The sequence below is a fragment of the Melanotaenia boesemani genome, chromosome 2, assembly GCF_017639745.1.
Source record: "Melanotaenia boesemani isolate fMelBoe1 chromosome 2, fMelBoe1.pri, whole genome shotgun sequence".
Lineage (NCBI taxonomy): Eukaryota > Metazoa > Chordata > Actinopteri > Atheriniformes > Melanotaeniidae > Melanotaenia > Melanotaenia boesemani.
This window is the reverse complement of record NC_055683.1, coordinates 24,577,980-24,866,337: the sequence shown is the minus strand read 5'-3', so window position 1 is coordinate 24,866,337 and position 288,358 is coordinate 24,577,980. Positions and strand designations below refer to the sequence as shown.

The window sequence follows — 288,358 nt, the reverse complement described above, 5'->3', positions numbered from 1 at the left end:
TACTTCTGTTTGAACTTCCTGAACAGAGGGTGGCAGTTGTGTGCAAGAGAAGAAGAGCAGACGTTGCTTCTCTTTGTGGTGAAACATTTGTCCCTAACAAAAAGCAGCCATTTTGAGATTAAACATCACCTGTGGACAATCTGCTACCAGGATGTCTGCCTGCACTTCCCTACATTTCTTTTCACTAAAATTAAACATTATTAGTAAAATCCTGGAGAGCCAGCAGTACCAGAACCAGACTGCCCAGTAGGTTTATGGTGGGGATCTGACAAAACCAGAAACAACAGAAATATTGAAATGGCTCAAATGTACATAAATTTGATATCTAAATTTGATAATTTGTTGTGTGTGTGTGTGTGTGTGTTCTCTTTTCAGTGTTATTTATCTACTGAATTGTTTGGTACTTTTTAATTTCTTTACTTCTTTTTTTTGCTTGTTTATTTCTGTATTTTATTTTAATGTAGCATTTTGTTTATTTATTGACAGATTTTATTTCATAGTCATATTTCCTTCGCAATTATTTACAATCTAGCATTTTCTTTATTTAGCATGTTTATTTGTTTTCTTTTTACATTTCTGTCTCATTATGTGAATGAAGGACTAGGTCTTTCAAGGTCCCAGACAACAAATGGATCAGGGCCGAATCTGCGCCGGATGTAGTCCAACATCCGGTCGTAATCCTGAAAACGGATCCGCTCCAGATAATTTTTGCACCCTGGCCCATATCTGGCACGGATCCACTTTACAGTTGTGGAACAGATCTTGTCCAGATCTAAACCGGATCTTGTCCAGATCCAGGGAAGATGTGGTCCAAATCTGAACTACAGCTCTTTAGATTTAAAAAAGTGTTGACAAATTAATTACTAGATATCATCAGACTTAAATGGCTACTAACATTTAGTCTATGAATGAAAACAATCACAATGTGTTCCTTTCAACAAGCAGGCAGCCGCCCTTTATTAAACCTGTTTTCAGTTTTCACAACAGCATGCACATTTAAAGACACAGTTAACGGCACTTTTTAACGCCATAGTTCAGGGAGACTAGGGATAATGGCAATAAGCCAAATTGCCAAAATGTTGAACCATCCTTTTAACACTGTTGCAGCAATAACGAAGGTCAAGATTACAAATTGTATTTTTTTTAAAGAAATGATTTCTCTTTTGAACCTTTGCATTTTATGCATTTCCACAACAGTATGCACATTGTAAACCATTTTTAAAAAAAACATCTCTTTTGAACTGTTTAATGCATTTCCACAACGCACATTGCAAACTATTTTTAAAAAAACATTTCTCTGTTCAACTGTTTTATGAATTTCCACAACTGTATGCACATTTAAAGTAAAAAAAAAACATCACAGTCGTCGTCATTAGCTATCCTCAGTCATCCTCGCCTCTAGTTCGGAGCCTATGATTTGGAAAAGCAAAATCTTGTCACTATTCTATACTTGTTTCAAAAACACTGCTTTCCAATTTTCATGGTTTATGCTGAAATCATTTTATACCCTTAATCCTTACCTGTGCTCGACTCTGGCGACTTCCCCTGCGGGTGTTGTCTGAGCCCAAATGGAACCACTTCATGATATGTTTGTCAATGTCGACATCTGTTGCTTGCTTTGCCACATGGTTTTTGCGTACAGCACCTGTATATAAACACACAAAGCAACAGTACTTACTAGGGGTGTCACGATTCTCCCAATCTTCGATTCGATTTGATTTTCGATTTTAGGGTCACGATTTGATTCGATTCTCGATTTTGTTCTCTTCTTCTTACAGCACAGAGGCCTATGCCATTTGTAGTCTAGTCTACGATCATGGTTTTAGTAATGAAATTTCAGTACAAGCTCACACAAAAAAATAAAAAAGACAGATGAGGTACTGGGCTCCGGCCTCTATATGCAGGGGTTCAAGCAAAGAGATATGAATTTATGTACAAATTAGTGATCCCTGCACTATATACTAGGATGTGGCTAATTTATTGGTTTTTACTGACTAACAGCCTAAGGGGCACTCTAGAAGGAAGTGTAAACGTGAGACGTGGGGTACAATTATGCACCTAAGACGACAATACTTTTGATGCAGTGTTTCATTTTTTGAGCATGTTACTGTTGTGATGGTGCTGTTGGTCAAGAACATGTCACTGCTTGTGTCTGTTAGGTCTACCAACTAGGTTAATGAATGTATTAATAATTTGAATCTTTACTTGTTGGTTGATTAATGGAGGTCACTATTTATAATTGAGGACAATTATGAATGAAAATTTAGATTTTTGATAAACATCTGAGAAAATCACACTGTACTTTTGATTGTATAATGAATTGAGGTAATTGAAGTGCCTTTCATACTTACAGCGGATCATTGTTGCTGTTGCTTCCATCTGCTTAAATGAGAGCTTGCCTGTTGTTCCCTTCCAGCAAATCTGGAGGGCCAAATGTTTAGCGTAGATGTGTGAAAGAATGTTCCAGGTTAGCCACTTTGTGTCTTTTCCCCCAATGCAGGCTAAAAATGTGATCTGAAAAACACAAACAAGACATCATTTAAAAATAACAAAAAAAACACAAAAAGTGTTTTAGAGGAAGTGAATTAAACATTACAAATTGGAATTCAAAACTGACTCTGGAATACTTGAAGGTTACTAAATTCATAAACCACTCCATCATTGCTGGTTATATTCCACCTGGTTATATTCCACACACGGCAGAGCCGGCACTGCAGCAGACTACTTGGCATGGTTGCATGACGAAGAAGAAACAGCTTTACTGGAGTGATAACAATCACGAAAGCTACAGAGTGAAAGCAGAAGTGAGGAAACAGAGGTAGCCCAAACCACCCAACATGATGAAGAGGGGGATATATAAGATTTTACTTATCACCCAACCCTACTGCAATTTTAAAATTGATTTGAAAAGAAAAAAAAACCTGAAAGCAAATGTACAGATAAAAGAAGTAGGAAAAGCCATGTCCGAGGTTTGACCCATCATGCTATCCCTGCCTAAACACAAAATACAAGTTCATACAAATTCACACCAGGTTCTTCCTCTGTGAGCGATTGTGAGGAGCCTTCAGCCAATCTTCAAAGTTTTGCACGTCATCAATTGAGGCAAAGGGAAACTGAATATCTTCGGGCAGTTCAGCAGGACATTCATTGGTCGTTCTCCCAGGCAGAGAGCTGACCATAGCCATTAGTTTGTTTAGCTGCTGTTTCTGATATTTAAGCAGCTGTAGCATATACCGTTCAGCAACTGAAAAGAACAAAAACAGAAAATACACCCACACATGGTTATGCATGCTGTGTCAGGAGTCTTTCCATAGTAACCAGTCATCCATCACAACAAAATGCAAATGTCTTAGTGTAGTAAAAAAAAATCGTGACATTCCTATATGCAACTAATAAGTACATGACAACTCACCAGAGCAAGGTATGTGCTCCATCTCAGACTGTCCCACTCTGAAAGATGGCTTGAATAGTTCTGTAGCATTTTTAGAGCTTAGGTGGGACCTTTGTGCAGAGAGTGAGAACTGATTAGATGGCACCGGGCGGGATGACGGTGTTGACTGATGAGATGAGTGTGATGGTAACCAATCAGATTCCATTGCATGTGATGAAGACAAGCGGGGAGATGACTGGGAGCTCGGAGATGACCAATAATGAGCTGTGTGTGATGAAGACCCACAAGGAGATGGCTCACGGGCTGCATTGAATGAAGACAGACTAGAAGATGGCTGTGGGTTTGCTGATGACCGATGCAGAGGCAGCTTACGGGATGGCATTGAATAGCGAGATGCTGCTGAGCTTGATGCAGACCGATGAGGTACTGGGCTCTGGCCTCTATATGCAGGGGTTCAAGCAAAGAGATATGAATTTATGTACAAATTAGTGTGTTTCTGGTAAATTTCCCTTAGGGATAAAGGCAGACGGGTTGACACTTACAGTGCTAAAGGTGGAGGTGATGAAGATGACCGGTAAGGAGGTAAAACTGGTGGCGGTGATGACTGATGAGGAGGTGAAACTGGTGGCGGAGATGACCGGCGAGGAGGTGGAACTGGTGGTGCAGATGAACGATGAGGAGGTGGAACTGGTGGTGCAGATGACCGGCGAGGAGGTGGAACTGGTGGTGCAGATGAACGATGAGGAGGAGGAACTGGTGGTGCAGTCTGTGGTGATAATTTATCTGGCTTAGATTTTAAAGATGGCTGAGCCTCTTCATCCTCACTGTCTGACTCAAAGCGGTTGCTGTTTGTAAAAGACAAATCTGTGTTATCTCCTACATGCAATAAAACCAAACCCACACTGTTGTAAAAACTCTTATTCTTTTAGTCTATGTTCAAGGCAATATCTTAATGACAATCCTCTATTATAAAATGTTCAAATTAATTTTAACTACATCATTTCATTCCAATTAATTCTCACAATGCATTTGATTGTCATTCTGACTTACATCAGCTTGCGTTTTCTCTTGGGGCGCACCAAGTCTATTTCCTGATCAGAATCCAGTTCTGATGTTCGACAGTTTAAAGCCTTTCTCTTTGCCTGCCTGGCTGTCAAATAATCACCTAAAAAATGTCAAACTGTCAGTTTTAACTGAAGGACTAACACCATATTTGCTGTGTGCTTCATCAAATCACTCACCACATCTGGTCAACACCCTGGCATCATATCTGGTCCAGTGTTCGCCTGGCTTTTCTGCTGATCTTGCAGCTTTGTTGATTTTGTCATCATTCTTGTAGTCTGGCCAGTAAGCTACTCCATCCTTGTACCATGACTGTGGCAGCACAGCAACAGACTTTTTCTCACCAAGAAATTCCACAACAAGAAACATCCTTTGACTGAAGAGATAAAAAAAAGGGCATGGACAGAAGAGGGCATTCTGTTGGTACATATCGAGATCCTTTGAAGTCAGTACATTGCGCCACATCAATGTCAATTGTTCTGCCATTTCAAATCTAAGATGCATCATATTACCGATCAGAGTAAATGAAATAAAAAATAAAACAGTGAAATTAGTTTGCAATTAATGTGTTGATTAATTTGTTGGTAATTGTTGCAGCTCTACTTAGATGAATGAAGTAAAGGCATGACCACAAAATCTCTCCTATATGGAAGAGAGTTCTAGAATGCGCCGCTAGGTGGCAGCAGCAATTGTAGTAGCTCTGTTTTTAACTTGTGATTTTTTTGCAATATAGCCGTCTTTTTTAAGACATCAGCTGTCAATCTGTGTCTGTTCGGGTAGATTTTTTCGCGCTGGTCAGAGGCTGTGCTATACGGGAGATTTTTCTGAATATTTTTTCTTTTTGCAAGACTTGTTATTGTGAGTCTCCATGGCAACGAGACTTGTTTACCATCGGGATCAACTGATAAAACTCTCCAAACTCAAGATTATCAGTGAAACAACACTTCAAATCCCAACGGAGTTGAAAAGAAAGAGAAGAGGATGCAGGGCAGGAGCGAGGCAGAGAGAAAAACGATGGCGATTCAAACCGTTTCTTCCAACGGTTGTTATGGGAAACGTGAGATCGCTAGCTAACAAAATTGATGAACTTCAGGTGCTAACCAGGTCTCTTAAAGAATACAGAGAGTGCAGTATTATGTGCTTCACTGAGACATGGCTGCATGAACACATCCCAGACTGTAATGCGTCTGTACACGGCTTCAGGACGGTCCGTGCAGACCGCAATAAACAACTCAGCGGGAAGCTGAAGGGAGGTGGAATTGCGGTGCTGGTAAACCAGCGCTGGTGTCATCCTGAACATGTCACTGTTAAAGAGAAAATCTGCAATAGAGACATTGAACTGCTAGCTGTGAGTCTCCGCCCGTATTATTTACCCAGAGAGTTCACATGCGTTATTCTGGTAGCGGTATATATATTACCTGGTACCGCTCCAGACGCAGCCTGTGATGTCATTAACTCTGTAGTGGCCAGGCTTCAAACACAACATCCAAACGCATTTGTGGCGATCTCTGGAGATTTTAACAACATCTCCCTCTCTGCAACTCTACCAACTTTCCAACAGTTTGTCAGCTGCTCCACCAGAGAAAACAAAACGTTGGACTTATTTTATGCAAATATTAAAAATGCATACAGCTCCTTTGCCCTGCCACCTTTAGGAAGATCAGACCATAACCTAGTTCTTCTCTCCTCCTCCTACAAGCCCATCGTTCAGCAACAACCAGTCATTAGAGAGGCTATTAGAACCTGGTCTAATGAAGCTGAAGATGCTCTGAGAGGATGCTTCGAGGCTACAGACTGGAACGTCCTATGTGAACCTCATGGAGATGACATCAATGCCTTGACTGAGTGTGTGACAGATTATATTAACTTCTGTGTGGACAGCACCGTTCCAACAAGAACAGTGAGGTGCTTCCCCAATAACAAACCCTGGATCACCAGTGACCTGAAAAAGCTGCTGAACATCAAAAAGAAAGCTTTTAGGGATGGAGACAGGGAGTTATTGAAGTCCACACAAAAACAACTTAAAACACAAATGAAGAAGTGCAAGGAGGACTACAGGAAGAAGTTGGAAAGTAAGCTTCAGAAAAACAATGTGAGGGATGTGTGGTCAGGAATGAAGAAGATCACTGGCTTCGGGATAAAGGAGGATCAGACTGATGGAGGTCTGGACAGAGCGAATGAACTGAACATGTTCTTCAATAGGTTTAGCTCACCTCCTGCTTCAACCCCAACTAGCCACACACCCTCCATGAGCCCACAGCTTTCCTGTCACACCTCCACTCTGTCACCCTGCAGCTCAGTCAAGGACCTGGACACAACCTCATCTCCCTCCACATCAGGACTTCCTGAAACCTCCTCTGCCTCCACCTCCACTCTGTCTGTCTCCTGTAACCAAGTCATGCAACAACTGGTGAAACTGAACCAGAACAAGGCTGCAGGTCCAGATGGTGTCAGTCCCAGAGTTCTCAAGACCTGCTCAAAACAGCTATGTCCGATTCTCCAGCACCTGTTCAACACCAGCCTGAGCCAGAAAAGAATCCCGGTGCTGTGGAAAACATCCTGCCTTGTTCCAGTGCCTAAAAAACCACAACCAGCTGAACCAAAAGACTACAGACCAGTCGCCCTGACATCTCACGTCATGAAAGTCCTGGAGAGACTCTTACTGGCTCACCTCAGCAAGCAGGTGAACACCTTTCAGGACCCATTACAGTTTGCATACCGTAATGGGCTTGGGGTTGAAGATGCCATCATATACCTGCTTCAGAGAGCCCACTCTCATCTGGACCAGTCAGGCAGCACTTTGAGGGTCATGTTCTTTGATTTCTCAAGTGCTTTTAATACGATTCAGCCTGCTCTGCTGTGTGAGAAGCTGCAGAAATTCCAGGTGGATCCCTCCACAACCACCTGGATTTACGACTACCTCACAAACAGACCACAGTTTGTGAGACTGAAAGGTTGTGTGTCTGAGATGGTGGTCAGCTGCACTGGAACACCACAAGGGACTGTACTTTCACCATTTCTATTCACGCTGTACACCTCAGACTTCCAGTACAACTCTGAGTTCTGTCATCTGCAGAAATACTCTGATGACTCAGCAGTTGTTGGGTGTATCAGTGATGGACAAGAAGCAGAGTACAGAGAACTGGTTGGTCAGTTTGTGAAATGGTGCGGTGACAATCATCTCATCTTGAATACCAAGAAAACAAAGGAGATGATTGTTGACTTCCGGAGGAACAAGAACACACATAGAAGTGTTTCCATCATGGGAGAGGAGGTGGAGGTGGTGGAGGAATACAAGTACCTTGGAGTTCAGCTGGACAACAGACTTGAGTGGAAAAGCAACACTGAGTACATTTACAAGAAAGGTCAGAGCAGACTCTACTTCTTAAGGAAGCTGAGATCTTTTAACGTCTGCACCAAAATGTTGCAAATGTTCTACAGGTCTGTTGTTGAAAGTGCAATCAGCTTTGCAGCAATCTGCTGGGGCAGCGGCATCAGAACCAGAGACTTGAAAAGAATTAACAAACTGATCAAGAAAGCTGGTTCTGTGCTTGGAGTAACTCTGGAACCGCTGGAGTTGATCATCACAAAAAGAATTCTGTACAAGCTGACGAAGATAATGGAAGATCCTTCACACCCTCTACACAACGCCGTGACGAAACAACAGAGTGTGTTCAGTGGGAGGCTTGTTCAAGTCCGATGCAAGACAGAGAGATACAGAAGATCCTTCCTTCCAGCAGCTATCAGGCTGAAGAACAAAGCCCTTAATTAATTAATGTGATTGTTTTACTAAAAAATTACTACTACTACAATATTGAATTTCCCTTTGGGATTAATAAAGTATTTTTCATTCATTCATTCATTCAAGAGCAATGCATTTTCTTCTGACAGCTGACAGTTCTGCATATTTGATTGTACCTAATGCTTGACTCACAGAGTATATATTCAGCAAGTCAGAACTGAATGGGTATGTAAAGTGTCTAACTGACCGTACTGTCCTTGAACATCAAGCCCATCAGGAACTGGTCCATCAAAGTGTTGTTTTTTTAAAGAACCCAATGCTAAACCAGAATCTTGATCAGGTGGCGTACAGGTCCCAGCAAAACGTTTTTCCGACAATCTTCGTATGATCTGAGCAATAGGACGCTCTGGTTTGCGGACAAGCTTCTTCATCTTCCGGAGGTGATTTTCAAAAGGAAATGCTGAAATGCGATCTAGACTACCAAACTGTTGTACATCCAGGGGTAGGTGAATTAAACCATGCACATTATAAACAATATTTTCGTTGCCATATATCTCACCAAAATGTTTCACAAATGTTTCAAGTAATGTCTGCGCATACTGACAGTAGGATAATGCAAGGTCTGGATTGATCAAAATTGAAATGGCAGAAAAGAGCAACATAAAGTTGTTATACATTGTAGTACTCTCCAAATACAAAGACAATATGACAGGGCCAGTATACAATAGAAATTGCCTAAATTCAGTGGCCTTCCACCTGTCTATTTCTCGAAATGATCTTGGTTTACGAGCAAATTCTATGGGAATGTCAGGCCGCAGTTTTTTCATGTGTTCAGACATTCGATTAACAACATTAGCAGATAGACGAACAGTAAGAGGACCTCTGAGCCACATAAGCAACAACTTCCGGACAACACCCAAACAAACCAAGTGCATATAATCAAGGGGAAATTGTGTCACCATACCAATATTTGAACCATGAAAAGGACTTGGCCCATTTTGATGGTCTTCATATGCCTCACATGCAAAGGACTCATCAGTCCTAAGCATGCTATTGTTAGATGGAAATGTCATGCGTCTGTTTACATACTGTCCTCGCTGGACACATTTATCACAGCCATAATATCCATTGTGTGGCTTTATGCACTTTACAAATGCTCTGGCAGGCGCATCACATATTACAGAGTCGACCTTCAGAAAAAGCCGTTTCCCATTAAAATCAAAGCCTTTCTCCAGTTGCTGAAGTTCAACAACAAAATCTTTTAAGAATTCATTAGCTGAATTTGGTTTGTTCATCCCACAAAATAAAGCAATTACAACAGGCTCTTTCATTGGAACGCTGACCAACAGTCCCAATATAGGCCAAATTTGAACACCTGAGCTCTTGAACAAAGGTAACCCATCTATATTTATCTGTAACTTCAATGTAAAACAATCAGTAACAGAGTCAATGATCTGAGACAGTGTCCTCTTGATGGAAGAAAATATGCCAAAATAATGATACTGCCCACCAACCTTGTTCTGAACAGTGTAGCGAGTGTCAGTCTTAAGGATAGTTCTAGCATCTTTTGGCAGATCAGGGTGGTAAAATTGCAATATACTTAAAAGTGCTGAAAGTGCAACAAGGGAAATACCAAAGGTGAGGGCCCAATTACAGATCTTTTCTCTAAGGCTACTTGGCTCAAAAACATCATTTGACAAGTCTGAGTCTGAGTCTGAGTCTGGGTCAGGGTCTGAGTCTGGCCTATTACACTGAGGAAAGTCCATTTGTTCATCACTACCTCGATCCATATCTTCATTGACAGATGTGTCCATGTTCACAGTGTATGCAGTGTCCTCCCCCTCTTCATCCATATTACAATTTTCCCCTAGAACAGTGTTGTAGTCATTGGTAATTTGTTGTAAAATCCTGTCCAGGCCTCTGCGTGCACGCCTTCGAAGAGTAGAGCTACAGACCACCCTGGTCTCCATCTTTCACTCACGTTTCACAGCAACAGTTGCTTCTCACAGGAACAGCCCTATCGGGAGAGAAAGCATTTCGATTATGCAGTTTTTTTCTAAAATACATTGTATTGTTAGCAGTGAATTTAACCCAGAGAGGAAACTTAAAGTCATGCACCCTCTTCTAGGGCTGGCATTGTGATAATCATGTGACTAATAATCATAACCTCTCATGGTGATCATAACAGGCAAATATCAGCTGCACAGTTGTGATTAAAAAAGGGTATTCATTTTCTGCATCTCTCCTTTTTGTGGTCAAATAAGGTTAATGAAGTCTTGCCCCTGTTAAAATAAAAAAATAACAAAACCAATGTTTTAACTTCTCTGCCATACTGTTCCACAGTCTGACCAAAGAATGAAACACAAAATCTTTTCTCGTTCGTACGAATGCTTTTAACTTAAAACCTATTTCTCCCTCCTAATAAATAACCTATTTCTCTGTAAACAAGTACTGTATATTAAGTGGTAACATCCTACTGGCGGTTTTATACATAAATTGAGTAGTTTGAAATGTGACTATATCTTCAAACTTTAACAGTTTTGACTTAAAAACAATAAGTCAGTATGAGCCAAGTGCCCAGCATGATGGATAATCATCATTGCCTTAATAACATCCATAACAACACTCGGCCTGTTTTGGGGTGATACTGTAATGTTCCCGATAAGATCTGTAATCAACTTGTTAGCGACAGCCTTAAAAAAAGTCACAAAGGGGTATTTACCGATGTGTTTTATGTCGTGGAACAAAACGTGAAGCACAACTGCATAAGCATTTGTTAACCACACACCATTCAAAAAACGCAATGACTTTGCCGGGAACCGGAAGTGCTAATGCTAACGGCCTTCGGTTTACTGACTGACAACTCATATAAAAACAACAAACAAACAAAACAAGACGGAGAGCATGTGATTTAATGTTGAACACAGACTAACAAAGATTAATATCCGCGTACAGGGGTTTTCAGGGACGGCGAAGTCTGATGCTAGCGTTATGCTGCCGCTATGCTAACGAGAAGCTAACGTACCGTTTGTTCAAATACAAACAAATATGGTTTAGAATAACTCAGAATGTCGGCGGCATGTTATGCTTTGCTAAAGCCGCTATTTCTGGCGGTTTTAGATGCTAAACGTTATGTTAACCTATATAGGGAGGGCACGCACACTTAGCCTAGCAAACATCTATCGCCAACACTGTTAAACGATGCCACAGTTTCTTCAAACACAAAAGTTAACTTACCCCAACTCATCTCATGTTCAAAAGAATCTTAATTATTTCAAATCAACAGTACAATACAATTGTGATGATAAGGACTTACCGAGAGACGATCTCCTCCTTCCACAGTAGCGGTGCAACTGAAGCGCGCGTCCGTTAGACAGACAGACCCCGAATCTGCTGCAGCGCAAAGTGGCGACCAATAGAGGACCGATGCGTTGCGTGTGCGTTCAGCTGGTCTGACTGGTAAACGACGGTAGGGCGGAAGTGGCCGTAATCAATGCGGACCTTTTTGCTTTCTGGGGTGTGTCTTGGGGTCAGTCAACATTAGAATGCAGGTCATAGGCCTGTAAGTGCAGGGATGACTATAGGCCCATTTACATAAATAGCAACGTCCATTTCAAACGTTGTCATAAGTCGTTCTCCTCATGCTTCCATGCGTGCTTTGCATTGCCATGGCTGCTAAGTTAATTCCTCCACTGGCGGGCAGTGCTAAGTTCAGAGTTCACTCCTGCGAGCCAACATCAATTTCAGACACCATTTGGCAGCCGTAATTCATCATTTTCAACTGTTCTTTTCAACTGCCCAACATATTCACATATAGTCTTTTTTCAAAAGCTTGTGCAATTTCTACAGTTATGTTTGCCTACATTCTTCTGCATTTTGTTCCCTTCCTGATTCTTTACTTCTCTGCTTTGTTTCTTTTCCCACTAGCATATGAGCTATTCTGCTCGCCACTGCCCCGGCAATTTCCGGTAGCAATGCTCCGTCTTCCACATCAAGTGACGGATAACTAAGCTCTCTGAAAACGGACCAAATTACACATGTGACCGACGCAGAAGACGGACGAAACTGTCAGTCTGTGTATCCATCTTCTGTGTCGAGCATAAATGGGCCTTAAGCCTATGGAAAGCCGTTTTATTCAAAATTAAATAAATAGAAAAATAACAAAATTATTGAATATATATATATATATATATATATATATATATATATATATATATAAATAAGTATATATATATATATATATATATATATATATATATATATATATATATATATATACATATATATATGCATTAATTTATTTAATTGGGATCATGAGGACACTTTTATTTTGGAGTAATTTTTGGGAGCAACATATAGTGCAGCACCACATTGTGCTGCGCCTATTTCGTGCTTCTGTTTTATTTCGGATCCTTATATTCAAATTAAGGGGCGGGGCTTCTAGACGTGGGCTGAATCTAGTAGGGGCAGAGAGTGGCGCCACCGGAAGCTCAAAACGCTTGCCGATCACGTGGTCCATGTAGCCTCCAAAAGTTCGAGTAAGTGCTTGGCGGCCAATACAAAATAATAAGAAAACTACGATAATCGGTAAATAATGATCAATGAAGGCTTTGCTTTGCAATATTTTTATAGTTGTGTTCATTGATATGAATCATGTTAACTAAACCTGTATGACATCAACAGCATGTAAATCGTAATATTTTCTGTTTTTTTAACTTTATCTTTCAGACTGAGGCATACCAACAGGTGATGACAATGATTTACCAAGTGACTACACAATAAATCTAGGCTCACAGCATAATGATAACTGTTCTTACAGGAAATTTATATCCAATAAATAAAATTTAGATCCCAATTCATTTCAAATAAATGGGTTATCTATTCTTACTTATTACTATCTACTTGTGTGAATTGCTTTTAAGTCTTAAGACTTATTTTGACTGAGGCAGACTGATAACTACACAAGTCTGGACTCACAATATAATGTGTTATTACAGAAAATCCATGGCAAATAAATAAAATTTTGATTTCAATTCATGGAAAATACATGGCTTTCTATCACTATTTGTTAACTATCCCAAGACTTACTCCCTACATATACATAATAAATCAGACAAACACCCTTTGTTTTCCAAATGCATTTAATACCTAAAAGAATTCCTTTACAATAGCATAAAACTCGACTAGATCAGCATGTCTAGCCATTTCTTTTCTCTGCTATCCTTGAATACAGTCTTCACCATGGTATGCTGTGCTGCATGGGGATGCTCCAATCGCTCAGAGAAAGGCGTATGTATGTATGGCTTCCCCAAAGACAGGGACAGAAGGAAAATATGGATGGCCAAAGTCAGCAGGATACATTTGACCACCATCAGGGACTGTGAAAACAAAAAAATATGTGCGGTAATCATATTAAAACAATGCATTTACACATTTTCAAAGACCATATCATTGGGAAGTTTAATATTTTTAAATTAAACACAGAGAACACATCACAGGGAGATTTATATGGTTGAGGTTGCAGAATGTAGAAAAAAAAAGACAGGAAACAACACTTAAAAGTGGCCAAACCAGGAAGGTGAAGAAGAACAGTATCCCAGTTAACGTCAGGCAACCCCAGAACTGCTGAAAGTTCTTCAGGACAATGCTGCACGAGGGAAGAGTGATATACTTCCCTTAAGCATCTCTCTGCTTCTCTGCTCTCATCCTGCACACTGAGAGCTGAGTGCTTTCTAGTGCAGCAAATGCACTCAAGTACAATCAGCCACTTATTTTGTATTTGTACATTTTGTTAAGTTCTTAAGGTTAACATGTTTGTTACATTTAACAGGTTAGGTTTTATAGTTGCGAAGATTGTAAACTGAAGTTTTAAAATACTCTTTGTTGGCTTTAAAAGATTTGTTCACCACCTGTAAATCAGAAGGAAGAGTGTTCAAAAATCCACATTTTTGAAAGAAGGCAAAAATACCAGAGTTTGAGTAGAATTGACAATTCTTTGTTAAGCCAGTAATAAGAAAACAATACATATCTTCTCGAGAAGGAGGCCTGTTAGCTTAGCTTCTGATCACTAATACACAAAGTGTCGGGACCCTTCGGTTCAGCCAAAAGACCCGCCTAACTAAATTATCCTCCTCATTTATAGTGATACAAAGCATTGTGGCTATGTGCGTGCATGTGGTGAGCATTCATGTGAATGTGTATTTTGCAAGGTGGTCCATCCTTCTTCCGGGAATTTGATTCCTCCAGGTCCTTCGTCTGAGGTGCGTCAGAGCTGGAAGGAAAAAGATACTATGCTCTGCTTCACTATCTTTTTCTGCCTTTCTACTGACTCCCTTGTACTTTTTCTCACAATATTCACACAAAGGCTATTCTTTTAATGATTTCTGAGTTACTGGGAAATTCCGTTCTGCTAGGAGTGAATAGATAAGCAAAGAGATACAAAAATATTTACGATTCACTCCCTGGTGGCCATCTAGAACATTGTCAAGGCCGCTAATGGTCAGCTGTTTTCTCAGTATTGAACTCAGTAACCTTATATGAGTTTATGTGAATACACTATCTGTAACCTGCAAAGCAATGATGACAATTAAGCTGTAGTTCTATTAAAAGCAAAGCCTAATGCACGTTACTAAAATCTAAGGATAAAATGTAAATGAATAAATGAATAAGAATGCTTAAATGAGTAAATGAATAATAAATGAGTAAATGAATCAAAATGCTTATAAAATATTTGCAACAAAACGTATAAGAGTATTGTGCTATCTAATACTGTGTATTCATTTTCATATCTTTGTCCATAATTCCACAGCCTTATAAATACATTAAAATTTAATAAAAATGTAATTACAATCGCTCTCCCTACACATTAACCTCGCTATCAACGGCGTTGGATCAATTTATATTGACGAACAGAATTTACATTCATCAGCCTGTGGCATCTGTTGCTATCAGTGTGCTAGCATAAACTTTTATCGGTTTATAATCTCTAAATATATTAATCTAGACGGTGACAATCCGTCAACATATTTAATTACTCCTGTCAAGTTGATTTCGATGCACAACTGATATGGAAATATGACTATTAAAACATCTTACCTTGAAGAAGTGTAGCTCCGACAATCTGCTCCATTAAAATACATTGACCGTCGCTTAGCTTTTGCTAACTACCGGGAACTTTTGAGGGGCTTCATACGCCGCCATTGCTGTGAAAAAACTGAACCATTGCAGTGAACGGAGATGGCGCCACTCTCTCTCTAGAGGCACTCTGCTCTGCCCCTACTAGATTCAGCCCACGTCTAGAAGCCCCGCCCCTTAATTTAAATATAAGGATCCGAAAACAGAAGCACGAAATAGGCGCAGCACAATGTGGTGCTGCACTATATGTTGCTCCCAAAAATTACTCCAAAATAAAAGTGTCCTCATGATCCCAATTAAATAAATTAATGCATATATATATATGTATATATATATATATATATATAATTGAATTTCCCTTTGGGATTAATAAAGTATTTTTCATTCATTCATTTCATTCATTCATATATTTATTTATATATATATATATTTACTTATTTATATATATTTACTTATATATATATATATATACTTATATATATATATATATATATATATATATATATATATATATATATATATATATTCAATAATTTAGTTATTTTTCTATTTATTTAATTTTGAATAAAACGGCTTTCCATATAAGCCTGCCTGGCTTTGCCGTTTGTGACCTCGGGAGGAAGATGGAGGTGTTTTGCGTGGAAAGGAGCAGGTAGAATCTTAGGCACATCGCTTAGCTGAAAATCACAAAGTCATTGATGACTCTTTGCTGTTATGTGAGGCAGTAACTAAGGGTGTATTCCAACTGGCTGCACAACTAACCAAGGAAGTGGCTGAGGGTTTTTGCAAAGTTGGCAGTGAAACTTTCTAGTTGCCTTGATGAGGTAAAAACTTTTTTAAACATTCTGTGAACGTCCACTGAAAGTTGCAGAGCTGTTTATATACTGTAATGCTTTAGAAAACATATAAGTCATTTTCAATCACTTAATTGAACTAGATAAAAGAAGTGTATGTAATAGGTGGATGGGTATTGCTACTTAATGATGTGCTGAAGAAGACCGTAGAACACTGAGGAAATGACGCTCTAAACTGGCCAAGAAAGAGCTGAAAGATGCTGGCGGTGATATGTGTCAATGCATTCCTTGTTGTGACCACCACTGAGAGATGTATTAATTAGTCAAAAGAATAAATAGAAGTAGTTAAAGCATTTATTTTCCTGTGTATTTGTCCTTAAAAGTGAAGAAAACTTACCTATATGACAGAAAGATGCAACAAGACTTGGCTATGCTAAACTATCCAAAATAAGTATGTTTATTTCCCGGCAGCAAAGGCTGTGTTGGACCGGGAGAAGAGAAGGAAATGAAGGTTTGGGGTAGGTTCCCTGACGTTCAGCAGCAATCCAGCAAATGCTTGAGGAACATTAAGAAAAGTTTCCATCTCAACATCCAAGCAACGTTATCTGAGCATCACAGCTAACTTTGCCAGAACCTTCAGACATTGTGTGCTCACTGGCACAAAGGCAAACAACTAAAAAAAAGTTTGATTAAAACAGTAGAAAATGACGATTAAAATATCAGTTTATTTCACATTTTATACTTTTCTTTAACATAAACATGATTTAATATTTTTGTACAATTTATTGCCATATCATTTAATTTGAGTCATTCTTACAGTAGTAGCGGTTTAAAAGTTCCCCTGTTTCCATGATGGGTCCTTGACTGGTTCTTGACTGGTCCTTGACTGGTCCTTGACTGATCCTTGGCAGATCCTTCGCAGGTCTGTGGGGGTAATGTAATCCCCCGCAATGACGTCGTCAGCGAGGCTCTGCCCCTAAGCAGCCCAAGTAAAAAAAACAGCTGCAATCCCTCTTTTGTCCACGGGGAGGAGCAGTGATTTGATCTTGCTGCTCTCTAAACAGTTTATAATGAGCTGTGTCGCTCATTTGTTGCATTTTTGCCAACATTTAAAAAATGATTTGATTTGAAAATGGCGTCAAATAAATGTATCAAAAAAGCCGACATGTGTAGCTAATGGTGTTATGAGGCAAAGCACAACCTCCTCAAGTCGGGTAAGTGGTGAATGTCACTAGCAGCGAGCTTTCTAAACATCCCGAGGAGCGCCGCCAGCGGTCATTTGACTGCAACGTAAGTTATTCACAGTGGGGGTTGATACAGCTGCTGCATAACTGAATATTGACAAAATCATAACGTAATATCGGCAGGTAAAAATAACATAATACTGATAATGTGTAAAGCAGGGATCACAAAAGTCCGGACCCAGCCCAACCTATATTCTGAATTAGGCCTCAAAGTGCTATTATCCTAAGTAGATAAGTAAATAAATGGTTTATACTGTGAAATGAAGTGTCCCTGGATTTTATTCATAGCGATCTAGTGATAAAACGTGATAAAACGTCATACAACTGTGTCTCAGCGGTGGGACAGCTGCCTGCCCGCTGTCTGAAGCAGGCACATGCGCAAAGGCTGGTAGGAATGACAGGAACCAGCAGCCTATCAGCACACAGGGTTTGTGATCTTACAGCCAATCAGAAGCAGAGTAGGGCGGCCATTTATTACAACTCCATAGCCGTGATATACGACAGTTTGGCTGAGAAAGAGTCTCCCTGAGCGGCTCTGTGGAAGTTTAGACGTGCTAAACTGCTCGTAAATATTGATGTGTTTACTTTTCCAAACAAGTAAGCAGGTAAAACTATAGACAACAACTATATAATAAAAGTCCTAAAATACCAGGTTCAGCCGTTTAGTTTTTAATACACTATAAGCATGGTAGCGTGACTGGCGGTCATCAAAAGACCGCTGGCGACGCTTCCAGTGTTTAACACTAGAAAACCCAGAGATTTCTTATCCCTCTACCATGCCCAGAGTACAACCAAAAGGCTGCCCGGTTTGAAATTAACAATTCAATGGCCAACAATTAGCACCTTTACATTTGTAAACACAGCCATTACCTGCCGTTAGCTGTTCAAGCATACTCCTTGGGGGGAGGAGTGTGCTTGAAAAGAGCTAGGGACTGTGCTGTATAGTTTCACTCACCACAAACGGTATTTGTGCTTTTGACCATTTCTCACATTTTCATGTACCCTTTATTGAGCATTGGTCATGTGAGTTTTCATCGTCATCACACTATTGTACGCCCAGCTTGCTTTCAAGTGAGAGATTATCACGTTTCTGTTTCCACAAAGGCAAGAAGGAAAGCATAATTAAGTATTTCAAATGAGAGATAATTACATTCCTTTTGACCTGGGAACAGAAAAGCAAAATCAATTTAATGTTCCTCACTTCCTAATATGGTGCAACAAGGTTCACAGTCCTCAATGTTTTTAGTAAAAAAAAAAAAAAATTAAAAAACACCTTACTAACAGGGTGGAATGGAACATAACAGAGTGGAACAGAATATAACAGGGTGGAAAATATTTGTTCCCAATTCCAAATAAAAACGCTTCCATGGCCAGATGATCAGCAATGAATAAAGATATTTCTACAGTGATCCAGATTTTTTGTTTGTTGTTTTTTTTGTTTTACATTTTAGATTTTGTAAGAGATGGGTGTGTTTTAACAACAGCAGTTTTATCCGTGACTTTAATCGATAATTATTATCATTATCCAGTGTATAAAAATGTTGGTGTAAAAACGCCAAAGATAGATGAGCATGATGCTGAACTTCGTGGTCTTAGCTCCTGGTTTGGTGTGTCTTGTTCTGTTTATTATCATTCTGAAAGGTATACCAAGTTGTGGGCTGCATATATGCAGCCCACAACTTGAACAAAGGCTAAATTCCTCAACATTCGCACTTGCTCCATAAAATTACCATCTCCAAGGCTCCTCCACCACCACTTTGACTATGGATTGATAAGTAAATGAGCCGCAGTTTTGTAATTGTTGCATTGTCAAAACAGTTCTGTTAGTGTTGTCACACAAAATTCAGTAGACTAGTTGGTTCCTATGCAGTGAATTTACATGTTATTACAAAAATACACAATAATAAAATAGGCAAGTGGCAAGATTAGAATAATGTTATAAGTTCTGCGCAAAGACTCCTTTTTCATTTTCCAAAACAAAACTGACATAAACAATCTTGAAAAAAATGTGCACGTAGGCTATGAGGAAAGAATGAATGCAATGAAGTAGGGACTGGTTGAATAAACACGGTTTAACTGGACGCCTAAGCGAGCGCGTTGCAGGATGGCTCCAGATTTTATTGTCAAATGGTTCCAGGTCAACCAAGTCCGAACTGCTTAGAGCAGAGTCCTGCACGGTTCTGTTTTGCTACGCATACCTGCCCTAACCCGTTAGAATGACTCCCGAACCCGACTCGTCACCAATGTATTTATTCCATTTAAATCCGAACCAGACTGATGTTTAACCCGCGACCCGAGCCATTAACGCATCATTGCCATGCTGCACCGCTTCTTTTCCATTATTATAGCCTATTGTTGTTTTATCATTGTGTTAATCTAAAACACATAGATAGCCTATGAATGTTTATTTTAAGCTTGCTCAACATTTTTAAAACAGCTTTATATTCCTCTGACTGAACCATTTCAGAGTGAAGACTAAACCAGACCAGTGTGTTTTATTTTGCCACTGAGAGGGTATTTATAATAGGCTACTCGGAGATTGCTGTGCTTTAACAAAATGTAATCCACCTTTCCTGGCAGCAGCTGTGTTCTCCGTTCCTGGACTACAAATCCGGCGGCAGAAAACTCTGCTGCGCAAATACCAGCGTAAAATAAACTTTCATATATTTTCTCTGTGTTGTTGTAGTATATTCAGATGATAAAACAACAATATAATAAAAAAGAAGACTTGGAAGGAGGAACAGCGGTGCAGTAGGCTATGGCACACGTTAACGTTAAAAAGCACACTGCTTGTTGTAAATACTTGGTTTATGCTTTAAGAGGTAAATATTTTGGTTAACATGTTGAAGAAATATCGTTGTTTCTTTTTTCATCTCTTGCTATGCTATTGAATTTGGCAACATTAACATGGAAATTCACTGCATTAGGACCGACTAGCCTACTGAATTTCTGGTAGCATGACAACACAAACTGGACTCGTTTGACCACTCTTACCCAATGTGCAACAATCACAAAACTGGGTCACTTGTTCAGCTGCCTCATTGCGGCTCATTTACATATCAATCCACAGTCAAAGTGGTGGTGGAGGAGCCTAAGAGATGGTAATTTTCTGGAGCAAGTGCGAATGTTGAAGAAGGCGCATGTTCAAGTTGGGGGCTGCATACAGTACCTTTTGGAATGGTAATCAGAGCGTGTCGGGGAATAGCCCACCTGGAGGGGTGACGTAATCGGGATTCCCGGCGAGCAGGAAGTCGCAGCACAGCGAGTGTTGGATGTCCCCCCGCGATTAGACACATTGAAGTGGAAGAAATTATCTCAGATCCTGCGTGGGGCTTTTATCTGTCGCCCTGTCTTCTTATGGAGGTGAAATAAATAATATGAGAATAAAATAACCCTTCCTAGCTACCTCAAACAGATTCTGTGTTGCTTGATCCAAATCTGATTTGTCTATGTTAATAATGCTAATATTAAAAGATTAATCAGTATGATAAATACATCCTATTGAGAATAGAGCTAGGGGCTGTGATCCAGTATTTGAAAGGTTTTATTAACCTACTAGCATTCATTTCTGAATAAAACAATTGGCAGCGCACAAGCATGTTACAATTTCACATTCCACGTCAAACGATGATTATGCATTAAGTTTTATGCATTTTTATGAATTGTGACTGGCCATCAGAGGTGCTTTGAGTGGCGCCTCTGCCGGTCAGTGTAAATTCAGATAAAATCTGACAGACTACGGGCGATGAGAAGTCTGTGAGAGAAGCGCCATCTTCTGGGTCTACCCTATATTACAAGGAATGGGTGGAGTTTGATTAAAACATCGACACTCCCAGGAGAAGGAGGGGGCCTCTCTGGCGGCTGGAAGTTGGAAGGCAGCTGGCTGGAACTGGAATGGAACTGGGCTGGAAGCCGGCAGGTATTCGGCTGGCTTTCAGCTTGGATGGGAACTTTTAAACCGCTACTACTGTACATTTCTGTATTTGTTTTCAATTTTGGCAGTTTGGTTCATCCATATATTAGATTTTGATGAATATTAATAATGTGTCAACTGGTGGAAGGCTCCAATGCCCCTAGCTCAGACAGACAAGCAAAAATTGTACCTGCTGTTTTGATTTTTGTTTTTTATTTTTATATAAATTTCATAATGCACAGTCGGTTGGCCTTTGAAGTTTGTTTTTTTTTCCAACAAATCCAGTTTGCTCTGTGTTTTTCGTTTTCAACCTTGACACCAACTAGGGGTAAATATATCTTTAAATTGCATTTCTGATTAATTTCTCAACTTTGTTCTGTTGGATCAGCACAATTAATTGTAATGTTTTTTTAAAATAATGTTGTAACTACCTATTAAATGAAATGTTCAGAGAACATTTACCAAAGTTTGGAGACCATTAGTAGTTAGTTATTATACATTTTGATTCACTTACCTATGGTTGACCAGATCAGACTTTGTGCAGATAAAGCAAATATGTCGACATTCCCCACCGTTTCCAATTAGGCTGCAGACTTCTTCCAGCATCTCCCAGGTTTCTTTTTCTGATGCAGCACGGACAATTTCAGTCACAATCCACACCGTTGAACAGTTTCCAACAATCTGAAAGGGTATTACAGATCTTTAGTTATGAAGAAATAACCATAAATTCTTTTTAAATAAACAACAACACAACTATAAGAAATTACAAGAAAGACAAGCAACAATAAATCACAGCTTGTTAATAAATTACCTTTCTCCACATTTCATCTCTGCTCTTGTTACGGTCTCCATTTCCAGGAAGGTCCACGAGTGTGACATGTTGGAGGAAATGATTGTTTGGCACCCTGATGGTCACACATTTCACAAGAGGCCAGTAAGCCCTCTTTACATCTGGATCTTCCTCTTGAATCGAGTCATTTCTTGTGTATTTCACAAGCTGTTCAGATAGCCCTTCAGCCTACAAAAGAGAGATTAAATAACTATTCACATTCTGGTTTCAAACTCTAACATTTTAACATAAAATAATGTTTTTTCTGTTTCTTTATTTTTTGTTGGTTTGTTTTTTAGAAACTTACTGATCCAGATGTCAGAATCTTGTTCTCGGATTTGAGAAATTCAGGAATTTTTCTGAAGTGTCTTGAGTCCATTGGCTTCTCAACTAGTATTCCTCTCCAATTTTTTCCATACACTGCTGAGAACTTTTCAATGATGTCATCATCTTCATCTTTTGTGTCATCCTCTGCATTTTTTGTAATATGCTGCTGAAGGGCCCAAAACTCATTTTCCCTGTCCTGAAATGTAAACAAATAAATAAATAAATAGATAAATGAAGAATGATTAATTCAGATAATTACTCATATTATTCAAGTGCTGCAAAGTAAGTCTTTATAGAGCCCTTAACTTCAGTCAGGTTTCTATTTTCAGAAATGGATATTTATTTACACTGTAAAGTTGAATATGAAAAAATGAAGGCAATTCAAAATGTGCTTAATTTAAATTCCTAAAAAGTAGCCATTTTGGCAGCGATTTGGAACAAATGAACGGTTCCTGCTGTGATTAAGATATTGTGAATTCCTAGAAGAACTGATGCTTCAAGAAAAATAAAACATTCACGGTTTATTTTACCTCTTTTTTAATTAACTCAATCTCTGCCCTAAACTCGTCTTTGCCATCCGTGCTAGCCTCCACTTTGATCATGACTGTTGTACATGCTCTGAATTCTCCAGAGGGCAGAAGATCCTCTCCAATGACAGCGTTGATCAACGAACTCTTTCCAGCTCCAGTTCTCCCAAAGACCCCAACCAGCTCCCTCTTGTCTGTCTCCAAACCCTTGATTTTAGTCCTGTTTGGATGTGAAAATGTGTTTCATAATCAGCATAATTTACATTTAACTGTTTTACATTAACAGTCATAATGACTACAATAAAAATACAAAATTCCACACTGAATTATTATCTAACTTTTCAAATTTCCTCCAGGTTTAAAAGATAAAGTTACTTTTTTATGTGCTGTTTGGTATGGTATTTTTTATTCACATGATAAAAGACATTCTGCTTCGCTTATAAATTTAACACAGACTTGTTGCAAAGCTTATATGTAATAAAGAGCCCAAACAATACCAAATAAGTAAAACTTCATACTCACTGAAGGAAATCTTTTAACTTTATGCCCTTTTGAGCTGCTATCCTTGCATCAACACTCTCCATTTTACTTTTCACTTCGGACTTTATTGCTGTCTCTGCTGAAATAGAAAGTAAAGAACTATTAAGTAGAAACCATCAACTAACCAAAGAACTTTACCAAAGAAGTTTAATCTACATTAGCAGTGCAAGTATCTTGTAAACGATTTATCATTTTAAATTGCCTTGGTCACTAGCAAACCAATGGCAACTTTCAGTAGATTAAAAAAAAAAAAAATGAAATACAAGAAATAAATAGACTCCATAGTTCATCTTCTGCCAGTGTATCAACAGAGATGCAGATACCTGGTCCCAGAGATTCACGCTGGCGTTTGCTTGGTACGCGCCCTTTACTGCCCTCGCCTTGAAGATCCCACTTACGTTTTCGTTGTTTCACTGATGATAATTAAAACATATTTTTTACTGCCATGGTTCTTCTAAGTCATAACACTTAAATTGTAATCATAGCAAAATATTGTTGCCTTAAAAATACACTTGAAAGTTACAAATAATATCTACAATATGTATCTTACCTTTATCATTGGCGGGCTGACAAACCTGATGAGGAACAAATCAAAAAAGTCAAAAACAGTGGTTATTACCATAAATATTGGGATTTCTTTTCAAAGTTAAATAAACATTTTGTAAATCTAAAATTTATTGCACCAGACAAAACAAAGAATTAAAAAAATGTGGGACGGAGACATTATATTACATTAATCTTCCTTTAATTAAGAGCTTTTTGATTGTTTATGAACTAATGAGACTAACTTAAAAAACATTCTGACTTAAAAACCAGTGGCTAATGTGGCTAATCTTTGTCTTTTAAGCAGCGTCAAACATCTTTTCAGCTCATATAAAACAATAATGCATTAATGCTCTTATGTTTTAAAAGAAGAGGTAAGAAAGGTATTGATGGTCCAAGGACAAAAGCCTCTGCAAGAATACCTTGTAGGCATTTATATCTGCAGAGGTAAAAGGCAAATCTACAATTTCAGAATTTCACGGGTTATTTTATGTTGTTCAAAAAGCTCTTTACTTTTTTAAAAACATGTTCTTATGGGCTCTTTCTTATATGTTGTATTAATGGGCTTTTGTGGCCTGTGGACCAGCCCAAGAAGATCACCCCCCACAAAAATCTGGGAAATATGTGTTAAAGAAATTATTTAGAGGGAATAAAAGATTAAAATGACTGGAATTGGAAAACAGGCTATAGTTGTTAGAAAAATGTTGATCACTGGACTTCCAAGAGGCTTTTAGGTGATCTGGCTCTTAAATGGTAATTATTTTATACTGCTGGTGGTGCTGGTTGTGATCACTAATGTAGCATCAGGTAACAGCTTAGTGGGGTTGATACCTTTCTGTCTGATCCTAAACCATAAAAACACTAAAACATTTGCAACTGTAACTGTGGTTAAACTGAAGAGTGAATACTTGTGATCTTCATGTAGAAGTTGATTTATTGTAGTCAATTTGATAAACAGACGACTTTGATCTAAGCCAAAGAAAGCATCCAAAATATATATAGATTTCCAATTTTGTGAGAAGACGCTAATTTGTCCATCTTCATAAATCAGGGCTTTTTCAGCATAACTTTACCACGTGGTAATACCTTTAACTCCTTGAGATGATGCTTAAACACTGATCTCGGTCCCTGCTCTGGGATGAGTTCCTTAATTTCTTCATGTTCAAGACAATAGAGACTTTTTTCATCAATTTCTCCATCTGTTAAAAACAAACAAAAATGACATTTAACTTCAGTTATTTTCAAAGTGAAGACCATTTCAAATGGGACTTAAATATTTATATGCACTGATGTTAATTTTACATAATTAAGTACCACTGTCTCACAGAGCTAATGTTTGTTTTAGCTGTGCCTGTAAAATCTAACAAACAGCCCCAACATCTTATATACAAGCAAATAACCAAGTAAAGACAATGTATAAATATTGTATTTGACTATCAGAGATTTTGTATTATTGCAAGAAATATGCAGTGTAAGATATTAATACCTTACCTTGAAACTTTTCTATATAGTTACTTAGACCCCATTCAGTTAGTTTGTCACGAACAAAGTCGTCCATGGTCAAGAAGAGAACTGAAAGAAAAATGTTTATATATTTATCTAATCAGTTACAGGCGGGATTTGTTACCCTTTAAATGTATGGGTCCTTCTATTATAAAGGCAGGTTTGTATTTTTCAAATTGAGAGAAGTAAAACATCTTACAGTTCCTGGTGCTGAAGGTAATGAAGACAAAACGCTGGACAATCACCAGGAGATGTGGAACTGTGAGAGGAAACAATGACAGGAACAAGTTAGAGGAAAAGTTTCAGTTTTATTCATCAAAATAATGGGCTTTCAAAAAACTTCTAACATTATTGCATAATTCAGTCTCTGCTCCTTCATTCAACCGGATCGGCTTTCAGTAATATTAAGCTATTTAAATGGACATTTAGCAATGGAACAGCAAAAAAAAATTTCTCATCACAGGATTTCCAAGTGCCCGCAGCCTGCAGTGAGCCAGTCCGACACTGCTGGACACTCCTAACCTGATGCTGCAAGCGCGGAAAGTTACGACTCAAACTTCACCCACAAAGACACATGCGACAATAAACAAACAACAATTTGCTCACACCCTCTACACAGCATAGCGAGGAAACGATGATAAGAATAAAAAGAATAAGAAAGCCCTTATTAAGCCCTCAGTTGTATTGTGTACAAATAAGCAAGTAAAAAGAAAAAGAAAAAAAAAAACACGCTCACCTCCTGCAGGGTTACACCTGTGCCGTAGACACCACAAATTGTTCCTCAAACCTGTAAAAACTCAAAGAAAAGAGCAATTTATTGTATCTGCCAGGGCTAATAAATAAGGACATTTTTCCCTCTGCTACCCTTCTGCGGTTTCTCAGCTTATATAGCTGCTGGTGATAACTTTTTTTTCTCTCTCTCTCTCTTTTTGCTCACATGGTGTCCGACAACTATTTTGTGATTGGTTAAAAAGTTGGTGCAGTCATGGAGACCACGGACAGAGGGGGCAGGGTGGAAATTCATGATTTCTCAGAGCGAATAAGCTGGGAGGAAACTTAGGTAAGAGAATGGTTAAAGACACCTGCATTAAGTAAATAGAAGAAGAAAAGCTCTACAAAGTCTGGCATGGTCACATTCAGGTAAATCCGACATTTCTAGAAGAAAGGGTGTTTGAGCATATAGCATATAGAGAAGAGCAGCTTGATGTCAAGCTCAGTACAATACACAGAGCTGTCACTTCTTTTCTCTCTTGAATGATTCTTCTGTCATTCATACGTTTTTAGTTTGGGTAACTTTTACTGAGAGAAAAAATATATCATTAATCTTATATGTGCATATCCACAAATGTTGATACACTAGTCAAAACCCACTCTTTTATGCCTTTGAAAATGTGGTCATACAATATATTAGAACTATTAGACATTCCACTATTATGAAAGCTATTAAAACCTCTGATGTATGTGCTCTAATTATTTTGTGTAATATATTTTGAAATACTGTCACTGAATGAGACTGCAAAATCTCATTTTGTGTGAAATGTATCACATAACGTGATAAGATTTGTTGTAAATCGTTAAAACGTGATATATTTATGGTGAAACCGTATCTTTGAATGCGGAAACTGTTCATGCAGTAGATCAGAGAAACATCTAATTTACCAAATGGGATTAAGTTGTACTTCATTGGAGAAATTATACAATGATGACGGTTGGAGGACACTGTGATATTGTTGATGTTGCATCCTAAAAGTAGAAAAGACTACATCTTCGTCTCGGCAAATTAGTTCTCCAGGTCCCAGCGGTGCAAATAGTCTAGCGTGACCAAACGTCTTCTTTTACATGTCCTCATTTTTAAAAATAAGAAAATGAGCAACAGGAGAGGAAGGGGATCGAGGGAGCTGCATCGCAAAGACCAGAGTAACCAGAGTTACCTGTAATGATGTCACCTACTTTAGGCTGCGCCTACCCTCAAAAGTGAGAGGTTTCAACTCCCTCACTTTCAGTTTTAACAAACACATTATTAAGATAAGATGAAGACGAGGTTCAGGTTTTTGACTGGTGGTTTTTGACTGATGATTTTGACAACTTGGGGAAGAAACTGTTCAGGAGTTTTAGATCTGAGTACCTGGATTTTGGTTGAAAACCTGTGTGTATCAAGTTCCACTATGATCTTTTGAACGAATTCAGTAGTGTACATGAGGTCAGTTGAATTCAGGTCATAGATCCCAAACAGTGAATCCAAGAAGCACTTGCACACCTTCAAACCACAATGCCAACATCTTCTGGAACCTGATCCACATCCGCACCTGGATTTTTAATCACATAGAGGCTGATGACTGTCTGATCTATGCATGGTATCCACAGTAACTGGGGTACTCATTAGTATACAAGTAATTATACAACAACCTGGTCAATGACAGCCATAATGTTTCTTATTCTGCATCCTGCGCTTTCTTTCTTGCGTAGTACTCTAGACATCTTGCCAGAGTGGTGGTCCAGCTGCGACATAAACTTTGGGATAGCTATGTGGTTCAACAAGACAAAACACAAAGTACAAAAGAAGGTTAACAACAGTAAGATCAGGCTACGTCTGACTAACGTCTGGATGTAGCAGTTAGCCGGTATAGCACATGTAAAACACATGTAGTTTTGACTCCACTCCAGAGTTTATCTTGTTCACATGCACCTGCATGAAGTAGCTCTTTAGTGCTGAGACAGAAGCCAAAATCTTTGACCTCCTGCAACTGGATTTCACTGCGTGTAGCAGTACAAAAGTGACAGACAAAATCTCCAGAGAAACTCTACATGAATGATCCAAGAGCTCCAAGGTTGTCAGCCACTAAACACTGAACAGAACCTCTGATGAATGTTCCTATAAACCTCCTGTTGCTCTAATATGACAAGATCACACAGAAAAGGCTCAAATATATTTTTATACCAAAATATTTTCACATCTTCACTTTTACAATGCAATGCAAGAAGTATTGAGTTCAGTTATGACTGAAACTGGCAGCAAGGTCCTTAAAATCTAATAAATAATAAAAGTTTATGCTTTATCATGACGTATAAAAGATTACAAATGTTGAAATCATCTACTATGTAAAGGCACAATGACAGTCTTAATTCCTCACCTGCAAGAAACTCACAACCATCTTGATACCACCTGTACTCCCCGCTGCCTCGTGCATGGTCAGGATCGGGGATTGAAAAGAAGTCAAGGTTTATTGCAATCCATTGGTTTCCATAGCTAGGGTATTATTTTTATTAACTGGTTTGTTATGAACAATGATTGGATCACACTGAATTGGCTTGAATTGATTTTATCTATAAAGTGCCCTCCTATGACTTTGCTGGCGCGATACAACTAAAGCTGATTTCAATTAAATAGATCACCCTAAATCATAAAATGTATTACATGTTTCTACTTTCTATTGAACTGATTCATCATGAGAAAAGTATGCTGCTGAGAGACGGAGACAACAGATAGTGACGTGTAGTAGTCGAGGAAAACTCAAATGTGGGACTGTATGTAACCACTCCCATCTGTTTCACTATCATTTAGCCTGCTCTCTACAGCTTCAAGCCTTCCAGCTGACTTCGGTCCTCTCGAACCAAATTACTGTTTTTGTCAAGATCATCGTCTGAAACAGGTGAGCCCTTTCACATTTAGCATGGATTTCCAAATATCTATATATATAATATGATTTACATTGATTTAGGAATTAACTGATCACATCTGTAATGTTGCACTGTAGTAATATTCACATTTTATCTTTCAGTTCTTGATCTTAATCATGGATGATTTTGTTTGTGGCAAACTAAGTCAGTGGGGTCTAAGTGAGTGGATAGAAAGATTCAAAGGTAAAGTTTTATAACAGATACTTTAAACAAGTAGAATGCACAATATTTGTTCAGCATGGATGGTATTATATAAGCTGATTCTTAAACATAAATCTTCTAATGAAGACATTCAAATGTATTATTATTGTTCTGCTGCGAAACTCTAAACTTTGTTGCTGTAATTAGTTTCAAAATAAAAACTGTTGACCAATTCCTACTTTTCTTGTATGTTTGCATGTAATTTGTTTGTTAGGCGAGGGAAGTCAGTATGAGCCCAGAGGCTGGCCACACCTTTATCATATAATGAATATCAGGTGGATATGCAGAATTTTTGTCTGCATGTCAAAGATTTAATGAAGCTTTTTGTAATTACAGAAGAAGGCATTACCAAGGAAAGTTTTTATTGTCTTGAGGATCGACACATTGATTCTTTAATCCCAAAAGTGGGACCAAATGCAATATTTCAGAAGAAATTAAACCTATTAAAGGTAAATAACCAGTAATATGAAATCATCTCTTTACATTTTTAACATGACTCATAAATTTCACATATGTGAGATCTATGCAACTTGCGGAGAACTTTTGTATAAATTGTGACAGCATCACATATGAAAATATCTCCCTGCCAAGCATTGCTATGCAGAGAATTTAAGAATTTCTTTATACTTTTTTGTTTACGACTATGTTCTTTATAGCAGGAAGAACAAAACACAAATGAGGGCACTAAGGATTTTTCTGTTCCAGTAAGTTTTACATCTTTTTACAATAATGAAAAAATATGATATATGATTCATAATGTGGTTACATAATTACATAATCATACACACACTGTACTTCAAGTGTTTGCTTAAAAGTTTGGCCTAACAAAGTCTTTTATCTCCAGCATCCACAGCATCATGAAGAAGTAATTGATTTGACTGAGGTAAATATGACTATGAGATTCACAGATATTTAATGAGTGAAGAACATGCCAGTAGTTTTTATACTTACACATATTTGGCTGAGGAACGTCTCACTGGATGACTGTTGTTGTTTGAGAAACAAGGATAGTAAATATGGTCATTTTTAAGTTTCCTTTCCAGTCCTGTCTTGAGTAACTTAGAAAAATGTTATAAGAACATAAACTCAAATAACTGTATAGCTATTGTGTTGTGCATATTTTATAATAATACATCAAATGATAAAATATTCTTCAAGAGTCAGATATTTATGTTGATCTTTAGGCTGAGCCATCTACAAGTTATAATGGTGAGACACCAAATATATTATTTCTTGTATATTATTTTACTTTACTCAAAACTATAAATCAAAATTATGAGACTCTGGATACAAACTAAAAATGTATTATTTTTTTAATAAGGAAAAAGAAAGAGGGATTCTCAGGGAGAGACCAGCGAATGGCAATCACCAACTAAACGGCAGCGTGACGAATCAGGTAAAGCAAGATTTAGCTAAGGATGAACAATGCAGTTGCACTTTTCTTCTACAGATACTTTCAGTTTCTCCTTTTGCCAAAGAAAAAGTAGAAGATAAAGAAAGAAATATTCACATGACAATGTCTTATTCCAGTATCAGTCAATGCTTTGCATGTTTCTTACACCATGAATTTCAATTGAACCTCTTTGAAAAAAGTGTGAGATTGATACACAAAATGATTTTATCTTTCCATTTGTGTTTTCTTCTAAATTCTTTACTTTTATGCTGACAGAGGCAATGATGCTTACTGATGTGAAGACTGTAATGAGAAATGTTTATGTGAGACTACGCAACCAAGACAACACAAAGCTCAATACCTTCCTGAAGTAAGTATTGCATTTCCTGTTGTAATTAACTACATGTATGTAACACAATGTACTATTATACACTGCAGCCTAGGTAGGTTTTATATGGACATTACAATTACAAACCAGATGCAAACTGAAAAGGGGGAAAGAATGGGTAATAGCCGGAAAGAGTGGAAGAAAAATTTGAATAAGAAATTCTAAAGAGAGGAGCCCAACATTGAACTGTTTTTTAGTTAACATTAATAAAGCTCCTACTAACACATGAAACAGCCTGGATACTCTGGTTTGCTGTACTTACCATGCAGACTGCAGAAGTGAAGATATCCTGGCCCATCCAGAATCCCACTGTAGCAGCAAACTTTAACATGAAAGTACAAACATTAAAAACAAAAGGGAAAAGATATTATCTTATTGTTTCATGTCCCCATGGCAACATGCAAAGCCTGTTTACTCTTCCAGTAAGTGGCTTACTGTGGCTGATCACATTACATTGGGGCGTGTTGGGGTAAAGGCTCAAAATACACTGAATTACACTGTTACACATGTGGACAAAATTGTTGGTACCATTCGGTTAATGAAAGAAAAACACATAATGGTCACAAAAAACTTGAATCTGCCATAAGTAATAATAAATAAAAATTCTATTAAATTTAACAATTGAAAGTCAGACATTGCTTTTCAAACATGCATCAACAGAATTATTTAAAAAAATAAACTCATGAAACAGGCCTTGACAAAAATCACGAGATTAGAAAGAAAATTATAGACAAGCATGTCAAAGGTAAAGGCTAAAAGACCATATTCAAGCAGCTTGATGTTCCTGTGACTACAGTTGCACATATTATTCAGAAATTTAAGATCCATGGGACTGTAGCCAACCTCCCTGGATGTGGCCACAGGAAGAAAATTGATGACAATTCAAAGAGAAGGATAATACGAATGGTAACAAAAGAGCCCAGAAAAGGGTGAACTTCAAGCTCAAGGAAAATCAGTGTCAGATCGCACCATCCTTTGCTGTTTGAGCCAAAATGGTAATAATGGGAGACGACCAAGGACGACACCATTGTTGAAAACAAATCATAAAAAGCCAGATTTGAATTTGCCAAACTGCATGTTGACAAGCCACAAAGCTTCTGGGAGAATGTCCTATGGACAGATGAGTCAAAAATGGAACCTTTTGCCAAGGCACATCAGCTCTATGTTTACAGATGGAAAAATGAAGTATGTCAAGAAAAGAACACTGTGTCTACTGTGAAACATGGAGGAGGCTCTGTTATGTTCTGGGGTTGCTTTGCTGCATCTCGCACAGGGTGTCTTGAATCTGTGCCGGTACAATGAAATCTCAGGACTATCAAGGGATTCTAGAGTGAAATATGTTGGCCAGTGTCAGAAAGCTCCGTCTCAGGTCATGGGTCTTGCAACAGGACAATGACCCAAAACACAGCTAAAACACCCAAGAATGGCTAAGAGGAAAACATTGGACTATTCTAAAGTGGCCTTCTATGAGCCCTGACCTAAATCATATTGAGCATCTTTGGAAGGAGCTGAAACATGCCGTCTGGAAATGACACCCTTCAAACCTGAGACAACTGGAGCGGTTTGCTTATGAGGAGTGGGCCAAAATACCTGCTGAGAGGTGCAGAAGTCTCATTGACAGTTACAGGAATCGTTTGATTGCAGTGGTTGCCTCAAAAGGTTGTGCAACACAATACTAAGTTAAGGGTACCATCATTTTTGTCTGACATTCAATTGGTAAATTTCATAGAACTTTTATTCATTATTACTTTTGTCAGATTCAAGTTATTTCTGTCACCATTGGGAGTTTATCTTTCGTTAACCGGAGGGTACCGACAATTTTGTCCATGTCTGTATATACATATAAACATGCATATACATATATACACACATAAATAAAATAAAATCAAAAGATAAAATAAGTAAACTATAAAGATAAAAAATAAAAACAATAAAAACAAGTAAAGTATTAAAATAAATTAAGTGAAAAAGTAAAACTAAATAAAAAGACAGAGGACCACACAATTCATGTGATGATGGACCTGCTGCTGCTGCTGGGTCTGGAACTGAAGACCATGTGGTTCATGATGTTAATCATTGCCAACACTGAAAAGTTCCATATATACCATTGTTATGCAGTCATAGCCAGACATTTCCCAGTCAGACAGCTTCCAGTAAGACAGTTACCAGTCAGACCGTTCCCAGTTAAACAGTTCCCAGTCAGACAGCAGCTTCAATACAAAACAAAACAGTGACATTTATTGGAGAATAAATTTCAACATAATTTTTTAAAGGTATTTGTTGGAGCACATTTCCAACAATAACTTATAATAATGTCTTACTGTAAATATAAATAAATATGAGTAAAATCTGGCTATATGACTTTTATTATGCTGGCTTTTTAAATCGAACCCCCTAATTCATGTTAGAGATCATAAGAACTCTATAATCTGATTTTCACTTGGAAGTTTTTTCCTAACTTAAAAGCTAAGCTAAAATGGTAGGTCTTCAGCCTCTTTTAAAATAACATGAACAGTCTCTGGGGCCCTGAGGTCTCTGGCAGGCTGTTCCACAGACAAGGGCCATAAAAATAAAACAAGGCCTTGTCGTATGTTTTGGTCCTTACTCTTGAAACAACCGACCGTAAGACCGGAAGAGCTCCGAGGGTTCATAATCTAAAAGCAAGTCAGATTAATAAGAAGGCCCAAGACCTTTAAGACATTTGTAAACTACTAAAAGAAACTTAAAATCTATCCTGGAATGCATGGGGAGCCAGTGCAGCATTTTTAAAACTGAAGTAATGAGTTCCCACCCTCTGGTCCTTTTCGGAACGCTTGCCGCTGAGTACTGAAGTAGCTGTAGGTTTTAAATAAACTTTTTGGGAAGACCAGAGAGCAGGGCATTACAGGAATCTAATCTACTAGAAATAAAAGCATGCATCAGCAGCTCTGTGCTGGCAAGAGGGGAAAATGGGCGGACTCTGGCAATGTTTTTAAGCTGAAAAATTCTGTCTTTGTGACATTTAATTTCTGATGTGTGGAATCAAATCCAGCTCAGAGTCAAAGAGAACACCTATGTTTTTCACACATTTACAAGGATTGAAATGATGTAATTTGATGAAATGATTCCGCCCCCACTTCGGACATTCAGACCACATCTCTTTGTTCCTGTACCGGGCGTACAGGCAAAGACTCAAACAATCAAATCCAGTCACCAAAGAGGTTAAGCTCTGGACACCTGAGACTGAGGGCACACTGCAAAACTGTTTTGCTACTACTGACTGGGAGGTGTTTAGAGCTGCAGCCACTCTGAAGGACTCTTCTGTGAGTGTACAGGGCTATGCTGACTATGTGACTGGGTACATCAGCATTTGTGTGGATAACATCATGCCACCATACAAGTCAGGTAGTTCCCAACCAGATAAACAGTCAGATATGTCATATGCTGCGTGCTCACTCTACTTCATTTAAATCTGGCAATGAGACTGAGTACAAAGCTGCAAAGTAGGGACTGAGGAAGGTCATCAGAGCAGCCAAGAGGCAGTACAGAGAAAAGCTGGATGGCTTCTACTCCACTGCTGAGCCCGGGCACATGTAGCAGGGTCTACAACACATCACAGACTACAGGAGCAGCTCCAGTACCATTAGCACCACAGACAGTCTGCCTGATGACCTCAACACATTTTACACCCACTTTGAGACCTTCAACCCCCACATAGAGAGGAGGCTCTTAGACACCTGGACAGCAACACCACACTCACCAGTCATCTCATCAGTCCAGGAAATCAAAGCTCTGAGGAGGATCAACCACCACAAAGCGGCAGGGCCAGACAATATCCCGGGACAAGTCCTCAGAATATGTGCCAACGAACTGACAGACATTCTCACCTCCATATTCAACCTCTCAACCAAAGAACTGTTCCTTCCTGCTTTAAGACCACTACCATTGTTCCCCTCCCCAAAAAAAGCCCCCCTAACTACCTGAATGACTACAGGCTAGTAGCACTCACTCCAATCATTATGAAGTCCTTTGAGAGAGTGGTGCTGACCCACATTCAGAGCTGCCTACCAAACACACTGGACCTCCTGCGGTATGCCTACCAGTCCAACAGGTCCACCTCAGATGCTACTGCTGCAGCCCTGCACATCTCCCTCTCACACCTGGAGAATAAAGACTTCTACATCAGGATGCTCTTTATTGACAACAGCTCAGCATTCAATACGGTCATCCCCCATGAGCTCACCCACAAACTGTTTTCCCTGGGACTACGCCCCACCCTCTGTGACTGGCACCAGGACTGGTAGGCCTCAGTCTGTCATCACTAACACTGACACACCACAGGGGTGTGTCGTCAGTCCCATCCTCTACACCCTGTTCATCCATGACTTTGTGGCCTTTGTGATAGGATGCATCACTGGTGGGGACGAGGCAGCCTACAGGAGGGAGGTGGTCTCTTTGGTGATGATAAGGAGATGATAGTGGACATGAGAAAGGAGAGGAACCCTCATCAGCCACTGCTTATCCGCGGGCTGGAAGTGGAGAGGGGGAGCAGCTTTAAATATCTGGAGGTCCACATCAGCGAGGTCCTCACCTGAACACACAACACCACACAGCAGGTGAAGCTCAGCAGTGGCTGTACTTCCTGAGGAGGCTGAGGAAGTTCGACATGTCACCAAAGATCCTGAGAAACTTCTACAGCTGTGTTGTTGAGTCCATCCTGACCAGCTGCATCACCATGTGTGTGGTACGGCAGCTCTACTGTCACGGACCGCAAACATCTGCAGAGAGTGGTAAAGACTGCGTCCAAGACACTGTCTCACCTGTCTCTCCTGACCGCACGTCGCTGATTCTGAAGGATGTAGAAAAGCTCAGCCCCCACTTGCAGGCTTCCTCTGTGTAAGGTTTCCACAGTGTCATTCTGCACTTTGCACCAAAATCCTCACACTATCCTTTCCTGGGAATGCTATGCAGGTAAATAGCTGTATAGTGTAGTGTTCTAATCCCTAATCTAATCTCTAATCTAATTGTGTCTATTAGATGAGTTTTAAGTGTGCCACTTCAAACTAACAAATACAATTTTCTTCTACTTAATTTTTATCAGGCTTTATTTGGCAGCACTTCATTTCAATGAAAATGCTCAATGTCTGCAAGCTACTACTGCATCTGGAGAACCCATGTTCATAATGTCTTTCCCCATGTTCAAGAAGGTAGAAGGAACAGCTAAGCACCTACGTCACGAGGGTTTCTATGGAACCCCGAAAAGACCCTCCCTCGGAGTAGGAGCTAAAATAGTTATAGGAACTTAGGGCCGTTACCCCTAGTTCCTAGCTGTCCTAATACACGAAAAAATGGTCTGGTTCCTGAACCCTGTGTTTATTAAAAGATTTATTTTCTTAAAAAGAAGTTTGGGGTTATTCTTGTTTTCTGTAATAAAATTGGAAAAATTAAGTGTTCTGGCCTGTTTAACTGGTTTATTGTAGGTTTTGAATTGTACTTTAATTGTTCTTTAAATTCCTAAATGAATGATTAATTTTTTTTCCCTCCATTTCCTCTCTGCTCTCCTGCAATTTCATTTGAGCTCTTTGATTTGTCCATTTCTCCACAATGGTCTGGGTTTGGATTTTATTATTTTACTTTTAAGTGGAACTACAGCATCAGTAACTGACTTAAGTTTGCTGCTAAAATGATCCACAATAAAAATCACATAATACAGATAAAAGGAATTTGGTTTAAAATATCAATAAAATTTGTAACCATTTCAGAAGTAATATATATTGCTTGCTCACAGTTCTCACCTTGACCTACCATTGGCTAAACCTGGTGATGTTAGGCTGTGTGACATGTCTGAAATCTAGACAGTTTAAGAGATTTAAAAACTCCTCTGCAAGAGCAGAGTTGTTGTCAGTATGTCGGTTAAAATCACTAGTCATCAAAATTTTGCTGCATTTTAATGTATTACAGTTGAAAATTCAGAAAATTCTTGTAAAAGCAGGAGAGAGACTTGGGTGGTCTATAAACAGTAACATATAAAAAAGGTGGGTTTGCTAAAGACAAAAGCATACTATTTAAATGACAAATAATTATCTAAAAACATTTTTGCTAAGAATGATCCTTGATCAATTGATGCAGTGCTTGTAATGCATGTTTGTGACAAGTACTGATATATGATGGTGAGGAAGGGCGGGTTTGACTGGGGAAAAATGCACTGCCCTCTAGCACTACATGACAGAACCTGGGTCGAGCTGCACTCAAAAGCAATCTGACTACCACTTAAATATGATTTCCCATCCTGTTTGAATTCTTGTTTGTGTTCTTCTTACTCTCAAATGTAAGTCGCTTTCGATAAAAGCATGTGCTAAATGACTATAGAATAGAATAGAATAGAATAGAATAGTGCTCGTCTGTCTTTCAAATTAATCAATTTTGTCTGAACTCATCACAGGACTAAAATCAACGATTTGGAGACAGATAAGAGGGAGCTGGTTGGTGTCTTTGGCAGAACTGGAGCAGGAAAGAGTTCTTTGATAAATGCTGTCATTGGGGAGAAACTTTTGCCCACTGGAAGTATCAGTGCATGCACCTCAGTCATGATTAAAGTAGAGGCTAACAGGCACAACCTGAAGTATGAGGTGGACATTGAGTTCATTACAGAAGAGGTGAAATTAACTCTTTGTATGTTTATTCTGTTTGAAAAGTAATCTAATCTGGAAAAATACAGATTCAGCTTACTATATAGTTATAACAATGATAAGCTTTTTTTTCTTTTTTTTAATAGGAGTGGAAAGATGAATTGTGGTCAATAAATCAGCTCAGTGTGGACAATCCAGATTGGGAAAAGAAAAGTTATCATGATGATCTTTGTGACATTGCTGAAAAGCTGTCAGCCCTTTATGGAGGCGAGTGGAAAGAGAAAACACCTGAGAACCTCATGGACAACAAATACTTCAAAGAAATTCCAGAATTCCTCCAGTCCAGGAAGAAGACTTTGACATGCAACTCAGTAAGACATTAAAAGACAGATTTGTACTTTACGGAAAACTCTGGTCTAATTTAGATTGCATTTTTTATGCAGCATAAAATAAGGTTCAAGTTTACCTTGCCATGTTTCAGTACCTTCCTGTAGCCTTTATCAGCAGGGTCACGTGATGTTGCTGTGGAGTGTCTCAAAGTCCTTGTTTTTGCGTAAAACGCAAAACCTCTCCTTTATGTTTTTGAAAAAAAGAAAGAAAAAAAAAAGAAAAAAAGCATCTACACAACAGCAGAATAAAAACGATCTCCATGCAGGGGAAAAGACAAATAGGTGCAGAAATTATATAATGTTTATGCCAAGCCTCTAGTGGGCAGTGAAACAACTACACTACAGGGTTATGACGCTCCTTGTAAGCTTTTCCTGCCAGCACCTTACACCCTGCATTTATGTGCTGGATTGTCTGAGGAGCCTCTTTGCACCTGGGGTCTTGTCTTGTATGGTATATCTAGGCCTCTATTGCTCTGGTGCTCAAGGCCTGCTCCTGTGCAGCTATGATCAGTGCCTCTGTGCTGTCTTTCAGTTTAGCCCTTTCTAGCCATTGGTAGGGTTTCTCGATATCAGCCACTTCAGTTATCTGTCGGTGGTACATCCCATGGAGGGGCTTTTCCTCCCATGATGGTTCCCCCATCACCACATAACAATGATGTATTCAAGGATGTTGGATGTTTCATCCTGGATAGTGGTTCTGACACTCACTAGTCCTCTGCCTCCATCCTTGCGCTTAGTGTACAGTCTCAGGGTGCTGGATTTGGGGTGGATGAGAATCAGCATCCCCAAATCCGAGACCATGGTCCTCAGCCGAAAAAGGGTGGAGTGCTTTCTCTGGGTCGAGAATGAGGTCCTGCCCCAAGTGGAGGAGTTCACGTATCTTGGGGTCTTGTTCACGAGTGAGGGAAGTATGGAGTGGGAGATCGACAGGTGGATCGGTGTGGCATTTGCAGTGATGCGGACCCTGCATCGATCTGTTGCAGTGAAGGAGGAACTGAGCCAATAGGCAAGGATCTCGATTTACCGGTCGATCTACATTCCCATCCTCATGAGCTGTGGGTAGTGACCCACATCATGAATCATGAATACAAGCAGCCGAAATGGGTTTTCTCTGCAGGGTGACTCTCCGTTAGAGATAGGATGAGAAGCTCTGTGATCCGGAAGGGGCTCAGAGTAAATTTGCTGCTCCTCGACATCAAGAGGAGCCAGATTAGGTGGCTTAGGCCTTAGATGCCTCCTGGACGCCTCCCTGGTGAGGTGTTCCGGCCTTCCGCCTCAGGATCCTCCCAGATGAGCTGGTGAATGTGGCCGGGAAGAGGGAAGTCTGGGTTTCCCTGCTTAGGCAGCTGCCCCCACAACCCAACTCATTTATTGTGTTTACAAAAGTAAAAAGTTATGCAAGGATGCACACAGACACCCCCCTCCATGCGTGCATGTACACACACACACCCGAAAGTCCTGCAAAGATCTGGCTGCAGAGGTAAATGGCGCCTCCTCATCAGACTCCGGGAGAATCTCAAAGGCCTGTGTGGCTCTTCATTTTGGCCAGTGGGAGCTGCTCCAAAATATTTCAGAAGTGCCCCTGAATTTACAATTAAGATACAATATGTAAGTTAGATCCCACTTAACATGCATCAGTTACCCAATTAAAATGAACCATAGTAATGCACAAATTATTATTATTGTTTGTTAACATCCTAAGCATAAAACACTACAAATTATCACATAAAGCTTACAAAATGTCATGTCCAACCTTATAAGGATACATTATATATATTAGGATACATTAATCCTAAAATGGTTTTTGTACTAGGCTTTAAACATGTGTATTTCTGCTGTGAAGTGTTTTTAACATGGGAGTCTATGGGGATTTGCTCTGTTTTGGAGCCAGCCATGGCGGATGAGGGGTGAACTGTAATTTTTTTGCATTTTTTAAAGGCAGATGTTGCAGCTTGCTGAAAACACATCAACCAGCTGAAAATCAGACAGAAATGTGAGTTTTCTAGATTCTCTCAGGCAGGTAGAGATGGAAGCATCTTACTCCAGTGAGGAGCAGATGGAGAATTTCCGTTGCTCCGGTGTTACGATATTCAGCTTGATCAGCTGTACCACTTCCTTGCATCCCGTATGGAGATCAATGTGTCATTGACTAATCAGCCTGATGTGACCAATAGTCTGTTGACTGAAATAAAGAAGTATGCTGAAGATGTAAAACAGGGTGTGTTTAATGAGAAACCTCTGCAGTTCTGGAGATCAAGAGGGTCTGTCTATCCAAAACTTGCCCCTGCGGCATTGGACCTTGTTAGTGCCCCTGCCTCACAAGCCTTTGTGGAGCACATCTTCTCTGTGTGTAGACTGTTGTCATCTGGCCTTAGAAACAAAACCACCACATCTCTGGAGCAACAGTGTTCCTCAAAATCATCTATTTTCAACTAATTAAAACTAACTGAATTTGAAAACAAAAAGTCAAAACTAAATAAAAACTAAAAGTAATGAAATATCCAAAACTATTATAACCTTGATATCATACTGATATTATTTTTTGTTGAACATTATTTGTTTTGTGCAATAGCTTGAGCACTATCAATAAATTTGATATGAAGTAGCCTTTCATTAACATAATTTTACACATTTTATTTTTTGCAGGCTGAAGAGCTATCTGCAGAAATTGTCAAATACACAAGAAATGACACAAAACAAGAAGAAGCTAAAGAAGTAAAGAGGTGGTACTGGCCTCTGGTGAAGTGTGTGACTATTAGGGTACCAAAGAATAACTTGCTTCAGCACGTCACAATCGTAGACCTACCTGGAAATGGGGACCGTAACAAGAGCAGAGATGAAATGTGGAAAAGAGTAATTATATTCATGTACTACGGTTTACTGTTTAATTTGGAATTTGTAATGTTTTTATTATTTTATGCAAACAAATAATAATCAGCAATTACTGTAAATATACCATTTAGATTGTCGGAAACTGTTCTGCTGTGTGGATTGTGGCTGGTATTGATCGTGCTGCATCAGAAAGAGAATCTTGGGAGATCCTGCAAAATGTCAGCGGTCTCATTGGAAATGGTGGTGAGTGTCAGCAAATTCACTTCATCTGCACCAAGTCTGATGACATTGAAGATCTGGATGACCGGTAAGTGAATTAAAATATTGAAAGAGCATAGTTAAATAAAAGTTATACAAAGATTTATATGGAGGTCAAGATGTCAGCAGGCATAAACATGAAGAGATATTCATACAACATATATTCTACAATATATAATATAAATTTATTTAAGTAAATTCTATAAACAGGAGTCATTTTACAAGTTTCCACCAGGCCTCGTATTTTCAGATTATAAAAGACAGACATCCATAGCCAAGCACACATTTGGAATATTCATCTTATATTACCAGAGGCTTGTTGCAGAAGCACCAAAAGGGAACAACATAAACATGGCATGCCTGTAATACACTTTTAATTTTTCGGGGAGGGGGACTAGTCCCAATCCCAGCTGCCACAGAATGAGAAACATGTTACATCATGGGAAGGATGCCAGTCTATCGTAGGATTTTTTCTGTGATCATCAAAATATTTTCACAGTAAATGGATTTAGAAAAGTTAAGGAAATTCCTTTTCCTTTCTTTTATTTTAATTTAGTCAGAGAATCATGTTTATTGCTACCTTTGTTTTACTTGCTGTGTTTGACAGTTAATTCTATTTGTTTTGTGGTATATAATAAATTTTAAGGTTTTGTCGCCTTCTTAGCCAAGTAATCCTTGGAAAAGAAATTTCTCATCTCAATTAGATTTTTATCTGGGCAAATAAAGAAAAAATAAAAATGAAATATTATTCTATTGTAAAAGCTAATGAACCATTTAGAATAATCGATCTCTTCATAAACACGATCAAATTCATCATCAGGTTTTCATGTATTGCATAAAAGTAAAACAAATATTACTGCAGCATTTGTAGTGAAATGCTTTTTGTTGACTAAAAAACTTTTTGAAATAGCTAGAATAATGGAATGTTATTTCAGCTATGGGTCAAGTTTCTTAATCTTGAACAGAGTCTCTGTGTAAGGCTTAAAAAGGCCATATACAGGACATCAGACTGATGTCTTATACATCAGAAACTCTCAAGAATTAGTCTGTGACATCAGCCTCAACACAATTCATTTATCTAAAAATTGTTTAGAAAGGAAAATAAGTAATTCCCTGGAATGAGAAAGTTGAATTTCTGTCATTAATTAAAATACAATGATGCTGTGGGATGCAAAGTGTAGCATTGACAGAGTACATAGGCACCAGAGAAATAATTTTGCTAGGGCATTCAGGTAGTGGAAGAGTTCTGGTAAAGCTCATGCATTTTGTTTTACTTGTGTTTAATGTTAAAGGAAGATATAAAACATTCTGAATAATTCTAATACTAATAAAGTGAAAACTGAGCAGAGAGAGGAACTGCAAATGTAGATAATAGTGTCATTGGTATAGATGATATATATAAATAAAAATTAGCTACAGCACGGGTTATTTTCTTGATGTAAAATTGTAAATAATGTTTGACCAAGAAAACACCCTCATGAGGTAGCAGATATAAAAATAGATCCTTCTACCTCACTGACTGCATATTTACAGAACAATAGCCAAGCTACACAGTTTTCTAAGAAACCAATAAAGTATGTATTTTTCAAAAGAATGGAATAGTCTACAGAATTTAAATCCTTTGCCAGGCCAACAACAACAGCATCACAGTATTCTTTATTGTAAGTTGCACACAGAAAACCTTGAGTGTAGTGGACATGCAACTGTGCCCCAATATAAAGCCAGACCCCTAGAGGATGATCTTTAAGCTGTTTTGTTTGTTTATTTAAATCAAAATAAAGATAGACCAATAACAGTTCAAGTCAGTATCATCACCTCCTATTATTACAGATTTCTTTTTAGGATTTGTTTGCTAGAGGAATAGAGGAAGAATCCTCCTATCAAATTTTAGGGGTTGTGTAAATATCTATGTTTTAGGTCATATTTATGATAAACAAATAAATAAATAAATGAAACTGCAAAGGGTTTGCAAACTGTGAAGCATCTGTGTCTCTATTCTTAAAGCTCTGAACATGACATTCGCACTCGCATACTTAAAAGAAACAAAGAAGCCAAGGAGGAAGTGTTGAAGGAGTTCGGCAAGCTCCATGCAATTAAGGTAAGGTTTTAAATCACTTTGTTTAAAGGGAAAATATGACAAAAGGCTGCACAGCTTTTAAACTTAACCTACATTAGAAAGGTCAGTAAAAATGCAAGTAACTGATCTGTCCTCTGTTGTTGACATGACTCAATCAGACCCCTACTGTGTATTTTTTTATATTACCAGTTTGACTCAACAGGAGGTCCCAGTCAGAAGTGTGAAGAAATTATATCTGACTTCTGAGGTGGCTGCAAAGTTTATTGACATGCAATATGTGATTGTATTGTTTAGCATTTTAACAGCAGACTAGTCAATCTCCACTCAAAATAAAAATTATACGAGTTATACGAAAAGTATAAGAAAATAACTGAAAAGGATTTGCTGGAGACCAGAGAGGAAATGGAAAAAATATATATAATTTACCTTTACCTTAGGCTACAACTCAAAATCTACAATAATGCAGTAAAACAGCCAAGCCACTTGAACAAAGTGCTGAACATTAACTAAAACATTAAATAGTAAAAGACAAGACAATAAAATAAAAAAACAAGCAATAAAAGCAAACTCATACTGGATGAAACGCCAATGAAAAGAAGTGAGTCTCAAAAGGGGTTTAAAACTGGACAGTGATGAAGCCTGTCTGACCTGCAGTGGCAAAGAGTTCCACAGCTTTGGTCCCATCACAGAAATAAGCTGAATAATTGTGGTGGGAGCGCAATTGTAGGAGAACCGAGAGCTTCAGACCAACAATCTCACAAAGAAAAGACAAAGACACCGGTTCAAACTGGTCAAAAGCAGAAGAACAGGGTACAGAGACTAATGGGTCAAAGACAAAGGATGGTATCTGAGCCCTAACAGTGGTCACCTTATCTACAAAGAAATTTAAAAAGCTTTCACATGCCTCAATTAAGGGATCAATATCAATAGTCTGCGGAAAATTAAGAACATAATCTATTGTTTTAAATAAAACCAAAGGCTTATGGTGATTTGACATAAAAATATCAGACAGATATTTTCTTCTTACTTCTCTCACAGCTTTTTGATACTGATGGCAGTAGTCCTTTAAAATTTGGAACGACACTTGGACTTTATCTTTCTTCCATTTTCATTCAGCTTTTGCTCATAGTTGTTTCTCCAACCACAGCTCAGTTTTAGTTTAAGGAAGCCTGGATTTTAGAGTACACAAAACATCTAAAACTTTTTATTAATTTTAGATGTTAAATAGATAAACAGGCAAGGATCCCTTTTTTGCCTTTATATTGAGATAGAAACTGGTTGTGAGAGTTTCTTTTAGAGACCACCCTCCATGGGGGCTGGTGCACTAGTAGGTGTAGTGTGTGTATTTGTGGTTGAGCATAATCAAGTGGGTGTTTTATGATTACTTTTGTGTGTAAAGGCTTGTGTTTTTAATTAGTAAAATGGGCGTTTTGAATATGTTTTGTTGTGATGCATCTTGTGTTTCTTATGAAAAGTGCTTATTTTCTGAAAATAAAGTGTGGCTGGTTGCCTGACTTCTTTTTTGTTTGTTTTTATTTAGATTGTACTAATGTAAAGTCTTCTAGGATGTCACTAGAGTATATGAACATTTCCTTTTCCTAGGAACACTTCAGTGATTACAGTTTCAAAGTGTTCACAGTGAGCTCAAGGGAGTTTCTGAAGAGAAAACATCTAAACAAAAAAAGCACTGGTGGGTAAAATCTAACAACAATGTGTGAAAACTTTGTGTTTGCAGAAAATGTGTAGCAGGCAAGTCATCTCTTTAGCTTACTCAAATTCAGACAGCATTGAAAAACTTTTGAATTTTCATGCACTTGTGTTTTTGTGCTGTAATTTTACAGAAATACCCCAACTTCTTAACTTTCTGAAAAATCTCAATGACTGTCACTCGGAGACATTAAACTATGTGTCTGGAGCTCGTGGGATCCTCTCCTTGATTCAAGGGGCCAGATCTGGAGGAGCAGTAAGATAGTTCTCCCTAATTATTACCTTCACCAAGGAGATCTGTCTGTCTGTCTGTCTGTTGGCAACATAACTCAAAAGGTTATGGGTGGATTTGGTTGAAATCTTTAGGAAATCTTAGAAATGGAATTAGGAACAAGTGATCTTGGATCCAGGGATTTTTTAAAGGATTAATAACCATGAGGAGATAGGGATATTTTTTTCATTCACACTAATGCTGGGCTCACACCAAACGATTTTCACGGTCGCAGACTAAAAACGGAAGTCTTTAGGAAATCTTAGGAGTTTTGCTGGAGTCACAACGCGCTCTTGTCATCTGGGTCGTTAGGTATGAGCTGGTAATCTGCGCTGTTTAACGTCAGTCTTTCTTCAGTCTTGGATCTGCGACAATTTCTAACAGGTTAGATATTATCGCAAGTTGCAGTGACAAAACATGATCAACAACCAATAGATGAGCTCTGACAAAAGCAGAAACAGGAATCCCGACATTCAGACCACCGGCAAAAAAGGACGGGGAGAAAAAAAAAAAAAAAAAAAAAGAGAAACAAGAAGCGGTGATGAAACGTCATCGGTGGACCATCCAGAAACAGGAGCGGGTGGTTATTAGAAGTAAATGTCTGCTGTGGATCATTTATGTGTTACAGTATAATAATCTAACAAATAAGAGAATAAAAACTCATTCATCCCTCCAGATTCTGATGAGTCAGTGTAACACCTGGTGCAGATGCAAAGCCACACTTAATAATGATGATGTGTATTTCCCTCCTGGAGGGAAACTCTCCCCTTGCTTGCTTTACTGTGTGCAGATCAGCCCTGTTCCATATCAACTGTCCAACATGTCACAAAAAATGCTAAAAGACTCCAGTTGCAGTCTTGTAATTTGTGACCCTATAGATTCACATTCTTTGTCAAATCTCAGTCTGAGACTAGGCTGAGACTCAAGACTCTAAACATTGGTCTTTAGATGTGAGCTGGTAGTCTTTCAGAGTCTGCTGCAAATCCAGCCTAACTCAGAAATAATGCCCACAAGACCTACAAAAAAACACAATGGCTTGGCAGAAGTCTGCGTGCTCTGAGGGCTTCTAGTTTTTTGATAAATTGAGGATATTTACAAAATTTTAGCAACACTAATAGTAGATCTCTTGAACATTGGTTGCCTGACTTTTTTTTTTTTTTTTTTTTCAGAGTGGTCAAAAAACTGTTGTTTGTAAACAGCTTAAAAAAAACATACATGATCATCTTGGTCTGATCACAAAAGCAATGACTAAAGCTTACATAGCTTTAAAGAAATACCTCAGTGAAGGGGTAGAGAACTCAAAACGCTCATCTAAAAGGAGCTTGAAGTCCATTTTGTACCCAGCAGTAAGTATATATTTTGCTCATAAACACAGTGTCAGTATTTATTTTTTGCATGTTTTAAACCTATATTTTCTCTAGAGAAAAAGTGGCAGTGCATTTCATGGGACACTGAGGTGCATTGTCAACAATGGTGGCATTTATCAGCCCAAAAAAGGAAAACAATTGAACCTCAACCTGAAATTAGCATCATTCCTGACTGCCAGCATCAATGAGGAATTCAGGAAGACTTTCCCGTAAGAAAAATAATTCTTTATTGGCTTGTCTTTAAACTATAGGAATATATTAAATCAGTAAATAATACTACATACAAATTTTAATGAATATTCAGCATGCTGATGTGCTGATTCTTCAGTTTTTTGTTATTTAAACTACAGCACAATATCTTAATCACTGGTTAATCTAAATGTGCAACATTTTGGTCCATCTAATCTTCATCAGATATTTAAGAAGTATTGAACCGCTTCCTCTCTGTATAACATTAACTGAAGTGTGTTCAGCCCAGGGCTTCTGTTGCACTCATTCCACTTTCAGTATGGTGCTTTAATGTCTTCTAATAAGATAACTTTTAACCAAGTGTTGTCTCTTTCTGTTCAGTGTTTGTCCCTTTATAAAGCCATGATGATACAGAATTTTAAGAATGTTAATAAAGAATTAATATTAATACATAAAACCTATTATATTATGGGGAGCTGACGTTAGCATCCATAACACTGCCATCCTGCTTTGCAGGTCATCTACTGAGCTCCCCATGCATCACAATCAAAACATAGTTATTTTGCTTTTATGCAGTTAGTGTGTAAATGTACATTTGCATTTTGGTATGTTGGAGCCGTGGATACAGTGACGGTGTTCTATTCTACTATTCTATTCTACAGTCATTTAGCAAATACTTTTATCCAAAGCGACTTACATTTGAGAGTAAGAACAACACAAGCAACAATTCAAACAAACTAGATGGGAAATCATAATTAAGTGATAGTCAGACTGCTGTGAGTCCAGTTGGACCCAGGTGCTGTCATGTAGTGCTAGAGGCAGTGCTTTTTTTTTTTTTTTTTTTTTTTTGTATGTCATTTTGTTTAAATACAAGATCATGATTTCATAGAACAATATCAACTTGGGCATAAGTGCATCCAGCTTATTCAGTACTTAGTTTAACCAAAGAGCTGGACAAATCTTTTTAACTCATTCTGAGTAGAAGAGTTAAGCTAAGTGTGGAAATTCTCCTTAAACAACTGAGGTTTTAGCTTGCTTTTAAAAGTGGATAAGGACTCTGCGGATCGGACGGAGTTTGATAGATTGTTCCACCACCGGGGAACAACAGAGGAGAAGAGTCTAGCGACTGATTTTGCGCCACGTTGTGGTGGGAGCACTAGGCGTCTTTCGCTGGCAGAGCGTTACTGTCGAGAGGGAGTGTAGCTCTGGATTAAGGAGTGAAGGTAGACAAGAGCTGTTTGGGTTATTGTCTTGTAAGCCAGAAGCAGAGCTTTGAATTTGATGCGTGCTGCAACTGGAAGTCAGTGGAGAGCGATTAGCAGCGGACTGACATGAGCTCTTTTGGGCTCATTGAAGACCAGATGTATTGCTGCATTCTCAATCATCTGCAGAGGTTTAACTGAACATGCAGGCAGGCCAGCCAGTAAGGAGTTGCAGTAGTCAATGCGTGAAATGACCAGAGCCTGGACCAGGAGCTGTGCCTTGTGTTCAGTCAGGTAGGGTCTGATCCTCCTGATGTTGTAGAGAGCAAATTGACAAGACCGGGCAACCGAGGCAACATGGGCCTTAAAGATCAGCTGGTTGTCTATCATGACACCAAGATTCCTGGTGGAAGACATAGGTACAAGCTTTACAAGCTGGCTGGAAAGACAATAAGCTTGGTCTTGGACAGATTTAGCTGAAGGTGGCGATCCTTCATCCATGCGGAGATATCAGCAAGGCATGCTAATATTCGCATTTAGACGGTTGTGTCGTCAGGTGGGAAAGAAAGAAAAAGCTGATTGTCATCTGCATAGCAGTGGTAGGAGAAGCCATAAGAGCTAATGATTGCACTGAATGAGGAGGTGTATAGTGAAAAGAGAAGAGGGCCAAGCACCAAGCCCTGAGGCATCCCTGTTGTCAGCCCATGTGATCTGGACACTCCCCCTTGCCAAGATACTCTGAATGATCTTCCTGTGAGGTAGGACATAAACCATGAGAGGACAGATCCTGAGATGCCAAGCTGCGAGAGTATGGAGAACAGTATATGATGGCAGACCGCCCCAAAGGTAGCAGACAGGTCCAGCAGTATAAGGATTGACCAGTGGATCTGGCAAGCCGTAGGGAATCAGTAACTGACAGGAGAGCAGTTTCAGTAGAGCGGTCTTGCCTATTGCCAGACTGATATGGATCTTACATATTGTTGTCTTGGAGGAACTGTGAGACCTGACTGAAGACAGCACGCTCTAGTAGTTTAGACATGAATGGAAGCAGTGAAACCAGCTGGTAGTTTTCAACTAGGGCAGGGTTGAGTGTGGCTCAGTGGGGTAACCCGAGTTTGCTTAAAGGCAGAGGGAAAGACACCGGATTTAAGAGAGGGGTTGATAATAAGGGTTGCTGCAGTTACGATTGTAGGTAAAATGCTCTGCAGGATGTCAGAAGGAACAGGATCAAGAGGACAGGTTGTGGGTTTTGGGTTGACTAGAAGTTTAGAGACTTTGTCCTCATTTAGACAGCGGAAAGAGCAGAGTGAGGCACCAGTAGCTGGTTTGGTAAGGCTGAGTTGGTCAGGCTCAGTGAATTGGTTACTAATGGTAGCAACCTTTTCAGTGAAGTAGGAAGCAAACATTTCTACAGTCAACACACTGGGTGGTTAAGTAGGTGGTGTAGATAGGAGAGAGTTAAACACCATGAACAGTTGTCGTGTGTTGGGAGCATTGTGGATCTTGTTTTGATAAAAAAGGCTATCTTGGCCACCTTTAGGCTGGATGTGAAAGTTTCAAGTTTTTGCCGGTACTCAGACAAGTCAGTGTGCCCTTTTGATTTGTGCCACTTTCTTTCTGCAGTCCTGAGTCGGGCTCTGTGCTCCCTTAGAACATCTGTGAGCCATGAACTGGGAGGATTTTGTCTAGCTGGTTTTGACACCAGAGGACAAAGTTTCTCCAGAGAGGAGGTGAGAGAGGAGCAGAGTTTTTCTGTAGCCTCATTAACAGACAGTAAGGAGAAGTCGGAGTGGGAAGGGAAGATAGAGTAAACCTCATCAGACAGCTGTGTAGGTCTGAGGGATCTTAAGTTTCTGTGGTAGGACACCATTTTTGGAGCCGCTTGAATGACATGAGGAAGAAAGACAGAGAAATTAACCAGGAAGTGGTCTGAGAGGTGCAGTGAGCTGACTGGCAGGTCGGCTGAGGAGCAGTTTCTGGTTAGCACCAGTATTGCCAGCTTTGCGTGTTGGAGGAGTGTGCCAGTTTGAAATTGAAATAGTACATGAGAGCCAGAAAGTCAGTTGCCTGTGGTTTGCAAATGTGAATGTTCATGTCTCCCATGACAATTAGTGGTGTGCCATTATCAGGAATGTCACACAGAACCATGTCCATTTCAGAGACAAACTCATCTATATTGCCACCCGGAGGGCACTAAATGACCAGAATGTATGCAGTGATGGGTGTAGAGATCTTTACCACGTGATACTCAAGTGATGAGCAGTTAGCCATAGGACGGAGAGAGGTAAAGTTCAGCTTTTTAGAAATAAGAATGCCCGTTCCACCTCCTTGTCCTGCTGAGCGAGGTGTTTGGGTAAATTCTGCATTGACAGAAAGGGGAAGCTGGCGTAGCTGTGTTTTCTGGATGGATCCAGGTCTCAGTCAGGGCTAGGACCTGAATATCAGAGACGTTTATTAATTAACTAATAAATTCTGTTTTGTTCACAGCAGACAGTTCCAGAGACAGATTGTGGTGTTTATAGGTGGCACGTCTTGGTCTGTACCCATGTCTGACATGGATGGGTTTAAAGCACATTGTGCTTTGCTTTAGTAGTGAGGAGGTTTAAGCTTGTTCCCTTGCTCGGTGGACTCACGCAAGTAGACTCGCAGGTCTTTACCCAATGTCGTCTTAACCCACTGTGGGCTGACACAATAGCTGATGCTTCAGCATACCATGTGTGGTAAAGTATCTGGAGCTGAGACAGCGGATCACACTTTGCTTGATTGCAACCGCTGAAACTGCCTGTATCTTTTTTGCCCTGAGCAGTACACATTGGGTGTGATCCACGTCACAGCCTCAACTGGTTGTAGATAGAACGTGCTAACAACAGAGCCTGACACTAGAAATGTAAACAATAACCCGAAACCAAGACAGAAACTCAAACAGTAAACTCACCTGACTGTGCCAACCCTGATTGAAGTCAGTGCTTGTTAAGTACTAGTAAACAGAGAAATTTGTGCTGAGAACAGTGATGGTGCTCATTATGGTGCTGACCGATTGAATGGTTGAAGAGTGACATAGATTGACCAATGATCGTAGTTCTCTACAGGCAGAGAGGGTGCAAAAAGGTGGGACATAATAGAGAGACCATGTCCAAGTCTAAACATTATCTTTGCCTCCCATACTCTCTTCCACTCAATCTATAGGGCTATGAGGAGAGAATATATATATTAAGAAGTAAGTGTGGAGAGTAAAATGCAATTCAAGTCTGAAATAAACACATTTGAGGCTAAATCCTTGATCACTTTGAATTTCTGTTCTAATGCAGTTTTTTTTACCTCTAGAAATAGAACATGTCCAGGTAAGGGAGTTTGTTTGGTAGATTGAACAATCAAATTGTCCACTCATCCAAGCAGAGGACTACATACCAGATTTTAGATGTGTAAAAATTGTTTGCTGAATGTATATATTTATGTATAAGTATATATTTCCTATAAATTTAGTTGGAATCCATCAGTTTTCTGATTGGATGATTAAATGTGGGAAATTGTTCCATGAATATATATAATTCTCCCATTCTACTAATATTTACATTTTAATAATATTTCAGAAATGAAGGAAAACATGGGCCATTCTTTGGTGTCATCAATGCTTTTTCACTGGACACAGAGAGACTGATTCAGCAGTACAATGATGTCAAACTGCAGCTGATATTTCTGAAGACAGAGGTAATGGATGAGAAAAACATTAACCTGCCTATTGTGTTAAAGCTGTCATTTTATTTGACATATCTACTAATCTAAAGCTGATTTATAGTGTATGTATGTTTCATACATAGGAAGATGCTAGATCTACTGCTTTTAAGGAACAATAAGTTTAAGTGTTAAACCGTGTTTTTTTTATGATCTCTTTTTAGGAAGAAAAAATTAAGACAAAACTGAAAAGAGAAATCTGTGACCGCAAGAAAACGATCTACCACAGTCTGATGGAGACCATTGAAAAAAGCATGCAAGACTGCTACAAAAGTAAAGAAAATTTTAAAGGATAGGGCCTATTCATATAACAGTTGATGGTTACATGTTTTGTGACTCTGCATATAAATGTGTCATAACCTCTTTTTTTAGGAGCAGCAGAATTTAAAGGAACGGGCTCGTTGCTGAACATGAGACACACGATTGAGAGACATGTGTCCGAGTCAAACAACATCATGTTTGACCAGGCTAAGGAAGTTATGTTAAACCTGCTAAAAGATTTGATGGTATGTCACATTTGTAAATTTAACTTAAAATTTACATCATTTCAAGCTGCAAAACTCCTACACATTTGTTTGTATGTATGACTGAGAAGCTACTAAACATGTAACAGTGATTTTATGTGTGATAGAATATTTAGTTTAGTTGTGTTTTTGTTTGTTTGTTTTTACAAAATTTTTGTACTTTAAAAAAATTATGAATATTTTATACTAAATTAGAGGTACATCTTTAAAACTCTGGAGGAAACAATGAGGGAATCAACTGAGCTCTCTCTGAAGACTAACGACGACTTGATCCCAGGTAAAATAACAGTTTAGTCTAATGGTATATCATGAAACTGGCATGACAAAGAATTATTTAATTATACAGATAGTGAAAACTTTTCTTTCATTTTTTCACAAAGCCTATCACTAATAATAATAATAATAATGATAATAAAATTATTTCAAGTGGAGGCCTCTTTAATGTCTTTTTTTAAATAGTGTAAGAATCATCACCAATTTGGCAAAAAAGAAAAGACAACAGAGTGAAAACAGTCAGTGAGGTTTAATATATATATATGAAATTAAAGTAGATCAGATTATATTTTATTCTATTTTACAGTCATTTAGCAGACACTTTTCTCCAAAACGACACCATCTGAGAGTAAGGACAATACAACCAAGAAATCAAACAGGATGGGACATCATAATTAAGTAGTAGTTCCACTGCTGAGTCCAGCTGGACCCAGGTGCTGTTGTCTAGTGCAAGAGGCAGTGCTTTTTAAATTTTGTTTCCCCCTCTATAATAGTCCTTTGTTTAACTATGAGATCATGATTTCAGCACACAATATCTTGGGTTTAAGTGCATGCAGTTCATTTATTGTTGAGCTGTGCCAAAGAGCTGGACGAAATCTAACTATTCCGACAAGTAGAAGAGTTAAGATTAAGATGAACACAGATTAATATTCAAATGCACAACTCCATTGCCACATTATTAAGCCACATTACTAAGCCTCCAAATTTTAAACCTTTTGCTACATAAAACTGGTAAAGATCTATTTTGTGCAATTTATTTATTTTCATGGTAAATGGTCCGCATTTATATAATACTTTACTGTACCTGGATCGATACCCAAAGTGCTTTACATCATACATCACATTAACCCATTCACACACACATTCACGCACTGATGGCAGAAGCTGCCATGCAAGGCGCTCAACCACAACCCATCAGTAGCAATTAGGGGTTTGGTGTCTTGCCTAAGGACGCTTCAACATGAACTTGACTTTGCCCAGGATTGGGCCGGCAACCCTCGGGTTACAAGATGACCGCTCTACCTTGCTAAGCCGCGCTCAGTAGTAGTGTAGTAGTTTGTGTGCAATATGTATTTATATTCTTTTTTAAATAAACAGTTAATAGAAAAAGAACACTTTTATGACAGTTTCATGAAATACTGTGAGTTGAAAGTGAACATATCTAAGTAAAATAGTTTATGCAAGCCATTTGATTGACACAAAGAATTGTTTTATAGATGTTTCAACGGAGCTTACAACCGTGGAGAAACTCTTTGATAAACTGAAACACATCCTAGAGGAAGAAATGTCACAAAATGGGTGAAACGTTTTAACTGAGGAGGTCTTGATTTTGTTCAGATTTATGTGAACAATGTTTTTCATTACATAGATGTTCTATCAAATAACTTCGCTGAACACTGGGGTCTAAAATCATGACAATCCAGGACAACTTTAAGGACCTGGCATTGTTAATAATAATGCATGTTGTGACAGTGTAATGCCTTTTTTGTTAAATAATTCTGGTCTTGTTTTTTCTCTTTTTTTTCATTTTCTAGATATACATAGTAATATGCTTGAATTTAATGGGAGGATTTGGTATCGTTTTTATGTTCATGTAGCAGATGGTTGTCTTGATGATTGATGTAAAATGTAGAAAACAATAAATTTAATCTTTTTATTTATTCAAATTTTATTAATCCCAGCTGGGAAATTATTTGTCTGCATTTAACCTATCCTAGTTGCTCGGAGAAGTGGGCTGCCAGATTCTAGACAAGGGTCTTGTTCAGGTTTACCTTAGTTGACACCCCAGAGACTTGAACCCAGGCTCACCAGAACCAAGCCCACCTCTGTAACCACAAGGCTACTACTGACCCCTAAATCAAATGAGTGGTTCCTTGATGAATCCAAACTGAGAATGTAAAAGTTTTATCATATAGGTTAAATCCACAGGGCTAGCATAATGTCCATTGTAGTTCTGTTTAGTTTGAGTTTAACATAGTTTTGTTGGGAGGAATCACAGTCAGAATCAGGTTTATTGCCAAGTAGGTTTACACGTACAAGGAATTTGTTTTGGTTAGTTGGTGCCAACAAGAGCAGATACTATATATACAAAAAAAGAAAAAAAGAAAAAAAAGAAAGAAAGAATGAAGTAAAACCACTAAATATGACAATATGAAGGGAGGGGGGTAGGTTTAAGATTGTATTGAATTAATGGATGTAGAAATTTATTATTAGAAGAATAGTTCATTTCCTGTCTCTGGCTTCTAAGTAAAAACTGATTAAATACTGAGTTTGTTTTGTTTCAGTCTGTGATGTTTCTTTATGCTCGTAACTGAGTTTGGACTAATGTTCAATAAAAAAAAAAAACAGATAAAGAGCTCAGCTCTTGTGTTTGTCTTGCTTAACGACAGAGTGGATTTGATTTTTTAGGGTTATTCAGTCAGGTCAGCCAGCTAAGTTTACATTTATTCTCTGTATATATTTATTGATTTAGGATGTGTAGTGGAATTTATTTATCAAAGATCACACACTGAGTGAGAATCAAACAAGGTATTTTTAGGTTAGGTTCAAACATTAAGGTTCGACAGGGAACGTGTGTGGTGCTGGAGTATATATGGATGGGAAGAGGAGATTGGGTGCAGGTGTGGCTGATTAGCAATCCGGGGACTGACTGCTGTGGTGAATGACTGGAGTCTACGTGGCAAGGTGAGAAGATCGGGAACAGGTGTGGGTGATTAGTATGCTGGATAGACTTGCTGGAAAGGATGTGGATGTGGCAGACACTGGTGCGGGTGTGACAGCAGCCCCCCCTCCAAGGCCGGATTCCAGGCGGCGGCGATGGCAGGAAGTGGATCTCAGGCGAGAGCTGAACCTCAGGAGTGCACGCTGACAGGAGCCGAAGCTCTGTAAGGTTCGCTGTCAGGAACTGGAGCTCAGGTGTACGGCCTGGAGGCTGTGACGACAGCAGACTTGGCTCTGGAGGTAAGCCGGGAGGCCCCGACGGCTGGGCCTGGAACTCTGAAGGGCGTGCAGATTGGAGCTGGATTACTGGAAGGCACACAGACATGTGCTGGATTACTGGAAGGCGCACAGACATGTGCTGGATGTCTGGAAGATGCACAGACATGTGCTTGATTACTGTAGGTCGACCCAGAGGCCAAGGAGACAGGAGCAAGATCTCTGGAAGTTGGCAGGGAAGCCGCATGCCGCATGAATCTCTGGATCTCTGCACGATCTCTGGAGGGCAACCGGGAGGCTGCAGGGACAGAAGCTGAGTCTCTGGAGGGCAACCGGGAGGCTGCAGGGACAGGAGCTGAGTCTCTGGAGGGCGACCGGGAAACCGAGCAGACAGGGGCAGACTCTCTGGAAGGGGCGTAGATTTTAGCTGCATCACTGGAAGGCAAGCAAACATAAACATAATCTCTGGAGGGCGACCAGAAGGCTGGGCAGACAGGAGCAGAACTGCTGGAGAGTGACCGGAGGGCCATGCAGACAGGAGCAAAACCTCTGGAGAGCAGCCGGGAGGCTCTAAGGGGCTCTGTAGCATCCACATTATGGCGAGCCCAAGTGCCAGAGTACCGGTCTCCTCGGCGGCGTCAACCAATAGCATGTGAGGAGCGTCTCAACTTGAGACCCCCTCGGAACCAATAAACAGAAGCGGGTGAGGAACATCTCGTCCAAAGTCCCCCTCGGAGCCAGGGACCACTGGAGGCAGCGTGGACCTGGGAGCTGGCGTCAGATGCTGAAGAGCCGGGCAGGACCAGGGCACTGACATTGAAAGCTGCAAGCTGGAGCACACCTGGGGGCCGGCGAGGGCCTGGGAGCTGGAGGCAAAACTGGGGATGTGAGTCTGGGAGCTGGAGACTTCTCAAGGAGGAGCCAGGGACTGAATCTTGGTCAATGCGACGTGGTGCACCACCAAAGCCTTTTCCGTCAGCTCAGCCAAACCTGGAGAAGAGAGAAGATCTGGCCTGGCATCAAGCAATGTGACCAGGTCAACAGCCAGATGCAACCTGAAAAGTGACAAGTCTGATTTAACCAGTTTTAAAATTAAAACTCAAGATCAAAAAGAGAAAAACGCAAACTGGAAAAATGGCATAAACTAAACAGAGTTAAAAAAAAAAAAAAAAAAAAAAAACTAAATCTGTTAAGAGGGATTTCCTCTATCATGCATCTTGAATGGAGGCCCAAACTTAATCACGGCAACTCAATTCTTCAACCTCATCTCTCCATCTCTCTCTGGAAAGACTTCTGTAAGCGGCTCTGTGCCAGAAAAAAAATCACGTCTCCATAAGATCCGAAGTGCATCTTTCAGAAGAAACTACAAGTAAGAACCAAGTGACAAACTTTCAGCAAAAACTCATAGCAACAACTAATTTCCTTTGTTCTAAATTTCAAGAAAGTTATTGTGGTAATGCCTCACGAAAGAACGTCTGATCATTTCCACCAATGAGCATTTAGGACTTTGGTGGTCAGCTCAGGTAACAGACGTCTCTATGTCCCAGTTAATAAAGTCTTAAATGAAGCATTGCTAAACCATGACTGACACACTGTAAAGGAATAATGATCACACAATTGAAATCAAATAAATGTCATACCTCAAAGAGATAACCACATGTTAATAAAGTTTCAGATCAAATTAATCAAGATGTCGATTAAACCTTGTACAAAATGATAATTGCCTGCATGGTATACACTATAAAAAAAAAAACTGAAGTCGGGTCGCCGGGGCAGCTGCCTAAACCCAGACTGCCCTTTCCCTGGCCACATTCACCAGATCTTCGGGGGGGGGGGGCGATCCTGAGGCGTTCCCAGGCCAGCTGCAAGATGTAGTCCATCCAGCGTGTCCCGGGTCTTCCCCGGGGCCTCTTTACTGTGAGACGTGCTTGGAATACCTCACTAGGGAGGTGTCCAGGAGGCATCTTAACCAGTCCTTGGGGCAGGACCCTATTGCAGACCAGGAGAGAGCACTCCACCCTTTTCCGGCTGAGGACCATGGTCTCGGACTTGGAGGTGCTGATTCTCATCCCAGCTGCTTCACACTCGGCTGCGAATCGCTCCAGTGAGAGCTGAAGATCACGGCCTGACAAAGCCAACAGAACCACATCATCCACAAAGAGCAGAGACCCAATCCTGAGGCCAACAAACAGGATCCCTAGAAATTCTGTCCATAAAAGTTATGAACCGAATCTGTGATAAAGTGCAGCCTTGGCGGAGTCCAACCCTCACTGGAAACGATTCAGATTTACTGCCGGCAATGCGGACTAAGCTCTGACATCGTACAGTGACCGGACAGCTCCCCATACTCCCGGAGTACCCCCCACAAGAGTCCCTGGGGGACACGGTCGAATGCCTTCTCCAAGTGCACAAAGCACATGTAGATTGGTTGGGCAAACTCCCATGACCCTGAAGAGGGTGTAGAGCTGGTCCACTGTTCCACGACCGGGAGGAAAACCACAATACTCTTCGCCTATCAGAGGTTCGACTATACGACGGATCCTCCTCTCCAGCACCCCTGAATAGACCTTACCGGGGAGGCCGAGGAGTGTGATCCACCTGTAGTTGGAGCGCACCCTCTGTTCCCCCTTTTTGACCACCCCAGTCTGCCAGTCCAGGGGAACTGTCCCCGATGTCCACGCGATGCTGCAGAGGCGTGTCAGCCAAGACAGCCCTACAGCATCCAGAGCCAACAGAAACTCTGGGCGGACATCATCCGCCCCTGGGGCCTTGCCACCGAAGAGCTTTTAACCACTTCAGCGGTGGTTCCCAGAGATAGGAAAACCAGCACCAGCTACCCCTCGGACTTGGAGGTGCTGATTCTCATCCCAGCTGCTTCACACTGGGATGCAAATCGCTCCAGTGAGAGCTGAAGATCACGACCAGATGAAGCCAATAGAACCACATCATCCCACATCACCCACAAGGAGCAGTGCCAATCCCGAGGCCACCAAACCGGATCCCCTCAACACCTTGGGTGGGCCTAGAAATTCTGTCCATAAAAGTTATGAACAGAATCGGTGACAAAGGGCAGCCTTGATGGAGTCCAACCAGCACTGGAAACAATTCTGATTTACTGCCGGCAATGCGGACTAAGCTCTGACACCGATCGTACTGGGACCAGACAGCTTGTCCAAGCGGGTCCGGGACCTTACCGGGGAGGCCGAGGAGTGTGATCCCCCTGTAGTTGGAGCGCACCCTCTGGTCCCCCTTTTTGAAGAGGGGGACCACCGCCCCAGTCTGCCAGTTCAGGGGAACTGTCCCCGATGTCCACGCGATGCTGCAGAGGCGTGTCAGCCAAGACAGCCCTAAAGCATCCAGACACAATGTCATGAGCATTGAAGTCCCCCAATGAGGGAGTCCCTGGAAAGAGTGCTCTCCAACACCCCCTCCAAGGACTCCAAAAAGGGTGGGTACTCTGAACTGTTGTTTGGTGCAAAAGCACAAACAACAAGGCAAAGGCGGAGGGAGGCTACCCTTTCATCCACCAGGGTAAACCCCCAACGTACAGGCGCCAAGTTGAGGGGCAATGAGCATGCCCACACCTGCTTGGCGCCTCTCACTGGGAGCAACTCCAGAATGGAAGCGGGTACAGCCCCTCTTAAGGACAATGGTTACAGAGCCAAAGGCGTGCGTCATGGTGAGTCCAACTATATCTAGCCGGAACTGTTCAACCTCGCGCACCAGCTCAGGCCTCTTCTCCGCCAGAGAGGTGACATTCCACGTCCCTAGAGCTAGCTTTTGCAGCTGAAGATCAGACCGCCAGGGTCCCCGCCTCTGGCAGCCGCCCAGCTCACACTGCACCAGACCCCTATGGCCCCTCCTGCAGGTGGTGAGCCCACGGGAAAGGAGGCCCATGTCACCCTTTTCGGGCTGAGCCCGACCGGGCCCCATGGCGGCTCTATTGCCCATGGGGCCCGGCCACCAAGTGCTCGCCTCCATGCCCCACCTCCAGGCCTGGCTCCAGAGGGGGGCCCCAGTTGTCATGATTCTGTGTGTGTGTCTGAGTTTGCAGGTAGGGCTGAGCAGGTTACCATGGGGACCTGGGGCAGAGTCTGGAGCTACAATTGACACCACCTGCAGCTCATCATCAGACTCGTTATCCGGCTCTACTCCCTGCTATTTAGGGGCAAGCAGGAGCTCCAGTCTTCACCAGATTGTCAATCTTTGCCGCGTGGTAATCAGGCCTCATTCTGTGATTTACCTTGTACCTCGTTCTCAGAAAATCTAATCTTTTCACCTTTATTTCTCAGCCAACGACTTCGATTCTTTGGACATCCACAGCACCTAGGACAAGGACTATTCCCCATGCCAAACCGACTGCCTGCCTGCTCGCCTTGCCTGCCACCAAACTCAATTCACCACCACCAGAAACCTTCTACTGACTTACTCCTCCACCATCAGCCTCCCTCTGGGAAACAGTAAGCCACTGATCTAGTAGAAACAACCAAACATCTTGTCAGACCCATTTCTAATCCTTTGTCCTCTCTAGGAAGAGTTTCCTGAACCTGGACCAAGCAACCCACACTAATTGTAAATAAACTCTGTTTCATCTTCCTCCTTGCCTCCCTGAGTGTTCTGCATTTGGGTCCGTTTCCTGTGCTACGGTCTCCGACCGTGTCACCGGTGACCCATGTCCGGGCAAGGGAAACCCTGGTCCTTGCTTTGTCATCGTCATAGGGGTGATTTGAGCTGCACTTCGTCTGGTCCCTCCCCTGGACACCTGTTTGCCATGGGTGACCCTACCAGGGGCATTAGCCCGCGACAACATAGCTGCCTGGATCATCAGGATGCACAAACTCCTCCACCACGATAAGGTGGCGGTTCAGGGAGGAGATCTGTGAAAATCTTACTGCTTCTCCACATTGGCCCCTTGAATTAAGGAGAGGGTCCCATAACACATAATTTAATGTGTCCGAGTGACAGTCATTGAGATGTTTCAGAAAGTCATGAAGTTTGGGTATTTCTTTAAAATTCAAAAGTCAGACTCAAAATATTAATTGTCTGAAAAAACAGGCCATGCTTGTTCAGCGTTTTCTGCAAACACCAAAGATCACACCTACCAGTTTCCTCTTTATTTAGATGTTCACCATTCAGAAACTCTTTGGAGCTCACTGTGAACACTTTAAAACTGTCACCAAAGTGTTTCTAAGAAAAATACATTTTCAAACATGTGTTGTAGACAATGTCTGGATGACGACAATGTCTGGATGACAACTTGAAATAATAAATTACCTTTAAATTAATCCAATGTTAATCCAGCATATCTATTCATGTTGATTCACACAATGCTACAGTATCCCTACACCTTACCATACAGTTTATCAAAGACAAACATATAAATAATAATGTAGTGATATATTACTTTTCCCTTTTTAACAGAAGAGCTATGGTTGAAATACCAGTCATGGTTTACCTACAGCACTCTCAAGCTACACATGACTAAGATATATGCACTGCAAGTCAAAAGTGTGGTTGCAATTTTCCTTTAAATCCTATGGGAAAGTATTTTAAACTTATGGCAGTTTAAATGGCAGTTGGCTAAAATTTAGTTTGTAACAACCAGATAAAATTGAAGCAATTTATTAACATAAATATGATGTTATTTGTATTGAATGAGCAGATGTAAATATCAAACCTTACTTAGGGAAACCCATGTTTGCATTGTGACTGAGCTTCTCTAAGTAGGCTGATGCAGGCCTTTGATACACTCAAAACATGTACAGCTGGTTGTCTTACTTTTCCCTCTTTATTGCAGTAGTTTTTAATTTACCTTGATTGTGTGGAACTTGTTCAATTCCTTTAACGGTTCCTCTTTAGGTTCCATGTTTCTATCTATCTATCTATCTACACTCAAAAAAATAAAATGTTGGCTGAACAACATATTACCCGTTTACCATATGAATTTATCATGTTGAACTAAAATTTCCTATTCATATTATGTCAACCGAAACGGTGAATGTTCACTGAACATGTTTTTAATCAGTTGGATTAAAAAGCTCTGTTAGTGTTACCTAAACTATCTACTATTAAATTAACCGTACAACAGCTGACCATTTCCAAACAAAATAAATTAATCTTGCTGAATGAAAAAACTATTCAGTATGAGAGAACTACAAGCTATAGTCTTATTGAATGAACAAGAAATATTCTATGCATATTTAATACTGATATTTCAAATAATATTGGTTTAATTCGGGAAAAAACAAAGACTTTTAAATGCCATTTTATTGAAATGTTTGTTTTCAGCCTTAAACACAATTTGTCAAACACTTTTTTTTTTTACCTAAACATTAGAGGTGGAAGATATTGACAAAAATCACAATTGCTTAATTTTCTCACTAATTATATTCTAATGAAATCTTAGAAATTTTTCAGTCTTGATGTTCCACTTTCCATATATCGGTAAGGGATGCCATCAAGCTAAAGGTGTCCTATTGGGCCTTTTTGGCCTGTGGGACTCCAGAGGCAGCTGATGGGTATCGGCAGGCTGAGCGGAGCGCTGCTTTGGTGGTCGCTAAGGCAAAAACTCGGGCATGGGAGGAGTTTGGAGAAGCCATGGAGAATGACTTCCGGACAGCTTCGAGGAGATTCTGGTCCACCATCCGGCGGCTCAGTAGGGGAAAGCAGTGCTCCACCAAGACTGTGTACAGTGGGGATGGGGGGGTGCTGACCTCGACTCAGGACGTTGTGAGGCGGTGGAGGGAATAAGACCTTCTCAATCCCACCAACATGTCTTCCGATGAGGAAGCAGAGTCTGGGGTAGCTGGTGCTGCTGGCCCTGGGGGTGAATGATGTCCACCCAGAGTTCCTTAAGGCTCTGGATGCTGTAGGGCTGTCTTGGCTGACATGCTTCTGCAGCATCGCGTGGACATTGGGGACAGTTCCCCTGGACTGGCAGACTGGGGTGGTGTGCTCCAACTACAGGGGGATCACACTCGTCAGCCTTGTTTGTAAGAGCTGTCCGGTCCCTGTACGACCAGTGTCAGAACTTGGTCCACATTGCCAGCAGTAAATCAGAATGGTTTCCAGTGCGGGTTGGACTGTCACCGATTCTGTTCATAACTTTTATGGACAGAATTTCTAGGCGCATCCGAGGTGTTGAGGGGATCCGGTTCGGTGGCCTCAGGATTGGCTCTGCTCTTTGCGGATGATGTGGTTCTGTTGGCTTCGTCGGGCCTTGATCTTCAGCTCTCACTGGAACGATTCAGTGTGAAGCAGCTGGGATGAGAATCAGCACCTCTAAGTCCGAGACCATGGTCCTTGGCCGGAAAAGGGTGGAGTGCTCTCTCCTGGTCTGCAATAGGGTCCTGCCCCAAGTGGAGGAGTTCACATATCTCAGGGTCTTGTTTACAAGTGAGGGAAGAATGGAGCGGGAGATCGACAGGCGACAGCTGGGCCAAAAGGCAAAGCTCTCGATTTACCGGTCGATCTACGTTCCTACCTTCACCTATGGCCACGAGCTGTGGGTAGTGACCGAAAGAACACGATGGCGAATACAAGTGGCCGAAATGAGTTTTCTCCGCAGGGTGGCCGGGCTCTTCCTTAGAGATAGGAGGAGAAGCTCGTGATCCAGAAGGGGCTCAGTGTAGACCTGCTGATCCTCCACATCGAGAGGAGCCAGATGAGTTGGCTTGGGCATCTGGTTAGGCTGCCTCCTGGACGTTTCTCGTCTGGCCTGGGAATGCCTCGGGACCCCTCCGGATGAGCTTGTGAATGTGGCCGAGGAAAGAGAAGTCTGGGTTTCCCTGCTGAGGCAGCTGTCCCCGCGAGCCAACTCCGGATAAGCGGAGGAAGGAAGGAAGGAAGGAAGGAAGGAAGGATGAATGGATGGATGGATGGATGGATGGATGGATGGATGGATATAAAAATGTCCCAAAATATTCATGAAACAATGGATCCTCCATAATTAGCAGGACTAAGGCTGTCATTAAAATGATATGTTAGGAAACCACAGTGAATTTAGCTGGATGGCATTAAAAAAAAGTACATTACGCTATATTTTATTTTGGAATGGGAGCATCTTTTTAAAGAATGCTATTCCGTTACCTCACTTACTACCATTGTTGTCTTTTAGATTTTGTTTTATCTGATAAAGGTGTGGTAAACCTCTGGGCTCATTTACTGACTTTCCTTGCTTAAACAAATTATATGCAAACATAGAAGAAGAGCAGGAACTGATCAGCACCTCTCATAAAATAATTTAAGGAAATGAATGAACAGAGTTGCACAGCAGAATTATTGGTATTTTAATGTTTTTATTGTTAAGTTTCAGAGTAAGTGGTGGGTGTCATGCCTGCGCCCTCTCGGGTGCGCTCCACTTCTCCGGAGTACTGATCACTGGTCACTAACTACATCACCCACAATCCCTGAGCGTCAGACATCTTGGACACACCTGCATCAAATCCCAATCATCTGTTTCACCTGGTCATCATCCTATATAAGCCTCATTCCCTGACTGTTGCATTTGTGTGTTATTCTATTGCATCAGTGTATTTAACTACGATAGTACTCGCTCGCTAGACTATATTAAAGTCTACATTCCACATACCTGCGCTTGTGTCCAGCTTCTCCTTGGAACCTTGACAGTGGGTCAGTTCAGTTTAATAATAATATTAATAATATAAAAAGGGTGCATAGATAAAAACTATCCAAGAGAATAAAACAAATCTATATATTGTGGCAATTAGTTTTCCAGGCTATCGCTCATTTTCAAGTCAAGGGAATGGTTGCTGCCACATCAGCTTGCTGCTCTATTTTTTTTTTTTTTATACTCTATCTACAGTTTTTTAAATTAGCATTTTTATTACTATTCTCTGTATTTTTGCACCGTGGACTGGAGAGAAACCTCCTTTTCTATTCCTGTGTGTGAACTCACATACTGCAGAAATAGACACTAAAAAGCTTGAATTTTGAATCTTGAGAAAATAAGCTATATAAGTTTTGGTGCTATCACTTACCTTCGGAAGTCACATAATTAGTTGAGTAAGACTCTTGTGTTTGTAATCTAATTTTTACATGATCACAATAAATGTGTCCTGTTATGACAAAGTCAGCATCACCTCTAATCAAGAGGCAGCTCCAAGCAGAGCCAATTCTTGCATTTTTATTTGTAGTTTTATTGCACCTATGCAGTACTATATTGTAGGTTGTGATGGTGACCCAAAGGCAGTTTTCGACTTTGGTGAGCAATAGAGATACATTATTTTTATTCTCTTCATATAAACACAGATAGACAATAAAAGTCGGCCAGATTGAGGATTTTTCTTTTCTTGATTGCTTACAGCTGATTCATATGTCTGCCATCTACCAGTGGAAAGTGATAAAAGGTTTAAGCTCTCTTTCTCTTTTACAAATTTGGTGCATAGTGGGTGAATTCTTCTGCCCCTAAAAAAGAAACTGTAATGATGACTTTTTATGCAGAATCATGAAAAAATAAGAAGAAAAAAGAAATGCAACTTACTTAAATACAAATATACAATAATGCAGTGATGCTGTCACTGGTCGTGGAACAGAGGATCTGTAGTTTAAATAGAAGTCCATAAATACCAAAGAACATTGGCATGTTCTCAGTGATGCACCCCTAATGAAGACTAATTTAGTATCCATCTTGCATTCTTCCTGTACTCTGAGTGTTCCCCAGAGGACCAAAGTCTGTCTGACATTTACTTTTGTCCTGTCTCTTGCTCTGTCTCTCTCTCTGTTTCTTTTCCTCTCCTTCTCTGATAATGTCCTCTTGCAATTCTTTGCTGAATCAGCCATGTGCGTTTTAATAGCGACCCCACATCCCTTGTTATGTATAGGTCTGCATTGTTTTATCATTTTGTTTTGGTTTCTTTTTTTCTTTCCTGAGGAGTAACTGACTGTAAGCATGTATGAGGGGCCGTTTGAGACATTATTCAGAATTACCCTCTCACAGACACATGTGAAATTTAAGTCATTCACATTCAAAAGTATAGTGTAGCCTATAAGAAAATTTCAGTATAGTCTATGTAACAAAGGTGATATGTCTGTGATTTTATGTTTGAAATACCACCAAATCCTCATTGAACTAGAAAATCTTCCCTTTCCTTTTGTTCAGAATATGTTCAGTAGTTTGTTAGCAGAGAAGAATCCTTGGACCGAGGAATCTGCCAAAATCCAGCGTTAGTGTCAAGCTTGGAGAATACTTTGGCACCTGCTAACTGTCCTAATGTGTGTTCAACTGATGGTAATGGGTGTTTTTCTCTCATAACAGATTTGTTGAGTTTAGTAAGATCTGTGCATATTCTCACTCTGCCCGTGCGTTTGGGCACCACCACCATAGGGGCGCACCATTCTGTGGGTTCCTCCACTTTAGAGATAACAGCCTGTTGCTCCATGCGATCCAGCTCCTCTTTGGTAGGAGCGGGAGAGAGATGCACCGGGGTGTTGAGATAGAAAAAGGCTTTGCACCTGGTTTCAGCACAATACTAGATTCATCATCCATTTTCCCTAGTCCTGAAAAAAGCTTGGGAAACTCCTTTTAAACAGTCTCCTTCGAGTCAAGGCTGAGGTTATTCAGTCACTCGCTTTGTCGAGCTCTGGTAATGGCCTTCTCTAACGTTAACTTGGGATCCATTTGTAACTGTTCCGATAAACGTTTGTCTCTAAGGCCCACGACCAGTCTGTCCCTCACCATCTCGTCATGTAGGGCACCAAAATCAAGATGGCCGCCGGGGTGCAGCCACACGGCTCAGCAGGTGCTGTGTGTTTGCCTAAAAAGACAAAAAAAAACATCAAAAGACCTCGGACTCCGCTATCAACTTGTCTGTTCTCTGCATTTATATGCTTCTATCTTCTCCTAAGTTTGACATGTCCAAGGAAAACGAAAAATTTTACTTTATATCCAGCTAAGAGGAGCCAACTTCTTTTGTTTTCAAGACTTTTGGATCATGGCAACGCAAGATTTCCCCCAGGTAAAAATGAACAATTGAGCACATCATCTCTGGGCATGACTAACTTAGTTATATTACTCATTTTGGCTGGTGATATTGAAGTTAATCCTGGGCCTTGTTTGCCTCACACAAACCATCTGGTTGAGGCACAACAGCAGCAGCTTACCTGGCTAACACTACAGCAAAACCTGTCAGGCCTACTACCTCCATTGCTTGGACTGAACCCGCCAGGCTCTTCACCTCTGCTGCCTGGACAACACCAGCCAGGCCCACCACCTCTGCTGACTGGATTGCACCAGCCAGGCCCACCACCTCCTCTGCCTGGATTACACCTGCCAGGCCCACCATCTCCTCTGCCTGGATTATACCTGCCAGGTTTACCACCTCTGCTGACCGGATTGCACCAGCCAGGCCCACCACCTCCTCTGCCTGGACTACACTTGTCAAGGTTACCACCTCTGCTGACTGGATTGCACCAGCCAGGCCCACCACCTTCTTTGCCTGGACTACACCTGCCAGGTTTACCACCTCTGCGGACTGGATTGCACCAGCCAGGCCCACCACCTCCGCTGCCTGGACTACACCTGCCAGGCCCACCACCCCCTCTGCCCGGACTACACCTACCAGGCCCACCACCTCCTCTGCCTGGATTACACCTGCCAGGCCTACCACCTCCTTTGCCTGGATTACACCCACCAGGCACACCACCTCCTCTGCATGGACTACACCTGCCAGGCCCACCACCTCCTCTGCCTGGATTACACCTGCCAGGCCCATCACCTCTTCTGCTTGGATTACACCTGCCAGGCCCACCACCTCCTCTGCTTGGATTACACCTGCCAGGCCCACCACCTCCTCTGCTTGGATTACACCTGACAGGCCCGCCAGGCCCACCACCTCCTCTGCCTGGATTACACCTGCCAGGCCTACCACCTCCTTTGTCTGGATTACACCTGCCAGGCCCACCACCTCCGCTGCCTGGACTGTACCTACCACCACCTGACACAGCAGCGGTCCCTCATGCTCCTGTGCACCGGGGGCTAGCAACAGGTAAAACGGGACCCATTAATGGAATGGCAACTGCCAATACAACAGCGCACAGGGGACCAGTAACAACAAGCCCACCTGTGTTTAAAAGCTCTGCAAATAGGCCCACTGACATGGTCAAACAGAAGAGGCTAATACAAACAGCTTCACTGGTCAGTAAATCTACTGTGAAAAGCACATACTTAATGAAAAAGAAGGTGATCTTTAGAAAAAACAAGCACAAGTTTTTCCAGACCCTAAATCATGCCCGAATACTGTGGTGCCCTAAATCTAAACCTAAAGGGTTGCTAGGAGGTCACATAAACATCCGAAGCCTTATACCTAAATGCGACCAAATTCAACATTTCTTGAGTGAATCAAATATAGATTTTTTGTGCCTAACTGAATCTTGGTTACATTCAAATACTCCAACGGCAGGGTTGAATGTTCCAGGATATAACTTTTTCAGACGAGACAGGCCAGAGGGTAGAGGCGGTGGTGTGATGTTTTACATAAGGGAACACCTGAAATGTAACCAAATAAATTGGACGTCCCCTAATAATTTAGAATGTCTTGGGATTAATATAAGCCTCTCTGCACAAATGTCCCTCACATTGATTGGAATATATAGGCCCCCATCAAGTTTAAATATATTTTATGAGGAATTAGAGGCCATTCTTAAAGAGTGCAACTGGAAAAGGGAAATCATTTTACTTGGCGATTTTAACATAAATTGGCTTGATAAAGCAAATTGCAAAAAGCTCAAATCTATTGCAAATAGTCATGACTTAACACAACTTATACAAGGGCCAACTAGGATAAGTAAAACTACAGAAACATGTATCGATCTAGCTTTTTCTAATAAACAGGACAGAATTTATAAAACCTATAACATGATCACTGGGCTGTCAGACCATAATCTAATTCTTTTGGCAAGAAAATTATCAAAAAACAGACATGTTCGTCCTTTTATTAAACCAGCAGAACAGTTAAAAATTCCCAAAAGTGAAATGAACAATTTAGAAAAAGCAATGAATGAAATAAATTGGGATGAGCACTTATCACATGACCAATTAGACGAAAACTGTAAAGTATTTACTAAGGTAATTCAAGAGACAATGCATGCATTTCAGAGAAAAATTAATGTTAGACCCCAGAAAAAACATCTTCCTTGGTTAAACGAAAGAATTTGGGCACTAATGAAACAGCGCGATCGCGCACTTAAGACATTCATGAAAACCAAATTAACTATAGATAGACAAATTTTTGTTTCACTTAGAAATAAAGCTACTGCTGAAATCAGATATGCCAAGGCAAATTTCTTTATTAACGCTATAAAAAATGCCAAATGTAATATAAAAGAAGTATGGACACATATAAGGAAACTCACAGGTCATATTGCATCAAATAACGTCAGTGAAATAAAAGTAAACAATGAACTGTCCAGTGATCCATCTATAATGGCAAATGCTTTCAATACAGGTTTCCTGAATTCTGTTAAGAATGTGACACTGGAGAAAGCTCCTTGCTTAGATAGCCCTACTAAAATGCCTGACACAATCAACGAACCAGCATTTGAACTGAACCCCGTACCACAAGCACAGATCAAAAGGATAATCAGTGGCTTAAAAAATTCAAAAGCCAATGATGCATTTGGACTGAGCACAATGTTTATTAAAACTCATAAACATTCTCTCATATCACCTATTACCCGTATTATAAATGAATCAATAAATTCAAGTACTTTCCCAGATTTTTGGAAGATATCAGCAATTACACCGGTCTTCAAATCTGGAGACCCTACCGAAATAAGTAACTACAGACCCATAAGCATTCTGCCCACAGTATCTAAAATACTGGAAAAGTGTGTAACAGAACAACTTACAGGACATTTGAACTATAGCTCGCCTCATCTACATGAAATGCAATTTGGTTTCAGAAAACACTACTCTACAGAAACAGCCGTATGCTTTCTTTTGGAAAAATTAAAACTGAACATTGACAGAGGAGGTGTTATTGGAGCAGTGTTCCTTGACCTCAAGAAAGCGTTTGATACGGTAAATTGTCAAATTCTGCTGGATAAATTACCTTATTTTAACTTATCCCCAAGCACTGTGCAATGGATGAAATCATACCTAACACATAGAAGACAATTTGTTAGAGTGAATAACTCAGCATCTGCAACCTGTGAAAACCAGCTTGGCCTTCCTCAAGGCTCAGCTCTATCTCCATTATTATTTTGCCTCTACATTAATGACTTTCCACACAGTTGCCCATCTAATGTACAGTGTCAGTTATATGCAGATGATGCAATTATCTATGTCCATGCAAAAAATAAAACTCTTGCAGCTCAGGAACTAACATCTGCCATGAACAAGGTTTCAGAATGGTTACAGAGGCAACAGCTAGTATTGAATGTATCTAAAACGGTCTGTATGTTCTTTTCTAAGAAGGCAGTTTATGATAATAATCCCCCTGTACTGATAAACGAAACAATAATTGAAACGGTTAATGAATTTAAATATCTTGGAGTAATGATTGATTCAAAACTTAATTTCAAACAGCATGTTAAAAAAGTAGTGAACAAAATGAAATTTAATCTGTCAAATTTTAGACATATTAGAGCTAATTTAACACTGGATGCTTCTAAACTTTACTTTAATGCAATGATCGTCCTTCATATGATGTACTGTATGACAAGTTGGGCTTCAGCATGTAAGACCACTTTGAAACCTGTTGAAACGGTTTATAAACAGGCCCTCAAAATTTTAGACAAAAAACCAAAGTCATATCATCATTGTCTAATTCTAAAACAACATAACATATTAGGATATGACAATATGATCAAACTGGCAGACTGCACACTTGTGTATAAAATTCTGCACGGGTTGGCTCCTACAGTTCTGCAAGAGTTTGTAAAAAAACATGAAATTAGATCTACAAGAGCAGGTTCCAGAGGTGACTGTAAAATTCCTTCCAGAAAAAGCACTTTTGGACAGAATGTTTTCTCCTTTCGAGCTACTCAAACTTGGAATACTATCCCAGGAGCAATACGTGAGCTGCCCACTCTCAGCTCATTTTCAGCACAACTCAAATCATGGCTCTTAGACAATCAAATTTGTCCACACAATTACTAACCAGAATGGAGTTTAATGGCAATGTTGTTTTTCTGTTTTGTATATGTACTGTAAATGGAATTGTAAATGTAGTTTGCTAGATGTGGTGTATGAATGGACTGTGTTGTGAATGTATGTGCTATAAGTTTGTGAGAGACCTATGATCTGAGGGTGGTGGGGTATGGATGAGTTTTTAAGATATGACAAAGCGTTTGTATTTTATATTGTGTATTTTGCGTTCGTTGTTTTTATAAGCTGTGGTGTTGCTGGATTTTTTTCTCCAGCAATGGGACAAAGGATGGAAATTAGCACTGGCTATAATCCTGCATATTTACAGGTATGGGATTTGTCCCCCAGGCCTCTGTAATCAATATGCATTGTCCCTTTATTAAATAATAAACAAACAATAACCGCAGTACTCCGCCAAACAATGTAGTGCCGTGTGAAAACTGTCAGAAGCTCTTGCTGTCTCTGATTAAACTTAGCTCTCTCAAAAATTACATTTGGGCGGGCCACAAAGTGGTTATTCAGCTTCCTTTCAACGGTGTCGTACTCACTCGCTTCCTCGGGGCTCAGATGAAGGGAAACCAATATTCTACCTGCCCCAGACTCCGTTCATTTCTAACACCATGTTCAGTCGGCCAATATGGAGCTTATATGTGATTTAAAGCTCAGCTAAGTGATAAACGACACACTATGCAGTCAACTCCAGTGCTTTATTTTTAAGCCTCCCCCCCAGGAACATTAGCACTAACAAAGGTTCCTACCTCCAAATACTCACTACATCTACATTTCTGTTATTTTATCAATGCAAATCGAATGTCTAGGATTGTTAACTCTTTTGAAGCATTTGACATGCAGGTTTGTGGCGTTTAGTTATACAAGATTGTAGCAGTCCCACGTACTGTACAGCTACAGGGTCTTCTTATGTGTTCACTAGCAGGAGGCTGATGACCAACCTGTGTGAAGCAAGCTGTATGTCACAGCTCATTTCTGTTTTATTTGTACAGGTATGTCTGTTTTGTTTGTTATAAATTAAGCATTTATTTGTGGTTGTATCTGATACACATTCATATGCTGTCAGTTAGATAAGTGTTTATTTATTTTCTCTTTATTTTCAACTAAGAAAATGTAGATGTTGTAGTACAAAGAGCTGTATTAGGCATGTTTTGGTCAGTCCACACTTTGCTGTCTAAGACAAGGAGGCTGAGCCTGTGTGAGGCAAGCAGCATGTTACAGCTCATTTCTGTTTTATTTGTACAGACTGCCAACAGCTATTAAAGAGCAACCAGCAACGTGGTCTAGCGTATATATAAACACAGTGGACTGGTTAGGAACTGAACTGAGAGGACTGTGGACACACCCATTACATATATGAGAGGGAATTTCAGTATAGTATACTGTATAAGAGGAAGTTTCAGTATAGTGTATGAGAGGTTTTACTATAATGTATGAATGATTTCAGTATAATATACAGGAGGTTTTAGTATAATGTCTGAATGACTTAAATTTCACATGTGTCTGTGAGAGGGTAATTCTGAATAAAGTCTCAACTGGCCCCTCATAAGCATGAGTGTGTGCTTGTCTGGACCCATATGTTAAATAGTTTCAGTAGTTATAATATGTTTAGACAGTGCAAGGACATTTTATTTTATTTTTAATTACAGCTGACTGAGAGGGGATGTATTTTCTTAGAAGAATTCTGCTAATTCTGTCTGCATAAATTTAAGAATGGTAGGTGTTAAAGGATGAAGGTAATTTGACATATTGGGGTTATGGTCTTTGGTTTATTTGCATAAAATAGTTTGTGTTTCATTTTGAGGGTCAAATACTCTTTTTTTCATTGATTTTTCGTAAAATTATTATTTTTTTAAATACAAACTAAAATAGCAGTAGAAGTAATGTCTACATATAAATATCCTCCCTGAGCCAGATTCTACCAGAAGTTCCTCCTTCCTGTTAAGAGTTTTTTCCTCTTCACTGTTGCCCGCTGCCTCGTGCATGCTCAGGATCGGGGATTGAAAAGAGGTCAAAATTTAATGCAATCCATTGGTTTCCATAGCTAGGGTATTATTTTTATGAACTGGTTTGTATAAACACTGATTGGATCACACTGAATTGGCTTGAATTGATTTTATATGGAAAGTGCCCTCCTATGACTTTGCTGGCGCGATACAAATACAACTGAATTGAATTAAATAGATCCCCCCAACTCTCCCAAATCATAAAATGTATTACACGTTTCTACTTTCTATTGAACTGATTCATCATGAGAAAAGTATGCTGCTGAGAGACAGAGACACCAGATAATGATGAGTAGTAATTGAGGAAAACTCAAATGTGGGACTGTATGTAACCACTCCCATCTGTTTCACCATCATTTAGCCTGCTCTCTACAGCTCCAAGCCTTCCAGCTGACTTCGGTCCTCTCGAACCAAATTACTGTTTTTGTCAAGATCATCGTCTAAAACAGGTGAGCCTTTTCACATTTAGCATGGATTTCCAAAATATCTATATATATAATATGACTTACATTGATTTAGGAGTTGACTGATCACATCTGTAATGTTGCACTGTAGTAATTATTCACATTTTATCTTTCAGTTCTTGATCTTAATCATGGATGATTTTGTTTGTGGCAAACTAATTCAGTGGGGTCTAAGTGAGTAGATAGAAAGATTCAAAGGTAAAGTATTATAACAGATACTTTAAACAAGTAGAATGCACAATATTTGTTCAGCATGGATGGTATTATATAAGCTGATTCTGAAACATAAATCTTCTAATGAAGACATTCAAATGTATTATTATTGTTCTGCAGTGAAACTCTGAACTTTGTTGCTGTACTTAGTTTCAAAATAAAAACTGTTGACCAATTCCTGCTTTTCTTGTATGTTTGCATGTAATTTGTTTGTTAGGCGAGGGAAGTCAGTATGAGCCCAGAGGTTTACCACACCTTTATCATATAATGAATATCAGGTGGAATTTTTGTCTGCATGTCAAAGATTTAATGAAGCTTTTGTAATTACAGAAGAAGGCATTACCAAGGAAAGTTTTTATTGTCTTGAGGATCGACACATTGATTCTTTAATCCCAAAAGTGGGACCAAATGCAATATTTCAGAAGAAATTAAACCTATTAAAGGTAAATAACCAGTAATATGAAATCATCTCTTTACATTTTTAACATGACTTATAAATTTCACATATGTGAGATCTATGCAACTTGCGGAGAACTTTTGTATAAATTGTGACAGCATCACATATGAAAATATCTCCCTGCCAAGCATTGCTATGCAGAGAATTTAACAATTTCTTTATACTTTTTTGTTTACGACTACGTTCTTTATAGCAGGAAGAACAAAACACAAATGAGGGCACTAAGGATTTTTCTGTTCCGGTAAGTTTTACATCTTTTTACAATAATGAAAAAATACGATATGATTTATAATGTGGTTACATAATTACATAATCATACACACACTGTACTTCAAGTGTTTGCTTAAAAGTTTGGCTTAACAAAGTCTTTTATCTCCAGCATCCACAGCATCATGAAGAAGTAATTGATTTGACTGAGGTAAATATGACAATGAGATTCACAGACATTTAATGAGTGAAGAACATGCCAGTAGTTTTTATACTTGTACATATTTGGCTGAGGAACGTCTCACTGGATGACTGTTGTTGTTTGAGAAACAAGGATGGTAAATATGGTCATTTTTAAGTTTCCTTTCCAGTCCTGTCTTGAGTAACTTGGAAAAATGTTATAAGAACATAAACTCAAATAACTGTATAGCTATTGTGTTGTGCATATTTTATAATAATACATCAAATGATAAAATATTCTTAAAAAGTCAGATATTTATGTTGATCTTTAGGCTGAGCCATCTACAAGTGATAATGGTGAGACACCAAATATATTATTTCTAGTATATTATTTTACTTTACTCAAAACTATAAATCAAAATTATGAGACTCTGGATACAAACTACAAATGTATTATTTTTTTAATAAGGAAAAAGAAAGAGGGATTCTCAGGGAGAGACCAGCGAATGGCAATCACCAACTAAACGGCAGCGTGACGAATCAGGTAAAGCAAGATTTAGCTTAGGATGGACAATGCAGTTGCACTTTTCTTCTACAGAGACTTTCAGCTTCTCCTTTTGCCAAAGAAAAAGTAGAAGATAAAGGAAGAAATATTCACATGACAAAGTCTTATTCCAGTATCTGTCAATGCTTTGCATGTTTCTTACACCATGAATTTCAATTGAACCTCTTTAACAAAAGTATGATCTTGAAAGACAAAATGTCTTTATCTTTCCATTTGTATTTTCTTTTAAATTCTTTACTTTTATGCTGACAGAGGCAATGATGCTTACTGATGTGAAGACTGTAATGAGAAAGGTTTATGTGAGACTACGCAACCAAGACAACACAAAGCTCAATACCTTCCTGAAGTAAGTATTGCATTTCCTGTTGTTGAGGCAAAAAGTTACTCTGTCAAGGAATGAGGAGTCTGTTCTGAAGTGAAAAATGATTACAAGTTTATTGAACACAGGATTAAAATATAAAAGAATAGAATTGCAATCCGAGACACTGTTCAGAGGTCTGACAGCACAGAGATCTGAAGAGAATCTGATAAGAAACATACATGCAGCATCTTTTAAGCAGAATGATCAGTCACAACACATCATGAAATACCAACAAAGAGATTGTCTGTTCCTCACACAGGATCAGACACTTCAGCAAACCTAATGAGCTGTTTTTCAGTTTCTTGAGCACGTAAACAACCCCAATGACACTAAGACAGGATGCCCGGCTGGGTCATCCTGAGGCGCCTGGCTGGTATCAGATAAGTCACACAGGTCAGAGCGAACTGTTCTAAAGAATGCATGATAGCAACGGGCTACTCAGTATTAAACTTAATTACCAAGAACCTAAACAACATGTTTACCCTGAGAGGGATCAGTAGACACAATATAATAAAGGGAATAACATGAAATTTCCCCAACACTGTTCACACACACCTGTTCACCCAAGTTTAACTCAGTAGATAACTTCTTTATTATTATTATTATTATTATTATTATTATTATTCACAGTAGTTCTCCAAAATTAGCTAACACAACATGGCTGTTTAAAACTTCTTTGTATTTCACTAATGACCAGTGAGAGATTGAATTTATATTATTAGGAGTTTAGTCCCATAACTTCTGTAGTAATCAGTAAACAGCAGGCACGTGCTGTAAGATTGGATCGGCTGAAAGTCGGACACAAGCGCAGGCTGGTTGAGAGAGAAGGATTTTTAATGAAACCTCTAACAGACCAAAGGTGTGACAAGACAATACAAAGTTCTGTGGTGTGCTGAGGGGTTTAAGTAGGCCGGAGGACAGGTGTGACTTGTTAGGTTGATGAGGATAGAGGCAGGTGAAGTCCAATGAGCTGGAACAGATGAGTCCTGGGAGATGAAGTCCTAGAACCGGTGATCAGAATTCTGGTGAAGCAGAGCGTACTGGTGCAGGAGGAGCAGGCATGACACGTGCAGTGACCACTAAAGAGGCAGGTGCTTAAAGTAAAGAAAGGGCACATCAAATCTCATTTTAAGAGACTGTGTGTGAATCTGGTAATGACAGTGGCACAGTTGCAATGAACTACATGTATGTAACACAATGTACTATTATACACTGCAGCATAGCTAGATTTTACATGGACATTACAATTACAAACCAGATGCAAACTGAAAAGAGGGAAAGAATGGGTAATGGCCGGAAAGAGTGGAAGAAAAATTTGAATAAGAAATTCTAAAGAGAGGAGCCCAACATTAAACTGCTTTTAATTAACGTTAATAAAGCTCCTAACACATGAAGCAGCCTGGATACGCTGGTTTGCTGTACTTACCGTGCAGACAGCAGAAGTGAAGATATCCTGGCCCATCCAGAATCCCACTGTAGCAGCAAACTTTAACATAACACTACAAACATTAAAAACAACAGGGAAAAGATATTATCTTAGTGTTACATGTTCCTGAATCTATTAAACATTTTTAACTTTCTGCCTTACGCTGCTCTTTCTTTCTTTGCTGAATGCGACGCTCTCTGCAGGGCATCTCTGTACTAAAGAATAAATTATTATGACTACTGACAAAAAATTAATTAATGAAAATTTATAAACACCCGTGTTGGGTACATAACCTAAAAAAAGTAACAACAGAAAAATAATCTACACTAATCTCAGGCTGCTTGGATGTCGTGGCTCCATTTTTTCCTCATTAGAGGTTCATGTGATTCTAACTGCTTACACCCAAGATGAAATAACTGTTTCTGGTCATAATTAACATTTCTCAAAACATTCTTTATTATTTATCTCTGGGAGGGAAAAGTGATGTCTGTGATTCCAGTTTGAAAATCTTCCTAATTTTTATCTGGACTCACTGTTGCTTTGTGCTTCTCTTGGTTGTTTGTGTGTTCGTCTGGGCAAACTGACTTTAAGTCTGTCATGACATTTTACTCTCAGTCAGTCATCATTACTTAAACTATGTGGTCATGTCTCTCTGTAAAACCCCCGGTCAGATTACAGCTGAATTACAGTGACTAATGATAAGCAGGTTGATTCTGAAATATCGTAACCTCCAATATCAGCTATTTATTTTGATATTTATTTATATTTATTGTTTTTGAAATTAATCAGTTTTGTCTGAACTCATGACAGGACTAAAATCAGCGATTTGGAGACAGATAAGAGGGAGCTGGTTGGTGTCTTTGGCAGAACTGGAGCAGGAAAGAGTTCTTTGATAAATGCTGTCATTGGGGAGAAGAAACTTTTGCCCACTGGAAGTGTCAGTGCATGCACCTCAGTCATGATTAAAGTAGAGGCTAACAGGCACAACCTGAAGTATGAGGCGGACATTGAGTTCATTACAGAAGAGGTGAAATTAACTTTAGATTTATTTATTCTGTTTGAAAACTAATCTAATCTGAAAAAAAAACAGAATCTGCTCACTATGTAGTCATAACACCAATAAACTTTTTTTTTCTCTTTTTTTTTTAATAGGAGTGGAAAGATGAGGTGTGGTCAATAAATCAGCTCAATGTGGATAATCCAGACAGTGAAACAAAGAGTGATCATGATGATGATCATCGTGATATTGTTGAAAAGCTGTCAGCCCTTTATGGAGACGAGTGGTAAGAGAAAACACCTGAAAACCTCTTGGACAACAAATACTTCAACGAAATTCCAGAATTCCTCGAGTCCAGGAAGAAGACTTTGATATGCGACTCAGTAAGACATTAAAAACAGATTTGTACTTTATAGAAAGCTCCAGTCTAACTTAGATTACTTTCACCTTGCAGCACAACGCTGTATATTAATAATTAAGACAAATGAGGTCCATGTTTACCTTGACATGTTTTGGCAAATTTCTCTAGCCTTCCTCAGATGGGTCATGTGATGTTGCTGTGGAGTGTCTTATAGTCACAACAGTAGAATGAAAACGATCACCATGCAGGGGAAAAGGCAAATAGGTTTAGAGATGTAGTGTACACGCCAGGCCAAATAAATTAAATAGATGCAGCTGCATAAACATGACATTGTGCTTTTCAAGAGTTAATCAGAATCTGTGTGTGCAAGTGCGACATGACTTGAATAAATAATTGTTTCCAAAAGATTCCAGTTCTAGATCCTCACCTTGTGTTGAAAGAAAATTTCATTCTGGAGGGTGTTGTTAAATCTTTGTGGTTTTATCCACCCAAAACTCTTCCCGTTTAAATGAGAGGCCAGAATACAACCAAACTTTTGTGTTTTATTGTCTCAGCTGTCTGTCATCCCGTGGAGGACGGCATTCCAGGTATGTGACTAAGTTCAATACATCATACCTGTTGACGATCATTGCGGCCTACTTCCTTATCTCTATGGCCTCCCTGATCCAATGATGCTTTCTGAGTCCGACTCTGCCTTCTTCCCAGTCCATGATGTAGTCTTGTCTTTTGCAATAGTAATAAGGCAAATCTTAGATTTTTGTGTTCTGCTTTTGTTTTGCTGCCAGTGTTGGTGTTATCTTATGTCTAAAGTTCTTGGAAGCAGGCCCTAAAGATCTTCAAAGGGATGTTGGATTGCACACCTTGTTACACACCTGAGATGCAATCTTCTATATGATGACAGACAGCAGGAGGCTTAATTGTCCTCTGCTGTCAGGTAAATCTAAAAAATCTGCTGTGATGAACCAACCAACCCAGTGGGATGAAGCAGGGTGTGATCATCCCACAGAACGACTGGCTCAAACAAATACAAAGCAAGATAAGACAGCAGAACATCCAGGGGTGCTGGAGCAACACGGCCGACGCAAAGCCAACCTCAATTTTCAATCATGTGGATTTCTTATATCCTCCAAATTTATTATTTATTTACATTCTTAGTATTTCCATATGTTGTTGATTCCAGTTAGGGCTTTAAAAATTGTTTCTCCTTACACAGAAATCTACAATTCTCCTGCATTGGTACAGCAGACAAGTGGTTCCCAACCTATTTTCTTATTTTTTCTTTTTTTTTTTTAAAAAATTTGTCCTGTCCAGCTTTATAGCAAACAGAATGATGGGCTGGCTGCTCTGTTGTGCCGAACAAATTTGCTTTGCCAAGAGGAACTTTATGGGTATAAGGTTCCTCTTGATATATTTTTTTTTATTTCTTTATTTGTTTAAATGTATTCTTGTAACTTATTTATTTAGTATTATGGAATTTATCTAATCTTGCTGGACCTGATCGGAGGGGACAGAAAAAAAGAGTAATGAAGAGGAGTAAAAAGGAAAGTGGAAAAAGGGAAAAGGAGACAAGTAAAAGCAGATAGAGGCAACGGCCACAGAACATATCAAGAAAAAAATCAGTCTTTCACAAACAAAAATTCAAGAACAAAATATTCAAAATAATTTAGCACTATCAAAAAAGTTGATATGAAATAACCTGTCATTTTCTTTATTTTACATATCTAATCTTGTCTTTTTTGTAGGCTGAAGAGCTATCTGCACAATTTGTCAAATACACAAGAAATGACACAAAACAAGGATAAGGTAAAGAAGTAAAGAGGTGGTACTGGTCTCTGGTGAAGTGTGTGACTATTAGGGTACCAAAGAATAACCTTCTCCAGCACGTCACAATCGTAGACCTACCTGGAAATGCGGACCGTAACAAGAGCAGAGATGAAATGTGGAAAGGGGTAATTATAATAGTGCACTATGAGTTTTTGTTTAATTTGGAATTTGTAATGTTAATGTTTTTATGCAAACAAATAATAATCAGCAGTTACTGTAAATATACCATTTTAGATTGTCGGAAACTGTTCTGCTGTGTGGATTGTGGCTGGTATTGATCGTGCTGCATCAGAAAGAGAATCTTGGGAGATCCTGAAAAATGTCAGTAGTCTCATTGGAAATGGTGGCGAGTGTCAACACATTCACTTCATCTGCACCAAGTCTGATGACATTGAAGATCTGGATGACCGGTAAGTGAATAATATTGAAAGTGCATAGTAAATAAAATATATTTAACAATTTATTTGTAAATTTGTACAATTAATTTATATATTATTATATATAATAAGTTTTCACCAGATCTCCTATGTTTAGATTGTAAAAGACAGACATCAACAACCAAGCACACATTTGGAGATTCATGAGTAACCTCCCTCTTAAATTACTACAAAGCCTTCTTGCAGAAGCACCAAAAGAAGCACTTTTAAGTTTGGGGAGGGGACTAGTCCCAATCCCAGTTGCCACAGAATGAGAAACAGGTTACATCATGGAAAGGATGCCAGTCTATCGTAGGATTTTTTTCTGTGATCATCAAAATATTTTCACAGTAAATGGGTTTAGAAAAGTTAAGGAAATTCCCTTAATTTCATTTCATTTAGTCAGACAATCTTGTTTATTGCTACCTTTGTTTTACTTGTTGTGTTTGACAGTTAATTCTATTTGTTTTGTGGTATATTATAAATCTTAAGGTTTTGTCGCCTTCTTAGCCAAGTAACCCTTGGAAAAGAAATTTCTCATCTCAATTAGGTTTTTATCTGGGCAAATAAAAGAGAAACAAAATTTTAAGTTATTATTTTGTAAAAGTTCATGAACCATTTAAAATAATCTGTTTCTGCATGAACATGATCAAATTTATCAGGTTTTCATGTATTGCATAAAAGTAAAACAAATATTTCTTAGTGAAATAATAAGAATTTTTCTTCCTATTAATCTTACTATTTATTTATTATTTATATATTTTCTATATATTTATTTTCTATTTTTATTTATTTATCTATTTATATTAGTGAAAATTAGTAACAAGTTTTTATATTGACTAAAAGACTATAAACTAGCAAGAACAAATAAATGAAATGTTATATTTTTTTAGTTATAGGTCATGTTTCTTAATCCGTTTATCTAAAGATTGTTTAGAAAGGAAAAAAGTTATTATTCTTTTAAGCCAAATTTCTGTCATTAATGCTGTGGGATGCAAAGTATAGCATTGACAGAATACAGAGGCACCAGAGAAATAATTTTGCTAGGGCAATCAAGTAGTGGAAGAGTTCTGGTAAAGCTCATGCATTTTGTTTTACTTGTATTTAATGTTAAACGAAGATTACATAAAGCATTTTGAATAATTCTAAAGCTAATGAAGTGAAGATCGAGCAGAGAGAGGAACTGCAATTAGTTTTGTTATAAATGCTTTAATTTTGTTATTTTATTTGATATTTTTCCTGAACTCCTTTATATGTATTTTTATTCTTGTCACTCTTACCAGTTCTTATTGTTTTTAAGTTTATTTATTCTTGCTTTTACTGTTTAACTCCAGTGTTTCCTCCTAGAGATCCTTCACACCGGTAGCCCTGCCTGCTCTGTCTGTAGGGTTGTTGCCATGGTGAATGCCCTTGTCTGGGTGGCTGGGGGTCCTGCACTGCAGCCCTGTCGCTGTGGTGTGGACCCTGGACTGTCCTTACCTGGGTGGGTCCTGTGGTGGCGCCCAATGTGCTCATGGGTGGGCTGGCTTCCAGTGTGAATGGATCCCCAAGATATAATTTCCTCACAACAGTGTTGAGCCAGATGCAGGGCCGGTTTAGATATAGATATAGATTAGATAAGATTTAGATATATTAAGATTTAAATATAAGATTTAACATTTAGATATAACATAACTTTTAAATTTAGATTTAAACATTTAGATTTAGATTTAACATTTAGATATACAATTTAACTTTTAGATTTACAATTCAAGATTTAGATATATTATTTAAGATTTAAATATAAGATTTAACATTTAGATATAACATATAGCATTTAGATTTAAAATTTAGATTTAGATGTTCTATTTGACCATTATATATGTAGTTAACAGTTGTGTTAAATGTGAAATGAAATGAAAAATTTGCTAAATTTGAGAAAAGTGAGATAAATAATGGAAATGTGTCCGGATGATGGACATGCCAAGATATGTGGTGTCTATAAACGGACGGTGAACCAGGTTTCACAACCAGACACATACCCTTTGCCTCGGGTAGAGGATCTTTTTGCCATGTTAGCAGGGGGTGAGACGCTCTCAAAGTTTGACATGAGTCACGCATACCAGCAGTTGCAGCTGGATGAGGACTCAAAACAGTTTATCACCATTAATACCCACAAGGGTTTATTCATGTACAACAGGCTGGTGTTTGGCATGGCCTTGAGTCCGGCAAATTTCAGCGCACAATGGACAACCTGCTGCAAAACATTCCGCATGTAGCGTTCTACCTAGATAACATCCTAGTCATAAGTAGGAATGAGAGGGAGCATTTGCAAAATCTCAATCAGGTACTGCAGAGACTGGCAGAAAGCCGGCCTATGGCTGAAACGCAGTAAGTGTGTGTTTCAGGCCACGAGCGTCACTTACCTGGGCAACAGGATATCAGCTCTGGGGCTATTCCCCGTAGAGGAAAAGATGAGGGCTGCGTGTGGAAGTGGCAACAGGCTCAAGAGAATGCATTCAAGCAGGTTAAAGACCCACTGCGTTCTGACAGGCTGCTGGTGCATTTTGACCTGGACAAACCAGTTGTTCTGTCATGTGATGTCTCCCTATGGAGTGGGAGCTGTTCTGTCACATGTGATGGAGGACGGATCAAAAAAACCAGTAGGTTATGTGTCACACACTCTTTCAGCTGCGGAGAAGGGGTATTCTCAGCTGGAAAAAAAGGGCTGGCAGTGGTGTTTGCGGTTAAACGTTTTCACCAGTATCTTTATGGTCATCCGTTTACCATTTTTACTGACCATAAGCCTCTAACAGGGTTATTTTGCGAGTCAAATGGCATTTCGCCCATGGCTTCGGCGAGGGTGCAACGCTGGGCGTTGACACTCTCTGCGTACCACTATAAGATTGTGTACAGAGCAGGACGTGAGAATGCGAACACGGATGCTTTCAGTCGTCTTCCTCTGGATGACGTACCTACTAGCACCGGTTTACCACCAGACACGGTGTTCCTGCTGGACAGACTGTCTCAGACTCCGGTGACTGTGAGTCAGATCAGGAGGTGGACAGATAGAGACCCAGTGTTAGATCAGGTAAAGAGATGGGTAATGCTGGGCTGGCCAACAGTGGTGGAACAGGAAGCATTCAAACCTTTTGTTAGGTGGCAATTGGAACTTAGTGTCCAAGATGGGTGTCTTCTCTAGGGGTCAATGGTGATTGTTTCAACCCCAGGACAGGAACAGGTGTTGGAGGAACTTCATGTTGCTCACCCTGGTGTGTCACAGATGAAGGGGCTGGCAAGGTCTTTTGTATGGCGGCCGGGAATGGACTGCTATTGAAAGTAAAGTCATGTTCCCAGTATCAGGTCAACCAAAAGTTGCCCACACCGGCTCCACTTCATCCTTGGGGGTGGCCAGGCCGTCCCTGGTCGCGCCTACACTTAGATGTTGCAGGTTCATTTATGGGACATATGCTTTTGGTACTAGTAGATTGCCATTCCAAGTGGCTGGAGGCTCATGTCATGTCAAGCATAACAGCTCCAGTTACCACTGAGACTCTCAGGAGCATTTTTGCCACTCATGGTCTGCCAGACTCAGTTGTTACAGACAATGAGCCGACAGACAACGGGCCGACATTCACGAGTGAGGTCTTCAAAGAGTTTATGGAGAAAAACGGCATTCGCCACATTCGCACAGACACTCCGTACCATCCAGCTTCAAACAGCTTAGCGGAAAGGGCTGTGGAGATGGTAAAATAAGGCTTGAAGAAAATGTCGGGTCCAACTCTGGCAGCCAAGTTTTCCAGGTTTTTATCCAGTATCGGATTACTCTGCACACAACAACGGGAGTGTCTCTGACTGAACTGTTACTAGGGCGGAGACCAAAGTAGCATTTGGATCTGCTTCACCCAGATGTGGGGGCCAAGATGGTTAATTTGGTGGCCAACCACAAACTCAAGAGGGGTCAGCATGCCAGGGGGAGGTTCTTCAAACAGGACGACAAGGTGTTTGTAAAGAACTTTGGACTGGGCCATGGGTGGTTGTAGGGTGTAATCTCAAAGCGGACAGGACCTGTGTCCGTAATCGTAGAGCTGGAGGATGGTCGGCAGATTCCAAGACATCAAGATCATCTGCGTATCAGGTTGGGGGAGGGAAAGACAAACCTTCCAGATTCCAGTCTGAGGATTTGGTGGAGAGTGCAGTTTCTGCCTCAGGACAAGAAATTACATGATCCTAGATTTGTATGTGTGTGAGTTTGTGTGCGAGTGTGTGTGAATAATTGAAGTGTGCCTTTTTATTTTTATTTTTTTATTATTTTATATCATTTTTGATGTGTGAAGGATTTTAGATTTTGTATTCAATATGTATGATTTGTTTTTATTATGTACAGCATTTTGGGTTGCCTTGTGCATGAAAAGTGCTATATAAATAAAATTTGATTTGACTTGATGAAAAAAAGAAAATCCTCAGGACAGAAAAAAAAAACTTTTTAAATGTCCTGATGAAACTGTTTCATTCAGTGGAGTCGCTCTAAATATTAAAGTTCAGATCTCAGAAAACATATTGATGTTAATAAAACCTACATAGAATATTGGATCCATTTAAAGCCATAATATGACTCAAATTCATTTAATGACGGTAGATTCAGCTTGATGAGCAGTGTTGTTTTTGGCAGACATTTCAGTTTTAGTGTTAGTCTTCAGAATGAAAATGCCTATTAGTTTTAGTCACATTTTAGTCATTTCTAAGTTTGATAGTTTTAGTCCAGTTTTAGTCGGTGAAAACTCAAAGGTTTTAGTCTAGTTTTAGTCAAATAAAAGTATTAGTCAAACAAATTAATTTAGGTCAATAATATGTATTTAAAAAGTGGAATCAAGGTTGACAGGTTATAACAAGTATTGCAATTCATAAAACAAGTTAACCTTAATGCTTTTGCATAATAACCAGATCCTTTACGAGATTGATAGCTTTATCCAAGACTTTCCAATCAACAGGGATGCAAACAAACCCTTTCATTGACGCTGCCGCCATGATTCATCTATGAATGAATAAAGTACTCGTCTGTGTGTGAGCTGCACATCAGGCTTTGGGCGTGGTCAAGGTGCAACAGCATTGTTGACTGACAAGTTGCACTCACACAGAAATGTCATGCATTTTTAATGTCGGACAATCAGCCCTTGAACATTTTCGTCTCGTCAACTAAATCTCACAAACGTCTTGTCATGTTTAAGTCATCAGAGAGCCATGTTAGCTCGTCATTGTCTCGTTATCATGAAAAAAAGGTTTGTCAACAAAAAATTTTCATCGTCATAGTTGATCAAAACAACACTGTTAATCAACTGTGCACGTTCCCGTGACAACTGTGACGATATTGGGGTATCACCGGAGCAGGAGAAATATTCCATCTGCTCCTCACTGGAGCAAGATGCTTCCATCTTCACCTGCCTGAGAGATTTTAGAAAACTCTATTTCTGATTTTCAGCTGGTTGACATGTTTTCCGACTAGTGCACTCTGTCCTCTGACGGAAACGTGTGTATATGAGGATGTGTGTGTGTGCTGACTGCTATGGACACATGCAGTCATGTAAATCATATAAATAGCATCAGGCTGTTTACTATTTCATAAAAGGACAAAGTGTAAACTTGTTCTAGAGGAAATGTGACTTTAAATGACAGATTGGATTTATTTTAAACTACGTGGGTGGTGACATCACCTCCTGTTGTTGAACGTGAGGGCACCCGTTAGCATTAGCTGCTAATATGAGTGCCACTGTCTTAGCGTTAGTTGTTAATGTAAGCGGTAATCCTATCCAAAAGACTTTATAGATTAATGTTATACACACTGGTGAATGGAAACATCTGAAATTGACATTATCTCGGCAAGAGAAGCTGATTTTGGACGGAGGAAACAGATTAAACCAGTGTAAATATGCTAAGATCTCGCCGACTCTTAGTAAGTCACGCGAGAGTAAGGTTACATTACCAGAAATAAGGACATATAAAAAAACAATCTTCAAGTTTAATTAATAGATATTTGATTTATTTCATTTGAATCTATTAAAATCAATAAATCAGTTTCTTTTAAACCAGCCCTAGTCCAACTTTACTGATTTCATGCGTCCAAAACAATATCTACTAAACCAAGCTACACAGTTCTCTGGGAGACCAATGAAGTGTAACCTTTCCAAAAGAATGGAATAGTCTACAGAATCAAAATCCTTTGCAGGGCCAACAAAAACAGCATCACAGTATTCTTTATTGATATCTACACACACAAAACCTTAAATGTAGTGGACATGCAACTGTGCCCCAATCTAAAGTCAGACTGCCAGAGGTTTAGAATACTATCAGTCTACAGATGATCTATAAGCTGTTTGTTTTTTCATCAAAATAAAGATAGACCGCTAACAGTTTTAGTCAGTATCATCACCTTCTATTACAGATTGCCATGCTTGAGAAAACACTCAAGGAACACTCTTTGGAATGACAGACTGAACAAGTCACAGATGCAATGACATGAGCGCCAGCTTTTTTTTTTTCTTTTTTTTTTTTTGTTTTGTTTTGTTTTTTTCTTCTTCTTCTTCTTTTTCTTTTTTTTAAGTGTCTAACCCATCAAGACTGGCAGATTTATAGGTTTCCAGACTAAGGAGCTGATGTGTAGCCGAATGGAGAAGGCCCCTGAATGAGTTACAGAGAGAGTTATATGACCAACCAGCTTTTATTTTAGTTATTAAAAGTCTTAGTTCTTCATAAAAGCATATTAGTTCACCATCAGTGGTGTTTTTAGTGAATGATCTCAGGAAGGTCGTGACCGAACCAGAGACAGAGAGCATTCATTTTACTCTGACTTTGTTTAGTAGAGGCATGTTTGTTGTGAACAGCAGTAAAGGAGGTTTTGAAGTATGACAGGCTTCTTCAACATCAGTCATGAGGCTAATTCTTTGCCACTGTAAAAGATTTAGGCCATGCAGCTTTTTTAATGTTTCAGTATTTTTTTGCAAACAACCAGTGGTGGTTGTCTCAGACAATGCCTTTGCGAACATAGGGTGTGCTACAGTGGTCGATAAGGTTTCAACAAAACACTCCAGATATGAACCTGTCTGGTCTATTGGTACATATAATAACAATTAGTGTGCCAGATACCATTAAATGGGTGTTATATCCGGTAGGGGTCTGCACAATCTGAGAAAAATTTAAAGCAAGTCATTGCAGCTGTATGTAGGATTTGTTTACTAGAGAAATAGAGGAAGAATTCTAAAAGATTTTAGGGCTTGTGTAAATATCTATGTTTTAGGTCATATTTATGCATAAATAAAGGAAACTTACAAAGGGTTTGCAAACTTTGAAGCATCTGTATCTCTATTCTTAAAGCTCTGTAGATGATGTTCGTGCTTGCATATTTAAGAGAAACACAGAAGCCAAGGAGGCAGTGTTACAGGAGTTCGGCAAGCTCCACGCAATACAGGTGAGGTTTTAAACCACTTTATTAAGAGCGACAAAAGATGGGATAAACTTTGTGCCACTGGAGAGTGAATCTGAATTCTTTATATTTGAATATGAAGTGTTCAAGTTGAACCTGAACATGCCTTTTTGAATAATTGCTTTAAAAAACTGAATCCAAATGACCGTATTTGATATTGAATCTTTGTTTTGTGAATATGTATTATAGTAAAGTTGAAACTTTTGTATTTGAAAAATTTGTTCCCCTAATTCATTTTCATAGTTCAGTTTCAGCTCTCTCTATTCAAATTAAGATCTGAAATTCAAACTTTTGTGCCACACATCCGGGACCTGACATGCGGCAAAACTAGTCGATCGCAGATGGAGTAACGTCAATTTTGTGCAGTTGTTCTCAATGTCTACCAGCAGAGAGAGGGCAAGAGGAGGGTGGGTGCGGGGGAGAGAGAGACAGACATGAAGAGATGGCGAGATCCAAAAACGGCAAACAGCCAGCCACTACAACGTCAGTTACCGTTCCTGCAATGGCACTTGCTGTTTCTGGAGCGGTAGTTGCCATTTCCTCAACGGTCACAGCAGTTTGCCACTGTGGGATATCCCATAACAAAATGACAAAAGGCTGCACAGCTTTTATGAGTAAACTTAACCTAAATTAGAACGATCAATCAAAATGCAAGCTACTGATGTCTGTTGTTAATGTGGTTGAATCAGACCACTACTGTGTATTTTCTTTAATGTTATCAGTTTTACTCAACAGCAAGAGGGTTAGGGTTAGAAGTGTGAAGAAATTATATATTCTGAGACTTCTGAAGTGGCTGCAAAGTTTATTGACATGCATTATGTGATTGTATTGTTTAGCATTTTTACAGCAGACTGAAGTCGCCAGTGAGAACAGCCCTCAATGGCGATTCTCCACTCAAAATAAAAACTGTTTGAGTTAAACCCATATCACGGAAAAGTATAAAAAAAAATCTAAAGGATTTGCAGAAGAACAGAGAGGAAATGGAAAAAATATACATTGAAATTTTATACAAACAACTAAAAATCTACAAAAAAATTTAAACAGGCAAAAACCCTTCCTATTTTGACATTAACATTGAGACTGAAACTGGTTGTGAGTTTCTCTTCGTGAGGTGGACGGTAGATTTAAAAATTAAATTAAAATTTTATTAGATTTACTTGTTTCTTTATTTTTTTTTATTTTTTTATTTATTTTAGCTGAAAATGAAGTTCAGCTGGTTGCCTGACTTTTTAAAAATCTTTCAACTTTTTTTTTTTGGTTTTAGATTGTACTAACACAATGTTTTCCAGAGATAACTACAGCATCTATATGAACATTTCCTTTTTTCTAGAAACACTTCGGTGATGACAGTTTCAAAGTGTTCACAGTGAGCTCCAGGGAGTTTCTAAACGGAAGACGTCTAAATAAAAAAAGTACTGGTGGGTGAAATCTTACAATTCTGTGTAAAAACTGTGTTTACTGACGATGTTTAACATGCATTTCCTCTTTTTTGCTTGCTTAAATTTGGATATGACTGAATAATTTGAGAGTGATTTTTTTTAATTTTCATGCACTTTTGTATTTCTGCTGTATTTTTCCAGAAATACCCAAACTTCAGGATTTTCTGAAAAACCTCAATGATTGTCACTCAGAGACATTAAACTATGTGTCTGGAGCTCATGGGATTCTCTCCTTGATTCAAGGGGCCAGCTGTGGAGGAGCAGTAAGATAGTTCTCCCTAATAATTACCTACACTGAGTAGGTCTGTCTCTCGGTTTGTGTCTGTCTGCTAGCAACACAATTCAAAACGTTATGGATGGATTTGGATGAAATTTTTAGGAAATCTCAGAAATGTAATAAGGAATAAATAATCCCGGATCCAGGAATTTTTAAAGGATTCTTTACTATGAGGAGATCATTTTGCCAGTAGAGCCTCTAACCCCCCCCCCCCCCCCCCCCCCCCCCCCCCCCAAAAATGGCTTGGTGGTAGTCTGCGCTCTCTGATTGCATCTAGTTATCAGTTATTTAGATAGATGTTAGATAGATATTTACAATAATAGTACATTTCTTGAACATTAGTTACCTGACATATATTTCTTCTTTTTTTTTACTTTTTTTTTTTTAGACTGGTCAAAAAACTGTTGTTTGTGAACATATTACAAAAAAGATAAATGATCAGCTTTGTCCGACCTCAGAAGCAATGCTTAAAGCTTACAGAGCTTTTGAAAAATGCCTCAGTGAAGGGGTGGAGACCTCAAAACGCTCATGTGAAAGGAGCTTGAAGTTTTTCTTGTATCCAGTAAGTATGTATTTTGCTCATACATTGTGTCAACTTTGGTTCTCTGCATGTGTTAAACCTCTTTTTCCTGTAGCACTTTACATTAAAGCTCTGTAATTATATAGTAATAGTGTGGTAATATCTTGTAATACAGAAGAAATAACCTGGTAATACTCTGTAATTACCAGTAGTGATAAACAGATAATATCCTAGTAGTAACAAACATCATGGTAACAATAGACTACAACTGAAGTTAAAGGGTAATAAGTTGCCTGTAACCTACAGCAATAGGAGGGTAACAAATTTAATCAGAAAATGAAACTATTTGGTAGTACTATGTTAATATTGTGGTAATTACCTGGTAGCTGTCTGGAAATGTTACAAATATCTATACCAGGGGTGCCTAAAATTGCTCCTCGAGGGCCGCTGTCCTGGAGATTTTCTAATGTTTCCTGCTTCAACACACCTGACTCAAATTAAATAGATCCAACAGCCTATTAAGTTTTGCACAATGACTCATCAATTTGAGTCAGGTGGTTTTGGAGCAGGGACTCATCAAAAGCCTGTAGGATTGTGGCCCTTGACGACCGGAGATGGAAAACATGGAAACGATATCAGTTGTTTCTAAATAATAACCAAGAATCAGGGCTGCAAAGTGACCCATTACCTTTTTCTGTCCATGATATCAATTACATTACAGCACACATTGCCATATAAAACAATAACATGGAATCAACATCAGTAGTTTCTTTGTAATAACAGCCCTGATTTGTGGTTATTACATAGGAACTACTGATGTTGTTTCCATGTTATTGTTTCAAATGGCAATGTCTGCTGTAATGTAATATTACCATGGAATAACACAGAAACGGGTAATGGGTCACTTGCTCCCCTAATTGTTGGTTATTACATAGAAACTACCGATGATGTTTCCATGTTATTGTTTTATATGTCAGTGTCTGCTGTAATATAATATTACCATGGATTAATACAGAAACAGGTCATGGGTCACTTTGCAGCCCTGATTTGTGGTTATTACATAAAAACTACTTTTGTTGTTTCCATGTTATTGCATTTTATTGTGATGTTTGCTGTAATGTAATATTACTATGAAATAAAATGGAAACATTCAATGGATAACTTTACATCCACGAGTCATTGTTATTACATAGAAACTGTCCAATTATAATTAGGTAATAATGACATTATCTCACCATAGTTACTGCTTTCTTTAAATATGTATAGTTATTTGTAACATTTCCAGACAGCGAGCAGGTAATTACCACAATATTACGATAGTACTGCCAAATAGTTTCACTTTCTCATTAAATTTGTTACCCTCCTATTGCTGTAGGTTACAGGCAACTTATTACCCTTTAACTTTAAACCCTTTAAACAGTTTTAGTCTATTGTTAGCATGATGTTCCCAGTGTTACTATTAGGATATTATCTGTTTATCACTACTGGTAATTACAGAGTATTACCAGGTTATCAGGTTACCATGATATTACAACATTATTACTACACTATTACCATATATTTACCGAGCTGTAATGTAACATGCTACCTAATTTCCTTTAGAGAAGGTCTGGGAGTGCGTTTCACAGGATACTGAAGTGCGTAGTCAACAATGATGGCATTTATCAGCCCAAAAAAGGAAAACAACTGAACCTCAACCTGAAGTTAGCATCATACCTGACTGGCAGCATTGATGAGGAATTCAGAAAGACTTTCCCGTAAGGAAAAATATTTTTTTAGTGTCTTGTCTTTAAACTATAGGAATATATTAAATTTGTAAATAATACTACTTACAGTTTATCAAATCTTTATGGATATTCAGCATGCTGATGTGTTAATGCTTCTATTTTTGTTATTTACACTACAGCACAATATCTTAATCACTGGTTAGTCTAAATGTGCAACATTGTGATCCATCTTCTTCAGATAATTAAGAAGTATTTAATCGCTTCCTCTCTGTAAAATAACTGAAGTGCATTCAGCCCAGGGCTTCTGCTGCACTTAGTCCACTTGCAGTATGTGCTTTAATATCTTCTAATTAGATAACTTTTGGCCAAGTGTTGTCTCTTTCTGTTCCGTGTTTGTCCCTTTATAAAGCCATGATGATACAGAATTTTTAAAAAAGTGTTAATAAATAAATAATATTAATAAATAAAACCTATGTTTTTATGGAGAGCTGATGTTAGCATCCAGACTGCTGGCATCTTGCTTTGCAAGTCATGTACTGAGCTTCCCATGCATTACAATCAAAACATGGGTATTTTGTTTTCATGTAGTTAGGGTTGGATGGATGGATGGATGGATGGATGGATGGATGGATGGATGGATGGTTGGGTTGTCATTTTAGGGATGTCAAAAATAACGTGTTAACGGCGTTAATTCTTTTATGTAATTAACTGCGTTAAAGATTTTAACACAATTGACGCATGCGTGGCATGACAAGCCCCATACATCCATCATTTTTTTGTTATGATGGCGGGACGTGGAAAAGAATAATGGAAAATCATCCATAGAGCCGGCAGCATTAATGGAGCAACCAGTGTACGTCGCCTCCGTGGAGAATGGGGGTGTTTTAATATATATATATATGTATATATATATATTTATTTTTCAGAAATGAAGGGAAACATGGGCCATTCTTTGGTGTCATCAATGCGTTTACACTGGACACAGAGGGACTGATTCAGCAGTACAATGATGTCAAACTGCAGCTGATATTTCTGAAGACAGAGGTAATGGATGAGAGAACCAATAACCTGCCTATTGTTAATGCAAGGCTGTTTTATAGTATATGCATGTTTCATACATAGGAAAATGTTAGATGTACTGCTTTAAGCAAAGATCTGCAACAATATAAAGTTTAGGTGTTTAACCATGTTTTTTATGATCTCTTTTTAGGAAGAAAAACTTAAGACAAAACTGAAAAGAGAAATCCGTGACCGCAAGAAAACGATCTACCACAGTCTGATGGAGACCATTGACAAAAGCATGCAAGACTGCTACGAAAGTAAAGAAAATTTTAGAGGATAGAGCCTATTTGTTTAACAGTTGATGGATACTCTGCATATAAATGTGTCATAACCTCTTTTTTTTAGGAGCAGCAGAATTTAGTGGACCAGGCTCGTTGTTGAACATGAGACACACGATTGAGAGACATGTGTCCGAGTCAAAGAACATCATGTTTGACCAGGCTAAGAAAGTTATGTTAAACCAGCTCATAAACTTAATGGTATGTCACGTTTGTAAATTTAACTTAAAATTTACATCATTTTAAGCTGCAAAACTCCTACACATTTGTTTGTACGTATGATTGAGCAGCTACTAAGCTTACATGTAACAGTGATTTTATGTGTGATAAACTATTTAGTTTATTTTTATTTTTGTACCTTAATAAATGATAACTATTTCATGTTAAATTAGAGGTACATCATTATTACTCTGGAGGAAACAATGAGGGAATCAATTGAGCTCTCACTGAAGACTGACGACAACTCAATTCCAGGTAAAATAACCGTCTGGTCTAATGGTGCATCATGAAACTGACAAAGAAATACAGCAGTTTAAAACTGGTGAAGATGGTAATATAGTTTTAAGCACGTTTTAACAGGTATGCAAGTTAAAAGAATACAGAGAGCAATTTAAGAATTTTTTTTCAAACGGAGGTCTCTTTAATGTCTTTTTGAAAAAGATAAATGACAACAAAGTGAAAACAATCAGTGAGGTTTAATATATGCAAAATTAAAGTGGATCAGATAAACACAGGGTAACAGTCAAATGCGTAACTCCATTGTTACATCATTAAGCTTCCAAGTATTTTGCTCATTAAAACTAGTAAAGATCTATTTTGTGCCATTTATTTAGTTTCATCATTGTGTTCAATATGTATTTGTATTCTTTGTTATAAACAGTTCATAGAAAAAGATTGCTTTTATGACAGTTTCATGAAGTACTGTGAAACTGAGTTGAAAGTGAACATATCCAAGTAAAATAGTTTATGCAGGCCATTTAATATCATGTATTCATTTGACTGAAACAAATAATTGTTTTATAGATGTTTCAACGGAACTTACGATGGTGGCGAAACTCTTTGATGAACTGAAACGCATCCCAGAGGAAGAAATGTCATGAAATGGGCAAAACATTTTTACCAGAGGAGGTCTTCATTTTGTTCAGATTTATGTGAAAAATGTTTTTATTTACACAAATGAAGTTCTATTAAAAAGCTTCGCTGAACACAGGGATCATGACAATCCAGGACAACTTCAAAGACCTGGCATTTTTAAGACAATTATTAATGCATGTTGTGACAGTCTAATTCCACTTTTATTAAATGTTTTGTTGTTGTTTTCATTTTCTAGATATACATAGATATATGCTTGAATTTATTGGGAGGGTTTCGTATCTTCTTTATTTTCATGTAGCAGAGCCTTGACGATTGATGCAAAATGTAGAAAAAAATAAATCCAATTAAAGGTCCTTGTTAAATCCAAAGTAAGAATGTAAACATTTTATCATATAGGTTAAATCCAGAGGGCTAGAATAACGTCCATTGTAGTTCTTTTTATTTTAGTTTAATGTAGTTTTGCTGGGAAGGGAGCAGGTTTAGGATTGTATTGAATTTATGGATGTAGACATTTATTGTTGAGACAGGTTGCTTTTCCTGTCTCTGGCTTCTAAGTAAAAACTCTTTGTTTAATTACTGAGTTTGTTTTGTTTCAATCTGTGATGTTTCTTTATGCTCAGAAATGAGTTCATGATTGACTGATGTTCAATAAAAAACTCTGCTCAGCTTTTGTTTTTGTCTTGCTTTACAGGATTTCTTACTCCAACACATCTTTTGAAAACACATTGAAACTCCAACTTTGTCTAGAAATAAACTTTTCAGAGGAATGTATTTCTATTTTTATTAAACATGATCAACATTTGTGTGAACCATGTAAACTTGTCTTAATCAGCAGCTGCCAGCCAAATTAAACCATTCCACTGCTAATATATCTTCATTAACTGTAATGTACTGCTTTACCATGCAGCAGTGCACATTTTATAATGAGTTCAAAAGTAAACACATGTTTATAAAACAACACAAGCAGTTTTCAAAGTGGAAACTTTTTTTTGTTTTCACCCCTGAAAGACCTTCTAAAAGACCTCCTTGAGAACCATGGCACTGACTTGTTACCTAAAACCGAAAATAAACATGGCCATGACATTAAAGATGTTAAGGATGGGATGATGTGAAAGAGTAAAATTTCGAAAGAGACTCATAAATGTTAAGGTGTGTCTCTTTGGATGTGGCAGCGCTCTGTGGCGACACCAGTACAAATATGACCAACATTAAAGAGTAAAAGCAGTAATGAACAAAGCTTCTGTTTAAACAGCCACTTAGTGCAGAAAGCAGGATGAGCAAGTGTTAAGCAAGGCCATCCATGCACTGTCCGGTACCAGGAGTTAATGGGGCTAACATCTGGTTTTAAGGATGCAACATGTCTGTAATGTATTTATAAACATGTGCGGTATCTATAGAAAGTCCAGAATCTCAGCTAACAGCTCAGTAAAATCGTTTATATGACCACCAAATATAATTACGACAGCAAACAATAAAAAGACCAGATACACAAAGTGTATATGTGTATATGTAAACACAAATGATGTCTCCCTGCATTCACGGTATGAACATGGACAAACAACACCTCTGCTGAAAGCACAAATCTCATAGATTCCAAAACTACCGAATCAGAGGGAAAAGAAGACTCGATTTATGCTTCACATTTGTAAAACATAAAATATCTTACCTATGCTGTCTTGCCTCAAAACTTACATCCACCAGAATAAAAACCACATTTAGTTAAAAAACGGAAAGCAAAACAAAAAGAAAAAACTTTTTTGTTGTCTTTTGGGAGCAGTTTCACATTCAGAATCACAGTTTTTTGCCAATTTGTATGCATAAGGTTTGACAGACAAATAGAAAAGTCCGTTCTTTTTTTCTTCTCTTTTAACTTTTGTGTTTGTCCTGTTCAGCATTGTAGCAAGCAGAATGATGGTTCTAACCATCTGCATGTGGAAAAGCAATTAATTATATTGGCTGTTATATCAAATTTCCACATTTTTAACAGAATCCTATCTGGCAGTTAATATGGTGAAGGCCAAGCTGAGGTCTGAAAGACCAAAAATACATTCTGAGATAGCTACTTGTAGAGATGCTAAAAACTAAATAAATGAAACTTCACATTTCACAGTATCATCAGGAATGATGATAATCAGAATTTGGTTTGGTGATGCTCCGCAGCAACATCACTAACCATCATAGAAGTATTAGATAAACCATTTCTCCATATTTACCTGAAGCTTTAACAGCTGGTTCATTTTGAAAATAGCTGTAAAAATTATTCTTTAAATATTATAATATTGTGTTATTTATGCATTAATAAATTATATATTTTATCACTGCAGACACTGAAATTAAGAAATGTTGACATTCCCTAACATCTCATCAAACCATCTTGTTTCTTGGCACTTGGAGTCTACTTTAGGATCTGACTGAATAAACTGACAATGAGATGGTAAAAACATATAAAGATGCACCAGATAGCAAGCAGGTCTTTCAACCTTAGTCATTTATAATCACCCAGTCCAGTATAATGTATTGCAAAGTGTGAAGTCTTGATCAGATTTTTTTTCTTCTTTGACAACCAGAACAATATTTCTATAAATAAGCCACAATATTCTAAATAAAGGCAGCTGGCATTCAACAGCCTAATCATTACACTCAGACAGTTAGAAGGATTTTCTTTTTATTTACTTTTTTTTGTCCCTGTCTAATATAAAATGTTAGCTTAATCTCTTACATAAATGAGTAAATAAGTCATACAACACAAAAGTTCAGAAAAATCTCTTTAAACAAATATGATAAATTCTGGTGAGACTGGGCTGGAATGAACATCAACATCTGCTGTGAAGCTACATAACATTAATGTAGAGTTTTACATTTAACATTTCACAAGTTTTAACTAATATTATGATAAAAAAAATAGTTTGGATGAAATGACTTGCTTTCATCTTATAATCTCAACAAGGCAAATTAAATTTAGAAAAAAAAAATCAAATTAGGAGTTTTACTAAAGATTAACTGAAGCATAGCACAACAAATATTAATTCTACTAATTAAGTGAAATAAAAAATTAAAATGTAATCATACAAAAGATCGCTCGTATCAAAGCTTAAGGGGGCATTTACACCAAGATAGTCTCAATTTGATTAGGCGGATATTTGTGAAAATGTTTACTAAGTACATTTTTAATTGCATTCAAAATGTTTTCAACTCCAGTAGACCAAACCGCCTGGACAACATCACATAGTTGAAACAACTGCTCACTGGGGGGGCATGCTCCCCAAAACAGCCACTGATCAGTAATGGAAATCTTCTGCTGGCTCCTTCAACGCAAGAAAACAGTGGAGCCATACCATATGTCTTGGGGTTCCTAATTGTACTGTGGTAAGCAGAATATTTACGTTTTTATAAAACATGCTGTTGGCTTCCTACACAAACAATACTCTGCGTCACTTCCATTTTTATTTTTCTTCTTGACGTTTTATAGTGGATGGCATACATTACTTCCCTTTTGGTCCACTGGATAGTCTGTTTGTAAGTGAACTGAGACGCCCGGCTTTCCAGTGGACCAGAGTCCACTTCTTTGGTCCACATCTGTATGCAGTTGGTGTTCCTACTGGACCAAACTAATGTACTATCCATGGAAGTGAACCACGGTCCATTTAAAGCTGACTAAACAGCAGCAGTGTGATTGTCCCCTTAAATACATGTTAAAAACTAAACACAACATACGTGCTATAATCAAAATCCATTGTTACATTTCCACATGTATAATAAAACAAAGTAACTCAAGCACAATGAATAAACACCAAAATACTCAACATAAAATTAAATAAAGATAATCATCCTTATATAATTATTGGACTATGATTGAGGCGTTGTTGTTTATTCCTTCATGATAAAAAGGAAAACATCACTGACTGACTACAACCAGGAAACTTGCATCCTCCCCACCCACATTTTTTCTTTGAAAATAGACTATAATCAAAGTAGAGACTTTAAAAACATGTAAAAAATATAATAAAAGAAAACTGTGATATCACCCACACATTATTGAATCAACAGCTTTAAAACAGATACACATTTCAGAGCAGCTGCTGGAGAGAGGAACACAAATAATAAAAGCACGTTTAAACAATGTTGAGGACATAATCAGTTCACAGCCAACAGCCAAAAAGATCAATAACATCATATGAGTCATTTTCCTGAGCTTTACCCAGTGTTTGAGCAGAGCTGCCTTTCAGTTCATCGTAGAGTTTCTTCACAGCCTCTAATTCGTCTGAGACATCTTAAACAAGAAAAACATGTGATGCATATTTTTTTTTAAAATTAATTTAAATCAGTCTTTTTCTAACAGGTTTCTCAGTGTTTTACATGAATGTTATACTTCGAAACGTCTCCTTTACCTGGGAGTGAGTGGTCATCCGTCTTCAGTGACAGTTCGATTGATTCCATCATTGTTTTCTCCAGTTTCTCCAGGATTTTCATCTAATTCAACATCAAAATTAAAACTCAGCCTCAAGAATAAACTGAATCTAATATTCTATTCTATTCTATTCTATTCTACTGTCATTTAGTAGACACTTTTATCCTAAGCTACTTACATTTGAGAGTAAGAACGACATTAGCAAGAATTCAAACAAGATGGGACGTCATAATTAAGTGGTAGTCAGACTGCTGTGAGTCCACTTGGACCCAGGTGCTGTCATGTAGTGCTAGAGGCAGTGCATTTAATTATTATTATTATTTTTTTGTAAGTCATTTTGTTTAAAGATGGTAAATGGTAAATGTCTGTCCTTATATAGCGAAATACAAGATCACAATTTCATCACACAATATCATCTTGGGCATAAGTGCACACAGCTTATTCAGTACTTGGTTGAGCCAAAGAGCTGGACAAATCTTTCTAACTCATTCCGTTGAGTAGAAGAATTAAGCTAAGTGTGGAAATGCTCCTTAAACAACTGAGTCTTTAGCTTGCTTTTAAAAGTGGATAAGGACTCTGTGGATCGGATGGAGTTTGGTAGATTGTTCCACCACCGGGGGACAACAGAGGAGAAGAGTCTAGCTACCAATTTTGCGCCACGTTGTGGTGGGAGCACTAGGCATTTTTCGCTGGCAGAGCGTAACTGTCGAGAGGGAGTGTAGCTCTGGATTAAGGAGTGAAGGTAGACAGGAGCTGTTAGGGTTATTGTTTTGTAAGCCAGAAGCAGAGCTTTGAATTTGATGTGTGCTGCAACTGGAAGCCAGGGAAGAGTAATTAGCAGTGGAGTGACATGAGCTCTTTTGGGCTGGTAATATAAATTAACCAGTTAAATGTACATTTACAGCTAATGGCTATATAATATAAATTTCCATGTTTCTATAACATAACAATTTTACACAAGTTGTAACTATGTTTGAGACTTTTTGAGTTTAAGGTATCATCTTTTACCTCTATTTGAACTGAGGAAGCATAAAACATATTTTAAATAGTAAATTCAGACATATTGAGACAATACAAACCTTCAGGCCTGTCAGCTCTGTCAGCATAGCCTCTTTAGCTTGTTCAAACATGTACATGTGCTTTTTTACATGCGACTCGATGGTTTGTTGAATTTTTGCCACTGTGCCCAGTCCTTCAATTTCTGCCGCTCCTAAAATAAAACAGAAAATTGTTGTATAGCTTTATGCACATTAAAAAACAATTGAAAGGTAAATATTTATAGAGACAGGGTATAAGTCGTGATTGCTTTTCTTACTCTCATAGCAATTTTTCATGACTTCCTCGATTTTCTTTGTCAGACTGTTGTAGATTATCTTCTTGCCATCAAGGATGATTTTGTTAAGTTCTTTCTTAATCTTTTCCTCCTAAAAGATTAAAGAATAAACATTTTTGTACAAGGAATTTTACCTGAGAAGCAGTAAGTTGTTGCAGGTGAGCTTTGAAGCTTTTTCACTGAAAGCTTCTATTTTAACCAGAAAACAAATTGAAAATGAATTGAGCCAGTAAACAGGATGCTGCTGTCTTTTACATCTTTTACCTCGGTGTTCAGAAATATCAGGTGCAGCTCCACCTCCTTGTATCCCTGAATCAGTCCCTTTGTGTCAAGTGAAAATTTGTTGATGACCCCGTAGAATGGACCGTCTTTGCCTTCATTTCTGAAACATGTTAAATAAACATAGTTGAAAATAATACATATTCATGTCAATCACTAAATTCAAAAGCACAATGTTGTATTTATTGTGCATTTTATATTCAGTAGTTAGAAAATTAATTATTGATTTCATGTAACTACAGCCGTCTCACAGCAAACCATAAAATAGTCCCATAAACAAAATAAAACCCATAAAAAAACAAAGTCTCAACATTTCATCAAGTCGTCACACTTGAAGATCAGAGGAGACGGAGGACAGTGAAAAACATATGACTGTCAAGAAGAGCAAAGACCTTTTACCATGCTGACCACTATCTTTTCAGGATTTTACAATCTTCAGTTGCTTCTTCTATTCACTTTTCCTTGTTCTCCATCACTGTTTTATTTATCAAAAAAATGACTCATTTGTGAACAGATATTATAAATGACATAGTTAAGGTTTGCGTGTTTCACTAAAACATTTATTACATCAAAACATAATTTTCCAAGATCACTGTCTTCTACGTCACCTCCACTATACTAAACATGTTGAACCAGAAGTTCTTTTGAAATCCAACATTTTGAAATACTAAGCTACATGAAAAACACAAACTTCATGTTCATTAACACGAAAATAAAATTATCGTTTCGTTACTATTTTATGTTTTGCTGTGAGATTGGCTGGTCTTTAAGTTCTTACGGGAAGGTCTTTCTAAACTCATCATCGATGCTGTCAAGCAGGCATGAAGCTAACGTCATGTTGAGGTTTATTTGTATTCCTCTTCTAGTTTTATGGATGCCGCCTTTCTTAACAATACACCTCAATGTCTGGGGATTGATACCTTTTTGTTTCTAGGAAAAAGCAGAGCAACAAAAGTCATCTATAGCTTATTCACAGGGAAGGTGACATGATGTGTCTAAACAGAATAAATACAGGTTTAATGATGCTCTCCAAGCTTTCCCATGAACTTTGTGATTGTTCAACTCCATTACTGAGGCATCTCTCAAAGTTGTTGTAAGCCGTCTCCACAGTTGTTTTAACTGCAGTAAGTTGACGTCTCATGTTTTCCTCAAGCTTTTTACACACATCTGCTTTTACTGTAGCCTAGGACAAAAGAGTAGATAAAAACAAAGCAGCCATCGTCAGCAAAGGAAATAAAAGTTCATCATACTTTAGACATACTTTACTAAAATATGCTTATTTCCTCTGAAAACAGTATCATTCATTTCTGAAAATATTAACAGTGTTGTATGATGTTTTATTGTTGATCTTACTGTTTCTCTCAGCCTGGCCCCTTTAATCAAAGAGAGGATCCCGTGTGCTCCAGACACATAGTTTAAGGTCTCTGAGTGGCAGTCATTGAGCTTTTTCAAAACCTCCTGAAGCTTTGGTATTTCTGTAAAAACAAAGTAATAACTTGATGACATATAAACATTTAAACATCATTCTCAGATTAGTCACTGAATAAAAGTAAAACAAAAAGTCATCCATACAAAACATTTTGGGTTTTTCACAGAGAACATTGAGACTGTGCCCACCATTGTCCTGACTTCGCTTGCCTTTAAAGTACTTTTTGGAGCTCACTGTGAAGATGTCGAAACATTCCCCACTGAAGTGTTTCTGGAGGAGATTGATTTTTGTTTTTTATCTTTAATGAAATAATACTTGCAGATGTAGTTTAAAACTATCAGTTTAAAATCCACTAAAACTTACATGAATTTTGATGGACTTGTTGAATTCTTTCCTCACTTCCTCCTTGACTCTCAGAATCCTTCAAAGTAGCAAACAGGTGCACAACGAAAAACAAAACATAAAATCACTCCAAACTGTAGAGAAACATGAATAATCCAACAGTTTTTCAGCACACTTCACATTCTCTTATTATAAATAATACTGTTCTACAAAGACTACAGCTTTGACATTAAAACGTTGTGCTTTTGTAATGGGTTTAGTAAACTAAAATGGGTTTAGTTTGCAAATTACTTCTGTTTGAACTTCCTGAACAGAGGGTGGCAGTTGTGTGCAAGAGAGAAGAGCAGAAGTTGTCCCTCTTTGTGGTGAAACATTTGTCCCTAACAAAAAGCAGCCATTTTGAGATTAAACATCCTCTGTGGACAATCTGCTACCAAGATGTCTGCCTGCACTTCCCTACATTTCTTTTCACTAAAATTAAACATTTTGTTATGGAAGACCGAAACTGACAAAACCAGAAACAACAGAAATATTGTAATGGCTCAAATGTACATAAATTTGATATCTAAATTTGATAATTTGTTGTGTGTGTGTGTTTTCTCTTTTCAGTGTTATTTATCTACTGAATTGTTTGGTACTTTTTAATTTCTTTACTTCTTTTTTTTGCTTGTTTATTTCTGTATTTTATTTTAATGTAGCATTTTGTTTATTTATTGACAGATTTTATTTCATAGTCATATTTCCTTCGCAATTATTTACAATCTAGCATTTTCTTTATTTAGCATGTTTATTTGTTTTCTTTTTACATTTCTGTCTCATTATGTGAATGAAGGACTAGGTCTTTCAAGGTGTGTCTTGGGGTCAGTCAACATTAGAATGCAGGTCATAGGCCTGTAAGTGCAGGGATGACTTTAGGCCCATTTACATAAATAGCAACGTCCATTTCAAACGTTGTCATATGTCGTTCTCCTCATGCTTCCATGCGTGTTTTGCATTGCCATGGCTGCTAAGTTAATTCCTCCACTGGCAGGCAGTGCTAAGTTCAGAGTTCACTCCTGCGAGCCAACATCAATTTCAGACACCATTTGGCAGCCGTAATTCATCATTACTTTTCAACTGCCCAACATATTCACATATAGTCTTTTTTCAAAAGCTTGTGCAATTTCTACAGTTATGTTTGCCTACATTCTTCTGCATTTTGTTCCCTTCCTGATTCTTTACTTCTTCTCTGCTTTGTTTCTTTTCCCACTCGCATATGAGCTATTCTGCTCGCCACTGCCCCGGCAATTTCCGGTAGCAATGCTCCGTCTTCCACATCAAGTGACGGATAACTAAGCTCCCTGAAAACGGACCAAATTACACATGTGACTGACGCAGAAGACGGACGAAACTGTCAGTCTGCGTATTCAGAATAGAATAGAATAGAATAGAATGCCTTTTATTGTCATTATACACATGTACAACGAGATTAAGCCATCCCCAGTGTCAGTGCAGAGAGAGCAGTATAGAAATAAATAATAAATAAAAGATCTAAGGTATAAAATATTTACAGAAATAAAACAGATGTGCACACTCTAGTTATTTGCAGATATAAGTATGATGTCTATGTCTGAAAAAATAAAATATATTGCACGTTCAAAGTATTATTGCACGGATCATGATATGTTGTACATGTCATGTGACAGAATGTATTGCACATATGTTGTTAGTGTCCAGCGTATTTCAGATTTGAAGTCCTACAGGAGTTCAGGGCAGTTATTGCTTTTGGAAAGAAACTGTTTTTGAGTCTGTTTGTTTTAGTCCTGATGCACCTGTAGCGCCTCCCAGAGGGCAGCAGGGCAAACAGATCAGAGCCAGGGTGGGAGCTGTCATTTATGATGTTTCTGGCTCTGCTGAGGCAGCGGGAGGTGTAAATGTCCGTCAGGGAGGGGAGAGGGCAGCCAATGATCTTCTGTGCTGTCTTTACCACTCTCTGTAGCCTCTCCTTGTCTGCTACAGTGCAGCTGCCGTACCATACTGTGATGCAGTATGTCAGCAGGCTCTCAATGGATGAGCGGTAGAAGGTCAGCAGCAGGTTGGAGTTCAGTTGGTGCCTCCTGAGGACTCTCAGGAAGTGTAGCCGCTGCTGAGCCTTCTTGGTGATTGACGTGATGTTCTCTGACCAGGAGATGTCGGCCGAGATGATGACGCCAAGAAACCTGATGGTGTGGACCCTCTCCACACACTCGCCATTTATGTAGAGGGGGGCTGGGTCTGTGCTGAACCTCCTGAAGTCGATGATGATCTCCCTGGTTTTCTTGGTGTTGAGAGCGAGGTTGTTCTCAGAACACCAAGCAGCCAGCTTCAGGATCTCCTCCCTGTAGGCAGCCTCATCACCCCCGGAGATGAGTCCGACCACTGTAGTGTCGTCAGCGAACTTGACGATGAGGTTGTCATTGTGGGCCGGCCTGCAGTCATGGGTGTAGAGGCAGTACAGGAGGGGGCTCAGCACACAGCCCTGTGGGGAGCCGATGCTCAGCGTGCTGGTGGAGGAGAGGTGGGGACCTAGTCTCACAGTCTGGGGTCGGTCTGTTAGGAAGTCCTTTATCCAGGCACATGTGAGAGGGGGGAGGCCAACAGTGTCCAGTTTTGTGCATAATCTGTCCGGGATTATTGTGTTGAACGCAGAACTGTAATCCACAAAGAGCATCCGGACGTAGCTCTGCTGCTGCTCCAGGTGGTTCAGCGCAGAGTGAAGAGCTACAGCTATGGCGTCCTCAGTGGATCTGTTCGCGCGGTATGCGAACTGGTGGGAGTCGAAGTCTGGGGGGAGATGGTCCTTGATGTGCTGAAGAACAAGTCTCTCAAAGCACTTCATGATTACCGGAGTGAGGGCCACCGGTCGGTAATCGTTCAGGCTGGTGATGGGAGATTTCTTCGGCACCGGGACAATTGTGGAGGATTTGAGGCAGTGTGGGATGACTGCCTGAGCCAGGGAGAGGTTGAAGATCCTGGTAAGGGTGGGGGCGAGCTGGTGGGCGCACGCTCTGAGCACCTTGCCAGGTACTCCGTCTGGGCCAGTAGCCTTCTTGGTGTTCACCGCCAGGAGCACCCGTCTGACATCGTGCTCCTGGATGGTGAGTGGGGTGGTGCGGGAGCCAGATGGGGGTGTCGGTGTGGGTGGGGGTGGGGGCATGGTTGGAGCAGATGCATGCTGCTGAGAGTCGAACCGGGCAAAGAAGCAGTTTAGCTCCTCTGCCAGTGTTGCGCTCTGATCTGCTGTCGACACATCACAACCTCTGAAGTTAGTGATGTCCTGTATGCCCCGCCACACCTCCCGAGTGTTGTTGCTGGACAGGTGGGACTCTATGCGCATCCTGTGGTCCGCCTTGGCTCTTTTTATGCCTCTTTTCAGGTCAGCACGAGCAGCATTATACAGTGCTCTGTCCCCTGACCTGAAGGCAGCGTCCCGGGCTCTGAGGAGTGCGCGGACCTGGCTGGTCATCCAGGGTTTCTGGTTAGGGAAAGCCCTGATGGTTTTGTCCACAGTCACATTCCCGATACAGAACTGAATATAGTCCAGTACCGTTCCTGTGAGTGTCTCCAGCTCCTGTTGTTCAAAGATGTCCCAGTCTGTCTGTTGGAAACAGTCTTGGAGTTTGGCGAGGGCATCTTCAGGCCAGGTTGTTACAGTTTTTGTGGTGGGCCTGTTCCTACGTCTGAGGGGGGTGTAGGCTGGGGGAAGCAGGAGGGAAAGATGGTCTGACTGTCCGAGGTGGGGGAGGGGTACGGCCCTGTATGCATGCTTGATGTTAGTGTAGACATGATCCAGGGTGTTCTCCCCCCTTGTAGCACACTTAACATGCTGGTAGAACTTCGGTAGTACAGTTTTTAAGTTGGCCTTATTAAAGTCCCCTGCAATAATGTGAACACCGTTGGGATGAGCCCGCTGTTGTTCGTTTATGGCGTTCAGCAGGAGAGAGAGCGCCGTGTTTACACTGGCGTCGGGTGGCACATACGCCGCTGTGACGATAACAACAGACAGCTCTCTCGGCAGAAAAAAAGGCCGACATCTAACAGACATGTACTCTATGTCCGGACAACAGTGTTGGTCTATGATTGTCCCGTTGTTACACCAGTTATCGTGCACATAGATACAGAGCCCCCCTCCTCTGCTCTTACCGGAGTCCTCAGTCCTGTCCCAGCGTAGCAGAGTTCGGCCTGCGAGCTGCACGCTAGCATCGGGTATGTCCGGGTGAAGCCAGGTTTCAGTGATGATCAGGACACAACAGTCCCGGACGTAGCGGTTTCCAGCGAGTAGTAATTCCAGGTCGTCCGTTTTATGTACCAGGGATCTGGCGTTGGACAGGTACAGGCTCGGAAGAGGTGGCTTGTGAGGTTGTTTTCTTAGCCGTAGCATAACGCCGGACCTGCAGCCCCGCTTCTGCTTCCTCTCCCTCCTCCGTCTGCGCCGCCTTCCAGACCCGATAACAATCCACGGAGAGTCCGGTGGTCTCGCTATGTCGTCTGGGATGTTGTGCGTGTGGTGGAAGTCACTCGAAATAGATATCTGGTGTTGGTATCCGATATCCAAAAGCATCTGACGGGTGTACGGGATGTTCGCATGGCCAGTCGTGCACAAAAGACAGAAAAACGACAGAAAAATTCATCTTCTGCATCAAGCATAAATGGGCCTTAAGTCTGCCTGGCTTTGCCGTTTGTGACCTCGGGAGGAAGATGGAGGTGTTTTGCGTGGAAAGGAGCAGGTAGAATCTTAGGCACATCGCTTAGCTGAAAATCACAAAGTCATTGATGACTCTTGGCTGTTATGTGAGGCAGTAACTAAGGGTGTATTCCAACTGGCTGCACAACTAACCAAGGAAGTGGCTGAGGGTTTTTGCAAAGTTGGCATTGATACTCATTCACCTCATCATCAAGGCAACTTTCTAGTTGCCTTGATGATGAGGTGAAAACTTTTTTAAACATTCTGTGAACGTCCACTGAAAGTTGCAGAGCTGTTTATATACTGTAATGCTTTAGAAAACATATAAGTCATTTTCAATCACTTAATTGAACTAGATAAAAGAAGTGTATGTAATAGGTGGATGGGTATTGCTACTGAATGATGTGCTGAAGAAGACCGGAGAACACTGAGGAAATGACGCTCTAAACTGGCCAAGAAAGAGCTGAAAGATGCTGGCGGTGATATGTGTCACTGCATTCCTTGTTGTGACCACCACTAAGAGATGTATTAATTAGTCAGAAAAATAAATAGAAGTAGTTAAAGCATTTATTTTCCTGTTTATTTGTCCTTAAAAGTGAAGAAAACTTGCCTATATGACAGAAAGATGCAACAAGACTTGGCTATGCTAAACTATCCGAAATAAGTATGTTTATTTCCCGGCAGCAGAGGCTGTGGTGGACCGGGAGCAGAGGAAGGAAATGAAGGTTTGGGGTAGGTTCCCTGACGTTCAGCAGCAATCCAGCAAATGCTTGAGGAACATTAAGAAAAGTTTCCATCTCAACATCCAGGCAACGTTATCTGAGCATCACAGCCAACTTTGCCAGAACATTCAGACATTGTGTGCTCACTGGCACAAAGGCAAACAACTAAAAAAAAGTTTGATTAAAACAGTAGAAAATGACGATTAAAATATCAGTTTATTTCACATTTTATACTTTTCTTTAACATAAACATGATTTAATATTTTTGCACAATTTATTGCCATATCATTTAATTTGAGTCATTCTTACATTTCTGTATTTGTTTTAAATTTTGGCAGTTTGGGTCATCCATATATTAGATTTTGATGAATATTAATAATGTGTCAACTGGGGGAAGGCTCCAATGCCCCTAACTCAGACAGACAAGCAAAAATTGTACCTGCTGTTTTGATTTTTGTTTTTTATTTTTATATAAATTACATAATGTACAGTCGGTTGGCCTTTGAAGTTTGTTTTTTTTTCCAACAAATCCAGTTTGCTCTGTGTTTTTCGTTTTCAACCTTGACACCAACCAGGGGTAAATATATCTTTAAATTGCATTTCTGATTAATTTCTCAACTTTGTTCTGTTGGATCAGCACAATTAATTGTAATGTTTTTTTAAAATAATGTTGTAACTACCTATTAAATGAAATGTTCAGAGAACATTTACCAAAGTTTGGAGACCATTGGTGAGTTATTATACATTTTGATTCACTTACCTATGGTTGAACAGATCAGACTTTGTGCAGATAAAGCAAATATGTCGACATTCCCCACCGTTTCCAATTAGGCTGCAGACTTCTTCCAGCATCTCCCAGGTTTCTTTTTCTGATGCAGCACGGACAATTTCAGTCACAATCCACACCGTTGAACAGTTTCCAACAATCTGAAAGGGTATTACAGATCTTTAGTTATGAAGAAATAACCATAAATTCTTTTTAAATAAACAACAACACAACTATAAGAAATTACAAGAAAGACAAGCAACAATAAATCACAGCTTGTTAATAAATTACCTTTCTCCACATTTCATCTCTGCTTTTGTTACGGTCTCCATATCCAGGAAGGTCCACGAGTGTGACATGTTGGAGCAAATCATTGTTTGGCACCCTGATGGTCACACATTTCACCAGAGGCCAGTAAGCCCTCTTTACATCTGGATCTTCCTCTTGAATCGAGTCATTTCTTGTGTATTTCACAAGCTGTTCAGATAGCCCTTCAGCCTACAAAAGACAGATTAAATAACTATTCACATTCTGGTTTCAAACTCTTAACATTTTAACATAAAATAACTTTTTTTCTGTTTCTTTGTTTTTTGTTGGTTTGTTTTTTAGAAACTTACTGATCCAGATGTCAGAATCTTGTTCTCAGATTTGAGAAATTCAGGAATTTCTCTGAAGTGTCTTGAGTCCATTGGCTTCTCAACTAGTATCCCTCTCCAATTTTCTCCATACACTGCTGACAACTTTTCAATGATGTCATCATCTTCATCTTTTGTGTCATCCTCTGCATTTTTTGTAATACGCCGCTGAAGGGCCCAAAACTCATTTTCCCAGTCCTGAAATGTAAACAAATAAATAAATAGATAGATAAATAAAGAATGATTAATTCAGATAATTACTCATATTATTCAAGTGCTGCACAGTAAGTCTTCATAGAGCCCTTAACTTCAGTCAGGTTTCTATTTTCAGAAATGGATATTTATTTACACTGTAAAGTTGATTATGAAAAAATGGAGGCAATTCAAAATGTGCTTTATTTAAATTCCTAAAAAGTAGCCATTGTGGCAGCGATTTGGAACAAATGAACGGTTCCTGCTGTGATTAAGATATTGTGAATTCCTAGAAGGACTGATGCTTCAAGAAAGATAAAACATTCACGGTTTATTTTACCTCTTTTTTAATGAACTCAATCTCTGCCCTGAATTCGTCTTTGCCATCCGTGCTAGCCTCCACTTTGATCATGACTGTTGTACATGCTCTGAATTCTCCAGAGGGCAGAAGATTCTCTCCAATGACAGCGTTGATCAACGAACTCTTTCCAGCTCCAGTTCTCCCAAAGACCCCAACAAGCTCCCTCTTGTCTGTCTCCAAATCCTTGATTTTAGTCCTGTTTGGATGTGAAAATGTGTTTTATAATCAGCATAATTTACATTTAATTGTTTTACATTAACAGTCATAATAACTACAATAAAAATACAAAATTCCACACTGAATTATTATCTAACTTTTCAAATTTCCTCCAGGTTTAAAAGATAAAGTTACTTTTTTATGTGCTGTTTAGTATGGTATTTTTTATTCACATGATAAAAGACATTCTGCTTCGCTTATAAATTTAACACAGACTTGTTGCAAAGCTTATATGTAATAAAGAGCCCAAACAATACCAAATAAGTAAAACTTCATACTCACTGAAGGAAATCTTTTAACTTTATGCCCTTTTGAGCTGCTATCCTTGCATCAACACTCTCCATTGTCCTTTTCACTTTGGACTTTATTGCTGTCTCTGCTGAAATAGAAAGTAAAGAACTATTAAGTAGAAACCATCAACTAACCAAAGAACTTTACCAAAGAAGTTTAATCTACATTAACAGTGCAAGTATCTTGTAAACGGTTTATCATTTTAAATTGCCTTGGTCACTAGCAAACCAATGGCAACTTTCAGTAGATTAAAAAAAAAAAAAATGAAATACAAGAAATAAATAGACTCCATAGTTCATCTTCTGCCAGTGTATCAACAGAGATGCAGATACCTGGTCCCAGAGATTCACGCTGGCGTTTGCTTGGTACGCGTCCTTTACTGCTCTCGCCTTGAAGATCCGACTTACGTTTTCGTTGTTTCACTGATGATAATTAAAACATATTTTTTTACTGCCATGGTTCTTCTAAGTCATAACACTTAATTTGTTATCATAGCAAAATATTGTTGCCTTGAAAATACACTTGAAAGTTACAAATAATATCTACAATATGTATCTTACCTTTATCATAGGCGGGCCGACAAACCTGATGAGGAACAAATCAAAAAAGTCAAAAACAGTGGTTATTACCATAAATATTGGGATTTCTTTTCAAAGTTAAATAAACATTTTGTAAATCTAAAATTTATTGCACCAGACAAAACAAAAAATTAAAAAAAAAAAAAAAAAAAGTGGGACGGAGACATTATATTACATTAATCTTCCTTTAATTAAGAGCTTTTTGATTGTTTATGAACTAATGAGACTAACTTAAAAAACATTCTGACTTAAAAACCAGTGGCTAATGTGGCTAATCTTTGTCTTTTAAGAAGCGTCAAACATCTTTTCAGCTCATATAAAACAATAATGCATTAATGCTCTTATGTTTTAAAAGAAGAGGTAAGAAAGGTATTGATGGTCCAAGGACAAAAGCCTCTGCAAGAATACCTTGTAGGCATTTATATCTGCACAGGTAAAAGGCAAATCTACAATTTCAGAATTTCACATGTTATTTTATGTTGTTCAAAATGCTCGTTTACTTTTTTAAAAACATGTTCTTATGGGCTCTCTCTTATATGTTGTATTGATGGGCTTTTGTGGCCTGTGGACCAGCCCAAGAAGATCACTCCCCCCACAAAAATCTGGGAAATATGTGTTAAAGAAATTATTTAGAGGGAATAAAAGATTAAAATGACTGGAATTGGAAAACAGGCTATAGTTGTTAGAAAAATGTTGATCACTGGACTTCCAAGAGGCTTTTAGGTGATCTGGCTCTTAAATGGTAATTATTTTATACTGCTGGTGGTGCTGGTTGTGATCACTAATGTAGCATCAGGTAACAGCTTAGTGGGGTTGATACCTTTCTGTCTGATCCTAAACCATAAAAACACTAAAACACTTGCAACTGTAACTGTGGTTAAACTGCAGAGTGAATACTTATGATCTTCATGGGGAAGTTGATTTGTTGTATTGTACTTGATAAACAGACGACTTTGATCTAAGCCAAAGAAAGCATCCTAAATATATATAGATTTCCAATTTTGTGAGAAGACGCTAATTTGTCCATCTTCATAAATCAGGGCTTTTTCAGTATAACTTTACCACGTGGTAATACCTTTAACTTCTTGAGATGATGCTTAAACACTGATCTCGGCCCCTGCTCTGGGATGAGTTCCTTAATTTCTTCATTTTTAAGACAATAGAGACTTTTTTCATCAATTTTTCCATCTGTTAAAAACGAACAAACAAAAATAACATTTAACTTCAGTTATTTTCAAAGTGAAGACCATTTCAAAAGGGACTTAAATATTTATATGCACTGATGTTAATTTTACATAAGTACCACTGTCTCACAGAGCTAATGTTTGTTTTAGCTGAGCCTGTAAAATCTAACAAACAGCCCCAACATCTTATATACAAGCAAATAACCAGGTAAAGACAATGTATAAATATTGTATTTGATTATCAGAAATTTTGTATTATTGCAAGAAATATGCAGTGTAAGATATTAATAACTTACCCTGAAACTTTTCTATATAGTTACTTAGACCCCATTCAGTTAGTTTGTCACGAACAAAGTCGTCCATGGTCAAGAAGAGAACTGAAAGAAAAATGTTTATATATTTATCTAATCAGTTACAGGCGGGATTTGTTACCCTTTAAATGTATGGGTCCTTCTATTATAAAGGCAGGTTTGTATTTTTCAAATTGAGAGAAGTAAAACATCTTACAGTTCCTGGTACTGAAGGTAATGAAGACAAAAAGCTGGACAATCACCAGGAGATGTGGAACTGTGAAAGGAAACAATGACAGGAACAAGTTAGAGGAAAAGTTTCAGTTTTATTCATCAAAATAATGGGCCTTCAAAAAGCTTCCAACATTATTGCATAATTCAGTCTCTGCTCCTTCATTCAACCGGATCGGCTTTCAGTAATATTAAGCTATTTAAATGGACATTTAGCAATGGAACAGCAAAAAAAAACTTCTCATCACAGGATTTCCAAGTGCCCGCTGCCTGCAGTGAGCCAGTCCGACGCTGCTGGACACTCCTAACCTGCTGCTGCAAGCGCGGAAAGTTACGACCCAAACTTCACCCACAAAGACACATGCGACAATAAACAAACAACAATTTGCTTACACCCTCTACACAGCATAGCGAGGAAACGATGATAAGAATAAAAAGACAAAAAAAAAACCCTTATTAGGCCCTCATTTGTATTATGTACAAATAAGCAAGTAAAAAGAAAAGAAAAAAAATACCACGCTCACCTCCTGCAGGGTTACACCTGTGCCGTAGACAAATTGTTCCTCAAACCTGTAAAAACTCAAAGAAAAGAGCAATTTATTGTATCTGCCAGGGCTAAAAATAAAGACGCTTTTCCCTCTGCAATCCTTCCGCGGTTTCTCAGCTTATATATCTGCTGGCGATAACTTTTTTTTTTTTTTTTTTTTTTTTTTGCTCACATGGTGTCCGACAACTATTTTGTGATTGGTCAAAAAGTTGGCGTAGACATGGAGACCACGGATAGAGGGGGCAGGGTGGAAATTCATGATTTCTCAGAGCGAATAAGCTAGAGAGTGGTTAAAGACACCTGTATTAAGTAAATAGAAGAAGAAAAGCAGTGCAATGAAAGAAACTTATCTACAAAGTCTGGCATGGTCACATTTCTAGAAGAAAGGGTGTTCATTTCGGTGATGAGAGAGAAGAGCAGCTTGATGTCAAGCCCAGTACAACACACAGAGCTGTCACTTCTTTTCTCTCTTCAATGATTCTTCTGTCATTCATACTTTTTTAGTTTGGGTAACTTTTACTGAGAGAAAAAAATATATCATTAATCTTATATGTCCATATCCACAAATGCTGATACACTAGTCAAAACCCACTCTTTTATGCCTTTGAAAATGCGGTCATACAATATATTAGAACTATTAGACATTCCACTATTATGAAAGCCATTAAGACCTCTGATGTATGTGCTCTAATTAATGTATTTGTGTAATATATTTTGAAATACTGTCACTGAATGAGACTGCAAAATCTCATTTTGTGTGAAACATATCACATTATAACGTGATATATTTATGGCGAAACCGTGTCTTTGAATGCGGAAACTGTTCATGCAGTAGATCAGAGAAATGTCTAATTTACCAAATGGGATTAAGTTGTACTTCATAGGAGAAATTGTACAATGATGAAGGTTGGAGGACACTGTGATGTTACATCCTAAAAGTAGACAAGACTACATCTTCGTCTCGGCAAATTAGTTCTCCCAGTCCCAGCGGTGCAAATAGTCTAGTGTGACTAAACGTCTTCTTTTACCCGGACATGTCCTCATTTTTAAAAATAAGATAATGAGCAACAGGAGAGGAAGGGGATCGAGGGAGCTGCATCGCCAAGACCAGGGTAACCAGAGTTACCTGTAATGACGTCACCTACTTTAGGCTGCACCTACCCTCAAAAGTGAGAGGTTTCAACTCCCTCACTTTCAGTTTTAACAAACACATTATTAAGATAAGATGAAGACGAGGTTCAGGTTTTTGACTGATGGCTTTGACAACTTGGGGAAGAAACTGTTCAGGAGTTTTAGATCTGAGTATCTGGATTTTGGTTGAAAACCTGTGTGTATCAAGTTCCACTATGATCTTTTGAACGAATTCAGTAGTGTACATGAGGTCAGTTGAATTCAGGTCATAGATCCCAAACAGTAAGGCACAAGCAGTGGCAACATCTTTGAATCCAAGAAGCACTTGCACACCTTCAAACCACTATACCAACATCTTCTGGAAGCTGATCCACATCTGCACCTGGATATTTAATCACATAGATGCTGATGACCGTCTGACCTATGCATGGTATCCACAGTAACTGAGGTACTCATTAGTATACAAGTAATTATACAAAAACCTGGTCAATGACAGCCATAATGTTTCTTATTTTGCATCCTGCTGCGCTTTCTTTCTTGCGTAGTACTCTAGACATCTTGCCAGAGTGGTGGTCCAGCTGCGACATAAACTTTGAGTACAAAAGAAGGTTAACAACAGTAAGATCAGGCTACGTCTGACTAACGTCTGGATGTAGCAGTTAGCTGGTATAGCACATGTAAAACACATGTAGTTTTGACTCCACTCTAGAGTTTATCTTGTTCACATGCACCTGCATGAAGTAGCTCTTTAGTGCTGAGACAGAAGCCAAAATCTTTGACCTCCTGCAACTGGATTTCACTGCGTGTAGCAGTACAAAAGTGACAGACAAAATCCCCAGAGAAACTCTACATGAATGATCCAAGAGCTCCAAGGTTGTCAGCCACTAAACACTGAACAGAACCTCTGATGAATGTTCCTATAAACCTCCTGTTGCTCTAATATGACAAGATCACACAGAAAAGGCTCAAATATATTTTTATACCAAAATGTTTTCACATCTTCACTTTTACAATGCAATGCAAGAAGTATTGAGTTCAGTTATGACTTAAGCTGGCAGCAAGATCCTTAAAATCAAATAAATAATAAAAGTTTATGCTTTATCATGACGTATAAAAGATTACAAATGTTGAAATCATCTACTATGTAAAGGCACAATGACAGTCTTAATTCCTCACCTGCAAGAAACTCACAACCATCTTGATACCACCTGTACTCCCCGCTGCCTCGTGCATGGTCAGGATCGGGGATTGAAAAGAAGTCAAGATTTATTGCAATCCATTGGTTTCCATAGTTAGGGTATTATTTTTATTAACTGGTTTGTTATGAACAATGATTGGATCACACTGAATTGGCTTGAATTGATTTTATCTATAAAGTGCCCTCCTATGACTTTGCTGGCGCGATACAACTAAAGCTGATTTCAATTAAATAGATCCCCCCAAATCATAAAATGTATTACATGTTTCTACTTTCTATTGAACTGATTCATCATGAGAAAAGTATGCTGCTGAGAGGCGGAGACAACAGATAATGATGAGTAGTAGTTGAGGAAAACTCAAATGTGGGACTGTATGTAACCACTCCCATCTGTTTCACTATCATTTAGCCTGCTCTCTACAGCTTCAAGCCTTCCAGCTGACTTCGGTCCTCTCGAACCAAATTACTGTTTTTGTCAAGGTCATCGTCTAAAACAGGTGAGCCCTTTCACATTTAGCATGGATTTCCAAATATCTATCTATATAATTTGACTTACATTGATTTAGGAGTTAACTGATCACATCTGTAATGTTGCACTGTAGTAATTATTCACATTTTATCTTTCAGTTCTTGATCTTAATCATGGATTATTTTGTTTGTGGCAAACTAATTCAGTGGGGTCTAAGTGAGTGGATAGAAAAATTCAAAGGTAAAGTTTTATAACAGATACTTTAAACAAGTAGAATGCACAATATTTGTTCAGCATGGATGGTATTATATAAGCTGATTCTGAAACATAAATCTTCTAATGAAGACATTCAAATGTATTATTATTGTTCTGCTGTAAACCTGTGCTTTGTTGCTGTAATTAGTTTCAAAATAAAAACTGTTGACCAATTCCTGCTTTTCTTTTATGTTTGCATGTAATTTGTTTGTTAGGCGAGGGAAGTCAGTATAAGCCCAGAGGTTTACCACACCTTTATCATATAATGAATATCAGGTGGAATTTTTGTCTGCATGTCAAAGATTTAATGAAGCTTTTTGTAATTACAGAAGAAGGCATTACCAAGGAAAGTTTTTATTGTCTTGAGGATCGACACATTGATTCTTTAATCCCAAAAGTGGGACCAAATGCAATATTTCAGAAGAAATTAAACCTATTAAAGGTAAATAACCAGTAATATGAAATCATCTCTTTACATTTTTAACATGACTTATAAATTTCACATATGTGAGATCCATGCAACTTGCGGAGAACTTCTGTATAAATTGTGACAGCATCACATAAGAAAGTATCACCCTGCCAAGCATTGCTATGCAGAGAATTTAACAATTTCTTTACACTTTTTTGTTTACGACTACGTTCTTTATAGCAGGAAGAACAAAACACAAATGAGGGCACTAAGGATTTTTCTGTTCCAGTAAGTTTGACATCTTTTTACAATAATGAAAAAATATGATATGATTTATAATGTGGTTACATAATTACATAATCATACACACACTGTACTTCAAGTGTTTGCTTAAAAGTTTGGCTTAACAAAGTCTTTTATCTCCAGCATCCACAGCATCATGAAGAAGTAATTGATTTGACTGAGGTAAATATGACTATGAGATTCACAGACATTTAATGAGTGAAGAACATGCCAGTAGTTTTTATACTTGTACATATTTGGCTGAGGAACGTCTCACTGGATGACTGTTTTTGATTGAGAAACAAGGATGGTAAATATGGTCATTTTTAAGTTTCCTTTCCAGCCCTGTCTTGAGTAACTTAGAAAAATGTTATAAGAACATAAACTCAAATAACTGTATAGCTATTGTGTTGTGCATATTTTATAATAATACATCAAATGATAAAATATTCTTCAAGATTCAGATATTTATGTTGATCTTTAGGCTGAGCCATCTACAAGTTATAATGGTGAGACACCAAATATATTATTTCTTGTATATTATTTTACTTTACTCAAAACTATAAATCAAAATTATGAGACTCTGGATACAAACTACAAATGTATTATTTTTTTAATAAGGAAAAAGAAAGAGGGATTCTCAGGGAGAGACCAGCGAATGGCAATCACCAACTAAACGGCAGCGTGACGAATCGGGTAAAGCAAGATTTAGCTTAGGATGGACAATGCAGTTGCACTTTTCTTCTACAGAGACTTTCAGTTTCTCCTTTTGCCAAAGAAAAAGTAGAAGATAAAGGAAGAAATATTCACATGACAATGTCTTATTCCAGTATCAGTCAATGCTTTGCATGTTTCTTACAGCATGAATTTCAATTGAACCTCTTTAACAAAAGTATGATCTTGATACACAAAATGTCTTTATCTTTCCATTTGTGTTTTCTTCTAAATTCTTTACTTTTATGCTGACAGAGGCAATGATGCTTACTGATGTGAAGACTGTAATGAGAAATGTTTATGTGAGACTACGCAACCAAGACAACACAAAGCTCAATACCTTCCTGAAGTAAGTATTGCATTTCCTGTTCACACACACCTGTCCACCCAAGTTTAACTCAGTAGATAACTTCTTTATTATTATTATTATTATTATTATTATTATTATTATTATTATTATTATTATTATTATTATTATTCACAGTAGTTCTCCAAAATTAGCTAACACAGCATGGCTGTTTAAAACTTCTTTGTATTTCACTAATGACCAGTGAGAGATTGAATTTATATTATTATGAGTTTAGTCCCATAACTTCTGTAGTAATTAGGAAACAGAAGGCACATGCAGTGACCACTGAAGAGGCAGGTGCTTAAAGTAAAAAAAGGGCACATCAAATGTCATTTTAAGAGACTGTGTGTGAATCTGGTAATGACACAGCTATCACAGTTGCAATGAACTACATGTATGTAACACAATGGACTATTTTACACTGCAGCCTAGGTAGGTTTTACATGGACATTACAATTACAAACCGGATGCACACTGAAAAGGGGGAAAGAATGGGTAATGACAGGGAAGAGTGGAAGAAAAATGTGAATAAGATATTCTAAAGAGAGGAGCCCAACATTGAACTCCTTTTAGTTAAATTTAATAAAGCTCCTAACACATGAAGCAGCCTGGATACGCTGGTTTACTGTACTTACCGTGCAGACTGCAGAAGTGTAGATATCCTGGCCCATCCAGAATCCCACTGTAGCAGCAAACTTTAACATGAAAGTACAGACATTAAAAACAACAGGGAAAAGATATTATCTTAGTGTTACATGTCCCTGAACCTATTAAATATTTTTAACTTTCTGCCTTATGCTGCTCTTTCTTTCTTTGCTGAATGCGACGCTCTCTGCAGGGCATCTCTGTACTAAAGAATAAATTATTATGACTACTGACAAAAAATTAATTAATGAAAATTTATAAACACCCGTGTTGGGTACATAACCTAAAAAAAGTAACAAGAGAAAAATATTCTTAGTATTTCCACATGTTGTTGATTCCAGTTAGGTCTTTAAAAATTGTTTCTCCTTACACAGAAATCTATAATTATCCTACATTGGTACAGCAGAACAGTGGTTCCCAACCTATTTTCTTTTTCTTTTTTTCTTTTTTTTAAAAACTTGTCCTGTCCAGCTTTATAACAAACAGAATGATCTGCGGTCTGGCTGCTCTGTTGTGCCGAACAAATTTGCGTTGCCAAGAGGAGCTTTATGGGTATAAGGTTCCTCTTGATATATTTTTTTTATTTCTTTATTTGTTTAAATGTATTCTTTTAACTTACTTATTTAGTATTATGGAATTTATCTAATCTTGCTGGACCTGATTGGAGGGGACAGAAAAAAAGAGTAATGAAGAGGAGTAAAAAGGAAAGTGGAAAAAGGGAAAAGGAGACAAGTAAAAACAGATAGAGGCAACGGCCCGTCAATTCAACCTAACACCTGACAACCAACTGCTACACCTGTACAGAATCACAACAGAGAATTTCTTACAGCTTTTACAAGTAAACTAAGCCGACAATCATCAGGAGTTTGTATAAAAAGTAACTAAGACAGCAAAAACTAAATGTATCACAGCAACAACCAAAGTACCAAAGACACATATTTAAAAAAACAAAACAGAACCTAACCCCCCCATGCAAAGACTAAAAAGTCATGGACCCCCTTCTCATGTATCAACAGAACCTATCAAGAAAAAAAATCAGTCTTTCACAAACAAAAATTCAAGAACAAACTATTCAAAATAAATTAGTACTATCAAAAAAGTTGATATGAAATAGCCTTTCATTTTCTTTATTTCACATATCTAATCTTGCCTTTTTTGCAGGCTGAAGAGCTATCTGCACAATTTGTCAAATACACAAGAAATGACACAAAACAAGGATAAGGTAAAGAAGTAAAGAGGTGGTACTGGTCTCTGGTGAAGTGTGTGACTATTAGGGTACCAAAGAATAACCTTCTCCAGCACGTCACAATCGTAGACCTACCTGGAAATGGGGACCGTAACAAGAGCAGAGATGAAATGTGGAAAGGGGTAATTTTAATAGTGCACTATGAGTTTTTGTTTAATTTGGAATTTGTAATGTTAATGTTTTTATGCAAACAAATAATAATCAGCAATTGCTGTAAATGTACCATTTTTAGATTGTCGGAAGCTGTTCTGCTGTGTGGATTGTGGCTGGTATTGATCGTGCTGCATCAGAAAGAGAATCTTGGGAGATCCTGAAAAATGTCAGTAGTCTCATTGGAAATGGTGGCGAGTGTCAACACATTCACTTCATCTGCACCAAGTCTGATGACATTGAAGATCTGGATGACCGGTAAGTGATAATTAAGTGCATAGTAAATAAAATATATTTAACAATTTATTTGTAAATTTGTGCAATTAATTTATATTAATAGAAGATTACATAAAGCATTTTGAATAATTCTAAAGCTAATGAAATGAAGATCGAGCAGAGAAAGGAACTGCAAGTAGTTTTTATATAAACTCTTTTATTTTATTTTATTTTATTTTATCTTATTTTATTTGATATTTTTCCTGAACTCCTTTATATGTATTTTTATTCTTGTCACTCTTACTAGTTCTTATTGTTTTTAAGTTTATTTATTTTTGCTTTTGCTGTTTAACTCCAGTGTTTCCTCCTAGAGATCCTTCACACCGGTAGCCCTGCCTGCTCTGTCTGTGGGGTTGTTGCCATGGTGACTGCCCTTGTCTGGGTGGCTGGGGGTCCTGCACTGCAGCCATGTCACTGTGGTGTGGACCCCGGCCTGTCCTTGCCTGGGTGGTTCCTGTGGTGGCGCCCAACGTGCTCATGGGTAGGCTGGCTTCCAGTGTGAATGGATCCCCAAGATATCATTTCCTCACAACAGTGTTGAGCCAGATGCACGGCCGGACTGGGACCCAAAGTCAGGCCATACACTCAAACAGGCCACCCCAACACATATACTGCATGCATGTGCTCACACTTGCGCAAGTGTACATACACACACATGGACTTAATAATCACCAAAGCTCATTATACTAGACCAACATTCACATAAAACTACAAATCACTAGTCCAGTATTTCTCTCTTCTCGTCAAAAGGTTCAATACAAAAGTCAAACCAGTACTTTTATATTAATGATGATCTTCTGTTGAGATAAATAACATTATTGTTTCATTTTGTCCGCAAATCATTTAGATGCAAGTTTACCGTAGTACATTTAACACACCAACACCAATATTCACTACTAAAAACATGAAGTGGTCAACAGCAAGTTCACCTGATGTGATTCAAATTACATCAGAAAATTAAAAAGTCATCTTAGATAAGAAACTGTCCAACTTTAGGAGGGGTTCCCAAAGTTTATCATGCGGCAGCCCATCTGTGGAGATATGTTTGGCTCAGCAGGACCCACCACATATTTCATTACCATAAGATGGTTAATTTGGTGGCCAACCACAAACTCAAGAGGGATCAACATGCCAGGGGGAGGTTCTTCAAACAGGACGACGAGGTGTTTGTAAAGAACTTTGGACTGGGCCCTGGGTGGTTGTAGGGTGTAATCTCAAAGTGGACAGGACCTGTGTCAGTAATCGTGAAGCTGGAGGATGGTCGGCAGATTCCAAGACATCAAGATCGTCTGCGTGTCAGAGTGGGGGAGGGAGAGACAAACCTTCCAGATTCCAGTCTGAGGAACAGCAGAGACTTGATGGGGGACATTGGGGGAATACCGGTTGCAGAGCAGCGGGACGAGGGTCGGTCGATGCAGGTGGTCCAGCCTGTCTTTGCTCCGAACTTGGTGGAGTGTGCAGTTTCTGCCTCAGGACAAGAAATTCCGGTGGTTGAACCGAGAAGGTCAAAGAGGCAACACAAGCCTCCAGATAGACTTAATTTGTGAGCTAGTTAGGTAACTATGTTTAAGGTTCGGACTGTTGTTCTGATTGTAAAACTATGAGAATGACAGTAACCCTGACAGTCTTGAGGAGATACTGTGGGGGTGGATGTTTTAGACTTAAAGGGGGAGAAATGTTGTGGCCTGGATCGATCTGTCAGTAATCGATCCCTGGAACTGTGTGTTTAGTTTCTGTTTTCCCTCCGGGCTGTTTAAGGGACAACCCCTCCCAACTTCCTCATGTGGTGGTCAGTGTTCAATAAATAAGTTGTGTTCTCCAGACCTCCGTCTCTGTGTCTTAATCGTACTGAAGACGAAAGCGTGCAAGAATACAGCACTCATCTGGCCCAGGTTATAACATTTTTTTTTTTCTCTCTCCAGTTAGGCCACTTAGACCCCAGGCCACCGAGAATAGTCCCACTGCTCCCGACGGCCAGTCCGGGCCTGACCAGATGTTTGCATTTTATTATTTTTATACTTTAAGTTCAGAGACAGTTCTTAGTAATGGGAGTTTATGTTTGTACAGAATGGGGTATGGGTGGGCGGTGCGAGTGTACATGATCCTAGGTTTGTATGTGTGTGAGTTGGTGTGCGATTGTGTGTGAATAATTGCGGTGTTCCTTTTTATTTTATTTTTTTCATTTTATATAATTTTTGAATTGTGAAGGATTTTAGATTTTGTATTTAATATGTATGATTTGTTTTTTATTATGTACAGCATTTTGGGTTGCCTTGTGCATGAAAAGTGCTATATAACTAAAATTTGATTTGACTTGATGAAAAAAAAAAAAATCCTCAGAACAGAAAAAAAAAAAAAGTAAAACTTTTTAAATGTCCTGATGAAACTGTTTCATTCAGTGGAGTCACTCTAAATATTCTTAAAGTTCAGATCTCAGAAAACATATTGATGTTAATAAAACCTACAAAGAATACTGGATCCATTTAAAGCCATAATATGACTCAAATTCATTTAAAGACGGTAGATTCAGCTTGATGAGCAGTGTTGTTTTTGGCAGGCATTTCAGTTTTAGTGTTAGTCTTCAGAATGAAAATGCCTATTAGTTTTAGTCACATTTTAGTAATTTCTAAGTTTGATAGTTTTAGTCCAGTTTTAGTCGATGAAAACTCAAAGGTTTTAGTGTAGTTTTAGTGAAATAAAAAAAAGGTATTAGTCTAACAAATAATCAATAATATGTATTAAAAAGTGGAATCAAGGCTGACAGGTTATAACAAGTATTGCAATTCATGAAACAAGTTAACCTTAATGCTTTTGCATAATAACCAGATCCTTTACCAGATTGATAGCCTTAGCCGAGACTTTCCAATCAACAGGGATACAAACAAACCCTTTCATTGACGCTGCCGCCATGATTCATCTATGAATGAATAAAGTGCTTGTCTGTGTGCGAGCTGCACATCAGGCTTTGGGCGTGGCCAAGGTGCAACAGCATTGTTGACTGACAAGTTGCGCTCACACAGAAATGTCATGCATTTTTAATGTCGGACAATCAGCCCTTGAACATTTTCGTCTCGTCAACTAAATCTCACAAACGTCTTGTCATGTTTTAGTCATCAGAGAGCCATGTTAGCTCGTCATTGTCTCGTTATCATGAAAAAAAGGTTCGTCAACAAAAAATTTTTATCGCCAATGTTGATCAAAACAACACTGTTAATCAACTGTGCACGTTCCCGTGACGACTCTGACGCTATTGGGGTAACACTGGAGCAGGAGAAATTCCATCTGCTCCTCACTGGAGCAAGATGCTTCCATCTTCACCTGCTTGAGAGATTTTAAAAAACTCTCATATTTCTGATTTTCAGCTGGTTGACATGTTTTCTGACTAGTGCAATCTGTCCTCTGACTAGAGTTGCCACCAGTCCCGTTTTTCCCAGAATTGTTCTCTTTTTTTACAAGCTGTCCCGGGAAAAATAAAATCTCTCCCGGGACACAATTTGTCCCGGTTTTTCGGGGAAAATGCAAAAACCTTATTTGATTTCCTTCGTTCTGTAGTCTACAGATGTCCTCTGTGTTAATGTGGCTGTACGTCACACGCAAGTGACGTGCCCAAGCGCTGAAAGTGGCCCGCGCAAGCCAAGCAGGCCAGGGAGGGAAACTTGATGGAAGACAGACAGCAAGCTGAATCAGGCGTCCGTCTTATTTTCGCCAAGTTTTAGAGTCTTTAATTAAAATGGGAGGAGAGACAACGGACGAGGAAGGAGAAGGAGCAAATTCATGTAAGCCACCGGCAAGAAAAAAACGATATACTCGTTACAATCCTCACTGGGCGACACTTTCGGAGTTTGAATGGGTACGGCCGACCCAGGAAGACCATTTTTCAGCTACTTGTGTTTTGTGTCCGGCAAAAATATCCGTAAAATATGAAGGGAAAAACGCTTTGGAAATTATCAGCTGATATCTACTCTGTTTTGCCTAGCAGTCAGCATTGTGTATGAGAGATTTTGATCCGTAAAAAATTAAAAATATTAACAGGACTTTGTCTCTGTCTCCTATGTCTGAATTTCATGTTAATTTAGTTTGAACTGATAATAATCCCCGATTCCTCTGCCCCAAACTTTATGTCCAGTGTCCCTTTTTTCCACAAATCCAAGGTGGCAACCCTACCTCTGACGGAAACGTGTGTATGTGCAGATGTGAATGTGTGTGTGTGCTGACTGCCATGGACACATGCAGTCATGTAAATCATATAAATAGCATCAGGCTGTTTACTATTTGATAAAAGGACAAAGTGTAAACTTGTTCTAGAGGAAATGTGACTTTAAATGACAGATTGGATTTATTTTAAACTACGTGGGTGGTGACATCACTTCCTGTTGTTGAACGTGATGGCACCCGTTAGCATTAGCTGCTAATATGAGTGCCACGGCCTTAGCGTTAGTTGTTAATGTAAGCGGTAATTCGCTCCAAAAGACTTCATAGATTAATATAATCCACACTGGTGAATGGAAACATCTGAAATTGACATTATCTCGGCAAGAGAAGCTGATTTTGGACGGAGGAAACAGATTAAACCAGTGTAAATATGCTAAGATCTCGCTGACTCTCAGTAAGTCACGCGAGAGTAAGGTTACATTACCGGAAATAAGGACATCTAAAAAAACAACAATCTTCAAGTTTAATGAATCGATATTGGATTTATTTCATTTGAATCTATTAATCAATTAATCAATTTCTTTTAAACCAGCCCTAGTCCAACTGTCTCCAACTACTGATTGCATGCGTCCAAAACAACAGCTACTAAACCAAGCTACACAGTCCTCTGGGAGACCAATAAACTGTAACCTTTCCAAAAGAATGGAATAGTTTACAGAATCAAGATCCTTTGCGAGGCCAACAAAAACAGCATCACAGTATTCTTTATTGATATCTGCACAAACAAAACCTTAAATGTAGTGGACATGCAACTGTGCCCCAATCTAAAGCCAGACTGCCAGAGGTTTCGAATACGATCAGTCTACAGATGATCTATAAGCTGTTTGTTTTTTTACAAAATAAAGATAGACCGCTAACAGTTTAAGTCAGTATCATCACACTCAGATTTGGAAAGACTGAACAAGTCACAGATTGGAACTGCAATGACATGAGTGCCAGCTTCTTTTTTTTTTTCTTTGTTTTGTTTTGTTTTTTTTTTTCTTCTTCTTCTTCTTCTTCTTTTTTTTTTTTTAATGTCTAACCCATCAAGACTGGCAGATTTATAGGTTTCCAGACTAAGGAGCTGATGTGTAGCTGAATGGAGAAGGGTGGTTGTCTTGAGGCACGTGAATGAGTTACAGAGAGAGTTATATGACCAACCAGCTTTTATTTTAGTTATTAAAAGTCTTAGTTCTTCATAAAAACATATTAGGTTACCACCAGTGGTGTCTTCAGTGAATGATCTCAGAAAGGTCGTGACCGAACCAGAGACAGAGAACATTCATTTTACTCTGACTTTGTTTAAGAGAGGCATGTTTGTTGTGAACAGCAGTAAAGGAGGTTTTGAAGTATGACAGGCATCTTCAACATCAGTCATGAGGCTAATTCTTTGCCACTGTAAAAGATTTAGATCATGCAGCTTTTTTAATGTTTCAGTATGTTTTTGCAAACAACCAGTGGTGGTTGTCTCACAGTGGTCGATAAGGTTTCAATAAAACACTCCAGATATGAATCTGTCTGGTCTATTGGTGCATATAATAACAATTAGTGTGCCAGATACCATTAAATGGGTGTTATATCCGGTAGGGGTCTGCACAATCTGAGAAAAATTTAAAGCAAGTCATTGCAGCTGTATGTAGGATTTGTTTACTAGAGAAATAGAGGAAGAATTCTATCAGATTTTAGGGCTTGTGTAAATATCTATGTTTTAGGTCATATTTATGCATAAATAAAGGAAACTTACAAAGGGTTTGCAAACTTTGAAGCATCTGTATCTCTATTCTTAAAGCCCTGTAGATGACGTTCGTGCTCGCATATTTAAGAGAAACAAAGAAGCCAAGGAGGCAGTGCTACAGGAGTTTGACAAGCTCCATGCAATAAAGGTGAGGTTTTAAACCACTTTATTAAGAGCGACAAAATATAGGATAAACTTTGTGCCACCTGGGAGTGAATCTGAATTCTTTATATTTGAATATGAATAGTTCAAGTTGAACCTGAACATGCCTTTTTGAATAATTGCTTTAAAAAACTGAATCCAAATGACCGTATTTGATATTGAATCTTTGTTTTTGAATGTGTATTGTAGTAAAGTTGAAACTTTTGTAACTACCGCTCCAGAAACGGCAAGTGCCATTGCAGGAACGGTAACTGACGTTGTAGTGGCTGGCCGTTTGCCGTTTTTGGATCTTTGGACCCTCCTCTTGCCCTCTCTCTGCTGGTAGACATTGAGAACAACTGCACAAAATTGACGTTACTCCATCTGCGATCAACTAGTTTTGCCTCATGTCAGGTCCCGGATGTGTGGCACAAAAGTTTGAATTTCAGATCTGAATTTGAATGGAGAGAACTGAAACTGAACTATGAACATGAAGTAGGGAAACAAATTTTTCAAATACAAAAGTTTCAACTTTACTACAATACACATTCAAAAACAAAGATTCAGTATCAAATACGGTCATTTGGATTCAGTTTTTTAAAGCAATTATTCAAAAAGGCATGTTCAGGTTCAAATTGAACAATTCATATTCAAATATACAGAATTTAGATTCACTCGCCAGTGGCACAAAGTTTATCCCATAACAAAATGACAAAAGGCTGCACAGCTTTTATGAGTAAACTTAACCTAAATTAGAACGATCAATCAAAATGCAAGTAACTGATGTCTGTTGTTAATGTGGTTGAATCAGACCACTACTGTGTATTTTCTTTAATGTTATCAGTTTTACTCAACAGCAAGAGGGTTAGGGTTAGAAGTGTGAAGAAATTATATATTCTGAGACTCTGAAGTGGCTGCAAAGTTTATTGACATGCATTATGTGACTGTATTGTTTAGCATTTTTACAGCAGACTGAAGTCGCCAGTGAGAACAGACCTCAATGGCGATTCTCCACTCAAAATAAAAACTGTATGAGTTAAATCCATATCACGGAAAAGTATAAGAAAAATTTAAAGGATATGCAGAAGAACAGAGAGGAAATGGAAAAAATATATATTGAAATTTTATATAAACAACTCAAAATCTACAAAAATGCAGTTAAACTTCCTATTTTGACATTAACATTGAGACGGAAACTGGTTGTGAGTTTCTCTTCGTGAGGTGGACGGTGGATTTAAATATGAAATTAAAATTTTATTAGATTTACTTGTTTCTTTATTTTTTTTATTTTTTTATTTTTGCTGAAAATGAAGTGCAGCTGGTTGCCTGACTTTTTAAACATCTTTCAACTTTTTTTTTTTGGTTTTAGATTGTACTAACACAATGTTTTCCAGAGATAACTACAGCATCTATATGAACATTTCCTTTTTTCTAGAAACACTTCGGTGATGACAGTTTCAAAGTGTTCACAGTGAGCTCCAGGGAGTTTCTAAACGGAAGACGTCTAAATAAAAAAAGTACTGGTGGGTGAAATCTTACAATTCTGTGTGACTGTGTTTGCTGAAAATGTTTAACATGCATTTCCTCTTTTTTGCTTGCTTAAATTTGGACATGACTGAATAATTTGAGAGCGACTTTTTAATTTTCATGCACTTTTGTATTTGGCTGTATTTTTACAGAAATACCCAAACTTCAGGATTTTCTAAAAAAACTCAATGATTGTCACTCAGAGACATTAAACTATGTGTCTGGAGCTCATGGGATTCTCTCCTTGATTCAAGGGGCCAGCTGTGGAGGAGCAGTAAGATAGTTCTCCCTAGTAATTATGTCCACTGAGTAGGTCTGTCTCTCGGTTTGTGTCTGTCTGCTAGCAACACAATTCAAAAAGTTATGGATGGATTTGGATGAAATTTTTAGGAAATCTCAGAAATGTAATAAGGAATAAGTAATCCTGGATCCAGGAATTTTAAAAGGATTCTTTACTATGAGGAGATCATTTTGCCAGTAGATCCTTAACCCCAAAATAATGCCCACAATCATTGGCAAAAAAAAAAAAAAAAAAAAAATGGCTTGGTGGTAGTCTGCGCTCTCTGAGTGCATCTAGTTATCAGTTATTTAGATAAATATTAGATAGATATTTACAATAATAGTATAATATATTATACATATATAATATATAATTATTATATATAATAATTTCTTGAACATTACTTACCGGACATAAATTTCTTCTTTTTTTTTTTTAGACTGGTCAAAAAAACTGTTGTTTGTGAACATATTACAAAAAAGATAAATGATCAGCTTTGTCCGACCTCAGAAGCAATGCTTAAAGCTTACAGAGGTTTGAAAAATGCCTCAGTGAAGGGGTGGAGACCTCAAAACGCTCATGTGAAAGGAGCTTGAAGTTTTTCTTGTATCCAGTAAGTATGTATTTTGCTCATACATTGTGTCAACTTTGGTTCTCTGCATGTGTTAAACCTCTTTTTCCTGTAGCACTTTACATTAAAGCTCTGTAATTATATGGTAATAGTGTGGTAATATCTTGTAATACAGAAGAAATAACCTGGTAATACTCTGTAATTACCAGTAGTGATAAACAGATAATATCCTAGTAGTAACAAACATCATGGTAACAATAGACTAAAACTGAAGTTAAAGGGTAATAAGTTGCCTGTAACCTACAGAAATAGGAGGGTAAAAAATTTAATCACAAAATGAAACTATTTGGTAGTACTATGTTAATATTGTGGTAATTCTTGTTTGAATTTATGCTTGTTTTGTTCTTACTCTCAAATGTAAGTCGCTTTGGATAAAAGCGTCTGCTAAATGACTGTAGAATAGAATAGAATAGAATTACCTGGTAGCTGTCTGGAAATGTTACAAATATCTATACCAGGGGTGCCTAAAGTTGCTCCTCGAGGGCCGCTGTCCTGGAGATTTTCTAATGTTTCCTGCTTCAATGGATGGGTTGTACTGAAAAACATGAATTTCCCTGCAAGGGATTAATAAAGTATTTCTGTTTCTGTTTCTGTTTCTGTTTCAACACACCTGACTCAAATTAAATAGATCCAACAGCCTATTAAGTTTTGCACAATGACTCATCAATTTGAGTCAGGTGGTTTTGGAGCAGGGACTCATCAAAAGCCTGTAGGATTGTGGCCCTTGACGACCGGAGATGGAAAACATGGAAACGATATCAGTTGTTTCTACATAATAACCAAGAATCAGGGCTGCAAAGTGACCCATTACCTTTTTCTGTCCATGATATCAATTACATTACAGCACACATTACCATATAAAACAATAACATGGAGTCAACATCAGTAATTTCTTTGTAATAATAGCCCTGATTCGTGGTTATTGCATAGAAACTACCGATGATGTTTCCATGTTATTGTTTTATATGTCAGTGTCTACTGTAATGTAATTATTACCATGTAATAACACAGAAAGAGGTAATGGGTCAATTTGCAGCCCTGATTTGTGGTTATTACATAGAAACTACTGTTGTTGTTTCCATGTTATTGCATTTTATTGCGATGTCTGCTGTAATGTAATATTACTATGAAATAAAATGGAAACATTCAATGGATAACTTTACATCCACGAGTCATCGTTATTACATACAAACTGTCCAATTACAATTAGGTGATAATGACATTATCTCACCATAGTTACTGCTTTATTTAAATATGTATAGATATTTGTAACATTTCCAGACAGCGAGCAGGTAATTACCACAATATTACGATAGTACTGCCAAATAGTTTCACTTTCTCATTAAATTTGTTACCCTCCTATTGCTTTAGGTTACAGGCAACTTATTACCCTTCAACTTTAAACCCTTTAAACAGTTTTAGTCTATTGTTAGCATGATGTTCCCAGTGTTACTATAAGGATATTATCTGTTTATCACTACTGGTAATTACATAGTATTACCCGGTTATTTCTTCTGTGTTACCATGATATTACAATTTACCGAGCTGTAATGTAACGTGCTACCTAATATCCTTTAGAGAAGGTCTGGGAGTGCATTTTACAGGACACTGAAGTGCGTAGTCAACAATGATGGCATTTATCAGCCCAAAAAAGGAAAACAACTGAACCTCAACCTGAAGTTAGCATCATTCCTGACTGGCAGCATCGATGAGGAATTCAGAAAGACTTTCCCATATGGAAAAATATTTTTTAGTGTCTTGTCTTTAAACTATAAGAATATATTAAATTTGTAAATAATACTACTTACAGTTTATCAAATATTTATGGATATTCAGCATGCTGATGTGTTAATGCTTCTACACTACAGCACAATATCTTAATCACTGGTTAGTCTAAATGTGCAACATTGTGATCCATCTTCATCAGATAATTAAGAAGTATTTAATCGCTTCTTCTCTGTAAAATAACTGAAGTGCATTCAGCCCAGGGCTTCTGCTGCACTTAGTCCACTTGCAGTATGTGCTTTAATATCTTCTAATTAGATAACTTTTGGCCAAGTGTTGTCTCTTTCTGTTCCATGTTTGTCCCTTTATAAAGCCATGATGACACAGAATTTTTAAAAAAAAGTGTTAATAAATAAATAATATTAATAAATAAAACCTATGTCTTTATGTAGAGCTGATGTTAGCATCCAGACTGCTGGCATCTTGCTTTGCAAGTCATGTACTGAGCTTCCCATGCATTACAATCAAAACATGGGTATTTTGTTTTCATGTAGTTAGGGTTGGATGTATGTACCATGGATGGATAGTTGGGTTGTCATTTTAGGGATGTCAAAAATAACGTGTTAACGGCGTTAATTCTTTTATGTAATTAACTGCGTTAAAGATTTTAACACAATTGACGCATGCGTGGCATGACAAGCCCCATACATCCATCATTTTTTCGTTACAATGGTGGGACGTGGAAAAGAATAATGGAAAATCATCCATAGAGCCGGCAGCATTAATGGAGCAACCAGTGTACGTCGCCTCCGTGGAGAATTGGGGGTGTTTTAACATATATATATATATATATATATATATATATATATATATATTTATTTTTCAGAAATGAAGGGAAACATGGGCCATTCTTTGGTGTCATCAATGCTTTTACACTGGACACAGAGGGACTGATTCAGCAGTACAATGACGTCAAACTGCAGCTGATATTTCTGAAGACAGAGGTAATGGTTGAGAAGCAATAACCTGCCTATTGTTAATGCAAGGCTGTTTTATAGTATATGTATGTTTCATAAATAGGAAAATGTTAGATGTACTGCTTTTAAGCAAAGATCTGCAACAATATAAAGTTTAGGTGTTTAACCATGTTTTTTATGATCTCTTTTTAGGAAGAAAAACTTAAGACAAAACTGAAAAGAGAAATCCGTGACCACAAGAAAACAATCTACCACAGTCTGATGGAGACCATTGAAAAAAGCATGCAAGACTGCTACGAAAGTAAAGAAAATTTTAGAGGATAGAGCCTATTTGTTTAACAGTTGATGGATACTCTGCACATAAATGTGTCATAACCTCTTTTTTTTAGGAGCAGCAGAATTTAGTGGACCAGGCTCGTTGTTGAACATGAGACACACGATTGAGAGACATGTGTCCGAGTCAAAAAACATCATGTTTGACCAGGCTAAGGAAGTTATGTTAAAACAGCTCATAAAAGGTTTTAAGCAAGTTTTAACAGGTATGCAAGTTAAAAGAATACAGAGAGCAATTTAAGAATTTTTTTTCAAACGGTCTCTTTAATGTCTTTTTGAAAAAGATAAATGACAACAAAGTGAAAACAATCAGTGAGGTTTAATATATGCAAAATTAAAGTGGATCAGATAAACACAGGGTAACAGTCAAATGCGTAACTCCATTGTTACATCATTAAGCTTCCAAGTATTTTGCTCATTAAAACTAGTAAAGATCTATTTTGTGCTATTTATTTAGTTTCATCATTGTGTTCAATATGTATTTGTATTCTTTGTTATAAACAGTTCATAGAAAAAGATTGCTTTTATGACAGTTTCATGAAGTACTGTGAAACTGAGCTGAAAGTGAACATATCCAAGTAAAATAGTTTATGCAGGCCATTTAATATCATGTATTCATTTGACTGAAACAAATATGTGTTTTATAGATGTTTCAACGGAACTTACGATGGTGGCGAAACTCTTTGATGAACTGAAACGCATCCCAGAGGAAGAAATGTCATGAAATGGGAAAAACTTTTTTACCAGAGGAGGTCTTGATTTTGTTCAGATTTATGTGAAAAATGTTTTTATTTACACAGATGCTGTTCTATTAAAAAGCTTCGCTGAACACAGGGATCATGACAATCCAGGACAACTTCAAAGACCTGGCATTTTTAAGACAATTATTAATGCATGTTGTGACAGTCTAATTCCACTTTTATTAAATGTTTTGTTGTTGTTTTCATTTTCTAGATATACATAGATATATGCTTGAATTTATTGGGAGGGTTTCGTATCTTCTTTATTTTCATGTAGCAGAGCCTTGACGATTGATGCAAAATGTAGAAAAAAATAAATCCAATTAAAGGTCCTTGTTAAATCCAAAGTAAGAATGTAAACATTTTATCATATAGGTTAAATCCAGAGGGCTAGAATAACGTCCATTGTAGTTCTTTTTATTTTAGTTTAATGTAGTTTTGCTGGGAAGGGAGCAGGTTTAGGATTGTATTGAATTTATGGATGTAGACATTTATTGTTGAGACAGGTTGCTTTTCCTGTCTCTGGCTTCAAAGTAAAAACTTTGTTTAATTACTGAGTTTGTTTTGTTTCAATCTGTGATGTTTCTTTATGCTCAGAAATGAGTTCATGATTGACTGATATTCAATAAAAAACTCTGCTCAGCTTTTGTTTTTGTCTTGCTTTACAGGATTTCTTACTCCAATACATCGTTTGAAAACACATTGAAACACCAACTTTGTCTAGAAATAAACTTTTCAGAGGAATGTATTTCTATTTTTATTAAACATGATCAACATTTGTGTGAACCATGTAAACTTGTCTTAATCAGCAGCTGCCAGCCAAATTAAACCATTCCACTGCTAATATATCTTCATTAACTGTAATGTACTGCTTTACCATGCAGCAGTGCACATTTTATAATGAGTTCAAAAGTAAACACATGTTTATAAAACAACACAAGCAGTTTTCAAAGTGGAAACTTTTTTTTGTTTTCACCCCTGAAAGACCTTCTAAAAGACCTCCTTGAGAACCATGGCACTGACTTGTTACCTAAAACCGAAAATAAACATGGCCATGACATTAAAGATGTTAAGTATGGGATGATGTGAAAGAGTAAAATTTCGAAAGAGACTCATAAATGTTAAGGTGTGTCTCTTTGGGTGTGGCAGCGCTCTGTGGCACCACCAGTAGGAATATGACTAACACTGAAGAGTAATAGCAGTAATGAACAAAGCTTCTGTTTGAACAGCCGCTTAGTGCAGAAAGCAGGATTAGCAAGTGTTAAGCAAGGCTGTGGTACAGTCCTGTTTGGGCTTGTGTTGCAGTCAGTAGAAATAAATGTCAAACTTCCTTTAAAAAAAAAAAAAAAACTGTTGTCATGTACTTGGATAGTAAATGTTTTGCATCTTACAGTATAACTACTAAACAAACTATTTGAAACAAACTATAAACAGGGTCCTAATGAGTTAGAAGAAACCTATTAAACCTGTGTATAGACCGTGTTTAGGACAGCAAGCTGCCTGATTAAATGATATGATACTTCCTCATATGCAGGATCCATCTCCTTTTCCACCACATTTGGAGTCTACTTCAGGATCTGACAGAGATGACAGAGATAAAGATGTGGACCAGGAGATGGTAAAAGCTACTACAGAAGCACCTTTGAACACACATGGCACTGTCAATCATTACATCATGTATAATATAGTATTTGTTTTATCTCTAAAGAATGAGGAGCTGATTTACCCCGGTGCATCAGTAACTCGGGAACACGGCCTGCTTGCTACCATTCTCTTCATTCTGCGTCACCAGCTAACCTCCACAGTGCAGACTGGTTTCATCGCTCTACTGAACTTTCTCATCCCGAACCTGCTGGTTGAGTCTCAGCAACTTCCTCACAACATCCATGCTGTGTTTTACTGTGAGGGCTGTCAAAACTACTTAGGAAAAAAAAAAACTAGTTGTTTTCACTGTAACACAACATGTAAGAACACAAGCAGTATTCAATGTGGAAACTTTTTTTTGTTTTCACCCCTGAAAGATCTTCTAAAAGACCTCCTTCAGAACCATGGCACTGACTTGTTACCTAAAACCGAAAATAAACATGGCCATGACATTAAAGATGTTAAGGATGGGATGATGTGAAAGAGTAAAATTTCGAAAGAGACTCAGAGACTATTTACAGGTAATGTGTCGTTTTGTGTTACGACAGTAATTCAGAGTCCTCAGCACACACATTTGTCTGACTGCTATTGTAACCTGGTGGTTCGAACTGCCACTTAAACCCAATTATCAGGTTGCATTATTTCATTCATCCTTGTTTTTATGCACCAACAGCTCCCCCTTGTGGTGAAGCTGTTAAGCTGTGTCAGTGGATGCGTGCGTGATGACGTGTTGAGGCAGACGTTTTTTTTAAAAAAAAGCTCGAGTAGGAAGAGAACGCAGTCACCACGTTACACAGCAGAAGCAAAGAGTCGCAGCTCATACCTGTCCAGAGAAGCGGAAAGGAGTTGTCAACCTTAGAAAAATTGATCCATGACTCATAGATGAAGTCACTGATCTGCTGAACCACAGAAAAGTGCTTGTTGGTCCAGATTAGCGCCAAGCTAAGAAGCTACAGGGCAGCCACGGAGTGTTGCCTCGTGCAGCAGCTAGCTAACAGCTTAAAGGCAGCAGCCGAGCATTGCCTCGTGCAGCAGTAGCTTTGATATTCCGGTGAGTTGACTATTTACAATTATTATTCATAGTTACAGTGAGTTTATACCTGAAATGAAGAATAAACCAGTCGGAATAGGATTATTTAGGAAACTGGGTTAGTTAATATTTATTGTGTATGTTGAACTGTTATGTCAAGCTATGTTAATGTAGGTATTATTGCTTATTTTGAACCCATTTAATTGTTATGTGCCATACCCATTTAATTGTTATGTGCCATATGTTGTAGAAAAAATGTCTGTTATCCGTATAGCTAAGCCGGAGATATGTGGTTGTATCCATGTAAATCAATCGTATTTTTCGTTATGTTGTTAAAAAAAAGAATGTAAGTGGTAGAAATGGACAATAAGTAGTTCTTCTGCACATTTTGTGCAGGCTGGTTCTTGTTCACGGTTAAGATTCCAGACCCTCCGAGTCGCCACCACCTTCTGCCTCCTGGTCGACATCTTCATTACCATCATCCACATCATGCCACAGGATCATCACTTCAACTCCTCGTCTTCATAACTCATCTGTCGGCAGTCATCTTTCTGTGGATCCAGGATGGACAGTTTTCATTCTCATAGGTGATGGTATGGTCTGCTAACTGAACTGACTGTAAGAAACGTGGACTCTTCTTTTGTGGTACATGGTGCTGAGTTGTGCACTGTTCAATGTTTGCATACCAGAATGCAACATAAATTTAAACACATTATTGCAAGGGGATTCAGTAGTTGGTGTGTGGTTTTGTTTTCCCATGAGGAACACACAAGGTCTGCAGCATTTCCAAAATAAGGAATCTTAAGGTCTTCACTGGTTCGTTTTATACAAAGTCTCCTCATAGAACCTAGGATCTGCTGATACACCTGCTGGTTGAGCTTAAGCAGCCAGTGGGGCTACAAAGTGGCGAGCCAGCCAGGAGGCATTTTGTGTTTATGGAACTAGTTTGTCCAGAATTTTGTAGATCCACACCAACACTGAATACCCAATTTTGTTTCGTTCATTTTTTGTCTTTTCTTAAGAGTTGTCTAGACATGTGGTAATGGATCTTTGTAACAAATACAACTTGAAAGGACAGAATAGCCTTTTTGTAACAGGAGTTGCAGTTACATACACAGAGAAAGAAGTATCTGACTTTTTTGGAGTCAATGGAGAGATAGCAAAAGTGGTCAGAATTCCAGATGAGCCAGAATTACCCTCTGGGAGAGTTCTGATAGAATATGCATCTGATAGAGCCATTCCAAGATTAGATCCTGCAGCTTTAGGTGATTTACCAAGCCCTCAAAACCCGAATGTACTTTGGCATGTGGAAACTATCCGTAATATGTGTCATGATGAGTTGGGCAAGGAATTAGCTCAGAGGTATCTAGAAGAACTGCAAGCTTTACATGGGGCTAGTAAAGCGAGCTTTTACACTGCACTTCAAACTGAGCTCCAAACTTTTCATAGTGGCACAAGTGCTCCCCAGCCAAGTGAGGTTCACTTACCTCCTCAGCTGTCTGCTTCGAACCAGGCGTCAGCAAGCATAACCGGTAACATTCAGCATGAGGCTGAAGGTGCTGCATTAGGCCCTGCAGGGTCACTCAACCATTCGCCACGCATCGATGAGTCTGTTTTTAACCCCCCACAGATCCAAAAGGTGGTTGTTGAACATATAATGCGTAGCGAACAATCTCCATCCAGTTACAGTCAGAGTAGGGTTCGCATATTTTCTGGCAGGCATCCGAAACCTAATGGGGAGGTGGATTATGATGCATGGCGCACGCAAGTTGAGCTCCTTCGCTGTGACCCCACACTTTCAGAGAACCAAAAGGTCAGGAGAATATTGGAGAGTCTGCTTAGCCCCGCAGCAGATGTTGTAAGATCTCTTGGCACTCAGTCTTCACTTGAGTCGTATCTCGTTCAGCTCGAAGCTGCATTTGGAGTAGTCGAAGATGGGGAAGAGCTCTTTGCAACCTTCTTAAGCTCAAATCAGAATGCAGGAGAGAAACCCTCTGCTTATCTCAACAGGCTTCAAGTTTTGCTTACAAAAGCCATATCTAGAGGGGGAGTTTCACCCAAAGATTCGGACAAACACTTGCTCCGCCAGTTTTGTAGGGGATGCTGGGACCAGGATTTGATCGTAGGTCTCCAGCTTGAGCACCAAAAGACTAAACCACCATCATTCCCAGAGTTACTACTTTTGCTTAGGACAGAAGAAGATAGGCGCACTGCTAAACTTGATAGGATGAGAAAACACTTGGGGAGTACCAAGGCTGTTTCTCATGCTCACTCAGTTTATGATTATAGCAACTCTGAGGTGGCATCATCACATAAACAGGACAGCACAGGAAGGCTGGAGAGAGAGGTGGCTGAACTAAAGAAACAGCTGGCATCTTTGACACAAAAAGATATTCGTGATAGGCAGGGAACTGGTAGTCCCAATAGACCAGCTGGAAATGAGAGCAGCGTGCAAGGGGAGTGTCTAGTCGCTTATGCAGGAAGTTCGCAAAGGGTTCCTAAAGCTTCCTCCGCTTTAAAGCCATGGTTCTGCTTTAAATGTGGCCAAGATGGCCATATTGCAGCTAAATGTGATAATCCAGAAAACCCTGCCCTTGTACGAAAGAAAAACTCTGAGCTTAGGGCCAGACGTGAGAAACATCAGAGTAAACAACAGACTTCCCAGGAGACGTTAAACATGTGAGAGCTTCTAATGCGGGACGACTAGAAGCTGATGATGAGAAATTGGTAAGTCCCAGAACGTCGGTTCATAACCTGTATCATGAGTCCCTGACTTCTGGCAAAGAGAGTGACTTTAGTCCTCCAGATGGTCTCATTGGACCACGCTGTTCTGCTACAATAACCATTGAAGGTGTGCCCTGTGAGTCAATTTTAGATACTGGGTCACAAGTTACGACCATTTCTGCAGCTTTTCATGCTGCACATCTCACTTCTCTGCCGATGCACTCTATTGATTGTCTGCTTGAAATCGAAGGCGCTGGAGGACAAATGGTGCCTTATCTTGGCTATGTGGAAGCCAATTTGAGTTTCCCTGAGACTGTCACAGGTAGAAAAGAAGAGTTGACTGTTTTGGCTTTGATTGTTCCCGACTGCCATTTTAACAGTAAAACACCGCTGTTGGTTGGCACCAATGTTCTGCATCGGCTCTACCATCATGCTGTGGAACAGGGTGAAACCAGATTCCTTGAAAGATCTGATCGGTTTGCACAGCTTCTCCAACACCTGCGTTACAGCAGCTGGAGTGAACCAAAGCCTTACCCTGTTAAGCTTTTCGGTAAGAATGCTGTAACCATCCCTCCCAAACAGAAAGTTCAGATTTCGGGAAAGGTCCGGTTAGGCAAAGCGGACCGAGGCCCCTTTGTCCTTGAACCCTCGGAATCGTCAAAGCTTCCTGGTGGCCTGATGATTGAATGTGCTCTACTAAATGTTTCTTATGGGTCTACAAGTAAGATTCCAGTGATAATCCAAAACATGACGGAGCGCCACATCACCTTACATCCGAAACGGGTCATTGGGGATATGTCTCCAGCAGACTCTGTTATGTGCCTGAAGGCTAATGTGCCAGAGCTGTCCCTTGGTGAGAACCACAGCGAGACGCTCGGCGAGAAACTTTCTTTTGATCTTAACAATGAACTCCTTAGTGACGAGTGGAAAACTCGGATTACAGACAAGCTTAATTCCATCCAAGATGTTTTTGCCGTAGATGAGATGTCCCATGGGCACACTACTGCTGTTAAGCATCACATTAAGCTACGGGATGAAGCTCCTTTTAAGGAGAGACCCAGACCGATTCATCCCAGTGACAGAGAGGCTGTAAAGCAGCATCTGAGAGAGCTCCTTGACTCTGGCATTATAAGGGAATCTGAAAGTCCTTTTGCATCGCCGCTAGTTTTGGTCAGGAAGAAAAATGGGAAAATAAGACTGTGCGTTGACTACAGAAAGCTTAATGCACGTACAATAAAGGATGCTTATGCACTCCCGAACATTGAAGAGACATTCTCTGCTCTCAGCGGTGCTAGATGGTTTTCTGTGATGGATTTAAAATCTGGTTATTACCAGGTGGAAATGGCAGAAGAGGACAAGCATAAGACAGCTTTCACATGTCCTCTTGGCTTCTGGGAATTTAACAGAATGCCACAAGGTGTGACAAATGCTCCCAGCACCTTCCAGCGCCTGATGGAGAAGTGTGTGGGAGATTTACATCTGAATGAGGTGCTGGTATTCCTGGATGACTTAATAGTCTTTTCTGAGACACTTGAAGAGCACGAGACCAGGTTAATGAGAGTGTTGCAACGGCTCAAGGATTTTGGCCTAAAATTGTCGCCAGATAAGTGCCATTTTTTTAAGTCATCAGTGAAGTATCTAGGCCATGTTGTGGATGCCAGTGGTGTACATACTGATCCTGACAAGATCTCTGCTTTGAAGAGTTGGCCTCGTCCTAAAAACAGAGAAGAACTTGAGAGGTTTTTAGGATTTTCGGGCTATTATAGACGCTTTGTAGAAGGCTACTCGCTGATAGCCAAGCCCCTGAACGCTCTCAAGTCCGGGTGCACCCATCCCCGTAAAAGAGGTAAGCGGTATAAAAAACACTGTCCCAAAGGGCCTGTAAATTTTCGGGTTCCTTTTGGTGATGAGTGGGCCATTGACTGTGAAAATGCTTTCAAAACCCTTATTGAGAAGTTGACATCTGCACCAGTCCTTGCATTCGCAGACCCCAAGCTCCCTTATGTGTTGCACACTGATGCCAGCGGAGAAGGTCTTGGTGCTGCTCTCTATCAGGAACAAGGTGGAAAGCTCAGAGCGATAGCATACGCTAGTCGAGGGCTATCTAGAAGCGAAAAGAACTATCCAACCCACAAGTTGGAATATTTGGCATTGAAGTGGGCGATCTGTGAGAAGTTTAACAGCTACCTTTATGGCTCTGAGTTTGTTGTCCTCACGGATAACAATCCTCTCACATATGTGCTCACGTCTGCCAAACTGGACGCAGCAGGACACCGCTGGCTAGCGGCACTGTCGACTTACAACTTCAGCATTAGATACCGGGCAGGTATTTCTAACAAGGATGCAGATGGTTTGTCCAGGCGGCCACATGATCCACCTGAAGACGATGTTGAATACCTGATGGAAAAGGAAAGGATTGAAGGTTTTAAAAACCAAGTGTTGAGCAAAGAGTCTGAACTGTTTTCCAGTCAGGCGATTCATGCACTCTGCCAACATCATTGCACAAGTCCAGGACTGGATGTATCAGAACATCCTGTTCTAGTTGAGTCCATGGCTTTAGATGCATCTGCCATACCTGAAAGTTTTTCTCATCCTGGGCAGGATACTTTACCTGGTATCCAACAGAAAGATTGGTACAGGCTTCAAAGGGAAGATCAGTCGATTGGTAGAGTTATATCTCTTCTTGGAAAAATGAGCAAGCCACATTCCAGGCAACTGAGCTGTGAGCTGCCTGAAGTTAAGCTGCTTTTGAAAGAGTGGAAAAAACTGGAATTTAAGGAAGGAGTGCTTTACAGGAAATATCTTGATCAGGGCTGTGAAGTGTTCCAGCTTGTTCTTCCACAGCAGTTCAGAGAACGTGCGCTAAAAGGCATACATGAGGATGTCGGTCACTTAGGGGCTGAACGTGCCCTCAGTCTTGCTCGGGCCAGGTTTTACTGGCCAAGAATGGCCAAAGCCATTGAGGATAAATGTCGAACATGTGAAAGGTGTTTCAGGAGGAAAGCATCTCCTCAGAAAGCTGCACCCATGCAAAACATACTGACCACCTATCCATTAGAACTTGTGTGCATGGACTACTTGACACTAGAACCTGATTGCCATGACACAAGAAATGTGCTCGTCATTACCGATCACTTTACCAAGCTTGCTGTGGCGATACCCACAAAGGATCAGAAGGCAAAGACCATTGCCAAAGTGCTGTGGGAAAATTTCATATCTGTTTATGGTTTTCCCCGTCGCCTCCACAGCGATCAAGGGAGGGATTTTGAATCCCATGTCATAAGGGAGTTATGCTCTGTGATTGGAGCAGATAAGGTTCGAACTACACCTTATCACCCTCAAGGGAACCCCGTTGAACGATTTAATCGTACGCTTTTGAGCATGCTTGGGACCCTCGAGGAGAAAGACAAGCTTCACTGGAGAGACCATGTCAAACCTTTGGTTCATGCGTACAATTGTACGAGAAATGACACCACTGGTTACTCACCTTATGAGCTGATGTTCGGAAGACAGCCATCTTTGCCAGTCGACCTTATTTTGGGAACCAGTCCCACCTTGAGTTCCCATAAGAGTCAATCCGAATATGTCCAGAAGCTAAAACAACGTCTCCAGGAAAGTTATGGGCTAGCTGCAGAACAAGCTCGAAAGCGAGGAAATCAAAACAAGGCTAGATTTGATGCAAAGGTAAGGGCAGCTGAGCTGGTTGCAGGAGATAGGGTACTAGTACGCAATGTCAACATTCGTGGGAAACATAAGTTGGCAGATAGATGGGAGAGACCTATTCATGTTGTTGTGAAAAGAATAAATGATGGACCTGTCTATGTGGTCAAGCCAGAAAGTGGCAAAGGCCCCTCTCGTACACTCCATAGAGATCTTCTCCTTCCATGTGGGTTTTTGCCCATTGATGTAGTTTCAGAAGGAGGGACTACCCCCATTACAACAAAGCGAAAGGGTCTGAGGAGCAGCACAGTCCAAATTCAGGGACCGGGCCAAAGTGATCATGAAGAGATCACAGATGATGAGGAGGAAGATTTCTATTTCACCAGAACAGTGGAGGTAACAGCAGGTCAGCCAGTCTTGTACTCTGTAAGAGATGAGCAGACAGAACAGCCTGTTGTTGTTCTTGACCCTGAAGCCAGTGAATTTGTTCCTGAGGTTCCAGGGATCATTGAGGTTCAGCCACAGTCTCCTTCCAGTCCCTCCGACTCAGTAGCTGAAAGGCCAGGTGACTTTCAGTGCTACCCTGAGACAGCCATTGATCATGTTATTATAGATATTCCTGACACAGACTCTTTCACGCAATCTGACGAGCAGACAAGGACGCATACTGAGTCATCTGATTCAGAAGTAATAAACAGCATTGAGCCAGAGCAGTTACCAACGAGTGCAGCTAGCGAACCAAGGCGTTCTTTGAGAGAGAGGCGTCTACCTCAGAAGTTTACCTATGACGAGCTTGGTAAACCACTCATCCTGGCTATAGGTACATTTTTAGAAGGGTTGCAGGCCATGTTTCCCCAAACTTCAGTTCTTTCTGATGGATGCACGCATGCAGGGACGCACGCGGTTTAGAGGGGGAGAATGTAACCTGGTGGTTCGAACTGCCACTTAAACCCAATTATCAGGTTGCATTATTTCATTCATCCTTGTTTTTATGCACCAACAGCTCCCCCTTGTGGTGAAGCTGTTAAGCTGTGTCAGTGGATGCGTGCGTGATGACGTGTTGAGGCAGACGTTTTTTTTAAAAAAAAGCTCGAGTAGGAAGAGAACGCAGTCACCACGTTACACAGCAGAAGCAAAGAGTCGCAGCTCATACCTGTCCAGAGAAGCGGAAAGGAGTTGTCAACCTTAGAAAAATTGATCCATGACTCATAGATGAAGTCACTGATCTGCTGAACCACAGAAAAGTGCTTGTTGGTCCAGATTAGCGCCAAGCTAAGAAGCTACAGGGCAGCCACGGAGTGTTGCCTCGTGCAGCAGCTAGCTAACAGCTTAAAGGCAGCAGCCGAGCATTGCCTCGTGCAGCAGTAGCTTTGATATTCCGGTGAGTTGACTATTTACAATTATTATTCATAGTTACAGTGAGTTTATACCTGAAATGAAGAATAAACCAGTCGGAATAGGATTATTTAGGAAACTGGGTTAGTTAATATTTATTGTGTATGTTGAACTGTTATGTCAAGCTATGTTAATGTAGGTATTATTGCTTATTTTGAACCCATTTAATTGTTATGTGCCATACCCATTTAATTGTTATGTGCCATATGTTGTAGAAAAAATGTCTGTTATCCGTATAGCTAAGCCGGAGATATGTGGTTGTATCCATGTAAATCAATCGTATTTTTCGTTATGTTGTTAAAAAAAAGAATGTAAGTGGTAGAAATGGACAATAAGTAGTTCTTCTGCACATTTTGTGCAGGCTGGTTCTTGTTCACGGTTAAGATTCCAGACCCTCCGAGTCGCCACCACCTTCTGCCTCCTGGTCGACATCTTCATTACCATCATCCACATCATGCCACAGGATCATCACTTCAACTCCTCGTCTTCATAACTCATCTGTCGGCAGTCATCTTTCTGTGGATCCAGGATGGACAGTTTTCATTCTCATAGGTGATGGTATGGTCTGCTAACTGAACTGACTGTAAGAAACGTGGACTCTTCTTTTGTGGTACATGGTGCTGAGTTGTGCACTGTTCAATGTTTGCATACCAGAATGCAACATAAATTTAAACACATTATTGCAAGGGGATTCAGTAGTTGGTGTGTGGTTTTGTTTTCCCATGAGGAACACACAAGGTCTGCAGCATTTCCAAAATAAGGAATCTTAAGGTCTTCACTGGTTCGTTTTATACAAAGTCTCCTCATAGAACCTAGGATCTGCTGATACACCTGCTGGTTGAGCTTAAGCAGCCAGTGGGGCTACACTATCATAAATGTTAAGATGTGTCTCTTTCAAACATCTGTTGGGGGTTGGATGTGGCAGCGCTCTGTGGCGACACCAGTACAAATATGACCAACATTAAAGAGTAAAAGCAGTAATGAACAAAGCTTCTGTTTAAACAGCCACTTAGTGCAGAAAGCAGGATGAGCAAGTGTTAAGCAAGGCCATCCATGCACTGTCCGGTACCAGGAGTTAATGGGGCTAACATCTGGTTTTAAGGATGTAACATGTCTGTAATGTAATTATAAACATGTGCGGTATCTATAGAAAGTCCAGAATCTCAGCTAACAGCTCAGTAAAATCGTTTATATGACCACCAAATATAATGACGACAGCAAACAATAAAAAGACCAGATACACAAAGTGTATATCTGTATATGTAAACACAAATTATGTCTCCCCACGTTCACGGCACGAACATGAACAACACCTCTGCTGAAAGCACAAATCTAATAGATTCCAAAACTACCGAATCAGAGGGAAAAGAAGACTCGATTTATGCTTCACATTTGTAAAACATAAAATATCTTACCTATGCTGTCTTGCCTCAAAACTTACATCCACCAGAATAAAAACCACATTTAGTTAAAAAACAGAAAGCAAAACAAAAAGAAAAAACTTTTTTGTTGTCTTTTGGGAGCAGTTTCACATTCAGAATCACAGTTTTTTGCCAATTTGTATGCATAAGGTTTGACAGACAAATAGAAAAGTCCGTTCTTTTTTTCTTCTCTTTTAACTTTTGTGTTTGTCCTGTTCAGCATTGTAGCAAGCAGAATGATGGTTCTAACCATCTGCATGTGGAAAAGCAATTAATTATATTGGCTGTTATATCAAATTTCCACATTTTTAACAGAATCCTATCTGGCAGTTAACATGGTGAAGGCCAAGCTGAGGTCTGAAAGACCAAAAATACATTCTGAGATAGCTACTTGTAGAGATGCTAAAAACTAAATAAATGAAACTTCACATTTCACAGTATCATCAGGAATGATGATAATCAGAATTTGGTTTGGTGATGCTCCGCAGCAACATCACTAACCATCATGGAAGTATTAGATAAACCATTTCTCCATATTCACCTGAAGCTTTAACAGCTGGTTCATTTTGAAAATAGCTGTAAAAATTATTCTTTAAATATAATAATATTGTGTTATTTATGCATTAATAAATTATATATTTTATCACTGCAGGCACTGAAAGTAAGAAATGTTGACATTCCTTAACATCTCATCAAACCATCTCTTTTTTTCTTAGCACTTGGAGTCTAATCATTACACTCAGACAATTGGAAGGATTTTCTTTTTATTTACTTTTTTTTGTCCCTGTCTAATATAAAATGTTAGCTTAATCTCTTACATAAATGAGTAAATAAGTCATACAACACAAAAGTTCAGAAAAATCTCTTTAAACAAAAATGATAAATTCTGGTGAGACTGGGCTGGAATGAACATCAACATCTGCTGTGAAGCTACATAACATTAATGTAGAGTTTTACATTTAACATTTCACAAGTTTTAACTAATATTATGATAAAAAAATAGTTTGGATGAAATGACTTGCTTTCGTCTTATAATCTCAACAAGGCAAATTAAATTTAGAAAAAAAAAATCAAATTAGGAGTTTTACTAAAGATTAACTGAAGCATAGCACAACAAATATTAATTCTACTAATTAAGTGAAATAAAAAATTAAAATGTAATCATACAAAAAATGAAGATCATTCGTATCAAAGCTTAAGGAGGCATTCACACCAAGATAGTCTCAGTTCGATTAGGCGGATATTTGTGAAAATGTTTACTAAGTACATTTTTAATTGCATTCAAAATGTTTTCAACTCCAGTAGACCAAACCGCCTGGACAACATCACATAGTTGAAACAACTGCTCACTGGGGATACATGCTCCCCAAAACAGCCACTGATCAGTAATGGAAATCTTCTGCTGGCTCCTTCAACGCAAGAAAACAGTAGAGCCATACCATATGTCTTGGGGTTCCTAATTTTACTGTGGTGAGCAGAATATTTACTTTTTATAAAACATGCTGTTGGCTTCCTACACAAACAATACTCTGTGTCACTTCCTTCTTTTTTTTCTTGATGTTTCATAGTGGATGGCATACATCATTTCCCTTTTGGTCCACTGGATAGTCTGTTTGTAAGTGAACTGAGATGCCCGGCTTTCCAGTGGACCAGAGTCCAGTGGACCAAACAAATGTACTATCCATGGAAGTGGACCACGGTCCGTTTAAAGCTGACTAAACAGCAGCAGTGTGATTGTCCCCTTAAATACATGTTAAAAACTAAACACAAAATACGTGCTATAATCAAAATCCATTGTTACATTTCCACATGTATAATAAAACAAAGGAACTCAAGCACAATGAATAAACACCAAGATACCCAACATAAAATTAAATAAAGATAATCATCCTAATATAAAAAGTGGGATTATTGGACTACGATTGAGGCTTTGTGGTTTATTCCTTCATGATAAAAAGGAAAACATCACTGACTGACTACAACCAGGAAACTTGCACCCTCCCCACCCACATTTTTTCTTTGAAAATAGACTATAATCAAAGTAGAGACTTTAAAAACATGTAAAAAAAGATAATAAAAGAAAACTGTTATACCACCCACACATTATTGAATCAACATCTTTAAAACATATACACATTTCAGAGCAGCTGCTGGAGAGAGGAACACAAATAATAAAAACATGTTTAAACAATGTTGAGGACATAATCAGTTCACAGCCAACAGCCTAAAAAGATCAATAACATCATATTAGTCATTTTCCTGAGCTTTACCCAGTGTTTGAAATTTACTCAGCCGAGCTGCCTTTTAGTTCATCGTAGAGTTTCTTCACAGCCTCTAATTCGTCTGAGACATCTTAAACAAGAAAAACATGTGATGCACATTTTTTAAAATTTATTTAAATCAGTCTTTTTCTAACAGGTTTCTCAGTGTTTTACATGAATGTTATACTTTGAAATGTCTCCTTTACCTGGGAGTGAGTGGTCATCCATCTTCAGTGACAGTTCGATTGATTCCATCATTGTTTTCTCCAGTTTTTCCAGGATATACATCTAATTCAACATCAAAATTAAAACTCAGTTTTAAGAATAAACTGAATCTAATATTCTATTCTATTCTATTCTATTCTACTGTCATTTAGCAGACACTTTTATTCTAAGCGACTTACATTTGAGAGTAAGAACAACATTAGCAAGAATTCAACAAGATAGGACATCATAATTAAGTGGTAGTCAGACTGCTGTGAGTCCACTTGGACCCAGGTGCTGTCATGTAGTGCTAGAGGCAGTGCATTTAATTTTTTATTTTTTTTTTCTAAGTCATTTTGTTTAAATACAAAATGGTAAATGGTCTGTACTTATATAGCGAAATACAAGATCACAATTTCATCACACAATATCATCTTGGGCAATAAGTGCACACAGCTTATTCAGTACTTGGTTGAGCCAAAGAGCTGGACAAATCTTTCTAACTCATTCTGTTGAGTAGAAGAGTTAAGCTAAGTGTGAAAATGCTCCTTAAACAACTGAGTCTTTAGCTTGCTTTTAAAAGTGGATAAGGACTCTGTGGATCGGATGGAGTTTGGTAGATTGTTCCACCACCGGGGGACAACAGAGGAGAAGAGTCTAGCTACCAATTTTGCGCCACGTTGTGGTGGGAGCACTAGGCATTTTTCGCTGGCAGAGCGTTACTGTCGAGAGGGAGTGTAGCTCTGGATTAAGGAGTGAAGGTAGACAGGAGCTGTTTGGGTTATTGTTTTGTAAGCCAGAAGCAGAGCTTTGAATTTGATGTGTGCTGCAACTGGAAGCCAGGGAAGAGTAATTAGCAGTGGAGTGACATGAGCTCTTTTGGGCTGGTAATATAAATTAACCAGTTAAATGTACATTTACAGCTAATGGCTATATAATATAAATTTCCATGTTTCTATAACATGACAATTTGACACAAGTTGTAACTATGTTTGAGACTTTTTGAGTTTAAGGGATCACCTTTTACCTCTATTTGAACTGAGGAAGCATAAAACATATTTTAAATGGTAAATTCAGACATATTGAGGCAATACAAACCTTCAGGCCTGTCAGATATGTCAGCATAGCCTCTTTAGCTTGTTCAAACATGTACATGTGCTCGGTCACATGCGACTTGATGGTTTGTGTCATATTTGTCACTGTGCCATCTCCTTTAAATTCTGCTGCTCCTAAAATAAACAGAAAATTGTTGTATAGCTTTATGCACATTAAAACAACTGAAAGGTAAATATTTATAGAGACAGGGTATAAGTCGTGATTGCTTTTCTTACTCTTATAGCAATCTTCCATGATTTCCTCGATTTTCTTTGTCAGACTGTTGTAGATTATCTTCTTGCCATCAAGGATGATTTTGTTAAGTTCTTTCTTAATCTTTTCCTCCTAAAAGATTAATGAATAAATATTTTTGTACAGGGAATTTTACCTGAGAAGCAGTAAGTTGTTGCAGGTGAGCTTTGAAACTTTTTCACTGAAAGCTTCTGTTTTAACCAGAAAACAAATTGAAAATGAATTGAGCCAGTAAACAGGATGCTGCTGTCTTTTACATCTTTTACCTCGGTGTTCAGAAATGTCAGGTGCAGCTCCACCTCCTTGTATCCCTGAATCAGTCCCTTCGTGTCGAGTGTGAATCTGTTGATGGCCCCGTAGAATGGACCGTCTTTGCCTTCATTTCTGAAACATGTTAAATAAACATAGTTGAAAATGATACATATTCATGTCAATCACTAAATTCAAAAGCACAGTGTTGTATTTATTGTGCTTTTTATTTTCAATAGTTAGAAAATTAATCATTAGTTTCATGTAACTACAGCCGTCTCACAGCAAACCATGAAATAGTCCCATAAACAAAATAAAACCCATAAACAAAATGTCAACATTTCATCAAGTCATCACATTTGGAGATCAGAGGAGAAGGAGGACAGAGGAAAACATGACTGTCAAGAAGAGCCAAGACCGTTTACCATGCTGACCACTATTTTTTCAGGATTTTACAGTCTTCAGATGTTTCTTCTATCCACTTTTCCTTGTTCTCCATCACTGTTTTATTTATCAAAAAATGACTCATTTGTGAACAGATATTATAAATGACATAGTTAAGGTTTGCGTGTTTCACTAAAACATTTATTACATCAAAACATAATTTTCTAGGATCACTGTCTTCCACGTCATCTCCACTATACTAAACATGTTGAACCAGAAGTTCTTTTGAAATCCAACATTCTGAAATTCATACTAAAATACAAACTTCATGTTCATTAACACAAAAATAAAATTATCGTTTCGTTACTATTTTATGTTTTGCTGTGAGACTGGCTGGTCTTTAAGTTCTTACGGGAAGGTCTTTCTAAACTCATCATCGATGCTGTCAAGCAGGTATGAAGCTAACTTCATGTTGAGGTTTATTTGTCTTCCTCTTCTAGTTTTATGGATGCCGCCATTCTTAACAATGCACCTCAATGTCTGGAAATTGATACCTCCTTTTTGTTTCTAAGAAAAACAGAGCAACAAAGTCATCTATAGCCCATTCACAGGGAAGGTGACATGATGTGTCTAAATAGAATAAATACAGGTTTAAAGATGCTCTCCAAGCTTCTGTCCCATGAACTTCTGGATTGTTCAACTCCGTTACTGAGGCATCTCTCAAAGTTGTTGTAAGCCGTCTCCACATTTGTTTTAACTGCAGTAAGTTGACATCTCATGTTTTCCTCAAGCTTTTTACACACATCTGCTTTTACTGTAGCCTAGGACAAAAGAGTAGATAAAACAAAGCAGCCATCGTCAGTAAAGGAAATAAAAAGTTCATCAGTGGCATTCAGGGTAAAAAAAAAAATATGGGTAGTATTTCATGCTGTACAGAGGTGACTGGCACTAATTTTACTAACATGTGACTTTACTCAATTTAACATACTTTATTAAAATATGCTTATTTCCTCTGAATATCATTCATTTCTGAAAATATTAACAGTGTTGTATGAGGTTTTATTGTTGATCTTACTGTTTCTCTCAGCCTGGCCCCTTTAATCAAAGAGAGGATCCCGTGTGCTCCAGACACATAGTTTAAGGTCTCTGAGTGGCAGCCATTGAGCTTTTTCAAAACCTCCTGAAGCTTTGGTATCTCTGTAAAAACAAAGTAATAACTTGATGACATATAAACATTTGAACATCATTCTCTGATTAGTCACTGAATAAAAGTAAAACAAAAAGTCATCCATACAAAACATTTTGGGTTTTTCACAAAGAAAATTGAGACTGTGCCCACCGTTGTCCTGACTTTGCTTGCCTTGAAAGTACTCTGTGGAGCTCACTGTGAAGATGTCGAAACATTCCCCACTGAAGTGTTTCTGGAGGAGATTGATTTTTGTTTTTATCTTTAATGAAATAATACTTGCAGATGTAGTTTAAAACTATCAGTTTAAAATCCATTAAAACTTACATTAATTTTGATGGACTTGTTGAATTCCTTCTTCAATTCCTCCTTGACTCTCAGAATCCTTCAAAGTAGCAAACAGGTACATAAAGAAAAACAAAACATAAGATCACTACAAATTGTAGACAAACATAAATAGCCCAACAGTTTTTCAGCACACTTCACATTCTCTTATTATAAATAATAATGCTCTATAAAGACTACAGCTTTGACATTAAAACGTTGTGCTTTATATAAAATTCTAGATCCTAGATTCTAGGTGATGTTTATTCTATTGCATAAATTCATGTTTTGTAGTTGTAGTGGAATGGTTTTAAATGATAAATTTTAAGATTTACAAGAATAATTTATGTTAACAGAACATAATTGTAATGGGTTTAGTTTGCAAATTACTTCTGTTTGAACTTCCTGAACAGAGGGTGGCAGTAATGTGCAAGAGAAGAAGAGCAGACGTTGCTTCTCTTTGTGGTGAAACATTTGTCCCTAACAAAAAGCAGCCATTTTGAGATTAAACATCGCCTGTGGACAATCTGCTACCAGGATGTCTGCCAGAAAAATAAATAAATAAAAGTAGTTAAAGCATTTATTTTCCTGTGTATTTGTCCTTTAAAGTGAAGAAAACTTGCCTATATGACATAAAGATGCAACAAGACTTGGCTATGCTAAACTATCCGAAATAAGTATGTTTATTTCCCGGCAGCTGTGGTGGACCAGGAGAAGAAAACATTTTTCTTTAGGTTCAAATTCTACTGATTTTTTTAATACGTTAGCCTAACAATTTATTATTCTGAGTGTTAGCGAACATTTACCAAAGTTTGGAGACCATTGGTGAGTTATTATACATTTTGATTCACTTACCTATGGTTCAACAGATCAGACTTTGTGCAGATAAAGCAAATATGCCGACATTCCCCACCGTTTCCAATTAGGCTGCAGACTTCTTCCAGGATCTCCCAGGTTTCTTTTTCTGATGCAGCACGGACAATTTCAGTCACAATCCACACTGTTGAACAGTTTCCAACAATCTGAAAGGGTATTACAGATCTTTAGTTATGAAGAAATAACCATAAATTCTTTTTAAATGAACAACAACACAAACTATAAGAAATTACAAGAAAAATAAGCAAAAATAATTTACAGCTTGTTAATAAATTACCCCTCTCCACATTTCATCTCTGCTCTTGTTACGGTCTACAGGAAGGTCCACGAGTGTGACATGTTGGAGGAAATCATTGTTTGGCACCCTGATGGTCACACATTTCACCAGAGGCCAGTAAGCCCTCTTTACATCTGGATCTTCCTCTTGAATCGAGTCATTTCTTGTGTATTTCACAAGCTGTTCAGATAGCCCTTCAGCCTACAAGAGACAGATTAAATAACTATTCACATTCTGGTTTCAAACTCTTAACATTTTAACATAAAATAACTTTTTTTCTGTTTCTTTGTTGTTTTTTTGTTTGTTTTTTTTAGAAACTTACTGATCCAGATGTCAGAATCTTGTTCTCGGATTTGAGAAATTCAGGAATTTCTCTGAAGTGTCTTGAGTCCATTGGCTTCTCAACTAGTATCCCTCTCCAATTTTCTCCATACACTGCTGACAACTTTTCAATGATGTCATCATCTTCATCTTTTGTGTCATCCTCTGCATTTTTTGTAATACGCCGCTGAAGGGCCCAAAACTCACTTTCCCAGTCCTGAAATGTAAACAAATAAATAGATAGATAAATAAAGAATGATTAATTCAGATAATTACGCATATTGTTCAAGTGCTGCACAGTAAGTCTTCATAGAGCCCTTAACTTCAGTCAGATTTCTATTTTCAGAAATGGATATTCATTTACACTGTAAAGTTGATTATGAAAAAATGGAGGCAATTCAAAATGTGCTTTATTTAAATTCCTAAAAAGTAGCCATTGTGGCAGCGATTTGGAACAAATGAACGGTTCCTGCTGTGATTAAGATATTGTGGATTCCTAGAAGGACTGATGCTTCAAGAAAGATAAAACATTCACGGTTTATTTTACCTCTTTTTTAATGAACTCAATCTCTGCCCTGAATTCGTCTTTGCCATCCGTGCTAGCCTCCACTTTGATCATGACTGTTGTACATGCTCTGAATTCTCCAGAGGGCAGAAGATCCTCTCCAATGACAGCGTTGATCAACAAACTCTTTCCAGCTCCAGTTCTCCCAAAGACCCCAACCAGCTCCCTCTTGTCTGTCTCTAAATCCTTGATTTTAGTCCTGTTTGGATGTGAAAATGTGTTTTATAATCAGCATAATTTACATTTAATTGTTTTACATTAACAGTCATAATAACTACAATAAAAATACAAAATTCCACACTGAATTATTATCTAACTTTCCAAATTTCCTCCAGGTTTAAAAGATAAAGTTACTTTTTTATGTGCTGTTTAGTATGGTATTTTTTATTCACATGATAAAAGACATTCTGCTTCGCTTATAAATTTAACACAGACTTGTTGCAAAGCTTATATGTAATAAAGAGCCTAAACAATACCAAATAGGTAAAACTTCATACTCACTGAAGGAAATCTTTCAACTTTATGCTCACTTGATTTGCTATCCTTGCATCAACACTTTCCATTGTCCTTTTCACTTTGGACTTTATTGCTGTCTCTGCTGAAATAGAAAGTAAAGAACTATTAAGTAGAAACCATCAACTTACCAAAGAACTTTACCAAAGAAGTTTAATCTACATTAACAGTGCAAGTATCTTGTAAACGGTTTATCATTTTAAATTGCCTTGGTCACTAGCAAACCAATGACAACTTTGAGTAGGTAAAAAAAATGTGAAATACAAGAAATAAATAGACTCCATAGTTCATCTTTAACTCACAGCCCACTGTGGGGCGTTTGGTTGCCAGTGTTTCAACAGAGATGCAGATACCTGGTCCCAGAGATTCACACTGGCGTTTGCTTGGTACGCGCTCCTTCCTGCCCTCGCCTTGAAGATCTGACTTACGCTTTAGTTGTTTCCCTGATGATAATTAAAACATATTTTTTTACTGCCATGGTTCTTCTAAGTCATAACACTTAATTTGTTATCATAGCAAAATATTGTTGCCTTAAAAATACACTTGAAAGTTACAAATAATATCTACAATATGTATCTTACCTTTATCATTGGCGGGCCGACAAACCTGATGAGGAACAAATCAAAAAAGACAAAAACAGTGGTTATTACCATAAATATTGGGATTTCTTTTCAAAGTTAAATAAACATTTTGTAAATCTAAAATTTATTGCATCAGACAAAACAAAGAATTAAAAAAAAAAAAAAAGTGGGACGGAGACATTATATTACATTAATCTTGCTTTAATTAAGAGCTTTATGATTGTTTAGGAACTAATGATACTAACTTAAAAAAAACACTCTTTGTAGGCATTTATAACTGCACAGGTAAAAGGCAAATCTACAATTTTAGAATTTCACATGTTATTTTATGTTGTTCAAAATACTCGTTTACTTTTTTAAAAACATGTTCTTATGGGCTCTCTCTTATATGTTGTATTAATGGGCTTTTGTGGCCTGTGGACCAGCCCAAGAAGATCACCCCCCACAAAAATCTGGGAAATATGTGTTAAAGAAATTATTTAGAGGGAATAAAAGATTAAAATGACTGGAATTGGAAAACAGGCTATAGTTGTTAGAAAAATGTTGATCACTGGATTTCCAAGAGGCTTTTAGGTTATCTGGCTCTTAAATGGTAATTATTTTATACTGCTGGTGGTGCTGGTTGTGATCACTAATGTAGCATCAGGTAACAGCTTAGTGGGGTTGATACCTTTCTGTCTGATCCTAAACCATAAAAACACTAAAACACTTGCAACTGTAACTGTGGTTAAACTGCAGAGTGAATACTTATGATCTTCATGGGGAAGTTGATTTGTTGTATTGTACTTGATAAACAGACGACTTTGATCTAAGCCAAAGAAAGCATCCTAAATATATATAGATTTCCAATTTTGTGAGAAGACGCTAATTTGTCCATCTTCATAAATCAGGGCTTTTTCAGCATAACTTGACCACGTGGTAATACCTTTAACTCCTTGAGATGATGCTTAAACACTGATCTCGGTCCCTGCTCTGGGATGAGTTCCTTAATTTCTTCATGTTCAAGACAATAGAGACTTTTTTCATCAATTTTTCCATCTGTTAAAAACAAACAAAAATAACATTTAATTTTAGTTATTTTCAAAGTGAAGACCATTTCAAATGGGACTTAAATATTTATATGCACTGATGTTAATTTTACATAAGTACCACTGTCTCACAGAGCTAATGTTTGTTTTAGCGGAGCCTGTAAAATCTAACAAACAGCCCCAACATCTTATATACAAGCAAATAACCAGGTAAAGACAATGTATAAATATTGTATTTGATTATCAGAAATTTTGTATTATTGCAAGAAATATGCAGTGTAAGATATTAATACCTTACCTTGAAACTTTTCTATATAGTTACTTAGACCCCATTCAGTTAGTTTGTCACGAACAAAGTCGTCCATGGTCAAGAAGAGAACTGAAAGAAAAATGTTTATATATTTATCTAATCAGTTACAGGTGTGATTTGTTACCCTTTAAATGTTTGGGTCCTTCTATTATAAAGGCAGATTTGTATTTTTCAAATTGAGAGAAGTAAAACATCTTACAGTTCCTGGTACTGAAGGTAATGAAGACAAAAAGCTGGACAATCACCAGGAGATGTGGAACTGTGAGAGGAAACAATGACAGGAACAAGTTAGAGGAAAAGTTTCAGTTTTATTCATCAAAATAATGGGCCTTCAAAAAGCATCCAACATTATTGCATAATTCAGTCTCTGCTCCTTCATTCAACCGGATCGGCTTTCAGTAATATTAAGCTATTTAAATGGACATTTAGCAATGGAACAGCAAAAAAACTTTCCAAGTGCCCGCAGCCTGCTGTGAGCCAGTCCGACGCTGCTGGACACTCCTAACCTGCTGCTGCAAGCTGCAGCAGCATTGCACAGAAAAAAAATACAACTCCCAGAAAACCTGTAGTACAGCGCGGAAAGTTACGACTCAAACTTCACCCACAAAGACACATGCGACAATAAACAAACAACAATTTGCTCACACCCTCTACACAGCATAGCGAGGAAACGATGATAAGAATAAAAAGAATAAGAAAGCCCTTATTAAGCCCTCAGTTGTATTGTGTACAAATAAGCAAGTAAAAAGAAAAAGAAAAAAAAGAAAAAACACGCTCACCTCCTACAGGGTCACACCTGTGCCGTAGACGCCAAAAATTGTTCCTCAAACCTGTAAAAACTCAAAGAAAAGAGCAATTTATTGTATCTGCCAGGGCTAAAAATAAGGACGTTTTTCCCTCTGCTATCCTTCTGCGGTTTCTCAGCTTATATAGCTGCTGGTGATAACTATTTTTTTTTTTTTTTTTTTTTTTTGCTCACATGGTGTCCGACAACTATTTTGTGATTGGTCAAAAAGTTGGCGCAGACGAGACCACGGCAGGGTGGAAATTCATGATTTCTCAGAGCGAATAAGCCGAGAGGAAACTTAGGTAAGAGAATAGTTAAAGACACCCGCATTAAGTAAATAAAAGAAGAAAAGCAGTGCAATGAAAGAAACATATCTACAAAGTCTGGCATGGTCACATACAGGTAAATCTGACATTTCTAGAAGAAAGGGTGTTTGAGCATATCCGTGATGAGAGAGAAGAACAGCTTGATGTCAAGCCCAGTACAATACACAGAGCTGTCACTTCTTTTCTCTCTTGAATGATTCTTCTGTCATTCATACAACCAATCTGCTGGTTCCCAATCCAACGAACTGGAGCCACTGAACCAACTCAAAGGAAAACAAATTACAACAACAATAATATAAACCAGAATGCTCACCAACTTTAGAATACATGTGATTTTAATGATTAAATTAAATTCAATGGCAAACAATATCATTGGTCTGTAAATTAAATCCTATATGTAAAACAAACTATATAAGTGTGTTTAGTACTGTCCATTGCAGGTTACCTCTTATGTGTAAATGCAATACTGTATATAAATCATACACATACTGTATGATTTACAGCAGCATTTGTTGGGGGTTTAAAAGACTCCACATAGAAATAACCATTGGCTATTTATTATGTGTGTACACAAGTTTGAAATAGACATAAAAAATGTACGGTCACGGTCTAGTACAATACATTAAAATGCGTCTTTATACTTCATCATCAGTTTCCCCCACGCATGTTTTCCACAGTGAAAATGTTAGTGGAAATCTTTAGATGTAGTATGTTTGAGTGATGTTTTATATTTTGTAAAGCACTTTGGTTGCCTGCAGGTTGTTAAAGAGGGCTAAATAAATAAAGTATTATTATATGAATAAATTTAAAGTTTATTGTAATTGTAAGAGTTTAAAATACCACCATAAACAGCAGAGGCTGTACACTGTCTCCCCAGCTCCCTCCTACGTGTCTCTTTCTTCCAACAACTTCGGTATGAGACTTGTATGCTGAAACTGGAGCCCCCTCAGCCCTACTTTGACTAGGAAATGAGTCGTAGCAGGTTGATGCAAATTATAGCCAAGAGGTTTTTTTGTTTTGCTTGTTTGTTTTTTAACTTGTGCACCCATACACATATTAGACTGTGGGTGCTTGCCCACATCACTCACATCAAAAAACTGTCTCCAAGATTTTTTCTTATTATTAAAGGATTGAGGTGGGTGTACATGAAGATGACAAGACAAAAAAGAGAGAAAAAAATACATCCTTTTAGCCCGAGTTAAAGAAAAAGAAAAAGATCTTTAATTTGCGTCAACCTATGTGAAAAAATAGCTGGACGGTTTAGTTTTTTGTTAGTCTTTTTTAGGCAATAAAAGGACCAAGATGGCATCAGGCACTCAGCTTGGAAAAGAAGAAGATCCGGCTAAGAGTATGTAGATGTAATTTGTATTAGTATTATGCATGTAAAAAAAAAAAAAAAAAAACAGCCTAAACTAAAAAACAACCTAAACTAAATTAGCGTATTTATTATCCTTTTGCTGCTACACTATCTGTGCTTGGTGTTTTAGTCTTGCTGAACTAAAAAAATTTGCATTTCAGGCATAATGTCATAAAATTTCTGTCTTTTTGTTTGCAACATGAGTCCAGCTCACATTTCAGTCAGGTATATGTATAAATGTAAATGTATATATGTAAATGTATAAGTAAGCCTTTATTATTTATTATTTATTATTTATTATTTTAAACCTTTAAATCTGCTTTGGCAACATGCATGAGAAAAGCTGACAGATAATTAAGAAGAGAAAACAAATTCAAAGACAGCTAGAGATGTGTAAAACGTTTTGTGAACTTTGGGTATTTGCAAATGCATGTTTAAATCCACAAACAAAAATAAAGCAGTTTGATCTTATAAAAAATTTTTACACATGCACATGTTACAAACTGCTCAAATATTGATATTTTGCACACAGTTCATACAGGTTTGCACACTACTCATGTTTAAGCAGGTTAAAGGTTAATTTATTTATTTTACGTGTTCAGTTTGCTTCACATTTTGTGTGGATTCAAGTGTACATTTCCAAATGACTTCATGTTTGTGTGTGGACTTGAACAAATATTTTAAAGTATCCAAAGCTCCTAACATGCTTTAAACATTTGTAAATCAAATTTTTTACACTGAGAATATTCTTGTCAATTTTTTAAAAAGCAACTTTTTGCTTTTCTTTCAGAGGAAGGTGTTGACAAGAAGACTTTTTTAAGTCTTGGAGATTCAAACAGGCTTAATGAGTTGATTTCTAAAATTGGACCAAGAGCTAAATTCAAACAGAGACTTAAAGAATACATAAAGGTAATCTACTTTGCTTGTAGGATTTCTTACTCATATACTACTGGATGAAAACACAAATATCTTTGTCCATTTATCTCTATAAAACACAACAGACAAATTCTGAATAATTATTGTATTTATTTATTTCTTTTATACACAACCGTCTTGTTTCAACCCTCTAAACTTAGGTTCTCTCTATTAGCAACTGCCAGCTCAATAATAGCATTTATTTAATATCAGGAATGTAATGCCTCAACATTACTGTGGAAGTAATGAAAGAATCTGCACCAAAACAAAAGATACTCTCTGATCATTTGGACTTAATTAGGAAAAATTAACAAGTAGTTTTAAGATCTTTTAACAGTTAGGAAAAAGAATAAATAAACATAAAAATAACTAGTGAGACTTTCTGCTGTGATAAAGACTGGATGTCTAATTTCTGAAATAATATGGTTTTATTTCTCTGTCACGTTCTAGAGAGAAGGACTCAGTTTTGTCCAGGATAAATTAACAGAATGGGATCTCAGCGAGTTGATTCAAACGTTTGTAGGTAAATCATCACACTTCTGCTTTGGTGATGCCATTCATGAAAAATATTACATTCAAAAAGATCCTCATGCAGCTGATCATTTCTCTATAAAATTATATTTCATTGCAGAACATGGCATCAACAAGGAATCCTTCCTATGTCTTGGAAAGTCAGACAGGATGAACATCTTGATCCAAAAAATTGGGCCAAGAGTAAAATTTCGAAAGAGACTCAGAGACTATTTACAGGTGATGTGTCGTTTTATGTTACGACAGGAATTCAGAGTCCTCAGCACACACATTTGTCTGATTGCTATCATAAATGTTAAGATGTGTCTCTTTCAAACATCAGTTGGGATTTGGGTGTGGCAGCGCTCTGTGGGAACACCAGTACGCATATGACCAACATTGAAGAGTAATAGCAGTAATGAACAAAGCTTCTGTTTAAACAGCTGCTTAGTGCAGAAAACAGGATAAGCAAATGTTAAGCAAGGCTGTGGTACAGTCCTGTTTGGGCTTGTGTTGCAGTCAGTAGAAATAAATGTCAAACTTCCTTTAAAAAAAAAAAAACTGTTGTCATGTACTTGCTTAGTAAATGTTTTGCATCTTACAGTATAACTACTAAACAAACTATTTGAAACAAACTATAAACAGGGTCCTAATGAGTTAGAAGAAACCTATTAAACCTGTGTATAGACCGTGTGTAGGACAGCAAGCTGCCTGATTAAATGATATGATACTTCCTCATATGCAGGATCCATCTCCTTTTCCACCACATTTGGAGTCTACTTCAGGATCTGACAGAGATGACAGAGATAAAGATGTGGACCAGGAAATGGTAAAAGCTACTACAGAAGCACCTTTGAACACACATGGCACTGTCAATCATTACATCATGTATAATATAGTATTTGTTTTATCTCTAAAGAATGAGGAGCTGATTTACCCCGGTGCATCAGTAACTCGGGAACACGGCCTGCTTGCTACCATTCTCTTCATTCTGCGTCACCAGCTAACCTCCACAGTGCAGAATGGTTTCATCGCTCTACTGAACTTTCTCATCCCGAACCTGCTGGTTGAGTCTCAGCAACTTCCTCACAACATCCATGCTGTGTTTTACTGTGTGGGCTGTCAAAACTACTTAGGAAAAAAAAACTAGTTGTTTTCACTGTAACACAATATGTAAGAACACAAGCAGTTTTCAAAGTGGAAACTTTTTTTTGTTTTCACCCCTGAAAGACCTTCTAAAAGACCTCCTTCAGAACCATGGCACTGACTTGTTACCTAAAACCGAAAATAAACATGGCCATGACATTAAAGATGTAAAGGATGGGATGATGTACCAGAATCTCCTAAAACGAGGTATTCTGGGGGTGGATGACCTTACACTGACATGGAACTGTGACGGCGTGCCACTTTATGAACCCAGATTTTCAATTTGGCCTCTCCAGTTTATGATTAATGAACTTCCTTACACACAGAGAACAGAACATGTGATGGTAGCAGCACTTTGGTTTGGCCGAGAGAGACCTAACATGGATGTGTTGCTAAAGCCTTTTGTAGATGAATGTTGTGATTTGGCCCAGAATCCATTCGAGTGGAGAGACAGCAGCGGCAAAGTTCGCTCTTCAAAGGTCTTCTGTTTGATTTGCTCTTCTGACGCTGCGGCGAGGCCACTTCTCCGGAACTGCAAACAGTTCAATGGAGAACACGGTTGCGACTGGTGCTTACACCCTGGCTTGGTGGTGAAGAAGGGCTCTGGGTCCACGAGGTCGTACCCATATGATGAAATTAAACAAGCTGCGAGATCTAAGATGATGTTTGAGGACAATGCTAGAGAAGCAGAGAGCACTGGCTCCCCAGTGAACGGAGTAAAAGGAAGGTCCTTGCTGTCCCCTCTTCCCTTCTTTGACATTGTTTCGGGATTTGTACCTGAGTATGTGCACTCAGTTCTACTTGGTGTGTCCAAACAGCTGATGTCTCTGTGGTTGGACCCAGTAAACTCAGTGAAAGCGTGGTATTTAGGTGACAAGACTGAACAAATGGACTCACGTCTGCACCGTCTAAAGAGACCAACAGAAATAAGTCAACCCCCACAGTCAGTCAAGTGTTGGGAGTTATGGAAAGCATCGGAGTGGCGGGCATTCCTCCTATTTTATGCCATTAGTGTCTTGCCAGGTATCCTACATCCAACATATGTGACACATTATTTATATTTGTCCTTCAGTATCCACATTCTGCTACAAGAATCAGTATCAGAATATGACCTGCAGCTGGCCCGTGAGTACTTAAAACGTTTTGTGAAAGACATGGAGACATTTTATGGTGAAGAAAACATGTCTTTCAACTGTCACCAGCTGATCCATCTAGTGGACAGTGTACAGCACTGTGGACCTCTCTGGGCAACATCAGCCTTCCGCTTTGAGAGAAACAATAGACATTTGAGGTGGCTGCTTACAAATATTGATTATAATCCTGGACACATATACCAGAGGTTTCTCTTCTGGCAGCACATACCCAGTCACATAAATTCTTTGACCTTTAACCATCATCTAGAATTCGGGGAGTTGTTATCGAAGCTCTTGCCAGAAAATGACGGAGACAGATCTTTCAAATCCCTTGGAAACTCGCATCATCTTGAAATCACAGGTTCCATAAAACTAGCAATAGAGGACCTCTTGAATCGACCAGTTGTTGTCAGAAGGGCAGAAGCTTTCAATAGCTTCAAGAAAGGAAACACTGTTTACAGCTCAGCAAACTGCAAAGAGTCAGACAGAGCAGACAGTGCTGTTAGACTCAGGAATGGCTTCTGTGGAGAAATACATTTAATGTTACTGTTTAAAGAAAACTGCAGCTGCACATCCAAGTGTTTGTGCCAAGCTGTACCAATCATTGTTGCTCACATGTATGACATCGAACCTGAAGAACGGTTGGAATATATAAATCATGATGATGCATCAAAGATGATCTTTGTAAGAGTTAAAAGGACCGAACAGCCTAAAGCTTTTTATTTGGATGATGTCAGGTGTAAATGTATGAATGTTGACGGTTGGCTTGTACCTCTGCCAAACTCATATGAGAGATATTAGAGTCTCTGCACAGCTCAGATGCTGCAGCATGGTATGGAGTCTTTAGTTTACTCAACAGTAGAAACGATGGAAGTTGGCATTTAAAGCTCATGTCTGCAAAAAAGAACGACGATTATAATTTCTGTGTGTGTGGTTTTTTCCTTTTTTTTTGAGAGGGTATTTGCACAGTACATTCTACAGTTAAATAATTTTGTTTGAGTGTTGATAAAAAAAAGAAATGAGAGAAAAGACACTGATGCAGCATTTAGTGCTGAGTAATTAGGTAAAATATGTATTTCTTGCATGTCTACACCAGATATTTATCTTTTATTGATTAGTTGTGTTGGTTTGTCTGTACTTTAAACTCATTTAGTGTATTTGTAAATATTCTGTGCATTTTACATAAAAGCTGTGGGTCAGTATATTGATACTGGTTGACAATATATTTCAGTGGCATTACGTTACTGTTAACAAACATAATGATGAAGCCCATTATTCCCTCGTTCCGAAGGGCTTAATGTGCTGATAAAGCCTGCGCCATGTCATACAAAAGGCATGTACAAGTTTTACTCCACATACTAAAATAATTTCATCCAGAATGATGTGAGTGATGTTCTGTTCCTCTCTTGTTATTCTATGGTAGAACTGATGAAGTTAACAGTAAGAATTGTGTAAATGATGATCTAAGCACAGACCAACATGAAATAAAGGATTTTTTCACACTGTCATTGTTCTCTTGTGTAGTTTGTTGGTTCCAAACAGCTTCACTGTAAACTATTTTCATTCATCATTAACTAAGGACCAGAAATTCAAAATAAATGTGAACAAATTCTGAATTTATTCTGACAATATAAAACACAACAAGGTGGCATTTGAAATAAATAAGCATTTTGTTAAAAGACAGCATTGTCAGAGGAAAACAACACAGTGAAGTATTACATCAGTGTGGCACTGCAGTGAACAAGTGACTGTAGCAATCCAACAATATGTACTTAGATAATATTTTCTTTACCATCACTCTATTACTTTATTCTTTACCTTTACTCAGTATGTTTTTAAAGAAACTTACACTGAATATCTGCTGTGCATCTCATCATGTAACAGCACTGAAAAGTGTAAACAAATATACAGTATTTAATTTTTTTTCCCCATTTGCCATAGGTTATAAGCAAAATGGTGAAACACACTGAATGAAATGTCTCAAAATATTTTAAACTTAGCACCAAGAACTCAAGAAGCTCACAAAGGTACTCAAAGTCCTTCAACAAAAATATATAAACTCTTCACACTTTAATACTCTATTTTAATGACAACTGTGACAACATGAAACTGATATTTGCAATTTATTAACCACTATAAGCACTTCATGTTAATGAATACAGCTGATAAATATGAGCATGCTTAATATTAGAGACAGCAAAGGCATAGTTCTCAGGCACAGGTCTCCATTTAGCTCTGACCTACTGGCTTCTACGGCTACTTTCTTTAGCACAGTTACTCCTACTTTCTTCAAAACACTTGCCTAGCTACCGAGTGCTCAGGTCACATGGCAAGTCTTGGCAAAACAATTAGTTTTTAACAGAATAATTTCAGCAGGTGGCAACAGTCAAAACAGCAGCACTGTGATGGTGTACATCAGTGGACTAAAGCATGGTGGTGAATACAATCATTTGAATTTGAGTACCTTGAACACAATCATATAGTTAGCAGCTCTCACGAGAGTGTAAGTGGTGAAAGGTTTAGGATAATAGACTAAATATTCAAGTTCACAGTTCAGGAGATGTTTCACGTGTTAACCCAGAGAGTGTTGCTTCTTCAGGCTGTCAGAGCGCTTTAGTCTCTCCTCTGGAGTCTTTCTGTACCAGCTCCTGAAAAAAAAAAGACATACACTGTTATGCATCCATACATCCACCTACAGCAAAGTCTATCTCACATACATTCATTAAGTTTACTCAAGTAAAGTTCAAGTATATTCCCTTTAATATACTTGATGTAATATTCCTACCACACACAGCAGCACTAAGTTAAATTCACATATGATCAGCTGTTTTTGGTTTTATCTGCAATAATTATCTGCGACACGGGGCCATTTTTATTCACATATGACTAAAATGAAAGAGACTAAACTGCTTTAAAATGTTTGTGATGCAGCTGAAGCAGCTGATCTGTCTGGTTATCACTCAGTATTTGCAACTACTCCCATCCACCCCTGTTTTCTTCAACACAGTGTAATCAGCTGGTGAGGCTGATATGGATTTCTATGACATAACACTCTAATGAGAAGCTCTAACTCAAGGACTTTGAAATGTGTGTGCAGCTTCTCATACGATATAAAGCGTTTTGCCTCAAGTAAAGTACAGGATCACATATTCCTCAAGTTGATAACAACTGTGCTTCAACTGAAGTGCAATAAATCCCCAACAGAAAGGCGTTCAACCGTTAATAACTGACAGATCAACAAGTCTAAACATATTAAAAAATGTGATAATTGCAAGTGCTTCAATCAAATACATGCTAATTATAAAACGCTGTTGGAACTGATCCCTTTATTTACTGCCATGTCTAATGTTAATGGAAAATGTCAAATATATAGAAATACAAACGTACCCCTGGCGGTTCAGCTGGCCTGGAGTCGGGGAATTTTGGCCTTGATTTGACTTCTGAACTCTGGAAAAGAAAGGAAAGACATGTGATTTAAAAAAAAGGTGGACAAAAAAGTTTAAATCAGACAAAGAGAAAATTAAAGAAAAAAGAAATTATAAAGAAAAATCTGGCACCTGTTGGTGGTGGGGCTCTTTGGCTTGTGCTGCATCTTTCTGACCTGCGCTGGGGAGTCACCAACCCTGAAGGAGCACCAAGCACATAAAAACAGTGGATCACCCGATTTCAGTAAAACCAAAGATATAAGAAAGGATATCGAACACACTGATTGATAGTCTTCCTATTTTACCTCTTCTTCCTGTCCAGAGACCTCTGTGTGGCAGCCGAGAGAGACACTCTGTCTTTGGGGCTTTTGGCTTTTTCCTGCAGAGGATAATTTAATTTATAATAAACAAACGGACACTGGCATCAGAAACCATTTTTATCCTGGTAAATGTCTAAAACTTTATCACCAAAGTATAATATGAATAAACTTGTGTTAATTACAGTCTTGTCATATTTATCTGTTGGTAGCATTTTATTGGACATCCAGAAATGCAAAAGAAATGCATTCGTGAGATGAGACTGTTCACCTTCTGATAAATTTTAGCTTTCCGCACTATAAGGCGCACCTAAAAGCCTTAAATTTTCTCAAAAATCAGCCGTGCACCTAATGACCTGGTGTGCCTTATGTGTGCGCCTCAGCATGTACGCTTACCTCCGCCACGCCCCCGGCAGGTACCGGTATATTAAAGGTAGGCTTTGTTTATCTAAGGACCCCCGAAAATGGCACCAGTGAAGAGACATGCTTACGACGGACAATTCAGACTACAGGCTATCAGTTATGCGGTTGTACATGGGAATGGAGCAGCTGCAAAAGAATTCAACATCAATGAAGCTATGGTTTGGAAGTGGGGGAAGCAAGAAAATGAACTGCGCCAAGTTAAGAAGACCAAACAGAGTTTCCGTGGTAACAAAGCGAAGTGGCCACAGTTAGAAGTCCAACTTGAACAGTGGATTATTGAACAAAGAATAGCCGGAAGAAACATCTCTACAGTCACCATTCGACTGAAGGCAACAACAATAGCACAAGAATTGAAAATCGAAAACTTTCAAGGAGGCCCGTCTTGGTGCTTTCGTTTATGAAACGGCGTCATCTCTCCATCCACTACAGTGGCACAGCAACTGCCAGCGGATTACAAAAAAAAGCTGGCCATCTTCCACACCTACTGCAGTAAGAAGATTACAGACAAAAAGATCCAGCCCAGCCACATCACAAACATGGACGAGGTTCCCCTCACTTCTGACATCCCTGTGAACCATACTGTGGAGAAAAAAGGGACCAGCACGGTATCAATACGCACCACGGGACATGAGAAGTTGGCTTTCACTGTTGTTCTTGGATGCCAAGGTAATGGACAGAAACTACCACCTATGGTAATTTTTAAGAGGAAGACGCTGCCAAAAGAAAAGTTTCCAGCGGGAGTCATCGTTAAGGTCAATGAAAAGGGCAGGATGGACAAGGAGAAAATAAGAGAGTGGTTAAGAGAGGTATATGTAAAGAGACCGGATGTTTTTTTTCACACATCACCGTCCCTGTTGATCTGCGACTCCATGCACGCCCATCTCACCGCTACTGTGAAAAACCAAGTGAAGCAAATGAAATCGGAGCTTGCCATCATTCCAGTAGGATTAACAAAAGAACTCCAACCGCTGGACATTGGTGTAAACAGAGCATTCAAAGTGAAGTTGCGAGTGGCGTGGGAGCGATGGATGACAGACGGCGAACACACCTTTACTAAGACTGGGAGGCAGCGCAAGTTATGCCACCATATGTGAATGGATTGTGGATGCTTGGGCTAAGGTATCTGCTTTAACTGTTGTCCGAGCTTTCACGAAAGCCGGCATCATTGCTGAACAGCCACCTGGCAACGAGACTGACTCCGACAATGATGAGAGGGAACCCGGCATGCTTGATGGCGAAATTGCCCAGCTGTTCAATTCAGACACAGAAGATAAGGACTTTGATGGATTTGTGGGAGAAGATTGATTAAAAAAATAATGTCAGTGTATTGTTAAATAGTAGAATAAAGCTCAACTAAACTCACTGTTTTGCTTCCGTTACCTTTTTTTTTTGTAGACTGTATGTTTTAGCATGCGCCTAATAATATGGTGCGCCTTATGGGGCAGAAAATACGGTATGTGTGATAACCAGGCTGTATTCTCAGGTTACCAGGTCTCGTAGCTTCCTCTCTGTACGCAGCTCCCTGTCCTGCTGCAGCAGTACTAAGCGGTCCTCCAAAGGCATTTCAAAGAAGATATCATGGATGTCATACAGAGCTGCACGTAACTGTGAGACAGAAGAAAACCTTATAAACACAGAGAAAGGAGGATCTCTGCTGTCTATACACAGTAATTACAGTCATACCTGGGCCCTGACTCTCTCCTGTAGGGAGAGATCTTGTGCTGAGTAGGTGCTTTTCTTCTGTGCAGCTTCAGTTTGAAATGAGCGGATGAACTCCTGTGTATCCTGGAGACACACGCACACAAGTCAGCCACTAAGATCATGATTTATTCATTCAAGTAAAAATGACCTTGCTGATGTTGGTGTCTACATTTTTTGCGCACTCATCTTGCATGGATGTAAGATCTTGATCTCACCACGACAGTTTGACGCAGGTGTTTGACCTTCTCTGTTCTTAGAAGTCTACGTATAAGGAAGCCGCGAATGATGGCGCCAATTCGACAAAATGCTTTCTGATGCTCTGCAGTCAAAACCTGCAAATCACAAACAGCAGGCACAGAAAAAGATGAAGATATGGAGACATGAAGAAGAGACATAGAGAAGACATGGAGAAGAGCTATATCACTCCATTGTGAGAGAATTAGACAATTCTCAACCAACACCGCTGCCTCTGTCTGGAAAGCCTCAGTTTAAACCCACCTGTTCTCTGCTGCATTTCAGTAGTTTTTATTTAAAAGTCAAAATTTACATCTGGTTCTTTTAAGCTGGAATTATGTTTTAATATTGTCTTTCCCCACATTGGAATTTTATTTCTTGCATTTTATCTATTTTATTTTAGCATCTTCATTCTGTTTTTATTTCATTAATTACATTTCTTTTCATCTTTGTTTTTTTAATGCACTTGTATTGCTTTCTGCACCCTGCTGAAATGTTTTATGTAAAGCACTTTGAATTGTCTTGTACATGAAATGTGCTATACAAATAAATTTGCCTTGCCTTGAAAAGGACTGAAAAAAACTACAAACCTAGCGGCCCCCACTCTACTAACAACCTGTGCCTGGCCAAAGGTCTGAATGAGTTTTTCTGCCAATTTGAAAGACAATGGGACAAGCCTGACAGTCTTTTGAACGCCTTGTTTTGAAACTACCTCAAAGTCATCACATACCCTTTCCTGGATCCTCTACAGTTCGCTTACAGATCTGTAGACAACACTGTTAACATGACCCTCCAGCATCTGGACTCTCCAGGATTCTATGTCAGGATCTTGTTTGTGGACTTCAGCTCTACATTAAATACGATCATCCCAGCTTTGCTCAGAGACCAGCTCTCCCAGCTGAATGTGCTGGACTCCATGTACAGGTATTTACAGACTTCCTGACAAACACGCGGCAGTTTGTGAGGATGGGTCAGCATGTCTATGTCTCCTGGTCTATCAGTCCCGGATCCTCCCAGGGCTGTGTCCTTTCTCCTCTGTTATTCTCCCTGTACACCAACAGCTGCCCATCTGGACACTAGTCTGTCAAACTCCTGAAGTTTGCTGATGGCACCACCCTCATTGGCCTTATCTCTGATGGGGACGAGTCGGCCTACAGGAGTGAGATGGACCATCTCATGTCCTGGTGCAGCATGAACATCCTGGAGCTCAACACTTTCAAGACAGTGGAGATGATAGTGGACTTCATAAAGAACCCAGACCTTCTCTCCCCTGTCTTCATCTGCAACACCTCTGCTGAGTCCTTCCTTGGCACCGCCATCACCCAGGAGCTCAAATGGGAGCAGAACATCAGCTCCCTCACCAAGAAGGCCAACAACAGTGAAGATGATGGTGAACTTCTACACAGCCATCATCAAATCCATCCTCACATCATCCATAACAGACTGGTTTGCTGCAGCCACGGCCAGGCACAAGGCCAACAAGGTGATCGGTTGCAACCAAGGTGATTGGTTTTGCTACTAAGAAACTAAAAAAGTTACCACTCAATTAAAAATAAAAAAAAGTCTTCTAAAACTTGAGCGTTTTCTAGAAAAATGAAAACATAACATATATCATAACATATAAGTATCTCTTTGAGGTTATACCTACCAAGCTAAGCCTTGCTCGAGGTTTGTTAGCCCCCCAAGTGGAGCCCCATACATAAACAGGAGGCTGGACAGAGGGAGAGGTCACACTAGAGGGGACAGGACTGGGAAAAACTGGAAGAAAAAACAGACACCTTCAGTGTATCCATGCAGATGTAGAACTATAATATTTTAAATATTATCTCCCACATTACATTACAAAAATGACTCTGATCTTGTTTCCTCAGAGTTAATGTTCTGTTATTCATCTACATTAGCACATGCAGTCTTGTAACCACAGATTTAAACACTTCCAGCACAGCAGTAAGTGAAATGATACCCATGTTGTGTCCAGGCGATCGCTCAGATGGTGTGTGGATAGGACTCAGTCCTGGGCAGGATGGGCTCATGACTGGGCAGCTACCATTCACAGACCTACAGTTCCAACCACAAGAATCTCCCCGTCCACCTCCCTGCTCCTTCAGTCTTCTCTCTGTCTCCTCAAGCTGGTAAACACAAACATACTGTATGTAAAAAAACGGTCACTGCTTTTAAACTGCAAACATGAATGAAGTAAAATAGCTATAAATGTGAACAAAAGAAGACAGTATTACGTTAAAAAAAAATGCACTAAGTCGTGTTGTTTTACTCAGGAGCAAGACAAATGAGAGAATCAAGGAAAATAGTTTGATACCTCCACAACTTTGGATATAAAAACCATAATTTGTGTTTTATGATAATTTGCAGAAAATGGTGAAATACTGCACATTTACTCTTATCTAAAGTGTACAAGGCTTGATCGTTTCCATTGAATTAATTGTTGAGCTTGGGACACCTACAGATTGACTTGCATCCATCATAGTTCCAAAAAGGTTGGAATTGTTTAAGAACAAGGAAGAGTTTTCTCCTGCAGGAATTGTCCTCCTGAAAAACCAGCAGATTTGGTAAAGTGTCTTCCGATTGTTTGAATTGCTGCCGGCTCAAAAACGAGGCAAGGAAAGGGGTCATATTGACTGTGAATGTGCACATCTGATCTAGAAAGCTACCACCGGTTGTAAACCATAAATTACTTCAAATAAAAACACTATTTTCAGGCAAAACTTAAGATAAAATCCAGCAGTATATGACTGGTTCCAGACTATGAAGCTGAACAGCACAATGAACCACCACAACAAAGATTTTCCTGCTTTCAGTACCATTTAAGGTAATAACATATTTTTAAACACTGCAGATAAGCCAGAAAACGTGGGAAACCATGCTGTGTTCCCTTTACAACAGACACTGTGTGAATGCATGTGCTGACCAGACAGAGGCGCTGTTGCTCTTTTTCCTGCTCAGCCAGGAGCAACGATATCTGCAAGGCATGCTCCTCTTCTAGGTGCCTTTGCTTGTCCTCCAGAGCTTGTGCTCGCCACTGTGCCTCCTCTGTTAGTGTACAGATAGAAATACTTTATATCTTAACATCTTAAAGTTTTTTTTCTGTTAAAAAGGACTTTACAATGAGGAAGACAGAACTTCTTTAGGAAATTTTGCATTTTAAAAAAATAAATAAAAAAGGAGCATGACATAAATAAATCTGTTGAACCAGTAAACATAAACTCACCTGTCTTGATGGTCTCGACTGTCCCTCTGAGGACTGTTGGTGTTCTCCTGCCATTGCTTGGCCCCCGAGGGTCCTCAGTCTCCATCCTGAGCGTGACTGAGTCAGGATTCAAACGGGCCCTCAGAAGAGATGTTGAGTGATTCTCTACCTCATAAGACTGGGTTAATGGGGATGTGGGGGCCCGCCGACTTGGACCCAACCATGTAACACCTGCCATGAAGCGAGGGACCCTCTCCTGGCTGCGATCTAAATGCTCCATTATAGACTGGTAGGTATTAAGCTGGCTGTCCAGCGTGTGACAGCGTCGTCGAAATCCTGCAGTCATATGATCTGGGTGTGCCATTGAGCTGGGCAGTGAGGCACTAACAAGGTTTTCGTGCTCCTGTACTGGACTGGTACCACAGTAACTGGACTGATGGTTGCCACTCCTGATAGCTGCATCTCTCCCCTCGGAGACCCAGAGACTAGTGGATGATGAACCCGCTGACAAAGCCTCTCCCCAATCTGCCATGCCAGCACCTTCCCCTGACCTTCCTGGGCTTCGAGGGATAAGGTCTGCTGGGCCAATGGGAAATGAAATATGGATGTTTCCGGTGGAAACCGGCCGTGGTTTACGTCTAAGCTGATGCGGACTAATGCTGGACTCCAGAGTGGGAAGACATGCATACCGTTCTGGTTTACTTGCTGAGAGGGAAACAGACTTCTGTGGATTGGGCTCATACGAAGCTTGATACTGGATCGGTGGATGGCCAAGTGGGCTATGGTGAAGACTGAATCCAAATTCAACACCCATGTCCCTCATGGTGCTACAGCTCTTTTCCTCTTTGGTGGTCTCAGGTGGGGTTTGGGTGATACTGTGGACAACTGCCTGCTGACTCTGCTCTCGCTTCACATATTCCCTTGATCGTTTAAGAAGGCTGTCCAAACTAATGTCCTCATCCTCCTCCTCTTCCTCCTCACTCTTCTCTTGCTTCTCCACTGTTACTTCCTCCTCTGTTCTGTAACCATTGAGGACTGGGGTCTCAGAGCCTGACACCACAGACTCTTTTACCTGAGGTCCAAATCCAGGGTTTCTAGGAAGTCCAGGTGAATCAGTCACCAAGGTGTAACCACTGACTGTTGCAGGTTTAGAAACTGGAAGCTTGTCATCCTCTGTACTTGGAACTTGCACCTGAGCAAGACAATGAGCTTGATATGAGCTTGTGAAAATGGAAAAACAGCTGTAACTTCTAAACTGTTAATGTCACAAATTCTATCAGACCCTGCTTATTACAGCTGAAAGTCTACATTTCAAATATTTCCTGTTTTTTTTTTTACTTCAAAACACACCGAAGTACCATACAAATGAACTAAAAACACCAAAGTACTGCACACCAGCTCTCATTTCTGTATATTTTGCTTCTGTGCAGCAAGACTTTCTTATAATCTTTTAAAGTGGTTCTGTCCAATAGTTCTCCAGACTTTCTGGGGGTCTTTTAAAGTTTCTCTTTGAACATGAATGCCTTTTCTACATTTACTGGACCAATTATGACCACATAACACTGACCTATGAATTATTTAAGCATAAAAAGGTACCAAACTCAAGGAATGACTCAGTGATGGATCTATAAATAACAGAAAACTTAGCAAAGAATACATTTGAAATTGCATCTTTGGTCTATCACAAAGGCACATAATTTTTTCCCCATTTCTTTTTCTTTTGCATCTAAACAGCTTGGCAGACAAACAAATGGTACTTTTATACCAATAAGGTGATTCCTAATGACATATTAGTTGGTAACTTGGCATGTCTAAGACAGGTGTGCAGTATGTGCTTAAAAATAAGGAAAAAGGCACAACACTGAAAGGTTGGACTGAAAGTCCTTAAGAAACAGGAAAATGGCGGCTGTCCAAGTCATTATTAAGGAAGAGAAACAAGGAGAAAAAGCTGAGGTATTCCAAATTACACAAACTGAGGTATGCCAGTTACAGAAAAATCAATTGATCCAATGGAATGATGAATCCTCCCCAGAGCCCGAATCTTTAACATTACTGAAGCAGTATTGGATCATCTTGGCAGAAAATAGAACAAAGTGCAAATAACAATAACTTTGGCAAGTCCTTCACAAAGCCTGGAGGACTATTCCTGAAGCCCACTGACAGAACGGACAAAGCTTAGAAAGCTTGTCTAAGAATAAACACAGCCTGAACTGTTGGCTTTCAAGCTCATTAGAGTCATACTGTTTTTTGCCTTTTGTACTCCTTATGTTGTCTCTATTAATGCTGCCACTTTTCAGTGCATCACTGTACCTATTTTCTATCTTCCTTGCATATAAAGAAATAAGGGGATGTTTTGCACAGTACTACCACTTGCACAGACTATTTGCAAATGCTGTGCTTTGGATATTAAGAAAACAGGGCTATATAAGGAGGTAAAAATAGCACAGGCCAGTGGGGGAAGAGTTAAATCAAACTGCTTTTATTTAAAGCTTCAACTTTCACCAGAGACTGCCACATCATGGCACTGGCACACAGACCTGTTTTAAAAACGAGGCATGGATGAGAGCTTTTAGGTTTTTGTGTTTTTATGAAAACATGACATGTTGTGTTTTTGTTAAGATTGTAAAATAGAGGATGTGGCATTTCAATAATTCTTTCCCATGCATAAAGCAAACCTATGCAATATGACATTTTAAAACATTTTGTTTTCCCACTGGAACACTCCACTGTATCACTGAGCAGGACCACACTTTGAGGCTGACCTGAGTTTGATCCAGTATGCCCTGAACTCGGGTCAAAAGCTTCGTTCTCTCCCGGTTGTGTCTGTCAAGCTCCAACTGGACTGCCTTCAATCTGTAGCCACACATCTCGGTGCGCTGCTCTGTACTCAGCTGGAAAAGAAAACACATTTCAGCATCCATTCATCTTTTCTGCTACCCCACAGACTCCTGGTTAAAAAATATTTAATTTGTTGTTTGTGAAGACAAAAATGTTTTTTATTAGATTTCTTTTGATTTACTAGAAGAAGTCAACCTCCTAGTATATTTTTAAATCTTCTTTAATGGAGCAGAGAGCCTCACACAGTCATGTGGCTCTTCCAGAGAACTCATTTTGTCAGCAGTCACGAGCACATGGGTTTTTCAAACAGCCCTGATTCTCCTCATCATCAATTGCTTTCTCTCCCTCTTCTCTGCCAACTGCTGATTTAATAGACCTTTCTCAAAGTAGGCATTTTGTCTTGTACTAACAGGAAAACACAAGTGAGGACCCCAGAGCAAGCGCCACTCAATAGAATGTTGTTTTTTAATATTATGGATACCCCTCATGTTTTCCCTGCAACAACAAGCCAAATATCAGCTTTAGAAAGATCTGTTAGGTCATCTATGTCAGTGTTTGTCAATGTTCGATATTGTAAGTTTCCTAAATAAATCTAAATCAATCAATTTCATTGTTGTTATACAAGTACAATGAAATTTAGACTGCCAACCCTCATCATAAAAGTTGTAAAGTGCATGGGTAAAATGAAATTAAGCTATACAAACTCAGATAATTTACATGTAAAATTCAACTATTAATAAACATTAGTGACATGTAAACAGTTACTCCCGAATTATGATTTATAAAATAAAATAAAATAGGAGAGTTACAGATTAGTTTAGTAACTATGTGGTAAAAACAAAACGTTAGACATGGGTATTAGTCCATATCTTATCCATTAGCTATGGTTTCTCTGTACTACTGAAAAGGAAACTGGAATTGGTTAATCCTCATCTTGTTTTGCTCCTGGGCATCAGCTTTGATGCGTTTTTTTCCCTTACCAGAGGTGAAAGCACAGCTCTTCCATGAAAGTCGATGACAGAAAGAGTCTTTAGGGAACATAGTGGCTCACACGTCTTCTTCTTGAATTTCCCCTCCTCGTGCAGTAAAGCCAGACTCCGCAGGCAGAACTCCTCATAGCTTTCCATCTCTGGACACCCATGCATCCACACTCCGGGCAGGAAAAACACACCATGTAGTCTCGTCACCCAGCTGTTAGAATCAAATGGAGAATGGGGGATATATCACAACTCTGTGGAAATGTGAGCTTACACTACACTGGGTTTGACTGACCTAGGCTCGTACTGTAAGTGGAAAAACAGGATAAATCGCATACAAAAGAGAGTCTGTCTGCGCTTGTGTTTTATTATCACACTCATCACATTCCGCCCATTCCTGTCTATTAGACCTGGTTGGTGACTCTTCGTGTCTCATGAAAATATAATCAGAATCGTGTGTGTAATCAATACCGTTTCTATTTCTGATGATAGTCAGACCCTACCAGGCAGATAATGTAACAGGGCGTTAGCCCACGAGCGCTGTTTAATTGATTAAATTAAACGATTAAAACGCCTTTGTAATTACTGTTGATGTAATAATTTGTCAAATTATAACCCATAGATGAGGTTTGAATTCAACCAAAGGTCCTTCCGATGCTGTAACCCCACAGCAGCCTGCTTATAGTAGCTACCCCCACGCTGATTCAGTCGAATGACAACATAACAGAGGTGGGAATGATTTCCTTTTTGTGTCTCGCTATAACAGAGCAAGCTTATATTATAAATCATTTGTACGGCAGAATTTATCTGATTTTTTCTGTCATTTTTTGAGGTTAGAAAGGCGTTTTTGTCCAGATGTGCCATGCATAATAACAGCTGATAAACCGTGCGTTTTCATACCTGCACAAAGGAGAAAAATAACTAGCCTGTCTTCCTTCCTTTCTCCTCACGGTGAGTGTTAGCCGCTGGCTAAAGTTGCAGAGACTCGCATGATAGCGGTTTTAGCAACGAATCTCACATTCCGTCTCGGTTTGACCATCTCAACTCTTCCGGGCTCCAACAGCGCCTCCTAGTAACAGCAGCGCGTGGACGGGCGGGCCACGTTCCAATACGTAGCAGCACGCGACCTGTTCACGCTGTCTGGAAAATTTCCTCATCAGCTGTTTCAGACAATTTCCTCAGTCCCAAAAAGTTTAATAAAGCGGCAACGAAACCGGTAAAACAAAATGGCAGAGAGAAGAAAATCTTTCTCGAAAACTAACCTTAATCACATTTATTATCCACCATTGAATAAACACGCTATGATGTAGGTTAGTTGGCTTCAAGTATTTTTGTATTTTTTTAGACATTTGCATATTATTTGCAGGTTCTGTGAGGACATATTTCTGTGTTTCTAAATATTCTGCATTAAGTTACTGCTTTAAACCACCACAGCCTCATCATTTTAATAGCTTGCTAATTTTATTTATTTAATTATTATTTATAACCTGGCCTCACTTTATTTGTAGGTTATGAAAATCTGCACAAATCAATTCAGCATGGCCAATCAATCGTGTCATGCAAGCACAGCATGAGCTCATATAATGTTCCTAAGATTAGATTGTGAGTCTCTCTCTCTCTCCCTCTCTCTCTCTCTCTTTCGTCAACCCTGTCCTATCCAGCATCATAGCTAGCAGAATGACGGTCTGGCTGCTGTGCTGTTCCAAACAAATTAGCTTTGCCAACAGGATCTCAGGATCTTAGTGCACATAATGGAAACACATCTTTTTTTGGATTTAAAGCCCCCCCTTGATACCTGAGTATTGTTCTTTATTTTGGCAAGTTACATGTGTATGCTGTACCTGACATGGGGAAATGAAGGAAGGGGAAGAGTGAGAAAAGAAGAGCCTACCAAGATCGCAGGCCTAATCCAGGACTTTTTGCCACTTATGGCTCAGTTTCAACACTGGCAGGTTTTATGTGGGCTAGATGTGGTCCACATGTGAGTTGCCAGCCTGGTCACTGGTTAAGGTAAGTATTTTGTCCAGATGTAGGTTGTTGGCTTTCATATGGATTAAAGCATGTGTTGTGTGGGTCAATAGTGGTACATAGATTATAATAATTGTCTTGTGGGCCACAAGTGATGATCATATGACTGAGTCAGTCACACTCACATGGTGTCAACGCTGTAAGTCAAAGCCAAATTTGGGTTAAATATTGTTTACTATCTGGGTAGATTCAATATTATTATGTAATCTTTTTACCCTGAAGTTAAAAAATGTTTTGGCTGATAATATTATGTACCACAATGGTAAAACATCACAAAATGAGTTAAAACATGCATGTAGTTCACCCATAAACATTGAGTATAAGAGTATGTGTGAACTTTGCTCTTTTGGGACAAATTTTCCAAATGTTATACTTGCTGTATATCAGCAATGGTTCATTGTCTAATCCAGTCAAGGTCTTAGAGATAAAAAGGCAAATTTTCTTGTACTTTGTGTAAAGTGTGCTCTTTCATTGGTGATATAAGCCTTGTTGGACAGTATAGGATTAAGAGTACCACATTTGTGCTGGAAACATGTTTTGATGAACTGTGTCTTCCTCAATATTGAGCGTTCAATACAATGTTTTTCTGAGCTTTTACACTCTACTGAAAACTTCTATTACATTAGAAATATTACATATAACAAGATAACATTTAACCCTTTAAAGCCTGACCCACGGGGAAGAAAGTCCATTTTTTTCATTTAAAGAATTTATTTGGCCTTTTAACCAAATGTAAAATAATAATAATAATAATTATTATTATTATTATTATTATTATTATTATTACTTAAATTTGTATATTGTAGTGGCAACCACTGATCTTACTTTAAAGCCACTCCTAACTTTTAACAGGTTAGGTTAGATCTGCTTGACTCCTAAATATGTTACCTTTCCTTCCTCACATATCATTGGAGACTCATTGTGTTTGTGGTTTTATTTTACGTTGTTCCAAGTATTTTTCAGTTGGTACATCCAAGCTTCTCCTGGGTTTCACAACATCTTTCAGTTGACACTTACTGTAGCAAAGTCTTTTCAGTAACATGACTTAATGAAGGTCAAAAACCCGTTTTTCTCTATACCACAGCACACCTGTTAATCCACGCACCAACATCAGAACATAGCTCTTCCATGTGTCGCAAAGAGCATACATAGTGCCTACTTCAGGGCATTTGACAACTCTGTAAACACTGTAATCTACAATAAGCATCTGAAATATCCTTAACACAATTTTGGCTCCTACATATTACTTTTTATTACCGTGTGATATTTTAAAATTGATGTAATACAAAAGGTAACCACCAGGGGGCAGAAGACAAGTATCAGATTGTGTACAACAAGGTTTTGAGCCAAGTTTTTACCATAAAGTGATGTAAAAGTCTCAGAAACTCTATGTATCAGATATGATACATATGGCATTAAAGTGTTAAAGTGTTAAGATCACAGGACCCTATTTCTCATATAAAAAAAAACGAAAAAAATAAATAAATAACAGGAGATTGTTCATCTGTGGATGGTGGATCATATCTTTTAATGGCTTCTTTATTAATAACATCCACAACACTGTAATGCACAGTACATTGTAGCAAGCAAAGTGATGCTCCTGTTTCACAGCTCATCTCCTTTGTCATTAGATGAACTTGTATGTATAGGCTGAGCAATGCGCACATTCTCCTTGTTCTCTCGAAGTAAAGCATCAATATCAGTTTCTGTAAAAGCGGCTTTGGAATCCTGTATAAAAGTGAAATGATATGAAAGGCTCAGTCTTTTTTTTTTTTTTTTTTTTTTTAGAAAAATGATGTTTCATAACTGGCAATATATCCAAAGCTTACCTCAAAAGTATGGCGTTTGACCCCAACACATGCCTGAGACTGCTCATAACACAGGATTACGTCCAGATTTTTTGGCTCTGTTTTCATTAAAACATCATGGAACTTGTCATGATGAGAATCTGGATGAGAGATTTGTGAAGAAGTTATAAATTTGTCCGTTGTTGAAATATAATACCTTTTAAATCATTATTTCATATGAGCCCATTAATTAATGATATTTAATCTTGAGCTTACCAAACAAGTGTTTGCAAGAAGATTTCATTTTGTCCTTGGGGACACGATCATGGTTGTAAGTTAGAAGTTTCTCACATAATTGCCCTCTGAGGAGCCTCTCTACCGCTGACTGTCTGTTCCCAGTTTGAACTTCTTTTATGACTTTTTCCATCTCTGAAAAGCAGTATTATACACAGTTATTTGCTTTCTATGTCTTAAAGGAAGTAAAGGGATAAATGGAAGCTACTGTATGCTACTAAGCTTCACAAGCTCTTAGACAAGTTGAATCCAGCATACCATGTGCTGCTGTTAGACAGCTCTCACAATATGAGTCTGTCAAAAGGAAAAGAGACATCAAGCTAGAGATAAAATCCAACAAACATCAACATAACACAATATTTTACATGACTATGGTTAATAGTAGTATTCCATTTACTTACAACGATCTGTGTCTTGAGGCTGCACGGGTAGAAGGTAGCATAAACACATGACAAAAATAAAGATTTTCATGGTTTTCTATTGCAGACAAAACATGTACACTCTGAAACAAAAGTCTGTGCACAGACTCATTGCGCTTCCCTTTCACAAATGTAGCAATGTGACCTTGGGAACAATAAGATTGCATCACAACCATGTCACAAATAGCAAATGGCCAGTTTTTCAGGTTTTGTCTTCCTGTCTATACAGCTTTCAGTCTGAACAGCTGCAAGTTCTTTAATATGAGCATGGGTCAAAGTGTTATATCATTCAGCACACTCTTAATACATATTAAACTCCTATAGCTTAAACAGCACTGAATGACTTAAGGCATACACGACAAAGGAAGAAATATCTTTAATATATGTTGAAATGCAGAGATTTTTGTTCCCTTTTTAATGTATCATATGAATCCTTTAAGCATTGTTAATGTTTGCCAGTTTTTTATAAGCTTTGTGATAACACAAATGTGTCTCCTGTTGAGTACATCAAAAAAATATCCATGAAAAAAATTATTAAACTGGCCCTTCACATTTTTAACATTAGATAAATGATAAAACAAACAATGAAGCATTACATAGATAAAAGTTTTCTTCAATTTTTGTTTTAATTTAAAACATAAAAATAATAAAGATTAATATTCTATACGGTTTATATAAAAGTAAGTTGGAGCTTTCTAAAATATTTAAAAAAAACGTATCTAAGTGTTATTTTCTAAAGTGGCCACTGAGCAGCGCTGTTTTATTTTAAAACTGTGACGCAGGGTTTAGTAGATTCCATATAAGGTCATTTTTACTATATAAGGGTAGATCATGTGATGTGAGCGTCACTCTGGTAAAGTATGACAGTGTGCGGGAAAGGCGAACGTTAGACCAGGGCCCACCTTATACTGTAGAAGTGTTCGTTAAAGAAACGTTAAAGTATAGTACTAGTTCACATTTTCACCAGTTAACGTGTAAGTAGTTTAATTTATGGGTCGCTGATTTTTTTTAAAGTTATTTTCACACGTGTCATGCACAGCTTTCTTGAGAGGCGGATGCTAATTTACAGTCCTAGTTTTCTGTAAGTGTCCGTTTTGTCCGGAGGACGTTTTGTGGGAACGTGTTCTGTCTTGCTGACTTATTTTGTGCTGGGCAAAGTTTTAAGAAAATCTTTTAACGTAAAGAAGACTAAAGTGACACATCAGGGCTGCAGCTTTTATTAATTTCACCAACCACTCGAATAACAAGGTAAGCACTTCTCTTTCTATGTTGATAACTGAGCCCACATCTTCTAGTAGTCATATTTAAACATACACAACGTTTGTGGTAGCACACAGCATACTGTTTTTTTTAGTTAAAGCTGAAACACTAAATAATTTTGTTTCTGTATTGTTTGGTGTTAAAACTGCAGAATCTGTCTCCCACTGTAAGTATTCAGTTTCACATGTAAGATCTTTCCCATTTATTGGTTTCTTCATTATAGATTATTGACTTGAAAGACACCGGTCAATGGAGGATTTATCTCAGCTGAAACAGGGTGTGAACTGTCTGTTTACGGTTTACTCTGGCAGAGATAAGCATTTTGTCTTTAAGGTATTTGTGAGATGAGGTTTGAAGTCTGCAGATGATTGAAGTATAAAGATAGTTTTGCTGTCCAGCAGATGGCGCCTCATTCAAGGCCCAGTGTGCTCTCACCAGTTCAGTAAAGGGTTCCTATTGAGGCGTTTAATAATTATTAGTTATTATTATCTGTATCAATTAATTATCAAAATTATTAATATCTATTATCTACCTTCATCGACTGACCAGCCGCTGAAGGATCACAGTCTCTTGTCACTTATGATGCAGGGTTGTAATTTAAAGTTAATGGAGTACTATAAAGATTTTTCTGTGTGTGAATATTGTTTTATTTTAATAAGCAGAGGGTGAAATCATTACCTGTATACAGAAGTACTCTCTAAAATGCACTTACATTGCAAAATTGTTCTATATAGATTGTTACATACATTGCTTCTCTGTATTTTTCTTTGCTGTGAACTGTTGCTAAATGTAATGTACTTTTCCATGTTTTGTAATTCAAGCTTTGCTGCTTTTGTCTAATAGTTAAAACTGTTTCATGTCGTAGCTCCTCGGCTACTGTTCCTGATGATTTGTGAAGTATTTCATCAGTGAAGTTTGGATGTATGTCTGATGGTGCATCACATGTTTATTGTCAACCCCACTCAGAAATCTCGTTACTTTGGGTGATGTGAATTAAATGAACTGGCTCGACTAGAAATATCCTTGTGGGAAACCAGTTTCCCTTCACAAAAGTGTGTATTTGGACTCTTTACTTGTCTGGATCATTTTCCAAGTGTTTGTTTGGTTGGTTTTTTTTTTTTTTTTTTGTATTACATGCCAAATTAAGAGGTAATGAGGTTCTTAGCAGTGTGATTATTTTGATCTGGATTTGACTGTAAAGGAGATTTCTTGTTTGATTTGGTACTATGACTTGGTTTTCACCCTCTGTTTGTAGGGGTATTTTTATTCATTAGGATCAAATGTTTGGTTTCCATACACTTAAAAGCCTGACTATTAAAAGCATGGATAAGTAACCTAAGTGACACTGCTGACCTTTTTTCAGTGTTTACTGTGAAAACCTGAATCTCAGCTCTTCACTTGCCACTTAGCTAAATGCCCCCATATGGCAACAGCACTCCCCTACAGTGAGAGCATCCCCCAGGGGGGCAGCAGTTGGCCCCAAAAAATCTACTTAGAATGGGCTGAAAGTATTTGACAAACCAACTGAGATGTTCTCTGCCCATCAAACTTTCCAGATACCAATCTGGTGGGTTCTAATGGCACCTGTGGGAAGAAAACCAAATGCACAAACACCCCATCTCACACCTCATCTCACACCAAGGGATCTTTTGTTAGTGGCCCAGTGCCAGAGAGATCACATCTGTTCTTTAGCCGCTCCCTGATTGGTCTTTTGAAGGTATTTGGGGGACCACTTCAATGTTAGGTGGTATGTTATGGCATATTAATGTACATTTGTTTGCATAATTTGCATTTTTAAATTTGTATATCTCCTTATTCTTCAGCAGGACTGCAGTTTCTTTTATTTATTTTTGAATTTGCATAATATAAATGTGTGACCAAGAGAGTTCGTTCATACAAACGAAAAACAGTAAACCTGTTGTATGCTTTTCTTCTGCTGCAGAGATTAAATGGGAGAGAGTGGTTTCTTTCAGTGAAGGTGGTTCGTCTCAGAAAATCTTGCTCTGTAGTACATGTAATAGCCTACTGGAAGAATTGTGGAATAAAATGCTGTTGCATTAGGCACCGCATTGTTTCCTAATAAATAATATTGTAGTTTAAGCATGAAAAAAAATGAAAAAATAAACCAGGGGAACAACTCTTTTCCTGTTGCATTTGTGTGATAATTATATTTAAAACACTACTACATTATTACAACACTGGTATGTTTTTTTAACATCACTGAGGATTTAGCTGTGGGTTTGTAGGATGCTATTAATTAGACAAAACCATTCAAAATATTTGACTTGCTATTAAACACGCAGCAGACCGCACTGCCCTGCCAACTTTAGTCTTAATAGTAAATTAAAATAAATGTCCTTCGACTGGTGTGTACAATATTCTTTTTATTGTTAATGGCAGATGTGCTGCAGTTTGACTTTCCAGAGGTCCAACATCAACCGAAACAACAGTCCTGTGAGCAGCAGAGTGGTAGATGTGGATGCAGCGCTGCTTTCCTCCAATAGATTCAAACTGTGCGCCCTGGCCGACAATAGAGGGCCTGAGAGTGGGAGGATCAGCTCGGGAGCGATCCTTCTGGCTTTGTTACGCCTGGGAAGCCATTTTGGAAATCTGCTTCTTGTGCAGTAGCGGAATCAGTCACTAGCTGCTTGCAAACTTTTCTGTTTTTCTTTGAGTAAATACGGCGCTGAATCCAAAGGTGCGCTGCAATCACCAATCTTCAGGCGTCCGTGCGGCGGGATGCAGGCAGAAGTTTGCGCATCTTGCGTGAATGCAATGCGCGGATCTTGTTCCTTTTGGATTACGCTTTTTAAAGGAATAATAACATTCATGGAGTCGAACCACGCGGGCAAGTTGCCATTCTGCTATGAAAAACAACACGTAGCAGCTACAGTTTTCAATTGTGACTGAAAACTTGCGTAATATTTGGAGTTATGTTGTCCTTGCTGTTCTCCTTTACCAACAACTGTTTTGACAGCGAACGCAATCTCCGGCCTTATTTTCTCATAGTAATTTTGCACTCATCACTCAGATTATTATTCGTTAAGTGTATCTACTCAATTTTTAGGAAATGAGTATCACTCCCTCGTTTTTTATGTGTTTTAATTTGGTTTGCGTTAAATGAACATGCATGAGAGGAGATCGGGACAGTGCGTCGTTGCTCGAGCCTTAAGTCGATATGAGTGACGGCGTCTAAATACATCTAGCTCTAAATTTAGCTCTGAGCAACATGAGATTGTAACGGGGCTTACATGTTATTAGGCCAGGCTGTCTGCTGGTTATTATAAAGGTAAATACGTTTCCTTGTATTTAATCGGCACCAGTCTGCAGCACAGTGTTGACAGTAGGCGGCCCAGTCTCAGGACTCAGCTGTCTGCGTGTTCGTCGCAGGTGGTTTGCGTAAAGGAGGCAGCAACATAGAGGTGTGATGTGAGGTAAACTACAGTGCTGTGGGTAATCTTTCTTTGTGTTGCATACGTGAACTGTAGCAGGATGCGTTCATGCTCTGTTTTTGTTCAACCTGTCTGTCCATGGATGAGCTCATAGTTAACAGCCCAGTTAGTATTGCCCTGCAGGAGGTTGGTGTTAAATTCCCGAGAACCCACGTCCAAAGTGATTCACTGCATTAGTAGAGTTGACATGTGAGGGAGGGGAGGGGGGAAAAACTAATCCTGGCTGAATTTAAGTAGTTCCCTTAGCTTTTGGGTATTTGTTTCCCTTTATCCCTCTTTTGGGCTCAGATGCTTGGATGCGGATTTGATTAAGATTACGAGTTAGTGCTGGATTTTAGCATAAGCTATTAATTTATTGCACTGCTCTACATGTTTTCTTTTTATTCATTGTGATGATTAAATGGTCAAGTAGTAGGTAGAGCTGGATTCCCCCTGTTGAGGTTGTTAGTCGCATGGATAGATTGGTATGCAGCTTCTTACAAGCTTGATTTGGCCAGACAGTTGTAATCAGATAGAAGAAATACAGTTATTATATAAAAGTAAACTTAAACCTTTATATGAATGCAGAGTGAAATGCTCCCTATGTGCACTCAATTATTCGTATATAAATCTTGAATTACATTCAAATACAACAATATAAAAGTTTTCATATTCAGCATGGTGAAGGATTCAGTTTTTGTGGACATTGAACCATATTTGAGATGTTTTGGTTTTACTGGATATTCTCGTTGTTGCAATGTACCAGCTATACTTACAAAAAATGCACCTGAAGCTAAATTCTGCAACCATAAAGTTAAATCAACACTTCCTTAAAACCATTAGAACAGACATGATTTATTGCAGGACTGCTTTAGGTTTGGGTGGCAGGCTGGTTGCTGTGTGTATGTCACAGCATTGTAGTATTTGAACAGCCTGTTCACATAAAGCAGGTTTCACTGTGGTTCAACCCTCAGGGCAGCTGCTTCCCGCCCATTGCTTCAGGATCTGCCCCACCCCTCTCCTGTTTTACTTGGTTTCATAATAGCAAGCTTACTCAAGCAGCCAGTGTCGGACTAGCTGTCCTGGTGGATGGTCTATTTAATACAAACTGGAAGAGGATCGTCATTCTCTGTGCTGTCTCTACCAGCCTTTTCTCTCACCAGAGGAGAAGAGACGAGTCATTCATTACAGCTTTGACGGTGACCGGAAGCCTCCGTCAACAACAGCCAGCATGCAGGAAGAGGTCGGCCAACTTTCATCCACAGTATCGTTGTTGTGTTCCCGAGCAGAAGGAATGTCCAGTAGCACTCATTAGGGTCGTCCTGCCCTGGCCTTTCTGACATGGTTGTGCAGCGTATGGTAGCAGGTGGTGTGTTTATTTTGAATGCAGGCTAGAAAATGGTGCAAGGTGGGATTTTAGAGGGAGAAGCAGGGAATTTTCTTAGTGTGTTTTGCTGTTTTCAGTATGAAGATTCAGTTCTCATTCTGGTCTTACAGAGTGATTAAACATGACAAAACTTGAGCTCATTTTCAAAACAATTTGCCTGCGAGAGACAGATTGAACAAAGCAGAACATGTATTTCTTTTATTATTTTGTGAATGTGTTTGGAAAAGTTAGATTTTCCATGTCAGCTGTGACTAAAGGAGTTCTATGCCTTGGATCCTAACTTTTTCAGTCTGAACAAAGAAGAATGACCATGGATTTTTCCCAGCTCCACATATATACACCTCCACAGTGTGCTCCAGAGAACACCGGCTATACTTACTCTCTCAGGTGAGCCCCCAGTGCAGCGCTACGCTGGCTGGTTAAACATTCAGGTCATTATGGCATTTCTGTGACATGATGCATCATTTTTGATGCTGTGCAGCTCATAGATTTCACTTAGAACGGAGCAGAGTTGTTCCAGAGATCTAGCTGCAGCGTTTGCAAGTTGCACTTTGCAAGTGTTTTTTTTATATTCCATTTTCTTGTTTCTGTGTTCTTTGAGATCAGTGTGAAGTCAATCTTGTTGCTAGCGTCATTTTAAAATTTAATAAAATGATAGCAAATCTGATTCTTTTAACTTTATTTGTATTATGATATTTAAGTTGAATTTAGCATGTCTGTGCACCATATTGTGCCTGTGGTTGTTACTTTAGTTATGACTGTTTCTGTTTAGCCTTTATGACTCTACCATTTATTGTTTTTAATGTGTGGCTTGCTTTGATGTTTCTTTTTGCCAATTTAAAGTTATTAAACAGATTATTGGCTTTTCTTATGAAATAGAAATACCTTGTTTTGAAGAGTTTTCTTTTTTTTAATGCTCCTCTATAAATATTTGGTGGTTGTGGTTTTGATGAGTCAGTCTCAGGCTTCAGTGAGGTTGTGGGTTTGTGTGCTCTTCGGGGAATTGGGAAGCCTTTTGCAGGGTTGAAATTGTTCTGAGAAAGACCGAACCATTGCTTGGAGTTAGTGTTAAAAATGCACTTAATTCCTGATGCTCTTGTAACATGCTTGACCTCCACGCATTCTTCCTTGAGGTGCTCTTCATCAAAGCATAGGCTCTAGGTGTGGTGAGGACCTCTCCAGGAAGGTCTGTGCATGTGTAGGAATGTTGTTGTCTTCATATGTGTCACCACTGAGGTTGGCAGCTGTCAGACCAGAGGAAGGCATTTGGGTGTGTAGATGTAGGTAGGGAAATGAAATATTACCTTGTGCAGTGCTCACTTTCTGGCTTTTGGGAAAAGAAGAGTGATTGCTTGACTTTTAGGAGCAGATGCCTCCCATCTCTTAAGGGAAAGTATGGAAGTCTCGTAAAAAATCGAGTTTCAACAAAGACCTAATTAGTTTTACTGCTGTGTCTTGTAGAAAAGTTCAGTCTTCAAGGATATATTACGGTGTGGCCTTTCCCATCCAACTGAACAAAGTTGGACTCGAAGTAACTTTGTGTTTCATAATGGAACAGTTTCTCTCATATTGTAAATGGGAGTTCATTGATACACAGTAGGAATCAGCATCTTGCCTTCATAATGAGATCTAGAAAAGCAGGTGTGAGAATCTGTAGTTGATGCTAAATTAAAATTTTAAAAGTTAAATAATATTCTTATGGTTTCAGACCACCTTTTATAGCATTTGAGCTGTATGGCTAAGTGAGATCCAGTTTTTTTTACGAGTCAGTCAAAGGACTGAGGCAAAGTAAGATGTACAAAAACTAGTTGGACACCCCGACTGGAATCTGCCAGGTAGACTGAGGCTGGGACAGGCTAATCGTGTTCCTTTGAATGCAGTCAGCTGAGGAGCTATTAATGAACCTCGCTGTTACAACTGTGGCTCTGATCCCAGGATTAGACTAATAGTATATGCTTCTTGGCAAGCTAGTTGAGAGATCTGTGTTTTTTTTTTTTTTTTAATTGGCTGCTGAAGCTGAGAGACTGATAATTCTCAGCTCTCATGAGTAACAAACCTGCTGAAATGTAGATCTGCTAAACTATATTCAGCCACACCTCCTTGTCTTAGTTCAACTTCCAAAGGACAGCTTAACAGTTTGTCCTGCTGCAGCTGAATGTGTTCAGATTGTCAGTGTGTGTGTGTGTGTGTGTGCACGGTCTGCAGTGAGTAACACAGCAGTGCAGAGACAGACAGAGTCAGGTGACAGAAACGGTTGGTACATCTGTTGTTAAAACTCAAAGGAACAGTGACAAGTTTTGTAGCCCTGACCAGCCAGAGGGGGAAAAGAAGCCCTCCCATCATGCTCCGTTTCTGTCAAAGAAAGCGAGAACAGTAGCACGGACCAAACTCGTGTTAAGGAAATATCTTCCTAAATAGATGCATAACCTTACAAAGTTGTCTTTTATGAACTGGGAGACATTTGTTTTGTTCGGATTTCCTTTTGCACTGCGAGGTGTCTGTCACACAGGCTTCATGTGAGATCTTTGTAGCTCAAAAAGAATCAATCGATATTATTTTTTTTTTCTTTTTTTTTCTTGCTGTACTGAAATAAATTCAATAATTATGATAAAACAAGGATATTAAATATTTTTCATTTCAGAATGGCTGAATGAAAGATAAAATGTATAGAAATATTTTTCACATTGTATATAACTTTTCAGTTTTTTAAAATAATAACATTGATAACAATTAAAAAAACTGTTATTGCACATTTCTGTAGAGATATTGCACAACAGATGCAAAATATTATTATTCATGTGGTCTGTTGATACCTCAAAAATGTAGATTGTGGAGTCGGAGCGCTGCAGGAGGGAAGGACTTGTGATAAAACACGTTTAGGGTGTAGCAGGGTTTTTTCTTGTTTTGTTTTGTTGTTTTTTTGGATTGGTTGTAAAATTCTTGTGGCTAAAAGAGAAAAAAGAATGTTGCAGTCTTTTGATATGCTCTGTTGCTGAGAATGTAGCTTCCCCACCTCCATACCACACCCATATAGCAGTTAAAGTAGGTGTGTATACTCAGTTGTGAGTTGACTCACATAGTCTTCATATTTTATGATGGTGAAAGTGGGTCAGTGGGGCTGGGTATCCGGTTGGTGTCTTTTTTTTTTTCTTTTTTTAATAGAGTGATGTAAAGACTGACAGGTCCTGCTATAGTTTCTTTTCAAGATTTTCAGATTTTGCAAATACAAGTATTTTTTTCACTTCTATGGTGAAGTACAGTGCTGACTGAAACTATTTGAGTATTAACTATTAAAAAGAAAAATACTCAGAGTGGACTTTTGAAAAAGACTTGTCTTCTCTCAGGTAGAAGATTTGAACTGGGGAGTCATGTCCTGCTAAACGAGGTTTGTAAATGCAGATGAGTGCCAGCTGGGCAGCTGTTGTTCACCCTGCTGTCACAGTTGTTTTCACATGTGTTCACAGTCTGCTGCAGCACATGCACCACTAGTCAAGTGCTGCTTAAATGACAGCAGCTGGACTTTGGAGTTTATCTTTTTTTCTTTTTTGTGAGTGTTCATCACTGAGCTACCAAAGGGAAATTTAAACTCTCCTTTTTTGCACCTGGGATGATGTGTGTTATGTTATTGTTTATTTCTGTTCTTCCTCATGTCCATATCCAGCTACTTCACTCTCTCTGAAGCCAGGGAGCTGTTTAGAGTGATCTCCACAGCAACCACAACAACATGTAACAGCACACTAGTGCTTTAGCGTGGTCAGTGAAGGACACCACAGATAGAGCGGAGCAGGAGGGAAATGTTGTCTGTGGGAGGGAAAATGAGGCTGGGTAGGATTGAGCCTTATCACAGAGCCAAATCCTTCCCACCCAGAGATGGTTGGATGGAAATTTGAAGACTTGCTGTTTGGGCCAAGTTCACTGTTCCTGGCTGCTGGTAAATGTAGGCCTCCTCACTATAGGGGAGAGGACTTTCTCGACTCAGTAATGTATCAGGGAAACAGGAAGGAAGTCTTTGTTTGGGCTCTGATGTATTTTTAGCTCCAATAACCTGTTCAGTTTTCCAAACACTGAGAATTTGCATGTACATGTCGGAAAGCAACTTCCTATTGTGCTGATGTATTCATTTACCTGTGAAGATTTGTTTGGGATCTTGAAATAGCCTATCTTGCTGAGAGAAGATGTTGCAAATGGAATATAAAACCTAATTACTGGCTCAAAGAGGCTATTTACACATGCAGAGCTTTGTTGCATGCAAAAGCTTGGACCTAATCTATCTTAATACAGGCATGCAGTTTAACCTATGTGGTGGCGGATTAACATGTTTTAGCTTAAGTAAATTTTGTATTTGGCCCCTCTGAAAGTTTCATTTGGAAAAAGTTTTTTCTTAAGAATTTGAGGGTAACTGCTTTCTGGCAAGCTTTTGACAAAGCTTTTGTAACCACACTTGTGGTTTTGATGCTGAGATTTACCACCCATATGGTTCTAATGATCTAAGATGTGTGTGTGTGCCTGTCTCATAGATGGTAGCTAGAGTTTATGGAGCAAGTCTGTTATTAATTGAGCTCAACTTAGAATTTCAGCATATGCCTTTTTGTAATCAATACTTGTCATACAGTGTTTTTGCTGTCAGTGCAGAGAATAAAGATTTATTTAGTCAGGAACCCTTTTTTCAGTATGAGGAGTTTTAACTGTTTATTAAGCTATATGCGTCTTGGTATGTTGTTGTGGCTTTAGTCAGAAATACGGTTGTTTAACTTTTTCCCAGAAAGTTTTTTGCATACACTATGCAAAGCAAACTATCTGGGTCTGTCCCTGTTGAGGTAATGGACCCAGCATGGCACTAGAGGTGTACATTCACATGAAGCAATAGCACAGGTGTTACTTTTTTGCCACAGAGAAATTTGCCTTATTTCTATCCCAGGATACAGGAAACGATAACTGATCTGTTTTGCCCCATTTGTTGTGGCGGCAACCACCTTCTGTCTCCAGAGGATATTATCTTGAAGAGCTGGTTAGTAGCAGACCCTGTAAAGGTTGCTGCTTTTGCCATGTGGGCAGACACTTTCTTAATGATGCAGACACGCTCATTATGTCAGATGAATGTCTCTAATCTGGTCACTCAATCGGAGCACTGTAGGATCTGATCCCTTTCCAGGTCTGCATGCACACCGTGAAGTAATGCAGCTGATTTGAATGTTACTTTTCTACTGTTGATAGAGGTAGTGAGCTTCATATGTTTGCTACTTTCTTGATTGATAAATTGTGTGATAGTGTTTTTAAAACAAAACAAAAAACAAAACAAAAAAAAAAACTAAAAATATCTCGAAGCTTTGCTTTTAATTGGATTGTTTACTGATCAGCAGTTAAAACACAGCAATACTCACATCAGTGTAATAGAAGACACAGAAACCACATGTAATCAGTTTATCATTTCATTGTTTCACAGATTTTAATATATTAAGTAATTCACTATAAAGGTAATCTGGACCTAGGTAGTCGTATTGTGACATGTAGTAACAGCACACTGCATGGTCATTGCTTGGACCATAATGTCTGCTAACTAGTTAGAACACAAAAAAACGAGTGAAATACAGAAAGAAAGTTTGCTGTGCCCACAGAGTGTGGGAAGAAAACCAAAGCTTTGGTGTTATGTAAGAACAGATTCCAGGAAGCTTAGTATTAAGTTGGAAGTGTCTTCTTTCTTGGTACTGTCCGCCCATTTCTTCATCTGCATCTTCATCTCGTCTCTGAAAGGACCATGCCCATCTCCTATTTATATCACTGATGTGGGTCATGGGAACTGCCTGCGAGAGTGACACAAATCAATCTGGAGAATCAGACCAAGTGAAGAGTTGTTAATTAATTGAACATTACAAGTAGAAATCAACAGCCAGTAGGTTTTCGTGTGCATAAAAAAGAGTTAAAAGAGGTGGTGGCTTCCACCATCACGGAAAACAGAAGCTTGTGTTTTAAAAATCCATTTAGAGAATTGATAATAAAAAAAAAAAAAGGAAAGATTTTCCAACATGTTGCCAAGTGGAGCAGAGGGTTTTATTAATGTTTGCATGTGGCTGCAGGCTACACAGACAGGCATATTTGTTTTCTTTTCTCATATAAACCTGCCCTGTCTTCCAACAGAGGTTCCACTTCCTAGGGAAGCCCAACATGTCAAAGCCTATCATGTTTTGGTAGATAAACTGAGTTATGTGTGATAAGTATGCATGAACATAACTTCTGTTTTTTTGCCCAGAATGTGACATGGAAATATGTATTAGATTTTATTCTGTAGCTTTCACTGCAGACCAGACTGCCTGGATTGACTGCTTTAAGGCTCATTTGGCCTGCTGGGATTTGCAAAAACAAACTTTCCTCACCCCCACAGCTCCTTCAGCATTTAAATTTCAAATTTGAATGAGATGAGCAGTGATATTTGTGTTATAGAAAACTTATTCTTCCTGTGTGGTATGCCCTGTTTTGCAGTCCTCCTCGGCATGCAGCTCCCAAGTAGGGGGAGCACATGACTTAAAAATAACACCCACCAGGAATTAAGGAAAAAAAATTGATTGCAATGCATTTGCATGTTTATTAGACAATTTTTGGCTATTGGATTTTAATGAGAAGCAACAGTAGATGAGTAGCCAAGATGAGAGGTAGGAGCAGGAACCTCCTGAAATTTAAAGATAGCTGCGACGCTTCGAACCTCCTGCAGAACCTAGATGAGGGATAAATGGGGAGTCGCAGTGAATGGTGCCATTGCACATACAGTACATCAAAGTGTCTCCAGACTGACTTGTGCTGCATGTGTTTATGCATTATTTCTTCTTAGTGACCAAATGTTAAGTTGCATGCATTTATTCCCAGAAGAGGGATTTCCTACACACAGAATAAGAAATAACAAATGGTGCATTAACACTGGTAAATACATCACAGTGGGTCAATTTCAGACCAACCCAGAGGGAGAGGTCCTGCTCTGGTGGTGTTCAAGAGAGAAGCCAGTTGGTTGAGCAGACAAGGGACAGACTGAGGATTAAAGCACATAATTGGCTCTCACTCGGAATGTGTAATCCTCAGGTTGTAGAGGAAGAGGAAGGAGCTGACAGCAACCTATAAAATTCATATTCATGCACAAATGCAAGAATATCCTGCTTAGTTATCTTTCTACACTTTGTCCTCTGACTAAGATAAATGTGCAAGCCTTGACTAACACGGTGGAAGACTGCGTGCCAGTGCCATAAACTCAATGGGTCTTGTGTAAAAAGGGATTTTCATGTGATGACAAATTTCAATATCAGAAACAAATCAATCTGAAAGCAGAAGTGGACTTTTATGATGCCTTGTTGATAATTTTTTTTACTATTATAGTGGTATAACTATGACTTTTAGAAGTATTTCAGTGATTTTTTTTTTTATGTCTTGTTGCAGACTAATCATAGCTGAATGTTGGCTTTCACACGGAGTGCGTAGTCAGCCAAGTGGGCGTGGGTCTGTGAGTCACAGTTAGGCATGGCAAAGAGCACTCATGGTGTGTTTCCACTTACCATTTGTTTTGGATTGCATTGAGTGGAATTATTTTTTAAAATTTACTTGTTTTCTTAGGGATGTTTACTTGGTATATTAGTCCATTTTTACTTTCAGAGACGCACTGTGTCTGTTCTTTTGTCTTGTTTTCTCTCTCCCTCATGAATGAGTCATTTCCTGTCAGGAACACTGCCCGTTGTGGACAATAACTATGTCACAGCTCTATAAAAGAGCTCTGTTTGTTTTTATCTCTGAAGTTGACTTGTTGAAGATGAGGTGTAAACATCACGAAGACTGCAGCAACATTTTTTTTTCTTATTGATTTGCAGCTTTGGCTGCAGGCATGTTTGTCTCTAAATGGATTTCAGTGCAGTAGATTAAGGGATGTGTCTTGCACAGTCCTCCGTTAAGTTTTTTTTTTTTTTTTTTTTTCTGCCGAAGTTTCTAACTTTCCTGCACTTTTTGTTCATCCCTCCTCTCTCCCTCCCATCTCAGTTCCAGCTACTCCACTGCAGCATTAGAGTTTGAGAAGGAGCACCAGATTGCTCCCGTGTACGAGTCGCCCAGGATGTCCCGACGGAGCCTGCGTCTGCAGGGCAGTGCCAGTCAGCATGGCAGCGAGAGGCTGGCGGACTACTCCCAGAACCACAGCAGCAGCTACATCAGCACCAGGAGAGAGACACGGTGAGTGTAGCAATGAGAGCTTTCTGTCTGATTTTAAAAAGCTGACTTAACTAGTCATGGGACCTTACTTTTTTATTTACTTTTTTCTTTCTGAGCTCGCCCCTATCAGACCCTAACAAAGCCCACACCCTGGGTATTTGTGAGCTGTGTTATGTCTTCCTGTGACAAATTTCCAGGGGCTATCACAATGCAAAAGTGCTTTATTAGAGCTCATGTCATGCACAAGTACAAGATTATGACTTGTTTTTTTTTAAATATTTATTATGTTTTATGTTATTGGAAATGAAGAAATCATTTCACATGAACAGTACATTATGGAGATTTTTAAATATAAATATATTCAGGAAGTAAGATGAGTAGTACAATTAATAAAAGTCAGCTGATGTAGAAGTATAAAATGTAATTAGAGTCATCATTGATACATTTTTGTTAAGGGGAAAAATTGGGACAGCATGATGGAGGGAAAAAATTAGATTAATTCAAATCGGGTCAGGATATAGATTTGAAAGCATTAATAAAGGAATGACCTGAATTAATATAGAAAGACTTAACAAGTGAATTAATCACTTCAGATCATGAGGACGGTTGTAGATGAGTGCAGCTTTTTATTCAAGCTGCTCTTTTTCGATTTGTAATACTGGATGGTTTTTTGCACACACCAAACAAAGAAGATGTGGGCTACAGATGTTTTTTGGAAGGCGGAAAACAAAGTAATTCTCACGTTAATCCACCGTAACACCATGCTATTCATATAGAACTCAAAACAGTGTGGTTCAAGTTTAGTTGAGCAAACAAAGTAGTCAAGTTGTTGCAACAGTTGTTGAGAAAGTCCATATTTATTATAAACTAAATATGTTTAGAATCCAACATAACAAATGTTTACTTTTTTTTAATTATTCAATTTTATTTGGATGTTAAACATATTTTTTATTCCAAGTTACCAAAGTTGTGAGATTTTGCCACAACTTTGTACTGATTAAGTGTGATGTTTAAGTAAAATCCAACATGTCTTGATCCTCGTTTTCTTCAATATTAATGGAAAAAAGTTAATTAATTAATCTGACTTCAGTGAATTGTGGTATAGATGAACAATAGGTGTAAGCCCAGCTTTAAAATGGTGTTAGGAGAGGTGTTAACGAATGTAGAGAGTGCCTTTTAACACAGTAGTTATGACTCAGTTGAGACATACTTTTCATACCTTTTTAGTACCTTCAACATACCTCTGTCATATATAAGCATGCAACAAAACTTAATGCTCTGGTATGTACCTTATCTGTCCCAGGACGGAACGGAGCAGAAAGCAGCAGTCCACTTCCAGCTCTCTGTCCTTATCCCTGAGCCAAGTCGCCACACCGAGGCAAATCCTGTCCTTCTCAGCTGTCAGCACCCCGATCGACAACAGCAGCAAACTTCAGGATAGCAACACATCATCTGATGACTCTCTGCTAACCTCTACCCACAAGTCTCACCTGAGACGGCGCACACTCACCACAACCACCACCACTACGACGGTGGATGGACACTGGGGTCAGTTGAAAGAAACAAAATCACGAGTGTCTCTTTTTAGGTTGTATTACAAAGCAGATTAACATTATTTTCTCTCTTTGGGCTATTGGGCTTTGTCAAAGCCATAGTTGTGTTCCAGTCTCAAATCTTGCCCATCAACTAGTATTTAATAATCAGCAAATATCAGAATGCAATCTGATATTTGCAGAGTGAAACTGATGATTTGCAGAGAAAAATTTTGCACTGTAAAAGTAAAATATTCTGCTTTGTTAAATGTCTGTAATCAAACACTAACACAAGAGAAACAAAAGGAAATGGTGCAGTTTTAAACTGGTCAAGATCACAATCATGTTCAATGAGTTTCATCATGTTAGGTGTGACAAAGAAATGCATTGCTGTTTGTTTTTACTCTTTCTAGTATATTTTTAATGAGCCGGTATACTTTATACTATACTTATTATCTGTTATTGCCAAAGACCCCATGCATTAAGAGGTTAACAAAATCACGTGACTTTAGATAGAATGTGTGGAATTAGCTGTACCTGCTTATACAGTCAGTTACTCCATCAGTAGATTACCAATGTTACACCATTTATAATGAATGATTTTAGCATTTCCTCTTTCTAAATGTGTGGCTTTAATGTGTGTTTTTCCCACCCTCCCTCAGGCCAGAGATCCAGTCAAAGCACATCAAGTGTCAACGGCGATGCCAGCACATCTAAGTCCCACACTTCACTCGCTAATGGTTACATCTGCAAAGACTGCTCTTTACATTCTCAGACAACGGGCTCAATTAGCACACAGTCATCATCATCTCAAGCTGCTGAACTTTCCACTGATGCCCTCTCTTCCTCATCTTCACCCATCACCAGTATATACACCAGAGACAGGAGTCGGAGGAATAAGACAGGTGAGAAAAGTCTTGAGCTGGCCCCGAAATCTACACTTGTTTTTCTTGTCACAGTTGCCTCATTAAATATTCTTTTTTTACCTGGTAAGCTTAAGGTCAGTTTGGCCTAAGTTATGTCTATGAGCAGGTAATTTTCAGTGGTGTCTTTTTCCAGGTGTCCTGATGTCAGTGTCTAACACGTGTGTGCGCTACAGCAAAAAAGCCCTGGCCCCCATAGTGTCCTTAGTCAGCCTTCTCTTCAACAGTGTGATTTGGCTCAGTTCACGGGCCAAGAGCCCACCAGGAAAAGGTACACAAGCTGTGACAGTGTGTTCATCCTTTATCCATTATTCACTCTTTTTCATTCCTGGTTTCTGTAGTTGATCGATTCAGAGAAAGAGACTGTGATCTCGAGGGTAACAGACGTGATCAGAGATTTGCTAATCTGAAATCTGCTAATTTGTTTTCTCATGGCCTCCTTAATTTCTCATCATCACTGTTAGTGTTTGGCTTTTATGTATGTGTGTGTCTTAAATGTATTATTGTCCTGTTATTTGACTGAAGATGATTCCATGTTTTCTTCTCATAGGGTTTGTTTGGGGGATTTCTCTGTAACAAACTTTACTTCATTCTCCTCCCATCACCAATGTCTCTTATTTGAATTTTCTTTACAACCACGAACAAAGTTTGCATTTTAACTAACCGCGAGTTTATGGGCTGATGTGTCACCAGGTGTCCTAGCATCCTTTTCGGACTCAGTGAGACAAGTGACATCCTCCAGTCTGTCCAAACTGTGGCTGTTTAAGCAGACCACACTCCACAGGATGATGGGTGACAGGGCTAAATGCTATGAAGGTACCTACTGTTACTACAGGAGTAAAAGATTAAAGGTCACAGCTCCTGGTATTGTTAGCTGCTATTCTATTAATGACCTTTCTTTTAATAAGTTCGTCCTTTATTTTTCATTTAAATAAGAATAAAGCCTCGTATTTGGATATGTGGTTGTGCTACAGAAGAGACTAACTCCCTCTTTATTTTTCCCTGAATCCACCTATCTTTTACTTTCACTCTTTCTCTTTTCTATTTCTGAAGGAGAAAGTATACTAGAAAGAAAATAAGAAGCCAAATGTTACTACTGCTATGTTGGTTAAATGTGGACCTTTAGATAAATTATATGGTGGAAGAATATGTGTATTTAAAATATTACTGAAACAAAAACTGGAAGCCTTCTTCACTCCCACCACTTAAGAGTATTGTTCATTTTAAGCTCCTCTAATGTATCATCATTTAAGTAACACATTTTGGCTGCACCAGTTTCAGTAAGGTCAGTTTTCTTTTTAGTATGCTGCTGATTTAAGCTGGGTCTTTCCACCGCTGCACAGTTCTGTTGTTCTGATTCAGGAGTTTCACCACATCTTTTTATTCTCAGGACCAGTCACAGTCAATGACATGCGTGACCCGTGTGAAAATCACTGGGCAGAGGTTGTGTGAACTGCTTTAACTAGTCAGCGACCTGTTGACCGTTCTGACTGGAGCATGCTTCTTTCAGCCAAGTGCATCCCACAAACCTACTTTAAGTTTCATATGCAATACGTATCACTCTAATTAAATTAACATCATTCTGTACATTTAAAACAAACTAAAATGTTTAGTTTCAGTACAGTTCTTCTGTTTTGTGTTGAACTTGAAGAAGACTTTCCAATGGACCTTTGAAACAGAGTAAAAGAAATCAGATTAGAATGAAATGGAGGAAAATTACAAATAGAAATCAGCTTGGCTCTTGAAATATTCAGCTTTTCTGGATTATTAGACTGGTGGTACAAACTAACCAGGGACATATTTAGATAACTGATCGTTTAATAAAAAATAAAAAATTTTTAAAAACAGTGTTTTTAGGGAGGGTATTCTTTTTTTTTTTTACTTTTTTTTTGGTCTTTTTTCCACAAAGCTTTGCATGTTGCATCATTGCAGAATTTGCAATAGATGTGTGTTTTGCTTTGTATTTTTTAAAAAAAACATTATTTCTTTGTTAATTCTTCAGTTCAACTTCTGCTTTCATCATTTTATATATATATATATATATATATATTTTTTTTTTATTTATTTTTATGTTTTGTCATGTGTATTATTGCTAATTTACTCATCTTTTTTGTGCATTCTGCTTGCCTGCTATCCATCATTTTTGGTTAACACAGGTGATGACTGTAAAGGGAAGCAGTACTCAGAGACACACACCGTCCTCCTCACACAGTCCTCCAGGTCACAGCGCCTGGTTGGGGCGCTGTGGAGCATCCTAGCTTATACAGGTTAAATAATGCTTTTTACAGCTTACAAATATATGTTTACATGTTTGTAAGCCAGTTTGAAACTATAACCACATTTAAGAAATATGTCAACATTTTTTCTCCTCTTTCACCTTTTTGTTCCAGGTTACTTCCTCCTGCAGCCAGGCTACTGTGTGGTCAGAGCAGGCAGAGCGGTGGGTTCAGGTGTCGGCATGGGAATGCAGAGACTGCTTTCATTCTGCTGGATGCTCCTGGCAGCTCCAGGTTAATGCCACTTTTTCCTCTTCATCTTCCTAGAAAAGCACAACCTCTGCAGAACTATTTTGGTCTGATTATCTTGTACTTCTCCGTATGTGTTCTTCGTATTCATTCGGCTGGTCCAGTGAAAGCAGGGAAAGGACTGCTATGGTTTCTTGCAAGAGGATGGTACCAGCTGGTGTCTCTCATGTCTCTCCTCAACGTCTTCTTTCTGACACAGTAAGAGCTCTCACCTCTTCATTCTTAAATCCTTACAGTTCTATTTAAAAATGAATTTTGCATTTTTATCAGTAACACAAATATTCATATTTGTTATTTGATCTGTAATAATAATAAATTAGACCAACCATGGTCATATAAAGGTAGTGGCTTTTATATAGGATTATCTTATGAGCTTTTTGGAGTTTTGCATTGAGTTTCAACTCTTCCTTCAGCTGTTCATCCTCACTCTTCTAGTTTTTCTCATCAGCAGTGTTTTCAGCCACTTCTGCTGTGCTATATTACAACACCAAGCTGTGGAGTAGCTGTGTATTTCTTTTGGGTTGGGTTGAGGCCAGGGTTGGGAGAATAATATTCTTGCTTGCATTTAGTTTGTGGTTAAACACAAACAAACAAACAAGCAAAAAAAACAGGATTCATATGAATGTTGTTTCTCTGCAGCTGCTCAATGTGTTTTTTTTTTCCAACAAAGCAGTTTTGTGACTTTAGCTGGAGACACTATGTCACTGTTTTGTTTTCACTGTCCACAAGGGGCTAAAAAGCACTTAAAGATTAAAATTAAAAAAAGTTACTGAAACTTAGATGACAGCAGTTTGATTTGTTTCGCTTATTTTTATATACTCTTGAAAAGTTGATACATTAACACCTTAAGATAATCAAGCTACTTTTTTCTTTGAGGACTTTTTAATAATTTTGGTTTGTGAACAGTCTTATTTCATGTAATAATCTGACTAGTGTTTGTGTGTTTGTGTTTCAGATGCCTTCCCAAACTGTGGAAGCTCCTGTTGCTCCTTTTGCCCTTTTTACTCCTCCTTGGTGAGTTTGTGAAGCCCATTTACTGTAATGAGAAAACATAGAGAAAAAAACTTCCAGTATGAAAGCAGTGTTATAACCAGTACACATCCCCAGAGTCTGCTGCAAACCCAGCAGCAGATTCAGGTCAGCCGCTTCAGGGCTCTGCTGCTCACACGTTCCTGCTCAGGCAGCAAAACACAATCACTCTATTAATCCTGTTAACTGGCTAAAATGCTCTACAATTAAATACCCATCTGGTATATTTTGTGTTTATTTACCTTTTAGTGACTTAGTAAAAAACTAGACTAAATGTTGCATATAGTTAATTTTACATTATAGACGAGGAAAATATTTAAGCCCATTACATCTGTTTTGCATTGACTGTAAATACCCTGAATATTACAGTCATTTATTTCTGAGCTTCATTTTGGATCTTTGGTTGAATCTGTGTTTGTTACTTAATGTGAAATGTTTTACCAAAGTTTAATGATTTACTTTGGGTGAGTGTTATTAAAGTTTAACCTCATAATATAATAATGTCTGTGTGCAGCTTTATGGTTATGGGGTCCGTCCACTGCTACCTTGCTAGCCTACCTCCCTGCCATAAACCTAACTGAGTGGCATCCTGCATCTCCCGTCACCTACTTCTCTAACTTGGTAGCTGTTCCTGCTTCTGACCCTGCACCAGAGTCTCCGGTGGAGCTGGCCCCAGCCATCCCAGTCACACAGGAAACAGTAAGTAGCACTGACCTATTGATAGAACACAGACTTATTTTGTGTGGGGAAAAAAACATGATTTGTAGAAGAATTGCATGACTGATTGAGGGCTATATTTTTTTATTTGAACCCCTTTCTCTCTGACATTAATCCCTCTTTTCCTGCTCAGCCAATCCTTCCCCCGGTGGCAGTCTCTAGTTTGGACTTGGAGCGTCTTGAACGTGTGGAGCACCAATTAGCTCTGCTATGGGAGCAAGTCAGACAGGGTGACCAGAAGCAGGACCTACGTCATGGAGATATTCTTGGTCTGTACAACACCCTGAGGGAGCAGCTCCACACCCAGACTGATAGGGAGAGCCTGGGAGTGTGGGTGTCCTCCCTGTTGGAGCAGCGGCTCGGCGTGCTGCGAGGAGAGCTGGAGCAGGAAAACACACTCAGGGCACAGGTAGGTGGATGAGGATAGAAACATGTTTCTGACAGTGCTGGTTTACACGAGGGACGTTTACCTGAGGAAATGTAAATAACTGTTTGTAATTTGACCTTTTTGTTGTTTTTCAGAGTGCTGAGCAGCAGAAACAGCATCAACAGAGTCAAGCAGCACGTCTGGCTGATTTAGAGTTGCTGCTAAATGCTTTGTCTGCAAAAACTGAGGTGTGTATAGCAGATTCACTGCATGTCCACCGAAAAACATGACAAGTTTTAACGTAATTTGTTAATTTAACTTAATTTGTCAGAAACATTAAAGCAAATAATGATAATAATTAATATTATTCCTTTTGACATTAGCATAATCTGTTTTTCGATCAGTAGTAGTTTTCTGAAGGATAAAAGGAAAACTTTACCATTTTTTTTTACTCTGTCTGCATTGATGCTTGTTCATGTGTGTGTAGGAAGTGCAGCAGAAGCAGCAGCACTATGAGCATGAGAAGGAGGAAAGAGAAAAAGAAGATGTTGCATCTGAAGCTAAAACAATTCCTCTTAGGTACTTAAGCCAAAAAAATTAGTAAAGCTTCAAATCTACATGTGGATGCTTTTTTTCCTGAAGTTTTTCCTATAAGTTCTTTAATCTTATAGTAGTTCACATGTATCCTCTATTTTCTCTCAGTGCGGGTGTGAAGCAGGAAGACCATGATGCTTTGCTAGCAGAGGTGCAGAGACTCGAGGCAGAGCTGAGTAGAATCAGAGAGGACCTGCAGGGCGTTGTTGGATGCAAGGGCAAGTGTGAGCAGCTGGACACTCTGCAGGAAACAGTAAGTATCATCAGTCTGTCCTCACTATTTTATTTCACTAATTTACCAACTTAAATTAAATAAACAACTATTTCTATCTTTTCCCTTTCAGATATCAGCCCAAGTGTCTTCACAGTTGCGGAAAGAGCTGCAGGCTGTTTTCTTTGGCAGCGGTGGGTCAGAGGAGCAGCAGGGTGAGGTGCCTGAGTCTCTGATTTACTGGCTGTCCCAGCGCTATGTTACCACACCTGACCTGCAGGCTGCGCTGGCCTCGTTGGAGCTGAGCATCCTGAAAAACATTTCGCTGCAGCTGGAGGTTAGCCGGGGCCAGATCCTGGGCGAAGCCAAGTCCGAAACCGCGACCAAAGTTGATACAATAACCGGGACTGTCCATCATACTTCTGCTGGGGAGGGTCTGACAGAAGAGGTAACAGAGATAGGCTTCTTACTGTCAACACTGTAATCACTGTGGATTTCCGTCATAACATCATCTTAAAAAAGAAATATTGGTTTACCATATTTCTGGGCTCTTAATTGACCTTGAACTCGTGTTTGTTTTCTGCAACCCAGCATGTGAAGCTGATCGTCTCGAACGCTCTGAAGCTGTACTCCCAGGACCGAACAGGCCTGGTGGACTACGCCCTGGAGTCTGGAGGTAAGAAGGGAAGCCTGTCCATCCTGAGCCTTTATACAGGTCAGCAGGTAACCCTGTAGTGCTTTAAACAGATTAGCAGGCTAGTTGTTCCATAGCTCCATAATTAATATGTTACGCAATAAGGGTGAAGGCTTTAGCAAGCTTAATGTCATCAAGGTATTAACAGCAGCTCTGGCTCCATTGTCAGTTACTGCTGTCTGTTGGCCTGTGTGTGATGGTGTTTTTCACCGTTGAGATGTGCATTAGGACTTTCTGGATGTTTGGTCGTCAAGATACACATCATCAAATAACGATGTCCCTGATTCCTTTAAGTCACTGGTTTGTGAAGGGACTGTTTAACTGGTATTTGTCAAAGTAACTTCTACCTGGTGTTTCACTTGGAAGTAAAGCAGTGGCTTTTTTCTGTTTTCCCTCTCACACAAGAGAACCTGAATGACTTCTTTTATATATGTATAGAACCTATTTATTTTTTCCTGACATTGCAATATACTGTTCTGATTAATTGCTGCAACTTTAGGCTTAAATTATGATCAAACACATGAGCTAAATTAGTCTTAGTCAAAGATGGTGTCTAGAACACATTAACATCTTCATTTTATTGTATTTTGTCTATTTAACATATCTACAAATCAGTGTATGTTTTATTTGTATAATTCGCTACAAAAATACATACATTAGATATGGTTGCTGATTTGTAATCAATGTTTGTGGGCATTTTCAGGCGGCAGCATCCTCAGCACCCGCTGCTCTGAAACATATGAAACCAAGACAGCCCTCATGAGTCTGTTTGGCCTGCCACTGTGGTACTTCTCCCAGTCTCCACGTGTTGTCATTCAGGTGAGCCTCATCATTAGATACCCAGAGAAATTCTGTCAGTGATGGAAGGAGATAAGATTTTAGGGGGAGCTACTGCTGGTGAACATCACACTCATTCAGTGATTGCTGGTGTGTAAATAGAAAGAGTGATTCTTACAGTCTTGGCTATTGTTCCATTATTTAATCTCCTTCTCTTCTCCATCAGCCTGATGTGTATCCAGGTAACTGCTGGGCATTTAAAGGTTCTCAGGGTTACCTGGTGATCAGGCTGTCCCTGAGAATCCTGCCCACGTCCTTTTGTGTGGAGCACATTCCCAAATCCCTGTCACCAACTGGAAACATCACTAGCGCCCCACGCAACTTCACCGTCTATGTAAGAAATCCTCACTCCAGACACTTGTCAATCAAATTCAATCTAAGTGTGAAACCATTGTTTTCACTGATGTTTACATTTAGGGTCTAGATGATGAGTACCAAGAAGAAGGAAAGCTCCTGGGACACTACACCTATGAGGAGGATGGGGAGTCACTGCAAACCTTCCCTGTTATGGTAATTTTAGAGGCACTTTCTAGAACATGCGTGTCAAACTCCGGTCCTCGAGGGCCGGTATCCTGCAGGTTCTCATTGATTTAACACACCTGAATTAAATCGAATGGATCCAACAGCTTCTTGTCAACTTCTTCACAATAACCCAATAATTTCAGTCAGGTGTGTTAGATCAGGGAAACAATGAAAACCTGCAGGATACCGGTCCTCGAGGACCGGAGTTTGACACCTGTGTTCTAGAAGCTAGAAGCCACTTGAGTTTCTGTCAGCATTTGTTCAACATGTCCTGTCTTACCTTTCAGGAGCAGAATGATAAGGCCTTCCAGATCATCGAGGTGCGAGTGTTGTCTAACTGGGGTCACCCAGAATACACCTGCCTATACCGCTTCAGAGTCCATGGAGAACCACACCCTCAGTGAACCAACTACCACCAGACACACTACGAACATTACATCCTATCTGTACATATCTGTCCCCGGCTTCTTTTGATCAGAGGGGACTCGGCAAGGGTGGAAGTTTTTGTATAAAAGCCATGAAGAAGAAGTTGTGGATGGTTAAAGGAATGTGCTCAGACTGAATGATGTCTTTTGATATACAAAGAGTGACTGGAAAGTTTGTATCAGGACTGTAAAGGAATGAAGAGAGGAATGGAACCACAGAAGAAGCTTAAAGTCCCAGTCCCCTTCTCATTGCACTGAGTCTGCCCATGCGGGTGCCAGACTCCTCTAAGTGGACAAATCCATCCTCCCTTTAGGCACCTTCCACTTCTACAGGGAGGTGGACACATGAAATGGGGTCACATTTTCATCTCTAGCATTTTCTCACACTGTATCTAAGTCTGATTTGCTTTTTTTTTTTCTTTAACTTTTAAACTTTTTCATGAGAATTCACCATTTTTCAGGATTCAAAACTACTGCACCTTTGCCTGAGATGCTGTCCAGGTTTCATTATGTTGTCAACTGCATCTTAACTGTTTGGGCATACCATGGACATGTCAGGTTCACTACTTTCTGGACTTGGTCTGATGTTTCACATAACCATAAGTGAGACTTTTTTTAAAATGTTTTTAGAACTGAACGTGCTGCCTATGGACAAAGTCTGGAAGTTTGCTTACAGGCTTGATGCAAGTTTTTTCTTTTAATCACTTCAACACTATAAAACCACTGATGTGAGCTCTATGTGAATCAAACATTTGAAGGTTCCTAGACTCAAGGAATCATCTTAGCATATGCCTCCTGAACCATACTTTAAACTTTACATGCTTCGTGGATGTAAGAAAGCATCCTTCCTGAACATTTGAGTCCCATGTGTGGATCACTGATTACAATCCAATGTATAAGGCTGTAAAAAAAAATCATTTTCCTGTAGACAAGAGGGAGCTTTTGTCTTTTGTCCCTTTGGCTCAGTTAAATCCCAATCACATGGACTCTCAGTACTCTAAGGAATGTAACATGTATATTTAACTGTTGATAGTTGATCCTTTCTAATATCTACTTTTATCAGTGTTGCTTTATATAAAAAAAAATGTCATTATTAATATTGTGTTAAGAATATTTCTGCTGTTACTGTTTTGCTTTCTTTTTGTTTTGTGGGTTATCTATCAGAGAATGCACTGCAACAACTTGTTAGACATAGATTTGTGGCACAGGTCTTCATAATTTGTTCAAAAAGGGGGTGTATAAGCAGTTTTAGATGCAACTATGGGTCATTCTAAAATGTTGTACAAATGTTTTGTTCACAATCTTATTTATTAACAAGTCAATTACTGGCTGCCAGATATGAGTAACTGCAATGTATATTTTGTCAAAGGCTGTTCAGTGCATTTTGAAATCTTGGGACTTCTTTTTTTTTTTTTTTAAGATAAATGGCTATTTTTGTTCAGTCATGAGATGACTTAACTGCTTTGGAATATATTCCAATAAAGACTTTAATTTTGATTAAAATCTCCATAAATTGTGGCTTCAGAACTGTGTGGTTGTAGCGAAGGTGGGAAAGTTATTGTAGTGAGATGGTCTTTGGTCAGCTGACATATCCAGCATGCAGTTTTAGGATGACTAATGCAAACTGTAATAATCAAGATGATAAATGTTATAAAACATTGATTCCATAAAATACTGTTATCTAATTTACAGCTGGAAATATCATGGGTGGCTGCTGGTGTTGCCTCCCTGGGAGAAGGTATCTGCTTAGAACCTCAGGGGCCGTTCTTTTAGCTGTTAAGTAGATATAAAACATAGATGGATGATGGAAATTAACATGATGGTGGCTGTTATTATGGCCAGTTATATAATCGCTAAATAATTATTTAGTAATTAATTGCTTAGGCTTAGGTAAATAGAGGGGGGTTTGTGTTTTTATGGATTTTTCTGGAAATAAGTGATTTACTAAATGTTCATTTGAAAAAGTAGCTGTAAATCTGGAAACAATATGCCACAGAATTTAAGAAAAAATGTATTGCTTGCTTAAATACAAAAGGGAAAAATATTTAAGAGGCTTTTTGTGAAAACCTATGGTGAAAACATACAATGTCAAAACACTCACAAAAAACTGTCTTAGGAAACTTGCACTATTACTAATGTGAAGCTCTCTGCTTCCCTCTAGTGGTAAGTCCGGGGAGGAGACGCTCACTGGTTACGAAAGACGTCCTGCCGTGTCACATGAGTTAGCGCGTGGCACTGTCGCACTTCGGGTCTGGTTTGAAAAATAAATTACTAATAATAATAATAATAAAAAGACCTACTAAAGGACATTTTAAAATGAATTATGTATGATAATATTCAACTATTCTCGTTTTCCAAGCCGATTATACCGGAAGTTTAGAAGTAGGTACTTCCTTGGCAACCAAAATTTCCCTGGAAACCATTCAACACACAGGGCAAATAATAATGACACAGACTAACGGTGCAAGAAAATCCCTTTGGCAACAAGTGTGTGAAGGTAATATAATAACGATAATGTGTATTTAAGCTGAAAAAGAAGAAGGAGATATAATAAAGTGAATTTGTTTGATTTGCTTTTGAAGAATTTGAAGCGGATCTGCCCAGTCCACACAGTGCTGTTTGGACAAATAGCAGCTCTGTAAACTCTCAGCTTTCTGGCTCCCCCATCTTCCCCAGAATCACAAGAAACAAGGTAAGCAACACAAATAAAACCTACAGTATATGTCAGGATAATTTAGATTTTATCGTCAGCCTTTCCTTGCAGTAATTGTAGTTTTATTAGGTTTCTGTGGATGGTGCTCCTCTCAAAGATGTTGACCCCCCTGTTTTCCACCCTGCATCCTCTGGTTACTCTGAGTTAATAAAAGCTCAGCCTTGTCATCAGAAGCATCCTGCATCATCTTCTGAAATTTTTGAAAGTAAGATAAACTATGCACAATTCTTGCATGTATATATAAATAATGCATCTACAAGCTTCATATTGCACACTATTATGTTTATATGTTTGTGTTAGGTTCTGTCACAAGTTTCTTGGAGAAGAGGGTGTTTCCTGTGTTGCTACCTGGACTGGAAGCTTTGCTCAGAGAAGCCCACAAAAATGGCTGTTTTGAGGTCTGCTGATCTTCTCAGAATTTTCTAAATAAAAATAAAAACCACAAGCTACTAAATGTTAAACTAAACACAGATAAAAACAAACCAGTTGGTGGAATTTGTTCTATGCTGCATGGTTGTGAAATGACCTTGGTGGCAGCAGATGTTGCTCTGAAACCTGTATCGTATACCATAATGAATACTGATTTATAAACTTTGTGGTGATAACAAGCTGGATGGTAGACTTTTAACTTGAGGTTGTGGAAGAAACAATGAACTCTGCTCACTGAGAAGGGTTTTCAGAAAGCCCGTGCACCAATTTGTGTTGCACAAGTATTGACATTTAACAGACAAGATTTCAAAATTCCCAGTCTTTGCAACAATTTGTTCATGCAGTCTTTTACTGACTGGTTAACCTCTTCCCATCTTGGCTGTTACTGGTCATGTTGGCAGTAAACCTTAATATGAGACGTTTCATCGGGTGTTATTTTAGTATTGCGCAACTATTCCAGTCTCTTGTTGCCCCTATCCCAATTGTTCTGCTGGTATCCAATTCAAATTTAGCATGTATTTAAGATAATGAATTTTTTCACATTTTCAACATTATTTTAAGTGTTTCTATAATTACTGCTTCTTTATTATTTTAAGATTTTACTTTGTCCTTTAGGATGCATTGTGCATTCCCACAAACAAAATGAGCGCTTTGTTGTTTATTGAACATTAACACATATATTTTACTGACAACACTGTGTTTTAATCATGAGAATTTTTTTAATGCTAACTTTACTTGTGTTTCAGAAGAAAATAACATCATTTATCCCCTGTGACTTTCTAACTGAGTGGCTATACAAGTAATGACCCTCCCACATACAAACACATCTCTCCATCACACCTATATCCTATCACAACACAGCTTCATTCAAATGTCATCTTGTTATGAGTGATCAAAATCATGTGTCATGTTTTTCGTCTCTTTTCAGTAATAACCCCTGCAGGCAGGGACAGATCCCAGTGAACTTTCATGACATTCCTTTTGTAAAGAACTGGCACACCATGCAGTGAGAGACTCCTTTACCCATCTCTCTTTCTCTCTTTCTCTCTCTCTCTCTCTCTCTCTCTCTCTCTCTCTCTCTCTCTCTCTCTCTCTCTCTCTCTCTTTCTCTCTCTCTGTCTCTCTCTCTCTCTCTAGCTCTCTCTTTCTACACATACTCATTAGGGATCGGGTTAGTTCTGGAAATTTTAGGTTATTGACACAGTTTGTGTTATTTGAGCTTGTCCGAGCTATTTACCAAAACATATTAAAGTTACAGTAATGCATTACATATGGACTTAAAATGCAGGTGAAACATCCACTTGTTATGGTTATGTAAGAATATGTATAATCCCATATTCACAAAACAGCTGTTACTTGAATATATATACTTGTTATCATAAAATGATAACTGAAAATGTATTACAATGCAAATACTTCTATATAACCTGCATTTTACATGTTGATTTGGAGTTTTTACAGCTGTTAAACACATTTTATATAAGTTATGACGTTGTGGGTACAAACATGCACACTCCTAGTTTAGTGCTTCATTTGTGAGGCAAAAGTAATCACATTCACTTCTGCCTTATCTCATCATTTTTTTTCCTCCATTTCCTCCAGCCCCAGGCCTCCCATCCCTCTGCTTCTGCTCCTGAGTGAGGAACAGGCTGCACTGCTCATCCAGGCTTTCTGGAGGGGATATAAGGTACACTAGGCAACATTGTTTATGGGCTTTCTTTACAATCACATGTAAAAGCACTATAGTTGTGAGTGCACAGCATTAATGACAATTTTACGTCAATACGTTCAATTGTACGTTCTGAGAGATGGTTGATAAGCTTCAAAAACTATGAAAAATAAATAAAAATATTCAGAAAACAGGGAAATTTTACACTATAAGCATGTCACCTCACATATTTACATGTCTATAGCAATGCACTTGTATTTAAAATTTACTGAGGACATTTTGAAGGAATAAAGCAGTGAATCCACAAGACCAGTGAGTTTTTTTTCACGGTTGTGTGGTCAGGTTAGGTTACAATAGACACCCTCCTGCGTGTGTTTTAGCCCACAGTGCAATCTTGTTGTATAATACCATCTTGCTGAAAAGCCCCCCTGTCACAGGGGCTGTAGTTTCATTCAGCAGCTTGATTATGTCATCAGTGATGCCAGGCTTTAATTCCTTCTTGTGTGGGCGTTGTGGTACTCTGATATAAATAGTCGTACACAGACACAGCCAGAGGCAAACAGCAGCATTTTCATCTCATTCACACACAGATAGCCATACAACCTTCAGTAGGGTACAGACAAGTAAGGGCCATGTTTTGTTTGTCTCAATGGAAGGTCTTAATTTATGTGTGCTTTTGCTGTGATTCAGCTTCATCTTCTCTGGAAATCATTGAGACTAAAATGTACCAGCTGTTATGTCATGTATCATTACATTACATTATAAATGTGCTCAAGCATGTAGCTAAATTTGTGGGTGTGTTCATAAAAGATGTATTCACTGCATGTATGCAGGCATCAAGTTTTGGATTGCACAAGTAACAGCAGGGGGCAACACTCTCTCTTTTTAGCCTTTGACAGGACAAAATCTAATTCACCTCAACTCATGTGGTGGCAGCAGTGAGCCAGCTGCTTGTCTATCCTCGCTGTGTTTATTCTAAAATGCAAGAGGGTTCAGAAGGACCACTGATAGCACAGTAGACAGGCACCCCAAGGGATCTAGAGGAAGACAGACAGCCAGGAAGAGACAGAGTCAGTGGGGAGGGAGGAAAGGATTATGTAGAAGGATGAAGCTATGTTTGGAACGTTCTCAGATGGATGACAAAAGGGAGGAGAGAAGCAAGCTGATGTTGCAAAGTAGTGCCAGATTAAGAATGGGAAAAGATGGAAGGAAATGGGGCTTTTTGAACATCTGCAGTAACTAAAAAGAACAGAGGCGGATGCTGAGAAATACAGCACAGTCTAGGTCTGAAGTTAAAGATTGGCTTCTCACAGACTCAGAGTCATGACTTATTTAAAGCACACAAGGTGGGGGATTTTGGGTTTACAAAGTCCTGACAGGCAACGTTTGCTGCACCTGAGAAAAACAGCAGTTAATAGTACAAAAAGCAGCAGAGCAGAGAAGAGGACATCCAGACAAAGTCAACCGTGAAGCAGTAAAAGTACTGTAAAACTTTTACTGGGATGTGTAGCAGTCAGTATTTGATAATTAAACATAATGATTTATAGTCTCCTAATTTAAATGTAGTCATATAATTCTCCAATAAGGACACTGCTCTTCACAGATTGCATGTCTTGATGATCAATAACAAGCTTCATTTCACTCAAATATGCCCCAGTGTGATATTTTTAAATACTACTGAATATTTCCCAGGGTTTATTAGAGTATAATAGGATTATGGGATTTTGAGCTACAATATATGAGCAGTATAGGATCAGTCTACGTTGTTCTCCTCACCCCCATCCCCTTAACATGCACCCTCTCTTTTCCCCTCACTGTCTTGGCTGTTATATAACCCGCCTGACGCAGCACTAACTCCCTGACTGCAGTGAATGTGTGTATTTGAGTAAGTGTGTTCTGGTTAGAAAGACAGACAGACTGAAGCCCAGGAAGCAGGGATGGAGGGTATTTTCATCGAGTGGAATTTTATCCTTCCATTATTAATCTCTGTCAGCACAACACTGACTGAACAAGAGGACCAGTAGAAAGGATGCACACAGACAGTCACTCACACAAACTAACTCACATCTATGACCCATACAATGCGATTGTCTCTTGTTTCACTCGTGTATAACTTTAAAGAGCTGCTAGGCCTAAACATATTGCATAATCTTCTTTACGCCGTGTGCCTTATCCCAACTTTAATCCAGTCATCCATGCTTGCTGCTGCAATGCACATGTATATATGCACATATAGTCTCACACACTTTCTACTTACGAGGATTACTCAAGTCTGGTTAGCTGAGTTAGAGCTGAGTGGCTGTTGTGTAATAAACTACAATTAAACTGTCAAAATGAAATGTTTGTGGTCAGGTAAAGGATTGTTTTTACTACTATTCACTATCTCAATTTGCAGGTTCATTAGGATTTATTGAGCAAGCACACACACACACACAGACTGAAGCTGAGCAGCAAAATCTTTTCCACTTCTAGCAAAAAAGAAAACATGTCATATACATGTCATATAAAGATGCCACGCCTTCTGTTACTTTCCATTAAATCCCCAACTTCCACATCTCCATCTTTTTCACCCTATATTTTAGACCTGCCTCCACATCTCCTTTGCCAGTGTTTCTCAGTCCAGGTCCTCAGGATGCATTGTAGCCGTGTTCCTGCACCAACACACCTGATTCAGATTAATGAACTTCATCAAGTTCCTTGTAAGCCTGTTAACAAGCCATCATTATTATTAGCTTATTCATCGGGACATTTTAATCCAAAACTTTGGGACCCTGGTTTTGTGATGAATTGGAAACCAAACCAGGGTATACCCTCCGTCTTGTCTAGGATCCAGCCCTAAATTTCCTTTGGATGAAGTGGGAAGACTACAAATAAATGGATTTCAGGTTTCTCCTGAGAAGTCTTGTTGGACTGGCAGGCCCAGTTATTGTTGCTGTAAGAAATGGGCCATTGCTTGTACTGAGTTGTATTCCACTCAGTATAATACAGTCTACTAACAAAATATTGCACTCACACACACCCACACACACACACACACACTCACAGTTACACCACAGAACTGTATAGTCAATAACAGAAGTAGGTCTGTCATTCCAGCTGGATGATCTGAGGTCAGCAATAGATAAATGGTTTGAACTGAGGTTTAGAGTTAAGCCTTAATTGAGGCACTGGTCAACATAAAGATGGATGAAGTGTGAAGTGACGATAGAGCAAAGTGGTGTTGTGTATTAATACAAACTGGTGTTGGTGATATTACTGCAGCCAAACAGAAGCCGTTCTGCTGCCGAGTGTGAGACTAGAAGAGAAGCTCAGTCTCTCAGGCAGCTTTGCACAAAAAGTAGAGCAGCTTGAAAGGCTGTGCAGCGGGGCTGAAGTATGTGTTTGAGAAAGAGTGCACAATTATGCAATTTGTGGGTGTGTGGTTTGTGTATGGGGTTCAGCTTGTATTGCTGCTGGTGTCATTGTTGCAAGAAGATGTCGGTCGGATTCGAGATGGCGTCCATCCTTCTTGATTTTTTTCTCCTACTGTGTGATTTTAATTGTCTGCATATTTGCTTGTGGTTGTTTTTTTACTTAAAATTTAATGCATGTGGATGTCTGTGGTCTTGCAATGTCTGGACAATTTTTCTAATCACTCTAATCCATGCCTTCCTGCATTGTACACAACATGAGAGGAGTGACTCAGACGCACCACACCAGACTCTGCCACGTGTGCATTGACATGAGTGATTACAGAAACAGTGTACTGTGTTCACAAACAATCATAAATAAATCAAACAAGGAGGAATATATGGGTAAAACATACACAAGTGTGATATTATAAACTAAAACCAAATGTTATACACAGAGACTGCATACTAAACTCACACAAAGAACACAGATAGTCTTTATACACAGGGTCAAAACAGTAGCTTACCCCAGCTAATCAGCTGTGCTGATGCACACAGACAGGTTTAAAAAAAACACTCACACGCTCAGCTCAGCTCTTTGTCTCTGTCTGCCACACACAAGCAGTCAGCATCCTGTATGAAGCCTCTATAATAAGTCCGCTTTCCCAAGCCAGAGTCTGATTTTGTTCATGTGAGACACATTGTGACGCAGTTGTTAAATGCACAGCAAATTCTGCCATTTAGGAGAATCTGACAGCAGCAGAAGCAGAATGATAGAAATAATATTTCTACAAGTGAGAATGAACACAGAGTAGGAATGGCACATGGACACTGAAAGAGTGCACAAGAAGGTGGTGAGCAAACACAACAGACTCCAACCCCCCACCCATCCTGAACCCTCAACCCTCATTTCCATTTCTATGGTTTGCTCCCATCAGCAAGAGGGGCTGTTACGGCACCATGACACCCAGTGAATTAGCTATTGGAGCTTACTGGTCGTTCCCATTCCTCAACCCATGGCAAGCCTTATATAACAGGCCCATTTTCATACCCACGAATAGCAACATTATTGTTGCCACACAACCAGGCTCTTGGGAGAATGCTGGGGTCGAATGAAGCAGTGGGAGTTAAGACTGGAGAGTGGAGATGTGGGATAGCATGCATGGGTTGTGGAGAGGGATGAAACATTGATGTGTTGGAGAATCTCAGGAGGGTCTGAGGTGTTGATATGAGACACCAGGGATGGAAGGAGGGGAGAGGTAAGGGGTGAGAGAGAAGATAAGGCAAGAGAGCAAAATGAATGAAAGACTGAGCTCTTCAGGGTCATTTTTCTTTTTCTTTTATCTTAAACAGCAAACCTAAATAGTAATCTCAGGAAACCTAGCAGCCCACACACAACTACAACAACTACAGGGGTTTCCTCTAAGAACAAAAGCATGAATCATACCAACCACAACATGAACACAGAGAGGAAATTAAAGACAGCTTATGTATTTACAGCGTTAACACTTTTTTTTTTCTTTTTGTATTGGTTTTTTATTTTTTGGGGAGGGGGTGTCTATTCAAAGTTTATGAAGAAAATTGAGTTGAAAAGACACTCTACTGATACGAAGTAGATTATAGAGAAAACACACACAAAACACTTCCAAGTGACAGCCTTTTAAATCCTTGATATCAATTAAACGTTTTCTTTGATAAAATGGCACCTAAATGGTTAATAACTTAATGAATTGATAAATTAAATGAAATATTACTCATGATGATAAATAATTCAGCACTAGAATATTTTTTTAAGCTACGCAGAAAAGCATAATTATGTACCAGCGATCAAAAAAGTGCCTGAATGTCACCGAAGTGAAATAGAAATTCTTAAGTTAAAAATATTAAAAGTCTCACATATCAACTTTTTAGGTAACAGGATCATCCAAATGTCAGTGCCACTAAAACAGAAGAGAGAAAATATTCACTGAATACTGAGATGGCTTCTGCTGGTGTTTTAGTTTTTTATGTTATACAATTGCTTATTATGAATGCATTAACATGCCAGAAGCATTAACATATAGCAGAGTGAGCTTGAGCTGATTTCAGCCATTTTATATTCTATCAGGAGATGTAACTTTCTGGATAACAATTATATTACATTATTATCATTAAAAAGTTTTAGTCTTACTGTGCTGTTAAGTAACTAGTATTTAAAGATGTCAGTAAATATACTTTGTTACATTTCATCACAGATGTATGCTGTGTAATAAGATAAATGGTGTAAATACTGCAAAGAAATAAGACAAATAAAAGAAATAAGAATTTAGAAATGAGAAATAGGAGGGTTTTATCTGATGGCATGATTGTGAAGTTATTGCATGTTGTTGGTGTTTGTTTATATGTGTATATCATATGTCCACCATAAATGTTTGCTTTACTGGATGGTGTGAGGTTTGTCAGTGATCTGACAAACATGGACAGTTTGTAATCTGGTTGTATCTCTGATAGCAGTAAACGAACCATTTTCACAGTTCACACAATAAATTAACAGAATCATAAACAAGCGCTTTTGGGCCATTTTAAACCCTGCCAGCTTATTAGAACTAATTAGTTTGCAGTCTAGTTAAGTTATTGATTATGCTTGCTTATGTTAACTTTTACATGTGCTGCTTTTGCACGTGTGCTGCAACTGTTATAGATCAGGGCTCGGCCAGATGTGCAGGAGCTGCGCCAATGGCAGAGGGAGCTGAGGTGGAACCATGACCTTGCCAAAACTGTTGAACAGTTCTGGGCGCGACAAGAGATGCGAGGTGAGCGTGCACGCACACGCACACAAACGCTCACACTATGTACTCAGTCATGAGGTATCACTAAATACAAGGCTTCAGTCTTGCTTGCAACATAATACCATTGATCTCAATTTTCTCCTGTGGTCCACAACATTCTGCTTATGAGGTTACACAAAAGAAAGCATAGATCCCAACCCATTCACATTCATGCAAATGCATGCTTATATAATATTGTGTCAACCCTGCACAGTACAGCCGCACACACCTAAACTGCTGCAGAGATACCGTATTCATCTCAACATTGCTTTGATGTTAAATCTCAGAGATGAGGATTCTGGCAGCAGTGACACTCAGAGAGAATGAGGGCAGTGGTGGGGATAAAGACACAGAGAGAAGATAGCGAATGAGAAAGAGAAAGGATGTCTACAGGGCTCAGGGTGTGTTTGTGTGATGAGGCGGCAGAGGATGGGGGCTGGGGATTCATGTGGAGAAAGAGAGGAGTTAGAGAAAAGAGGCAGAGAAATATAAGATGGTGTGTGTGTGTGTGTGTGTGTACTGTGCATACATGAAGGATGGAGTAGAGCAGCTGAGAATGCACACCCGTGTCCAATGTGACTGGCTGGTGTTAGAGCTCAAGGATAAAGACTAAACTTTGTCCTTGGAAATACACACAAGCACAAATACTGCAAGTGATTACAAACCAGTTCCTGCCAGAATAAAAGTTATGTTCTTTTTCTCTGATAATTTGATTAATGACAGAGGATCTCTTAATATGTGACACACAAATTAGCCTTGAACGGGTAATTTTTTTTGTCAGTCTTTTGGTTTTGTCCCCACCAAACAACTTCTCACATTTTACCACTCAGGGCACTTGGCCAGAATCCCTGGGCATCAGGTTAGTACATGGGGGATTCCATTAGTGTCATTTTTTATCACACGGGCTTCAGTAGGATGGGCAAATGTGGCATCTAACATGCGTCTAATAATATGAGTGTGCTTTAACTTTTTTCAAATGAGAAAAAATGTTAACCAGAGTTAATGTTAGCAGTACAATTACTCATTTGATTTAATTTTATGGCATCGCAGGTTGTCAGCCTTATTAGATTCCACTATAGATTTCCCTATGAATATCCTGTATATGGATGGATATAATCAGTGGGTTTAGTAATCATCAGATCTTAGTTTCCAGTCTCATCAAACTGTCTGATCCACCTGATACACCCAGCCATCATCACTGATATTTATAGCGATATTTGGACCTATGCTGCTCCCACAGATTTTTCAGTGCTATGTTTTCAGCCATGTCCAGAAACTCTGCTTCCCCAATCATGGTTAGGTAAAGCCTCAGAGTTGACATCTCCCACATGATATGTTATTATTATGGATGGATGCACAGTGATTTCCAACAGAAGCATCACATTCACTGTTTCTAGATGACCAATCGTCATCCTCAGGAGGGAAATATTCTCCTCCAGAATCTGAGATGGCTAATAGCTGAGAAAGTACTACTGTAAAAAAGTGTTCGATATGTTGCTATTTTCTCTGTAATCCACTCTGTATCACAGACTATAAGCGCTTCCTAATCAGCTCTGTATGCTGTCATTTAAATGCGATTTCCTCATAAACTTTGAATAGCACTTATAAGCACTAGTGTCATGGCTTGATGACCACAACTCCTTTATCCCCTAAAGAAAAGAGACATCTTACTCTATAAAACAGAGTAGGGCCAAGGGGAAGGACTGGGATTATGACAAAAGTCACAGAAGACAAAAAACTTTTTTGTAGTTGAGTGCAACCAAATGTTAAAAATCATTGGAGACCGTTGTTACTGGTAGGCCTGTTGGATCAGTAGTCACAAACAGTGCGTCTAAATACACCGTAACAACGTGTATTGTTAATTATCTACTTGGAAAGCTCCTCTGTGGTTGTTCTTTTAGTTCAAGTTCAGTCAGCATTTGACTACATATGACATCATCCCATACGGCTTGTTGGTTGACTGGATGCAAAAGCATCTCCCTATGTGTCAGCATGGTTTAATTCCCACAATCCCTCTCTTGGTATTGTTCTGAACTAAGCAAAAATAACCAAGATTATTATTCTTTCACTGAGGTGTGCTTTAGTTCATCACCAAAAAGACTCACTCTAACATGCTCATCAAAACCAGTCATGATAATATTTGTATTTGTGTCACTAACAGTGAACAACTCCATCCTAAGCGCGGGTTGTCCCCACAATGACACATTCCACACAACAAAGGCGTTTACTGCCGCTGTGGCAGGCTGACGAACATTCGTCCACTGTGGTGCTGCTGCTGCTGACCTGACATAATAGCAGGGGCCTGGGGGTGCGTGCATGTGTATAAGAGTGTGTGAGTTTACAAGAGAGTCTGTCCAGACAGTTGACCTGAACAGAAACCTTTTTAGAGTTCTTCAACAGAATCTGAAATGGATAAGAATGAGAAGGAGCCAGAAAAATGAGTGAGATAGAAGCACAGTGGGAGGGGAGGATAAACAGGGCTGAAACTGTAGATTGTTTGCTGGTTTAGCCTGCTGTTGTTTTGAGTGTAATGAAGTGAGCACCGGATAAATTGGATATGAATAAATTAACAATGTTTGGTGCAGAGACAGAAGTAGAAAGAGGTTGAAATTATGTAGGGAACCCCCACCTTCCCTTCTGTGTGCAAGCTCTTTAAGTTGATCCAGTAACAACTGCATTCATCTCCTTTGACCCAAGCATGCAATTCCTCTTCTGCTATTTCATAGCCTAAAACAGAATTAGTTAGAGATGGAGGCAAAAAACAATAACACAGAGAGCCAAGAGCAGACTCCCACGGGTATGTCAAAAAGCCAGTGGTGATGGGTCACTGGGCAGGTGCAGGTTTCAGCAGTTCATGAATCACTACATGACCGTCCTTCACTGTAGCCTGACACATTGCATGTTTACCTTCAGTGCAACCTGTTTGAACAAAGCAGTATAAAGCCTCTTGTGGTACTTTATCTTGTTGTCAGTCCTTAAAGGAAATGCCTACACAGATTTGTTCCTAACAGTCCACTACTGTCTTTTTTTTTATAAATTAATCTAATCAGCATTTTACTGCTTCAGATACCACAACTTTGAAAATGTTACTTACAAACAGGAAGCAAGAAGACCTTATAATACAAAAATAAAATATCACAAATGGGGACTGTAACCATACAAGCTTGTATATTAAAAATGCTAAAACTGGGAAATTGTATATATTTTTGATATATATATATACTTCCTGTAAAGTTAGATATGGCATGTTTTTAAAAGAGGCTTATGCAAACAATTCATTAAATGGTTAATAACTGTAGTAATTAAAGAAGCATTTTTTAACCTACAAAACCTTAAAAATATTTATTTCTGACTCCTTTTGATGGGACAGTAGCATTTATTATGTATATTCCTGGAGCCACCATGGCCCTGCAGTGTACTGAGCCTGAGACAGCACACTTTACAACTTTGGGTTTCCAGCCTGAAACCACACGTTACTACAAAGTTTTGCTTTATGTGCCATGTTACATGCCAGCGACTGGATATCAACACACGTGCACCATGACTGATTCATCAAAGAAATCCAAGAGGACAGTATTGGAGGAAGAGAAAGAGAGAAAGGGACTGAGCAAGCAATAAGATAAGACATCAAACTGACCTTTACTCGTTTGAGAGTGCTAAGGGGAAAGGTAGGATGCAAGATGGATGCCAAATTGACCGTCGTTTGAGGGCACATCACTGAGAAAATCAGCCAAAGTTCCGTAGTAAACTTCATATAATTTCAAATTGTTACTGGTTTTTTTAAGTATTAGTTTATTGCATTGGAATAATTAAGAGTCACGATTCTCAATAGCTGCTTATTGTTTTTTCTACTTGGTTTATTATGACTGGAAATAAAGACAATTAAAAAACTACAAACAAACCAATAACTAATAAACTACTAATACTAAAGAGGCTGTTCTTTTTTTCTTTCCAGTGGGGGTGACGATGACAGATCCTCTGGAAAGCCCCCAGCCCGGCAGCTCTGCTGTGTCCTTCAAGGCGGTTTCCCCCCCACCCTTCACAACTCAGAGCGTGGTCCACAGCTGAGAAATTTCCTGGCTGTATCTGTTGAAAAATCCCAGACTCCATCTTAACATTGCAGAGGCAATAGCACAGTTAACTGAAATCATTAGCTGTGTGTACAGGGTTTTCTTGGTATTTTAAAGGCTATTAAAGAATGTTAACTAGATGTATACCTGACCAAAGTGATCCATCAAATAAGCCATTGAAAAGATCTGTAACCAGTTGGCTATGCAGAAATTTATGATCCAAGATCTGTGTCTAATCATTTTATTGCTCCCTTTGCCTCTTTGATGTATTGCTTCCTTTCATGAGTCTTACCCAACAAATGAATACCATACAGCTCAGCTCCCATTATGCTGTCAGGGGGGAACCTCCTGTAACAGACTTAATATTTTCTCTCTGCACCGCCAGCTGATTTCTGACCACAGATAACCATATTTCCTTGATCTGTATTTTCCTTTTTTATTGACAGTTCATATCGTTTTACAAAAGAGGTTACAGCATTCTCACTCAAGCCAGAAATTAGGGCCATAGTGAGAGATGACTTGGCATCTAGAGCAGCACTTTCTATCCTGTTTACCAGGAAAGGAAATTATCCTGTCAGGGGAACAGAGAATTAAATCATTTCTAAAACATCACTAACAAAACTGGTGGCTGACTGACAACTTTCTAACACGGAGCAAAAAGTCATGCTCTCCTCAGGTCTTCAGTCTTTCAGTAATACAAGTTTGATAGGTTGTCCCATTTAACTTGGTAATACATTTTTTTATATGTTAAAATAAGACAAAAAAAAAGTAGTAATCTGCAAACTTACCGATAGAATAATGTCTCCACCATGTTGACATTTTGGATCAGAAGGTTAACATTTCATCAAACACACAACATCCAAATGCTTGGCATGTTTTTCTCATGCTGCATTTTGTTCTGTGTATGATCACATGACAGCAGAGCCGTTACGGTAGACTTTTTGCATTGCTCCCTGCTCAGTCCTACACCTTCAACTCTCTGCTTTTTGTGTCTGGTAATGATCAAACATCTTTTGAAATGTCACAGAATAGCTCATGAAATCTGATTTGCCAAATTAAAAAGGCTGCATGTTGCTCAACTGACTGCACTTTTCTGCTGTCTTTCATGCCAAACTATAACTGTGAAGGTTATAGAAGTCCTGTCCTCACTGCCTGTCAATTAAACTTAGTAAGTCAAGTGCGCTTTTGGCATATTTCCATCCTGCGTACCTGAGAAAATGCTCTGCAGTATCGTGGTAAACAGCTTTCATGACCCTCCCCATGTCTGATGTGCGCTGCCTTTAAAGTGAGACGTGAGGAGGGTCAACACATATCTCCCTTTGCAGGTATGTGGGTGCCTGGTAGACAGCTGCCACTGGGTAAGGTGATAAAACAGACCAATTCATTCTGGAGACATCTGATAGCAGAGCCAGCTCCACAGAGTCTAGCAGGACTTGGCCCGATTGAAACTGGATCACACAGCCACAGAGTGGAGGTGGCACCAGGCTGTCACAGCATAGCCAGATAACAGCTGGTTCTGGGCTCCAAGCTGGAGGTAGAAGTGTAGATTACAACTGTGTTTACACATAGAAATACTGGCTTTACTTAGAAAAAACTGCTGCATTTCATGTCTGTGTGGGCTGGAAAAGAAGAAAAAGAAACAAGAAAATTAACCTCTGCTTTCAACTCATCACTAGTTACACTAGGAGCAGTGGAAAGCCATATGACGCTTGTAGAGCAGTTTGGTGGTTAACAGCCTTGCTCAGGGGCCCAGAGTTGTTTACCTTGGTTGCCAATCCGGAGAATATAAAATTAATGTAATATTACAATGAAAATGTTTTTGTTAGCTTGAAATGTACAGTATAACAGACATTTCTCAGGCCCCCAACTTGCAGGATGCTGTTGAATTCACCGGAGTCAAATTCCTTGTTTGTGCATACAGACTTGGCTAAATAAATTATTCTGATTTTGACTGAACTAAATGGGAAGTAATTTTGTAACAGCAACATAACATATTTTAAGAAGAAAGTAAATATTAGGTAAATAAAAATGTTTGTGTTAAAAATGAATAAAAGTTAAGTTATCTTTAAAAAAAAAAAACATCAGCATCCATCTGTCTTTTACTCTTCCCAGAAAAATAAAAGACCAGGACCAATTAAAAGTTAACTACAAACATGACACTTTTATTGAATTTTTTTTTCCTGAATCAGTTACAGAAACAACAGAGTTAACTGTTTTTATTTATTTATTTATTTTTTCTAATCAGGGGACTCAAGTTTCTATATATAGGCATGCTGCGTCACGGCACAGTCATAGCTGTGAAAACCAATATTACCCTGTCAGCTGCCCTGGTGGAACAGTCTGAAGGCAAGACAAATCAGGAGAGGACAGGCAAGGACGCGCCAAGTCCAGGGAGGATGGGTGCTCAGATGGGCTGCCCGGGCACGACAAACTTAACATAGAAGTGTTGTGCAAATTTCACCACAGTCTACTTGATTTTAAACACAGAGACAATATCAGTCAGAAGATTCTCTCTCTTTTTTTCTTTATCTTTTTTTTTTTCTCTTTTTTTTTCCTTTTTTTTATCATTAAGTCTTCAAACGTAAGAGAGGAAGTTATCCGGTCCACTGTTGATGACATGTTGTTCCTTTGTGGGGAATCGTAAAATTTTGGACCCTGTCCCCTGATGTTAATCTCTTTGCTTCACAAGAACCAGCTCTCTTTTGTGTTTAAGAAAGCACAGACATTAAGTGTGTCATCTGATATACACTGAAATTATGATTACTGTCACATGACCTTTACATAAATAGAATTAGTATTCAAAAGTACATCTGAGAAAGGTCTTATATGTAGAAATGGTGATAAGCATGCACAGATAGGTAGTTGACAAGTGCAAAATCTACTAAGTCACATCATGTTGTTCTTTTTTTTTTCCTTTCTTTTTTTCTGTACTCCACATTGAGTGAAAACATCATTAGATTTAAAAACCTCCCTCTACAGCTCTGAGTGTTGAGACTTACTGCTGATCATCCAAAAAACCCCTGAGACAGTCCTTGCGAAGACCTGTCTCTGATCGGGGTTGGCCCAAACACAGCTTGATGTAGCAGCACAAGCTGTGTTTGGACATGAAGCTGGCCTGCACATAGCAGTCTTATTTTAGAATAGCCAGTGTGTAAGACATAAACATACAGCAGCAGTCAGAGCTTGACCCATGGTCTTTACTTTTATAGTGGTCAATTATTGGTGGTTTTGAAGTTAGTGTAGTCTGCCCTCCCTGCTCTTCTTTTTATAGTTACCCCCAAAGTATCACAGGATCAGTCTTTGTTTACTGCATAAAGTTATTCACAGCCATTGTAATTTTTCTCTCATTTTGAAACTAAGTGTGTTTGTATCCCTCCTGTCTTGACTGACAGTAGGAGGTACGACCAACAAAAAAATAATTTTAAATGACAACTCACAGAATTCCCATGAACATTAATCAAACAAACAAAAAAAGCATCTCTATTGTTGGCAAAACATTTCCAAATGCTCATTTTGAAAAAAAAAAGACACCAGCAAGACAAAAATAAAAAACAAAAACACATGGAACAACAAGCAAAGTTCAAACACAAAGCAACCAGTAAAAAAAAAAAAAAGAATAGAAAAAAGAAATACAGATAAAATCAATTTTCAGTGGTCAGTTCTTCAGTGCATCACTGGTGTCTAAACTCTACAGTTAAAAAAAAGAAGAAGAAGAAAGTAAAGAAGCAAGCAAAGCTTTGTAGCACTACTATGTACACAGCTTCTCAGGTGAAAGAAAGCTGGAGCCACGATGAAGGGAAAGCTGTGAAACGAGAGTCCTTCTTGGCACAGGGACTTGAGCTATGGCTGACCACAGAGAGACAGTTGGAAGGTGAGGAAGAGGAGGAGGGAGAGAATCTTCACTAGATAAAAAGGCAACCACATGGAGCAGAAGGACACAGCTGCCCCCACATCACTCACATACACACAGACCAGAGAGACACTTTCTTAAATAGATTGAAGGCTGATTTAAGGAAATCACAGAGATTTCACTGTTGCTTAGACTCCCCTCTGACCATTTTTGCTATCTCCTTCCCCTGCACCCCCCTCTCCTCCTTATACATTTGATCCTCCTCTTTCTACCTTGCAGTGTGAATCTGATCTGTCTTGAGGCTCTAGATTATTTCCACAAAGCCATAGCTCTATATTTAGTCTGTCACTCACAGTTTGACTACTGTATCCACACAAGTGTTGTTTCTGTGCCTCACTGGAGACTTGTGTGGAGGAATATTTTAGCACCAGAAAGCAACTTAGACTTTGAATTTTCCCCACCGATACTCATGAAATCACAACACTCACATACTCACACGCACAACTCAGATAGAGGAACTAAGAGCGGAAGACTATTTCATTTCCTCGCTCTGTTTCCTGCTGATGGAAAGTGACAGTCTCTCCTTGCTGCTTCAATCCGCCAGCGGCCACCGGAGATGTGGGCGAGCACAGAAGTCTGACCTAGATTCACAGAGCAGCACCTCCCCGCTGATGACTGATGCCCTCTTCGTCCAATCATAATCCACTCAGTTCCGTTATATATCTTAACAGCAGTTCATCAGCAGTCTGTGATTCCTCTGATCAGGCTGCTTTTGTTGTGTCTGTGCTCACTGGGAACTTTGTTTCCAGTTCAGGCTTCACAGTTTGTGTTTGCAAAGTGTCCATGCAGGTGGGAGGATGACACGAGGTGAAGAGAGTTATGTGTTGTCGCAGACAGTGTTAACCCAAAGAGAGAGGGTGAAGGAGGAAAAAAGGCCAGGGTTAACAGTCTTGAGGAATGAGGGTTTGTTGGAGTGGGAGAGTTGTAAGGAACACATACACACACAGACACACTCTCTCCTCCTATATATTGTACACAGACCCCCACAGAGGGCGGTGCTCGAGCTTTACAGTCGCCCATGTGCTCTGTCTTGGTGTACGGTGTGAATGTATGGAGGACAGAGCCAAATGTTTCCACTTGAGTGCCAGCATTGTGAGGAGCAGCAGAAAAGACATCCTGCCTGACAGGATGAGAGCTGGAGCAGGAAAAGGGAATAGATTTCACAGTTGTCAGTGATGCTGTACTGTCAGAGGAGCAAATCATAAAATAAAAAAAAACAATACTGTTGATATTCTCAGATTTGAGTTGGCGTGTTATGTTTTGCTACTTGCTGGACACATTTCATGTTTTAAAACTCTTCTGTGGAGATTTGGGTTAGAAATGCTGTAGCTCTGTCCTCCATACTTGGCTTTCTCTCAACCTTACACACACTCATACAATACTTGATTGGCACACAGTCAATGTTAAAGTCTGTACACAGAGTAGAAAGAGCCCTGTAGGCATCCATGCCACAAGTCCAGTCCAACCAGATGAGCCCCTAGACCTGGACCCCTCCCTCCTCACCCTCACCATCCTCTTCTTCTCTTCATTTTCTATCGTACATCCTCTTTCCAAAGCCTTTGCTCACCACAACTGCCTCCCTGTGTAGGTGGGAGGTGCAGAAGGAACCTGTTGATGGAAAAATGTTTGTGAATTATGAAGGATCTGGATAGCATCATAAACATGTAACTCAACACCCAAGTTTAACTCAACAGGTTCCAGTCATACATGTGGCTGTGTCTCTTCCTTGTGACTGTTGTAATTTGCTCTTTTCCAAATTTTACATTTGTCTCTGTTATTTCTTTATTTTAGTTGTTTTACAGTGAATTTTTGGACTGTCAAGTAGCCAAAATCAACAGAAAAGAGATTAAAATATTATTTATTTAAAAAACAGTCCAGGAGCCTCCTCTGGAATTCCCACATGAGGATGTTTTATGATTTTAAGCCAAAATTACCTGAGCAAAACCACATCAAAATAGTTTTTTTTTAAATAAAATCTTTCATGCTTATTACGTTTTCGGACATAAATGCTTTTTATAGTGAACTTCAGATTAATTTTATATAAGATTATCAATTACAAATATGAAACAAATGACCAAACATAAGGTATTAAATGATTTATGACTGTCCTTGTTTGTCCTTAGCAGTTAAACGGTTGGTTGTTTTTTTTCTATATTAGCCACAGCTCCGTGTTTCTACAGCTGTCTACTCCCCCAGCTGCATGTTTGGAGGTTTTTCAACCACTATCTACAAAATAATTCATGTTGCCTGGCTTCAGTCTCCTCCATCATCACTGTGATCTCAGATCTGACAAAGTTCGCTTTTCTCTTTTAGGCTCATGGCTAATCCTGACCAAACCATCATTTAGTGGTGAAAATATATGAAAGAAAATCACATGGCAGGTGCCATCAGCTTACACTGAATTACTCACTACAGCTAGTTTTTATGATTAGATGCAGCACACTTTCATGCTATTAATCTGAGTTAAAATAAATCTAAAACATTTTAAACAAGGTCCCAGCATTTGCTTATTGGATGCTATGATGAAAACTCACTGGAAAAATTACATTCGGGCCCATCTTATCCCACCTGTGCACTGTTTTTGAAGAAATAGCAGAGAAACACAACTGTTGTAAAATGAGAATATGTAGCCTGAAACAGCATCTTGGTTTCACACAAGAAGGGATGAAATCACAAAAATGTGAAAATGATAACTTTACGTTGCTTCCACCATTTTCCACTTAATAACAGTTACAGTACAGTTTGGATGGTGCTGCTAAGTTTCCTCATCAAACTGAACTCAAAACGTCCTTTTAGACTCTCAGATCATCTTTCTTCAGCTCTTGTTGTGACATTGTTTCTGTTTCATTCTGTATTTTCATCTTTTGTTATTATTTTTAACTTTTGATATGTTATTATAAAACCTAAAGATCTTATTTATTATGTTTATGCCTTATTCAAAGCGCTGCACTTTGAGTATTTTAAGCATGTGACATAAATAAACTACTTGCCTCTTGCATAAATCTACAAAAATGCTGTTCATGCTATAATGATATTTTATCTAAAGCAGCTTAAGAAGTCTCTGCTCTCTCTTTGCTGACTATATCAGCACTAAAGCTGCAATCACCAGGAACAGTGGCTGAAACTTATGTTTAGTCATTTGACTTGCTTCAGCGTTTGCACTCCCTGTAATAAGTGAGTTGCTGCTTTAGTGTTGTAAGGAAAATGTATAGCACAGCGGCTGGATGCATGTTCACCTGTACCAGCCAGAATACCCATTCATCTTGTATAATGAAGAGTGTGACAGTTTGCTGTACATGGAGGCTTCCTCACAATCACTCACACAAATCAGTGTCAGATGAGTGGCTATGTGTGACACAGCCATACATGCATGTGCCCACAAAATTCAACAAACATAAGCATGCAAACACAAGTTGAGAGTGCACGCACACACTCACACCTCTCCCTCATTCTTGTGCAGTGACACATGGTCCAGAACGCACAAATGTGCATGCAGTCTCGTCGGTGTGGTCGAATGAGAGAGCGGCGTGTAAGCGGCGTATACCTGTGACTGGGAGGATGTACTCACCGCTCCCCCGTTCAGGATCATGGTCATCTCGGTGGGCTGGTACACGTTGCTGCGGAAAGGAGCGCTGGGTCTGGCGCCGGTGTTACTGTTGTGTTGCCCAGCACCGCCACTGCTCCTCAAGCCTGGCATAGAATGGACAGAGAGGCGGACATAGAGATAATCCACTTTGACTCATCACTTCACTTTCCTCCTGAAAAAAAAACACTGCCTACACAACAAGTACTTATTTCTAGCCTCTCATGCAAATATTTCCTGGTGTTCTATTACTCACTTTGGCCTACATTCCTCCTACAAGCTGTCCACACAAATTACGCCTGTCTGCTCTAACTTCCTGGATGGTGCCATACCTGCAGTGTTTTCATCGTTGTATCCGTAGCCCTGGTTTTCCACAAACTGTCTGTGAGACAGAGGGATATCTTCATCAAAGCTTGTCTCCCTCATCCGTGTCGAGTTCTGGGAAGTGTCAAAGTAGTCTGGGGCAGTGGGTTGTGGTGGGGGTCTCAGGCAGATGTGGGATTCAGGAATGGCGTGGAAGATCAGCAGCAGCCAGCCCTGAGCCACCAAAGCTATTGCCAGTGCTGGATCATTCCAGTCTGGGGACCTGCCAAGCCAGGCATTGCCATACAGATAGAAACCCACCCAGGCCACCCACAGCAGCAGAGACAGGAGGCAGGTCACAAGAAGCCAAATAGCGTTGCATCGCCATTGGCGTGTCTTCCCACAGAGGGCCAGGGAGGCAGCAGTCAGTGCAGCTAGTAGCAAGACTAACACATAGCTGCAGGCTAATGAGAAGTCCAAAGGCAGGTACTGACAGGCTGCTCTTCCCTCCCTCAGTACGGTTAGAAGTAACCACTCTGCAGCAATAATGCCCTGTACAGCACTCAAACCCAGTGCCAGGCCTGTTAGCGCACAACCACCAGGACTTCGACGTTCCCGGCCCAGCCTCCGCAGACGGACACCCTGAACCAGCAAGCAAGAGAAGCAGACAGCAAAGAGGAGACCCCACAGGGCCCTGCGGAGCAGGCAAAGTGCCTCATCCTGCTCGATCAGGTAAGCAAAGCTCAGGGCAAACAAGCCGAGGATGCCAAGAAGCAGCAGGAGGATGGGACCCACGCCACTGCGCTTCTCAGCCTCACTGATGTGGCGTAAACGGCACAGCAGGACAAGGCCAAGTAAGATGGCAGCCAGGGTCCCGCCGGCAGCCACAGATTCAACAGCCACTCCCCAAATGGACTCCAGGTCACAGAGGAGGGTGTAGGGACGTACGAGGCCCCAGTCGCAGCCTCTTGGGAGAGTCTCTGAGTCAGTTGGATTTTGACCACTTGCACGATGGATAATAGTGAGCAGAAGCAGGAACAGGACGGGTGGGAGCGCCATCTCTGAGAAATCAACAGAAGTGAAGACAGATAGAGAGATGATGAAGAGAATAAGAGGCAATAAGGGAGAATGGAGACAGAGGAGTGGAGTGGAGAAAAGAGGAAGAGAGAAGACAGTGAGTCATTCTGGCAGTAAATGTTTGGGAGGCTGTAGAGCTGAGCAGTCAGTCATTCCTGTAGCAGCCATCCATCTGCGAAACAAAGCAGACAATCGGCCACTGCTGTGTTTTACAGACCAGACAAAGGACAGTAGTGCACGCAGGGTGAATGACTGAAGCCTCTCTGAACACACAGACCAAAAACACATCCTGTTTCGTCAATAGCTGCACATTTTTTAAAACCTTTTTTTACAGCTCCAAACACAAACAACAACCCACACACAAGAAAAACACCTCCAAACTCAAAAGACCTCAGAGCAGCTGCTTTCACTTTATTTACAATGTATGGTCAGAGTACAAGCAGACACAGTTCAGAGCTTTCAGACAGACTTTCACGTGTATGATTTGTCCAGTCTCATTCAGCGAACCAGCCACCAGAGTGCTGACAGAAAAGCTGCATCATCATGAATTTTTTTTATGAAAAAAACACAGATACAGAGAAAGGAACTATTGTGTACAAGCAGCTTGACTCACTATCAGGCATCTAGGGGCATCTAGCAAGGTGTGAAACAATGAATAATATACTCCACACAGCACCTCAAGTTGGAGTGCAAATGCTTGTGTGTACAAAAAAAGAAGAAAAAAGAAAAAATCAGTGAGCCTCAGTCTACCTTTCTCTTCTTCAAGGGTTATTCATCGCAGCTATGAAACCTACAAATACACAATCTTTTATTTTATTTCATTTTGCTGGGATGATCAGCACTGTCGTCTCACCCATCAAACTGTGTATTTAATAGAAGGCTGATTTTTATTTAAAGGCACCACAGTCAACACAGACAAACTCATCAAAACGAATAAAGTTGCCAGGTTGCTGTCGCACAGCTTTCAGAGGTTCTTTCCATCACAAGTGTGTTAAACAGTCGACTCTCACAAAGTGCTGTCTTTTTTCTCTCCATGCTTAAAGCTAAGCTCTGGATTGTTTATTTCAAGGAACTTCTGTCTCATCATAACTTTGACAGGAAGAGTCTAACAGTCTCCACAAATAGACTGTACCACAACATTTACATACCACATAAAGGACACTGGATATCCCCAGCTTCATGTTCTGTGCCCTTACTTGTGAGTCAGAGTGAGTTAAATGTTTGGGCCGTCAGGGGAGAATACCAGGATCAGATAAACACCAGCGAGGTCACACGGTCGTTCCAGCATGTAGCTTATTGAATTGATTATTAAGTTAAATGGGGCAGACTGAAAGGAGACAAACCCTGGACATTTTTATTTATTTCAACACAAGGAGCATAATGACAGTAGAGGAAATAAACTCGGACTTGACTGCTTTTGTTTGCAAATTTTGTGACTTTTTGATTAGCCGATAAAAATAATCTCAGTAGCAAATGTATTAACTGTAAAAACCAGGTAATGACATTAAGAAATCACTGATGAATTTATAGGGAAATAAAACCCAGAATTCACAGGTCACTAGTATTTTATGGGGCTTAGCTGTGCAACAAATAACCATGGCCAATTTCTGCATGATGTTTACTCACAGCTTCATTAACAACAATCTAGTTTGGAGAAACTCCAGCCCTTAAGGGTCACTGTCCTGCAGGTTTTAGATGTTTCTTTGCTTCAACACACTTAAAACCTGAAGGACAGTGGCCCTTGAGGGCCAAAGTTTGATATACCTGGTTTGTAACTTTCAGTGACTTAATAGTAGATGTGTAAAGGTTGGCTGTTAGCTAAAAAGTTTCCTTTATCAATTATAAGACATGTTAATATGTACACAACTTGTTTCCACTGGCCTCTGAAAAGAATCAGTTCTTGCTGCTTTAATCATTATTTTTGCATCAGTTTGTCCTTCTCTAATATATGCTGGACAAGCAGTATACATCTAATATCTGTATTCAGTGTTGCAGCTATCTATCTGAATTTCCCAAATAAAAAGAAAGTGGCTCATAGTTCCGTTCACAGATGCTGTCGGCATAGCCAGTCCGTTTATTCATCTACAAGCTTTTGATGTGCATGTTCTCATATCTATTTAAAAAATTTCTAAGGCAGCAGTTGTTTACAACTTTGTGAAATATAATTATTTTTTTTTTCTTGAAGACCCCAGCAGGCACAACAGTGAAAGATACATGTATGTGTGTTTTGTGATATTTATTTAGAGCTCTTTCATGTATCCTTCAGAGATTTACCCCCACCAAAATTCCTTTTCACGCCTCCTCATTACTAAAATTCATCGACCCCTTCTTCGCTCCTGTTGTTTCCTGTTGTCTCCTTCTGTGTTTGCTGTTTGCAGCTCATATCCAGTGGTTATTATTAGTGTACATTAACATCAGTCAGTGCTTACAGAGAGTAATGAGTCACCACTATACACACAAACACCTGACATTAACATGCATACCTGAAAATTGACACAAAACCACCTCTAACTCATGCTGTCTCCTGACATTGTGTTGTTGTTCTGTCGAGTCCCTGATAACCATGGTAACATCCCATCTCTTAATTACAACATTAAAACAAAGGGCAGCTGAGACAATGACTGAAAAGCTCACTCACTCATCCTCAGCAAGCCCAACATACTGCTCCTCCTCCATGTTTTATTTTTACCACATTCTTCTGCACAATTCTGATGACAGCAACAACAAAACCACACAGTCAAGACAAGTGCATGCTCACCAGAGGCTGGAGCTTCTGTCCTGCACACTAGCGACTTTTTGACTCACTCATCTTCTGGCCTCATCTCTCTCTTTTTGCACAGATGGTTGCACTGGCAGCTTTTTTGAGTGTGACTTGGCAGATTGCTAAAAGCTGCCACAGGCCACACACACACACAGTTATATCAACCAAACATGCATGTGCAAAATCCCATACACTATGCATGACACACATCGACAGCACACATGGCACACACTACAGTCCTCTTCTTTTCTTCTTATGAATATGAGTCATGTGAAAACAGAGCCTCTGGCCTTTTGCTTTGCACAACATGGGGGGTTAGGGTAGCTGCAGCTATCTCATCCTCCACTCCCTTCTAGATGTGTTTGTCTTTGTGTCACTTCCGCTCTATGCAGCCATTTCTGTTCTCCATTTAAAATCCTCTCTTCTGCTAGATTTCAGTGCCACCCCTCCTCCAGAGCATGGGTCTCATCCTTCTGCTACATTTAAAGATATGCTGTGGACACTTTAACTCCTCACATCCCCTCGCTCTTTTCATCCCCACTCTCAAATCCCAAACACACCCCTTTCCCTTCCATTTTGGCTCCTTGTGGCCCTTCCTCCTCCTTCCTTCCCTTCCCCTTGCCTTTATTCTTTCTGTGTTTCTTATATAACTGGGGAAGGATCCAGCTCCTGCCAGTTCTGCTGCATGGCTGCTGCTTCTCAGGCATCATCTTCCTCAGTGCCAAACAGCCGGCTGGAACTCTGTGATCCTATAGTCTACACATAGCAGAGCTGCATGCGTTCATGCTGCACACGTCATTCCCATACGTTTATACACTACTGTGCAGGCACTGTTTACATGAAGATATCATTTTCAGCTTGGCAGAATGTGTTGATCAGGCGTGTCTGAAGGCAACATAGTCTGATACAAAGTGGAGAGTATGATTCATGCATTTCTTAAAGCAGTGCTGTTCACACAACAATGATATAAGCATGAGGGAAAAATGTACATGTACAAAAATGTACAAATGACAGGTACAAGGGAGATGCAGCAAGCCATCCACTACAATTACAGCCTCCAATAATTATCAGATGTAACACAAAGCCAGATGCAGTCTAATTACTGGGGTAATTATTGGGAGGGTTATTGCATTTTGATGACTTTCTTGAATCTACTTCTTCTCAAACAGTTTTATCCACACAGTTTGGCCAGTAATGGAGAAATGCATATGTGTGTGTGAGAGACAGACCTTATTTGAGAGCACAGGTACACAGCTGCTAATATGTTTTACCAGCTGTTGAAAGTTAACGGGTAATTGGGATTATTTAATAGCTTACGTATCAGTCATTAGGTAAACCAGGCTGTCAGATCTATCTCAAGCTCATCGGACCTCCTCCAGAGTTTTGGAGAATAATTGACCTGTTATAACCTGTATTGAGGAGAAATTGTAATTTTGACTTGTCTATTGTTGCCTGATTTTGACAAAAATACAATATGACCAGTAGATTTACCTTTACCCTGTTTCAGAGATTAAAGGTGCCATATTATGCAAAACTAACTTTCTAAAGGTTTTCTAACAATCGTGTGTACTCATTGCCTGTATATGAGGCCCAAAAGTGAGAAAATTCTGTCACCTCTCTCGCTTGCTCCACTTTTAAGTGAATGTGTGCTCAAATGGGTGAGTCTGAGATCGTTCCCTTTGTGACCTCATGAAGGGAAATAACTATTCCCCCCAGTCGTGGATACTGCTATTGAGTCGCCACCCCGGCTAGATGAGCCTGCCCTCTAAAATCACTGAGTGGGTGCCATCAAAAGTTGGATCTTCTGGGATGGCATGGGATGGGGGGTCAGTGACAGTATCCATAGCAGTGGTTATTTCCCTCAGACTCTCAGACTCACTCATTTGAGCACACATTCGCTAAAAAGTGGAGCAAGCAAGAGAGAGAGGAGACAGAATTTTCTCATTTTTGGGCCTCTTACAAAGGCTGTAAGAACACATATGACTGTTAGAAAACCTTTAGAAAGTGAATTTTGCACAATATGGGACCTTTAAAGAAACAGCCCGTTCTCAAAGCTCGCTAGGGCCACTTTTGGAACGGCTGAAATTAAAGACCAAGGCTGAATTATGGGTAATACACTTTCAAAGCAATGTTGTTGGACAACTGAAACTCTGACGTAGTGGAACGTTCACATGGACACTTGTGTTCACAGCAAGTATATCATAGCCCCATAGCATTAATCACAACAGTCTTTAGTGCAGATGAAGGCTGACTTTAGTTGCTATTAACTGAGAAATTAATATTGTTTTATACCTTATTTACCATTACAATTATTACAATTATACACTAGATTTAAATTTAGTTAATTTTGTCTTTACAATTATAATGTGAGGGCTGAATAGGACTCCTAGGAAAATCATCTGTTTTTGTTGTGGGGGGAAAAAAAGAGAAAGAAATGCAATAGTGAATCAAGATTACAAGCCTTGAAAAGATCAGTTTATAAAATTTGGTTAAACTCTTATCAACTTTGAGTGGAATTCTTTTTTTAAGATACTTTGACAAGCAGTATGCTAATTTTCCCATAACTCAACTTGTTAGACATGTTCTCTTCAGCAGTGTATTCATTTAGATTCAGAGACACTAACTGCAAAGACTGAGCCATTTTACATGAGATTTCAAGGTCTCCCATGGCTTGTGCAAGGTTCTGAAATAAAGCTTTCTGAGCAAGAATTTTTTCTTAAATGCCAAAACAGACCCAGATCTTAAAAGTATTTTATGCATTCTTTTATATTCAGGTGATTATTTGTCATTTTTAGCTCATTCTTGGCATCACTTGCTTGATGGACTTTGCTGTCAGACAGATTTTTGCCTGAGCAAAGGTAAAAGAATGCATCTAGCTCACAAATTAAAACTCATCCAACCTAAAGTTTCATTTGCTCTCTATAACACACAAATATCTACACATTACTATCAAACATGCAAACATCCTTTATGTTTCACATTCAGTAGTGACAGATACAAAAGATGGGGATATAAAGGGAGAAAGAAGAGAACGGGGGGGGAATGGTCGGCATCAAAGCATTATGTCTTCTAAAACACTGAAAAAGAATGGGCGGACAAGTTTTAGGGAAACAAATAGATTCACAGTCGATTGGAAAAGGCAGAACTGAGAGAAAAATAGTCTAAAAACCAGTGAAAAGCCAGAATTAAAAACAGGAGGACCTCAGGGGTGCTATCAAGAAGGAACTGACAGTGCAAGTAGTTTTTCCAGGCTCTTCAGACATCCTTGGCCACTCTAATTAGACCTCATTATCATGTGACTAGGCTTACAGCGAAACCATATGCTAATTGACCTGGCAATTAAGAGTGCCAATGTATAATTTCAACCCCCACTCCCCCTCCCTCTCCTTCCTCTCTTCTCTTTTTGCAACATTAGCAACACATATGAGATGACTGTCGATACCAATGTGACGGCATCCAAAACCTCAAACTGTACCCTGAAACCAGAGACCAGACACACACACACATACCTCCGGTGTCAAGTGTTCTGCATCTGTGCAGTATGATTAAGCATCTTCCTCTGCAAATCAAATGGGGTATGATGAATGGGGGGGCAGGAAGATCAGATTTGGTTAGAGGGCGATAGTGATCAGAGGTGCAAGAAAATGAGGAACAGCCGGTTATAAGAAGGAAGAAATGGGACGTGCATACCTGAAGAGTGTGTATAGGGGCGTGTGTGTGTGTGTGCTTTTACTTTGTTTTGTTTCTTTCTTGTCAGTTGACAAGGTTAAATACTCTGTCTGGGTACTGGTAAGCATTAGGGCTGAGTTTTTAACTAAGGTTCTATTAAGATTAGATTTTAAGGTTTCGGCTCAGCTGTCCACAATAAGTAGATGTCAATGCAATATCCTGATAAGGATAGCTGCACAAGCTTGTCTGAATGTGTGCGTGTGTGATGGGAGGAGGGGTGGATACATGAACACTAAGGCATATATCAGAGATGTAAGGAGGAACAGGGAAGTTCCTGCATGACCCTTCAACTCAACACTCAGTTATGCCATGCGATCAAAGAAAAGCTACACGCACACACACACACACACACACACACACACACACACACGCAATAATCCAAACAGGGTACATATGGCATCAGCCTGGAGGAGATACTGTAACGTCATCTTTTCCCAGGAGGTTGCTAACCAACTCATGAATACCCCATCTGAGAATAAACAGCTCCACTTGGCTGAATATTGATTAATGATGGAAAACACAACACCCCTAAAAAAAGGCCCAGGAGCTTTCTGAGTACATAAATCCTGCACTGACAAGAGACTCATATATCATCTATGAATTGACCGACACAAAGTCAGTTCATATGTTGACATCCATTTCCATGCAAACTTCCTTATTTTAATTGGACTCAAGTGGGCATTTAAATGACATTTCTTATAAGTTGGACTACCAACCAATTACGCTCTTGTTTATGAGGCTGGCGTGGGAGGAGTGCATCTCCTAAAGGGGACACCCTTGGTTTTAGCTGACCTAAAGAGCAACTAAATGCAAACACACATTTAGAGAAAGCTTTTTGTTTTCTTTGCTTTTTTCTGCACAGCCCCCTCTCATAACAATACAGGCCACATGGGAGGGTCCCTGGGGGTTCCAGAAGAGTGTGTTTGTTTGAGGGAGCAGCAAGAAGACTATTGTTACAGAGATGCGTCAGTGTGTGTGATCCAAAAAAAAGAGAATGACATCTAACCTCGAAACTGAATGCAGGACTGATTGACACCCCTAAAATTTCCCAGCATGTTGAGGGATGAAAATGGAGGCGCAGCTACTGAAGAGACCACCTTTTTTTTTCTCTCTCGCTTTGTGAGAAAAATTTACCAGAGCCAATCAGTCATTGAATTTCAAACAGATCAAAGTCCTGCACAGATCAGAATTTAGTCTGGTCGTGCACGGTTTTGTAAATGCCCTTTAGGTCAAGACTATATCTGCCCAGCCCTGCGTGTAAATCTGCGTTTCTAAAATACTGCGTGCCCTCTCTGCCTCACACACCTATGCATTTGGTGCATCGACATCGTCTATCTGCCAGGGCTCCCAGTGATGCAACTCTCACCTTACTGGTGATAAACCAGTATAAATGTACAAATACAAACCAACAAATACAAATAAACACGAATTATCAGTGGGATATTCACTAAACTAGACGTCTAAATAAATGTCACGCGCACAAATTTCCACAGGGATATCACTCACCCCCACCCCCCTCCGTTTTTTTCTTAGTTTTTTTTTTTTTTTTATCAATCAGTATTCTACGAGCTACAAGGAGAGCAGCACGTACCTTGATCGATGTAAACAGACGTGGTCTAGAATGAAGTCGGAAGCACAGTTGTTAGGTTTGATAGAGATAAAACTTAAAATAAAAAAAATGTCACATTTCGGAACGGGCTCTGCTGCTGCTGTTTGCTTATTCTTTCTCGATCCACATGGACGTGTATGTGAACAACCCAGATGATTCTTCCTGCTCCAGCTTTCAAACCAGAGGGAACCCGATAATTCAGCCCGTGTCTGTTCTCCTCAGAGGTAAAATGGGCATCGATGCAAGTCCAAAAGGTAGACACGGAACGTGTTAGGGTGTAAAGATTAAAATATGTTGACTTTTTTTTATCGTTTTCCCTCTAAATCCTTTGTTCAGCGGTGTGCATCTTTGGCTTTCGGTCAACAAAAACGACGGAGTATTCACCAAAATGGATGAAACAGAAAATGAGTAAAATTCCTGTGATGCGCACAAAAGGTGTTCCCCATAACAGTCGGATCCCTCTCTCCAGTTACTGCGGGGGTTCTGTTCCCGAGTATCCAGGTTGATACTCACTACGCTCAGCTGCACCTCTCTCGACTGAATGCATCACCAAAACTGCGCTCCGCTCAACGTGCGTAATGATAATCCCCCCTACGCGCCCTCACACACACAGAAAGTGACAGCTCTCCGGAGCCACACTCTTTCCTCCCTCACTTTAACCTCCTCTGATAAATTACTTGTTAGTGTCATATACGTATCTTGACAATCACAGCACACGTGTAAACACACAGTTTTCAGATCTGTTGTTCCATTATATCCTAATTGGGCCCTGGACACAATTTGGACTTCTTATGTTACTCTGTTCCAACCATGTGGTGCGGCACTGATTCTCTTTCGCGCATTATGCGAAACCATTGAATACATGCAAGCACAACTCAGTTTGAACTATTTTCATTAAGTTTCCGGATTCTTTTTTTCAGAGTAAACTAAGGTCTCTGTAGTCCCTGTTGCCACTCTGTCAGGGAACCTATTTGGAATATTTTTAAGTTATAAATGCTTCCTAACATCCCCTCTTGTCCACCCACATACCGGTTTGCACTCGAATGAACCTAGAACATTTTTTTTCCCAAGGACTCACTTAACCTGCTTGAACCATTGCAAGAAATAAAACCAAATAATGTGCTATAAAATAACCGCACTATAAAATTTTATTTTAAAGAAATGCCGTGGTATTTGTTTACCATATAAACTTATGGTTTGTGATGCTCTTTTCAGCAAACTTTGCAGTTTTTCCGGTGTTGAATGTCACGCTCTCATTTTGAAAGTAGTAGTGTCATTTCCGGTCTTCCTTTGGTTATCTCACAGGTTTTGGATCAGCAACAAACTGCTGTAATGCTTATTATTTCTTGTCCTCATCACATGCTTGTTACCGCAGCTGCTACAGTTCGTCCACCGGGAGGAAGATGGTGCAACCCCCCCCCCCCCCCCCCCCCCCCCCCCTTTTTTTTTTTTTATTTAAGGCTTTGATTCTCTAAAACTCTTGCCGCAACATTTGAGCTATAGCAGCCATGACACCTCTTACCAAGGAACCACAGTGATGTTGATGTACAACTGGATCTCATTGTATTGGACTGCAAGTAATCCAGTGATTAGGGGTGTTAATCTACATTTTGGCTGCTGCACATTAATGGCACCAACCCAAATCCGGTGTAGCATGATGGAAACACATTTATTCTCACATTCTGCTCATGCATATCGTGCAAGAAATGCTTTTCTCATAGTTTTTCCCCTACTTTCCCCGTCACGCGCAAAAACTAATAAATACATGCAGAGTGGAATGACATGCAGGCTCTGGGCAGTTAGGAGGCGTATCATATGGAGTGGCAGCTGAGGATGTGAGACTAATCTGACAGGTGCAGACTGAGAGAGTGACAGCATGGGAAGAGGGGGTGGAGGAAGATGAGGAGGAGGGGTCATGAGCTGAAAACAGGGGGATTGAGAGAGATTAATGGTTCTTTCACTTATCAGCAGACAAGCCCTTGCTGTATATCATCAATACCACTGTTATTCTCATCAACTTTATATGAGCCGTGAAAGATTGTGAACGGGGAGGAAAATCATTATACAATCAGACATACTTAATCACAGTAAATGGATTTGAAAGAACATCCCATTGTGAATACCTCATCAGGTTAGAGGACCAGGGTAATTAAGAGGCTTATTACTGCATAATTACTGACTATGAAGTTCAGAAGGTAAATTGGAAATAAAATTTTGATCTGTGGGACAGTGGTCCAATGTGTTCATTGAGGTATGTGTCTCTCATACACATAATCAATATCAGGAAATAGTGGTGATAAAACTGCTCTCCTGCTATCGCCTCATGTTGCCAGGAAAAAGGATAGCACTGTTATACATGCTAAAAACCACATGTAATTGCAATTATAAGAATAGAAATGAGAGTATAAATGTAGTACAACAATGAAGTGCTAAACAATATACAAGACAGTACAGCATTATAAACTATTATTGATAAAATTATACAAAATAGAACAAGCTATGGTGTGAACATATCAAATTACATTAATGTTCTAATCACCCCAGTAATTTGGTTTGAATAGTGTGACGGTTTCTACCATAGCTATGGTGTGTGTAGCTTCTTGGCACCGTTCCCCCACTCAGTCCTGTAGGGATTTCTAATGAGTTGCTACAGTCAAAATGACAGGACCATTTACATATGATCCAGTGATTAATGCGGCATCTACATATATATCTACAGTTCACTCAGCATAGATGTTTGTGTGTAGGCCAAGGATCTAGCTAAAGAGAACTTTTCATTTCCAGTAATAGTGCTGGCTGTGCTTGGCCTGCTGGTTGTGGAAGACATGCAAAATGTGTAAAACCATAGATTCTGCAGCTATGTTGAACAGCCAACTGAAGTGCTCTCTTTCACTAACAGATGGGTATCATCAAGTGACTGCAGTTTGTGTGTCAGTGCTAATAGATGTCCCTATATCACCCACATTAAACCTTTAAAGTAGCACTATGTAACTTTCCAACCTTAAAACTCTGCGTTTCTGACTTGGTTTTGTAGCCCAGTGACATTTATTATGAACATTCTTGGAGCAGTCGTTGCCCAGCAACATCCTGAGGTTGAAAACCACACTTCACAACTTTTGCTTCAGGGATGCTGCATCTTGGAAGTGGGGAATGCCATTTTCAAAACACACTGGTGGGTTTGAAACCACACCATGGCTGATTCCTTTGAAGAAATCCAAGAGGACATTTTTGAAGGAAGAGAGAAATAGAAAGTGAGTGACAGAGCAAGAGATAAGACAAGAGTCAACATTGGATTTACTTTTACTGGCTGGAGAGAGCTCAGAGAACAACTAAGATGCAAGATAGATGCCGAACTAGCCATTGTCAGGGAGACCCTCACTGAGAAAATCTGCAAAAGCTCAGTAGTGCTTCTTTAAGTGTCATTTAGTCAATTATGATATTTTAATACATTCCTTCTGTGAGGCCTGACTGTGAGATGTGACATAACAGGCCTAACTGTCAAACTTAAAGAGCTATTTAGCTTTTTATGTTACATTTTTCAAGTGGTCATTATAACTGAATTATGAAATATTTTCCTTGTCTTCCATAACAGTGGTACAACGTAGACTAATTATTAAGCTCCAGACATAATCTTAGGTAAAGGTACAGCTTGTAAAATAATCAATTAGAATCAGCCTAAAATCTCTAATGAGGTTAGCATCTATTATGTACCCTCACTCGGTAGGCCAACCACTTTGTACATAAGGCATAGAAGCATTTCAGTTCTGATAGCTATGTTAAAGGAAAGGTGGGTGGTTAATAAAACAATAAATTAAGTTATGGTTAAACCTCTTGGCAAAAGACCATTTGAGGACAGGATGACTGGGAGATTGGCTGGCTATGGTTTGTTAGAAGAAGGATAACAAAAGTAGAATGAAAAAATAATAGACTGCAGCCAGTTACAGAACAAAATGTGATATGTTTGCAGGAGACAACTATTTGAGTTGTTTTTTTAACCCTTACACTTTTCATTTCATTTCAGTATCAACACACAGTCCACACAGAGCCAAAAAAAAGAAGAAACAAGGGAATGGGGTTAAATACTGGCATATGGGTCCAAGTCTACAGCCAAAATACAGCATCACACACTTCTAGTAGGTCAAATGGCAGTTAGGCTTTATTTTGTATGAGTTTATATGTTACTTTGCTATACTTATTTTGCTTAGTATGCATGTAAAGTTACAAATACTAACCATGAAGCATAAAAAAGCTTAAATTTAATTGTTTCCTGTTGCAACTCTGAACATGGGAATCTTAGCTTCTCTATTTAAAATACCATATCACTGGAACTGTAACAGGAAATCTTGATCTCAGCCTTCCTGAATAAAAGCTCAAACTGTAATGGAATATTTTACTTGTATATCTGTTTATGACTCAGATGAAAGCAGCCAGAGGAAAACTGAGTATTTATAGAGGTTGACAAGGTAACTCTGGATCAGTGTGATCATGTGTGAAGCTCAGTCACTGACGAATATAACTTTACTGACAGGCTGCAGACTAACTTTGGCTCAGCCTGATGAGTTATTGTCCTTTAATGAGTACAGCACATGCACTCAAAGTGTCTCGCTTAGAAAAACAGAGTCACAGGTGTTGTCTGCCTTGTTTCCTTTTGACTAACCTAATGTATATTTTGTGGGGGTTTTCTTAAGTCTCCTTACATCAGTATCTATGTTATATTTTCTCTCCAAAGTGCATGGCCTCCTATATTTTTTTCTTTTTACACTGTGTCCGGAGGTTACCTCATCTTACCCTGCTTGGTTCCGTGCAACAAACCCCACAGTGACAGCAGGGTGGCCGAAAAATAGGCTTGCATGTTGCATCTGTTTCCAGAGACAAGCATCAGAACGAGAGCATGAGACCTCACAGGATGTCTTAACTATGACAGGATGCAGGTGTCCAAAATTAGCAGGAAGAGAGTCTAATTTTATAGAGGAACTTTGCTTCCAGAGACATCCCATTTTAAACAGGCTGTAATGAATCTGACAGGGAGAGAGAGGATATGAAGGGTGATATTGTGCTGTCTGATAAGGGAAAAAGATCAGCTGAACCATTATTTTAGTATTTAAAAACATTATTTAAGTGTGATTACAACAGAAGATGTAATCATTTTGGTATTATGGTAAAGAATTACAGTAGCAATATACTTTTTGAATGCTTTATTGTTCATTTACACCAAAAAGCTTTTTTACCAACAGATGTTAGCTAACTAGGAAAGGATGCAATGGCTGTGTGTGTTATGTGGAATTCATCTGATCCCTAAACTCACCAGAAATCCCAGCTCTTTTGTTTCTTCTCCTCTTTCATTTTTCTTCTTGTCTCTAGATGTTTGTGGAGTTGAACTTTCTGTACAAATGTACATCTAATTATGCCCACTTGCAACTTTTGGTTAAATTTGTATGATATATTGCTTCAACATCTGTATTTTTTATTTATTTATGTATAAATGCATCTTGACAAAATTGGAACAAATTTTATCTGAGGCTTGGAAACAGAATGGGTGCTTTAGAGAAAAAAAAGATGTGAAACTGGAAAGGCTGGCAAAGATAAGTTAAATAGTATAATGGGGAGCCTAACAACTAATTTTGGAGCTTGAGCAAAACACATGGCTAAATGTCATGCAATCTCAACCCCTGCTTTTTTTCCCCAAAGGCCATGTGTCTTGTAATTGTACTTCCTGGCTGTGTCATAGTAACATATTCATACTGTTGTAAGAGGTGAAGTAGGGTGACCGGTCACTGAGGTGTGATAGGTAAGTTGAGCAGGATTTTCCAACTGTCCACCACACTGACTTAAACCCTTGCAGAGGTCAAAACCCTAAGAAGAAGCTCCAATAGGGGCTGAAATAAGTTTGAGGTTAATCTGAATATCACACATTCAGCTTAACTTAAAACAACCAGAGGTAGATTTGTATGCTGAGGACACACAGAGACACTGGCACATCCAAATCTGGTCTTATCTGACCTCTTCAAAGACCACACCATGACCGCTGTGCACTTGTTTTTATTCAGTGAGCCTTGAAGACCTTGCTGTCAGGTCCTCAGGTTTCTCAGTGGCCCTGAAAAGGATTTAAACCTTGGAAGGTCAGGGTGAGGTCAGTGGAATAAAGGCAGCTCGAGGATTTACCTTCCTTTCCTATCATGCAGTCACCAGGTCCGTATGCTGGAAATGACAAATTGTCTTTAAAGCGTGTCTAAACTACAGGGCCTGTGTTTGTCAGAGGTGAGTAAAGGATGCTTTTTTTTTTATCTGAAAAGCAAATATAACACAGAGGGCAGGAAAAGAGAGTGGAATATAAGAATATATTGGTGATAAAATGAATAGAGACAGGTTGAAACAGCAGAGATGTCTGAGGTATGGTGATTTCTAGCTTTTCCAGGGGTGACCGCACGCTGCAGAGAAGCAATATCAATCTGTTGAGCATCCACTGCTTGGATCCACACTATATCACCTTAACAACTAGATTATGAAACATGTCATAGCCACACAATAATAGTGATACACATTTACTACTGCTTAATACATGCACATAACCTGTTAGGAAGTAATGACACGCCCATCCGCCTCAGCTGTACTCTGTGTTCATGACACGTTTTAGAAATGTGTGTAACACTGGAAGATCAGAGACATGAGTTGTAGTGATAAGTCCATGATAAGTCAGAAACACAGCGGGAACAGTTCAGGACACTATTGTGGGTTTTCTCTGGACATGATTTCCAAAAATCTAATCTGACATAATTGTTAAATGAGATAAAAACGCTGCTCATAAAGCGATTTTTAAAAATCTTCTGTGGTTGTTTTTATGCTCTCGTTAGCAATAGTGGAGGTTGTTAGCTTCTGTTGTTATTCTGGGTGCCAGAAGCTTAAAAGTTTGTTTAAATGCTCTTTTTTGTTTCCTATTTATCTTGATATAACAGCTAATAATTAGGGCTTTTTTGGTGATACTGATATTTAATGCAGTATTTGTTGTTATCGGATAACAAGATTCCTTTTTTTTAATCCATGAAGTGTTGCAAGGAGAAGTACGGTAAAATGAAAAGCCCCAAAAAACTAGAATGCAGATTAATAAAACAAAAAAACAAACAAACTTGGAGAACGTTGGATTGGACTGCCTCTGCCTGGGATATTCTGGCCCACTAACACTAAGATAGCAGGGCCTGTAACGTTTCAGTGCAGCTACTATGCAAGTATGTTGGTATGATGACATACGTAACACAAACCTGAACTGAATAGTCCCATCATTCCTTTTACTTCATGGTGCCCTCAACATTTACATAGGAAGATTTGACCCAGGACACTAACGATTATTTAAAAAATAAACTAAATAACTGCTGGTTTTGTATAGTTTAGAGCAGGTTTGAAGGTTTCTTCTAACACAAAAATGTTAAAATATCTGAACTTGAAGGAGAATATTGAACTGGGAGACATCCAGTATGACCCAAGGATCATATATTTATTCCCATTGTGCACAAGTCAGGGAGAAATTAGGCTAAAGCATAGTTATATAAAATTCTGCAGCCTGTCTCATCCTTTCTTTTCAGCCCAAACTGTAGCCTCTTGAGGTCTTGTGTTACCTCCACCCTTCTGAACAATTACCCAACCAAGTAGAAGCAGCTCTGTCTGGCATGGGGCAGAGTTTGCAGTGGGGTAGAGTGGCTGGGTGGGTTGGTTGAAGGGGAGGGGAGAAGCTTTGCTATCCAGCCTGACTGGTGAGCCCTACGTCGGTGGAGTCCTGAGGAGGGAAAAGATTGGGTACATAGATTTTCTGAAGGGAGATTATTGGACAAGGTCATAGGCATGCCATCATAGAGAGCAGTGCTCATTGCATACAGAGTCAGATTTTTAACTCAGTAGTCAGACATACTGCTAACTCCCCCCCCCACCCCATGTGTGGAATCAGACACCACACAGACAGATAATCCTTCCTAAAGTCTGCTATTTGATGTCAACCCCCCAAAATAAGCATGTATGCATACACACAAGCTCACACTTGTGCACACTCAGTGTAGGAAGGATTTGAGGTCACAGTAAGTAACCATTTTTGGTGGGTTTGGGGAGAGTTAAAGATTAGTGATTTAGTAGGACAGTAGCCAGATGAGGCCTCACAGAACTGACACATTGTAGAAAATTTGAATTCACCAATTTTCAGTAATTTTGTCCAATAATAGTAAAATTTGATATGTGAAGCGTTGGCATTGAGTGCTTTCACTTCTGTCCAGTTGTAATGGAGTTATTAATGCTTATCTCTAAGGCCATTTTATTTATGTCTAAGATATTGTGAGTCCATCAATCTGTCCACACAATCACTGGCTTCTCCTCACAGACAGCAGTTCTCATCGTCTGTCTCTGCTCTTCAACTAAAAGACATTTTTCATAATTTAGCAAAGCACTTTGCTTACTCAGTTTGTCAAACATGTCACACTCGACCCCTTCTCCTGCTCACAGCACTCCTATCACATCCCGGTCACCTCATTTGCTCAGATTTAAGGTTTTATTCAGGGTGTATAATAAAAGCCATGCAGTGACTGGTGGGCATATCAGAGTTACATATAACTGGCTAAATTCAGCAGCTCAGAGCAGATGGATGCAAGTTTAACAACATCTTGCTCAGTGTGTGTTTTTGCATGCCTCTGTAGGCTTTATCATATAAATTAAACTGGCAGGACTAGTGAACAGGACCAAATTCAGGAAGGAAGGAACTCCACTCAAATTAATCTCTGCTGGATGGCCCAGTAAAGGAGCACGGCCATTTTTGGGAGCAAGGAGCCATCTCCTTGGTGAGTACCATGGCAACAGCCAACATGGGCCCCAGCTTTCTGAGCTGTTCTTTTCAAGCTCCCCCATCTAAAGTGGCAGGCCAGGTTTTTTTGTTACGTGGCGTCTCTTGCTCCCTCTCTTGCCCATTCTTCTGTCTCTCCTTTTCTCTGCCTGCATGACATGGTCCTGGCATTGTTCACCAGAGACTGTGAGAAGACTGCTGAGGGTGACTGTCCGTGGGAAAATGTTGCCAGATAACACAGTGGTATGTGACAGTGAAGGAAGGTCAATATTGCCTATGTTGGATTAAAAAAAAGGGGGGACCCTTAAATATACTGAGCTTAATTTTAGCTTCTATAGTTCTGCTGTGTCTAAACTACCTTTATGCTTGACCTTTCTGCTCTAAAAATACTAAAATACTCTATAAAACAGTCAACAGCAACGTATCTGAGTAAAACAAATTTAGTTTGATTTATAAACATTAGAACTTGGGTTTGTGATGTTCATATTTCCACACCCTTGGTTCAAACTATTTTCACTCTTATCTGCAGTTATTACTTTAGGGGGAAAAACAACTAATCTGAGACTAAACTTACCGTACGACAGGACTAATAGAAACATACACAATTCCAAATCTAATCTACAGCTTCAGGACCATAGATAGCACCATGGATCTGTCCACAGCTCAGCATGCCTGCCATTAATTAAAAACCATGATCAAGTGATATTCTTAATTACACAAACCCCAGTCAAATAAAGGATTAATAAGTCAGGCAAACTGGACTAACATATTCTAAAGAAACAGGCTCCCTGCCCTTGCACTGTCTCTGCTAAAAAAGATAGGTGTATATGTCTATCACTTTTTTTGCAGGAAATCTGGTTTTCCTTCCTTGGTGTTTCTGATTTGTATTACAATTATTAAGTACTTATACAGCATATCACTTGAAATGAATTCACAAAAACCTTTTTTGTGCCTCTCATTATCCACCACAGCTCATGTTTAGTGTTTAGGTTTAGTCATATACCTTGAGGCAGTTGCTCACATACTTATGCATGTGGTTTAGTGGGACCTAGAATCTTGGTTATATTGCTTTGTAGGTATGTGTAATATTTCTATGTTCTACAAAAATAAATACTATTATTTTCTGCTTAATGATTCCTAATAAATGTGATAACACATCTCAAATCTCATCCATGTGTTAATTCAATCAAAAACATATTAATTGTTCTAATAGTCACACATCAAAGCAGCAGAAAGCTGTTCTGATTCCAGCTTTCTCTTGGAATACTACCTCATCATTTAACAGAGTGACAGAACCAAAAGAAGATGTGGTGTTATGGTTTATTACATTCATAAAACACTGATAACCAGGAGCTTATAAGGTGCATGTCAACCGGTACAGCTGTTGCTAAAATAAGATCACTTAAAAGTTATTTAAAGGTATGTTCACATCACAAACACGTGCTGAATAATTCAGATCTTACTGCCTCTGGATGTTAGATGCATGCAATAATGTTGATAACACAGTGACACCTAGTGGATACATGAGGAAGTGCACAGAGAAAATGACTCATTTAGATGGAGACTACAGTGTCCACAGCATGTTGTTATGGATTACTCTTAAAAGACACACCAAAGCTAAGGATGAGTTTAAACTAACAGGAAAAGAAATGTTCATCATATTTCCTTGTTTGCCAAAATCCACAATCAATAAATTACCTGCATGTGTTCCCCGACTACCCCACCTAACTTGTACCCATGAGTGACTGCAGCCAGCCGAGGTGGCGTGACACTTTTTGGAAAATGTAGCCGTTGCTGCAGCTAGCTGCTTCCACCTGGCTCACCACCCCAGTGAGGAAGAACACCTCCCTGTACAAGGTGAGCAGGGGGCTGCCGGAGCTCATGGTGCAATCAGCATTGGCACGTGGAGAAGTGCAGCCCATTTTATTGGTCATCAGGTTAGGGTGTGCGACCATACACTGAGGCAGCTTGCTGTACTCCAGAAGGTTAAGGGTAAGCGGGCCCTGGAAAGCAGAAACTTGCTTGGTTTCCTTCCAGCCAGTGACAACAGCTGGAAGCTCTCCCGACATCAAGATGCTCTCAGCAAAGTCTCTTTCGGGCAAACAGACAGCGAATACATTTTTCTTAAAGATGATGCGGTCACGGAGCTCAATCACAGCGAGGTCATTTTCAGGACGCCCTTCCACATAGCGAGGATGGACATGGGTGACTTTTACATACAGCGTCTGTTCTCCATCGTCATTGGTGCTGCGCTTGCCTGAGGAGGTGCCGATAAGAAAAGATGATTCAACTAAAACCAGTTTGATCTTTACATCCCAGAGCTTTGTACTGTACAGAACTCCATTTAATCTCAAACATAATAAACTACAAACTATATTTGCATTCATGAAATATAAAAATACAGTAAACAATTAATCAAAATGATCTATCAAATCCAATTAGGGTGGTCCTACAAACCAATCAATGGCTATATTTACCACTGTTGCCTTTGGTGAATTTCGAGTTGGGTGAATTTAGTTTTTACCAACTTACTTCAACAATGAATACTTCTTTACTTGTTTGTCAGTCCAATGAAAGCTGCAAACATTTGTCACTTCCAATCTGCAGCTGAGCCACTGGATGTCACTAAATCCCACACACTGAAAATGCTGTTTATTTGAGTCCATTTTCATCTGAAAACAGGTAATATTCCTTATTTTCCTAAAAGAAATGAAATCTTCTGAATACTTGTATATGGAAGGCCCCACATTAATTCATACACATACACTGGCTTGCATACAGTATAATAAGCCAGCATTCATGTATTCATGTTATTTTGTATTTTCACCTGCTAAAATGTGCCTGTTAATCTTCACAGGCAGAAATACAATGTCAGTAAATAGACGTTTATGTACAGATAAATGTATGTTTCCAGGGGAGATGTACAGCTTAGGCTATAACATCAGTTACAATTATGAAATTCATATCTAACCTGGACATCAGCCATCATTATTTTAACATTTTTACATTTTTAAATGGCAGGATTCACTGTTTTGTTCACTCACCGACTACCACCTGGAAGGAACTGTATTTGTTGGCACACTGAGCTGAAGTCAAGACCAGGTTCTCCTTCAGTATGACTCCACTACAGTAACCTGCGGACACTGTACTCTTCAGCAGAGCCTGAAAACAGGACATAATGACTGTAGCAACACTTTACAGACACCTAAAACAGGGCATTTAATGTGCCACAGTGGAAATGTCTTTCTTTACCTGCCAGGGACATTCATTAGTGGTGCAGGTGAGTCCTTCAAAGTTATTGCGGGCGTTGGTAGATTGTCTGTTGTTCCACTGGCTCAGACTGTTCAGTTTACCACAGGGGAATGTGGCTAATGGAGAAAGATGACTGTGATTATTTATTCTCCCAAGTGTATTTGAAATTTTTGTCATAAATTAAATAAAAAAATTCTTTATCAGTCCTCTAAGAAAAAAATGAAAAACGCTGTACAGCATACTTTAAGGGGACATGAAAACATGATAAATGCACCTGCTGGCACACACTTGTCCTTGTCCGTAGGGTTGAGCTTCCATCCGCGGGCGCAGGAACACTCGTATGATGTGTATCCTGGTTTACAGAACTGCGAGCAGCCCTTGTCCTTTTCTAAGGTGCAAAGAGTCTGGTCTGCATGATGGAAAGAGAGAGGGGAGGTAGACCACTTTCAGAATATAAAAATTAAATAAATCTTCACATGCAACCTCCTGAGAGTTCCCTCTCACCGTTTTCACAGTGGACTCCGATGAAACCCGACTTGCAGACACAATCGTAGCCGCCAACACTGTCTGAACACATGGCTCCATTTTTGCAGGGGTTTTCTGCACACTGGTCTCCATCTAAACAGAGAACAAACAGAGAAGATGTACTGCAGTACTAACGATCGTGCAGCGATGGAGAGCCCCTTTAAAATGACTTACCAATGTAGACTGACCAGAAGATATCCTGCAAGACAAATTATATGTAGTAAGCAAATCACTCATGGCAATCATTTCATGAGCATGAGCAGGGAATTCACAGCGAGCTCACCGTGCGGTAGGAATCCTGGAAGAACTTTCTGGCCTCCTCATAGGTGCAGACCTTCTCCATGCAGGCCTGCTCCAAGGTGGAGGATGATCCGGAGTTCCTCTTCTGGCGGGAGATCAGCGAAGACGCCTGCTGCTTATCCAGAAACACTGAGGAAACAGTTCATGTCTCAGCTATTTCTCAACTGCCAATTCAGAAATTGCTTTGCTCATCTCTCCCCATCAAAAAGAATAAAAAATCAGCCTTCAAAGCTGCTTTCTTTTTCCCCTTGATGAGCGTATAACATAAAAAAAAACATTTGGATATTCTGTATTACTTACATTTTGCTTTCATCCTCCACTTTTCAAAGGTCATATAATAGTTATTGACAGGCTAATGATTTTATTTGAGGGGTCTACTGGAACAGGGTCAGTTGCTTGAATGTTCAAAAATACATTAAACACTAAATGTACATTATGTTTAATCATAGAACACATTGCAGCAGATTCTCTAGTCTTCTGTCTGAAATGCTCCTTTTGAACTCCTTTCTCTTCTATGTCCGACCTCCCCAGGCCCACTTTGCCCTAATGGTATGAAATAGCTGTTCCTGTGTTTCTTTGGTATTCAGTAAATGAAAAAAAAAGGCTGCACTATGAATGAGTCATTTCTGGGATCTTATAAGCAGTGGGTTCAGCCAGATAGGTTTGACTGAGTGAAATGACCCCAAAATTGTGAATTGGCATCCAAGATAAAAGCCAGTGTAATTAACTAAATATTTCATAAATAAGCTACAAAGCTTCCTTTAGCATAAAAATACTGGATCCTTTACAAAAGGAAGTAGCTCAATCCTACAACACCTGGAAACTACAACAGTTAAAGTGACAGTTGATTATTTTCATGCAGCAGCAAAAACTGATATTAATATGAGGACACGAGGGTGACTGCGAGCTGCTTATGGTAACATTTTTTTTTATTATTTTTTTTATTGCTAGCTTTATTAATGAAGTAATACCCCATTATATCCTGTTCTGTTTATATTACAGTACAGTTGTCTTTTCTTTTTCCCCCCTACCCTCTTCTATTAACTTCATGACATAATCCAGAGAAGTCAAGGAAAAGACTAGTGGAGAATTTTTATATATTTATTTTTACTGTGTGATCATACTGTTTGATCCAGTGTTGCCTCTAGGAGACAGTTAATCAAAGAGGTAAAGTTAGTTTTACATTTGTCACGTTGCTTCTTATTTTGCACTAAATTTGGTATCTGGCAAAGCTGCCTCAAACTCCTGTTGATAACTTCCCTCCCCCTGTAATACAGGTTACTAAACTCTCCCATCTCAAGTTCAGACCAAACCACCGCTGAGCTTCACAGAACCATGCCGGCTCTCACCTTCCTGGGGGATCTGAATCGCTGCTGCAGTCCCAGCCAGACACAGAAGAGCAGCCCATGTGGACAGGAAGTGCATGATGATACAGAAGTGTGTGGTCAGTGTGTGCTCCTAGGAAGATAACAAGAAGATGCAAATATGACAATAATATACAAAGACACATTTAAAAAGTCAACGTGATGTTGTATATTTAATTCAGCTTACTTAAGGGTCATCAATTTAGATTCAATAAAACTTCAAGTAAATCCAATCATAATCCAATATCTATAGCACTCTTTTCTCTTCTTTTAACATAGCTATTTCTTCTAACAAAATATTATATTATGTATTATGTTTGTATATTAGAATATAATATAATACATTTATTAAGCTGGAGAGGTAAACATACAAGTACTGACAGGAGTATTTTCAGTATTTTGCCAGGTTGATTAACAACATCCTTCATCCATATAAATGCTGGCTAATTTTACAAATGTTTGTGTGCAAAACATACTAATTGAACCAAGTGCATTGACAACAAGAGACACAAAGCCACTGATCTGTTAAGTTCCTACTAATTCAATATATAGTCAAATTATAAGATCACAGCAGAAGAAGCATGTTTGTAATAACACTTGTTGATGGCTAAATTTGATTTAGCCCTTTCTTTCCATCCAGGGTGTTGCAAGCTGTTGCAAACCATCATTTTGTGAAACTGTTATTGATGTAACGTGATTCAGCATCATCAGTCTGAGAAGGGTTAACGCTGCCATGTTGGGAGGGCTCACTGTAAACAAGCAGACCTCCTTTAGCATTATTGGTCAGCATTAGCATCATTACAGCTCTAGTGGGAAGCGCAGTCAAAAATAAAAGGATTTTTTTTTATTTTTAATAGTAGATATTTAGCTTCGTGTAGCGTTGTACCATTAGAGCATCAGTGTGGCAAAACAGAGATACATCATCTGCGCTTCGTCTTCATCTTCTTTAACTGGACGTTTTGCTCCTGCGAGCTGCTAGTGATCCATGAAGTATTATCATGTTAACAGGGCGGGTCAGCTAAGTAGGCCAAAAAGCGTCTGAGTAACATTACAAGAAGCTATAAAGAGAACTACTGAGGCTCTGTGCTTACCGCCAGGAACAGGCACAAGGTAGCGGTCCTGCTTGTTACTGCTTCCCTCTGGTCTCGAAACAAGCTTCCTGGATGGATCCCCGGCCTGTCTACCCAAATAACGGGAACCGATCACCACACTGTTTACGGTTTGTGGTGGATGTAATAAAAATGAGCCAGTAGAGGGCGCTGCTACACAGTGCAAAGTAATTCACGACAGCAAAGTTTCAAATCGGTTCAATAATGTTGCTATGAAGAGGGCAATTTCCAGTAAAAACTGGATTATACAGTATCATTACATAATAAAATGCTATGATATAAACGTACCAAAATAAGTAGAGGCAGTCTGTCCCGGATGTGCCTTTCCCACCCAATGTTAGCTGGGACAGGCTCCAACCCTGAACAGAATAACGCAGATGAATGAATGAATGAAGGAAGGAATGAAGGAAGGAAGGAAGGAAGGAATGAATGAATGAATGAAGGAAGGCATGAATGAATGAATGAAGGAAGGAAGGAAGGAAGGAGGGAAGGAATGAAGGAATGAATATTAATCTTAAATGTAAGTCCAAGTATTAAATACAAATAGCTTCTCATTAAAAAAGTCAAATAATTTCTATTTGGGTTTCATAGAATACTTGGTGAAACTAGTCAGCTTGAAGGTTCATACGTAGACTTTATTTTCCCTGAAGAGAAATTCTTTTTATATATATATATATATATATATATCTATATAGATATAGGTGTATATATATCTATATCTATATATATATAGATATATATCTATATCTATATATATATATATATATATGGAACGTTGACATTTTTCAAGTTACGGTTGTTGCACTTCTAGATATATGTCAGACCTTAAAAATATTAAATAATTTAAACCTGCAGTATGAATTTTAAAAATAAAAGTTTTTTTGAGGAAGGACTTTAGAGCAGATTTTAGAGCATGGCTGCTATTTCTCTCAGCACTGTAATCAAAATGACAAACATCTCTAAAAGAGCAAACACTTGATCAAACAAAGTGAATTCAATCTGCTGTGATCAATAGTGGAAGCCATACTGCAAACAAACACAAGAGCCTAGACAACAGTAAACATCCAGACACCACATTGGGAATCTTGACAAATCAGATAAAGCAGATGAAGAAAACAAAGTCGACATGAGCATTGAATAGAAACTGATAGACTTGCAAACAGAGACCATTTTATGGAAAAGTGCACAAGGTAACAAATCTTACATTTCATTAATACAGAAAAAATAGCTGATCTTCAGTTCTGCTTTTGTCTGACCATATGTTTTTAATATCAAGCTCTGATTAGTAATTCTTGGTAACAAACATACACAGTGATAAAGGCTGAAACTAGGTCATCAAGGCTTCATTTTGCAGAAAGTCCCTTACCAGTGGTCACATTTTAATAGGATTGTTTGTGAGAGCAATGTAATTTACACAGAGGGCCATGGGGGCTTTAGTCTCAGCTGCAGCATGTTAAATTGTCTCCATCTCCCAAGTCTAATAACTAAGGTATTATAAGAGCCTGCTCAGACCAGCTGGTATCTGGTTCTGGATAGGGACATGGGCTGGCGTGACTGGCCCAAGGAGACCCATTCAGGGATGTGTTAGTGGACAGAGTCTGCCTGGGCATAAAAAGCTGCAGCTAGATGTGTAAATGATTAAGATGCAGCTCTGATGTAATAATTTCTATGGTGATTTATACATAGGTGAAATATGAACATGTTGAAAAGTATGCATATGTGTAACATATACAGTACCTGTATGAATGTATGCTACATATATGCTGTCATGTTAAAGGTAAAGTTCACTCATTTTCTTTTAATGCAAGAGTCTTTTACTTATCAGAACATAAGGAAAGGGCATTTGGTCTTTGCAGGTACTAAACTAAAGTAAATACAATCTTAGATGGGAAAAGCAAATGAAAGTAAATTAATAAATAAATTAAACAATACATACGAAATTATGATATCAATTTAGCTAAACCAAGCTAAATGGTTGAAGCAGTGCAAGAAACACAGGGTAGCACTAGTAGCAGCTTGGTGCTATTTATCAAATGCACCTTATTTAACTGTTAAAAAATGTTTAATACATGTTTACATGAGTGGACTTTCCAGAAAGTTTACCCAAGATCAAACTGTGCAATGACTCTACAGATCTCAGTTAGCATGGCAAATATCAAAGCTCATGGCAGTGCAGTTATAAAATGGCAAAACAGGTAGGCGATGGCTTTTTTTAAAGGGCTGCCAGGAGTATGCCTTTTTTCTTTAATAGGAACATAAGAGCACAGTGTAGGTTTGCAAATTTATTCTAAACAACCCACAAGACTAATGGAACAACAAGCTATGTATAGAGAAGACAAAAGTGAAGATGTTTGAAGTAATTGTGCAGCACCATATTCAACCGGAACATGGCATATCGGTGCAGTTCTAGACTCTGTTCTAGAATGTGGAGCCAGGTGGCAGCAAACTGAAGTAGGTCAGATTATACTGTGTTCATTTAATATATAATAGAAAAACATTCAAGACAACGTACTGTCAAGCACATTAAAAAAATATATTTTACAATGGTTTCTAGACTATGTGGCTCATGAGGTTTTTCCTCATACATCGGATGTTCTCTACATATGTTATGATGAGTATCCATGGCAACAAAAGAGTTGTTTAAATTTCAAAACCAAATCAGGAAGGAAAATAACACCAAATTCCCACAAGTTGAAGTGGAAAAGATGCAGGATCGGAACAAGGTAGAGAGAAAAACAGGAAATTCAAACTATTTCCTCCTACTATTCTGATAGAAATGTGAGGTTGCTAGCTAAGAAAATGGACAAGCACAAAATGCTAACAAGGATACTAAATGAATACAGAAAATGCTGAATTATTTGTTTCAAGGAGACATAGCTAAAGGAACATATCACAGACTCTAATGTGATTAAACTGCTTTAAGAACTGTAAGAGCAGATTGAACAACAGTGAGCAGAAAAAAATTAAGGCAGAGTTATTAAAGATAGTGTCAATTTTGACATTAATGTAGAGGCTCCGCACATGGTATATCAAACTGTTAGCTGCGCAGCCTGTGGCATCATCAGTTCAGTTGTTGGTAGTTGTTTATACTCTATACAACACAGTGAGAAAACAACAGTGTGTATAGTCAGAAAAAGAAAAACTACTACAATATTTTTTAAAATCTTCCTCCATCAGCACAAACACTACAAGTGTAAAGCGCAGTGATGGAGGAGTGATGATGAGCCACAAAACCAGGGCACCTTGCAGTCACTGAGTCAGCCATGAACTCCTCTGTATACTACATCTTTTTAGAGGTAAATGTGAGGCCATCTGTTAGAGAGCTAAAGTCTGGCTGAAAGAGACCTATCAAACAAGATAATGATCCCAAACACCAGCAAATCCCCAACAGAATGACTGATAAATAAGGAGTTAAGATGTTAAAATGAACCAGTCAAAGTGCACAACCCAACTGAAATGCTGAGATGGGACCTTAATGGATGAAAGATATAATCAATAAGCTGAAGCCAGCATTACTTCCTAATGATGTGGGACGGATTAAATCATAGAAAATAGGTGGTTCTACACTAAATTATGGGGTATACCAAGTTTTTAGCTTTGTCTGTAGTTGTTTTGTTTGTTTGTTAAACTCCTGCATTTAGCATAACAGTAAATAAATAAATAAAAATAAAATAAAGAAGGTGTGCCATTATTTGTTGCTTAATTAAGATTGTATTTACAATGTGATTAGGGGCAAACAACTATCTTCTGATATGTAAAATCTTTAAATTAAAGAAAGTGTACTTCCTTTTTCACCCAGCTGTATATATAGATGCATGTGTCACATATAAAACACTTAATATCTGCTGGCTCTGTGCACATATGAACATGCAAGAACATGCAAGTGTTTTCAGCATGTGCTGGCTTGCAATTAGCAGCGGTGGAAAGCACACCCAGTCATTCATCCATCTCTTTCTCTTGGTTATGTTTTATTCAGCATCTTCATCTCATATTGTATCCTCCTCTCTTTCTTTCCACCCTTTCTTCCCACTTTGACATTAACAGGAACAGGAAAGAAAGAGTGGCTCAGCTCACGTGAGACATCCCTGACCCACAAGTCTTCAAATCCAGGGTCCAGTTTTACAGGCACACCAAACAAACACCTCAGGTTTCACAGAAGGCATTTATAATTAATGCTTGATAACGTTTCAATGGAATGAATAAGCTAACAACAGAATCTCTGGGGCTCAACATGTTTGGAGTCCCCATTATCCTTCCTACATAAAACCTATATACATTACATGCACACAGTTCAGCAACCATATTGTTAGGGTTTAAGTAGAACATTTGTTTATTTGAGCATATCTTCATTTAACTGTTAAGTTTGGTTAGAGCCTAACACTGTAAGGTCCCCAGACAATGTGTGTAATGATGATGTAATGGATTAATAACACAGACACACACAGTGATGACCTGCAAAGACTTGTCCTACCACTGACCTCATACAGATACACCACCACATGAAATAATGCGGTCAGGGGGAGATACTCTATTAATATGTCACATAACAAACAGTACATAACAAAAGCCAACTGCCCTGGTTTGGTTTTGAAGAATAACCCCACATAAACTATACTCTAAAAAATAACCTCACATATATAGGCCAGACAATAATCAACACATAATCACACCTATAGCAAAGCAGCAGAAGATTACAAAAAATCGAGTTTGTCTCACACGTTAAATTTCCATTTGTGGCTGCAACTTTCTTTCTATCACCTCTAGATGGTGCAGTGGACATCAAAAATGCCAGTTAAACTTTATTTTTGCAGTACAATAGAATAAAATTTTCAAACCTTACAAAGGTAGGTGATTGACAAGCAAACTAACAAAAAGTCCAAATGAATAGAAGCCAAATAAATGATTTTCAGTCTCTGCACTTGACAACTTCATTGTATTTAGAAAACACAAAATGTATAATTTAATGCTAGAAATACACTCCAAAAGTATTGGGAGAAAGGCATGTTGACTATTCTGTTACAACATCTTTGTTTTTAATTGCACTTTTTTCATTTTTGGGAGTTTTGCTGAAGAATCTGTGTGTATTCTTGTTGATTCAACTTTCAGTACATCAACTTCACTGTTGATGGGTTCTCCTCCTCTGATTATCCATTAAAATGTGTTTTAATTTTCTTAATACATTGAATTTGGTCAGTCAAAATAAATTATTTATTTGTACCCGTGTCTGTCTGTTAAAGGTACAAACAAATTAGCAAAGTACCTGTTCAACTGTTCATCACATCATAAGAATTTTCCAGCTTTTTATGGAAATTACAAGTGATCTGTTTCTGTTCTTATTCTAACAAAGAATAAAGCAGATCCCGTGTCTGTGAACTGATGCCGGACACTGAAAAGCTAACAGTTTTCAAGTTTAGATCACAGACAAAGATACCAGGTACGTTGTGCTTGACATGGGGGACATTTATTTGGTTTACAGAACCCTTGAGCTGACATTGATTTGGACATGCAGCCATGTTCTGGTTCAGTTTTTCCAGTTGCTTCTTCACCTGATTGCAAGAGACATACAGGGCGGAGGTGGAGGTCTCATTATGTTCTGATGAGAGGGAGATGAGGCTGTGGGTGGGGAGGAGGGGGGCTGAACATTGTTCTGAACCATAGACTGTATATAAAAGATGGACGTGGCCTCTGTGACGTCACCCGCAGGTTTCTAAAGAGCAAAAGTGAAGCTCAATGGGTGGTTCCTACCATCACCATCTTGGCAGCGTCACGCCTGCCGTTGCTCCCGGAAAATACAAAAATGGGCAAAGTGGTGAATGATTGACATTTATTAAATTTCGAGCTGATTGTAGCTAAGAGCTAACTGAGCCAACTCGGATCTAACGTGAGCTAAACAGCTAATGAAGGTATATTTTTTGTATGTTGGACTACAAGCCAAGAGCGACACCATGTGAACAGAAACTTAACTATAGTGATGATATGGAAGAGATGAGTGATATCAGAAGGTACAGGGAAGTGGTTGGTAGTTTTATATATTTAGCAACCTGTACAAGACCAGATTTGAGTTTTATTGTAAGCAAATTGTCTCAGTACTATACCAAACCAACCATAGAACAATGGACAACTGCCAAACATGTATTACGGTATCTGAAAGGAACTTAAGATAAAGAACTGTGTTATAGAAAGTTTGAAGATGAGAACTTTATGTATGCTTATAGTGATGCCAATTGGGCTGCAGATGTTCAAGACAGAAAAAGTACCACAGGGTACTGTATAAATTAAAACAAAAACGGTCCATTTATTTCTTGGAAAACCAAACGACAGCCTACAGTCGCATTATCTACTTGTGAGGCTGGATACATGGCATTAGCGGCAACCATACAAGAGTTTCTATATTTGAAGCAACTGTTGGAAGGTTTTGATGGCCAACGCTATGAGTGCAATGTATATGAAGACAATCAAGGTACAATAGCTTTACGTAAACATGTAGACATTAAATATCATTTCATTAGATCCTTGCTAAATGAAGGTCCGATTAATATGAAATATTGTCCAACAAATGAAATGGTAGCAGATGTGCTTACTAAACCAGCCACTAAACAGAAGCTGATGAAGTATGAAAAAGTTATGTTTGGAACATAAATGTTTATTAGGGTCCGAGCCATACGAAGTATGGAAGGACCCTATTGTTATTTTAATGTTAAGTCTCCTCCTTCTAAGCGCTTTGAGGCCAAATTTGACCCCCCTAACACCCATGAAAAGTTGTGAAATTTGGCACACACGTCAAGCCTGGCGAAAATCGCGATATTCTAAGGTCCACATACACTTCAATGCAAAAGTGGCTCAACAGCGCCACCTAGACACCCAAAAAAATCCCCAAATGAATGGGGTCCCGAAAGTCTACTTCGACGTAGGAACACGAAACTCAGCACACACATGTAACACCCCAAGCTGAGCAAAAAATTCATCAAACAACTGTTGCCATGGCAACGGGGTGCCCACCATCTTGGCGTTTTTCTGCCATTTTTTTCACTTTACACACATCGTATTTGAACGAACTAGTCTGAGGGGATTCGTGCGATTGACTCCAAACTTGGTGTGAAGCATCCTGACAAGTTGGGGACCAAACGCTCCTCAAATCTTTCTAATAGGAGAAAACGTGTAACCGTGGCAACCGACGGAAAAAAGCCTTCTTACCATGAAACATGCTCATATCTCCATAGGAATACATGGGAACTGCATCAAAGTTGACAGGATTCATACTTGTTGAGTCCTTAACATGTTATAACATGATACGTTTCACGTTTTTACAATAAAGTATCACGTTATAACGTGATACGTTTCACGTTTTTACAATAAACTTATCACGTTATAACGTGATACGTTTCACGTTATTACAATAAAGTATCACGTTATAACGTGATACGTTTCACGTTATTACAATAAAGTATCACGTTATAAAGTGATACGTTTTTACAATAAACATATCACTTTATAATGTGATAAGGTCCGATTTTTTTTTTATTTGGGTGACAGCTCCACGCTTCCGTAATTATGTGATCCACCTGATAATGTAAAGTTCAGCAGGTGTTCTTAATAAATGGAATGTGTGCCTGCAGAGCAGATCTGATTCACACAGACCAAGAGTGATTTCGAATACTGCGTTCTTGTCACGCTGAACGCTGTTGCTGTATAGTACACTATGCTAACAGTTTTACTGCCCTATGGGTTCATTGTCTTGACTGGTTTCCTGTTTTATTTTGTAGTTCGTTCGTTCCCCTTGTGTATTTTATGTTTTAAAAAGGCCTTTGGCTTGTACTATTTTCTTTTAATTTCTTTGTTTTTTTTTCTTTGTTTTGTGTGTGTGTGTGTGTGTGTGTGTGTGTGTGTGTGTGTCCTTTTAGTACTTTTCGTGTTATGTTAGTTTTAATTGGTTTTGAAATTTTACCACTTTATATTGTTTTTTTCGTTGTTTTTCAGGTGTATTTGTATTTATTTGTCAAAATGTCTGTTTCTCAGCTAGTCCTTTACCATATCGCCTAGCATGTTAGCTAACATGCTATAAAGTTAGCATGCTAGCAAAAAATGCTAACTAGGTATATCAACATTTCACATTCTCTGCAAGCCATTTTACCATATTACATAGCATGTTCGCACTTTACCTATGACGGGTGGCGGGGTCCAGGAGGCTCGGACCCCATGGATGCCGCTTGCGGCTTTAATTTAGTATGTTATTTATACTGTATGTATATTTGTATATATGATTTACAGAAAATGTGAGCAAGTGGGAGTGTTAAGATATTTCCTGTTTATTTATGTTATTATGATTTACTTGAACCTGGTTGATTGTTTAAAATGGTGGAAGGAAGTGTTGATTATGTGATCCACCTGATTATGTAAAGATCAGCAGGTGTTCTTAATAAATGGCATGTGTGCCTGCAGAGCAGATCTGATTCACACAGACCAAGAGTGATTTCGAATACTGCATTCTTGTCACGCTGAACGCTGTTGCTGTATAGTACACTCTGCTAACAGTTTTACTGCCCTATGGGTTCATTGTCTTGACTGGTTTCCTGTTTTATTTTGTAGTTCGTTCCCCTTGTGTATTTTATGTTTTAAAAAGGACTTTGGCTTGTACTATTTTCTTTTAATTTCTTTGTTTTTTTTTTCTTTGTTTTGTGTGTGTGTGTGTGTGTGTGTGTGTGTGTGTGAGTCCTTTTAGTACTTTTCGTGTTATGTTAGTTTTAATTGGTTTTGAAATTTTACCACTTTATATTGTTTTTTTCGTTGTTTTTCAGGTGTATTTGTATTTATTTGTCAAAATGTCTGTTTCTCAGCTAGTCCTTTACCATATCGCCTAGCATGTTAGCTAACATGCTATAAAGTTAGCATGCTAGCAAAAAATGCTAACTAGGTATATCAACATTTCACATTCTCTGCAAGCCATTTTACCGTATTACATAGCATGTTAGCACTTTACCTATGACGGGTGGCGGGGTCCAGGAGGCTCGGACCCCATGGATGCCGCTTGCGGCTTTAATTTAGTATGTTATTTATACTGTATGTATATTTGTATATATGATTTACAGAAAATGTGAGCAAGTGGGAGTGTTACTATTTTCTTTTAATTTCTTTGTTTTTTTTTTCTTTGTTTTGTGTGTGTGTGTGTGTGTGTGTGTGTGTGTGTCCTTTTAGTACTTTTCGTGTTATGTTAGTTTTAATTGGTTTTGAAATTTTACCACTTTATATTGTTTTTTTTTTCTTTATTTTTCAGGTGTATTTGTATTTATTTGTTTTTATGATGATTTTAAGCACCTTGGTCAGCTTGAGTGTTGTAAGGTGCTATGGAAATAAATTTTGATTAACTGATTGATTGTTTTGCTTCCTGTTTGTGAGCTCACCTGGTTAATTAGCTAATTCACATCACCTGTTTCCTATTAGTTCCTCAGTGCATTTATCCAGTGGAACTAATAGGAATTGGAAGAAATGGTCAGATTAGTCACTGTCTTTCCTTGTCATGTTTTCCCTGTTTTTGTCAACAGTGTACGTTCTCCACTTCTTCTATTAAACCTTAATTCCTGCATTCTGTCTGTTGTAGAAAAATTACCAATTGTTACCATATGATTGTATTTATCTGTCATCTGCTCCATTTCTTTTGTACCCTGCACATGAGTTTCCTTAAACACCTCATTTTGGTGTCTCATTTGTTCATTTTCTTTCTTGAATTTCTCGAGGTTTTTTAAGTTTTGGGAAAGCTGATCATTTTCTTGACGGAGCATCTTCTCAATATTAGTGTACTTATTGAAGATTGCTTTATTCTCCTGTTCCTGTTTTTGATAGACATACACTGACTTTTGGAGCTCCGAATTCTTTATCTTCTAGTTCGTTATATTCCTTAATCAGCAAACCTATCTTGGAATTTGCCTTCTCCAAGGCCACAGACAATTGCTGAATTTGATTTTTTTTTTTTTTTTTCCTTTTTAGGTCGTGTTTTGTCCCAGCCAATTCTTGTGTGTTTTGTTTTAGCTGGTCCTCGAGATGATTTTTTATTAGTCCAGTTTAAAAGCTGTTGAGGAAACATTTTTGTTTCATCAGTTTGTCAGTGTTTTTGTCTGGTTGTACATGATGTTACTGAAGCATTTTTTGCGTGTTGGCTTATTTTACTGCATTAAATATTTGGTGAGTCCTGCTGGACCAAACATACCTCCACAGGTGGTATGGGCTGCTGCGTGGAAAAGTTTGGGAACCCCTCTTACAGATGGACAGCCTCTTATCTGTTTAAGTTGAGTTGACTTTTTTATTTTCTAATGTTATTTTTAATCACATCAGGTGAAGTTGCTGTTGACCACTTGTTGTTCTTTGCTGTTCTTCTGTGACTGCAACTAACAAAAAGCACACTGATAGTATAAAGAATGATTTGGTTTAAAATAACTGGTTTTCTGAGATTAGGCTGTTCTAGTGGTACCAGGTGTATCTCTTGACTTGCTGTTTGAGTTTATGCATTTCTTTCAGTAGTTGCTCCTTTTCTTTAATTAAATTGTTCTCCCGAATTGCGATTACACTGACAGAGTAGTTAGCATCTGCAAGTTTCTTGTTAAGGTCTTTGACCTGCAACTTATTGTCTCTGATAGTCTTTTCAATCAACATATTTGCTTTACGTATTTCCGCATATTTTAAATCGTTGATGTCATCAACATGTTTTTGTGCAGTAGCCTCAACTTCAGACAAAGCATTGGTGAGTGTCTCAATCTGTTTGTCTTTGGAAGTCAGTTTGATTTGCAGTCCACGGATTTCTTGTGTCTTCTGAGCCAGCTGGTTCCTTGATTGTGCCTCTAACTGCATTTGTGAGACTAACTTCTGTTGCGATACTATGAGTTCATGGTATTGTTTTACTAGCATCCTTAGTTCCTTCTGACCTGCGTCAAGATGGTTAGAAAACGTCTTATTTATGTCTGCTGTTTTGTCTATCTGCACATTAATGCCCTTGATGCACTCTTGAATCAAACGTGTCAAAACAGATTCTTGATCCTGCCTTTTTAGAATTGAAATCTCCAGACGATTTGTAATATTAGATGTTTCCAACTCTTTGATTTTCTGCATCAGGCTTGCATTGCTACTTTTAGCCTCTGCGACCTTTGCCGTTGTGATCTCTAGTCTGTTATTTAAACCTGATATTTGTGCTTTATAAGTCTGACATGTACTTTTCAGTTCTTTTCTCACACTTTCCGCCTCTGCCATCTTTTCTGCTAACTTTGACTCTAATTCTGCATTTTTCTCTTCCGCCAGCCTGAGAGACTTTTTCATTTTTTCATACATTTCCGTGGCATGTTCAGCTTTCTGCTTTTCAAAATTAACTCTCTTTGTTAATGTGTTGACCTGCCTTGAAAGACTTCGGGCCCCTTCACAGACTGATGCCTTGTCTGCTCCACTCTTGCCCTCTTCCACTCCAACTGAACTCTCCAGAGCCTGCTGTAGTGCGTACACCCCCATCTTCATGATCTTTATGTCTTCATTTAAAGCAGATATTTGTGCTTGATAAGGGTGGCAGGAAATGGTCTCTTTGTTGGTTTGTTTGTGAAGAACTTGTGCTGATCTGGCTGGGACATTTCTCTGTGGCTTCAAGCTTGACTGTGGAGCCTTTGCAGGCTCAGCTTTACACCTCAATTGATTAATTAGCATTTTTAGCTTCACCATCTCCTCTTTAATAAGGTGTAGGTCTTTGGTTAAAGCCTTGTTTTCTTCTTCATACTGACGTTCCCTAAGTGCTTCGTTATGCCTGAATTCTGCCAAATCACTTTGTTGTTTTGAATAAAGACTTAGTTCTTCTCTAAAATCTTGATTTTGCTCTTCAAGCTCATTTATTCTTAAATACGCCTGGTTGAGTTTTTTAATTTCAGCTTTCCACGTCATCATATCACCAAAAATGTCTTCTAGGTTATCGTATTCGGGAAAATTATTTTTTAAGCGGTCTTTAATCACAATGAGTTCATTCGTTTTTTCCAGAGAATAATCGTTGGCTAATTTTAGCTCATTTTCTGCTTTCATTGCCTTATTCTCTGCATCTTTAAGCGTGGAACTCAGCTCTGCTATTTGTATTAAGTGTGAAGAGACATTTTCATTCTCCATATTCTGATTTTCATCGTCAATTTGCAGGACACTCTTGATTTCTTCTGTGTGCTGCCTCAGTTGTTTACACAGCGTTGCGACGTGATCGTTTTTCTCTCTGATGATCCGCCGCATGGTCATAACCCGTGTTTTGTTCTCATACAATTCTGTCTTTAATTCCTGGATTTTTACAGCGATTGCATCCAGAGTTGAGTCAGTCTTTGTAATCACTGTGTGAAGTGAACTTCTCACCTCCCTAGTTTGAATTCGTGCCTGATCCCTCTCTAACCGTAGCTGGTCTTCGGCTTCATCTCTTTCGAGTATAACGCGTTTCATATAATTGTATTTATATGTCATCTCCTCCATGTCTTTTGTACTCTGCACAAGAGTTTCCTTAAACACCTCATTTTGGTGTTTCATTTGTTCATATTCTTTCTTGAATTCCTCGAAGTTTGTTAAGTTTTGGGAAAGCTGATAATTTTCTTGGCGGAGCATCTTCTCGATATTAGTGTAGTTTTTGTAGGTTGCTTTATTCTCCTGTTCCTGTTTTTGATAATCGTGCACTGACTTTTGGAGCTCCGAATTCTTCATCTTCTGTGCGTTATAGTCCTTAATCAGCAAACCTGTCTTGGAATTTGCCTTCTCCAAGGCCCCAGACAATTGCTGAATTTTATTATTTTTCCTTTTTAGGTCGTGTTTTGTCTCAGCCAATTCTTGCTTGTTTTGTTTTAGCTGGTCCTCGAGATAATTAAAACTAATTTGAAGACATGTCACTTCTGACTCTGTGTTGACTGTCTCAAACTGGTTTTCCTCCCTCTCCAGTTTTTCATGAGAAGCTTGTTCAGCTGTACTATGCTCTTTCATTTCTTGAAGGTTTTTGTAGGTAGTACATTCCTTGTTTTTAATTTTTAACAAAGCCAGAGATACTTTTAGGATATGAAAAATGTTGTTTGGAGGTTGATCCCTGAACTCCGGTTCTTTCATCGATGTAAACATTTGGAGGATCTCATCTATTTTTTCCTCTTTATAATGATGTAGGGTTGCTGGGTGAATGCGTGACACTATTTTCCAGTCAAAAGTAACGGACATCTTTTCCATGGAGTCTTTGCTAAAATTTGTCAAAAAGAAATCAAAAAACTAAAACTGCAGCACAGATTAACTGTTTTGTAATAAGCTTGTCTGTAGAATGTGGTGTTTTGAGTCTCGGAATGTTTTATACCTCATAGATGATGTCACAGATCAGTTGATGTCACAGTGCCTTTGATGTCACAGTGCCTTTGATGTCACAGTCATGTGCTTTCAGACTCCTTCCATGAACCTGTACACAGTGCTGTTCATTTTTTTGGTTTGAGCGACCTTTATTTTCTACAGCAGAATCACTGAAAGTTGTCATTAATCTGATTAAAATCTTTAATCATTTAACAGCCCTGATATGTGTGTGTGTGTGTGTGTGTGTATATACATATATATATATATATATATATATATATATATATATATATATATATATATATACATATATATATATATATATATATATATTCCTCACATCATTTTCCACATATCTACATCACTTAGAACAGGGCTACTCAATTCGGTCCTACGAGGGCTGAAATCCAGCAGGTTTTCCATGTATCCCTGCACCAACACACCTGAGTCAAATTAATGAGTCATTGTGTAGAACCTGATTGGCTGTTAGAGCCACCTAATTTGGTGTGTTGGTGCAGGGATACATGGAAAGCCCTGCCTTAGAAGAACGTTTGGTTATTATAAAGGTTTTATGTTTTTCTTATTTTTAAAACCTAATATCTTACAGTGGCTCTTCATTAAATATATTTATATACATATATATATATATATATATATATATACATATATATAAATGTTGCCTTTTTGGAAAGGTCTCGTAACATTTGCACCTCTAAAGGAGTTTTATTTAGCTGGCTGAGGGGAAAAGGGCTCTTTGGACTGCAGACCCCTGCAATAAACATATAAACAGGTTTAGCAGCAGTTTTTTTCTTTAAACAGCAACAGTTAAAATATTTTTATATTAGGATTTACTAACTAAAAGGTAAAAATCATCAGGAAATATTTAAAGCTGTGAAGCTGCTTCCTTCTAAACACAGAAGGAACAATATGTGATGAATATCAGCATCAGGTGAACAGACAGAAAGCAGGATTAGAATCTCACAGCTTCTAGATGGTGAGGAGAGAGAAATATTCACAATATGCACAATAGCTTCCATCCATGCACGTTTAGTGCTTCATTATCCAGATTTCTGGCCTATAATTTCTCTCTTTATTCATTCTTAGCTTGACTATTTATTTTAATACCTCTGCACCTGCTGCCTCCGCGGGAGTTTAGGGGTTAACATCTCGTTTCCAGGTGTAGCGTCAGGTATGTGGTATCCACAGAATGTCCAGAATCAAAATCTAACAGCTCAGCAAAACCATTTCTGTGACTAACAAACTGTGTTTGTTAGTCACAGAAATGGGTTTGTTAGCCCAGCCCTAATATTTATATGTGTACTATGCACACTATAGTAATAATAAAGGAACTTTAATCAGTGATGTTGAGAAATGGTCCGATTTTGACACCACTCCTGACAATGGATATTTTTACTGTCTTGAACAGTAGATGTGATGTCTGTAACATTTTATCACATTTTAATACTTTTTTTTATCCAATGTTCTTACTTTTTACTTTTTCTTTTTTCAGTCTTAAATATGCTTCTTAATTTCTGATGTTTGAATGTTTCTGTAAAGCACTTTGAATCATCCTGTCGTGGAATTGTGTTAAACAAATAAACTTGCCTTGTCTTAAATATCAACTTTCATTAAATGTTTCGAGTTGTATTTGTACTTCCTTAAGTTATCCAGTAGATGGTGGTGTTTGTCTTAGCCAATTTTATAGCATGTGACCACGCCTATCATTTATCAAGCTTCACCCACATTCAACCCCACCTTAATCTGCATACAGCCATGACTTTTTGGCTGAATGTGCAAACTGGCAGCTGTTGGTGACATCCCTCGGCTGACAAAGTTAGAAGCATCAACTATAGCAGCAAAGTGTTTGTGCTGTTGCAGCACCATTGGTTGATGTTTTCCATTGATAGCTGTAGTTTGAGTTCACACAGCAAAGCCAACTATATTTAATGAGCAGAGCAAGGGCAAAGCTATTGGGATTGTGAGAAATACAATCAAAGAATGCATGCATAATCAGACAATGTGGTCAATAACTATATGATTTTGTTAAAAACATGAATGAATACATAAACCCTTTTTTGTTCATAGAGAAATAAAGTGTGGATACTTTGTTTACAAAGATTAAAAACAATTTGAAGCACTATATTTTCTAAGACACACTACACAACATTATTTATAAACCTTAGTCAGCTTGTGTTTTCTGGCTTAATTTTCCAAAGACGAATATCTGCCATTTTAATGTATTTATGTATACCAGCATTTAGATATGACAGAACATGTAGACCTACAATGTTTAAACATAGGCATAGCAGCATCACTTTTGGAGAGCTAAGATGAGAGAGGATGATATGAAAGAAGGTGAGTGTTGCCTTGATGGTTTCAAAACTCAATTTGCCGTTGAGGAATTAATGACCACCATTGGAATGAGAATGTGACCTCGTTTGTCTCGCTTCACAGCAGGAAAAGGTCATTTTTACAGGCTGGTCTCATAAACACTGTTGCATCAGCTCTAACAATTTAGCTCTATCTGTAGAGAAACCATGCTGTTCAGATAGATGGGGTATTGTATGAGTGTGTACTGAATATACTGCAATAACCTGGCATCTGAAAATCTGGGCTTTTGAACACTGAACATCAAAACATTAAGGGCAAGGGTCATTCAGCTGCTGGAATATAATTTCTTGCTTTTCTCCCTTTTCAATTCTTTAAATGTTTTTGCATTATAACTCCCCCACCCCTCCCAGTTATGCAACACTTGCAGCCTCAGGCCCAGTAGGTTCTCTCTATTAGGGCTGGGCAGATTAATCTAAATATCGATACTATCGATTCCAAGACTTGTATTGATATAGATCCATATCAGCGAGATCAGGGGTGGGGAGGTGGTGGGGGACTTTTGGGGGGGGTCATCCTGCCATTCAAAAAAGGTGTTTTATTTGACAATAATCTTTATACTGTGTTTGATTATAATAATTATAATGATAGATAATTCAAGGAAAGCTTACTAAATAATTGTGAATTTTTTACTGTGAAATTTGCAGCACAAAAGGATCGTATCTATATCGGTATCGTCAATACTTACCCTGGATTTACTTGGTATCGGATCGATACCTAAATTTGTGGTATCATCCCGCCATACTCTCTAAATACGCCTCCCCTGAAGACTTTGCTACTCAGAGATGACAAGTGGTGAACTGTCCATCCTTTAGAGCCATTTGAGATGCCTCCAGGCCTCCACAAACCTCAGTAATATCAGGGTTCAGAGTCTGAGAGTGGGGCACTTATGAAAGGCATTAAAGACAGACAAAAAAATTTACTTCGACATGGCAAATAAATCCCAAATTGGTAACTACTAAATAATCAATCAGTATAATGTTTTCATTTTGCTTAATTTTTATTTTATTTTTTATTTTTTTTTTTTTGCAAGAAAATCTGGCTTCAATGACCAACAGCCAATGGAAAATTTTTAAGCCTAGATTGATTCTTGCAGATACTACCCCTGGGGGCCTGTTACAACCATGCCAGTTATTTGTGAAAAATCATCTTCCTCTGCCTCACATTTCTCTGTGATCAATGTACGTCATCAGGTCATATTTTATTTAACACATCCTCACAGTGCTCCCCTTTTCACAGCCCCTGCAGCTCATTTGTCCACATGTAGGAAAAAAGAATTAAGAACACATGATTGCTCTTTTCCACTTCTGTCTCTAACATTCACTTCTTCCCACATCTGAAGTGTCAAAAACAGACATTCACAGACAGTTTTGTAATCTTCTGTTTCTAGTAGGAAAGTCTAGCAAGTACACAAATGAACCATTTGTGATCCCTTGTTTTCCACAAGCACAGTGACTCATTTTCTTCCACAAGAAAACCTCTTTCTTTCTCTTTTTGTAAAATCTTTGATATAATCTACCCTTGGTTTCTTATCGCAATCCCATGCACTACCTCTAATATGTAATAGTATATCTTGATCAGACAGCAGAGAGAAGATTCAGTTTCTACACACTCTTAGAGAGGTGAATTAGGCCCTGATGGGAACGAGAAGGTCCCAGGAGAGCAGAGACACAACTGAAACCTAGCTAAATGAAAATGATATTAGACCGAGCTCTTACTAAGACTACTCTGAATCTTTTATTTCTGCACATGTAACTCCTGCAACTTGAAGCAATCTACTGTAAATCATTATGTAATAGGACATAATTGTTGTTATACATTCACACTAATAAATTATGGCATATAAATTAGTTATTGTGGAGGGAGGTGAGATGTGGAAAACAAGAACTGTAGTTTGGGATGTGGTTATAAATCAGGTGCCTCACACTCATAATGATGTTTATGATGTTTATAATGATGTGTTTGATTTTTGGGATTAATTTGGCACAGAAATTAACTTTGTCTTGGTATTCTAGTTATTGTGATGCACCTGTATGTTACTGCAGAGAAAAATAAAGTCGTGCCCAATTGTTTAGCCTCAAGTGCAGCATTGTAATTGAAGATTAGTGTGTGCACCCAGGTGCTATTCTCCCTTTTAATCCTGGAACTGATATTTCTGACTACTTCAGAATAATTTATTTGTGGGACCCAAAGACTTAACCCATTGTTACCAGATTTCCTGTGTGTGGGACATGACAAATAAATATGTATTTTGCTCAGTCTCCTTTCCAAGTGTCTACACACGTTATGCACCATTAGAAAGCTAAGATTCTTGATATTTTAATGGTTTATCATAACTGTAGATTCGGTAAACAATTACTTTTGACCAGTCACCAATGCAGCTTATCTTTCAAGCCTTAATGTGCTCTAGTAGCAGATAATACTGCAGCAAAAATGGCCCTGTTACATCAGCAAGAGTTCAGAAAAGTAGTCCAGTAAAATAGATGGTCCACAACAAGTCTCTTATCCATAAAAAACATTGTCATTATGTAAAACCATCCATTGTTTCAAATAAACTTTTAACATAAATTTAAGGATTTTAAGAGGATAAATCAGTGGTTCTTAAACCAGGTCGGAGGGGGTGGGGGGGGTGGCGTGACAGTATGATGGAGGGGGGGTGTGCATGGGATTGGGAAAATTTATTAGACACACTAAAAGTTTGACAGCTTGGGCTCTTGGAAACATTCTTGTCCACACTCCGGACCACTTTGTGGCTGTAATGCACTCATTTTTCCAGTTGCATAGTTTATATATATGTATATATATATATATATGTGTGTATATATATATATATATATATTACTGTATATCTGGTCCTCTCGCTCTGTATATAAAAGGGCTGGCCAGAAGGTAGAGATGGAGGCAGATGATTTGATGTGGCAGCCACTAAAGGGAACAGACTTTGACATTAATTGTGTTTTTGACAAACAGTTTTGAGACATTACTATGCTCTCTGCTGAGTTTAAATGGTGCATTTTCCATACAGTCCTAACACTTCTCTCCAGTGCCGCTTATGTATTTCCCAAGTGAATTCAGATATATGAAATGTTATTAAAGTGGGAAAAGCAGTGCATTGTGGCATTAAAGGTATCCTAACTTTTTACACAATGCACAAAATAATCTTTTTGTTTTGTTGCTTCTTTGCAGTCAACCTTAAAATCAACCAATAAACCACAGATTTCAATGTGTCTTGATGAGTGTTTCTGTTCCAGCCCAGAGCTTATTAGCACATTGTAGTTGAAGATTCAGATCGTTCACACTGCATAGCAAATGAGACTCTGCAACCAATTCCAGCTCCATCTTCCAGTCAAACATCCAGTCACGTGAACGTATTTGACTGGACAGTATGGTCATGATATGTAACAGCAACAAATATTAAGTGGCAAAAAAATAAACAGCAAGCACTCCTCCACAGTCAACTTAACCCCCCTTTATCTTCTCTCATCCATCACATCTGTCTCCTGATCAGTTTTATTATCTCTTTGTGTCTCTGTCCTCCAACACCTCTTTCCCATTCTAAGCATCTCTCCACCTCCCCTCTGCCTTCCACCTGCATCCAGTCTCAGTCTCCATCTCTTTCCCTCTTTTCTCTCCATGGTGTCTCCATTTCTATCCATCTTCCTTTTTCTTTCCTTCCTTCATTCTCTCCCTCTCTCCTCCTCTCCCTCCGCCCACTGTGCTCTCGACTCGCTCCCGATCCCCCCAGCTCACACTCATGCAGCATCCTCCCCTCACCACTTCTACCTTCACACTCACCTCCTATCGCCTCCCTCTGCGCTCCTCTCGCCGCCTTCCTCTCCATCACCTACTAACACACATCATTTCTCGCTTCTCCTCGTGTGCTGTCTCTCCTTCCTCCAGCTCATCCTATCCCCCCCCCCCCCTTCTCACACACTCAAGCTTGCTGTCTTGCGTAAATGCGTGCGAGCACACACTCAGGTTGATTGGCACCCAAGGACAGAGCACCCTCTCTTCCAAGCCACCAACCGGGGCGGTTTGATCGCATGGCCAGACTTCTTGACACTGAGCTCAGCTGAGGAAGAGGACAAGGAAGAAACCATGGAGCCCAACCACATCTTCCCAATTCTTTCTCCAAATGGGAGCACCTGGAGCACGGGGCAAAATCCCTCGGAGGTCTCTCAGGGATGCCCTCTCGGACCTCTACCTGTCATCTACTACAGTGTCCTGCTCTGTCTCGGCCTCCCAGGTAAGAGTCGTGCACATGAATGTGTAAATGCATGTCTTATTTTCTCAGCTTGCTCAAATATATTATAAGGTGCATCAATGGTTTTGCCAGAGTTACACTTCGCATTTTGATTTGCTGTGCACTTGTTTTCAGGACTAAGAGAGTGTATTGTGCTTGACTCCCCCTGAGTGTCATTCACACATACTGTTGATTTGTCATTCTGACCTTGTGGCCATCACTTGTGCATCCATGCATACTTTGTATGTGTCTGCTTGTGGCTGTCTGAACTTTCTCCTGTCTAGACTTTCTCATGCATTTGTCCCCAGTATGGCAAATAACAGCAACTTTATGTGTCTGTGCATTAAATACTCTCTTGTGATGAATTTGTAATTCTAAAGCTCTTTTGCTTCCATTAGGAAATTGTGTATTTATAACTGCATCAGAAATAGTGTGAGCAATAATTGTGACTTGACCTCTAGGACAGGTGTGTGTTAACATGGCTTCTTTCAATGACCTGATTTAGTAATTCTTCTTTCTTCTGTCTTTATCATTGAATGATTAGTCCATTCACAGTCACTGTCAGACCGATTCACTGCCTCTGTCCCACTGCGTGATCTATGAGCGTTGACCTAGTCTCACACAGGGAGGCAAAGAGGCATGTATGTCTGTATATGAGTGCGTGTGTGTCAAACTGAGAGACAGACTCTGGAAGAGACAAAAGCAGAAAATCCCGAGGTCAAATAAAAAAGGAAATGTGATAATGCCTAATCAGAGATTGGGGTATTGAAAGGCAGCTGGACATTCAGATATACAATCAATCTGCTCTGACTCGCAACCAAATAGCTGGACATTTACTATCTCAGACATTTAGCTGTGTAATTTTAAGATATGGCTTACTGAGAGATTTGATATGATATGAAGACTGTATGCCTTTGGTGTATTCATGCAGGGGCTTCACATGTCTTACTTGTCTTAATCCTCACTTATAACAAATCTGCTAAAGATCTGATCCAGCTCCCTTGATAAAGAATGGAAGTAAGATGCTATCAACTAAGTGAGCTGTTCTGGCTCAAAACAAATCTGCATTGCAAAGTGAAAAGCTTTTGTGTGCCAAGACTGCAGTTGCTTGAGAGATTTGTTGTCTTTTAAAGTAAAGAAATCATTGGTTTTGATCAAATCTCACCTCATCATGTTGCCTGGATGAGGGTGAATGTTGCATGAGCAATTCACCCTGCTGCCATTTCTTTGATGCTGCTGCTGAGTTGCCTTTACAAATGTGATTGAGGCTGTTTGTTTAATCACTGAGTAAGAATAATTTAAGTGTGTGGCAATCTTACAGTTGTCCCCTGAACCGATGGCAGAGCCCAGTGCAGCGAGCTGATACTTTGCAGCAGCGACTTGTTCAATCACTGTGACACAGCTTGTTCCACTCAAACTGAATCATGAATGTTTCATGAGCACAGCATGTGATAGTAGTAGCAGCATGACCTACAGACCCTCACACATTAAACACTCTTATTGGATAGAAGGCTGTTATTTTGATTATCAGACAGCAAAACGTTGGTTAACAGCAACAGGGGGATCGGTAATGCACTGAAACATCGACTCTTTGACCTGAATGATGCAGGCAGAGAGGGGTCACACCAAGAGCGCAGACTTGAAGGAGGAACTGGGACATAGGACGGTGATGAGAAGAGGGATTTAGCAAGTCAAGTGGTGGGAAAAGATTACTGCGTAAACTAAGGAAGTGATGAACTGGACACTGCATGATTAGACTGAAAAGAAGGAGGACAAGGGCACACAGAAGAAGAACAACAGTGGTGTGAAGAGAGGGAGATCTGAGCGGTAATAGGGAGAAGAAGATTAATAACAGAGGACCTAGTGAAGTAGCACCTCTGAGCCCTGAGTGGGGGTGCTGCAGGCGAATGTGCTGAAATGAATTGCCACATTTTTAATTAATCACAAACTCATTCTCATGGTTTCTATCTCTCGTTACACATTATACATCTAATCTTACAGGAACAATGGAGAAGTTTTTCTTTGCCTCAGTCTTTATTATGCTGGGAAGACAGAGGCGAAGTCTGTTCGTTGTAAAGTACAGCATGTCTCAAAGCACTCACTGGAAAGACACAAACTGTGCACTGGAAAGCCATCAACCGATGAACAGCACAGTGTGACATAAGTGGATACTCAAATGATGGTGTTCAGGATGTCTGCAGCAACTCAGCCAGTTTCATGTGGGAGTCAAAATTTCTCCACACACTCTTTTTAATGAACATGCTTCATAAGAATTTTCTTTTTTTTTTTTTTTTTTTTTTTTTGCTGTTATGCATGAAATTCACCTGTGTTTGTCTGCATTTAAATCACGTAAAAAATGTGATAATGTCAGTAAAATATGTTATTCTAGAAAGTGCATTAAGGTACAAATCTACTAGGCAGATTATGTTAAACTCTGCTACAGTTGTTACTTAATATACTGTAAAATCATAAAGTTTATTAAATTAGTCATTGTTTTTTATCCAATTTTCGGATAAATCAAATCAGTAGATTTGTGCTTAACCTCTTAAAAGATGAGCCTCTTGAGGTCTCTGAGATTATTTTATTAATATGAACCACATTAAATGATATAAAGTAATTTACTTGTGATGAAATCTGAGAGGTAGCTATGGTTAGGAAAAGGGTTTAGGGCAGGCGTGTCAAACTCCGGTCCTCGAGGGCCGGTATCCTGCAGGTTTTCATTGTTTCCCTGATTTAACACACCTGAATAAAATCAAATGGATCCAACAGCTTCTTGTCAACTTCTTCCCAATAACCCATTAATTTCAGTCAGGTGTGTTAGATCAGGATAACAGTGAAAACCTGCAGGATACCAGCCCTTGAGGACCGGAGTTTTACACCTGTGGTTTAGGGCAATGAATGAGAAAGTTGTGGGAACAACAGAATCTTCGGGGATTGATACTCAGAGTTGGAGAGCAAATCCTGGAGGTAACCCTGGTCCTCATAAGAACAAGGAGCAGAGGAAATCGAGTAAAATGAGGGTTTGGGTGAAAGAATCTGAGAACAAAGGTGATTTTTTTTGTCAATCTAAGTTACTACTTTCAAGCATCATTACCATCTTTTCTTTCTATTTGCAGACAGACGATCACAAACTTCAAAGCAAATAAAAACAAATATTTGAACAAAATTCTGTCTGTTCACATACCTTACTGTATCTTTGAGGTATGCCACAAAGTGAGGATTCAAGCAAGTTGGAGAACATCTCCTCCCAAGCCCACTTATAAACCCATTCAAGAAGGTCAGGAATGCTCAGCACTGACAACCTCCCTTCAACAATGCAATGTAGGCCAAGTGTCAGCTGCTACTTAATGAAGAGATGGGTTCCATCGATTTTCTGTTTCAGCCATTGATCTGTCAATCTGCACCAGCGACCGGGCACCTAGGGTGGGATGGGGGCTTGGTAATAGATACTATCACTCTAAAAGTTGACTTTGAGATTGGGTGAGGTAGACTGGACAAAGAGGGAGGCATGAACAACATGGGGAAACTAAATGAATAAAACACATGGAAGAAGGTTGAGATTGTGAGCTTTGGTTTGTCGCAAGTCTAGAGTTAAAAACAAAAACATGACTGGAATCAACTTGTCGTGGTAGAGATGGGCCAGAGAGGGTGTGGGAGGTGGAAAGAGAGGAGGGAGGTGTTGTTTGAGGTAATAAATCAGAGATGTGTGGTGATGGAGAGGATTTTGTTTAACCAAACACATCAAAACGCTGTTACTGCTGCTGAAAACACCACCGATTGAATTGTATTCAGTATCAAACAGGTTATTATTATTCTGCAGAGCTGAGCGTTGTTTAAATGAGTCATTTTCCTCAGTTGTCAAACATTTAGACTTTTTTTTCCTTTCACAGCTCCAAATTTAATTTCTTTCTCTGATATTTATCTACTGTCTACCTCTTTTACTGCCCTCTCAATGATGATAATTCATAAAAAAATTGTGAAAAAAGTGCACATGAGCAATATCAGCATTGTTTTAGAAACGCAGTAAGCTGGGGTGTTCATGCAGAGCACAAGGGCAGTCATCTCCAAACCTTCATTCACTGAGGCCCGTCTTTAAAATGAATTGCTGTTGAGGTGAGCTGGCAGCTGAGCACTGCAGTCTCGTCAATATCATTAGCTGCACACAGTTCCCCTCTATGACTCCGACTATGCCCATTAAATTTAAATATCCTGTTTCAATCCTTATCTCATCCATTTTTTTTTTTTTTTTTTTTTTGCTTTTGAGCTTCTTCGACAATTTCCTATTAATACCCAACCCAGATAGATTATATTTAAAATAAACTCTGCCTGAGTGATTTCTCACATTTGCATCTCACACTTATGCTGATAAATCTGACTTTCAATATTGCATACATACTTTTTTGTGGCTTTGTAATTAAAATGTGCCCCCAGGTTTGTCCACTAGGGAGTTAAGGATGGTCCTGCTTTATGTCCAGTCTGACACTTAGGGAAGACAAAGGGGAAATGGTTGTCATCAGGAACAAAGTGCTTGTGACCTTTGAAGCAAGCTTTGAAATTCACCCCCTCTCTGTCTCTCGCCTCCCTTCCTTTCTTCCTATCACCTCTCCTCTGCACCTCTGTCTTTCTCTCTAATCCTGCCTTCTATTCGCTCTGAATCATTTGCACTTTCTTTAACTCTCTGTGATCTTATTCAGACCCTTTTCTTCACCTTCCATTTCCTCATCTGTCTCTTTACCTCTCTTCTACTCTTGCTATCCTCCAGGTATGCTGCCATAACCTTAACCTACAAACTCCTCTAAATAATCCTAATGCTCACTTTCATTGCCTTTTTAATTGACATTTGTTTTTTGCAATATTCTGTGTGTTTTATACTGGGCCCATGAGAAAGCCTAATGACTCCTGCACAAACAAGTGGCAGTCACTCTTGTTTTACCTCTGGTTTTTTTAGGGGTTAAATGTGCAATGTCGTTTGTCGAAAGCCCGTCTGAACACGTCCCTTTAATGGTGGGGTGAGTCAGCCTCGTTACACACCTCAGGGAGCATGCTGTGCCTTCTCTTTTCCCGCTAAACAACGTCAATGGCCCTGTCCCTCCTTATATTAGAATAGCAGCAGGGGGAGAGGACACACAAAATCACTCCTGCACATATAGACAACAAGTCACTGCAGCAAACATGCTTGAAATTACCAGCATATGTAAACAGAAACATGCAATAATCTGTCTTAAATTATTCTAATACATGTCTTAGTTGGAGATGCTTATTTTCCATTGAAAAACAAAAACACATGAGGAAACTATGCATTTATCTCAGTGTGTGTTTCTTCTGTGTTGTGTATCCACCTCGGCTTCCCCAGTCCCCGCTGAGACGAGCCTTGAGTGTGCCACCTCATACCTGCTGAATGCCAAGCAGATCTATCCCACTCCAGACACAATGTAAAAAGCAGGAATCAATTGAAACGGATGGGCCACCGATTGCAGGGTGGCTGCAGCTAAATGGAAACGTCAAGCTCACAACAGATCCCTTTTGTTCATCTGTACAGGGCCCTGCTTCAGCCCCAACAGAATAATACCCAGCTAGTGATAGTCAGCATCTCACTGTTTCCATTTTATGTCACTCCTCTATGTTCAGCAGTTTGTGCACAGCAGCAAGAGGGTTGATAGGCACAAGTACAATAGAGAAAGTGGATTACAGGTGATGTCCATTGTGTTGGATTTGTAATGTAATTAGCAGCAAACTTCCCTCCATGGAAACAGGCACTGATAAGACCCTCTTATGCTGGATTAACCAGGTGAGAGGCTGCAGTGACACACTGACAGCTGTGTGTGGTGTCTTTGTGGGAAAAGAAGCATGCTGAGAGTTTTTTTATTAGTGATGACCAAAGAAAATCTTGCAAACAAACCAAATTTGCATAAAGTTTGATAGTATAGGTCAGACTTTATTCTAGAGTACCCAACATGTAATATCATCTATATGTTGTTAATTCTTTTGATCCAAAATTACTAAGACAACACTTACATTTAAGATGCCAGAACAAGAAAAATCTAACTTTTGTTGTGCAGATAAATTCCTTTGGCAAATCACAACGGAAAGTTTAACATTAATCAAGGAAACAGAAACCTACATAATACAGAGACAACTAGTTTATAATATAATATAATATAATATAATATAATATAATATAATATAATATAATATAATATAATATAATATAATATTTATTAACATTTTTATGGAAATTCTTTTTATAAACATGAACATTTTTTTTTAAAAAAAGGACTAACTTGAACAACATGAGAAAATTGCCCTGGGAAAAAAAAATCATCCTGGAAATATGATTAATCTAAATATCCGTTAGTTCAACTTAATCCTTCGGTATGTTTTCTGAATATGCTGAAATAAAAATTATTTAAAAAAAAATCATCTAAGACCAAACAATCAAAAACACAATCAAGCTAAAGTCAAATTGAAAAATCCAGAAACTAGACGATGGTTTCAGGAATTGTGCAATCCAGCAGCCCGTCGTGTACACATATTTATTTGTTTTCTAAACAGTTGACATATCATTTATGGTTATTAATAGATGGGACATTAATGAATTGGTGCAGTCCTGATATGTATGTGTGTATATGTTCAGAGTCAAACACAAATTAATGTGTGTTTGTACCGTCTGCTGCGCATCCTCCATCTCTTGTGTGCACATCATCAATCATTATCTGGAGCCAGCTTTGTAATTTGTAATCACTTGATAGCAATTGAGGCTGTGAAGTGCGACGTCCCAGTCTCCAAGCTGCCATATTTAATCCAATTTCAGATCTATTACTGCAGAGAGGGACTCGATCACACATGCTGCATGTACGGTGGTTGCTGCTAAGCGCCTTAATGTCAGTAAAGCAACAGAGCAAAGTCAGAATAATCTTTGTCTGATGTGACACTGGACACGGCTTCGTACTGTTCCAGCAGATTGCATGAGAACCGCCTGGTTAAGCACAGATGCAGAGTTGTGTGTTCTTGACTTTTAGATAACTGAAGTTAAAGGGAGACTTAATATGCAACTTAAACCCTAGTCAACACTTTGAGTTAAACACTCAGCACATGCACTGCAAAGTTCAATAGCCATGGTTCAGGGTATCAGCTGCATAGAATAATGGTACAATCATTTTAGCGGTAACCCTGTTTTTGATGGTGCACTAATATGCACGTGTGTACATGTGACTTGGAAACATGTGGTACATGTCCTCAAATAATGCCCCACCCCCTCCCACCCAAAAGCTGGTGTATAATTATTAACCTGTCAATATGTGAGGTACTATAGTTCTTTAATATTTTAGAAAAAAAGGGGGAGTTAGACTGTATTTTATCATATTTGAGTTCTGGATTTTTTGGTTGGATCAGAAAGCATTTTTCTGTGACACAAAAAAACTTCTATTTAAAATGACGTGTACAAGTGCACTAACATCTGACAAGCTACAAGCTTTGTAGCTCACATTTACTAAAATTTTCTTATGGTTTCATTCAGAAAGTCTTTGACATCCAGTATATTTATTTGTAAAATTGAATTGAATTGAAACTGACAAATTATTTTGACTATATCACCCTGTCCTTGTATAAGGCATGGGAAGAGAACAAGTCCTTTGACTAAAATGCTCACATCTGTTGTTTGTTCATGACCTAATATACACCTTATAATTTCATCCTGTAAAATACTGCATGTGGCATGAGAGGACAACCGAGAGGAATAAGCCATAAAATCATTCCTATTTGCTTAAATACCGTATATGTAATAAATTCCGAACAAAACAAAACAAGTTCCTGGTACAACAAATACATTGTTGCACACGTCAGAGCTCGGCTAAAAACTTAGTGACTTTGGCATTATATTTAGCAAGTTTTCAGACCCCTCTAGCAATTCTATTACAAATAAGCGACTAGTAAAAAATCTAACGACATTTTCTGGCGTTATTGGAGACGTTTGGAGACGTAAAGTCTTCTCAATTAGCTGTAGGTGCTGCCACAGGCCCAGACTAAAACAACACACAAGAGGCTAGAACCTGCGCAGAAGCAGCAGTCAAAGCAGAAGACGTCCACCTCTGCTCCATGACCAAACTGAAAATGAAACATACAAAGTCGTCACTGGCTAATCCCGCCCTGACTTACAATCAGATATCAATGCCTATTAATAAAGAATGTGGACAAAAACATTTAATAAGTTAAAATTAATGTAACACATTGTAGACTTTTAATTAGAGAAGTAGTGGTACTTAAAATACTTATAATGGCATTTTAACTTTAGGTCTGTTAAATTTAGGCCAGTGATAGTTCTTTTTCTACTGTTTTGAATTTAAAATGCAATTAAAAGCATTTTCCAGACATTACCAGAGCTTGACTTTACAACATTGTCTGTGTCTATTGATTCAGTCATCAACTAAAATACATTTAAATTAATAAATGTTGCTATTTGATGCAAATGTTGTTATGCAATTAAAATGTGAATAATCAAGATTAATTAGTCCCACCCCTTCACAAAGAAGGGAATCACTTATCTTGCAATTATTATCTAGCGTTAAAATATATTAGAAAAGAAAGTTCTTGTCCCCTGAGATTGGTGGTACATCAGAAAGTTAAACTTAAAAAATGTGAAAATACTTTAAAGGTCCCATATTATACACTTTATTCCCAATCTGAGACCATTCATTAATATCTAAATGAAATATTTCCGCCATGGTATGGACAAATCGACCCTCAGTTTGAGTGCAGCGGCTTCTCTTCACCTCCCTCTTTTTAGCAGCTTCAGAAATGTGCCGTTTATGGTGGGCGGAACCCTGGTGGAGCAGCTCAGCTGTTGGCTCCGCCCATCGCATCGCCCGTCATGAGGTGATTGACAGGTTAGGCCTTAGCGGTTACTAGACGCTGATTACAGCGTAATATATTTTCAAGCTATCAGACTAATAAGGCCGAAACGATAAAATAACTGCCAGCTCTTACCTCTCCAGCTGTGTCACGGACAGTTGGTATTGAACCTGGCTTCAGCTTAAAACGGTTGGCGAAGCCTGCTTTCCATGCCCCCATGTTGTGGAAACAGTCCTCTTTGAAATGCTGGCCACAGACATGCAAAACCTTTGGAAGTTTTCCGGGTACATTTCCTCCAAAAATAAAATTAATCCACTCAGTCCTCGTGGGTTCAGTGGATGGAAGTAAAAAAACGTTTTCGTGTTCATTTATGCAGCCACAAACAGAACAGTGCTTCTGTCGCTTAGCCATGTCCGCTAACGAGGGTTGCCGAAGAGGGAAAAACACTGGGCGCTAGGTGATTTTTAGAGGGCGGGCTTTGAGAGCCGGTAGGCGGGTCCATCGCTCTGTGGGGAGTGGTTATTGTCCCTTATGACGTCATAACGTACACGCTTTCAAACAAGCTCATTTCAGCGCTTACTTCCCTAGAGGTGGAGCAGGGGGGAGAGAGAGCGCCTGAAAGAGTTTCACACTTACGGGTCTCCTACACATGCGGGGGGACCAGTATGACTGTTCCAAAACCATTAAAAAGTGAATTTTGCATAATATGGGACCTTTAATTTTATATTCCACTTGTACCACAACATAATAAAAATCTTCATTTTGTTTACTTGCTGCAGTAGATTTGGTATATGTGTTAAGAATGCTTATGATCTAAAACCAGAGACGTTGCCCATGGTTGAGGAATAATGGATGAGACAGGGTGTGTAGTTCCATGTAAGAGTCATTTAGCTGTTATCCTCATTTGCTGAGACACAGAGGTTATGGTTATGGTAAAAATACCAAAGACAAACATCACATTTAGGTATTTTTTGTCAGCCTTTATATTTTATTTGAGAAAGAAAATCAATCTTGGGATTTTTGTGTGTCTTGGGAGAGAAACCTGGAACAAATAAAAGGGGAGAGAAACTTGGCAACACTAATCAGAAGGTAGTAATCTGTACTGGGGTAAAGACTGACAAAGAGAGACCGACAGGGAGAGACGGGCTGTCCTTGTGTTTAATTCTAGGAGCTAAATTATTGTCGGCAGCATGGCAGACAGTAGTGAACTCAGCAGATTGCCAAGACTGTGATGCTGTATGCAGGCCTCCTGTTTTTGTTGTGGCTTTTCTCTTTATTAGAGATAACAGTTTGGCAGAGGGAGAGGCAGGTGCTGCTGGAATTACGCAGCAGGTGTCAAAAAGGGGAAAAACGAGGGGAGCATTAAACAGAGAAAGGATTACTGTCAGGGAACAATGACAAAATGTGTGTTTTTTTAACTGTTTTTCATTTAGTGCTCACATGGCATATTGTTAGGCTCGTTTAATATCAATATCACTGAAAGATTTCCTTCCAATTCATGTCATCTTAACCCTTTATTTCTAAGTGTTTTATTGTGTTGATCATGTATAATTATCTGCACTAAATGTCTTTTCAGCAGCAACTTTATTTCCATTAACTGACTATTGCTGTCATGTATATTGCTGGCTGTTCAGTTACTCATCCACTAACTAAATTTCTCTGTTTCCCTCCTTGGCCATTCCTTTTCTCATTTTCTCTGTCTATCTACTTTCAATCACCCTCCTGCATCCCCCTCTTCTCCTAGCTAACATCCTGACTGTGGTCATCCTGTCCCAGCTGGTGCTGCGTCGTCAGAAGTCTTCCTACAACTATCTCCTGGCCCTGGCAGCTGCTGACGTTCTAGTTCTGCTCCTCATTGTTTTTGTTGACTTCATATTGGAGGATTTCATTCTGGCTACACCGCTGCCACCGTCATTAAACCACGCAGTGCAGGTTCTGGAGTTCTCCTCCATCCACACCTCCATCTGGATCACAGTGCCTCTCACTATTGACCGCTACATTGCTGTTTGCCACCCACTCCGCTACCACACGGTTTCCTACCCAGCCCGAACACGCAGAGTGATATTTGCTGTGTACATTGGGTGCTTGCTCTCTGCAGCTCCGTATTACTGGTGGCCTGAGCTGTGGCACAGTCTGCCTGGGGTTGGCAGCGGCGATGAGGGAGGAGGAGGAGAGACCGGACGAACAGCAGCACAGCATGTCCTGGTGTGGGCGCACTGTGCCACTGTCTACCTCCTCCCCTGTACCGTCTTCTTCTCCCTCAATGCTGTCATCGTGCGGAAACTGCGCAGACGCCGAAGCTGCTTCAGACTGCGTGGATATTCTACTGGCAAGACCACCGCCATTCTTCTCGCCATCACCTCCATTTTTGCTGTTTTATGGGCGCCACGTACCCTCATGATCCTCTACCACTTCTACTCACCTCCACCAGCCTCACAAAGTGCCAGCCGTCTGCTTCACATCCTCACCGATATGGCAAATATGCTGGCGCTGCTCAACACCGGGGTCAACTTCTTCCTCTACTGCTTCATAAGCAAGCGTTTCCGGGGCATGGCGGCCGATGTGCTGCGCACCCTGGTCCACTGCAGGAAGCAGCCCCCGCCATTTTATGCCAGCCATAACTTCTCCATCACAAGCAGTCCCTGGATCTCACCGGCCAACTCCCATTGTATCAAGATGTTGGTTTACCAGTATGACAAAAATGGAAAGCCTATCTGTATCTCCTCTTGAGTCCACAGTCAACTGCAGCCGCCCTAACCTTTCATCGTTGGGGAGCATGTTCAGACTTTGTCTCCATGGCGACTAGCTCTGCCAGCATGGGACTCTAAGGCTTTAAAAACAAAGGTCAAGGTGCCCAGAAAGCACAAGTGACAGTTTAGCCGGCGATAATGAAGTGGCTGGCTAACAAGTTGGAACAGTAAACAGCAGATATGTGGCGGAAAATGGCAAGACATCTCTCGCTCAATCAACTATTCCCAAAGCTGTCAAGACTATCAAAGAAGATTATTTCCTTTGTAGATGAACAAAAGAACACACACACAGAGACATCTGTTATATGCAACAACATACAGATGAGGGAATACTACCACCATGAGTATCATGATCATGAGCCAACATCTCAAATTCATAAACTCACAAAACAACTAAATAAATCCTTGGTGAAGCACCAGACATGGGTCCTTGTTGCATACTGCTGCCAACAACGAAGAGCTTTGACCAGCTGCATTTTTGACTGTTGACTTTTTCAGAGGCCAAACTTGGTCTTGGCCACTGCATATTTCACCTCAAGGGGGGATTCACTCAGGCAGAGACACTGACAGTGTGTCCACTGCCGATAGTCATGACTATCTCTCAAGAAAATTGAAAACTGTTCTGTCATTTACAGTTTAATACGCAGAGTCTAAGGTGCATGTTATATGTGGCTGTCATGAAATAAACAAGTCTTCGTGACTTGTGCTGAGTCCATTTTAGCAGTTGGCACAGACTATGAAAGATCAAGTCATCCCACAGTGGAGGTCACAGATTATTGTAGGACGAGTAGGCTCTGTTATTGTTGGTGAAATATTTATTCATGGTAGACTTGACTGTTATTGTAGCTTTGCAAAAATAGAAGACAAAACATATGACAAGGAGTTGCTGTAGCTCCAAGGGATCATTAATCTAATAATAACATTTCCATGATTAAAATGAGGAAATTTCTGCTACTAGTAGATAGTCCTCTATTAATTATTAATGGTCCTTGATGACTTACTGTTAGCCATTATCTGGATGAATATAATGAATGTAACTAAACATGTCTTTGAACCCTTTAGCTTTTAAAGAGACTGAGAAACAGAGAGAGACAGAGAGGGGAGAATAATTTGGTGTCCCTCCATTTGCTTTGTCTTTTTTCGATCTAAAGCTTTTGGACCCATTATGCAGCAGTGAATTTGTTTTCAGGGCCGCTGTGACACATTTCTGCTCTGCTCATTCTGCTGCTGGCCGGTGGCGCTTCAGTAACATTTTACACCAAAACACAGTTGCATACATCAACTCTGTGTCAGGGATGCCTAATAACAACCCATAAATGAGAACACACACACACAAACACACTTACATTGCTCTGTATGGCCCACAGACAGAGCACATTGAGATCAATGCACATTCATTTTGGAGACACTATGGGGCATCAGCCGGGCCCATTTATCTGGTGAGAATGGAGCCGTGCCAAAGGGCAGATTTCTGCTGACACCTGGCCAGTATTAACAGAAATCACCTTCTTTTTTGTGCGTGTGTGTGTGTGTGTGTGTGTATTTCTGTGGAGCTTTAAATCTGTTGAATGTAAAGTGAGTTTGTCACAGCAGACTAACTTATGCCTTTCAAATTTTCTCTCACACTCAGACATCTGAATCATGCATTTTCTTTTATTTTTCCCCAACTAAAGCACATATCAGGGAAAAATAAATATGAAATGAAGCAAAAAATCAGTCAACACATTTAACTCATCACTTCTTAAATAATATGGGTTCTTTTAGCAAGAAAGTTCTATTGGTTGATCAGTTTTTAAATATAACCAAATATGTTAAAAAAATAATAATTTTGTTCAAACATCCAAATTTTGTTGGTTTTTATTAGTGATTTTTATTCGTTTTACCAGTCTTACTGCCGGATTCCCATGAATTTTATAATAGATTTTTACATTTGCAAAGGTGGTTCAGAACCAAACCAGCCAAAACCATACAGCATCCACGGATAAAAGTACAAATAATAATAGTAAAATAAGCTTCATGAAATCTAATCTTAACGCCAAAGTCTGTTAAAATTTTACAACAGTATCACAGAAAGCAAAATATTCCCCCTTCTTTTGTTCTGGTTGCCAGGGTGGTTTAGTTTGTAGTGACAAACTAAATACATACTGTATGTTCCTCAGAAAATCCAGGCTGCCCAAACCATGTATTTTCTAAAACGTAAAAACCAAAATATTCTGATTCCTGGAGCTAAGCTAGTCATTTTGTCCAAAATAGTGACTCAAAATGCAAATTACATTAGTCTAAAACATGCTAAATGGAAAAAAAAAGTGCAAAAAGGAATGTATATATTATAAATTTATATATTATGAATCAAACTAATATATCTTCAGTATATTGCAAGATCTTAGTTCACCATCTATCAAATTCTTAAAGATTGACTATCAGGATACGATATGATACTTTTCTTAACTGAATGGGTAAATCATCTTCTTAAAAGCTGTGGTGTTACGGAAGCTGTGAAAACAGAAAATTAAAATGTACTTTAATCTTCTAAAGTGCCATCTCGACCATCAACATAAACAAAGGTAGTACAATAATTTTCCTAGAAAGGGAAGCATGTGTGCATATAACTGAGCAGCATGCTAATCAATAACACAAACACTCTCTATTATGTTAGGGGAAAATCTAAACAAAGATAAGAAAAAAATGGGGGATTGGCTTTGAAAATTGATGAGAAATGTTGTTTTGTTAGTTGAGAGCTTGTGCAATAACAAAAAAACTTAATGTTATTGGACCTGTTATAGGGGGTCTGGTATTTGATGTTTTGGTTGTATGGCTGTCCATCCACCAACCAGCTTACAGGCTGGTAAAGTTGTGGTTAAAACCTTAATTGCTTTTGTGTTGAAACATCATGTCAACTGAAGGAAATGTTCACCCAGAAACAAAGTCTAACTCCCACAGTCTTTCTAATTTTTTTCTTTTAAATGCTATTTCAACCAGCACAAACCTAATACTCCAACCTCCAACCAGCTCACAGATATTGGTTAGTCCACTTTCGAGTCCTGTTTCTTTGTTCCACACAAATCGATTTTCTCCAGAATCGTAAAGTGAATGAGGGAGTACCGATTGCCATCTGTTCCTCAGCTCCTTCGCTCCTCCCTAGCTCTTATGCCAAAAGCACTTGCTCAAAGTTAATGTCTCAAGTGTCCTCTGTAATTGTTAACTGATTACGTTGGAGTCTTTCACATAATGTACATTCTGAGGGTATTACTCCATGTTTTGTCATCAGAAAATGAATGTATATGCCACTGACAACCTTGAGGGGAAGTCCGTGGTTATTTTGCATTATTTATTGGAGATGAATGGCCAAAGGGTCATAACCAATAATCATTCAGTTACCTCCTTGCCCCACCATTCCATCAAAGTCATGTTCAGCAGGATGTGGCTGAATGTAACAGCTCTAAAATATGCACTTTGTTCTGATCAATATTGCTTAACGACCAAGATTTGATTGTTTGGAGAGCACAATTGCAAAACATATAGTTTCTGCTTCAGCCCGGAGAGCTTGTGCCAGATCAATGTTGCCATGACATTCACCTCACGTGTTAACCCCATCCAGTGTTTCACCCATGTTAATGTGACATTTGTGTGGGAACCAGCGCCTCATTGCCACAGCCAGCAGGGATCGAGTCAGACATGCAGGGAAACCAAAGCGTCACATGCAGGTGTTCCTTCATCTCCCACGTGAGGTCCAGAGCGGGAAGAAGAGTGTAAGGGGTTTCTTTGCCAAGAAATATTCCCCATTATGAAGAAAAACTTGAGATCCATATTTTCTCTGAGCCTGATATTAAAAAGATAACCAAACATAAATCAATCAGAAGGGAAAATCGTATTTTCTCGGTCACACATCCTCCTCTGCTCTGTTTCCACTCTATATCTCTCTGTCCTAGCTCAGCTCTACAGTGTGTGAGTGTGTGTGTGCACAATCGTGACTGTGCACAAGTGTGTGTGTGCAAATAAAATTTTGTCTTAGGAGCTTTAAACAGTGTTTGTGCCATATGACCTGCAATGTATAAAATCAGAAATGAATTTATAGTCAATCACGATGAGTATAATTACATTCAGCACAGTATTATTATTATTATTATATATTCATGAATGTACTAATGAAGCTTCAAGCGTTTTTGTTGGTATTTTATCTGTGAGTTTTCTACAAAATGACTTTTTTGAGCAGTCTTTTATCTCTCTTCATGGCAGTGTTTCAAAACTGTGTTTTTTGATTGTATATGAGTGATTACAGGCTTGCATAATTCAGTGTTTTCCTCCTAATGAATGTATTGAATGTATATATACAGTATGTATTAATGTGCTGTGAGAAAGTATAAAGAGAAGTATTGGCTAATATTTTTGAATCAAGAAATAAAGAACTGTTTGTCTAAAGGTTGAGATACAGAAATGCTTGGGAAATGTTTCTTTTTTTTTTTTGTTGTGTTTTGTTTTTGTTTTTTTTGTCTCCAAACAAGTTGACACTTTTAACTCTGGGCGTTTAATTACAGTTATTGAAAGCTTGAATTTAAAAGTTGCAATGACGATATAAACTGCAATAAATAAAGTTTGATGCAGTTTTCTCATACAAAGCTCCACTCGCAAAAACTCTAATGCACAGATCTTTGTTTAACTTTTGCAATAATAACGTAAGTAGGGAAGTTTTAGCTAATGCTAGTATCCAGTATGTCTTGCCGAATATCTGTGTTTGTTGTGTGTCGTCTTTCTTGTAACCAAAATAGCCGACGCGCTCTTCTTTATCTTCTGCATCCACATTTTCGTTTCTACTCTCGTTACCTTTCACCATCTGAATGCCCACTCCATGTACTCTATTGCCCTAACCATTAGCATCTAGGGATGGGTGGATTGATACTCTGGAGTCGATACTTCGACATCAGCCAGTCAAAATATTGGATTCGGAACTTTGTTGAGTATCGAGATACCACTCTGCTGATACAAAACATGTCATTTGTTTTCATTTCTAAGAGTTTTAGACAATAAAATTGCATGCGAAGCCCAGCAACAGTGTTTTCCTTCTGTGTCCCATGATAATGGTGGCCTATCAGATGTTACGATGATGTTGCCAATGTTAGTAATGATTACTTTTTTTAAATACATTTTCCTGGTTTAATGTGGGTTATTGAACATTGTGTTTTATAAGAGTTATCATATTACTATTACATTAATCTTATTTTTGTTGGATTCACTAATCAGTGTAATTATTGTTTTAAAAACATTTCTTTTAAGTACTGATGCTGTTGGGTTTATTTATATTTTATACTGCACTTTCAATAAATATAGTACATTAATGCACACTGAACACTTGAGATTTTCCTTTAGGGGCAAGAAGTGTCAATATCGGTATCAATGAAAACACACCATAAACTAATTGAAAAATGTTGGTATCACCCATCCCTATTAGCATCTACATGGAGCATCTAGAAGGAGTGTATTTAATTTGCCATTGACTCACACAGAACATGAGCACAGCAATATTTGGAACAGTGTCACATCAATTCCTTAAAATATGCAAATAGGGACCACTGTTATCTCAGTTTAGGCAGTTGTTGCAAAATGTATATCGTGCAAGCTAAGGAAGGTAAAACACTTTTTTTGTCGACATTTCTGACAAGACAACGTAACTTCTCTGACTTCAGAATTCACATTACAGAAAGAGTTTGGGGTTATGCACTTATCAACAGTGCTGGCGGGGTTTTCAGTTTTGCAGGTGAGGTCATCAAACGAACACAGGCCAAGTAGCAGTCTGCCAGGACCAGTACAAATTAGAACAGAACAAAGCAGCAGTTGTGCAGACCTGTAAATAATCTGTACCCTGTAAATTAGCAACAACGCAGCTTGTCTCTTGTAGCTAAAAACGCAGCTCAGATAAGCAGGAACCTGTTTAATATTTAGTTAAAATATTTAAGACAGACTCGCTCAGATAAAAGAAAAAACAAAAGAAAAAATATATTCACTTTGGGGCCTATGCAACAACCCTAACTGCTTGTTATCATCTGTGTATTGTCTGTAATAATCTAAAATAAAGGTAAAATAAACTTGTCATGTGCCCCTGCATTTAGTAACAATCCCCATTTGGCAAAGTTTAGTGGTGTAGAATCATAATTAGATTACACCAGGCACAAAGCAATAGTAACAGCTTTTATGTTAAAAGAAATCATACAACCAATAAGAATTTATAATGTGAACAAACAACAGCTATAACATTACATTAAAGATGTCTATATTTTGTATTACAGATATATCCAGAGTTTAGCTTGCCAGTTACTGATGACTTTATGGACAGTGAGTCACCCTAACTTCTTAATCCACCCTCAGTGTAAGTTGCTAGGAAGAAAAAGAAACCTTTACATGATAAAGCCTGGTCATGTTGTGCTCCTGGCTTTTCCTTTTGCTCCTTTTGCTTACTCACACTTATGAAAAAAAAAGTAAGCTCAGCAGCATATCAGTGCTTGCAAGCAACATGCTAGCATTGTGTACTAACTACTGGCATGTTACTCTGTGGCTGGCTGCTCACTCTTACAGAAAACCAGTAAATGCCTCTGTTGCAAGGTCAGGGGCACACTCCACCTGTACCTTGCTACTAAGTCAAAAATACATTGTGATACTACAGTCTGATAAATGAAGAGAAAACGCACCAATGGCCCAAGCTTTTGGCAGGCTACCTCTGGAGAGCAG

At 39.0% G+C, this 288,358-nt stretch overlaps 10 protein-coding genes, 3 long non-coding RNA genes and 1 pseudogene across 21 annotated transcripts; 7 read left to right on the top strand and 7 right to left on the bottom strand.

Annotated features, from left to right (window-relative positions):
- Positions 1-8,398: 8,398 nt before the first annotated feature.
- Positions 8,399-11,625, bottom strand: LOC121657226. The gene is made up of 2 exons (XM_042012636.1): positions 11,512-11,625; positions 8,399-10,212 (listed from the first exon to the last, which is right to left on the bottom strand). Exon 2 carries the CDS (start codon positions 10,163-10,165, stop codon positions 8,399-8,401), a length of 1,767 nt encoding a protein of 588 aa, XP_041868570.1. The 5' UTR covers positions 10,166-10,212; positions 11,512-11,625.
- On the bottom strand, positions 11,565-26,304 carry LOC121657217 (nuclear GTPase SLIP-GC-like). The gene is made up of 12 exons (XM_042012625.1): positions 26,286-26,304; positions 25,749-25,808; positions 25,538-25,618; positions 25,133-25,245; positions 24,054-24,078; positions 23,827-23,916; positions 23,486-23,582; positions 22,967-23,183; positions 22,417-22,632; positions 22,092-22,298; positions 21,795-21,961; positions 11,565-11,718 (listed from the first exon to the last, which is right to left on the bottom strand). Exons 3-12 carry the CDS (start codon positions 25,602-25,604, stop codon positions 11,565-11,567), a joined length of 1,353 nt encoding a protein of 450 aa, XP_041868559.1. The 5' UTR covers positions 25,605-25,618; positions 25,749-25,808; positions 26,286-26,304.
- A 2,818-nt stretch (positions 26,305-29,122) lies between these two features.
- LOC121652222 lies at positions 29,123-30,132 on the top strand. The gene is made up of 4 exons (XR_006012576.1): positions 29,123-29,199; positions 29,329-29,410; positions 29,765-29,877; positions 30,085-30,132. It is a non-coding gene; the product is annotated as an uncharacterized LOC121652222 (long non-coding RNA).
- A 42-nt stretch (positions 30,133-30,174) lies between these two features.
- Positions 30,175-54,717, top strand: LOC121657209 (nuclear GTPase SLIP-GC-like). Its single transcript, XM_042012616.1, has 19 exons — positions 30,175-30,189; positions 30,273-30,311; positions 30,613-30,637; positions 30,750-30,824; positions 31,098-31,191; positions 37,631-37,844; positions 37,964-38,188; positions 40,853-41,059; positions 41,170-41,345; positions 43,301-43,394; positions 44,976-45,063; positions 45,215-45,336; positions 46,521-46,697; positions 46,773-46,927; positions 51,700-51,817; positions 52,006-52,114; positions 52,214-52,347; positions 52,561-52,642; positions 53,856-54,717. Exons 1-19 carry the CDS (start codon positions 30,175-30,177, stop codon positions 53,939-53,941), a joined length of 2,235 nt encoding a protein of 744 aa, XP_041868550.1. The 3' UTR covers positions 53,942-54,717.
- An 18,696-nt stretch (positions 54,718-73,413) lies between these two features.
- LOC121657199 lies at positions 73,414-94,688 on the top strand (annotated as a pseudogene).
- Positions 94,689-97,889: 3,201 nt separating this feature from the next.
- LOC121652122 (nuclear GTPase SLIP-GC-like) lies at positions 97,890-155,104 on the bottom strand. Of its 3 annotated transcripts, XM_042004713.1 has the most exons (21): positions 155,011-155,104; positions 154,431-154,490; positions 154,220-154,300; positions 153,819-153,931; positions 152,894-152,918; positions 152,615-152,755; positions 152,301-152,397; positions 151,782-151,998; positions 151,236-151,451; positions 150,914-151,114; positions 150,616-150,782; positions 149,764-149,821; positions 149,590-149,671; positions 149,326-149,447; positions 148,898-149,071; positions 148,663-148,817; positions 147,884-148,001; positions 147,602-147,710; positions 99,509-99,639; positions 98,410-98,491; positions 97,890-98,291 (listed from the first exon to the last, which is right to left on the bottom strand). In XM_042004713.1, exons 3-21 carry the CDS (start codon positions 154,284-154,286, stop codon positions 98,161-98,163), a joined length of 2,406 nt encoding a protein of 801 aa, XP_041860647.1. In that variant the 5' UTR covers positions 154,287-154,300; positions 154,431-154,490; positions 155,011-155,104; the 3' UTR covers positions 97,890-98,160. The 3 variants fall into 3 exon arrangements, with proteins under 3 accessions (XP_041860647.1, XP_041860655.1, XP_041860664.1); XM_042004721.1 differs by lacking the exon at positions 155,011-155,104 and having other exon boundaries at positions 152,666-152,755; positions 154,431-154,617; XM_042004730.1 differs by lacking the exon at positions 155,011-155,104 and having other exon boundaries at positions 152,301-152,394; positions 152,666-152,755; positions 154,431-154,617.
- LOC121652227 lies at positions 105,055-109,982 on the bottom strand. Its single transcript, XR_006012577.1, has 3 exons — positions 109,970-109,982; positions 109,253-109,255; positions 105,055-105,184 (listed from the first exon to the last, which is right to left on the bottom strand). It is a non-coding gene; the product is annotated as an uncharacterized LOC121652227 (long non-coding RNA).
- Positions 155,105-157,489: 2,385 nt separating the features above from the next.
- Positions 157,490-159,142, top strand: LOC121633886. The gene is made up of 5 exons (XR_006009136.1): positions 157,490-157,610; positions 158,067-158,139; positions 158,248-158,366; positions 158,872-158,955; positions 159,046-159,142. It is a non-coding gene; the product is annotated as an uncharacterized LOC121633886 (long non-coding RNA).
- Positions 159,143-162,000: 2,858 nt separating this feature from the next.
- LOC121633903 (centriolar coiled-coil protein of 110 kDa-like) lies at positions 162,001-174,605 on the bottom strand. Its single transcript, XM_041976229.1, has 14 exons — positions 174,426-174,605; positions 173,529-173,739; positions 172,473-172,601; positions 169,732-170,902; positions 169,432-169,553; positions 168,469-168,634; positions 168,154-168,263; positions 166,487-166,603; positions 166,254-166,355; positions 166,059-166,175; positions 164,136-164,209; positions 163,963-164,028; positions 163,793-163,852; positions 162,001-163,053 (listed from the first exon to the last, which is right to left on the bottom strand). Exons 2-14 carry the CDS (start codon positions 173,691-173,693, stop codon positions 162,978-162,980), a joined length of 2,475 nt encoding a protein of 824 aa, XP_041832163.1. The 5' UTR covers positions 173,694-173,739; positions 174,426-174,605; the 3' UTR covers positions 162,001-162,977.
- Positions 174,606-178,931: 4,326 nt separating this feature from the next.
- Positions 178,932-203,589, top strand: sun1 (Sad1 and UNC84 domain containing 1). Of its 3 annotated transcripts, none has more exons than XM_041967955.1 (22): positions 181,892-182,161; positions 184,421-184,518; positions 192,142-192,330; positions 193,613-193,857; positions 194,504-194,746; positions 194,901-195,035; positions 195,458-195,580; positions 196,921-197,031; positions 197,155-197,274; positions 197,394-197,487; positions 198,245-198,303; positions 198,833-199,017; positions 199,169-199,444; positions 199,558-199,650; positions 199,890-199,981; positions 200,105-200,249; positions 200,341-200,655; positions 200,799-200,883; positions 201,605-201,720; positions 201,905-202,072; positions 202,156-202,248; positions 202,548-203,589. In XM_041967955.1, exons 2-22 carry the CDS (start codon positions 184,436-184,438, stop codon positions 202,662-202,664), a joined length of 3,087 nt encoding a protein of 1,028 aa, XP_041823889.1. In that variant the 5' UTR covers positions 181,892-182,161; positions 184,421-184,435; the 3' UTR covers positions 202,665-203,589. The 3 variants fall into 3 exon arrangements, with proteins under 3 accessions (XP_041823898.1, XP_041823889.1, XP_041823882.1); XM_041967948.1 differs by lacking the exon at positions 181,892-182,161 and adding an exon at positions 183,846-183,987; XM_041967964.1 differs by lacking the exons at positions 181,892-182,161; positions 184,421-184,518 and adding an exon at positions 178,932-179,301.
- A 1,390-nt stretch (positions 203,590-204,979) lies between these two features.
- iqck (IQ motif containing K) lies at positions 204,980-219,828 on the top strand. 3 transcript variants are annotated; one of them, XM_041969554.1, is made up of 9 exons: positions 204,980-205,182; positions 205,268-205,377; positions 205,468-205,603; positions 205,699-205,796; positions 206,577-206,626; positions 206,756-206,831; positions 207,428-207,514; positions 213,566-213,677; positions 217,648-219,828. In XM_041969554.1, exons 1-9 carry the CDS (start codon positions 205,131-205,133, stop codon positions 217,758-217,760), a joined length of 834 nt encoding a protein of 277 aa, XP_041825488.1. In that variant the 5' UTR covers positions 204,980-205,130; the 3' UTR covers positions 217,761-219,828. The 3 variants fall into 3 exon arrangements, with proteins under 3 accessions (XP_041825488.1, XP_041825480.1, XP_041825497.1); XM_041969546.1 differs by having other exon boundaries at positions 206,574-206,626; positions 206,756-206,833; positions 207,430-207,514; XM_041969563.1 differs by lacking the exon at positions 217,648-219,828 and having other exon boundaries at positions 206,574-206,626; positions 213,566-214,204.
- A 448-nt stretch (positions 219,829-220,276) lies between these two features.
- Positions 220,277-235,553, bottom strand: gprc5ba (G protein-coupled receptor, class C, group 5, member Ba). Of its 2 annotated transcripts, none has more exons than XM_041969528.1 (4): positions 234,717-235,553; positions 225,588-226,619; positions 225,217-225,362; positions 220,277-223,280 (listed from the first exon to the last, which is right to left on the bottom strand). In XM_041969528.1, exons 2-4 carry the CDS (start codon positions 226,615-226,617, stop codon positions 223,236-223,238), a joined length of 1,221 nt encoding a protein of 406 aa, XP_041825462.1. In that variant the 5' UTR covers positions 226,618-226,619; positions 234,717-235,553; the 3' UTR covers positions 220,277-223,235. The 2 variants fall into 2 exon arrangements, with proteins under 2 accessions (XP_041825462.1, XP_041825466.1); XM_041969532.1 differs by having other exon boundaries at positions 225,241-225,362; positions 234,717-235,551.
- Positions 235,554-244,855: 9,302 nt separating this feature from the next.
- proza (protein Z, vitamin K-dependent plasma glycoprotein a) lies at positions 244,856-269,654 on the bottom strand. Of its 2 annotated transcripts, XM_041970194.1 has the most exons (10): positions 269,594-269,654; positions 250,388-250,458; positions 248,976-249,084; positions 247,610-247,755; positions 247,501-247,525; positions 247,306-247,419; positions 247,076-247,210; positions 246,802-246,917; positions 246,594-246,711; positions 244,856-245,806 (listed from the first exon to the last, which is right to left on the bottom strand). In XM_041970194.1, the coding sequence occupies exons 1-10, from the start codon at positions 269,637-269,639 to the stop codon at positions 245,274-245,276; spliced, it is 1,413 nt and encodes a 470-aa protein (XP_041826128.1). In that variant the 5' UTR covers positions 269,640-269,654; the 3' UTR covers positions 244,856-245,273. The 2 variants fall into 2 exon arrangements, with proteins under 2 accessions (XP_041826128.1, XP_041826137.1); XM_041970203.1 differs by lacking the exons at positions 250,388-250,458; positions 269,594-269,654 and adding an exon at positions 250,082-250,234.
- gpr139 (G protein-coupled receptor 139) lies at positions 269,655-282,224 on the top strand. Its single transcript, XM_041970214.1, has 2 exons — positions 269,655-270,044; positions 280,633-282,224. Exons 1-2 carry the CDS (start codon positions 269,897-269,899, stop codon positions 281,616-281,618), a joined length of 1,134 nt encoding a protein of 377 aa, XP_041826148.1. The 5' UTR covers positions 269,655-269,896; the 3' UTR covers positions 281,619-282,224.
- Positions 282,225-288,358: the final 6,134 nt, after the last annotated feature.

Bases quoted from the DNA above. Each gene is read 5' to 3' on its own strand.
- LOC121657226 (XM_042012636.1), bottom strand. From the start codon at position 10,165: ATGGAGACCAGGGTGGTCTGTAGCTCTACTCTTCGAAGGCGTGCACGC.
- LOC121657217 (XM_042012625.1), bottom strand. From the start codon at position 25,604: ATGGACGACTTTGTTCGTGACAAACTAACTGAATGGGGTCTAAGTAAC. The intron at 23,583-23,826 runs GTATCTGCATCT...TTTCTATTTCAG, and splicing joins GCGTGAATCTCTGGGACCAG to CAGAGACAGCAATAAAGTCC. The intron at 22,299-22,416 runs GTAAGTTTCTAA...TCTCTTTTGTAG, and splicing joins AGATTCTGACATCTGGATCA to GCTGAAGGGCTATCTGAACA.
- LOC121657209 (XM_042012616.1), top strand. The intron at 30,638-30,749 runs GTGAGACACCAA...TTTTTTAATAAG, and splicing joins GCCATCTACAAGTTATAATG to GAAAAAGAAAGAGGGATTCT. The intron at 52,115-52,213 runs GTAAAGAAAATT...CTCTTTTTTTAG, and splicing joins CATGCAAGACTGCTACAAAA to GAGCAGCAGAATTTAAAGGA.
- LOC121652122 (XM_042004713.1), bottom strand. From the start codon at position 154,286: ATGGACGACTTTGTTCGTGACAAACTAACTGAATGGGGTCTAAGTAAC. The intron at 152,756-152,893 runs GTAAGATACATA...AATTATCATCAG, and splicing joins TCGGCCCGCCAATGATAAAG to GGAAACAACTAAAGCGTAAG. The intron at 150,783-150,913 runs GTAATTTATTAA...ATACCCTTTCAG, and splicing joins GAGATGAAATGTGGAGAGGG to ATTGTTGGAAACTGTTCAAC.
- LOC121633903 (XM_041976229.1), bottom strand. From the start codon at position 173,693: ATGCATGGGTGTCCAGAGATGGAAAGCTATGAGGAGTTCTGCCTGCGG. The intron at 166,356-166,486 runs GTGAGATCAAGA...GTGTGTCTCCAG, and splicing joins ACCTGCGTCAAACTGTCGTG to GATACACAGGAGTTCATCCG. The intron at 166,176-166,253 runs GTATGACTGTAA...TCTGTCTCACAG, and splicing joins AGGAGAGAGTCAGGGCCCAG to TTACGTGCAGCTCTGTATGA.
- sun1 (XM_041967948.1), top strand. The intron at 197,032-197,154 runs GTTAAATAATGC...TTTTTGTTCCAG, and splicing joins GAGCATCCTAGCTTATACAG to GTTACTTCCTCCTGCAGCCA. The intron at 200,884-201,604 runs GTAAGAAGGGAA...GGGCATTTTCAG, and splicing joins CTACGCCCTGGAGTCTGGAG to GCGGCAGCATCCTCAGCACC.
- iqck (XM_041969546.1), top strand. From the start codon at position 205,131: ATGACACAGACTAACGGTGCAAGAAAATCCCTTTGGCAACAAGTGTGT. The intron at 206,627-206,755 runs GTAATGACCCTC...GTCTCTTTTCAG, and splicing joins CTAACTGAGTGGCTATACAA to TAATAACCCCTGCAGGCAGG. The intron at 207,515-213,565 runs GTACACTAGGCA...CAACTGTTATAG, and splicing joins CTTTCTGGAGGGGATATAAG to ATCAGGGCTCGGCCAGATGT.
- gprc5ba (XM_041969528.1), bottom strand. From the start codon at position 226,617: ATGGCGCTCCCACCCGTCCTGTTCCTGCTTCTGCTCACTATTATCCAT. The intron at 225,363-225,587 runs GTATGGCACCAT...ATTCTATGCCAG, and splicing joins CAACGATGAAAACACTGCAG to GCTTGAGGAGCAGTGGCGGT. The intron at 223,281-225,216 runs GTATACGCCGCT...TTCCATCAACAG, and splicing joins GTACATCCTCCCAGTCACAG to GTTCCTTCTGCACCTCCCAC.
- proza (XM_041970194.1), bottom strand. From the start codon at position 269,639: ATGGAGAGGAAGGCGGCGAGAGGAGCGCAGAGGGAGGCGATAGGAG. The intron at 249,085-250,387 runs GTACGTTTATAT...TTATCTTCCTAG, and splicing joins GACTGCCTCTACTTATTTTG to GAGCACACACTGACCACACA. The intron at 246,712-246,801 runs GTAAAGAAAGAC...TCCTGTTTTCAG, and splicing joins CTAATGAATGTCCCTGGCAG to GCTCTGCTGAAGAGTACAGT.
- gpr139 (XM_041970214.1), top strand. From the start codon at position 269,897: ATGGAGCCCAACCACATCTTCCCAATTCTTTCTCCAAATGGGAGCACC. The intron at 270,045-280,632 runs GTAAGAGTCGTG...CTCTTCTCCTAG, and splicing joins GCTCTGTCTCGGCCTCCCAG to CTAACATCCTGACTGTGGTC.